At 42.0% G+C, this 257,500-nt stretch overlaps 3 protein-coding genes and 3 long non-coding RNA genes across 8 annotated transcripts in view; 5 read left to right on the top strand and 1 right to left on the bottom strand.

Moving 5' to 3' along the window:
• The window catches only part of LOC117510318, a 13,249-nt gene extending 11,598 nt beyond the window's left edge, over positions 1-1,651 (top strand). The window contains exon 3 of the long non-coding RNA XR_004560678.1: positions 1,639-1,651. This is a non-coding gene — a long non-coding RNA (uncharacterized LOC117510318). The remainder of the gene's footprint in view (positions 1-1,638) is intronic.
• Positions 1,652-59,731: 58,080 nt separating this feature from the next.
• Positions 59,732-186,354, top strand: LOC117510309 (phosphatidylethanolamine-binding protein 4). 3 transcript variants are annotated; one of them, XM_034169987.1, is made up of 6 exons: positions 59,732-59,879; positions 149,094-149,139; positions 149,996-150,111; positions 150,279-150,281; positions 157,279-157,285; positions 168,816-168,828. In XM_034169987.1, coding segments are annotated over exons 1-6 (306 nt in total). In that variant the 5' UTR covers positions 59,732-59,747; the 3' UTR covers positions 168,818-168,828. The 3 variants fall into 3 exon arrangements, with proteins under 3 accessions (XP_034025878.1, XP_034025876.1, XP_034025877.1); XM_034169985.1 differs by lacking the exons at positions 150,279-150,281; positions 157,279-157,285; positions 168,816-168,828 and adding an exon at positions 185,697-186,354 and having other exon boundaries at positions 149,996-150,106; XM_034169986.1 differs by lacking the exons at positions 150,279-150,281; positions 157,279-157,285; positions 168,816-168,828 and adding an exon at positions 160,448-160,488 and having other exon boundaries at positions 149,996-150,106.
• LOC117510311 lies at positions 127,031-146,224 on the top strand. The gene is made up of 3 exons (XR_004560671.1): positions 127,031-127,469; positions 145,789-145,796; positions 146,213-146,224. It is a non-coding gene; the product is annotated as an uncharacterized LOC117510311 (long non-coding RNA).
• LOC117510312 lies at positions 181,199-201,615 on the bottom strand. The gene is made up of 4 exons (XR_004560672.1): positions 201,401-201,615; positions 201,210-201,314; positions 182,914-182,920; positions 181,199-181,210 (listed from the first exon to the last, which is right to left on the bottom strand). It is a non-coding gene; the product is annotated as an uncharacterized LOC117510312 (long non-coding RNA).
• Positions 201,616-211,668: 10,053 nt separating this feature from the next.
• Positions 211,669-216,671, top strand: egr3 (early growth response 3). Its single transcript, XM_034169982.1, is given in 3 exon segments — positions 211,669-212,507; positions 214,759-215,820; positions 215,823-216,671. Coding segments are annotated over 3 exon segments (1,320 nt in total). The 5' UTR covers positions 211,669-212,353; the 3' UTR covers positions 215,927-216,671.
• Positions 216,672-247,371: 30,700 nt separating this feature from the next.
• The window catches only part of bin3 (bridging integrator 3), a 120,924-nt gene continuing 110,795 nt past the window's right edge, over positions 247,372-257,500 (top strand). Inside the window, exon 1 of the mRNA XM_034169983.1 lies at positions 247,372-247,510. Within this exon, the coding sequence (XP_034025874.1) occupies positions 247,503-247,510 (8 nt within the window). The 5' untranslated portion in view covers positions 247,372-247,502. The remainder of the gene's footprint in view (positions 247,511-257,500) is intronic.

The raw sequence follows: 257,500 nt of genomic DNA, 5'->3' as shown, positions 1-257,500 counted from the left end.
TTTCTGCTTTGAAACTTTGTAGCAAGGACGTTTATTTATTTAATGTAGAATTCAAAACTAAAATGAGATCAGGCTTATCTTAGGAACTTTCCCTTCTCCAAGTCTCCTAAAATGATGGCCCCTTAGAGGGTTTCTCACTCTTAACAGTTTACTTACTAAATTTGAAATGTGTTGGTTAGTTTCTCAAAAATTGCCTATTCTGATCGCCTCATTTGACCATGTAAGCCATTAACCAACATTTTCATGTTTTTATTATGTGTATATTGTACATTTGAAGATAAACTGACAAAATACTTGATGTGTTACTGAGCTTCCTTGTTGTCGTAGTTGTCATTTTTACCTTTAGCGCTCATATTCTTTAAATAGCATGTTTAAATGCTATTTAATTGAGCAAAAAATTGGTCTAAAGTCCAGTGCCTGGATGTAGGGGTGGGGGGGTTACCTTAAAAATGTATGCCTTTTTCCTGCATTCAAAGGGCAATCTAGGAAGCTGAATACTGACTCACTAGTCACCGTTTAAATGGAGCAGCGCAGTCTCATTTGAACCCCTGTGTGACATTGCGGCATTTGACCACTTCTGGCGACAGCCTGCCAGTGCGCAACACAAACACAGCATCACTTCACACTGAAAGATGGTGTACTGTTTTGTTTTCGGCTGCAACCACCGAAGCAGTCACGAAAACTGCAGGGGTTTTTCTTTTTCTTTTTTTTTTTTTTTTTTGGTTCCCAGTGCAGAAGGGAAGACGAGGCAGGTGGGAGAGCTTGTGTTGGTACGTTGTAACGAGATTTAATGTAAATAATGATAATGGGGCTGTCCCTGGAAGTACAGTTTTTGTGTCATATGCTCTCTTATTTAACCCCTTTATCTCCCACGCTCAAATGAGACTACGATGCCCAATACACAATTTTTATTGTTTTTGCTTTGTGGCTACTCCTGTTTTGTTCAGGGTCACCACAGAAGATCCAGCACAGAGCCCCATTGGGATTTGGCACAAGTTTTATCCTGGATGCCCTTCCTGACGCAACTCCAGTTTTACCTGGACAAACACACCCTTGTCTTATGAAGAGGTCTCCCACCCAAGTACTAACCAGGACCCACTCTGCTTGGCTTCTGAGGTCTGAGGGGATCAAGCTACAAAATGTTTATTGTAAACACTGGACATCTTCTGAGGATGGTGACGTCAGTCAAATGAGCTGAGCTGTGCGCTGCACAAGCTAATTCTGCAGGCAGCAGCGTTCATAAGTCAGCCTTTGTTTATGCAAGACCTTTCCCATATTTTATCACACAGTTTATGTGAAATGTTAAATACAAATAAATAAATAAAAAACAGCAAATAAACCCCAAAATAACTACTTGGTGTGTGACAAGATTTCATGCTGCAATATTAAAATGTGACCATATTTCTTGTCAGTGGAAAAAGCTGTCTCACTTTTTGGGGGGTGGGGGGAGAGCTAATGCTTTATTTTGAAAATTTCTCCCAACTGTTCACAAGCTGTCAGTCAATTCAGCTCCAAAGCAGAGCACGGCTTTTGCTCTCTGAGGCAACTAGCAGCACATCTGTCAACTTATATTAAACACAAACGGTCAGTTTGTAACAGGACTGTGCTTGTGTCGAGTTAGAAAGAGAGAAGGAACAGAAAGTGGGCTTGATTTTGAGTGTGTGTAGCTGGTATCGAAAGCAGTAAATGTGCTGCGTAGCGCAAGGATGTCTGTTAATATAGGTGGCAGGTCCGTGGGCTCCCCCTGACACAGCTGGGCTCTGCCTCAAGTGGCCACTCAAAGAACTGCAAACTTTTCCAGAATGCCAGAGGTTGGGACTTGTACATAAAGTGTTGGCTAAATAAAAAAGGACTAGTCGATTACTACTGTTGAAAAAAAGAAAATTTCTCGACTAGTAAATGGACTGCATTTATATAGCGCTTTTCCATCTGCATGAGATGCTCAAAGCACTTTACAATTAGGCCTCACATTCACCCCGATGTCAGGGTGCTGCCATACAAGGCGCTAACTACACACTGGGAGCAATAGAGGATTAAAGGCCTTGCCCAAGGGCCCTTAGTGATTTTCCAGTCCGGCGGGGATTTGAACTCATGATCTTCTGGACTCAAGCCCAACACCTTAACCACTAGACCATCACCTCCCCAAAGTAAAAAATCAGTAGTTGTGAAAGCCCTAGAAGCCAGTCATTTGAGTTTGCGGTAAAGCCTTTTTACCGTGCTTGCATATTGCTGTATTTTACTTCATATGATAATTCATACTCTGAAAGTAGAACTAAAGTGATAGTGATTACCACATAACTAGTTAAAAGCTCCAAAATGCACCTGCACCTTTTGTCACTTCCACTGAAATCAAAGACTATTTTCCAGTCATGTTTCATCATTTCGGTTTTATTAAATATTGTTAAAATATTGTTTCGTTCTCATGAACCCAGTATCATGGATCGTCTCATCTCGTGAGTTCAATGTATCCCCACACCCCATACTAATGGTAAACAGAAGAAAATTGTTTCAAGATTTGCCTTCAAAAAATTTAAGACTGAAGAGTTGTTAATTTCCTGTTAAAATATAGTTTACCTGAAAATGTAGTGCAGGGGGCAAGTTTTGGAGCTTATATTCGTTCAGGAGTTTGCATGTGTGATCCATCTGAAAGGCTGAAATGACAACCTTACATTCACATAGTAGATGATCAAGTTGGGTCTGGGAGCATACACTGGTGCTGCACGTCCTCTTAGGTCCAGAATCACAATCAGATTTATTGCCAGGTAAGTTTGCACATGCACGGAATTTGATCTGGTGTTACTGGTGCATACACGATAAGAAAAAGAAACTAGAAACACTCAGAGAGTGCAAACCTCTGCCAAGGCCATGGGGTCACTGACGCCATAACATCTACACACCGTGGAATCATTGAACCTAAAAAAGTCTAACAATGATGTTTGCTCAGTAGTAAAAAAAAAAGTTCCATCTGCTGGCATCACAGTTCATTGCAACTTGCACCTTTCTCAGAAGCTACTGTCATCTGAGCACTGATATTGATATTGCATGTGCTTATAGACAAAAACAAATAAGAGACAAAATTCAATTTATTATTTATTTAAACTGCAAATAAATGAATTGTTTAACATTTATGAAACACTTCTCTATACAAGACCATAGGGTCACTGACCCTAAAGAGATTCCCTCCTTGGTACAGTGATCTATTCAACAATTCAGTGTTACAACCAAAACTATGATACATACACTTTTTGTTTCCTTTATATTTGACATCCTTGACCATGAAAACATACCACTAGAACTTGGAATCACTTTTATGTCTTTATTAATTCAAAAGTTATTGTATAAAAACGATTTTTCGGTAATGGCAGTTTTCTTCTGGATCTAGCTCCATAACATTTGAAGCTACATCAAATCTGATGACACCTTACTGAATCAGTACAGATTCAGCTACAATTTGGTATTAGTTGTGCATCTCTAGCTTCATTTGTCACCTCACACTGACACATTTTCTATTTTCCCTATATTTTTGCATATTCTGGATCACCAGATCCGGAATCCGGATCCAATCATCACCAAACTTTGTTGTTTGATAGAACATTTGACTATGTTACACCCTAATTTTTTTCAAGCCTTTCTGCCTTGTTTTTGTGGAGTTAGAAACTAGAATGTCAAAATTCCGCCTATCCCGCAATGGTGAAGAATCCTTAAAAAAAAAAATTCCTGGATCCAGATCGTGATCCGGATCACCACTAAGATTTAATCACTTGTTCCTCTTGTCATTTCCAACCACCCCACAAAATTTCATCAAAATCCGTTCAAAACGTTTTGAGTTATCCTGCTGACAAACAAACACGACCGAAAACATAACCTCCTTGGCGGAGGTAAAAATACACTTCTGTAAGAAAGAGTTAAATAGGCAATACTATATTCACTGTTAAATATAACTTAATGGAATGGGACTGTGCAAAAACAGGTGATTTGAGTACAGGTACCTTTCAGTGCAGAGATGACCAATTTGTACTTTGTGTAGTGGGGGTGGGGGTGGGGGGGGGTGAGGCAGGGTAAGTGGGGGTCTCTGGTATTATTTATTAGTCTAGCTGTGGATGGAAAGAAGCTGTTTTTGTGTCGTGAGGTTTTGGTCCAGATGGACGTCAGCCACCTGCCAGAGGGGAGGGTGACAAAATGTTTGTGATCTGGGTGGAAGGGATCAGCCACAATCTTCCTTGCTCACCTCGAGGAGGGTTGTGGCCGATCCCCACCTCTTGATAGTTGCCATCTATTTTCCAGGGCCAAGTGACACATGGCCATCCCATTTTCATTTTCTAGTTGATGCTGTTCTCAGTATTGAGGCACCTCTGTGCTAGAGCGTGCCCAGAAAAATATGCCACATAGCTGATGTTCCCTCAGAATGCAATACTCCTCCTTGGATTCTCCCAACATAATCACTCAGTTGGCAAAAAATCATTCCCACGGTACTGAAGGGTCCTCCAAACACACCCAGTACCAAAGACATCGAGTCACTGCCTTCTGTTACTGGCTAGCATCCCTAAAGACTTGGACCTTCATTGTCATGTAAAGATGTGGGCACTGCCAAATTTCTACTGTCAGCGACCTCATGATTCCATAATTTCATGCCAGGTGCCTCTTGATCTTAAAGGCCAAAGACCCACAGATATGAACATCACTACCAAAATAAGTGAACATCTCAACAAGTTTGACACTTCCACCACATACAGATACATTTCTGGTGGCTGAGGCCGAGAAGTCATTAAAACTCTGGATCTTAGTCTTGATCTTGCAAACCCAGACACTGTGACTCCTCACACTGTAAAAATGCAAACTTATCAAATATACGAGGTCTGTTAGAAAAGTATCGGACTTTTTTATTTTTTTCAAAAATTATATGGATTTGAATCACGTGCGATTACATCAGACAAGCTTGAACCCTCGTGGGCATGCGAGAGTTTGCCCACAGGAAAAACACCTCTGTTGGAAGCCTTAAGGACAAGTTGGAACATGTCCAGCTGTTAAACAATTTCTCAGATACTCACTCAACTGAAAGCCATCAAAAGCCACCTGGTTTTTACAAATGGTTATCAACATGGAGGTGTTTTTCCTGTGCCACCGCGCCGGCTGCGTCCCAACGCGTGGACCCGTCCGCACATCTTTCATTAATAAAATCTCCTTTAACAGTGGAATGTCCGGATAAACTGCTGATCCCGACCTCTTCTGAAAGTTCTCTGTTCTCCCACGACGTCCTGGGTCAACAGAGGCTTAAATTTGGAAGCTTTCAGCTTGAAACAGGCAGACAGCGGCGGCTCAGGGCGCGTCGCGACGTCCCGCTCCGTGGGCAGTCCTTAAAGCGACAGCAGCAGTCCATAATCTCTCATCAGCCGTTAAAATTTTCACAGAAAACCAGCTGAATTTCTCGAATGGTGTCCACTTCGATGTGCCTCACAGTTTTTGAAAAAATTTTGATCAAGCAAAGCGCCAGTCTCTCAGTAAGTTCCCAGACAAAGAGATTCCAACGGGAGGGGTAGACCACTCCTCACTCAAAGCCAGCCCACAGGCGAATGACGTAACCGACAGGCGTGAAAAAACTCACGCATGCGCACGAGGGTTCAAGGTTGTCTGATGTAATCGCATGTGATTCAAATCCATATAGTTTTTGAAAAAAATAAAAAGGTACCTTAGTTTTATCACAGACCTCGTATTTGTGTAATTTTTAGTCAAAATATTGAATCTACACCTTGTATAAGTACAATTTCAGTGAGATATTAAGGCTTGCTTTTAGAAAGTACAACTTAAAAAATCTGCAAAATTCTTGAAAAACATCTTTTGAGTTATATCTTGGATGAAACAAGCTTTTTTTTTTACCCATCATAGGATTTTTAAGCTGCTGTATTTTTTGTGTAAAAAATGTTGACAGTTACTGATATGACCAAAATATAGATTAAAATGATGATGATGATGAAGATGACGAAGAGTGACTAAGCTTAAGGACACTTCAAGAAATTTTCACTTAGTTTTTTTAAACATTATTTCATGTTTAATAATTAAAAAAGATCTGTCAGAGGAGCAACTTTTGCACCTTGCATATGTATAGCTCAATGTCATAAAAAAAACTCAGTGCTTTGCATATACTGTAGTTTGAGTGCGAATGAATGCATATATATATATATATATATATATATATATATATATATATATATATATATATATAAAATCACTGTGTGGGGTTTTTTTTTTCCCCCCAGTGGGCCTTGTTCACGCAACTTTTTTGTTGTTGGGGGTGGCACTTTGAGAGAGATGCAGCTCCTATTCCACAGAACCGCCACTGAAGTTGACAATGAAATTTCATCAACCTTACACCAAATACTGTATCTGTAAATTGAAAACTTAAATTGAAAGCCACCTCAATTTAGGGGGTAGTTTATGAATTCCAGAGGTAAGCAGTCTGGCTTGAACATGATCTATAACCCTTCTCTTGCCCAAACTCCATTTGATCTATGGTCGTATTATCTGTAATGCTGTCTTACATGATTCTCTTTTATTGCCAGAATCAGTGTCAGACAGAAAAACAGATTACATGTTAGATTAAATCAATACAACCTTGATTTACCGAGCTTTGAAATGTAGTTCTCCTGACACTTAAGCAAACGTGGTCTACTGGAGACTGAGGCAGTTTACTTGCTGTGATTCTGTGGCCGGTGTGTTGGACACCACGCGTTCTGTCACTGTGCCATTCTGCTGCTATTCCCTGCCACTCAGCCTTTAGTAGCCGGAATGGAGAATAGTGGCCACTCACGATCCAGTCCACCCACTGCTAACACCTACTCTATTACAGGCAGGATCCACGCCTGCTGAGTAATTGCAGTGGGAAATCTTTCTTTATACCTGCTTCAGCGCCACAAACAAAAAGCAACAAAAGTTACAGATTTGAGTCTGTCTGTTGCCAAAACGGGACATCTAGAAATCCCATGTCCACAAAAAAAAAATAGCGACAAATTCATGAGCTTTCTCTAAATATATTTGATGTGAGGACATGATAGAGAACGTTACAGCTAGACTTTATGTAAATTAAAGGTTGGCACACAACAAAAATTATATCATCTCACAATCAACATTGTCAAAAAGCTTACAATAACTGGAAAATGCAAATTGCTGGAAGTCACCATGCAGGGTTTAACACTTTATGGCACATAACTACACTGAAAAAAAGAACTAACTTAAAAAAGCTTTACAATTGGTAAAACATGAATGAATTAAGTTGTTTGAACTTTAGGTTAGTAAGTTAGATCAACTCTAACTTACAATCTTAAGTTCAAACAACTTAATTCATTTGTTTTTTAGCAGTTGTAAAGCTTTTAAAAGTTAGTTCAACTATTCTCTTTTTCAGTGTACAAAAGGGTCACAGCTTGAATTTAAAGTCAAATGAATAAATAAATTTAAAGTGAATAAATGTATAAATAACTGTTGAAGACGAGATGGACAGTGACATCAGTTTGAAATGTTGCCTTTGTACAACACCACATTGGACTTGAAAAGAAACAATCCATATGTGCTTATGGTGTAGATTTTCAGATTTAAGGAGATTAATAAAAAAATAATACATTAACAGTTTAGGAATTACTGCCATTTTTTAATACATATTCCTTTAAATGTCAGAGGCCAAAAGTGCTATAATTGTAATTGGGTAAAATCAATACAAAGATTAATATTAATCACTTTTACAGCCAGGTTTCTTCACACAGGTCACTGGGTGGACACATGAACTTTTCCAATTTACTGAATATGTGTTTGACTTATTTACACCCTATGCACGTCCTGAGGCCCATTGGTGCTTATCCCCAGATTCAAATGTAAAAAAAACTTCTTTTCTTTTTTTTGCCATTGGAAGAACCAAGTGGTGGTGTTTTTTTTTGTTGTTTCTTTTGGGGGGGGGGGGGGGGGGGAGGTACAGTTATTGTTATATACTATGTGCAGTGGTGGGCACACTTCCGATAATCCGATAACAGATAATTATCGAAGATAATGTTTTCATTATCGGATTATCTTTTTAGATAAATTTAAAAACCATCATCGGACTAATTATCTTCCGATGAATTACCGTCCGATAACTTTTAGAGCGATAACGTACTAAACTAAGCTGAACAGTGAAAAACATTTTTAAAACTGTTAAAGCTGTTGAGACCTACCTGTTAAAAGTTTCCTAATAGGCATGTTGTTCTACCCTCTGCAAACAGAAACCACTCTATTGTCTGTAAGCAAAGAACTGGTGCCCAAAGAAAAAAGTCATTTCCTTTAACACCATACTAATATAATCGCAATGTCACCAAGTCATCCAGAGGCATACATGTTTAACTTATGGTTCAAATTTTAACCACTCATTTTAGACAAGTTATTTAAAATTACTGTCATGTCTAAAGTTTATAAAGTGAAAATATCAGATATATGTTTTCGTTTGAAAGTAATGTGCTAATTTTTAATTTTTTAAGGTTTTGTGAGCACATGCTGTTCCAGGCAGCAATGCATTATGGGTACCATAAGGTAATCTCAGACGTTCACGAAAGGACAAATGCATTTCAGACACGCTGTTCAGGGTCCACAGATAACAGCATTAAACTCTAGTGCATATATTCTCTGGGTTTATAGACGTTAGTGTATTTGCGTTTGTTAAATTCCACGCATCTTAAATGTAGCAGACACTGATTATCTGGAATTTTGTTTGACATTTTTTCAAGGCCGCTACTGCCATCTACTGGCCAGGAGTGTTCATGGCAGTATTAAACGTCTGGGTACATGGCTGCTCTCAAAGTGTTCGTATTGTCCATTGTCCAGGCGCTTTTTGTGTGCATATATTTGTTAACTTTGTATTCTAAAACTACGGTTAGAAGTAATTCCGACTCCTTATCGGTCCACACGAATGAGGTTGGCGCCATGTTTTTAGTTTTTGTGGAAGTGACGACAAGAGAATAAGGCTTCTGATTGGATAGAATTTTAATCAGTACCGCCATCCAAAGGTTTGGCAGACTAATTACAACACATTTATACGGTTCGATGTGGATGGATTTTTTTTTTTTAAACGACGTAGTGTGGATGAAGTTTTTTCCCCAAACTGAAAGGGTAAGATATTTGGTTTTACAAATACCCGACAACATGTGTACATGGCCTTATGTCTGTGAAAGGCACTATATAAATAAATTTACTTACTTACTTACTAATATTGAGTGCACGTTTTACAACATCATAAAAGTTTTAAAACATGCAATTGCGATGACACTTCCAGGGCTCCGTAAAAATGCCTGTTTGTACAAATAAAAATGGAATATTTTACAAAAGCACATTTATCTTTAAACCAACACACGTCACATTAACGTGTTGGTTTACATAATGGATTACTGAACCAATCACTGTTTAGCACTTTTACCCAGAATGCTTTGTGGTGTGTTTGTTACAAAACCTCAGAATTAGTGCCTTATTCAACATTAAAAGATATATGTTATATTTTATCTTTGTACAAATGACAGAATTGACATTAATGGAGTTATTCTATCAGTATTTTCAAAAAACCATAAGTTAGTATGACTTTATTTTTCAAGACCTCCGCCTGACCGGAGTGTTGAAATTGATAGAGAGCTGGCCTTATGGCTGCTCTCGGTGTGCCTCTGTGGTGGGAGCGCTGTTGTAAACAAGAGCTTCCAGCAGGGGCAGAATGTTGAAAGAAAAATGATTATGATTAGTAAAGAGTTGATTTTGTGGGTGCTCTCAGGATTTGTCTGTGCTGCTTCCTGCAGGGGGCAGCATGGTCAAACATTCTTGCTTATTCTTTAGGTCTTTTACCGCTTTTGATGCTTTCAAAAGCGATCGTGTTAAAAATCAATTTCAGCTGTTTAGTAACTGCGAATGTCCCATAGACAACACTGGAATTTATCGGTTATCGATTATCTGTAACTTCCGATACATTTTTGGGTGGTTTATCGGTTTATCTTTATCAAAGATAACTTTTCAGTTATCTTATTATCTGTTATCAAAGTTAATTTTTTGGTTATCTGTGCCCACCACTGACTATGTGTTAAAGTAATAGTTTGACCTTTTTCCCCCCTTTTACTTTTTTCTTTTGGGGCATGTCATTCCACTTTGTGCACTTTGTGCACGCCTGATCCCATCAGATCTCAGATGTTCAGTACAGTAAGTCCTGATGAGTACTTGGCTGGGAGACTATTTGGGAACACCAGATTTATTTATTTTTTTAAACATGCAGAACTGGAGTTGTGCCATGAAGGGTATTACCTCATATAAAACACAGATGACATCTAAGCTTGAGTAGGTATGAGTCTCTCCATCTGACAAGCTGTACCTGAAATTTCACATCTTCTTTTTGAGAAAATCCTTCTCTGTGCCACTTCACCATGATGCTGTACAACTGGTTGTGTCAACATTGAGCCTGTTGAAAATCCCCTGCTATTGGAAAAATTTAGACCTGATGCGGCTCATTTTAAACTTGTAGCACATCGGCTTTGCTTGCTCTGTGAGGAACCTAATGAGCCCTTTGTGTGGCACTCCTACATGATCTGCGGGAGAAAAAAATGAGATGCTCCCTCTCCAAATACAAAGAGGGAGTGGAAAGCAACAGCTCTTTTCCATTCAAAGCAGCAGGTCAAGCGTTGATTGCATTGCTTCCAGCAGACTTGCCAAAAAATTTCCTCGGTAATCTTCCAAAATATCACAAATTCAGTGAAAAGCTCTCGTTAGCTAAAGGGATAAAAACAAAACATGCAAGAAAAAAAGTCAATTGTATGAAGATTCCTTAAAGAAGAGAACAACTGAATCAGTGTATATCTACAAGACATAAAAATACATTGATAAGAATTATGACAACCAGCAAAAGGGATTACTATAGTATATTATGAGAAGGCAGGAGTGGTGGCCAAGTGGTTAGTGCACTTGGTTTTAATGTGGAAGGTTCCCAGTTCAAATCCACAGGTTGTAGATTGGGTAGTGTTTATAAAATAGGTAGCTGACATTTTTCAAGTGTGGTGATAAATTATGTAAAGTTTCTATAATGATTTTAACTGAAAGTGCAAGAAATTAAATGAGAAAGTTTTGTGAATAATTGTATTTATTATCTGGCACATTTAGTTGATGTCATGTTTTACAAGTGGCAAGGTTGAGATATTTCCTTTGTTCAGCGCTTGTCTGGTTACCAAGGACTGATTAATGGTGATGTTCACTCTTGTTACCTAATATCTTAATTTCTCCAACAATATTAGTCCTATGAACTTTCTGTTTTTGCAACGTTCATCATTGGGCTAAAATACATAAACATGACAAATGTGTCTCCCCAGCTTCTCTGTGATATATATATATATATATATATATATATATATATATATATATATATATATATACACAAGGTCTGTTAGAAAAGTATCCAACCTTTTTGTTTTTTTTCAAAAACCATATGGATTTGAATCACGTGTGATTGCATCAGACAAGCTTGAACCTTAGTGCGCATGCGTGAGTTTTTTCACGCCTGTCCGTTGCGTCATTCGCCTGTGAGCAGGCTTTGTGTGAGCACTGGTCCACCCTCTCGTCGTTTTTTCATTGTGAATAAATGTCTGAACGATTTGGAGCTTTGCTGCATCAATTTTTTTCCAGAAACTGTGAGAGACCTCCAGGTGGACACCATTCGGAAAATTTATATGGCTTTCAGGGACGATTTTGTGGGGATTATACAGATTAAGGAGTGTTAGTGCCGCTTTAAGGACGGCCCACAACTGCTGAGAGCGCAGCGCGCTCCCAGCGCCGATCGACATGCTCAGACCCCGCTGAAACAACCAGATCATTTCCAACGTGAAGGCTTTGTTGATCCGGGACCTCGTCTGACTTTCACAAAAAGGCAGAAGTCGTGAACATCAGCACTTTTTCGGCACATTCCACTGTTACAGGAGTTTTTTCATGGAAAGAAAAGCGGAGGGACGCGCCACGGAGCCGTTCATTACGCAGGACAAAACCACCTCGGTGTTGGTCTCACAGGACGGCTTTCAGGTGGATTTCAGATGGATTCTGGTTGCTTTTCAGTCGTGTGATTATCTGATTGTGATTGTGCATGAGCTGGACATGCCCCAACATGTCCTGGAAGGCCTCATCACGGCGTTGCTTTGCGCCACGCGCGGTGGAGCCGCTCCTCTTTCCATGACAAAAGCTCCTGTAACAGTGGAATATGCCGTTCATTTCTAAACTGGACGCTGTCTTGATCCGGTATGTCGTCTGACTAGCACAGGAATTGTGAAAAGACGTGGACATCAGCACTTTTTCAGCACATTAAGACAGACGTGCGCAGGAGTTCCGCGCATTGCGGTGGTGCCGCATGTTGATAACCATTTGTAAAAACCAGGCGGCTTTTGATGGCTTTCAGTAGAGTGAGTATCTGAGAAATTGTTTAACAGCTGGACATGTTCCAACTTGTCCTTAAGGCTTCCAACGGAGGTGTTTTTCCTGTGGCGGCGCGCCGCGCCGGCTGCCTGCCAATGCACCAATCCGTCCGCACGTCTTTCATTACAAAATCTCCTTTAACAGTGGAATGTCCGGATAAACTGCTGATCCCGATCTCTTCTGAAAGTTCTCTGTTCTCTCACGACATCCTGGGTCAACAGAGGCTTAAATTTGGAGGTTTTCAGCTCGAAACAGGCTGAAGACGGCGCCTCAGAGCGTGGCACGACGTCCCGCTCCATGGGAAGTCCTTAAAGCGACAGCAACACTCCATAATCTCTCATCAGCCGTTAAAATTTTCACCGAAAACCAGCTGAATTTCTCGAATGGTGTCCACTTCGATCTGCCTCACAGGTTCTGAAAAAATTTTGATAAAGCAAAGCGCCAGTCTCTCAGGAAGAAGTCAGACAAAGGAATTCCGACGAGGGGGGTGGACCACTCCTCACTCAAAGCCTGCCCACAGGCGAATGATGTAACCGACAGGCGTGAAAAAACTCTCGCATGCCCACGAGGGTTCAAGCTTGTCTGATGCAATCGCACGTGATTCAAATCCATATAGTTTTTGAAAAAAAAAAAGGTCCGATACTTTTCTCACAGACCTCGTATATATGTGTGTGTGTGTGTGTGTGTGTGTGTGTGTGTGTGTGTGTGTGTGTGTGTGTGTGTGTATGTGTATGTATATATATATATATATATATATAAATATATATGTGTGTGTGTAGATTAGAGTCAAGGTAGCATTCATAATTTTGCTAACCAAGTCTTATTCTGGTCTGCTGTGTTGAATGTCTTTGAAGTCTTAAAATGAACACAAAGATGTGTAGGTTTTCTCATAATGTGCAGGTGTAGAAGGTGTTAAAGTCACATTCCTGTGAGTACAAATTGTGTCTCAGCAGTTAGTGGGAGTCAGCGCAGTGTTGATTCTTTTTAATAAGAATTTACTTGGAATTGAAGAACAAAAATACCTGTTGGTAAGACCTTGCCACTTGTTCTTTTGTACACTGTAGGTGCACCAATGTTACTATTAATTATTCACTGCGGTGTAATGACATACAGTTGTGCTCAAAAGTTTACATACCCTGGCAGAAGTTTAGTTGTTTTGTTTTTTGGGGGGGGTTTGGCCATTTTTCAGAGAATATGAATGATAACACAAAAACTTTTTCACTCATGGTTAGTGGTTGGGTGAAGCCATTTATTGTCAAACAACTGTGTTTACTCTTTTGAAATCATAATGACAACACAAACTACCCAAATGACCCTGATCAAAAGTTTACTTTTCTTAATACTGTGTATTGCCCCTTTAACATCAGTGACAACTTGGAGTCTTTTGTGGTAGTTGTGGACGAGGCTCTCTGATGGTAAAGCTGCCACTGAATATGTCTTGGACTTTATTTACATTAATTACAAAGAAATACAAACAATATGGCACTTTATGGTAAATCTGCATGAAGTAGACAGTTCTCTAAAACTGAGTGACTGTGCGAGAAGGAGAAGAGTGAGGGAAGCTACCAAGACACCCAGACAACTCGGGAGAAGTTATGGGCTTATGTGGCTGTGATTGGAGAAATTCACTACTCTTAGCTTCATAGTGGAGTAGAGCAGAGAAGGTTTTTTTTTTTTTTTTTTTTTTTTTTTTTTTTCTTCACCAAAACAGATCAAATCCATGCTTGCATCTCAGATGTACCTTCTGGCAATTTGTAGTTAAACATTCAGGTGTTTTTAAGAAAATCCACTTCATCATGAAGATGGATAACTGGTGATACAAAATGCAAAGCTTGCACTGTGCATAATTTCTCCAATCACATGTTTGGGTGTTTTGGTGGCTTTCCTCACTCTTCTACTTCTTGCACAGTTTTTGAGAACTGTCTACTCCATGCAGATTTACCATAGAGCACCAAATTGTTTGTATTTCTTTGTAATTGATGTAAATAAAGTCTAACACATTCAGTGACAGCTTTACCATCAGAGAGCCTTGTCCACAACTACCGCAAAAGACTCCACACTGTCACTGAAGTTAAAGGGAGCAACACACAGTATTAAGAAAAGTAAACTGTTGATCAGTGTCATTTGGGTAGTTTCTGTTGTCATTATGATTTGAAAAGAGTAAACACAGTTGTCTGCCAATAAATGGCTTCACCCAACCACTAACCATGAGTAAAACAAAGGTTTTGTTTTATTCTTCATATTCTCTGAAAAATGGCCAAAAAAAAAAAAAAAAATCTGCCAGGGTATGTAAACGTTTGAGCACAACTGTAGAATCTGCTTTAAAAAGACAGAACTGCTTTGAAGACATTAAAATCTGTTGCAAATAAAAAAAAAATGTTTTAAGGAAATGTAGTTGCATGAGTTCTTCATTTAGGGAGCCAGCAAGCTTGACCGGAATGCAGAAAATCCTCAGTATAACAGAAAACAGTAAAATGGTTAAAGTACTGAGTGAAAAACCTTTGGCTCCATGACTGCTCATCCAGATGAGCTTTTGGCATAACCTGGAAAAGAAACAAATAAATTTCACCCTCCACAACCTTGTATTTTTACACAACATCTGGGAGGAAATGACACTTTTTTCCCCAAAGTTGTGCTGTTTTGAAATGTATATATGTATGACTAATGTTTGTATTTCCAAAGAGAGTTTGCCTAAAACTTGTATTGGAGAATTTAAGGGAAGTTGATGTAACATATTTGTTTGGAGTTTAGCCAAAATATTTTATTGTTACAGAGCTTAAGGTTTAGATGAGTATTTAACAAAACGGTTTACTCTCCAAAATTGCAAATAAGAAATATGGCACATAAGAAATATGAACATGCAAATAAGATAACTAAATAAAACTGTACTTTCATGGTTGATTTCTCAGCTGTACTGTCTTTGATATGAACAGTGCTCGCGGTTAGTGTGTTTCAGAGGTGGAAAATCCTGACTTCAGTGAGTGAAAGTCCTACCATGTGCACCTCAAACTGGTGATTTCAGTAATTACCTCATCAACCTGCCTGAAGAGCTGAACCAATTGGGCAGCGCAGTCTCGTTTGTGGGCGGGCACTAAAGGAGTAAAATATGACGTATATGACGCAATTTTTTTTTACATCCGGCGACATCCCTCATCTGTCTCCAGCAGAAACATCAGAATCATGAAACTTTATCAGAGTTTTTGTATGATTAATTTAATAAAAGCATCCAAATTGGTGTCTGATTGAAATGGCAGGAGCTATCTTTACCACACGGTTACTCTGAAAGTTGAGACAATTTCAGTTGTTTTTTTGTTTTTTGTTTTTTTGGTAAAGCCCATAGCCAAAGGGCATATTCTTTGACACAGGGATTTCAAAGAAGCCTTGTTTTTTTTTAGGTAGACATTTTTGCATCTGGTGGCTAGAATGAGGGTTTAAACCATTACTGCGATTAGATCTGCCTCACTATGATCTCTTGAGCTTGCTTACTGCTGCTAATAGCTGTTTCCTCTCTATTTCCCTCTATCTTTTTCTTTTTTGCTTTCTCTCTAATAGCTGTTTCCTCTCTATTTCCCTCTATCTTTTTCTTTTTTGCTTTCTCTCTAATAGCTGTTTCCTCTCTATTTCCCTCTGTCTTTTTCTTTTTTGCTTTCTCTCTTTCTGTGAATGATTTTTATGCTTTGCTAAAACATGTGGGGGCGTTGAGAGAGGATTTAAATGCAACAATCCCCCCCTCCTCTCTTTTTTCCGGTGAATCTCTGCGTTCTTTTCTGCAAGTCTCTGATGACGACAGGGCAGCTTTAAGCCTGGCAATGCCCACGGCAGGCTGCCGTCTCAGCGCTGCCCACTCTCCTCTGTGTTGGCATGTTGGAGAACACAAGGGTGGGGTTCCTCTCTTCCAGACCCTGTCATTCCTAGGAAAGCCTACATGTCCACCCATGCAGGATTCCTGATTGGTGTACATGTTGGGCATGTGAAGTACAAATTCATGGATTTGGTTTTCTCTCGGAAGGAGTGAAAGGTGTAGATTAACAGATAAGGCACTTTTCTGGTCAAGTAGTACAGCATAAGTATCTGTCTTACTGCATATTCACTGTCAGGTGGGTTTACTTGGCCCTGCTGGATTAAATCAGAGTTCTTGGCTGAGATTCAGGGATTAATTTCCTTACCTAATGTTACCCTTTGTCATTATAAACCCCTGTTAAGATGACCCCAGTTTCATTTTGTTCAGTCATTTCCTATTACTACACTACATATGATTCATGCTTGGTTGTGAAGAGTAATGAATAAAAACCTGTGGTACAAGGACCGCCTGATTGATTGATTGTACATGTTCAGCAGAATGAGGAGGGCAGTAAGCTACCTTTCCTCAAAGGAGTAGTTCACATCTTATGTGCATCGGAGACATGGAGAAACCTGATGAAAGCTGAAAAGAATATTAATGGACAAATTGTTTGATAATTGTTGAATCATTTCAGTAGTTTTTCAAGGAAAAATACCAATACCTGTTTGGTTTCAGTGGCTTAAGTATGAGGTCTTACATTTTATTGTTACCTGTATAAAAGACACCTATTCACACACTCAGTCAATCACACTACAACCGGTCCACCATAGCCAAGACCAAAGAGCTGTCTAAGGACACCAGGGACAAAACTGTAGACCTGCACAAGGCTGGGATGGACTACAGGACAACAGGCAAGCAGCTTGGTAGAAGACAACAACTGTTATGATTATTTATTAGAAAGTGGAAGAAACACAAGATGACTGTCAATCCCCTCGGTCTGGGATTCCATGGAAGATCTCACTTTGTGGGGTAAGGATCATTCTGAGAAAGCTCAGAACTACACAGGAGGACCTGGTCAATGACCTGAAGGGAGCTGGGACCACAGTCGCAAAGATTACATTAGTAACACATGATGCTGTCATGGTTTAAAATCCTGCAGGGCAGCAAGGTCCCCCTGCTCAAGCCAGCACATATCCAGGCCTGTTTAAAGTTCACCAGTGACCATCTGGATGATCCAGAGGAGGCATGGGAGGTCATGTGGTCAGATGAGACCAGAATAGAGGTTTTTGGAATCAACTCCACTTAACATGTTTAGAGGATGAGAATAACCCCAAGAAAACCATCCCAACCGTGAAGCATGGGGGTGGAAACATCATACTCTGGGGGTACTCCTCTGCAAAGGGGACAGGGTGGCTGCACCGTATTGAAGGAAGGATGGATGGGGTCATGTATTGCGAGATTTTGGCAAACAACCTTCCCTCAGTAAGAGCATTGAAGATGGGTCATGGCTGGGTCTTCCAGCATGACAATGACCCCAAACACACAGCCAGGGCAACTAAGGAGGGGCTCCGTAAGAAGCATTTCAAGGTCCTGGAGTGGCCTGGCCAGTCTCCAGACCTGAACTCAATAGCAAATCTTTGGAGGGAGCTGAAACTCCAAACCTGAAAGATTTGGAGAAGATCTGTATGGAGGAGTGGACCAAAATCCGTGCTGCAGTGTGTGAAAACCTGGTGAAAAACTACAGGAAACATTTGACCTCTGTAATTGCAAACAAAGGCTACTGTACCAGAGATTAACATTGATTTTCCCACGTCTTGAAATACTTATTTGCAGCAGTAACATACAAATAAATTATTTAAAAAAAAATCGTACATTATGATTTCCGGATTTTTTATTTTTTTTTTTAGATTATGTCTCTCACAGTGGATATGCACCTAAGATGAAAATTTCAGACCCCTCCATGATTTCTAAGTGGGAGAACTTGCAAAATTGCAGGGTGTTCAAATTCTTATTTTCCTCACTCTGTGTGTGTGTGTGTGTGTGTGTGTGTGTGTGTGTGTGTGTGTGTGTGTGTGTGTGTGTGTATATATACGAGGTCTGTCCAAAAAGTATCGGACCTTTTTATTTTTTGCAAAAACCATATGGATTTGAATCACATGTGATTGCATCAGCCAAACTTGAACCTTCGTGCGCATGCGTGAGTTTTTTCACGCCTGTCGGTTGCGTCTTTCGCCTGTGAGCAGGCTTTGTGTGAGCAGTGGTCCACCCCTCTCCTCGGATTTTTTTTGCGAATAAATGTCTGAACAATTTGGAGCTTTGCTGCATCAAATTTTTCCAGAAACTATGAGAGACCTCCAGCTGGACACCATTCAGAAAATTTAGATGGCTTTCAGCGACGATTTTATGGGGATTACACAGATTAAGGAGTGCTCCAGCCGGTTTAAAGACCGCCCACAGCGTCTGAGAGCGCGGCACGCTCCGAGCGTCGATCGACAAGCTCAAACCCCGCTCAAACAACCAGATCATTTCCAACATGAAGGCTTTGTTGATCCGGGACGTCGTCTAATTTTCACAAAAAAGGCAGAAGGCGTGGACATCAGCACTTTTTCGGCACATTCTACTGTTACAGGAGTTTTTTTCATGGAAAGAGAAGCAGAGGATTGCGCCACCATGCCGCTCATGGCGCGGGACAAAACCACCTCCGTGTTGGTCTCACAGGACGGCTTTCAGGTGGCTTTCAGACAGCTTCCGGTTGCTTTTCAGTCGTGTGAGTATCCGAGAAAATGTGCATGAGCGGGACATGCCCCAACATGTCCTGTGAGGCTTCATCACGGCGGTGCTTTGCACCATGCTGCTCCACCGCGACGCGTGGAGTTCCTCCGCATGTCTGTCTCAGTGTGCCGAAAAAGTGCTGATGTCCACATCTTCCGCAATTCCTGTGCTAGTCAGAAAACATACCGGATCAAGACAGTGTCCAGTTTAGAAATGAACGGCACATTCCACTGTTACAGGAGTTTTTGTCATGGAAATAGGAGCCGAGGAACTCAGCGCGTCGCGGCGGAGCCGCATGGCGCAAAGCAACGCCGTGATGAAGCCTCACAAGACATGTTGGGGCATGTCCAGCTCATGCACAATTTCTCAGATACTCACACGACTGAAAAGCAACTGGAAGCCATCTGAGCCATCTGAAAGCCGTCCTGTGAGACCAACACGGAGGTGGTTTTGTCCCGCGCCATGAGCGGCATGGTGGCGCAATCCTCTGCTTCTCTTTCCATGAAAAATCTCCTGTAACAGTAGAATGTGCCGAAAAAGTGCTGATGTCCACGCCTTCTGCCTTTTTTGTGAAAGTTAGACGACGTCCCGGATCAACAAAGCCTTCACGTTGGAAATGATCTGGTTGTTTGAGCGGGGTTTGAGCTTCTCGATCGGTGCTCGGAGTGCGCCACGCTCTCAGACGCTGTGGGCGGTCTTTAAACCATCTGGAGCACTCCTTAATCTGTGTAATCCCCATAAAATCGTCGCTGAAAGCCATCTAAATTTTCCGAATGATGTCCACCTGGAGGTCTCTCTCAGTTTCTGGAAAAATTTGATGCAGCAAAGCTCCAAATCATTCAGACATTTATTTGCAATAAAAATCCGACGAGAGGGGTGGACCACTGCTCACACAAAGCCTGCTCACAGGTGAATGACGCAACCGACAGGCGTGAAAAAACTCACGCATGCGCATGAAGGTTCAAGCTTGGCTGATGCAATCACACGTGATTCAAATCCATATGGTTTTTGCAAAAAATAAAAAGGTACGATACTTTTTGGACAGACCTCGTATATATGTGTGTGTATATGTATATATAATATATATATATAATACAGTGGTGGGCACAGCTAACCAAAAAGTTAGCTTTGATAACCATTAATCCGATAACTGATAAGTTATCTTTTATAAGGCTAAACCGATAAAATGCAAACAAATTTATCTTTACTACCGATAACGATAACTTTTAGTATTGATTCGGACGCAGCCACATCAGATTACACTGTCGGCTTCTGATAAACCAGTTTCACTTTCACTTTTCACTGCTGGGTAAATTCAAGGATCACAAACACATAAGAACACACAAAAAAATGAATGAATAAAAAATAAAACCCCAAACACTGTCATCATCTTTCAAAAGCAGTAAAACACAGTATTAGAAGTCACATTTTATCTCGGTATTATATACACGAACGAAAAAGCTGCTGCTGTTTTCACACATTTTGAACCGGGTCTTGGTAGTTAAATTATCCCATGCCACAATGAAATAAAATAATGTTAAAATTAGTCCGTTTTGTTTGTCTCGAGCGGGTGGTAACAGTGTAACGTCCAAAGTGAACCTGAACTACACTACCCACAATGCTCCCTGCGTTGATGGCCAATCATATCTTGCACTTAATGATGGCTGCCTAACAAGTGACAGGCAGCCTACAAAAAAACCTACAAAACCTACAAAAAAAATAAAGATAAAAAAAAATCAGAAAAGCACCACAGTGTTTCAGTGTTAACCACAAATGTGTGTCTGTCTTTATATTTCTTCTCATATGGTATGAGGGGGTGTCATATGTTGTGGACATGTCTACTGCACTGACTCTATAAACAAAAGGGAGCACTTAGAGTGCAACACTAAATGTTTATCACAGAGTTACGGTAGGCAGATTAATTCTTGTGATTCAATAACACCATATTAAATACAGTGGCAGGCTGTGCATTTTGCACTTAGGTCCACAGAGCTATTCTCACACAGTTACATGCAGCATAACATGATGCAGTATCAGAAATGGATATTGTGTGTGTGTGTGTGTGTGTATGTGTATATATATATATATATATATAATATATCCCAAATCACTCTCATTAGCAAATGTTAGCGTAGTGTGACTCCTTTAAGAGACGGTGAAGAAGGGGTGCGTGTGTGTGCACATCTGCATCACTGTAGTCACCCACTTGTTAAAAGAACATAACAGTCCACAACATCATCCCTCTTTGATTTAACAGCAGAGGGAATCACTTGAAATTCTGAAGTCCTCACCGAAGATTTTTCACCCAGAGACCACAGGAGAAAATCTGATTGGATAAAACAAAGCTATCATCTATATGACCTCATATGGAAGCAGCACATCTCAGAAAAAGTAAAAGTGAAATTATTTCATTATTGTAAATAAATAATTAATAAATGGTTTGAATGTTTTCTGAAAAATGCGTGCAACATGAATGAAAATATATTTTCTCATTTGACAATATCAATGCTAGTGTCGCCGACTGAACGGTCCCCTCTAAAAATCGGTCCACCCTCACAGTGCTAAAGTGGCTGACGGCGCATGCGTCATTAGCCGCGGTTCACAGATTATCACGTCGTTTCTGCTTCACACTACACTCCAGTCATCATCTATCTCAGCGACATATGTCTAAAGCTTTTGTACAACAATCATTTCCACATAAATTCAGCATTATTTCATCATAAAGGACCGAGGAAGCAATCAGAGCGCCGCAGCTACATGAGCTGCTAGCTGATGCGTTCACTGCACGTCGGTCATTTCAAATCGTCACAGAGTATCGCCTCGTTTCTGCTTAAATCTGACTTTAGAATGATTTAAGAGGTTTTACCTTGTCATCTGATGGTTAATAATCCCATTAATCCATTTGATCACTTTTGATGAAGAGACTCTATCTCAGATGAGCTGCTGAGCTCTGAAATTATGCATGCACAGGGGAATTAGGGCAGACCAATTTTTAGGGGTGGACCGTTTGGTTGTCTGTGACACCAGCACAGAAGTCCTTGCCGGCCCTTGATTGCCCACCACTGACATAATATACGTTTCTGTGTGACCTTAGCATTTTATGAGTTCTGTCCAAAATTTAGCCACTTTATCAATGAAGAGCCAACAGCCCATCCACCATCATCATCTTTTGGCTGCTCCCTTTAGGGGTCAGTGCAGCAGAATGTCTGTCTTCATCTCATCTGTCCTCTACAGCCATAAACTTTCACTTTCCCCACCCTCTTCTGCTGTCTGGCAGCTTCATTCTCAGCATCATCCTCACATCTTTCACTCAAAACTGTAGGACTTGTGCTGTCGCTTTGATGGGATTGTTCCTAATCCTGTCCGTCCTTGTCACTATCAAAGAAAAGCTTAGATCCATATTGGCTCCAAACTGTATGAGTTAAACGGTCGTGATCTTGATTTTCAAGGTCCTGTAACCAAAGTAGAAGTGATTATATCACTTGATATTAGGGTTTCATATATATATATATATATATATATATATATATATATATATATCATATATATATATATATATATATACACACACACACACTGAGGAAAATAAGTATTTGAACACCCTGTGATTTTGCAAGTTCTCCCACTTAGAAATCATGGAGGGGTCTGAAATTTTCACAATGTATGATTTTTAATAATTTATTTGTATGTTACTGCTGCAAATAAGTATTTCAACACCTGTGAAAATCAATGTTAATATTTGGTACAGTAGCCTTTGTTTGCAATTACAGAGATCAAACATTTCCTGTAGTTTTTCACCAGGTTTGCACACACTGCAGCAGTGATTTTGGCCCATTCCTCCACACAGATCTTCTCTAGATCAGCCAGGTTACTGGACTGTCGCTGAGAAACACGGAGTTTGAGCTCCCGCCAAAGATTTTCTATTGGGTTTAGGTCTGGAGACTGGCTAGGCCACTCCAGAACTTTGATATGCTTCTTACGGAGCCACTCCTTGGTTATCCTGGCTGTGTGCTTCGGGTCATTGTCATGTTGGTAGATCCATCCACGACCCATCTAATTTCTGCTTAAAACAGCCTTGTTTCTGCTTAAATCTGACTTTAGAATGATTTAACAGGTTTTACCTTGTCATCTGATGGTTAATAATCCCATTAATGCTTCGGGTCATTGTCATGTTGGAAGACCCATCCACGACCCGTCTTCAATGCTCTAACTGAGGGAAGGAGGTTGTTCCCCAAAATCTCACAATACATGGCTCCGGTCATCCTCTCCTTAATACAATGAAGTCATCCTGTCCCATGTGCAGAAAAACACCCCAAAGCATGATGCTTCCACCCTCATGCTTCACATATAGGGACAGTGTTTTTGGGATGGTACTCAGCATTCTTCTTCCTCCAATCATGGCGAGTGGAATTAAGACCAAAAAGTTCTATTTTGGTCTTATCTGACCACATAACGTTCTCCCATGACTCCTCTGGATCATCCAAATGGTCATGGGCAAACTTAAGACGGGCCTGGACGTGTGCTGATTTAAGCAGGGGAACCTTCCTTGCCATGCATGATTTTAACCCATGACGTCTTAGTGTATTACCCACAGTAACCTTGGAAACAGTGGTGCCAGCTCTCTTCAGGTCATTGACCAGCTCCTCCCGTGTAGTTCTGGGCTGATTCCTCACCTTTCTTAGGCTCATTGGAAGCCACGAGGTGGGATCTTGCATGGAGCCTCAGTCCGAGGGAGATTGACATTCATGTTTAGCTTCTTCCATTTTCTAATAATTGCTCCAACAGTTGATCTTTTTTTCACCAAGCTGCTTGGCAATTGCCCTGTAGCCCTTTCCAGCCTTGTGGAGGTCTGCAATTTTGTCTCTGGTGTCTTTGGACAGCTCTTTGGTTTTAGCCATGTTAGTAGTTGGAGTCTTACTGATTGTTTTTCCGTATTTTTTCCTGATTACTTTTCCGTATATTATTTTTGGAGCACCAGGTTTTACAACTGCATAATACTGGCATTATTTGCTAATAGTATGCATTCACTGTTTACAGAAACTGTGCAAAAGTTTATTTCCCGATGTTCAAATTCTTCAGCTCTCCAAATGAGACACAGGAATTATGAAATTCATTAATTGGATCCAATTTTAAGAAGGATCAGACAATTGCACAGACTTACAGAAGTCACAGATCTTTATTAAAATACAAACTAAACCTGTGCCTGATCATTATTCAGTATTCACACAGAATTTCTGTCTTGTTAGTTCATATACATTGACTGCATGATCTGATTAAACAGAGACTCATAATCTGCAATGGGAAGTGCATCTGCTACTGTGGATACTTAGACAAACATACAAGATTAAATTTCTATTTATGAGCCACAGAAACCTAACATTTGCCAGGGAATCATTGTTAGCTCTGAAGATGACTTGGTGACTTTAGTACAGGAAGAAACTTACATTATGTACATTTTCTTAATGCAGCCTGTCCATTAGGGAGATGTGCTGTGAAAAAGTGTTAGGTGCCCTTGATTATTGAGTCTAAGGTGCCTAACAGAGGGTTTTTGTTGTTGTTCCCCCATCAGTGGGCCAACAGAAAAATTTTAAATGTTCCATCATCTGACTCCCACAAAATTAAAATTGTTTTTAAATTTGAAAGTAAGGTTCATGGCTTGACAAAATAGTAATTAATAAATTAATTAATACATACGTAATAATACTTTTAGGAATGTGTGTGACATCCTTCTCAAAGGTGAATTGAAACAGCTGAATCATGCTCATGCACAGTGGTCAGCGAACAATATTGTTACATAGTAGATGGTGCAACAGGTGTTCTACTAACATGGCATAGCAGTCACTACACTTACAGCATTATGTCTCTGTTGTTTGCAAATTAAAAACTTGCAGTTCATCCGGAAAGCCTTCACTTTTTCCACATTTTGTTATGTTACAGCCTTATTCCAAAATGGATGACATTTTTTTTCCCCTCAAAATTCTACACACAATATCCCATAATGACAATGTGGGGGGGGGGGGGGGGGGGTGTTTTTGAGCTATTTGCACATTTACTAAAAATTAAAAGACTAAGGAGTCGACGTGCGTAAGTATTCACAGCAGAGGTGGGATCTCTAAGACTGCAAGGGAAGCTTTGCTTCCCCTAAATTGTCAAAAAATTAAGTGGTCATATATGTACAGTCTGTTAACATTTCATTGACTACAAATGTGTTATGTTAATTTTGTAGACAAGTTTGTTCAGAATCAGCTACTTATCACAAATTGACTGACTCTTATTTTGTTAACTTCTCATAAATCTTTTTCTCATACGGTCTGTGGTCAGTGCATTTTCCTGTAGAAGCCAAGCGTCTGTTCACTTCAGTGAGACTGCCTGGAAAGGTTTTTTTTCATTGCCTCGAAACTCGACGGTAATTGGATAAATGCCATGATTTTGTCCCGCCCCCAGACTCCGAGCGTCTCTAGGGGTGAATGGAGCTGTGGGCAGGCCTGGATGCTGGATTTCTGCACAATGATTGGACGATCAGTGGAAAGGCGGAATCCGTTTTGATTGACAGCTATGTTGAGATATTGGAATGTGAGAATTAATATGCACATTTTTTCATATTTATGCATTTTTAAATTTTTTTCCAAAGTGTTTTGCGTGAGCTATAAATCAGTCTGCTTTAAAGGCGCATGTGAGATATATGTTTATACAGTGCTACCAAACTTTAAAAAAAATAAATAAATAAAAAATGTGCTGCAGCCAAATAAAATGAATCAAATTCTGCGGACAGACAGTAGAAACGGACGAAACTGGTGATTTTGATGCCTGGAACATTCACAGATTGCAAGCATCGGGTACCAGATTAGACGTTGTGTGAGAAGATCCAGGTGAGTTACTCTCTGCTTCTTTTTCAGTAAGCTAGTGTTTAAGGTGTTCGCACCTTAATTTATGTCCCGGTTAGCAACACAACATCAAAGTATTCACGATTGTAAGTCAATCCAAGCACATTTGGCAATAATTGATGGTCGTTGATGTACTTTATTGATGAAAATTAGTGACAGAGAAACTGAAGAGTTTTGAACCACAGAATCAATATGAAGCAATGGTTCAGTGTTTCGAAGCTTTTGATACAGTCAGGCTCTGTTATGTATGTTTAATAATAAAGGTTCTATGTGCTTAAGCCCCGGTCACATGGCACTAATGAAGGACAATGAAGTCCAAACAAAACAAGAAATCTGGTCTTTCGTTGACATTCAGAGGTATTGTTTAGGGCCCCTTCACACATAGTGCAAATATGTACAACTTAGGGCAACTTGCGTCGGAAGAGCTCATATGAGCGAACCATGATTTGATTTGATGTAACCACCAGGTAAGTTATTAAGAAAAAAATTCTTATTTACAATAACGACCTGATGGATAGGGAGAAACACAGAGGTAAATCACAAAAGTGGATCGAGCAACACACTTTTACAGTTTATACAACTGTAGAATTAGCAGGAAACAATACAATTTTCAGTCATATACACAGGAAAAAAGACTAATTACTTCATTTTAGCCAAAGCATGAGCAGGTTTCAGCCAGCAGATTCTTTAAAACACACTTAAAAATTCCTATTGACACAAAGGTGTTCAGTTTTAATGCCTTTTGAATCTCATTCCAGTCTTTTGCTGCAGCATAAGTAAAGGATAGTTCTCCATATTTTGATTTGATTTTAGGTACATTGCGCAAGATGAGTTGGGCTAAGCGTGTACTATATGGAGTTGTAGAAACTTGCAATAAATCACTAAGATAACTGATAGACATTTATAAATAAACACATACCAGTGGAACTTTGTTCGGTTTTGTAAAGATGACCAGTTAACCGTAGAATACAGATTACATTGGTGTGTACGAAAAGAGGCATTTGTTATAAAACATAGGGCAGAGTGGTACATAACATCAAGCTTATGCAATGAAGACTTAAGAGCTAGCCTGTATATTATGTACCCGTAGTCAAATATAGGCATGATTGTCATAAGGACCAATATTTTCCGAGCAGGGGAGGTGAAAGATGAACGCATGCGATAAAGAAAGGCAAGTTTAGACTTGATTTTTGATTGTAATCTATCAATGTGCTGCGAAAATGAGAGACAGGAGTCCAGCCAGATACCCAGGTATTTGTATTCAGGGACTTGCTCAATCATAGTGCCATTTAGTGTGGTAATGTTTGAAGAGTCAATGATTTTAAAATACTTTTCCTTCCAAACCACATGACTTTTGTTTTATTGGCATTCAGCACAAGTTTCAAATAAGACACAGCCTCTAGGATTGTGTTGAAGCTCACCTGAAGTGAAGCTGCTACTGCCTCTGGGGATGGGCTGGACGTATACAGGATAGTGTCATCTGCATAGAGGTGAATGGATGAACCAAGAGTTACTGCAGATAATTGATTTATATAAACCGAGAATAGGGTAGGCCCTAGGATTGATGCTTGAGGCACGCGTCGGATGACAGGGAGAGGAAGTGAAACAACTAGGCCATATTTTAAGTACTGTTTTTGTCCAGAAAGATAGCTTCTGAACCAGCCAAGTGAATTATCATCTATACCAATGTCAGTTAGTTTGTCTAAGAGAATAGAATGATCAGCTGTATCAAATGCTTTGGCCAAATCTATAAAAATTGCTACACAGTACATTTTGTTATCTAAGGCAGAGGTTATATCATTCAAAACTTTGTGAGTAGCTGTAATGCAGCCATGACCCGGCATGAGCGGCACTGAGAATATTACTTTGGAGAAAAAATCTCTGAGTTGTTTATTTACAATTGTCTCTATGACTTTTGATATGCAGGGCAAGATTGAGATGGGCCGATAACAGTTCAGGTCAGATTGATCTCCACCTTTAAAAACAGGGTGCACAACTGCTTTTTTTTCCCAAGCTAATGGTATTTCAGCTGTTTCAAAAGACAAATTTACTATAACCTTTATTGGTGAGGCTATAATATGTGCTGCAGACCTGATGAAGAAAGGGTCCGTCTCATCAGATCCGACTGGCTTTTTAGGGTCAAGACATAGCAATTCTTCTAATACTGCTTGTTCTGACACTGGTTGTAGACTACAGGTGCATATGCTGGAGATAAAGGTTGATTCCAACTGTGTAGTTCTGCTGAGGATTGAAAGTATTTGCAGATTGATAAATGAAGCAGGATTTTATAAAATGTTCATTGAAAATATTAATCATTTGTTCTTTGTTTGAGATTATGACATCATCTACTTTGATTGATAGAGGCAACTGAGCTGCAGGGCTTGTTTTCAAGCTCTGTCACCATTTTCTAAATGTTTTTCGGATTGGATCCAAACATAGAGAATTTATTTGTAAAGTAACACGATTTTGCCTTTCTGATGGCTTGTGTGGTTTTATTTCTTATTTGTCTGAAAGTTTGCCAATCTGCACATAATTTAGATTTTTTTTTGTTTTTAGCCTTCCACCATGCAGCATTCTTTTGTTGCACTAGTATTGTGAGCTCATTTTGAAACCAAGGACTATTGCGATTTGTAATTCTCATTTTCTTGATAGGTGCATGTTTGTTAATAATTGAATTGAACAATTCATAAAACACGGTCCGAGCTTCATTTACTGTGGGTATTAAGCTTACTCTAGACCAGGGGTAAGCAACTTGTTCCAGAAAGGGCCAAGTGGGTGCAGGTTTTCTTCGCAGCCACTGACTCCACCAGGTGATTTCACTGATTAATATCACTTTTGAGCAGATGGAATTAGTTAATCAGTGAAATCATCTGCTTGAGTCAGTGGCTGCAAAGAAAACCTGCACCCTCTTGGCCCTTTCTGGAACAAGTTGCCCACCCCTGCTCTAGACCAATCCACATTTGAGAGATCATGAAGAAAGGCTTGACTACTGAAATTTGTTAACAATTTTTTGACAAATGCGAGCTGGTTGGTTTATAGTACAGTTTGACCAAACACATGCTATCCAACAGTGGTCACTAACATCACTACAGAATACTCCAGATTGGTACATATAAGGGGTGGTTGTTAGGATAATATCGATAGGTGTTGCCGTGCATGATGCCGCTGTGACGGTTTGTGCACATGGGAACACAGTGCCAGCAGCTGCGCAGTGTGGTTACACATCGCGTATATATTTGATGTGGCCACCAAATATGGCCATCGGGTAATGCGAAGGCTTTGCTTCTGTCAGTCTGTCTGTCCATCCTCTGTTCCTATTTTTATGTATGATCTCATGGACGTTAGCATGGTGAAGTTGCTAGCTGCTAACTTCACTTTGTTTTTGGCTAAATATAATGCCTTTCTCATCTATTATGTAAAAACTAGGAAGAAATAAACACTTCTAAAAATGAAAACACTGTTTTTGGAACCTAATAACACCTCCGGAGTGATTTAAGACATTTCGCGGACATCAGCATGCAGGCTAACTTCCGCTAACTCAATGCTAGGTTCCAGTCTTGTCAAAAGCTATTGTACACATACATGCATGCCCTCTTGCAGACGCTGTTAAAACGTAAATATTGTTTATGATTGATTGATTGATTGATAGAGGGGCTTTATTGAACATTTACAAAATGTAGGTAAGGCAATAGGAACTTAATAATTAATTAAACAACTGCAAATTATAAAGAAGTCTGGTATGACAAAATATATTTGCAGAATCATTGAATTTTTACCTTGATTCTATTACTGTATGGTAACAAAACTATTTTTTATAAACACCTCGTATGAATATGTTTAATTGTTTGAATTCAAGAAATCTTTGGCTCTTTGTTTCTTTTTCCCCCCATAAGACTCTCTATTGTCAGGAAGTTTGGTTCATAAATTGAAACAAAGTTTTCCCTTTTTTATTGTTGGCTGTAGGATACTTTGCTTTAATTTGTGAAACCATAGGCTGTCTTTGTGGCTTTACGGACACGGTTACTGTGGTACTTATGCTTGAAACTAAAGTAATTGACTTATTTTCTTTTTTGTTGCCAGCCTCTTTTCTTTAAAACTTAAGTAATGATAAAGTTTAAATATGGTCATGTGAAGTTTACTTAAGACCTAGATGTTTGGCTTAGTGGCATTTTGCCCATAATGTTTTGTGCATTTCATTTGTGGTCCGGCACAGGGTTTAGTTACAGTTCTGTTCCAATCCTCTGATTCACCTTCTTTAAGAACAGCTTCAGGGCTGCTCATAATGCTTAACTCTCCATAATGCCATCCCCTTCATCTCCCCAGTGGTCTTATTGTCTTAACTGTGGATTCAGAGAAAGAGTGTAAGAAAAAACAGGTTAATACATGTTTGGCACACAGAGAATACGTATCTCTTCAAAGATTCTCTGCATCCAAGTTTTTCTTTGGAGAAAGTTTCCTATTCAACAAATCCTCGTTCTCCCAACTTCTTTTGTGACTTTGTTTTAATTTTATAAATGTATTAGCGCGGTATTCTTTGCTTTTGGTATCAAAAGGCTGTATCTAATGATAATGGCAATCAGGTCCATTGATGCATTGATTAATCAGGAAACATGAGCTGATAAAGCTGCCTTCCTTGTCATTTTCCTGATCCTGTAGTTTGGAAGCAGAGAAAATGGTATGCAAATGATTTGTTAATCCCTTTACATTATTTGTTCCATTTCTCCCTTTCATTTCCACACTCAATTTCTAGCACAGCAAGCAGACAGGCGGACACAGTCAGGTTGCTAAATTTATGAAGCAGAACGTACCAGCCGTCACTCTTGCATTTAAAATATGCTTTCTTCATTTAGATTTGAAAGGTTGGCTTGTAGTGAGAGGTCGTGTAGGCCCTTACTGGGTGACTAACTTCAGAGCTCTTCCACTTCAGCTGCTTTTCTCTTATGTGTGCTCTCCCACATGTTTTCACCAAGAGATTATTACAAGAAAAAAAGATTTACCTGCACAATTACAGATATAATATCAGCATAAGCAGGATAAGGCAACAGAGTCTAAGCCAAGAGAGCTGTGGCAGATGAAATTGTGACCAGTATTTTTCTTTTTCTTTCTCAATACTTTTGTTGTCCCAAAGGTTGGTGGTAAAAAATAATAAGAAAGAGGTGGGATGGTCTTAGATTCAAGAAGCTTAAGATGCAAAATCTCAAATAAGCCTAATTTTCCCTAGCCAATCGTATTGCATTTTGGTGGGTTTGTGTTGATCGTCTCAACTGACTCACATACCGCCCCTCCCCAAATAAAAACACTAGAGATTTATGTAGCTTTTCAAAAAATGTATCTAGACATTTATCCAGGCTAATCTTCTTAACATATTAAAGTGATTTGCTTTACCCTGAAGTGGCTGAAGCTGCAAGCTCACCGCCCCTCATGGCACTAAGACCTGAGAGATATTGTGGACATCTTCAGCTCTTAAAAAAAAAAAAAAAAAAACTGGGCAGAAGTCAACCTGCTTCTTGGCTGTGGAGTTATGGATGTCCTTTCTGTCCATCCATTTTTTTTATTTAATTTATTTTATTTTTTGTCTTGTCTTGTTATTAGTCCAACTGTTGCACTCAGTCAGTGTTCTTAGGCATGTGGCTTTGCCAAAACTGCCCACACTGTGGTGTGGAGGTTTTCAGATCTCAGCTTTAGAGCTGAACTGAAAGAGCTCTCTCACAGAGTAGGTGTTGGCAGGATGCTTTGTTTCTTTCTGTGAATGTCATGAGAGGTATGGATAATGAGAAAACTGAACCACATTGATGGTGGGATTTAAATGAGTGCCAATTTATGCCTGACTGCAGATTTAGGAATTTTCAGATAGACGATGTGTTTAACCTTTTCTTTAGATGTGGCACAAATCTGAAAATCAGTAGTGACGCTTGCCATGTGTTTTTCTTCAAACTCCACTTAGCAGGCCTGGAAATTAAAAGGTCATAGTCAAACTCAAGTTCTGTTCATATTTAGGATAATGTTGTATGGATGTGCTTCTGGGCATACGTTTTGCCTGATTACATCAGTAGAAATGCAACTTTGAATTTGGAGACCTTTATTGTAGTTGAAGCTATGTCTAGCCCTTGTCGTGATATTTAGCTCAGTGTCTTTTAATGTTAAGGGCTCTTAATGTTAAGGAGCATCCCCAAAAGGCTCAACCGTTCACAAGCAAAGATGGGGTGAGGATCACCACTTTTTGAACAACTGTGTGTGAAAAAATAGTCCAACAGTTTAAGAACAATGTTTCTCAATGTTCAATTGCAAGGAATTTAGGGATTCCATCATCTACAGTCCATAATATAATCAGAAGATTCAGAGAATCTGGGGAACTTTCTGCACGTAAGCGGGAAGGCTGAAAACCAACACTGAATGACCGTGACCTTCGATCCCTCATGCGGCACTGCATTAAAAACCAACATCATTGTGTAAAGGATCTTACCGCGTGGGCTCAGGAACACTTCAGAAAACCGTTGTCAGTTAACACAGTTCGTCGCTACATCTACAAGTGCAAGTTAAAACTCTACCATGCAAAGCGAAAGCCATACATCAGCAACATCCAGAAACGCCACCGCCTTTTCTGGGCCCGAGCTCATTTGAAATGGACAGACACAAAGTGGAAAAGTGTGCTGTGAGTCCACAATTCAGATTATTTTTGGAAATCATGGACGTTGTGTCCTCCGGACAAAAGAGGAAAAATACCATCCAGATTGTTACCAGTGCAAAGTTCAAAAGCCAGCATCTGTGATGGTATGGGGTGTGTTAGTGCCCATGGCATGGGCAACTTACACTTCTGTGATGGCACCATCAATGCTGAAAGGTACATCCAGGTTTTGGAGCAACACATGCTGCCATCCAAGCAACATCATTTTCAGGAACATCCCTGCTCATTTCAGCAAGACAATGCCAAGCCACATTCTGCACTTATTACAACAGCGTGGCTTCGTAGTAAAAGAGTACGGGTACTAGACTGGCCTGCCTGCAGTCCAGACTTGTCACCCATTGAAAATGTGTGACGCATTATGAAACGCAAAATACAACAACGAGACCCCGGACTGTTGAACAACTGAAGTCGTAGATCAAGCAAGATTGGGAAAAATTCCACCTACAAAGCTTCAACAATTAGTTTCCTCAGTTTCCAAACACTTATTGAGTGTTGTTAGAAGGAAAGGTGATGTAACACAGTGGTAAACATACCACTGTCCCACCTTTTTTGAAACATGTTGCAGGCATCCATTTCAAAATGAGCAAATATTTGCACAAAAACAATAAAGTTTATCAGTTTGAACATTAAATATCTTGTCTTTGTGGTGTATTCAATTGAATATAGGATTAAGAGGATTTGCAAATCATTGTATTCTGTTTTTATTTACATTTTACACAACGTCCCAAATTCAATGGAATTGGGGTTGTACATAGGCAAGTTCACCTTGCACATATTCTCTGATGTGTACTAATATACTGGATTGGGTAACGTGTATGATTGGGTGTCACAGTCACTCACCTGCAATGATATGACAGTATATTAAACGGAGCTGGAGAACAGAGAAGAAAATCTCACATTTTGCAAGAGATACGTCTTTTCATGAGTGGGAGTAACATGGAGAGTGAGATCAATAGATGGATTGGGCCTGCTTCTGATGTCCTGCGGACACTGTACTGGACCATTGTTGTGACCAAAGAGCTCAGCCAGAAGCAGTTGATTCACCGGTTGATTTTTAGTCCTATCCTCACCTGTGGTCATGAACTTCAGGGCCCGGTTTTGTAAAGTATTCTAATCTTGTTTAGTCAAATAAACTCAGTTATTTGGCATATTTTTTGACGTTAGTCATTGCACAAAGCACCTAGTCAGCTAAAGTTTCACGTTACCAGACCAAAGTTTTTAGCCTGTTACATAGGAGTTTATTTTAATCGAAAAAACTTCAGTGTCTTACCTCAAAAAATGCCGATTATCATGTACCAATGCTTGATAGAACACTCAAGAGCGTCGCTCATATTCTGTCCAAAGGAGAGCTTCCTCCGCTTTTGGCAATGGCTGCTACAGACAACGACTGCCACAATGTGTTTGTGGCAGTTCTCGTATCATTGTTACGCTGAGCAGTGATGTGTGCACACAAACGCTTGATGGATTTGTAGAAGAAGAAACTGAAGCGTGAAACTGCTAGGCTAAGTCATTCTGCAGCTCGTATGTGTCCGTAAATGTTAATAAAGCCAGTTAACAAAACAAGGGCTGGAAGTCCAATCTGTAAGTAAACAAAACTGTCACGTATTGGTGCCATCTCTTGCCAATGGCACGCACGAGGACATTATGCCCATGAAAACTATTGACTAACGTAAGACGGCCAATCTACAAGTTTAGCCATTGATGTGAAACAGTGGTTACACGGATAATGTTACTGTAGTCGACTAAGTAAGTTTAGTAGACTAAAAGATTAGACTGCTTTGTGAACCCAGGCCCAGAATACCCTAGGAAGAGTTGGAGGACTTGGCTGAGGACAGGGAAATGTAAGATGAGATGATTGGTCCTCTGCCACTTTGATCCGGACCCAGATAATGGCAGAAAATGAATGAATGACATTTACAAGTGAGTGCCCCCCCATCTCTCTCTCTCTCTCTCATGCATACACATACAAATATATTGATTTGGGTAACACATATGATAAAAATGTGCAGCCATTTTCATGGCTGTTGCACCTCACTGATATGCAGATTTGGCATCAGTGTCTGTGATTTGCTTCATGATTGGAAAAAAGCCCACCATCACAACCCCCCACCTACGTTTTCCATAAAATATGTGGTGAATATTAATTGAATACACCCAAACGAGTAGTTTTATACTTGGGAAAACTGCAAAATCTTACCTTGCTGCTTTGCTACTTCACCTCAGGCACCTTTAGTGGCTGCTGTCCACTCGGAGTGGAATGAGGCTGCTGTCCTCACTATACATTCCTCACTAAATGTATAGTGAGGAATGTATCAAATCATATCTTCTTTTTTGTAATGAGTAATACCTTGAAAAGTCAACTACTGCATGGAACAAATAATGACCTCTTACAGAAAAATCATTAATGCTTTTTAAACTATACATCAAGGGTTATAATTTATACTTCAAGATTTGTTTCTGTAAAGTTAAATATTCACCAGAGATTATACAGAATTTGTGTGAAAAGTGATATAATTATGTATCGAATCATAATGGGTGTGCCGTGATATATATCTTATTGTGGAGCTAGTGTATTGTTGCACCTCAATTGTCCCCTGTGTACTCTGATAGGTTGTCCCTAATCTGTTAACTCACCAGAATAACTGACTCATGAACAGTGTAATCCAAACCCTTTGCACCCTGCTTCAACAGCAATGTGCACTCTGATATATTCCAAATGGATTTGCATCCTCTTCACACCTCATTTTTGCATCCACTATCATCTAGGAAAGTAAATCACAGTGATTGGGTCCAATGACATGTGAGCATGTCACAGATATATTTTCTTGTCTTCATAAGACTGTGAGCAAGTAGAGCATGTAGTTTAGTGTGTAGCCTGCCAATATGTGGACCTGGGTTTGAATCCCAGTCATGCTACCTGTCTGTATTCTTGGACTAGACACTTAATCTATGTTGTCTCAGAATCAACATTATTGACAAGGAATTTGCTATGGTGTTTGATGCACAACAATAAACAGAAGTTCAATAAAACCAGTAAGGGCATGACTCTGTTTGTTTGTATATGTGGCCCTGGCGGCCTATCCAGGCTTTATCCTGTCTTTTGCACATTGACAAGTGAGATAGGCTCCAGCCCCCTCCCTCCCGACCCTAAGCAAATGTAAGCCGGTTCAGAAAATGAATGAATGAATCATCTTATGAGCATGATGCCACAAATATTAAAAGTGCAACCCTTAAAGACTTTACAAACCATTCAGAAAATTCAAGCAATAGGGCAGCGCAGTCTCATTTGAACCCTGTGTGATATCATGGGATTTGACCACTTATGGGGATAGCCACTCCCGTTGCGCAATGTATACACAGCATAACTTCACACAGGAAAATGGTGTACAAGGCAAATGTGAAAGATTGTGCCTGTAAGTGTTAGCCTACACAGCTAACCAGAGAAGCTATGTTCTCTCGCCTGCACAACCGCCTCCACATATGAGCTCAGGGTCATAAACAAACCCCAACACATGTCCATCATCACTTTTTCTTTGTATTTTCATTTTGTTTGTGTGTAATTTGCCCAAAATCTCAGACGGTGCCGTGTTTCTGTCCCCGGAAGTAGAGAAATTACGTCATATGCGTCATAATTTACCCCTTTAGCACTCGCCCTCAAATGAGACTGCATGCCCAGTTATTGAGGGACATCTACGCATTTTACAATACAATAGTCTTTATTGTCTTTATATGGGGGGACAACAAAATAACTTTGAAAATGGATCTTTTTTTAACATAAATCATCCTATATAAGCTTAGAGGCCCGTTAGTGCCAGTGCTGTCTGAATTCTATAACGTGAAATGGATGACAGTCTACGACACCTAATTCACACTGCTGTAAATCAGTACTGGCCTCAGCTGGGGAAGTAACCTGCATTGGTCTAGCGTCCCATCCACAAAAAAAATCGGAGTGGAGGAATGCTGAGGGGTGGGGTCTGATATGCAGATATATTTTAATAGAACACCAGAATGAAGGTTGGTATGTGAGCTTTCGCATCTTCGGTAACTCCTGAGATGGAGGTGTATCCATGCTTCATTTGTCCCACCCAGGTCATGCAGGGTCGTGTCCATGCTGCACCTCTTTTCCTATTTATGGATTAGCCAGGACTAAGGCAGAGTAAGCACTGCCAACACAGCGACACCCAAAGCCACACTATTTGAGCTTCAAAACCACTCATCAGAAAACCAATCTGCAGTCTACGTGCTTGGATGGATACCTGAAAGGTATTAAATTCAAAGTGTTAAATTGATACACTGAGGTTGTCCACAATGTCAGTCATCATAGCTCAGCTTCACACAGAAACCGCTTCAAACAAAGTACACATGTTCGCTTCTTTTTATGTTGCACAGAACTGGAGAAATTCATTGAAACTGTGAAGCATAGGACAATGTTTTCCTAAACCATAAATATTTTTATTGCACAACTGCAGCTTAACTTTAGATTTTTGTTATTGTTTTGTTTTTTATTTCTTTGTCCAAATCTCAGCGAGTGGTGCTTCAGGTTTTTCCTTGAGTAAAAAGTTGATATTGTTGTGGGGAAGGAGAAAGGACTTTTTTCATGTGTGCAGGAATGTAGATTTCTTCCCCCCGTGAAATCCTAATTGTGCCTTGGAGGGCTGGTAGGGTATCTGTGCTCGGCTCAGCTCAACAGGATTTGTGTCTGTGTATGTTAGCATATGGCTTTTAGCTTGAATACGGATATAACCCTTTCATTGCACAAGCTGCTCATTTTTCATATTTGCCGATAGGCTGATCCTGTGTATCTCCGTAGCTTTTTGCTGAAGATATTGAAAGTTTTTCATTGGAAAGCTTCCACATATAATGTTTTTCCCTGAATATATGTTAAGATTCATTGCAGGTAACAAGTCGACCTTTTTTGTTGTTATTATTGTTGATCAAATATATTTATACAGTAAAAATCTTGAGAACACATCTTCCTGATAGTGCAGGCTAGAATCAAAGATTGGCCATATCTTAAGTCAAAATTGCAACTATTCCGTGAACCACTTGAATGATTGCTGCACATTAATCTATGCAAATCCAGGATAAAATACCATATGCCTGGGGCTACATATCCCCTTGGATTTGGTCTGTGAGAGTTAGGAAGGCTGTGGTTGACAGTCAAAAAAGAATGGCGACATTATAGATGTGAAGATTATTGGTGCAGACATTAATTGTTTGAAAGGAGATTAGGATTAGTAGCCCTCTAGAACATGAACACCTGTCCTTCCTTATTGATTGAGCAATGTTGCTTCACATTTCCTCATTTCTGCATCGGTTGAAGTTGACAAAATAAAAAACAAACAAAAACCCTTATTTATTCAAATGAATCATCAACGCTGGGAATGATTCAATATGTGCCACATCCAGATGGGTGATATATTATTCCCTTAGGGAGAGGCAAAGATGGAGCTGTGGAGCCGCTTTATTTGTGCTGTCTTTATCAGTGTGTCAGGCAGAGCAGCTGAGCTTGTTCTCCATGAATGGACGAGCCCTTGAACCATAAACCTGTACCTCCTCTGATAACAGTTTCTGCATTGTGATATAAGTGCTATTCTCTCTGATGTCCTCTCTTGACAGCGCTAAATATATAATCGCACACAAAACAATCTGTCAGACAAATTATTTTATTTCAGCCATCTCTCCAAAACTAAGGATTTTAGGTCTTGTATGCGTGGAGTCTCTTTGAGAAGACATATTGGGGATTTTGTTAAGGATTCAAAGCAAAGCCCAGGATTGTGATTGCATTCTACCAAGCTTTGCTACTGATGCTTTTAACGTCTTATGTGTAGAAGAGCGTTGTGCTTGTTTGAATTGCATACCTTGTTCTGTTCATCATTTATTGTTAGCTCTGCTGCTGGGACCTCAGAGTGCACTGACGTCTGAGATTGCCACATCTTCAGAAGTGTTATGAGTGCTCCCTGGAATTGCTCAGCCTGCGTGTGAGGACATGGCCCTGATTGTCAGACGGGTGGGCTGGTGACACTGGAACACAGACGGTGGTTGTCTGTTTGAAATATTCTCTTTCAAGCTTCCAAGCCCTGGGCAGTCGTCTCTCCCAGTCTCCCAACACCCAACTTCGCCCACTGAAACAAGACTCTTCCATACTGGAAAATCCGGCCCTGTCAACTGGCAGTCTGGACTAAGTTCAGCCCACACGACAAGTATCCCCCACCACTACTGCCTCCCCTTAATAAGCATTAGAGTTTGCCACCCCATGTAGCTGCCTTTTGGTCGCCATCCATGGATGGCGTCAATAGCATCTTCCCACACAACAGTGACTGAACGGAGGGCACAAGAAAATGTGGGAATAATTTACACTTTCTCACTGTACTACCATCAGAAACCATAATTAATCATGATAGAAAAAATGTGGAAGCCATCTTGGCTGGTGAAACACACAGTGCCTGTGAACAGTCCTGACACCTTTAACAGCTCTGATGGCCAAATAGGAATGGGTGTCGCAGTGCTTACAACTAAAGATCCCTTCATGGCAGCACACATCTCATCATTTTCTGCTGCTTTATTGTTTCTAGGGATGTATAACCTTAATGGCATTGTTTTTATTTTTATTTGATTGCATTATAAATAAGCTAATAATACAGACTTTATATACATTCTTAAATCTAAGAAACACATGACTGCAATTATATTAAGAAAATAGTGCTTTTTTAATGTGCTTATCATGAATACAAACAGAATTGGCTCACATAAGCATTATAAACATTTTAAAATTGTTATGACTGGACTGATGTTTTTTTTTTTTAGAACAGTTGGTAAACCTCTCTTACATTGTACATTTGATATTCTTAAAACAAAGTGAAATTTGAGTTACAGCTTTCCACAAGGCACATAGTAGCCTTTTAGATTTGATCTGTGTAATCTTCTGCTGACATCCACAAAAGCCTATAGCTCCTTCAGGGTTGTGACGGGTGTTTTGGTGGCTTTCCTCATTAATCTCCTTCTTTCGTAGTTACATAGTTTTTGAGAACTGTCTGCTGCGTATGCAGTATCATACAGTTTGTATTTCTTACTGATTAATGTAAGTGAAGCCCAAGGCATATTAAATGAGTTGGAAATGCTCAGTCATGGGCACAGCTAACCGAAAAGTTAGCTTCGATAACCATTAAACCGCTATCTGAAAAGTTACCGCTAACCACTAACTTTTAGTATTGATACTAAAAGTACACTGTCGGCTACTGATAAGCCATTTTTGACTTTAAGCACCACAGGGGTTTGCTGGGTAAATTCAAAGGCTATCACAAACTCAAAACGAACAAATGAAAAATAAAACCCCAAACAATATCATCTTTATCAAAATCAGGTAATCACAGCATTAGAAGTGACAGTTTATCGCTATATTACACACCATCAATGGAGCTACGGCTCACCTGTATTGAGTTCCCAACACCAACAAATGCACAAAAAATAAATAAATAAAAATGCTGACTTTTGAGCTGCTTACATACCATTTTTGTCCACAGTGTAACTTCTTGTCTTCTTTAAAGCACTTTTGTGCTTTGACCTGTGAAACAAAAGTGTTAGCTAGCTCTCTGCATTCATAAATAGGACTAACATGTATGATTTTTTTGGTTTACAAATGTTTTTGACTGTTTAATTTACTCACTTTACCAGCCAAAAAAAAAATGTTAGTGGAACTAAATTTAGCAGCAACTAATTGGTTTGCTTATGGATTTCAAAGTTATCTGAAAAGCTAATCTGCTAACGAAAATGTTAGCTATGCTAATTAGCAGTTAGCAGACTAGCAGAACTGTGTCCACCACTGGAAATGCTTGTGTGTCAATCCCCTGACTCATCTAAAGAAAACTGGCTAGAAAAGTGATGGTTTGTGTTAACAATAATCCTTATAGTGCATTCAGACTCTGACAACTTCCCCGCATTTGCTGACAAAGAGTTGAATGTTGATTAAGGTCGGTCAGAGCTGAGGTCCGCCAGAGTCCGCAGAAGCTAAATCAATGTCACGCAAGTAACGTGATTTGGAATAGAATCTGCAGTGTTCCCAATGCATTTTGCATGTATGGAAATAAAGCTGTTATAACAATTTTACTCCCTTTTCCAGACCAGTGGTGGGCACAGTTCCCCTAATCCACTAACCACTAATTAGCAAAGCTGGCTTTTTTGTTAGCAGATTAGCTTTTCAGATAACTTCAAAAACTATCAGCGGACCAATTAGCGTCCACTAAATTTTGTTCCGCTAATTTAGTCCACTAAAATTTTTTTGCATAGTTAGTAATGGTGAAAAACATCTGTAAACCCTAAAATCATACATGTTGGTTCCTGTCTGCTATGTATTTTGCAGCAGTCAGGCAGCTGAGAGGAGCTAAGCTAAACTCTACCCCAGCAGAAGGGTCCAGGCTGCCAGGTTGCTACAAAAAGAAAAGAACAAAAGTCATTTACTTTCACAGCATGCAGTGGTCCAGACGTGAGGCAGAAGTCATGAAAAGGAAAGCAGGTTTGACTTATGGTTTTGATTTATAAAACAAATTAATCTGGATAGTTTAACTACATTAATGTCAACTCTGTCAATTTTACAAAGTGAAAATGTAACACATATCTTTTAATTTTAAAATAATGCACTTATTCTGAATGTTTGAACATTAGCACACAGATGCAAAAAGGCATTATGGGTAAAATAAGCCTCCACTCATCACTGATTGGTTGATTTATTATATGTAAAAACCAACACCCAAGTTACTGTAATGTGTGTGTTGGTTTTTACAAATAAATGACAACAACCGTGTGACATTTGGGTGGGTGCCATTCACACTGCCTTCCAATACATGGGTCAAAATGCATAGAACACTGCCATCTACTGGATGGCAGTGTGAATGGTGCTCGGTTATGTCACACGGTTGTTGAGCTGAATCAGAAAAACAGAATTTTAGGTTTTGCAAATGCATTTTTTTTCCACAAATGAAAAAAATTACATTTTACAAATACACATTTATTATTTATTCCTTGTATGGTGTTTTTCTGTTGCCCCTTGGGGCTTTAAGTGGTTGCGCACATTTAATTGCAGCCAAGCATGGGCTTGTGTATTTAACTGAATTCAGAATATCCTGTGAAGTTATTTTTTGGCCGTTGTCATGGATGTCAACCAATCAATCAATCAATTTTATTTATATAGCGCCAAATCACAACAAACAGTTGCCCCAAGGCGCTTTATATTGTAAGGCAAGGCCATACAATAATTACGTAAAAACCCCAACGGTCAAAACGACCCCCTGTGAGCAAGCACTTGGCGACAGTGGGAAGGAAAAACTCCCTTTTAACAGGAAGAAACCTCCAGCAGAACCAGGCTCAGGGAGGGGCAGTCTTCTGCTGGGACTGGTTGGGGCTGAGGGAGAGAACCAGGAAAAAGACATGCTGTGGAGGGGAACAGAGATCAATCACTAATGATTAAATGCAGAGTGGTGCATACAGAGCAAAAGGAGAAAGAAACACTCAGTGCATCATGGGAACCCCCCCAGCAGTCTAAGTCTATAGCAGCATAACTAAGGGATGGTTCAGGGTCACCTGATCCAGCCCTAACTATAAGCTTTAGCAAAAAGGAAAGTTTTAAGCCTAATCTTAAAAGTAGAGAGGGTTTCTGTCTCCCTGATCTGAATTGGGAGCTGGTTCCACAGGAGAGGAGCCTGAAAGCTGAAGGCTCTGCCTCCCATTCTACTCTTACAAACCCTAGGAACTACAAGTAAGCCTGCAGTCTGAGAGCGAAGCGCTCTATTGGGGTTATATGGTACTATGAGGTCCCTAAGATAAGATGGGTCCTGATTATTCAAAACTTTATAAGTAAGAAGAAGAATTTTAAATTCTATTCTAGAATTAACAGGAAGCCAATGAAGAGAGGCCAATATGGGTGAGATATGCTCTCTCCTTCTAGTCCCCGTTAGTACTCTAGCTGCAGCATTTTGAATTAACTGAAGGCTTTTCAGGGAACTTTTAGGACAACATGATAATAATGAATTACAATAGTTCCAGCCTAGAGGAAATAAATGCATGAATTAGTTTTTCAGCATCACTCTGAGACAAGACCTTTCTAATTTTAGAGATATTGCGTAAATGCAAAAAAGCAGTCCTACATATTTGTTTAATATGCGCATTGAATGACATATCCTGATCAAAAATGACTCCAAGATTTCTCACAGTATTACTAGAGGTCAGGGTAATGCCATCCAGAGTAAGGATCTGGTTAGACACCATGTTTCTAAGATTTGTGGGGCCAAGTACAATAACTTCAGTTTTAACGAAAGAATAATTTGAGCATCAAGCTGTGGCTTCATTAAAAAGGAAACTACAGTATTAACAGTTTGAAATGTTAAATTGTTTGAAATAAGTGGTCATAAGAAGGTCTTGCTGTAAAACCTTTCTCCCTCACCCCCCAAACTATGACAGCAACCTCTGACTGCACATTGTTGATTTTTATATGATGATTTGTCTAAAGCGTTATTAATTATTATCAAAGATGCTGATAAAAGGTGGTCAAAAACAACTCCGTCAACATGAGGATTTGGCCTGAATGGAAGTCTAAATACATTTCAATGGCTTTGGAGCGACCTTGTTTCATAGTAAGCGGAGTGATCTTTTGCTTTTAGTATATCTCATGCTTGACAGAGTAATTATGGATATGAGTCCACTGCAGTAATTTGCCCTGTTTGTGTGTTGTGTTGTGTTCTCGCCTCAAGCTATGACAAAAATATTTCCTGCTTGCCTCATTTAGCATGAGTTGGATCTGATGCACAGAGCCTGGCTGCACGTTAGTTCAGACTACCTGTTAGTGGTAGTTACTGTGCACGAGCTTGTGCCTTTGCAGAAATGGTTTGATGGTAGTGAGTAGGTGTATACGTGTAAAGCCACCACTAGAAAGTGTTGAAAGCCTCAGCTAGTAAGATCGCATCCAGGGTGACTAATAAGCTTAACATGAGCACGGCTGTGTTTGCAAGCATGGTGCAATGAAAGAAGTCTTCAATGTTGAGAGAAATGCAGAAATGGTTCCTTAGGCTGGTAATAATTCCTTCACCCCCCTCAAGCTTCAATCAGACTGTGAACCATCTTACTGTTAGCCATGGCTGCACAGCGGTTCCAAATTGCTCCACAGAAGTAAGGCTTTACAAACAAGAGTTCAGGGCTGCAATTAAACATTTCCAGAGTTTAAGAGAAATGTGTTAATTTTTCCTTGTAGAGATCAAATAGCATGCTCTGTTCAAGTAATTTCAAGTGATAAATTGACTATTAGCCAATGAGATACAACAGCTTGACTCTAAGGGCAGAATCTGAAGGCCACGAGTGGTATTGCATTGCCTTGTGATATCTTGTCATGTGCTAATTAGATTAAAATTTCTAAGCATTGTAATACATTGTGCATTCACACACAGGTGTTAATGTGATTATGCAATTATGTTAGCCTGGATGTCATATTTAACTGTGATTCCCTTGTTCCAATATATGTACTGTCCGTATATGGGTTTGTATCCACATGTCACTTTCATTTCTGTTGTCCATGTGGCTCCACAAAGTGTGGATTTATAAGCACTTCACACTCCACTCCTGTGTAGGAGGGAGCCCGAGATTAAAAATAGGCAGGTTTGGAGGTAGTGAGCAGCCCTCAGTGTGTGAGGTGATTAAAATGAAACAGAACGATTGGTATTGTCTTTTCATCTTGTGTGCCAATAACAGTCTATATGTTAAACCAATATCCAAAGTTAGCGTGTCATGAAATTTCCAAAAAAAAAAAAAAAAAAAAAAGGAAAATTGTAGGATTGTGTCATGAATCATTGTGTTCTGTGTTCAATTGTATAAGATACACAAACCCTAATGTCTAAGTTCTACAGTAGGTGTGTGTTAGACTCCGTGAGTGTCGGGCCTTGCCATTGAGCTTTTCATGGATAAAATCTCAAGGCACAACTGTGAGACATATTGGACCTGATTTCTGAAGAACCCATACAATGTGTGCTAATTGCGTATGCATTCCAGGCTTTTGCACTTTGGGATGGAGACAGTTTTGCAGGTGATTTACAAAGACTAATTATGCAAGTGATAGTGTGTGGTACCATGGCATAAACAGCAATATGTAAATGCGGATTTTGCACAATAATGGCCGTAAAAGCAAAATGAAATTAAAATCAGCCACTTGCAGGTATGCACCTTGTGATTAATTACACACAAACCTTGTCAGATAACAGAGTGTGTTCATGCACTTGCAATAAAAAAACAAACAAACAAACAAAACTTCCATTTCAGATATTATTGTTCCATACAAGATATTTAAGTGAACTGGTTAATAATCATACTGTATCTGCCAGTGGAACACACACAGACAACTGTGCACACAGTTCTGTGTTCCACAGGCAGAATACAGTATAATTGTTCTCCAGTTTGTTTAAATATCATGGATGGAACAACAATTAAATGTCTGAAATAGCTGTGGCATGTGTGTGTAATAGCCAGCGCATGAGTGTTTTAACAAGCTGTGCCTGCTGTACACATAGCTATGATGTCCCACACAGAGTTGGATATGTGTCTCTGTGTTCCATCTGTTATGCATAAAGACATTTATTCTTAAAGAAACAAGTAAGAAGTAAACTGTTAATTCTTAAAATATGCCAGACATTTGTAGTTAATATTTGTTTTTTAATTCTGTGTAGGAGGGGGCGGTGGCGGCATATTAGCTGCTGGAACAGCGGGCTGTCAAGCGCAATAAGTTAACAGCAATGTTTCATATGTGCAAAATACAAATAGTATCAGCACCCACTAAACTTTCTTTTGACCTTGATCAATCGTGTTGTGGGTGCAAACCTCACCTATTTGCATGCTCTCTCCCACAATTTTGTGCACTAGGGTTTACAAACACCACATTTTACATTCATGAAGAAAAAATAACTGGAGATTATATGCTATTTTGTACATTTTAAAGATACCATCATCAGTGCACTCTCTTAGGGCCCCTTCACACATAATGTGAATATGTACAACTCAGGGCAACTCAAGGCAAAACAGCTTGTATGAGCGAACCATGAAACATTGTGCCAATGGGCAGGCATGCACGATCCCGGTGCGACGGTTCATGCACACAACGTTGTCTTTCGGAGCAGGAACACAGTGTGAGCAGCTGCAGCTGCATGCGCTGTGTTCCATGGGACCCGTTGCACCACATTGTGCCACTGATGTGGAGGAAAATAAAATAAAAACCAGCTGTATAATTAGTGAATATCACTAGGTTGATATAAATAATACATAAAAGGGACGCAATACAGAAACCCACAGTTAAATAACCCTGGTTAAATAAAAAAAATAAAAATGCTATGGGATTCGAATCTGCATGCTCTGATTACCAGATGGAAACTTTACCACTGTGCTACAATCACTGTCTTGTAACAGAATGTAATCACCTGCGAGGGGGAGGCAAACCACATGCACAGATGTGTTGTGACAACTTCACAGTCGTGGGGTACTTAGACAAATTTCACAACCACCTTGACAGTAATTGTCAACTGTTGTGTTAACAGCGCGAATGGCCATACATTTTCTGAGTGCCAAGTGAGCGGTGTTATGGCCTAGTCATACGGCACTTAACGAAGGGCAACAAAGCCCAAATGAATCAAGAAATCTGGAATTTCATTGACTTTCGTTGGCATCGTTTAACCTTCGCTCAGCTTCGTTCCTGCAGCTGGTGCTTCGTCAGGATTTTTAAACTGTTGAAAAATTTGAACGAAGGGCAACGAAAACCTCAATTTGTCAGTATTTCATTTTGCTGCTGTTCTTAATGTTTTTTTTTATCATTTGCTTAGTTTTTGTAATGTTAGCGTTTAGTTTGGCTTCGTTCGACCAGCTGACTGTTTTCATACAGTGCAGAAGCCGGTTTGTGAGCGCTGCATCTGCCACTGCGTTCATGTATCGTTGGAAATTACAGGCACCTGTTTGCTTGGATTTTTTTTTTTATCTGGGTGGGGGTCAGCTTCATTGGGCTCAGGCACCTTACATAGGCCAGAAGTAATCTTTTGTGTGGATACAATTAATTATTTTGCCACAAGCAACTGCTGAATTTGAAACAACAAAAAAGTTGTGTAATTTCCGACGGTACTTGAATGCAGCGTCAGCGACCACAGCAGCTCCTGCGTGCGCTTATTATTTTTTATTTAATATAACAATATGAGTGTAGGAATGACAATCCAGCTCTTATGTACCTGTGGCAACAGGTAAATGATTCAACTGATTATATAAAGAGCTGTTCTGGAAGGCAGAATTCACATTGTGGATCAGCTGCAGCTGGTGGAAATAACTACACACGGGGAGTGAATGCGTGTTCACACGGACTGATCAATTTACTGCTCTGATATACTCAATCATCTTTACACTTATATTTATTCCCCCTTTTGACAGTTTTCTGTTATAAATCAATATATATGGCTTAGTAACGTAATACAGTGATAGAGCAGTGACCACGGCACACCAGAGTTTTTTTTTTTTTTTAATTGGAGTAAGATGTAGCGCGCAGCGTGTTGTCAGACAGTGAGGATTCTGATGATGGAGATGATCTTTCTTTTGTTCTGGACGAGGAACCAGAGCAGGTGGTCCCACCGACGTGCACACAGATCTCCACAGCTTCTGTTTGCAGTTTCCCCAGGACTCAGGCGCTATGAGCTCCGTCCCAGTGCCGAGTCTTGGAACTCAGAGTTGCAGAGACACACTGCTCCAGCTGTGGCTCCAGGCGCATTTTGTTTAAAGTGTCAAGATCAGCGTTAGCCTCAGTTTCGTTTAGTTTCTCTTTCATCCCTTTTGCGCTCTTGCTTTGCAGGCTATTCGGTGATAAAGCTCTTTCATCCACCTTTTCTCAATGAATTGTGACTTTTTTACTTTTGTCCCTTTGTTCAGGAATTGCCATGTGCCGTGTGACTGGGTCTGGAATTTGGCCGATACCTGATGCGAGAGGGTTCGATGGATTTGCACAGCACACACTCTTTCAGCTGCTGGTGTGTGCAAATAGTTGTAGCAACAGGTGTATGAGGCATTAGAAGCAGCTACGATTTTACACGTTTTGCATGCGATTCATGCGGACTTTATGCGCAAATCGACCAAAAATTCGCACTATGTGTGAAGGGGCCCTTAGTAAATCACTATGCAGTTTTTTGCAAGTGCTATGGTGTTTACATATGTTCTAACATGCAAACCTGTAGAAAATCAGGCTGTCTGTAATAGTGGCCTCAGGACTGTATTGCTGCTGCTTTTTGTTTGATCTGCCATTTTTGATGGCTTCATGATATCCAGTGACAAGCACCTCGATACATCACCTCCAGACTTAGATTGCATTACTGCCCTGTGTGAGGGAGTTTCATTAGCTTCAGGTCTTTTTTAAGAACAAGGAAAAGTGGTGCTGAGTCAAAACACAAAGCTTGCAATTTATGATTCATCCCTCACTTATGGTCATGAACTTTAGGTAGTGACTGAACAGATGAAGTTTCATGTTCAGGGAGGTTGGCCTAACTCATATAAACAGGGTGAAGCACACTCACAGAGATGTGTCCTCTGCAAATACAGGCCAACCACTACATTGTTTGACAAGTACAGTTTGGAACATGTGCACCAGCTCCATATCTCGAGTCATTGCCTTGGTCAGTGTCTCGAGATATGGAGCTGTTCCACAAACTTTGTGGAGAAAGGAACTCTGCTTTGGAATTGACCCCATGACTTTCTGGCTGTGAGACATGAGTGCTAACCAGTAGGGATGTGAATGGTACAACAACTCATGATTCAATTCAATTCCGATTCTTGGGGTGACGATTCGATTCAGAATCGATTTTCGATTCAAAGAGCTCTGAGAAATAGTTATATTACTTAAAAAATGTTTATGTTTAAGAAAATGCAGCTTTACAAGGTTAATCAAGTGATTCTAGATGTAAATTTACTTATCTCCTTTGCTCGTTCAGAGTTGGCTGGCAGTTTAGCGAAGTGCTGGTCAGTAGTCGGCAGAGACCGCTGCTCCCCTCTTTTAGCTCCGGGTGATGGCGTAGCATGTGGGCTTGCGGATTTGTGTTTCTGAAGTACTTCACTTTCATTTTGCAGATTTTGCACACTGCATAAGTCATGTCAAGCTCCTTATTATGCAGCAAATAATAAAATCCAGAATGCGGCCAAACATTTGCCTTCAGCAAAGACGGTGCTGGCTGAATTAGCTCTTCGTCCGCCATGCTAAGCTGCAGCTCACGAATGTTTGAAGCACACCGGACCCTGCCCTTGTGGGGATGCTGTAGCACGGAGGCCGTTGCCTGACAAACAGTACACACAGCGAGTAAGCAACAAAATGTTTAAAAAATGCTTTATAAAAATCGATTCTTGGACATTTTGGATCGATTCAGAATCGTAATAAATAAGAATCGCGATTTGGACGTGAATAGATTTTTTTTTTTTTAAACCAGTAACTGTGCTGCCAAAGTAAAGACCTCTGACATCCACAAGTGTCTCATCAGAAGCCAGCTGTGGTCATTTGGGCATCTGATTTGAATGCCTCCTCATTGTTTACATTGGTGGAATTGTTGGTGTGTCGTAGAGGTTGCATGTCTGTGTGCCACACTCACCAGGCTTAAAGAAGGGTCAGTAGTGACATGGACTACAGTACAGAGATGACTGTTGTCCAAAATTGGGAGAAAACAGTTATTTGTAGAACTAGAAGAGCAGTGAAAAACATGATGATATACATGATCACATATTTCCTCATACTTTCTTGTATTATCTACAGTCCCTTTAGTCATAACCCAGCCTTTTTAGAATTTTAGTAACATTATGATATATACATTATTCAAGAGTTTACAGAAATATGTCATAATCTTTGTTGGCAGTTGCTATTTTTCTCTGAAAAATGTCTCTTAGTCAGGTTGTTTGTTGCCCTTTGTGACCACCAGTGAATGTGCTTTCGTTGTGCTACTTACAGTGAGGAAGAACAAGGTTTCAAAGCTTCTGTGTGTGAGGTGGGGGCCATTTTTAATGAGGACCACCTCACCTAAAAGGCATTTGACCTTACAGGTGAGCGCCATAGTGAAGTTCTCACAATGAGGCCTCTGCTCCTCCTTCTATCTCCATCTCATTTTTGGGTCTGTTGCGCCAATTCCATGGACAGGATTCAATTACTGCTGCCTGACTGACCTCTGACCTCACCGCCACTTGGATGAACCCTTACAGAAGAGCTATGTACCACAGTTTACCTTCCCCCTAATTCACCTTTCTGCTTCTCTCAGTGCTATCGCACTTCTACAGCAAGCCCGTTTGCTTTATCCTAAGCAAAATCCGCATATTTTGCTCTGTATATTTTTTGTGAAAATACATAATAATCTGCTCATCCTTTTTTATAAATACTCTGTGACTGCAGAAACATGTAAATTGTGGCATCTTCTGATATTTTTTTCTTTCTAGTCCTGTTTAGTTTATAGTCCTGTTCTAGTCCTCTCTTGAAATGAACATCATTAAATATTGTGGCTCCAATATTGTAGACATTAAAAAAGTGGACTAGAGCATTATAATAATTGATTTTTATTAAATTTTTTGATATGTGACCCTGGACTGGAATCAGTACCGTGAGATTTTGGGACAGGAACTGTATGAAAAGGTGAAACCCGGTTTCAATCAATCAATCAATCAATTTTATTTATATAGCGCCAAATCACAACAAACAGTTGCCCCAAGGTGCTTGCCCCAATGGTCAAAACGACCCCCTGTGAGCAAGCACTCGGCGACAGTGGGAAGGAAACCCCCCCCCCCCCCTAAAAGGAAGAAACCTCCAGCAGAACCAGGCTCAGGGAGGGGCAGTCTTCTGCTGGGACTGGTTGGGGCTGAGGGAGAGAACCAGGAAAAAGACATGCTGTGGAGGGGAGCAGAGATCAATCACTAATGATTAAATGCAGAGTGGTGCATACAGAGCAAAAAGAGAAAGAAACACTCAGTGCATCATGGGAACCCCCCAGCAGTCTAAGTCTATAGCAGCATAACTAAGGGATGGTTCAGGGTCACCCGATCCAGCCCTAACTATAAGCTTTAGCAAAAAGGAAAGTTTTAAGCCTAATCTTAAAAGTAGAGAGGGTGTCTGTCTCCCTGATCCGAATTTGGTAGCTGGTTCCACAGGAGAGGAGCCTGAAAGCTGAAGGCTCTGCCTCCCATTCTACTCTTACAAACCCTAGGAACTACAAGTAAGCCTGCAGTCTGAGAGCGAAGCGCTCTATTGGGGTGATATGGTACTATGAGGTCCCTAAGATAAGATGGGACCTGATTATTCAAAACCTTATAAGTAAGAAGAAGAATTTGAAATTCTATTCTAGAATGAACAGGAAGCCAATGAAGAGAGGCCAATATGGGTGAGATATGCTCTCTCCTTCTAGTCCTCGTCAGTACTCTAGCTGCAGCATTTTGAATTAACTGAAGGCTTTTCAGGGAACTTTTAGGACAACCTGATAATAATGAATTACAATAGTCCAGCCTAGAGGAAATAAATGCATGAATTAGTTTTTCAGCATCACTCTGAGACAAGACCTTTCTAATTTGAGATATTGCGTAAATGCAAAAAAGCAGTCTTACATATTTGTTTAATATGCGCTTTGAATGACATATCCTGATCAAAAATGACTCCAAGATTTCTCACAGTATTACTAGAGGTCAGGGTAATGCCATCCAGAGTAAGGATCTGGTTAGACACCATGTTTCTAAGATTTGTGGGGCCAAGTACAATAACTTCAGTTTTATCTGAGTTTAAAAGCAGGAAATTAGAGGTCATCCATGTCCTTATGTCTGTAAGACAATCCTGCAGTTTAGCTAATTGGTGTGTGTCCTCTGGCTTCATGGATAGATAAAGCTGGGTATCATCTGCGTAACAATGAAAATTTAAGCAATGCCATCTAATAATACTGCCTAAGGGAAGCATGTATAAAGTGAATAAAATTGGTCCTAGCACAGAACCTTACCGTACCATAAGTCAGAACAAGATCTAAGATATGATTAAAGTGGTGGGTGGACTCATTTACATTTTGAGCAAAGCCAATTGAGTCTAATAATAGATTAAATGCAGTGTTGAGGCTGTCATTCTCAGCATCTGTGTGGATGTTAAAATCGCCCACTATACTTATCTTATCTGAGCTAAGCACTAAGTCAGACAAAAGTTCTGAAAATTCACAGAGAAACTCACAATAACGACCAGGAGGACGATAGATAACAACAAATAAAACTGGTTTTTGGGACTTCCAATTTGGATGGACAAGACTAAGAGTCAAGCTTTCAAATGAATTAAAGCTCTGTCTGGGTTTTTGATTAATTAATAAGCTGGAATGGAAGATTGCTGCTAATCCTCCGCCTCGGCCCGTGCTACGAGCGTTCTGGCAGTTAGTGTGACTCGGGGGTGTTGACTCATTTAAACTAACATATTCATCCTGCTGTAACCAGGTTTCTGTAAGGCAGAATAAATCAATATGTTGATCAATTATTATATCATTTACTAACAGGGACTTAGAAGAGAGAGACCTAATGTTTAATAGACCACATTTAACTGTTTTAGTCTGTGGTGCAGTTGAAGGTGCTATATTATTTTTTCTTTTTGAATTTTTATGCTTAAATAGATTTTTGCTGATTATTGGTGGTCTGGGAGCAGGCACCATCTCTACGGGGATGGGGTAATGAGGGGATGGCAGGGGGAGAGAAGCTGCAGAGAGGTGTGTAAGACTACAACTGTGCTTCCTGGTCCCAACCCTGGATAGTCACGGTTTGGAGGATTTAAGAAAATTGGCCAGATTTCTAGAAATGAGAGCTGCTCCATCCAAAGTGAGATGGATGCCGTCTCTCCTAACAAGACCAGGTTTTCCCCAGAAGCTTTGCCAATTATCTATGAAGCAAAGCAATCTAAACTTTTAGTCTACTAAACTTACTTAGTCGACTAAGGTTAGTCGCCCAACATTAGCTGTCTCATCTCTGTTTTGCATCGACAGATAAACTTGTAGATTAGCTGTCTAACGATAGTCGATGATTTTCAAGGGCGTAAGTGGCCTCGCGAGTGCCATTGCCAAGAAACACCTCCAATGTGCAATAGTTTTGTTGGTCATCTGCTACAACCATGACTGAGTCCTCCACACCAGAGAACTCAGTCCAAGGCCCTACTTTCTTCAAAGCGGAGGAAGCTCTTGTTAGAGGAATACGAGTGAGACAGAGGTGGTCTTGAGTGTTCCAAAGGAACAACATCAGCCCGAGCTGCCAAAAGACAGGCTTGGGATGAGATCACAGTGTCCCTCAATAGGTAGCTGGACAAATCACCCAATGTGCAGGATAAGTGCCGAACTAACATCCCTCACGTTTCTGCGCACGGTTGACTTGGAGACATGGATGGTGTCCCTGATAACCTGCTGAAAGGTCCCACAGGCGTAAAACCTCAGTACAATCAAAACCTGAAGAAGGGCTGGCAGGGCGTTGTTCCTCCTCGTTTGGTGGTTGATGGCTGGAGCTATCATGTCCATGATGAAGAGGATTGTAGATGGATGGAAGCAGTATCGCTGTTGAAGCTCGGCATCTGTAAACATCTCCAATGGATTATTCCGGTCCTGGAACATCTGCTCCCACCACAAAGCTCTCCTTCCTCCCTGCTCCATCAAGTGGTGGTACATGATAGCCGGCATGGTCTTTTCAGCATTTGCAACACACACACACACACACACAATATTTTTATTGTGACATAACAGTGCAAAACATTTTATTCTGGATGTATAAGTATGTGCTCTGATGCATGCTCTTGGATTCTTTTCTGTATTTCCAGATCAATGTTTCAACCTCACTCTAAGCTGCGCTCGATGTTTAAGCTGTAACCGTCTCTTAATCACAACGTAGATATCTGTTAATTGCCAAGCGAGTTCAAGTGTTTTTACTTTTTAAAGAAGGCCTTGAGATCGATGCCTTGCCTTGCCCTGGGTCGAGCAGTGAGCACAGTTGACCATTTAATGAAACGTTGCTTCTGTGTGCAGAGGCTGCAGGAGGTGAAGAACTGGGAGGATAAAGCAATGAGTATATTAATAGGCAGCCGCATGGATGACACTGTGCGGTGTTGGGTCAGGGATAAAGTCTGAACTTTTAAACTCACACAGGGGCCTGTTTTTCTTCCCTCCCCCTCTCCAACTCTGTCTCGCCCTCTGTGGTGTCATCAGTTAGCAGAGTTAGGCTCAATAACCCAGGCAGCTCTATGTGAGAGCAGCAATTAGGCATCTCTGTTTCTCATCCCCAGCAGAGTTCACTCAAAGGTAAACCAGTAGTTTGCATCCTTGGAGGTGGCAGTCTTCTCCTCTTTTTGTTCTTTGCCGTCTTAAATTTTGAGGATACTTTTATATTTGCAGTGCTGCGGTGGTTCACACTACTGCCTCGCAATAAGAAGGTCCAGGGTTTGATTTTTAGCTGAGGCCTTTCCTTGTGGACTTTGCATTTTCTCTTTGTGTTGTGCGAGTTTTCTCCAAGCACTCCAGTTAGGCTAATTCTGTAGTCTGAAATCTAAATTGACGGTACATTTTCCCGTCACCTGTCCTCCACTTCAGGAGGATAGGTGTCTACTGCTGACCAGTACTGTTATATCTCATTGGCTGCAGTTTTTACTTCTGCTGTGGTATCTCTGGGTTATTTTGCTGTGACCATGGCAGGCAGTGGGAGGTTAATCCCAAAAGAATTTAGGCTTAATCTCCTCTCGCCTCCAGTCTGCACCTCCAAGGTCTTCAGATCCCCTCCTAACAATGGCCTATTGGTGCTCTTTGGTCTTGAGCTGACACCTACTCATGCTTGACTTCTGCTGTGAGTTTTCAGGTTATTATGACATTTTTAGCTACCATTTAACTGTATGTCAGAGCGAGCAGATGACCTTCAAATGAAAGAAAATCATCCAGCATGACTGGGAGATTTGGTGAAATTTCAAAAGTACTATCAAGAATAAAATATTAACAATTATGAAGGTGTGTCTGTTTATTTATACTATTCAAGATTTTGTAGATGTTCACTAAGGTTCAAATGGTTTTGTGCTTTTAAGCCACTTTGTGTAGGGTTTGGATGTCTGTATTATTTGTTTTTTAATGGTGTGAACAAGATGGGAATGGGAAACATGTTAAATAGGATCTAAACTGGCTAAATCTGATGAAGTGTTTTTGACTGAAAACTACTTAAATCCACTGGATTTTACAAAAGAAATGTGAATCTGTCTTTCAGAATCAGTATCGCCTTTATTGTCATTGTAATTTGCATTGCAATGAGATTTGAGTGCAGCTCCAAAAAGGTGCTTTCCGTGGTGCGAGTAATTTTTAGCCAAATAAAAGATAATACGAGGTCTGTCAATAAAGTATAGGTCCTTTTTATTTTTTTCAAAAACTATATGGATTTCATTCATATGTTTTTACGTCAGACATGCTTGAACCCTCGTGCGCATGCGTGAGTTTTTCCACGCCTGTCGGTGACGTCATTCGCCTGTGAGCACTCCTTGTGGGAGGAGTCATCCAGCCCCTCGTCGGAATTCCTTTGTCTGAGAAGTTGCTGAGAGACTGGCGCTTTGTTTGATCAAAATTTTTTCTAAACCTGTGAGACACATCGAAGTGGACACGGTTCGAAAAATTAAGCTGGTTTTCAGTGAAAATTTTAACGGCTGATGAGAGATTTTGAGGTGATACTGTCGCTTTAAAGACTTCCCATGGTGCGAGACGTCGCGCAGCGCTCCCAGGCGCCGTCGTCAGCCTGTTTCAAGCTGAAAACCTCCACATTTCAGGCTCTATTGATCCAGGACGTCGTGAGAGAACAGAGAAGTTTCAGAAGAAATCGGTTTCAGCATTTTATCCGGATATTCCACTGTTAAAGGAGATTTTTTTAATGAAAGACGTGCGGACGGATTGCAGCGTCGGGTCGCAGCCGCCGCGATGCTCCGCCACAGGACAAACACCTCTGTTGGAAGCCTTAAGGACAAGTTGGAACATGTCCAGCTGTTAAACAATTTCTCATATACTCACTCCACTGAAAGCCATCAAAAGCCGCCTGGATTTTACAAATGGTTATCAACACGGAGGTGTTTCTCCTGTGCCGCCGCACCGCGTCGGCTGCGTCCCGACGCGCGGACCCGTCCGCACGTCTTTCATTAAAAAAATCTCCTTTAACAGTGGAATATCCGGATAAAATGCTGAAACCGACTTCTTCTGAAACTTCTCTGTTCTCTCACGACGTCCTGGATCAATAGAGCCTGAAATGTGGAGGTTTTCAGCTTGAAACAGGCTGACGATGGCGCCTGAGAGCGCTGCGTGACGTCTCGCACCGTGGGAAGTCCTTAAAGCGACAGTATCACCTCAAAATCTCTCATCAGCCGTTAAAATTTTCACTGAAAACCAGCTTAATTTTTCGAACCGTGTCCACTTCGATGTGTCTCACAGGTTTAGAAAAAAGTTTGATCAAACAAAGCGCCAGTCTCTCAGCAACTTCTCAGACAAAGGAATTCCGACGAGGGGCTGGACGACTCCTGCCACAAGGAGTGCTCACAGGCGAATGACGTCACCGACAGGCGTGGAAAAACTCACGCATGCGCACGAGGGTTCAAGCATGTCTGACGTAAAAACATATGAATGAAATCCATATAGTTTTTGAAAAAAATAAAAAGGACCTATACTTTATTGACAGCCCTCGTAAAATTTAACAATAAATTGTTCAGAGTATACAGTATGTACAACTAAATAAACATAAGATAAAGTAAAATAAAATGAAATGTGGACAAAGTAAAATGTAAAACGAGAATTATATACAACTGTGGAATCATATTGCAGGGGAACTTTGGGCTTTGGAACAGTTTGTTTTTTTGTTTTTTTTAAGGGGGGTAGGGTGAGGGACACTAATTTCTGACATTTTTATGGACTATTCAAAATAATTCTTGCTTACAGTATAGTCAAATGCCAGAATGAACACTGCTAAATCATGTTTTCATATATGTTTAGTTTGTCCCTGATAAATTATTTCAGATGGCAGAATATGCATCTGTTTTTCCCTGGAGTCTTTCGCACATATTTGTGCATAATTAATGTGGATTTTGACAGATGGAAGGAAAAAAAAATTCTTCGAGAGAAGGATACATGCCACAATGTGTGAAGTGCAGGCACGGAGGGAGCCTCTTGTATCATTGGCTGCCTGTGCCAGCTGGACCAGACGGATTCTTACAGGTAGAACTTCAAGCACTAAATATGTGCGCAAATCACTGAGACTCATTGCCCATCAAAAATAGATTGTTTTTACAGGCAGAAATGCATGTGAAATCTTCTTAATGGTCTAAATTTGGCTTATGGAAATCCCATTCTATAGAGTATAAAGTCATCCCCGCTAACTTTCGTGAAAAAAATCCAATAAACTGTCATTTCTTTTAGTGATAATTATGTCTGGAGGTCATTTGTAACTTAAATGCTTAAATTGCTTTTTAGTGCGCGTGTGTGTGTGCGTGTGCGTGCGCGCGCGCTCGCTGTTGTTTGAAACCGTGCTATTTCTGAATGCACCAGGGTCTGACTTCAATATTAGTATAACTACATTATCACAGTGTCTTTGCCTGGTAGCAAACATGTACAAATGAGGATTACAACTCCTGAGAAGGCAACAGGTCATGGTTGGTAAGCTGCCCGGGGGGGTCACTGATATAGAGTCACTTTTGACAGGCTGTGGAGGAGGCTCTATTGTTGCTGGTGTGTCTGGATGTTACCTGCAGGCGCTATCACTGAGACTACAGTATTATCCTATTATTAGGCTTAGTTGTTTACGCTTATTACCGCTTGTCAGGTAGGCAGAGAATCCTTCTGAAAATGAGCATCTGCAGAGAAATACATGACTACTTCTTTATCTCATTCAAGTACATCAGCTTAGGATAATTTTTAAGGGCCTTTAAAAACGTCTTGATAATACAAAAACACAATTTTTTAAAAATATATACAAGGTTTATGTTTACATGGAGGTCTTTCATTTGAAATTTTCACTGCACAAACAGTGTTGTTTGGCAGGTGGTTTGAGAGAGCCTCGGAGACACTGCGTCTGTTTTATGTGTATTACCACTAATATCATTGAGGGCTTGTTTTAGTTTAAATTACATATACAGTAAGTGAACATCATGGATAGAAACAGCCTTGAATCATGTCTGTGTTTGTAGAGGAAGTGAACATTTTTTTTAAGCCCATCATATGGTCTGGCAGATTTTGGGCACAGGACCAGGGATGACAAATGTGCTCTCGCAATAATTCAATCTGCTCTCATAATTCCCTAACTTTTAGGGACAGACAGAATGAAAATTTTCTGGCAATTAAGCCGCCAAGTCACCATCCAATAACTGCAATCAAGTGTTAGTTAAGATGCTTTTTCTCTCACTTTATCTATTGACAGATTGAAGGGTATAAAGATACTGGGCAAGTGGCAGAAAGTTACTGTGAATATGTTAGCAAGGGGATCTGATATCAAATCCAAAATGCTGTCACTTCATAGACATCACACTGAGAATAGGTTTAAGGAATGAAATACTGCAAAACTGGATGAGCTGTACGCTTGTCTTACAAAAAATGTATTGCAGTTGCTGATTAGCAAGGCTTCAGAATTGATCTGAAACAATTATTCAATGCCCAGAAAATAATCTTGAAATCTTTGAATACATCATTACCATGTTTTATGGACTACATGTCATACTGAAGTATTAGATGCATCTATCCAAAAGTGCATCATGAAGAAGAAAAAAAAAATGTATAGAAGTGCCATTAGTCACATTGCTTTTTGAAACATGGTTAATTAGCGCGTTATTTATAATGCATTCACTATGTTAGCAAGCAGAGGCTAATGGGCTAATTGATGTCATTGTAGAAAGCACTGTGAATTCAGAATAAACTTTTTGTCAACCTTGAACAGATGAAAATGTCATTAGAAGTGCCGAGGTTCAAAGGCCACTTCATTGCCAAGCTAAACATGTGCATGTTTGTCTATTTAAAAAAAACTAATTCACTCTACAGTTAGCTTTAGCGTAACTGACCTCCTCATAGTGGCTATCAACAGTTCGAGTGCCAAATAGCGGCTAGTTTTCTGAGTCCCAGGCCCACCTCCTTATTCAAATCAGTGCACCTTCATCACATGTGAAGATGGTTCCAGCTTTTAGCCATAGATACCAATGCAGTATATAAGTAGCAGGATCAGCCAAACAAGTAAAAAAAAAAAAAAAAAAAAAAAAAAAAGGTAATTATTTGCCATTTTGAAAAAGTTAAATTTTGATTTGTTCCAGCATCTTATACCTGAGAATTTTCTCCTTTTCTGCCACTGTGACACAGGTTACGTCCCCAGCCAAGGTTGGTACCCATTTGGAGCTAGGTGGACTGAGACACTGCGGATAGGTGTCTTTTCTGAGGGCACAAACAGGTAGCATAATCTGGAATTGAACCCTGGTCAGTATGTAGACCAAAACACCAACTTGTGATTTAGAGGATGTGGATGTTTGGTTCTAAAATTGAGGGCTGCATCAAGTGGAAATTACCAGTGATGTTTTGCATTGGGAGAAAGATGAAGCCTGAACTGTCACAGTCAGTTCTGAAAAATTATGATTGGAATATTTTACCCTTTAATAAATAAATCAGACCTAAAATAATCAGATAACAGATTCATTTCAAAATGAAAATAATTATGTGCAGCCAGTACAGACGATGCACAGTACAGCTTTTACACACCAGTTTTATTTAGTTTTAGGTTTTGTTTTTTTGGAACGCTTTTGTTGTTTGTTTTATGCGTAACTGATACAAAGCTGCAGCAATTATGTACCAGAGTGACATATTACAATCCTACACTTGTAGCAAAATTTCTTTCTTTGTATTTGCAATTTAAAAACTTGCAACCCTAAATAAAATAGACACTTTGCAGGAAAAACTTACAGGACAATAATATGAAGCCAACAAAATCTTAAGAGTGAAGCATCTGTAGTATTGTTAGCTGAGCTAGCAGAGATGGCTGTGACGCCTTGGGCAATGGGATGCACAAAATAGCATATCTGCATTTAGAAACTGAATGGGATCAGGTACCTGTTCTTGTATCACTGGAACTGGCACTCGTGGAATGCCTGGGGGCCAATCATGGTGTGGGCTACTCTAGTAAACCACTGAGTCTACATTACATGAATTACATGTCAACCTTGTCCTACTTGCAGAATATGATGTACACGCTGGTGATGGTTGATCCTGATGCCCCAAGTCGCACCAATCCCACGTCTGCTTACTGGAGGCATTGGCTGGTCGTGGACATACAGGTACAGTGAGACAACAAATATGATCTCAAAACAACCTCGTGTTTTGGTAGCGTAGACACGGACAACACGTTATTGGATTTTTCCCCCCTACTCAATAATCTCAGGACCTCACTTGGCACCTTCAGTGTTTACATCTGCACTGTAGATGATGGCAAGGCTGAAAAATTGTGAATGGTCTTTAAGCCTATCTCTGTGAAGTGGGGGAAAAAGATGCCAAGTTCAAAAATGATCATTTTTCATATCATGTATCTTGTGCAATAAATGCCTGTGACAAAAGTGTGGGAGGAAGTCTTTCTAAATGGCTGTGAAAGTTTGCACGGCCCTGTCAGCAGCAATTTCCCTCTGCTGCAGAGAGCCGGGGACGTGTCAATGCAGGCGTGTGAGACTGAGATTGAGGAGAGCAGCATGCATGGCGCACAGTCTTTCTCCCATAGTGCTCCAGTCCCTCAGCTCCCCCTCCAGTGGAGAGATCTTGGCAGAGTGTCCTCCCTTCATCTGTTCCCCCAGGCAGAGCAGCTCCCCCAATGATCCACAGTTCTCCATATTTTACACCCCCAAAATGGGCACGGCTCCGATCCACTTATTTCTCTTCATAGTTCGCTCCTTTTTATCTGTTCGTTTGTGTTTTCACATTCTTGCATTCTAACGCCAAATGCGTGTTGAGCTGTTGATTGCCTCAAATATTTGGAGGTTTGCAGACATTTTATAATCCTGCGGGAATCGGGAGATCAACCCAGTAGATTAAGACTAGTGGTCTGAAAAACAGCCACACAAAGACGCTCCAAAATGCATCACCGCTCTCGTTTCAATTTATAAAACGTACTTCTATGCAAAGTAAATAGCACATTGATTCAAAGATTCAAATGTGATGTATCTGGGATATATATTTTAGTATAACCTACAATGGGTGTAAAGGCAGAATTTTGTTATTCAGTTAATCAGGGCTTTAGCAATGCCTTACACAGCCACGTTCCTTCTTTTTCAGATTTCTGAATAATTATATGCCATAGCTTGCATATATTAGTTACTGTGTATAGAAATAAAAAAGTAATTTCTACTATGTACACTGCATCACATTTTCTTTTTATTTAAGCTCATACAGTCAGTCCCCTTTACCAGCTACGAATAAACAAATGTCTTTCAAATTATTAGACAGACCACATTTTCTCGAGTGTTTCAGTTTACTGTCACTTGTGTGGGCGTTGGCCTATGTTGTCCGTGTAAGGACTAGCCAGTGTGATGGGATGTTTTTCTGACTGTGACTGGTGGTTGGTCAGAAGGGTTAATGAGCCTTTTGAGTGACGCCAACCTGTAGTGGGAGGTGTTTAATTCAGCAGGTGACATCACACAACCTGTTTTGTCAGGTGTAGATGTGAGAGCTTCGGCTATTGTTTCAGTGTAGATTTTTTTTTTAATGTAATATCGGAGAATTTACAATTCGGTGTGTTTTTACAGCAACCTGATAGATTATATTTTCACCCAATGCTGGTTGCTGGATTGAAAGCAGGATTACACAAAAAGCAAATCAACTGATTACAGTAAAACATGATGAAGAGGTTAGAAATGAGCTAAAACGCAAATTACTAAATTTTTAAGTGGCTCTGCACAAAGTGGTAGAACCAACATACATTTCATTGACACAGGCTTTACTAATAATTTTAACCATACTTCTTAAGATGGTTTGACTTTCTGACATGAATGCAGTAAAATGTGAGGATGAATCCAGATCATTTTAAATAGGTTTTAACATTGCAACTTGGCTCATTTTTAGCCTTTAGTGTGACCTTCGCTGAAGGCCCTGTTAGCCTCCTTTATGTATTCATATAACTGTGCAAATTAGACCAGACTAAACTGATGAGCAGATAATCATTTTTACATGAGGCTATTAAAATATGGCCAATCGGGTATTGGGAAGGCATTGCGTCCGTCTGTCTGTCTGCCTCTCTGTGCTCAGCATAATTCTATTACTGCCAGGGTCTTCAAATTCACAGGGAACATTCTTGGGACACAGACCTTGGACAAGTTCAACAATGGCTAACTTTGACCTATTGCAAGAGGTCAAAAGGTCACATTGTTTCCTATTTTTATGCTATGAATCATGCAAATCTGCTTTTTTGTGTGTGGGGGGGGTGATAGACAGTCATAGTAGAGAGGCACCGTGACATTACTGGCTGGTCTCTCTTTGACTGCTAATCCAACATGGCGGAATTCGCTCTGAAACCACTGCATTTTTGTGTAAATCTTCTTATATATTATGTAAAAACTTGCGAGAAATAAACATGTCTAAAGCTGAAAACTGTTTTTGTAACCTGATAACACCTCTGGAGTGATTTACATGACATCTTGCGGACGTCAGCGTGCTCGCCCATCACATCAATTTTTCAATTCAATTTTTTTTTTATATAGCACCAAATCACAACAAACAGTTGCCCCAAGGCGCCTTATATTGTAAGGCAAAGCCATACAATAATTATGTAAAACCCCAACGGTCAAAACGACCCCCTGTGAGCAAGCACTTGGCTACAGTGGGAAGGAAAAACTCCCTTTTAACAGGAAGAAACCTCCAGCAGAACCAGGCTCAGGGAGGGGCAGTCTTCTGCTGGGACTGGTTGGGGCTGAGGGAGAGAACCAGGAAAAAGACATGCTGTGGAGGGGAGCAGAGATCAATCACTAATGATTAAATGCAGAGTGGTGCATACAGAGCAAAAGAGAAAGAAACAGTGCATCGTGGGAACCCCCCAGCAGTCTACGTCTATAGCAGCATAACTAAGGGATGGTTCAGGGTCACCTGATCCAGCCCTAACTATAAGCTTTAGCAAAAAGGAAAGTTTTAAGCCTAATCTTAAAAGTAGAGAGGGTGTCTGTCTCCCTGATCTGAATTGGGAGCTGGTTCCACAGGAGAGGAGCCTGAAAGCTGAAGGCTCTGCCTCCCATTCTACTCTTACAAACCCTAGGAACTACAAGTAAGCCTGCAGTCTGAGAGCACATGCAGTCAAAGTTAACTTCTGGTCTTCTCAAAAGCTCATGTATGCACACAAAGCACGCCCTCCTGCAGACGCCGTTACATACGGCCGATGGTATTTCAGAATTGTGGTATAAGAATTTGTTTTCTCCAGCAAGGTGGTTATTGTTTCTTTTTTGTGTTTTGTCTGTTTGTGAATAGAGTCATTCAGAAAAGTAGTTGTTTATTTTTGTAAGAGGTATGTTTTGGGACTGGAAACCAGTAATTGGATTTTGGAGATGATCTAGATCTGTTTGCACCATTTATTCACTTCGATCCTACTTTCCTAGGTATACTCCTACCTGATCATTAATATCAAAACCCAAATCCTCATTTTCAGCCTCATGAATTGTTTTGAAATGCTGAACAGGAACATTTACCATTTTTAAACTACTAATGCTATGCGACTGAACAGTAAATTTCAGGTAATGTTTGTTTAGTATTACAGAATTGTCGGGGTGTGTTTGATCTGCTTTTATTTCTTGGTTGTAGTCTGTTTTTGTGTGTAGGCTTCTTCTTTTTTGTTTATCTCCTTGTTGGATGCTTTTCTGTTTGGGTCTCTCTGTCTCTTTTACAGGTGGGCATGTCTGTCTCTCTCTCTCCCTGGTCACGCCCCCCTTTCCAGTACTTTCCATGCTCACCTGTGTTCAATTTGCAGCTCGTCGCTGGGGTGCATAAATACTGCTCATTCTGCTTTGTTTCTTTGCCAGATTGATGCGCCCTGTCCCTTCTTTCCAGCTCTCGTTCATGTTCCATAGTCCTGCCTGCCTCAAAGTGTTTTCGACCACCTGCCCGTTTGTTCCGACCACGATAAAGCCTGATGTTAATAATTCTGCTGCTGTGTTTTCTGGACTGTCTACCTGTGTACCGACCACTGCTTGTCACTCCACTAAAGTTTGTCAACCAGAGCTGTGTTTGTGAGTCTTGCATTTGTGTCCAAACCAAAACTCCTGTCAAGAATAAGGTATTTGGGGCCAGTGGTTAGTAAGTGGATTTCTTGGTCTTAGTTGTTTTGGGTCTTTGTGTCAGATAAGGAGTAAAACTGGCCAAACACTACACGATGATGCAGTATGAATCCACATTCAGGTCAGTCGCAGAGAAACGCATACCATATTGCAGCATGTATGGAGCAGCTGTGTTAGGATTATTTATGTTCATGACATGAGACTGCATCACAATTATGCGAACCTGTTAAAAATCCAGTAATATGACTACTGACGTGTTTCCTGTATTACTTCATGGTGCAGATTGTGTGGTGTGGCATATTATTACAGACAGAGGCATACGCATCATCATTGGGGCAGACAAGCACATGCACAAAGGCAGGTGAAAATACACACACATTTGCATGTGATACAGACACAGTGACACACTCGCCCATCGCCAGAGTCCAACAGACTTCAATAAAACCTTTTTTGTGAGGTGGAGATAGATGTTTCCATTGTTGAAAACCCAAATGAGAGCAACCAAAAGAAAGAAAAAAGAAAATAATTTTGCCTCTTGAATGGACCAAACTTATAAAGTGTACAGATAAAGTTGTCCAGGACTTAGACACAGAGTGGAATCGGGATTAATTGGAGTACAGCTGATCCATAAAAATGATGTGTATCATTCATTAGCATTTGTATAGTGCACCAGATACTGTTGTATGTACACATACAGATTCTTTATTGTGATTGCAACAGGTACAACGAAAAGTAAGATGCAAGCCTTTGAGTGCAAATATAAACCTGAGTAAACCACACACAGACTTGAAAGTTCTAGGAAAGAAAAGAAAATAAACAAAATTTAACAGAATGAAAAAGGTATGTCCAGAGGATATATTTAAAAAAAGAGAAAAATTATAAGTACATAGTAGCAAAAAAGAGATTACATATAGAAAAAGAGAAAAGTTTGTACAAAATTGTGGATATTTCAATGGCAGTGGATATTGCATATAAACAAATATTGCACTCATTTCAAGTGTGGGATGTGCATGGAAGTAAATCTGTGCCATCAGAGTTTGAATTTGAATTTTTAAGGTTGAATGTTTTTAGCATCAAAATCAGAGTTTGAAGTTGAATTTCTAAGGTTGCATCAAAATATTCAGCCTCAAAAACTTCAACTTAAAAAAAAATTCAACCTCAAAAAAATTAAACCTCAAAAAATTTAGGTTGAATCCAACGTCACAGATTTACTTTCATAAATTTTGGATGATTGAGACAGGGATCAATTGCTTCTCTCTGCTTTTCTGTTTTTTGAGGTCGAAACATTTTTTTATGTTTTTTTTGTTTTGTTTTTTTTTTAGGTTGAATTTTTGGGGGTTGAAATTTTTTTTAGGTTGAATTTTTTTTAGCTTGAAATTTTTGAGGCTGAATATTTTGATGCTAAACAAATTCAAACTTAGAAAAGTTAACTTCAAACTAGGGCTGAAACGATTCTTCGAGTAATTCGATTACAAATTCTTTGCCTCGAGACTTCGTTTAAAGCTGTAGTACATATGCCAGGCCTGTATGTGGCACTGTAATGCTCCCACAAAAAACACTGAAGAAGACCATAGCACTAATCAATGTAGCAGGCAATGCTACAAGTTTGCAAATCCACACGCTGAGTAAAATAAAGCCTTTTAAGAGAAAGGGTCCGCGCGGATCGTCTGAAACGGACATATTGTGCATTTAAAGTGAAGCAGTGTGTTTGTATATATTTAAAAAAAGCCGTTCTCCACCTCCGCAGATGAAGCGAAAGGATGCGCACTTTAAATGAGTCATGTTTAATGATTAAAAAAAAGCTTTAATTCAGATTTGGTAAGAGTTTTCATCAACAGGCAGCTTTTGTGGAAACGCTGCAATCCACAGCCGTTTTTTAAATGCTCTGTTATTTGCCAAGTATCCACAGAAAACAAAGAATTTGACTTTGGTTTGAGCTACACTCTGTACGGCATTCATAAATATACACTAAACACTGAATAAATCACTAATCAAAAGTGCAAATGAAATATGCAATAAGAAGGAAAAAAAGATTGCACTGAAGATTTCACAGACTGCCTGGGCTTATGGTTTGCCAAAGCTCTAAAACTTTTAATATGAAAAAATAATAACCCAGCAAAACAGAGAAAGGGAGCACCCTAAACTTAAAATCTGCATGATGGCACAGCAACACTATACCACTGCTTAGGGAGAGCCCTGCCATTACTGATATTGTTTAAAACACAAAGGTACTTTTTATCCGATTACTCGATTAATCGATAAAATAATCAATAGAATGTTCGATTCCAAAAATATTCGATAGCTGCAGCCCTACTTCAAACTCTGATTTTGATGCTAAAAAATTCAACCTTAAAAATTCAAATTCAAATTCTGTTGGCACAGATTTACTTCCATACATGTGACCTAGTATTTTGGTTCCAGTGGCTTTCAAAGCTCTAACAGCAGTTGGGTAGAAACTGTGTTTCACTCTATTTGTACTTGCTTTGATGGCCCTGTACTGCCTGCCTGATGGCAGTAGCTCAAACAAAGAGTATAGAGAATTTGTTCCCACAGTTTTTGTTTAAATCGTGCACATGAGATAAATAATTATTTTTGACCGCCATATACAACCAAGATGGTAATTTTGGGAAAACGTTTGTAGTTTCTCCAAGATTTTATAGCTTCTCATTGCCATTAGGCTGAATAAAGCTGGACTCCAGATCAAATGTATCTGAAACCCAAATTCGACCAGTTTGTCAGGTAACAACCAAATTAATCACTTGGAATTTTGTATGGATCAGGAAAACATTTCAGTCCCTTAACAAACCTCAGTGTGGTGAACTGTCTTTGCTGAGTTCCTACGTCTAACACCTTCACGTACGTTAAAACATAATTTAATGATTTCATATATTTTTGTCCATTACAAGGATTGTTGATGGCATTGCTCTTCACATGCCAACACCAATAGCATACATTACCATTCTGTGGATGGTTAGTGTCACGCACATGATGTCACTTTCGGGATCCCCAAATTCTCCTAATTTATTCTCTGTCACTCTGGAGCACTCCATGGACTACACATGGGGCCAACATACTACTTAGCACCCACCCTCATCATTTGCTGCTCATAGTGGACTACACTTTGGACTAACACCATAGTGTATACATAGTTATTCTGCAGATGTTCTGCAGAATAACGTATAGTTGTTTTCTTTTTAAATCAAATTATTGTGATGACACTGTATCCCATGGTATTCAATTTTTTTTTTTTTTTTTTTTTTTTTGCGGCGGGGGGAACTTATTTTCTATGTATCTTTTGTATTGGGTGGTTGCTGTGTTTTGTGTGCCAGTACGTAAGCTGCTGAAACTAATTGCCCCTGGTGGGATGAATAAAGTCGTCTAAGTCTAAAGTCTAGTCAGTACTCCAGTGCATTACATTGATACATTCATAATGGTGTTGTATCGTTATGTAGTATATAGCCAGTTAAATTTAACTAACATTCTGTCTGGCAGCATGTTTGTTTTGTAAATTTGAGTCGTTTCTTCCATCAGTGTCAGGGGTCAAGGTGTCAGATATCAAATGAATCATGTTTTGATCCTCACCCCTCAAACTATACATCATCACTGACATATTGTATATTTTCATTAAAGATGATGTATTTTTGCTACAGTTTGTGGGCGTTATAATCAGTGGTGTATATGAAGGCTAAAGCAGCCCTGAGAAACGTTGCACAGCAGACTTACTCCAGTAACGTCTCATCAGAGATGGAACGTTAACTGAACAAGGCCACACTGACTCGACTCGTGTAGTAACGATACTGCTTTGAGCTGTGCGCTGCATCGTCTGTCCTTTGCTTATCAATGCATGTACTAAAGATCTCCTATATGTTTGCCAGCTGCACCAAAACTCTCTCAAACCACCAAGAGAGCTGTCTTAGTTGATGACATTTGTTGCCAGAAACCGTGCAACGTCTCATATGACGTGCAAACAATATTCAAATAAGTATGATGATTTATTTTGCATTGACACTGTAATGAACAGTTTACCCATCCAAGCAGATGCACTACATGAGTATGGCTTCCAGATTTTTTTCATTATTTGTATGGATTTTATGGTGATTTTTGACTGCCACCAAGGCTTTGCTGCAACAGTTAACTGCTACGACGTGTGTCTCATCTTTTCCCACCAGCTGTCCACTTTCTTTTACACTGTGCATTATTGGGTAATGTATATGCATTTTTCATAACACCTGCCTATTTTCAGTGACCTCTCCCGCTACAGAAACAGTCATTTAGAAGTTCTGCAACACCCTCCATGTTTTACATCAATTATAGACAATTAACAAAATAACCGTTGACAGATTGTTGTCTCACTCTCAAAGTCAGAATCCAGATTGTGAGCCTCTCCCTCCCTTTCGCTGCTTTCAGAGTCTAAATCAATGCAGATGTTCCAGAATGGTCTCACAACGATAATTACTGTAACAAGCCAATCATTAGGATCTGAATAGAAGCAGCTTTGTGTAACTACAACACTGGGTGTTAGTTTGTCTTGTTAATACTGTTCTCTCATTATAGTTTTGGCTGTTTGTGAGTCAGTATGATGCAATTTGAACTTTGAAAACTGTGGTGTTTCTTACTTAGACTGGGAAAAGCCGAGGTGTTAATTATTGTGGTGAACCCCATTAAAATTTTTATGCATGAACTTAGATGTGTAAAGTTGTTTAAATTGTCACATTGTCAACAGCTTCATCTGCATCGGTCATATTGAAAAATGCCGTAATTTTTTTTTTTTTTTTTTTTGGAAAGCTAACTATATGTCCATTTTCTACTAAGAAAAAATATTGCCTGTCCAGGTGGGTGTATTTTGTCTTTATGTATTTAATGCTAATTCATGAGGTTTTAAATAGGGGTGCAACAATGCAATATTTTGGATCTTATCGATCTGATATTAGCGTACATTACAGGAATGGATGGATCAAAGTCTTTTATTGTACGTCTAAGTCAAGTTGTAGGCGATGTATGCTTTCCTTTAAGGCAGTATAAATATTTGTTTCACAGTTGGAGTTCGAATCTTCTTAGATGGCTAGCTTAGTAAAGTACATCTCTTCTCTCTCTCGATTGATCCATCGATAGATAGATGTCCTGGTAGTTAAGATGATCTGACAGGGAAGAAATGGTACCAGATTGGTATTGGCACATGCTGAAGGTTCCAGTATCCCTTGAATCACATTGGACTTGAAAAAGTGGTACTGTGCCGTCCCTAGATTTAAATGCATTTTCACCGTTAGATTTTGAGAGAGTGTAGATGCTCTTGCTTTTTATTGGCTTTTTTTAATCATTGAAAAAAGCATGAATGTTTACATTTGACTATGTCATCACAACTGCTGAAGCTTTTAGAAGTTGGAGGAACTAGTAGATGTGGATATGCTAAGGGCCCCTTCGCACATAACACGAAAGACACAGAAAAACTGGAAGAAAATCAGGGAACCAATCACGAAATGGGGAACCATGAACCATCCACCTGCTGTTGTGAGGGACGCGCGGTTGCACAGGCGTGCACGACACATCAGCAACGGTTTCGTGCACGTTCGTGCGTGTGTATGAACACAGTGCGAGCAGTTGGAACATGTTGCACCACATCACGCCGCTGATGTATAGAAAAATAAAATAAAAACCAGCTGTATAATTAGTGACAATCACTGGGATGATATCAGTAATAAATAAAAGGGACGCAATACAGAATCTTGCGGTTAAATAAAAAATAAATGCCACTTGCAGGATTCAAACCTGCAATTTACAAAGGATTACCAGACGGAAATTTTACCACTACGCTACAATCACTGTCTTATAACAGGAGAGTAAAATGCGTAAAATCAACAAGGAGATAAATGTATTTTTTTTTTAAAAAAGAAAAAAGTGACATAATAACTGACAAAAGGTGTTTATTACGGTGTATTTTTGGTGATACCTGACTGAAATTGGCGTATTTGTGGCACTGTTGGCTAGTCATATTGTCATAGTCCTGCGGCACGCATATTGGACTGGACATGCGTGACATTCAGCTCATCTGCTGCATGATCTGACGGTCCGTTTCACATAGAGCAGCCTGCTGAGGTGCGAGGTGTCCGCTGCAACCCGAGGGGGGGCACAACACACGCTCACACATGCGATGCACATGTATGCCACATGTGTTTTGCTTTGCAATGCCACACTTGTGGGGGCACTTAGACAATTTTCACTCAAAAGTGATCGTCTGCCTCACTATTTTGTGCTGACAGCGTGGTCAGCGAGGCAGTGTTGGATGTTCCTATGTGACACCTGAATTTGGCCGACACCTGCCGTGAGAGGGAATGAATGGGCTTCTCACAGGGCACTCTCTCTCTTTCGGCTGCTGGTGTGTGCGACAGGTGTACGAGGCATTGGAGGCAGCTCCAGTTTTTCATGAATGGCATGCAATTCCTCCTTCCTGCGCTAGTCAGCTTCAATCGTGTTATGTGTGAAGGGGCCCTAAAGAAGGACCCAGATTATATTTTTTAGGGATTAGCTGTGCTCCACTTAAACCTGATTTGTACATTTGTCTCTGTTAATGACATGATTGTATTAAAATTGAGAATGGAAAAATTATGCAACATTAGATTTATTCTTTGTAACTCCTGTACAATTGGACAACAACTTTTGCATAACTGTCCTCATAGATTAATTCCTAACATTTACATGTGGGAAAACCATGTTTTGCTTTTTCTCCCTATCATAAAGACGTTTGAACAGTTCAGCACTTTGCGTGGCATGTTCATTATTACAGTGCATGAGGGATATGCATGTAAAACATCCATCTCTGTTGAAGTAGCTCCCAAGCGGCGACAGAGCCTGTGCTGTGCTGCTGGTCAGCAAAATACAAAGAGTGCAGTATTGTGACTGTATCAGACCAGCTGGCTTTGTGTTTCTGAGTTCTGTGGCCTGCAGAGATCGTCTGCTCCACACCTCAAGATGTCCTTTGACTGCACACTAACAGCCGTGTTACTGTTGATGATTGTCATAGACAGCGGATTTTCTACCAGTAATACACCATAACTGAGGAGATTCATTCTTTTGTTTACCAAAAAAGAAGGGAAAGGTGGCTGTGGTCTCTGTAAAAACAGGTACAGATTTATGCTTGTGCAATAGACAAATGGCATTTTCAACATCTCTGTTGTCCATCTTAAAATTCTGTATGTTCCAAAAGCCATGTTTTGACAGTATCCTCTCTCCACTGTCTACATGCAGCCATATCAGTTTGTGTACACCTGATTCCATGAGATCTCAGTAGTGAAACTGAGTAGGTCCTGATTTGTTCTTGCCTCCAAGAACCCTTGGGAACACCAGAGGCTGTGTGTGCATGCCTTTCTCCATGTAGAACTGGAGATGCATTAGGAAGGGCATCCAGTGTAAGAACTTGTGCCAAATGCCAATTCTTATCTACAATGGATCTGTTGTCGCAACCCTGAGCAGCTGCGGGCAGCTGAAAGACCAGCAACCACAAATCCCTTCAATGTCTACAGCCATGTAGTGGCTATAGAGGGTGTACCCATTGGTTGCTAGCCTGATTATCCGTTTCCATGAGCTGTTAAAATTAGCTGCATTTCTTACATCAGTGTATTTTGCCATATTTTACAACAGAAAAATACAAAGCATATTTTAAGGTACTATAATGATAAGCAGCAGTTGAAGGGTGTCTGTGTGTGTTATTAAAGTGTCTAACACTGTTTCTGCTGCAAATCTTTACCCCGATGGAGCACAGTCAAACAGATTTCAAGCTCTATTCACTATGAATACACAGTTTAAAGACATTTGAACAACACAGACTGAAGCTGTTAAGATTATGAACACTCGGATGTTACCACACATGAGTGACGATTTGGATGAATCTGGATGAAATTTTTGAACAGCTTGAAAATATCACCCCAATTTCAAAACTGGTGCAGATGACGGCTGTAACTATGTGTATACCAATTTTGTTCAAGACTCACAAAGATGATCAAGAAGTTACTATGACACTTTGTAATGCACCCAGATTTGCTGTACAGGATGAAACAGGAAGGAACAGCTCTCTGTGGAATAGCCCTATTAGTTTAATCAGTCCATTATTTATATTGCAAACACCATGTTAGTAAGCAGAAGCTAATGGGCTAATTAATGTTGTACAAAGCACAATAAACTCAAGAGTAAACTGCTTCTTGTTGAAATTGAACATAAAACATCAATCTGGAGCTAAAGTTGTGCACATTTAACTCACTAAATGTTAAAAAAAAAAAACATCGTAGTTAGCCTTACCTTAGCCTAGCTGTCCTCCTCATTGCAGGTCTGGTTGTCCCAAAAAGTACAAAGTGGAGTTCTGAATAATATGAAGGTTATTCCATCTCTTTATTCAAAAGCATGGTCTTTTAATCTGAGACAATGAGTTTTTAAGTTTTGCTCGTTCTCTAAGACCCAGCACGTCCTTATACAGGTCTTCTTGTTTTATATCAGTTGGCATCCAGTTTAACATGTATTACGTTACCTTCTGCTCTGGCGTGTGGATCAGATTGTCTCTCATTCAGTTGAGTATACAGGAGCAGTTTGATAAGCATGCAAACTGTGTCATCTTGTGGCCATAGGTAACAGAGTATTTTTAAATTATTGAATTGAATTTAATTTTATTATTTTATATAAGCCACAGAACCAGCCAAACAAGTTTTTAAAAAAGCACAAGTGATAATCCAGAAAAGATGGCAGTTATTCACAATTTCCAGCATTTTATGATTACTTACATATTCCTGGTAATATTAACCTGTAAAAACCGAGCGCCCGTAGGGCCAGGGGCTGCGGTGCTTCCAGCAAAAAAAACAAAAACAAACAAAAAAAACAGTTTAAACCATACTAAACCTATCGCAACCAAGGCATGTTGCATAGCCACTAGGCCTGTGAATCTCATCACTGACAATTCGATACACATCTAGATACACTACCAGCGATACGATACATATAGCAATACATGATGATACTGATGATACGATGCAATACGATTCACACCTGTTCCCAATTCGATGCGATTTGATATGTATTGGATGACAATTCAATTTCTCACAATGCGATACGATGCAATTCAACGTGATGCAAAGAAATTATACCAAAAATTTAAATAGAAAATAAGAAGTCGCAATTCAGTATGGTACTATTGAATACTTCTTCTGATTCTACCAGAGGCAGAGGATTTGCTTTACTCCTAATAAGTAGCAAATTTACCATATTCAACATTAAGGAACAGGAATCAGTTCCCTCATGTTTGTAACCTGTTTGTTCACACTGTCAGATCTTAAACAGTAAGAAAACATCACTCTCAATGAGTCACTTAATGTGAGTCACTCTTTGACAGAGTACCACTGTGGCAAAAGTAAGTTGAGATACTTTCTTACCAGTTTTGCTGAATTAAGGGGCACAGTGACAGCCACAACATTCTTTCCAAATGACCTGCGTCTTGTCAAGTTTCCCATCTTTTTAAAAAACGGCTGATTTAAATGTTTTAGGTGTGTCAATAATCTACTACAACTGCTTGCGCTGCAGTCACGGGCCTCCATTTTGAAATAGATTTGTTGTGGTAGAAAGGTGCTTTCAGGCTTCAAGCAGCGATGGTGCATTCAGTGTGCCTCAGAAAAAGGTCAATGCAAGCATGCAGCGACAAATCCATCGTGATTTCACCAGTCAATTGAATCGATGCACACTGAATGAATTGATACACTTGCATTGCGCACATTTGTATCTAAATACCAATTCGTATGGATTAATCGCAACATCCCAAATAGCCACTTAATGGTTAGAAGCTAAAACTAAAGGCCCAAAATAACAATTTCTACCAAAGCAAAACACAATTCCAACACCAAGCAACTAAATGAACAACCAGGAAAAAGATGCTAACAAGTGCATCTTCGCAAAACTGGCACATGCGTGACTTTATGCTACCAATACAAACAACACAACATATGAAAGCGGAGGCTTCAGAGATAACGGTATATGTTTATCACTCCATGCCCCCCCCCAAATAAACTTCATAACCAGAAATTACATCTTTCCTTTGCTGTTTTGTGATCAGAAATCATGTTCCAGCACAAAAATCCATTAGAAACAGGAAATCCTGTGTCACACTGAAATGAATATTTTTGGCAATTTGTCGCTGTACAATGTTTGTTAAGAAACACACGGTTAATGTTAAGGACAATTTGTTGTAGTCAAAATTGATGTTACATGATTTAAGTGAAATGTTTGTAAATAAAAACAAAGCTAATGATATTGGGAGCAGTTACAGTCAAAAAGTAAGGAACAACGGATGATTAAAACATGATTTCAAAGTCATCATAAAACTATAATGGTATCATTAAGTATTCATATCGGTACTCAGTATCGACAAGTACCAAAATATATATACTCGTACTTGTAATTAGTCTGGAAAAAGTGGTATTGGTGCATCCCTAATACACACACACACTATATAAATGAAATGAATTAAAATGGCATTGAAAAGTGTAAAAAAAACAAACAAAAAGCAAAAAACAAACTGGACGCTACACCATCGTCTCCTGCTGACGGACGGATGCCAGGACTGTGTGTGTGTGTGTGTGTGTGTGTACTGTCGCTAACTTCTGAGAGTGATGAATAGTTGATATTACCCAGTTTATAAAACACACAGTTTTTAAAAAGGTAGTTTCATTTGTTGCTATTTTTATATAGATTTTTATCTTCCGTGACTGCTGCCCCGTTCACTCTGTATGTATTTCTTATGAACAGTCAAAGTTGAGTACTACATTCAGAGGCTTGATTGCTAACAGATTTAATATGACTAGGATTGTTTTAAAAAGAACTCACTAATTTAATTTACAAAGAATGATGCAAATTGAATGCTTTTTTCCTTTTTGCAAATATAGTCACACCATATGCAGTATGCTGCATATATTTAGGTTTGTTCCTCCCAATAAAATGACAGGTTAAATTGCATCTCACAGTTGAAGCCAACAGCCAATGCTAATGATTTTTTTTTTTTTTAACACAAGGAGCAAAAGAATTATTCTCAGCACATCTATCACTAAGGCCAGTATCTTACTGGACACGACTGTTGGAGAATAATTGGACGTGAATTAGCAACAAAATACGCAAATGATCGACAACTTTGCAGTTGGCATCTCACTAAAGTGCTACAAATGACATGTTGCGCACAAAGTGCTCAGCTGGTATTAAACTGATATCCTCCTGCTATTATCCATGTGATTAGATGCTGTGGACATTCCCCAGCTTTATCCAGTAACAGCCCTGTAAATAAAAATAAAATGGTAATTAATAAATAATAATAAAGCCTTTTTTCTCCATTGAGGAAAGAAAATATAACTGGAAAAAACTGAACAGGGCACTCACCCACTTGTAGAATGATTTCTCGCAGAATGAAATATATAACGTCCAGTGGTCTATGCCATCAATGGGGTCCTGATTGATGCATCACACTCGCGCCATCTGCATGATGAAATATATAATGTCCAGCAGTCCATGCGATCATAGAGGTTGTGGCTGACGCTGTCATGCACAGATGGTTCTTGGGAATGGGCAGTATTTGTCTGCTACTGTGCTGAAGCCCACCCCACCTTTGTGAGCATGAGCTGAGCATGCGTGCACATGGCTCACCCTGTCAGCATTAGGTTTTTTCCATTGTGGTCCAGATTTGGGGGGAAAAAAAGATAATCCCAGCTACCATGGACAGATGTGTCCATCCTGCTGACCATGTGTGCACATGGGTCAGCAGTTGAGCCATGGCTGCCGGACCCCTTCGGCCACTTCCAGAAGCACTGTCTTTCTCCAATCATCTCCTCTATTTTGGTGAGCTCCCAGGGCAGCTCATGCGCGACTCCCAACTCAGATCCTCATTTTTGTCTCCAATCACTCTAAATGTAGTTTCATCTGTCATCAACCCCTCACTAAGTTCTCTCATGATTCTTGCACGTTATGATCATGGAGACTACAGTCAGAGGAATTTGCGACAGCTCTGTGAGTATTCGAAGTTAGCAACACGTGAGTGACAGCCTGTGACTCGATGGTGCCATTCAGCGAATGTCACGCAAGTGCCGGTTGCAGGCTAACATGGCCCAGTGAGATACCACCCTAAGAAGAAAAAGCATGGAGAATGTGCTTGATAAGGGAATTAAATCATTGTTGACTGACCTCAAATGTTATTCAGGATTTCTGCAAGGAAGAGAATGAGGAACAATTTCATACTCTGCAGCATCACCTAGTGTTTATCTTTTTTACATCGCTGTTACTAGCTGTGTGCATTTAATTCCAAATGTATTGGCATGTTGCATGTTTTGACTGTAATTCTACCTCAAAATATGCTGTGATTGCTTTAACGTATTCAACCTTCATCTCGAAAAAATAAGTTCCCCCACTTCATCTGGCAGAACGCCATCATCAACAAATGGATCCATTAACAGGGTTGGAGTTCAAAACTATTACTGATGTGTGGAATAACCACATTAATTATTGTCCTGTGGAGTGTAATGGTCTTTGGTGGTGTTCAAGAAACTTTTCTGGATCTAAACTGAGAGGTTACAATGTTTATCTCGTTAAATAATAGCTGACGTCAAGTTTTACAGTCTGTCAGTATCAGAGAGAAAAATGATCGCACCACCTGTTTTGAAATTTAATTTTTAACCTCTGCAATAGCCTTACAGTTTATTTCAAAATACGTATCCAATATTGCAAATAAACATACGTAATTGCATTATTTTTTATCCTGTAATTATCCCTACAGTGGCATGTGGTGATTCGCACATTTATTTTTGACAGACAGCTGCCCCCATATGGAAGCCAAAAACAATTTCCCAAAGGCCAGGCGATCCGTGGCTAGCTTCTTTGTCAGAACAAAGAACCATTGGTATTATTCATAATTAAACTCTTATTGTGTACTCTGCTGAATATTTCCATTCTTCTGCCTCTCTGCTGCTCACTCTTCGTTTCCCCTCTCGGTACTTTGCACCTCGTGCTGGGAACATCTGTCTGGCGTCAGAGTGGAGCGTGGCTGTGCAGATTGGAGCAGGTAGAGGAGCACATTGTAGCCCGGCTAATGATGAGAGTGTCTGCCCTCTCTCTTGGAGGAGACGCAAGCTGCTGCTTCACGCTCACTCACTCCACTCATACGCCCAGGGAAACAGATTTCCAAACATATGCAGTATGTTTTTAATCCAGTTGAGCACTTCATTTCCCAGCAAACACAAATAACCTTACGGGACATCCATATCTTATGACAAGGGGGTGGGCGCAAAGGAATTGAACAGTTTTCCTTTTTAATGTGATTCCCCACCAGCAACACCCCCATCCCCCCCACCCCAACGTTGCCAAACATGCTCTGAACCCAGGTTAACAGTTTGCTTGTTTATGGTTTCACAAACTTTTACGCAGAAGTGCCTCCTGTCTCCGAGTCACAGGAAGCAGCTTCATCCAGTCCAAACTGTGCTTGGCGCACCTTTGTCACCCTTTGTTTAAAATGAAACTGACAGCACAAACACCTGTTCTTTTGTGTGACGTGTCGAATGGATGTGAACAGATTGTATTATATCTGATGTGTACTATATGTGAGAAGTGATGAAAACGTGCAACTATGTGCGTGATTAACGCCAGAACTTACACAAATCTTATAGGCTCACAACATAAATCAACATGTTAAACTTGTATCTTCTAACTTGTGTGTGCGTGACCCTGTTAATTTTTGTAAGCAGTTCATTCTTTCTTTCATTCTTTTTTTTGTATCTAACATGTCTCTTGGTAGAAGTTAACAATAGTCCTTTAACATGGAAGCCCAGCTGGAGGTACTTATCATTTTTCAAGCAGTGTGCATCCTGCTGCTGCTGCTGCTTTTGGCAGACAAATATCAGAGGTGGTAGGAAACAAAGTTCAGCTTTTCCAAGTCATTCCTTCATTCAACCTCATCAGACTCTCCTTGTAGCTTATTGGAGTCATATATATTGATTCTGTTGTTTCTTGGATTTTTTTTTGTCATTAATTTAGCTTTGTAATATTGTGCATAGTATTAATGTGTGTTTTGAGCCTTTTTCAATCATGACTGCTGAAATATAGCTGTCATCTTGTGACTAAACATGTTTTTCCCCTTGTATCACATTTCCGATAATTGCTCTCTATGGCTGCCGTGACACATTACCAGAATTTCATTGATGATCCACCATGTCCAGTGGTGATCCCTATATAGATGGCTATTAAGGGCACCCCCCCCCCCCCCCCCCCCCACCACCACCACCACCAAACCCACCCTGTCACACACTAAAAATGTGTTCACGGTGATCCCAGTATACTAGGGTGACCATATTTTGATGACCAAAAACCAGGACACTCGGCCCGGCAATGAGATACTCACATGATACTCGGAATTTTACTCAAAAATGAAAAACAATGAAAACCAGGAGATTTTCATCACTTTCTAAAAAAAAAAAAACACCAAGGATGGCCAGGACAGGATGTGAAAACAGGACATTTGTTCACCCTACACTATAGGGCATGAACAGTATCTTATGAGTGCTCTGGTAACTACTGTTACCTATGGGGGTTTGTAGAACTTAATCAATTCTCCCTACAACATTTACTGCTCTTTTTTTTTTTTTTTTTTTTTGTCAGACATCAAAACCTCCAGTCATTTTGAGACAGTGAAAAGATTTGCTTTGTAGCGCCTGGCATTTGTCTACAAGAAGATCATATATGTTTATCCGAATTTGGGACCATTCTACAATGTTCTGTGTGCCACTTCGGGAGAAGTGAATTCAGCTGAATGGAGTTGTGTTGAAAGATATGTAGTTATTATTTATTACTTAGTTTGTCCAGTCTGGTTTACGCTTATTTGATGTATTTTATACACACTGTGTATAATATATATATATATATATATATATATATATATATATATATATATATATATATATATATATATATATAAAACACTGTGCAGTTTACAACATTACCACACGTAAGTACAACTGAAGACAAATCGCAGCAAAATAAGGCAGTAATAACAGTTTGCCCCCTACAGTCGTTTGTAGGTGACAATATGTGATGGGGAGAATTAGGTAGTGGTGGTAGAGGTGAGAAAATGGGGCTGAAAACACAGGACTTTGAAAAGCAAATGTTAGTTTTTCTAGTGGGGCTGAAATATGGCTACTTAAGGTTGGGTGGGCGGGGTTATAGCCCTATCAAGCTCTACCCTAGCACCGGCCATGCTTCTCAGCACAGCGAACCAGTGCACAAGATGAATCTGGGCCATGCTTCTTCAGATAAATATCTTACGTGCTGAAAGACTGGTTTTCCACTGCACATCATCGTCAAAATCAATTACCACTTCAAACTTGGTGCAAGGAATCAAGGGAAGAGCAGCAAAACGTGTACCATCCTAACTGTGTGTGGCTTCAAGTGCACAGTTTGGCTGTAAAGGGTTTTTTTAGGACTCTCTTTTGAATGAAGCAGAATGCAATGATGTGGTCTGCCACTCAAATAGATGTTATGAAATTGTCAGGGTTGGGAGGGTTACTTTAAAAATGTATTCCGATACAGTTACTAGTTACCTGTTGAAAAATGTAATCGGTAACATAATCCAAGTACCATAATATTAAAGTAATGTAATTTGATTACTTTCAATTACTTCTGGATTACCCCAATATCAAATATGCTAATACAGACAAAAGAAACTAAATATAAATAGTCTTGACTACATAGTACAGTTTATTAAGCAAAAATAAAGCTGTTTCTTTTACATGGCATGCTGTTTTACTTCACATTATGAATTAAGAGTGCCACAATATTGTTTTAAACACACCCAGTGTTCACCTGCTAAATTTTCAACAAAAAATGCCAAATAAATGAAGGATAATGAAAACTCAGGCGTGTGCAGATGAATTTGTAATTAAAAGTGGCTTGCAGAACAATATACAAAACAAAAAAAAGTCTACTACTTGTTCAGTAAATTCGCACCATGTTTAACATATCAGTCCACTTGTTGAACTTTCAAAATAAGAACAGCATCATAATGAAAACCATTAAGTAAATACTGTCAGTAAGGAGGCGTGGTCGCCATTTTAATTCCGGGCAAGTTAGTGATTTGCGTGCATAGAAGTTCAAGAAACAGGTGGAATATGCCGGAAAGCTGCGCATGTTGGCAAAGCCACAAACGGAGGAACAAGGGAGACAATATTTCCTTCCATAAGTAAGTGGTTTTGGTTCTTTTTGTCACTTTGTCCGTGATATTTGGATGATAAACAGCTGTATGTTTCCTGCCGTACCTGTGTCGCCCGATGACATGGATCATTAACTCTTCACTTATGTCTAGTTGATATTTTCCACTGCTCGACCAATGTCTAGTTAAAATACTTGTCGTTAGTGATTAAAATTGCTCGATAAGACTGGGGATTTTTTTTTAATTTGCACCTTAAAATAATGACATTCTAATGACCCGCGCTGTGCCGCTCACAGTCACACCCACACACAGAGATGTGTACACACACCACTGACTTCATGAATGAAACTCGGTCAATAAAGGATAATTGTGTAAAAATATAATATGTATATAACTGTATTGTAATGGTTTTAGGAGCTGCGTTGAACAGCAGCTGCAGGACGCCTCAACTCAGCAGCTTGAACAGCGCAGATCCGTGTAACTTTCAACACTAATATTTGGGAATGTGTGTGTCAGAGTAAGTTTAATACTTTCCTGACATAATTTAATGTAATTTAATTTTACTGGCTCAATATCCAGGTCAAAATGGCATTTTTTTAACACGTATTCTGCAAGCATTTTTCTGAGTGTGTCCAGTCGCGGATCCTCATTGAAAATGCATTAACATCCAGGTACTTCATCAATATTTTGCCCGGTTAGGAGACGTCATGTCACTGTTCATTAAGGGACGTTTTCGTTTCAAAGATATTATATACAGATAACACGGTTCTAGGATAAAATTTTAGCGTAGTGGTAATGGAGGGAGTGAAGCGACCGGGGGGGGGGGGGGGGGGGGGGGGGGTGCGGAAGGGGGGCAGCTTTTGAGAATTTAAGCTAAAAATTGGCCATTCTAGGGGTACCCAAAGGGGTAAAGCCAGGTACGACAGCCCAAGTTGCTTCATCATGTCCAGAAGGCTGGGGAAGATTGTTGAGTGGGCAATCTCATTCTGGGTTTACCAGTACATGGCCCTCACTGAGGCAGTCGGAGTCCGTGGACATTTTTAAGTCAAGACTTAAAACCTATTTTTATTCTCTTTCTTATGAGTAGTTTTTATTTTATGTTTTATTTTTTATTTTAATTAGGTATTTGATTTTTTTTTTATGTTGAACTGTTCTGTGTGAGGCACCTTTAGTTTAGTTTTTGTCAAAAGCATTTCCTTTCAGACATTATTATTGGCATGAATGTCTTTCTATACCTATGAGCTGAGCTCTTGCAGATGTGGTGCAGGTCAGGTTTATAAAGAATGTAACACGTCTCATTTTGGGAGGAAAAAAACGTTTTAGTCGATTGTAGTTTATTGTCTGTATTGCAACGTTTGTAAGAGGTGTCATTTTATTTAAAGCGGCGATTCGTTTTGAAGTTATTAATTCCGAGCGGACTCTGTCTCAGAGAGACAGAGTCAGAGAGCCGCGCAGCATTTGAAGCTGTGACAAAACGAAGGCCGATTCTCGTTTCTCGACTGCAACAAGACCAGAATCTCAGTTAGTGACTTTAATCCACACAAAAGCAACTCATGATATTTTAATGGCTTTCAGAGGGGTGAAGAAGCAGAGTTACCGCTTCTGAAGAGCAGCGAATCAAAGAGCCACGAGCCATTGAATCGAAGCATTGCTTCGATTCACGCTTCAAACTTGAGTCGCGCTGCAGAAACGGTTGATTACAGGCGCTGTATTGAAAATCGTAACGGTCCAAAATAAGCGTAATGGTCCAAAATTATAGCGTAACGGGCCGTAATGCAAGTTTGCGCTAGCTAGAACCCTGGATAATATCATAAAATGCATTAAAATTGTAATCCTGTGAAGTAATCCCCATTTTTACTAAATATACCTGTAATCTGAATACGTCTTTTTTTTTCTGTAACTGTAGCGGAATACAGTTACCTTTTTTTTGTATCTTAATTACGTAACGCCGTTACATGTATTCCGTTACTCCCCAAGCCTGGAAATTGTTAATGCAGAAGAGAGTCTGTGCTCCTCAGAGAGCCTTGTGTTTAGAGCAGAAAGAGGTTGCCTTTAGAAAGGTAAAAATTTTAAGAGGTGCAGGTGCAAGAGCGTTGGCACTGCTGTATGGAGCCTTCGTAGTGGGTTAAAATGGAGATTTTAGCTGTCATTACAAAATGTGCCAATGTAAGTGGCTATATTTTTTGTGGGGGGTTGAGCTTTCTCATGGCGCCCTAAACTTTTCAAATCCGTTTTTTTTTTTTTGGGGGGGGGGGGGGGGGGGGGTGACAGACAATCAGAGTAGAAAGGCACCGTGATGTCACTGGCTGGTCTCTCTGACTGTTAATCCAACATGGTGGAATCCACTCCGAAGCCGCTGCGTTTCTATGTAAATTGTCAGAATTGTTATTTGTCATTGTCATTACACGAGTGCAACAACAACGAAATTATGTCCACACTCAATACCACAATACCACAGCCAAGTTACAGCAATTCATCCACAGTTTGTTTACCGTAATGATGGCACACATCAGAATTAAAGATAACACATATACATTTGACATTGTTAATGGAGGAGATGCGACCGCCCTCGCCGGAGTCCCAAGCAATCTAACTTGTTTCTCATATATGACATAAAAGCTGGCGAGAAATAAACACTTCTACAACTGAAAGCTATTTTTGTAACCAGATAACACCTCTGGAGTGATTTACAAGACATCTCACGGACGTCAGTGTGCACATGCATCACACGCAATCAAAGGTAATTTGCAGTCTTTTTAAAAGCACATGTATGCGCACACGCACACCCCCCTGCAGACACCGTTAAAAGGTACATGCTCATACGGCTGAAGGTTTTTTAGCATGGCTTTATATTTAATGACCTCTCTTGTCCAACTTGCAGTACCTTCACAGCCCCCTGTATCATGGATCACACTTTGAGAATTACTGTGCTACACTATGTGTACTTTAAAAACAATGAAAAATTAGAGGATTTCCGGTATGGTGTTTAGTGAGTAGACTTGTATTCAGCTCAGTCCACTGTGCTGTCCAATTTTTTGCCTTGCAAGCCTCGTACTTTGTGTTTTGAATCCCAGTTTTATTTTTCGTATTTACTGCTTTTTGACCACCTGCAAAATATCCAAGTCAAAGAGTAAGTCCAAACGAGGCAGCGAAACTTCACCGTTTGCTGCACTTTAAGCCTTTTTTTTTTTTTATTTGTCCTCTAAGCTGGACAGTGTCCAGTCTACAGTGCATGACCATGTTCTACGTATAAATTCTGTTAAACACGCACACTGACTTTGATCAATGTCTGGATCAAGGCCAAATACTCTGCATCCTGAAAAGACGAGTGGTTAAAATCCAAGATGGCACACCTGGATGGATGGAGCAGATGCCAAAATGTTCGGCTTTTAGGTTTACCTGAAGCTATTGAGAGTCCCACACCCTTCTGTTTTGTTGTGTTTTCTCCCAACTCCTTGTCAGTGTTTTTGGAATTTAGGTGCTTGCTTCACTGCTGAAATTGAACAGGGTGCACTGGAGCTTAGCTCCTAAACCTAAACCAGCTCCTGGAGGAAGCCTTGACCAAGTATCCTGAGCTTTCATCACTTTCAAATGAAAGATGTGGTGAGTCGCGAGGCATGTAAGAAGAGTGATCTGACCTACAATGGGTATAAGATTCTGTTCTACAAAGATGGCAGCCCCGAAGTGGTAAGACCACATTCAAGAGCTCCATGTAGGAACTCTACAAGCGGGGACTCAGGCCTGCGCTGCTTTATCCAGCTAAACTGCATATCACTTTTTCCCCCGACAGGGGAGAGGAAGTGGCTGCAATCTGTATCGGATGCCAATAAGTTTGTGCAGGACCTGTGCAAAGACTAGAGGAGTTTTTTTCATTTCAATAATCGGTGTCTGCACTGTTACATGTAAAGTGGACTGATCATGGCCATTGCTGTTTCTGCCTTTTTGTGGGTCAGACTGAGATGAGACACTTTGTGGTGTGTTCATTGCCTTCTCATAATCCTTTTTCCCCATTGTAATATCGTTCACTGTTAACTTTGTTGATCAAGCACAACTGCCTCTTCCAAAGATGTTCCTGTAATTGTTGAAGAAGGAAGAAAGGAGGGGGGAAGAACAAGACAAAATGCGTTTGTTGTGTATGTAATGGATTAGTTACAGTCAGGAGGTGCTGAACAATGTATAGGGAATCCCCAGCACCAGTTAGGCTTATAAATTCCCTTGATTAAATGTCTGACCTTGAATCGGGACCTGCCTCATTTAACAGCCAGGTCAAACCTTTGAAAAAGAATAAACGCCTGCCTTAATGATCGCTAGGCATTATGTGCATGAAAAAGGATTGCATTTACTCTTTATTCTAAGTCCACTGTGGCGTGGTACCTTATAATCCTAAAGCATGATTTATGCTTCTACAACTCCGTACCTTCATAGCCATGCAATGACGTCGATGTGCACGTGACCCTTTTAAAGTTCTCCATCATGTTGGTGGGTGTCTTAATGTAATTTACCACAGGAACAGTGGCTTTTTCTGGACCAATTTGTCCCTCAATGAGCTCGACTTCTTTATACAATCATCAGCCTCCAAAGCAACATTAAGCTACATGCACTTTCCCTTCATGAATTGCAAGTCATTTAAGTGTCTTTGCAGTTTTTTGACTCTGTGTTGTAATGTTGGTCATATTTGTGGACTTTTCTACCAAACAGTCCTCTATTTGATCCATAATCGAAATGCAATCGGCAGGCACACTGCAAAAACCTTTAAAATATGATGGGAGAGGAAAGAGTGAAACCTCAAAAATGACAAATCACCACCATTTCAATTTCAGGTTTCAATTTATTTTCATTTATATAGCACCAAATCACAACAAAGTTGCCTCAAGGCGCTTCACACAAGTAAAGTCTAACCTTAGCAACCCCTAGAGCAAGCACACAGGCGACACTGGTAAGGAAAAACTACCTGTGATGATTTGAGGAAGAAACCTCAAGCGAGCCAGACTCTGAGGGGTGACCCTCTGATTGGGCCATGCTACCGACACATAGACAATACAGGAAATTATACAGGAAATTTTGGGAGATTTTGGGAGTGCATGCCGGTGCACAGGATGGGAGACCTGCAGAAGAAGACATCACACCCTTCTCTGGATGGAGCCACACCTTACACAGAGAGAAAAAAGCAGAATCAGGCAGCAGAAAGACAACAAATGCAGTGTAATTTATCAGCAAAAACTGTTTACTGTTTTGTCACTCTGGGAAAATAATTTCCTTTGGGATAAATAAAGTTCTTTCTTATTATTTATACCACAAATAGATAATCTTGAACAATCATTAGACAATCCAGTCAATAAAACTATCTGTAATTGAGAGCAAGATTTGGGTCTGGAGTTCAGGGAAGGTTTCTGGGATAAAGCAATTAATAGAATTTGTACGTCATCTTATGTAAGACTTTCCCTTATTCAATTTAAAGTAGTACACAGGCTGCATTTGTCAAAGTTCAAATTATCCAAAAATTTATCCCAGTGTTTCTTATCTGTAATGATAGATGTAACTCCTCTCCCTGTTATTTAAGTTATTTGTTTTGTTTTGTTTTGTTGTTGTTTTTTGCCCCAAACTTCAGTCATGTTGGATTTTGTATTTTAATATTCTCTCATGTTCTTGCCATCAGGCTTGAGCCATGTCCGCTGATCGCTGTTTTTGGAGTTACTGGAGTCCCCACTGTGTCCCTTACTAACTCGCAGTTGGATGTAATTCCCTTTACCTCATTGCTAGCACGTCACAGAATATTTTTAACCTGGAAAGCTCTCCACACAGATTTTCTATAGGGTGCCATACTGTTTATATTTCTACATAATTCATGTAAAAAAGCCAAGACATATTCAGTGTCTTGCACATGTTCATACGAGGTCTGTGAGAAAAGTAACAGACCTTATTATCTTTTTCAAAAACCATATGGATTTGAATCACGTGTGATTACATCAGACATGCTTGAACCCTCGTGGGCATGCGAGAGTTTTTTCACGCCTGTCGGTTACGTCATTCGCCTGTGGGCAGTCTTTGAGTGAGGAGTGGCCCACCCTCTCATCGATTTTTTTCATTGTTTAGGAATGGCTCAGAGACTGCTGCTTTGTTTGATAACATTTTTTTCAAAACCTGTAAGGCACAACTGAGTGGACACCATTCGATAAATTCAGCTGGTTTTCGGTGAAAATTTTAACAGCTGATGAGAGATTTTGGCGTTTTACTGTCGCTTTAAGGACGGCCCACGGCGCCTGACAGCGATCTGCGCTCCGAGGCGGCAGCGTCTCGCTATTTCAAGCTGAAAACTTCCTAATTTCAGCCTCTGTGGACCCAAGACGTCGTGAGATAACAGAGAACTTTCAGAAGAATTCGGGATCAGGAGTTTATCCAGACATTCCACTGTTAAAGGAGATTTTGTAATGAAAGAACGTGCGGGCAGATTCGCATGTCGGGCCGGACCCGACCGCGGGGGGTCGCCACAGGAAAAACACCTCCGTTGGAAACCTTAACGGACAAGTTGGAACATGCCCAAGCTGTTAAACAATTTCTCAGATACTCACTTGTTGAAAGCCATCAAAAGCCGCCTGAATTTTACAAATGGTTTTCAACACGGAGGTGTTTTTCATGTCGCGGCGCAGACGGATTTGCCACATCGTCACTGATCCGACTTGGCAAATTCGTCCGCACGTTCTTTCATTACAAAATCTCCTTTAACAGTGGAATGTCCGGGTAAACTCCTGATGCGGCTTCTTCTGAAACTTCTCTGTTCTCTGACGACGTCCTGGGTGAACAGAGCTTTAAATTAGGATGTTTTCAGCTCGAACAGCCAGACGGACGCCACCTTCGACCGCGCCGCGCCAATCCGCTTTGTGGGCTGTGCTTAAGCGAAAGAAACTCCACAATCTCTCATCAGCCGTTAAACTTTACACTGAAAACCAGCTGAATTTCTCGAATAGTGTCCACACGGATATCCCTCACAGGTCCAGAAAAAATTTGATAAAGCAACGCGCGCCGTCTCCAGCAGCATCTCAGACAAAGAGATTCCGACGGGAGGGGGAGTCCACACCTCACTCAAAGCCTGCCCACAGGCAAATGACGTCACCGACAGGCATGACAAAACTCATGCATGCGCACGAGGGTTCAAGCTTGTCTGACGTTAAAAACATATGAATCAAATCCATTTATTTTTTGAAAAAATAAAAAGGACCACTTTTTTTATCACAGACCTCGTATATCCATCCCCTGACTTGTCTGAAGAAGACTGGATGTAAAAGTGATGGTTTGTGTGTGTTATACTATAGGGGCCACTTACTTATTCACACCATCATTTTGGCTTTTAGATTTTTATTTCTTTTAATTCATGATGTAGATATTACTTTTCACTGTGAGTTTAAAGGGCAGAATTTTAGAAACTTTAATATAAAAAGCCTGGATTTTTGTTGTTTTTTGAAAAAATTTCAAACATGTAAATGGTAAATAGACTGCAAATGGACTTTTCCATCTGCATCAGATGCTCAAAGCACTTTACAATTATGCCTCACATTCACCACAATGTGAGGGTGCTGCCATACAAGGCACTCACTACACACCGGGAGCAATAGGGAATTAAAGACCCTGCCCAAGGGCCCTTAGTGATTTTCCAGTCAGGCTGGGATTTGAACCGAGGATCTTCTGGTCTCAAGCCCAACGCTTTAACCAGTAGACCATCACCTCTCCCGCCTCTCATGTAAAAGCTCGAAGGAGCACTAACTTTTTTCACAGCTGTGTGTGTGTGTGTGTGTGTGTGTGTGTGTGTGCGTGCGTGTGCGTGTGTGTGTGTATACACACACACAGTGAGGCAAATAAGTATTTGAGTCACTGTCGATTTTGCAAGTTTTTCCACCTACAATGAATGGAGAGGTATGTATTTTTTTATCATAGGTACAACTGTGAGAGACAGAATCTTAAAAAAAAAAAAAAAATCAGAAAATCACATTGTATGATTTTAAAATACTTAATTTGCATTTTATTGCATGAAATAAGTATTTGGTCACCTACCAATCAGCAAGATTCTGGCTCTCACAGACCTGTTAGTTTTTCTTGAAGAAGCCCTCCTTATTCTGCACTATTCACCTGTATTAATTGCACCTGTTTTAACTCGTTGCCTGTATAAAAGACACCTGTCCACACACTCAATCAATCACACTCCTACCTATCCCCATGACCAAGACCAAAGAGCTGTCTAAGGACAACAAGGATAAAACTGTAGACCTGCACAAGGCTGGGATGAACTACAGGACAATAGGCAAGCAGCTTGGTGAGAAGACAACAGCTGTTAGTGTATTTATTAGAAGATGGAAGAAACACAAGATTGACTGTCAATCTTACTCAGTCTGGGGCTCCATGCACCTCATGGGGTCAGGATATTCTGATGGACAACAATCTCAAGAAAACCATCCAACTGTGAAGCATGGGGGTGGAACATAATTTTTGGGGGTGCTTTTCTCCAAAGGTGACAGGATGACTGCACATATTGAAGGGGGGCTGGATGGGGTCATGTATCGCGAGATCTTGGCAAACACCTCCTTCCCTCAGTAAGAGCGTTGAAGATGGGCATGACTGGGTCTTCCAACATGACAATGACCCCAAACACACAGCCAGGGCAACTAAAGAGGGGCTCCGTAAGAAGCATTTCAAGGTCCTGGAGTGACCTGGCCAGTCTCCAGACCTGAACTCAATAGAAAATCTTTGGAGGCAGCTGAAACTTGAAACCGGAAATATCCAGTAAGATCTGTATGGAGGTAGAAAAACATTCATCCCTGTACAGTGTCATGAAGGGGGGAAACTATCTATAGAGACCAAAAAACGTTTTTTTGGGCCAGGCTGTAAACATTTTGGAGCCAGCCTCAAGCGGGCAGTCAAGGAAGTAGGGCTTTATCGGAGTCCATCTGACATGAAGCAAAAGGTTTGACCACATTACGCCGGTTCTGGCGTCCCTTCACTGGCTTCCGGTCTCTTTGAGATTGAATTTAAAGGGTTATTATTGGCCTATAAAATTGTTCATGGACTGGCACCCCCCTACCTGGCTGGCCTGGGTGAGCCCTATGTACTGGCTCGGGCCCTGCGTTCATAGGGTGCAGGCCTACTGTGTGTCCCTATAGGGTGAATTAAAAAGTCAGTGGGTTACAGAGCCTTTTATCACCGTGCCCCAGCTCTGTGGAATGATCCGCCTGTGCAGATCCGCCAATCGGACTCTGTGGAAACTTTTAAGGCTAGATGAATTTACACTTTTTTTTTTCCTGTTTTATCATTAATATTTTATACGATTGTGTGTCTTCCTTTATTCATTTTATTTATTTTATTCCTTTTACTTATTTATGTTTCATATTTTTTATTGTGTTTTTAATCTTTATTTAATTTAATTCTGCCTTTTAAATGATGTTCATGAAGCGCCTTGAGGCGACTTGTGATTTAATGCTATATAAATTAATAAATTTGATTTGAATTTGATCTATTGAAGCTTACCGCTTGAGTTCAACATGACCGCTGTCAAGACTTTTTCAAAAATATTTTATCAAGCATGATACCACACAGAGTCAAATTAGAGTTAAACTGGTGATGTAATGTATGTCTGAAAACTGCTTTAACTTGTGCGCGTGTGTGCTGCTTCTCCGGCCTTTGTGGCACTCACCGGTACCCTCGTATCAGGCGTCACTGCTGATGCCATTTGTGATATGTACAAAAGCCTGTTCATGATAACATCAATATTATCTTGCAGCTTATTAGCAAACAGGATCTTCTTTAGTGTGGGCTGCTGCTCTCACTGTTCTCCGCCACCTAAAGGGAGAATTACATAAGAATCCTCCGCTCATTTGTCAGCTCCATCCCCCGTCCACATACCAAAAAAAAAAAAAACCCACGTACACACACTCAGTAATGTATCTGCTAACCTACCAAGCCTCTTGCCATCTCTATAACAACTGACCTCCTTGCTGTGGTTGCCGTGGTGAGATGATTGAGGAGGTTTTACTGCTTGATGAATGTGAACTGCTTTAGGTTCCCGTAGAACATCGGAGGCAGATGCTGTTTCACAGTCAAAGAAAGCGATAGTGGCTCAGAAATTGTTCATTTATATCAAAGAGCAAATTATTGATGAAAGCGTTTTGTGTCTCTTGTCTCTATGCTGTCTCATATTTCTGCTATGTTCGGAAGACTTGCTGCTTATCAGGGTGGAACATTTAATTATCGGCCAGTACATTGTCCTGGATATATCACGGTTATTTTCTGTGAAAAACAACCTGGAAAGTCGTCTTTGATCTGGTCTGTCATACTATAGAGTAGAGTGGGGGGGGCGTGGAGACCAACAGATTGGAGCTTCTCCAAGCGAATGCAGTTTTGAAAAACAGTAGCTGTGCAAACATAAAGGCGCTTCTTTTAATATGTGCCCCCTTTCTTCACACCCACGACCATTGTGCATAAAATCCTGTTTTTCCTGAAAAGATTTCTCGTCGCAGCGGCAGACAATGTTCCCCCACACAAGCTGTCGTCTTTGTCATCCCCCACCACCCCCACCCCACCCCCCCTTCCCACTTCAGTCAATAAAGAAGGATCTCTGGCAGTCTGCCCCGCGTGTGAATTCTGGTGCGTTTCAGGGTACAGGTGGGGGCATGCCAGAGTGTACCTACCTGTTCCACTGTAAACCGGTGAATTTTGATAGACGTGAACAGAGAACGCGTGGGCATAAGAACAGGGGAGACAGAGGGGCGGGTAACTGAACAAATGTCAGGGTTAGTGGGGGGTTGCTGGGGCCGCTGCTGTGGAAAACGCTTCCACTTCAGCATATCTCTTGATAGGGCATGGTGAAGGGGAGTGCAGCATGCTGACAAAAACAACTCACTAACAATTACGCTCACCTAAAATAGCCCTTACCTAAGTATATAGTATGTTTGCCAGTTAATTGTACACAAAAACAAAGACTTCACAGAAGACCACCTGCAGCCAATGTATTTTCTTGCATTTTGGCATCATAATTAAGTGTGACAGCTATGAGTGCAAAGTTGGCAGATATTATAGTGCCCTGTCTAACTCACTCACTCACTCAATCAGTCATCTTCAACCACTTATCCGGGATCGGATCGTGGGGCAGCAGCTCCAGTAGGGGACCCCAAACTTCCTTTTTCCGGGAAACATTTACCACCTCTGACTTGGGGATCCTGAGGTGTTCCCAGCCCACTGTGGACATATAATCTCTGCCTAGTCTTGGGTCTTCTCCAGGGTCTCCTCCCAGCTGGATGTGCCTGGAACACCTCCCTAGGGAGGCACCCAGGAGGCATCCTTACCAAATGCCCAAACCAACTCAGCTGGCTCCTTTCAACGTGAAGTAGCAGCAGCTCTACTCCGAGCTCCCACGAATGACTGAGTTTCTCACTTTAATTCTAAGGGGGGCCCCAGCCACCCTCCTGAGAAAACCTATTTCAGTTGCTTGTACGTGTGATCTAGTTCTTTTGGTCATGGCCCATCCCTCATGACCACAGATTACAGTAGGAACGAAGACTGACCAGTAGATCGAGAGGCTTCGCCTTATGCTCAACCCCCTTTTCGTCACAACAGTATGGTAAAGCAAATATAACACCATCCCTGCTGTGCCAATTCTTGGCCAGTCTCACGTTCCCGCGTCCTCTCACTCATGAACAAGACCCTGAGGTACTTGAACTCCTTCACTTGGGGCAAAACCACATTCCCTACCTGTCTAACTCTACATACTGATTATTATTGTTTGTATTGCAAAAGTTTTGCACTCAACTGTAACACTAAAATAAAATTGTGGCAATAAAACTCTGTTGAATAATGGGAATAATAATATACCTGACTGAGTGCAATGAAATGAAGTGCCAGCTGCCAGAAACACAAACAGTGCAGGTGAATTGGTCTCTGATGTGACAAATATAAATATGTATCTTGAAAAGTTTGCCATTGTTGACCAGACTTGTGATGTTTGATGTGATCTATAAACAAGTTTTGATGTCAGTGGTGAAGTAGTTTCTGTGGTTACACTTTCCAAATAACGGTTGTGACTTTCTGCTGCACAACTTAGAGATTTTTTTTTTTATCAAATCTGTGTTTCAGCCTGTATGTTTAAGTGCACAACTCAAAAAAATTTTGCTTTCAAGTTTTTGCAACATTGGCTGTTCCTATGACTTTGTCCTCGTTCAACATCAGCTAGGACCATACACCAGCTGGACACAATTCTTTATTAGTTACTGACAAATTCATGTTCAACATTATGGCTTCTATTTCCATTGGTTTGCAGAATCCTGAAATTTGTAAAAAGAAAAAAAAAAGGACTTTCCCTCACACTCAGTGTGAAATTATACAGTCCAATATTTTCTACAGTACACAAATATGGAATACCATAGATTTCATACAAATCATGCTATTGTGATATATTGAAGTGAGCAATTTTTTAATTTTATTTTTTATAGCACCAAATCACAACAAAGTTGCCTCAAGGTGCTTCACACAAGTAAGGTCTAACCTTACTAACCCCTAGAGCAAGCACACAGGCGGTAGTGGTAAGGAAAAACTCCCTCTGATGATATTGAGGAAGAAACCTCAAGCAGACCAGACTCAGAGGGGTGACCCACTGCTTAGCCTTAGGCCATTGTAACACTTAACAAGATTTTTACATTTTACAAAGCTGAAGAAACAGAAAACAAGAAATCAAAACAACATCTGCTGCATCAGCTTCAGGCAGCATCAGTCCTGCATCCCGTTGTCCGCAGACACCAATCCCGTGCAGTGCCCTCCACACCTCAGACAGAGAGAAAAAGAGCAGAATCAGTCGGCCAGAAAAATCACACCTAAGGTGAGCAACATATTTGGGAATTGTCTACATAGTGACAAAATGTCAAAAACCTCGCTGTGTGATGCAAAATGTAAAGCAAATAATAATAGTAAAAGATAAATAGGAATCATTTCAAAAAGAAAATACTTCAGATAACATTAAAAGAAGGAAGTCCAATACTTCAAAATGTTCAAAGTAACGTGCCTCTGTAGAGAAGCAATAAAAGGACTAACTGGTGTCACAATGCAATGCACCACACATCAGTAAGTATAGATAGGCCAAAATACATAGAGCATCTTGGAAAACTGTCAGAAACCTGGAAGTGACTCATCAACTGCGCTGCTGCTGTTTTTATTTTGTATGGCGAATGTGAACAGCTCACAGCTGCAAATCAGCGGTATATTTGGACAATTTTCATATCTTTTTGATCAGTTCTGCTGTGGTTTTTTATTTGGGAATCCACTCAGTGTCATCTACTCTGTCCACCATGTTCACAACCCATGAGTCACGCAGAAGCTGCGATGCATGATGTGCAAAACTTAACCTGTTAACTCGGCCACCTAAATAACAGTCACCATGCTCTGTAGCCGCCACAAACTTGCAACACATCTGAGATGGACTTCAGTCGATTAGAGTACTGACTGTCGAAGTCGACACTGGTAAAGGCTGCTAGCTGTATTATGAAGTTGTTTTGTGTGTATAACGTGAAAACATGCTGCCATATCCATTTGCTTACAGATTTTTATTAAATAATGCTCTTCAGAACATCAAAATGTGTGAAAAGACACCATTGGTGCCATTTATGTTTTAAAAAGTCACTATTTTATATTTATCCTTGAGTTATTTAAGCTACATTTCCTCAGAATTGTTTACTGAATTTGTTCAACTTGTTGATGAAGGTTCTCAGGTAAGGCAGTAGGAGACCTTGATGAAAAACCTTTCATTTTCATAAACCGTTTTTATGTAAAGAAGTCATTTAGATGAATGGCGAAACAGCTCAGTGACCACCAAGAAGTCCAGTCGCTGTTGACTAAACTTCTAGATATGTTCAACTTGCTCCTATTGATATGCTGTAGGACTAACAACCACAAAATCTCCTCAGACCTCTGATCCGTACTATTGACCATTAACATAGCCATGAGGTTTGTTACAATGTGGTATTTTTATGCTACAGTTAGTGAGAAACCTGTATACATTCTAGGGTGCCGTATAGTTCACTTGTCTCTGCAGCTCAGTCAGATTCCAAAGCACTGTATAGATTTCTTTCAGCTGATGAAATTAAAAAGACAGCAGTGTGTGTGTGTGGTGTGCCTTCCAGCAACACAATTTGCCTGCGAGTTCATGATACGGGTGAGAGGGGAGTTCCTTTGGGGGGGATTAAATAGCTCTCTCCCTTGCATCCCTCCTCCCCTACCCACCGTACTTGCAGAACACAAACAGCTTGCAGGGCTGTGCAGTACTTGTGCAACATGTTTGCCACAGTGCTGCTCACAGGTAACAATAAACCAGGGTCAAAGGTTAAGAGGGATTGTGGAGCTCCGAATCTTGTGTGTTCCTCTGGCAAACAGTGTACGCACAGAAATCTGTGCCCCTAGTGTAGCTTGGAGACAGTGAGAGACACTTTGCTCTGTAGGGATGGGCTTTCAAATCGAATATAGGATTTCTCAAAGTGACTATCTAGTATAATTCGGATAGTCTGAGTGTTTAGATTTACTCAGGTTCAATGGTAATTTGACAGCCTTCACAGAAATAAATGCTAAAACGTTTGGCACTCTATACCACCAGTATGTCTTACAGTTAAGAGCTGTACTACATTTGTTAATGTTTAATTGTTTGGATGGCTTATTATTGGATTATTATTTATGTTGCTGTTTCTGGGTTGTTCCACAGGTAACTCCATGACAAAGCTTCTTTTATTTTGCCACAACTTGTGCACACCTTGTCTGAATACTGAAAACCTTCATCGTCATCCATTATTTGATTCAGCATCATAAATGTGAACCTGACTCATTTAACTTTTGTGCAAATAAAGGGAAAGGACAAAGTGGTAGAGCAAAGGGGAAGACTGGATATCAATTAGGGCTGGGAAGATACACTTCCTATATGATACGTATCACAATACTTGGGTGTCGTTCGATACGTGTTATAATACTTTCATTCATTCATATTCTATACCTGCTTATTCCAATCAGGGTCATGGGGGTGGAGCCGATTCCAGCAGTCACTGGGTGTGAGGCAGAGTGCACCCTGTAAAAACAGTGGTGTCCAAAGTATTCAGAAAGGGCCAAGAGGGTGCAGGTTTCTTTGCGGCCACTGACTCCAGCAGGTGATTTCACTGATGAACTCATCCCATTTGCTCAAGTGGTGATAATCAGTGAAATCACCTGCTGGAGTCAGTGGCGACAAAGAAAACCTGCACCCTCTGGCCCTTTCTGAAATACTTTGGACACCACTGCTGTAGAGGAGCCAGTCTAACGTAGGGCCATATTCGACAGACAAACACAGTCCACACTCGCACCTATGGCCACTTTGGGAGTCACCAATTCACCTAACCTGCATGTCTTGGAAGTGGGAGGAAGCCGGAGCTTCCGGAGGGAACTCACACAAAACACGGGGAGAACATGCAAACTCCACACAGAAAGGCCCAGGAATGACAGTGCTAACCGACAGACACCAGTGCTAACCATTAAGCCACCATGCTGCCCGAGGTAGTTCATGTGGGAAGTAGTCTGATTATCCACATACGTGTCAACTTGACTCCAGAAAGGGCAAAGCGGGTGCTTCTATGTAACCACCAACTCCACCAGGCGATTTCACTGATTAACAGCAGACAGGATGATCAGATGTGATGAGTTCATCAATAAAGTTATGCTTATTATAGATGTAACATCTCGTTATAATTGTTCGGATGCCCTGCGCTCAATTAATGCGCAGTGATGCACAGTGTTTTCGAATAGGTCGCACGAAGTTCACGACTAGTTCACAAAATTAATGTGTGCCAGAAGTTTTGAACATTTCAAAATTTTCTTTGCGCACTGGTACACAGCCGTGCACAGTTTACAACAGTTTGTGATGTTCACTAACTAGCACACCAGACTGCGTGCCAGTGCGGGGACCAAATTTGTGCAAGTGTCAAGGTACCTTGAGATTGCAACAGTGGTGAAACAACTAAAGGTTTGGTAAAGCCACGGAGATCTGTGGTATTCCTGCTGAAGGGTTTCAGGCAAATGTAAATGCTGTCCTCCTGGCCTTGCAAACAATTTTTGCTTCAGTTTGGGAGCCAGGCATCTTTCCAACAGATTGGAAGAAAAGGCATGCTGTCCAGATCTGGAAAGGAAAGGGTGATCACCTGGATTGCAAGCAGTCACACTGCTCTCTGTACCATTCAAAGTACAGTACAGTACTTTGAATGGTCCTTCCAAAAAAGATTCACTGCCAGCTGGTTCCTGTGTGCGTGATTAAGAAGTTAACAACGACTACATCCTCTTTGTCCAAATACTCAGAATACAAGCGTGAATATTGGGAAAGTTTCTTTGCAGTCTGTTTTGATTTTCAAAATGCAGTTTATTTGGTTGATCGTGCTACTTTGTAGCACATCCCAAGAATGTGCACCAATAAGCCGCTGGATATCATAGCAGGCACTCATCAAGGATATGTTCTGGCTCTTACTCTATTCTGTGTTTATATGGACTGGAAGTTGAGTAAAGTCATAGAGTCCAGTAACTTGGATGCCTTTGTCAGTGAAGAAACCTACACTGACCTTGACTTTATGGACAATGCTTTGACCAAGTTGGACTCAACGGGTGCCCTGATTGCATCACGAGTCAGTGTGTCTGGAATTGTGATTTCTGGCCCAAGACTAAGCTCTAGGTTTTGCACTCAGCCATTTGAACTGTATTTCTTTGTGGTGAAAGTTTTCTTCCTCTGGCATATGAGACAGCTATGCAGTGTCACACAGGTGCGACTGGAGTTAGGTCTATAGTTGGCCTTTCAGTTGGGTGGATATAGCACTCGTGTATGATGTGCTGCGCAGTATGTTCAATGGATCTGCATGCGTAGGCTGCAGATGGTTGCAGCCGCCCAGCAGTGCATGCTGGCAGCTAACTAACTGGTTCTGAGACACCCGTTGCAAATATTAAAGTTGAAGTAGCATAGGGTTGTGTGGTGGGAGAAAGGGTGGCAGGAGGGTCGGCGTTGGCGAGCCAGTAGTTGTTATTCCCGAGAAAGGTTGTGTGGTTGGGATATGTTGCCCAATTTGTGTTTGTGTTGTGTGTTGTGTTGTGTTGATTTGTGTGTGTTCTTTACAAAGTACTGCAAGTGTGATGCCCTATGGCACTAGCAGGAGCTCAAGTTGTTGACCTCCTCATGGTGAGCCCTGGTAACTGACCAGTCAGGCAAACAACAATCAGAGAATTCAGTAGCAGTACCGACGACAGTGTGGCGAAAGTGACCGACCTGATGAGACCTACCTTGGCAGTGACATTTATGTCTGTAAGAGGTCAAGAAACCTCAAGAAAGAGCTTAATGAGTCATGATGTCCCTGTGCAGAAGTGTTTTAAGGTTCTGATATCTTGAGAACAAAGGTCCAAATCTTACAGGCCCTGGTGCTCCCAGGCTTACTGTGTGGTTGTGAGACTTATACTCCAGCCAGTGACCTAAGGTGAGGACTGGTTGTCTTTAGAAGTATGTCTCTTTGGAAAATCCTTTGGTATTACTTGTGCTGACTTTGTCAAATGGGTACTTACATAGGGAAGCTCCAGTGAGATGTACTAGTTGCATTGTGAGAGGACATCAGCTACGACCCCACATCCATAATGAACCAGTGGCCTCAGTGTGATCCCATCCTGTGGTCGATGCAGCACCAGAGCATGCTTCCAGACCTGACCTGACCCGAACCCTCTGTCCTGAATGGATGTATCAGCATTTCTGATGATTACATATAACCCACAATGGAAATCAGGTTTGATTCAACACTGTCAAACTCGTTCCTCTCCAGCTGCCAGCAAAACACAGGCCAACAGTGCATAAAATGGAATGCGGAAATATGTAGATTTTAAAGATAGCTTTTAAAAATACCTCTCTCACAGATGCATTCAGAATAGATGTGGTTGTGTCATAACATGAACGAGGTTGCTATATATTTTTTTTGCACCGTGTACAGTATATGTTCTACAAAAACTATGAATTAATAATGAAGATGCCTTTTGGCCTGAAATTGCTATTCAAACAATTATGTACTTAGTTTCTTTCAACAAATGCATTCCACATTATTGTTTTGCCTCATAGCAAAGCACCCAAAAGACTAAAACCTTTCATTCCAGCAAAGGCCGCTATTGGTCACCGTCAATAAAAGCATAAAAGCATTTATTTCCCACGTTTGTCAAATTAACAGCATACTCCATCTCCCATAGGACTTGTAAGGTTCATTAACCTTTCCGTGAAGTGGGACAGGTTTCCAGCAGTTACCATAACCTCTGTGGCACTCCTACCTCAATTATAATAGAAGAATTAAACATCCAGCAATTCAAAACAGTAATGCTGCCTCTTAAATCCCTTTGTACCGGCTCTCGCTTTTTAATGACTAAAGACACTGAATGAACCATGGAGTATCAACAGATACAAACATGGACAGAAGCAAATCAAATGTGACTAAACAGTGCAGATTACTGGCCATACATGTGCATATTATAACCATTTCTAAATTTACTCCTTTATTCATCCTAGTGTTGTGCTCATGTTTGGTGGCAAAGAAAAATAAGATATTGTAGGATACTTCACTGCATTTATTTTTTTGGCTATATATAGTATATATCCAGGTCAGTACAAAGTCAAAAGTATAGATTGACCTTGATCTAATTAAACGGCCAATTACACGCATGTTGATCTCTGTTAATGTTCTAATAATTAGATTAATTTCATTTGTAAAGAGGTTCATTCTCTTGTCCTCCTACTCCTACGTACTCCTGCTCTTCCTTTCCCCATTTTTTTCCCTCCTCCTCCTCCTCTATTCTCAGGCCCAAAAGGTTTGATCCACATCGACTTAGTCACCATTCATCCTTCACAAAAAAGAACAAAAAAAATATGAATTCTGTGCCATTGAATTTTAATATGCTTATTTGTACTTTCCAACCCCTTTACTTCTCCCCCGTCCTTTCAGTATTAATCATAATCCAGTACATATCTGGCTGTATTTGTAGCCATACAGCTCTCGAGTAATTTACCCGTTTAATATCTCCTTGGCTTTGGAGCCTATCTGCTGGAAATAGCTGTAGCCATGGAGAAGCGAGGCCACGTGTGTGGCTTGGTGCTACTGGTAGGCATGCTCACGCTGGGATTTTCCAGTGCCACCCCCGTCAGTGGGAAGCCCTGCATGGGGACATGTCAGCGCCTTGTTTGCTTGTTGTGCTGATGAAGCTGGGGGTGGGGCGAGTGGGCAGCCTTGTTTAGGTTCCAGGATTCCCTTCAAAATGAGTCAGCCAGCCCCCACTCAAACTCACTGTTACCTTGGGAACTCGGGCTTCCCTCAACAGTGCTAAAGTACAGACTCATCAGCACTCACACACATAATAACTCACACGGGAGCTGTAAAGGCGCTAAAGCAGGAACCATGTTACCTGAAATTAACTTGTCAAAGCAGTGGCCGACAGGACGTCCTGCTCGGCCCCGTCCGCTCTACGGGATGAGGATGACCAGCTCACTGCAGCCACTGTAAGTCGCATTTGTGCAGCTAATGTATGCAAATTAGACTGAATAGATGAGTGTGATAATGAGTTTAGCTGGCTCGTTTTTTTAAATCAGTGATTTGAGTAATAGTGCGCTACTACTAATGAGCATGGCCAGAGAAGGTAGGTTTGTTACATTACAGTGTGTCGATTTGATGGCTGGACCTCATTTAATAACTGGACTGTTTGTGTTTCCAGCTCGGTTCATTATCAAAGCCAAATGAGTTTCGTTACTGAAGCTATTAGTCCAGCGGCCTGTTGTCAAGTGATTTAATTTGTTGATGCACTGAAGCAGATCACAGGTGACTGCTCCACCAGCGTCCAACCTGTCCCACTGGGTCTAGTGTGCCTTGATAGAGAGAGTGACGACATGACGAGTCGAAAAAAATCAGTCACGTGACTCCTGGTGCCATCTTGGGTTCAAAATAGCGTTCGCTGTTAATCTGTCTGCATGTAAATCCAGCTTTTTTATTTATTTATTCACTGAAAATGACGGGTTGTTGTGCATTTGGAGGCACAAATAGACACAGCAAGGGCTTCAAGATGTGCAGATTCCCTTCAGATGCAAACAGAAGAAAAATTTGGGAAAATAACGTCAGCCGTGTGGGATGGAAGCGACTTCATCATGAAAGCTTTGAGTGGTAAATTTATTGTTCAGTCCCATGTACAGTAAAACTCACCTCAACCGTCATCGTATAAACCAGATATTCAGTCACCAGACAAAAGAAGTCCCAAAGTTTTGTATTGTTTTCCATGTAATAAACACTGTATATAATGGATTTTGTACAACAGATTTTTTCCCTCACAAAGCATAAAATGTCCCGTCCAATCGCAATGTATTTCCATTAAACCCCTCGCACGTGGGACTCAAGTCATTTCCGTGCTTAAAAGTCCGACCGTTTATTTTTCTCATACCGTACTCAGACTCTGAGCCGTAGGATGATGTGCTTGTCCAGCTGTGGCAGGCGGCAGACTGCGCAGTGAAAGCAGCAACGTGTCAAATCACAGCCGGCTGTGATTTGACACGTTGCTGCTTTCACTCCTTTGTCTGCCATCATATTATAATAGTATTTGCAGTGTGCGTGCTGATTACAGATGTATCAGAAAAGTCTGCACATTTACAGCACAAAGTCGATAAAAGAGGACATTGTTCAGCTTACCTTTGAATTGGAGGTGATGATTGTAGAAAGAAAAGCTTGTTGAGGGTCAAATTAGTGCAGACTAAAGCATAATACAGAGATGGGGAACTTTAAAACTGTCACACACGTCATTGCATGACATGGAGTTACAGAGCTGCAGCTGCATAAATCAGACTTTAAATTCATTAAATAAATCATCATAAATTGTAAATTTGATAGCCTAACTATTTTTATATTTATTTTGATAGCACCTGTACCTGGATGTGTTTCTGTATGTGGTTCAATGATTTTTAAAAAATGTTGAAAACATTAAAGGTTTATTGAGTAGTTCAGCGTAGTTGGGCTCAAAATGGCGCCATGTTCTGAGTTGACGTCACTCTCTCTATCTAGGCACGAGCTGGGTCTATCCGCCCAGTTCATCAGATCATAACCAGTTAGCTCAACTGGCCAGTCACCCCCAGACCCAGCCCATTATGCTGCCTTTTGGCAACACGGACAATTTCCATTCACTGGAGACCCATTGCACACAATCATAGCTGTTGTTTTTATATATATATATATATATATATATATATATACACACGAGGTCTGTTAGAAAACTATCCAACCTTTTTTAAAAAAAAAAAAAAAACTATATGGATTTGAATCATGTGCGCTTGCATCAGCCAAGCTTGAACCTTCGTGCGTATGCGTGAGTTTTTTCATGCCTGTCGGTTGCGTCATTCGCCTGTGGGCAGGCTTTGAGTGAGCACTGGTCCACCCCCCTCGTCAGCTTTTCATTGTCAGGGAAATGGCTGAGTGATTGGAGCAGCGCTGAATCAAATTTTTCCAGAAACTGTGAGAGACAGCCAGGTGGACACCATTTGGAAGATTCAGATGGCTTTCGGTGAGGATACTCTGGGCGTCACACAGATTAAGGAGCATTACAACTGGATTAAAGATGACCCACAGCGGCGGAGGGCACGCCGCGCTCCGAGCGGCCATCGACAGGCTGAAACGACCAGATCATTTCCAAAGTGAAGGCCGTGTTGATCCGGGACATCGTCTGACTACCAGAGAAATTGCAGAAGAGGTGGACATCAGCACTTTTGCGGCACATTGCACTGTTACAGGAGATTTTGTAATGAAAGACGTGCGGAGGAATTCGCGCGTCGAGACGGAGCCACAATGGCGCACAACAAAAAGCACGTCCATGTTGGAAGTCTCACAGGACATGTTGTGACATGCCCAGCTGTTACACAATTTCTCGGATACTCACTCGACTGAAAAGCCACCGAAAGCCGTCTGAATCTTCCGAATGGTTTCCTGGTGGGGTCGAGGGGCAACACCCTCGTGGGGGGCTCAGAGGGGCGAAGCCACCCGAAGCAGAAGCTTTTTGAGGATTTCGAGGGGTAAAAAGCTACATAAATTTCATTTGAAACCCAAAATGTATAATTTTAGGAAATACATTTTTATATACAAATAGTCCTTGTTTGGGATTGGATCAGTTGCCATAAGAACCACCCAGGAAAAACCAAGATAACATTAATGCAAACTTTAAACCTGCCTGTCGGTTGCGAATGTTGCAACAGACAGGCGTGAAAAAACTCACTCATGCGCACGAAGGTTCAAGCTTGGCTGATGCAAGCGCACATGATTCAAATCCATATAGTTTTTGCAAAAAATAAAAAGGTCAGATAGTTTTCTAACAGACCTCGTATTTAGCGGTATTAATATTCGCGTTTACATTATGAATATGTACGTATATGTACGTTATGTATTAAAATAGCGGTTTTTAAATTGGCGACCTTGTTAACTCGCGAAATTCGCATAATAAATCCCACCCGAATATTTGCACCTTTACAGTATTTGCAACAGGAAGGGGAAGCTCCCTTTATTTCTCAGCTTATACATACAAACATGTTTTTATAAACCAGACTAGTGTAATTGTGTGTCTACATGGGTATTTACAAGCCTACTAATCTGTTTGATATCAGAGCAGGATAGGGACCAGGGAGCAAAAATTCTCAACCCCCATGGGAAAAGTTTATCTAGCAGCTTCCCCTTTCATCACTTAAGGGATTATTCTGGCAGAGGAAATTGAAACTTGAGGGTGTGTGATAATAGCTGTGTAACAGTTAGTGGTTGTTGCTTATTATCAGTGAAAAGAAAATACATAACATTGATATCCAGATATGAAAAAAATCAGCAGAATTCTCGGGGGGGGGGGGTGTTCGGTTGAACCCCCTGAACCCCCTCTATATACGGGCATGCCTCCAGGTACTCCAGTTTCCTCCCACAATCAAAAACATGCTTATTTTGTATCTACTCCTTTCTCTGCCTCTGACCAAGGCAGCATCTCTACATCTGGAGTTTGTCCCTGGATGCCAGACTGGCTATCCACTGCTCCTAGTGGTTGGATTGTGTCTAACTGTAATTAGGACGGGTTAAATGCAGAAGACAAATTTCGTTGTATATATCTACAATGCCAATAAAGGCTCTTTAAAGGCTCTTCTTCTTCATCATCTATCCACGACTCTTGCAGATGCAACTTTTTAACCAATTGGTGGATTTCAATAAAACTGGTAACACACAATATAAAGATGTCCATGAATGAAGGAAAATCATTCTGGTCCAACTTCATGGTGTCAGTGCAGGAGCTGTTAATAATCATGAAATCATTTATTGATTGAGTACATTACACTTGAGTACACTTGTTTAGCATTTTTTTATTTCACTATTGTGTACTTTATATTGGTGCTGTGCTGCTAAGGAATCTTAATTTCCCTGAGGGACCTTGCCCAAGACATCAATAAAGTTTTATTCAGTATGTCAAAATCAGGTGAGTGGTACTTTGAGGGTAATTATGTCAAAATCAGGCGAGCGTTAACATTGTGGGTAATTATGTCAAAATCAGGTGAGTGTTAACTTTGAGGGTAATTATGTCAAAATTAGGCGAGTGTTAACGTTGAGTGTAATTCTGTCAAAATCAGGTGAGCGTTACTTTGAGGGTAATTATGTCAAAATCAGGCAAGCATTACTTTGAAGGTAATTACGTCAAAATCAGGTGAGTGTTACTTTGAGGGTAATTCTGTCAAAATCAGGTGAGCATTAATTTGAGGGTAATTGTTGGGAAGGTGTCGTAGCACGGACCCACAACAGGGGGCGCAAATGAACGGACAATGAGTAAGCCAAAAGGTAACAATTTAATGTGATAATACACAACGAAACGTGTCGTAATTTTCACAGTCAATAAACACCAGGTGATGTGTGGGCAGGCTCGAAGATAGAAGACGCCCGACGAGAGAGAAGCCGCGTCCCACACGGCTTCCACCACCAACGGCCTGAAGAACACCGGAGCCGCCAAGTCCCGAGTCCCCAGGTGGCCTCTGTCTTCGACTGTCGACCCTGGTACTGCTGGCAGAAAGCAGAAATATGATGTGTGAGTGTGAGTCCGCACACTCAGTAATTTATAGTCCAGACACCGTTAGGAGGGAGCACCTCCACCTCCAAATCATACACACTCGTGCAGCTCCTGTTTGTCCCTCTTCTGGGTCTTCACAGGAATGCGACTGCACACAGAACAAGGTTAGACAACGTATTAGTCAGCAGAGAAATTACCTTGGTACTGGTAGTCGATTTCTCGGCGGGGAGGTGGAGTTGCAGTCCGGCTTTTATGGTGGTGATAAACGAGTGACAGCTGGTGCAGAGGATGAGTGACAGCTGTCACTTCTTCTGGGTCTGGCGCCCTCTCGTGCTTGGAGCCCGCACTCCAAGCAGGGCGCCCTCTGGTGGTGTTGGGCCAGCAGTACCTCCTCTTCAGCGGCCCACACAACAGGACCCCCCCCCTCAACGGGCGCCTCCTGGCGTCCGACCAGGCTTGTCCGGATGTCTTGCATAGAACTCGGCCAGGAGGGCCGGGTCCAGGATGAAGCTCCTCTTCACCCAGGAGCGTTCTTCAGGTCCATACCCCTCCCAGTCCACCAGATATTGGAAACCCCGGCCCTTACGACGGACGTCCAGGAGCCTGCGGACTGTCCAGGCAGGCTCCCCGTCGATGAGCCGGGCAGGAGGCGGCGTAGGTCCCGGAGTACAGAGGGGTGAGGTGTGGTGTGGTTTGAGACGGGAGACATGAAGGACAGGGTGAATCCGCAGTGAAGCCGGGAGTTGAAGCTTCACTGCGGCCGGGTTGATGATCTTGAGGATCTTAAAGGGTCCAATGAATCTGTCTTTCAACTTTGGGGAGTCGACACACAAAGGGATGTCCTTGGTCGAGAGCCACACCTCCTGCCCGGGCTGGTATGTGGGGGCCGGGGAACGTCGGCGGTCCGCATGGGTCTTGGCCCTCGTCTGGGCCTTTAACAGGGCAGAGCGGGCGGTCCGCCACACCCGCGGCACCTTCTGAGGTGGCCTGGACCGAGGGCACACCGACCTCTCCCTCCACCAGCGGGAACAATGGGGGCTGGAACCCCAAACATGCCTCAAAAGGGGAGAGGCCGGTAGCAGACGAGACTTGGCTGTTATGGGCATACTCGATCCAGGCCAGATGGTGACTCCAGGCCGCCGGGTGCGCGGAGGTGACGCAGCGAAGGGCCTGTTCTAACTCCTGTTAGCCCGCTCTGCCTGGCCGTTGGTCTGGGGGTGGTACCCGGACGAGAGACTCACGGTGGCCCCCAGCTCCTTACAGAAACTCTTCCACCACCTGCGAAGAGAACTGGGGACCACGATCTGATACAATGTCCAATGGTATCCCATGCAGCCGCATGACGTGGTGGACCAGAAGGTCTGCCGTCTCCTGGGCTGTCGGGAGCTTCGGGAGGGCCACGAAGTGGGCCGCCTTGGAGAACCGGTCCACTATCGTGAGAATAACGGTGTTGCCCTGGGATGGCGGGAGGCCCGTGATGAAGTCCAGGCCGATGTGAGACCAGGGGCGATGAGGCACTGGCAGGGGCTGGAGGAGTCCCGTCGTCCTCCGATGGTCTGCCTTGCCCCTGGCGCAGATGGTACAGGCCTGGACATAGTCCCGGACGTCGGTTTCCAGGGACGCCCACCAGAAGCGCTGCTGGACTACTGCCACGGTCCTACGCACTCCGGGATGACAGGAGAGCTTGGACCCGTGACAGAAGTCCAATACGGCAGCTCTTGCCTCTGGTGGGACGTACAGTCTGTTCTTGGGGCCAGTCCCCGGGTCCGGGCTCCTTGTCAGGGCCTCCCGGACGGTCTTCTCCACGTCCCAGGTGAGGGTGGCCACGACATTGGACTCGGGGATGATGGTCTCGGTGGGGTTCGACAGCCCCGCTTTGGCTTCTTCTTCGTGCACCCGGGACAATGCATCTGGTTTTTGGTTCTTGGTCCCGGGGCGATACGTGATCTGGAAGTCAAAGCGCCCGAAGAACAGAGACCAGCGGGCTTGCCTGGGGTTCAGCCGCTTGGCGGTCCGGGTGTACTCCAGGTTCCGATGGTCCGTGAAAACCGTGAAGGGCAATGATGCCCCCTCCAGCAGGTGTCTCCACTCTTCAAGAGCCTCCTTCACCCGCAAGAAGTTCCCGATTGCCGACTCATAGTTCCGTTCAGCTGGGGTCACCTGTGGGAATAAAAGGCACAAGGATGGAGGACTTTATCAGCCTCCACGCTCTGGGACAGCACGGCTCCTATCCCTGATCAGAGGCATCCACTTCTACTATGTACTGGCGATCAGGATCAGGCTGCACCAGAACTGGTGCAGTCGAGAAACCGGGTGTTTCAACTCCTGGAACGCGGCTTAGCACCGATCCGACCAGGCGAAGGGGACCTTGGTGGAGGTCAGGGCAGTCAGGGGGCTAACTACCTGACTGTAACCTTTAATGAACCTCCTGTAGAAATTTGCAAAGCCTAGGAACTGCTGTAGTTTCCTGCGGCTTGTTGGTTGGGGCCAATCTCTCACCGCCGCAACCTTAGCCGGATCAGGGGCGACGGAGTTGGAGGAGATGATGAACCCCAGGAAGGACAAAGAAGTGCGGTGGAACTCGCACTTCTCGCCCTTCACAAACAGCCGGTTCTCCAACAACCGCTGTAGGACCTGACGTACATGCTGGACATGGTTCTCAGGGTCCGGGGAAAAGATGAGTATATCGTCCAGATATACGAAGACGAACCGATGCAGGAAGTCCCGCAAGACGTCATTTACCAAAGCTTGGAAGGTCGCGGGGGCGTTAGTGAGGCCGAACGGCATGACCAGGTACTCAAAATGACCTAACGGGGTGTTGAATGCCGTCTTCCATTCGTCTCCCTTCCGGATCCGAACCAGGTGGTACGCGTTTCTAAGATCCAATTTTGTGAAAATTTGGGCTCCATGCAGGGGCGTGAACACTGAATCCAACAGAGGTAACGGGTATCGGTTGCGAACCGTGATCTCGTTCAGCCCTCTGTAATCAATGCATGGACGGAGTCCGCCGTCTTTCTTGCCCACAAAAAAGAAACCAGCACCCATCGGGGAGGTGGAGTTTCGGATCAGCCCGGCAGCTAAGGAGTCCCGGATGTAGGTCTCCATTGATTCGCGTTCCGGACGTGAGAGGTTGTACAACCTACTGGACGGGTACTCAGCGTCCGGGACCAAATCGATGGCACAATCATACGGTCGGTGCGGGGGAAGAGTGAGTGCCAGATCTTTGCTGAAAACATCAGCAAGATCGTGGTACTCCTTTGGCACCGTCGATAGATTGGGGGGAACTTTGACCTCCTCATTAGCCGTAGTGCCGGGAGGAACCGAGGATCCTAAGCACTCCCGGTGGCAGGTTTCGCTCCACTGCGTCACAACCCCAGACGGCCAATCAATCCGGGGATTGTGCTTCACCATCCATGGAAAGCCCAAAATCACTCGGGAGGTAGAAGGTGTTACATGGAACACTATCTCCTCCCTGTGATTCCCAGACACAACCAAAGTCACTGGTTGTGTCTGATGTGTGATTAATGGAAGCAGGGTGCCATCTAGTGCTCGCACCTGCAATGGTGCCGGCAGAGCCACCAGAGGGAGCCCTACTTCCTTTACCCATCTGCTGTCCAGCAGATTCCCTTCAGACCCCGTGTCTATCAGTGCTGGGGCATGAAGGGTTAAATCCCCACAAAGGATTGTAACTGGGATTCGTGCAGATTTGCAGGGTTTTCCCGCGTGCGTGTTATGACCCACCCTTAGCACAGTTTCTAAGGACGGGCGTTGTAGTTTGACCGTTTTAGGGCAGTCCTTCTGCATGTGCTCGCAAGAGCCGCAGACAAAACACTCCCCGCAGGCCAGCCTCCTTTGTCTGATTTGTGATTTTAATTTGGCCCTGCTCGTGTCCCTAGCCTCCTCAGCAGGGGGAGCCGTAGCCACACGGAGCTCTCTGGCAGTGAAGCGTGGGGACGACGCCACCTTGTCGGAACCAGAAGGGGAGGGACGGCTCGTGCCCGGTCACAGCCTCCCGGCCTGCTCCCGACGATGCTCGCTTAAACGGTTGTCTAAGCGTATAACCAAATCGATCAGCCCGTCAAATTCCCGCGGTTCTTCCTTGGCCAGTAGGTGCTCCTTAAGGACCGGGGACAGTCCATTTACAAAGGCGGCGCGGAGCGCAACGTTATTCCAGCCGGACCTCGCTGCCGCGATGCGGAAGTCGACTGCATACTCGGCTGCGCTACGGCGCCCCTGTCTCATCGACAGCAGCACGTTCGAAGCGGTCTCGCCTCTGTTGGGATGATCAAACACTTGTTTGAATTCCCGTACGAACCCAGTATAAGACGTTAGGAGCCGTGAATTCTGCTCCCAAAGCGCCGTAGCCCATGCGCGTGCTTCTCCTCGAAGCAGATTAATAACATAAGCTACCCGGCTAGCGTCTGATGCGTACATGACGGGGCGCTGTGAAAAGACGAGCGAACACTGCATGAGGAAGTCCGCGCACGTCTCGACACAGCCCCCGTACGGTTCCGGAGGGCTTATGTATGCTTCAGGGGACGGTGGGGGGGTTCGTTGAACGACCAGTGGAACGTCTGATACAGGCCCAGGACCAGCCAGAGGAGTGGCTGCAGCAGCGCCCTGATCGCGCGCTTCCACCCTGGCGGTGAGAGCCTCCACCCTTCGATTAAGGAGGACACTCTGCTCGGTCACTAATTCCAACCGGGCCTTGAAGGCGGTTAAGATCTGCTGCAGCTCACTCAACCCGCCTCCCGCTGACGCCTGCGCTCCTGGCTCTTCCATTGGCCGTTCAAGCTTGAGTTGACGCCCCTCTGAGTCCATGACGATGGCCGAGAAATCCTGTTGGGAAGGTGTCGTAGCACGGACCCACAACAGGGGGCGCAAATGAACGGACAATGAGTAAGCCAAAAGGTAACAATTTAATGTTGTGATAATACACAACGAAACGTGTCGTAATTTTCACAGTCAATAAACACCAGGTGATGTGTGGGCAGGCTCGAAGATAGAAGACGCCCGACGAGAGAGAAGCCGCGTCCCACACGGCTTCCACCACCAACGGCCTGAAGAACACCGGAGCCGCCAAGTCCCGAGTCCCCAGGTGGCCTCTGTCTTCGACTGTCGACCCTGGTACTGCTGGTAGAAAGCAGAAATATGATGTGTGAGTGTGAGTCCGCACACTCAGTAATTTATAGTCCAGACACCGTTAGGAGGGAGCACCTCCACCTCCAAATCATACACACTCGTGCAGCTCCTGTTTGTCCCTCTTCTGGGTCTTCACAGGAATGCGACTGCACACAGAACAAGGTTAGACAACGTATTAGTCAGCAGAGAAATTACCTTGGTACTGGTAGTCGATTTCTCGGCGGGGAGGTGGAGTTGCAGTCCGGCTTTTATGGTGGTGATAAACGAGTGACAGCTGGTGCAGAGGATGAGTGACAGCTGTCACTTCTTCTGGGTCTGGCGCCCTCTCGTGCTTGGAGCCCGCACTCCAAGCAGGGCGCCCTCTGGTGGTGTTGGGCCAGCAGTACCTCCTCTTCAGCGGCCCACACAACAGTAATTCTGTCAAAATCAGGCGGGTGTTAACGCTGAGGGTAATTCTGTCAAAATCAGATGAGTGTTACTTTGAGGGTAATTATGTCAAAATCAGGTGAGCGTTACTTTGAGGGTAATTCTGTCAAAATCAGGCGAGCGTTACTTTGAGTGTAATTATGTCAAAATCAGGTGAGCATTACTTTGAGGGTAACTGTGTCAAAATCAGGCGAGCATTACTTTGAGGGTAATTCTGTCAAAATCAGGCGAGTGTTAATGCTGAGGGTAATTCTGTCAAAATCAGATGAGTGTTACTTTGAGTGTAATTATGTCAAAATCAGGTGAGCGTTACTTTGAGGGTAATTCTGTCAAAATCAGGCGAGCATTACTTTGAGGGTAATTGTGTCAAAATCAGCAGAGCGTTACTTTGAGTGTAATTATGTCAAAATCAGGTGAGCATTACTTTGTTAGTTGCATCCAAATCAGTTGAGTGTTATTTTGAATGTAATTATGTCCAAATCCACCGAGTGTTACTTTGAGGATATGAGTATTTATGTCCAAATCAGGTTTGCCTTGAGGTCCTGGCGCTAGGATTTAACTGGATGTAGCTGTCCCCCAACCTAGACATCAGGCGACCAGACAATGGCAGGTTAGATAGACGACTCATTTGCACAATATGATAATAACAGATTATCCAGTTAGCTATATCTTAATTACTGAATGGGTCACCTTAGCCAGCGATTTGCCACCCCCCCCCCCCCCCTCAGTTCCTTGTTTTGATTGCTGAAGAGCTTGTTAAAAATAAAAACCAAGGTAATATTTGTCTCCATTTTGTTACGTCTTTTTCTTTGCTGATCTGAACAATGATCTGTGACTAAAAATGGTCATCCTTACCAAACTGTGGGTTATGTGATCCGTTACATCCCTAAACATACGGCGCGTTACTTAATTTCTCTCCACCCCCACCCCTTTTTTTCGTGATGTGTCTATCAGCATCAAGCATCACTAATGGACTACACGCACGGAGTGGTGTGATGTATTTCTGTTAAAATCTCTGATTGCTGTGCCGTTTCCGGTTATGGCGGATGCCGGTGTTTGAGTCTGTTTGATATCTGAAAACTTTAATCAATTTACAACTTTTCTAGTATTTTTTGTCATTGTTCATATTTTGTGGTTGTGTGCATCCATCATCACATCGAAGAAGACCAAGTTTTCTTTCCAGAGGAGAGAGGATAGCACATTGAGCTGTCACTGCTCTATACCCACATGTACAGTTTCTGCACGGTGTAACTCTGTTTTGAGGTTTTTTTTTTTTTCTTTTTCCTGAAAGATGCTGAGCAGCAAAGGAAATGGGTCATAAATATTTGGAGGCATCATTTTGTAGTAAGGAGTAACACCAGAGTCTGTTCTCGGCATTTTCTGCCTACCGATGTGATCCAGCCTTCAACCACACAGGTGCACCGTTTGTTAAAAAAGGAGCTGCCCCCGTTCTTTTCGAGTGGAACAATTATTCCATTCCTGCCACTCGTCTCGGTGTTTGGGAGCAAAGAAAGTGACCAAACCCTCTCACTGATCACCTGGAGGAACCAGCGATGGAGGTAACTTTGCCTGACCACAACTACTGCTCTTCTGCGGAGCCAGCTGCAGTGGATATGGTGCTTGACGAGACCGAAGCGCTTCTGTCAGGGCTGTAGGAACAAACAAAATTGAAATCCTTTCTCCAGCAGGATCTGTGCCGTTGGGGTCGCTAAATGAACAATCTGCCTCACATCATTTACTGAGACTTTAGGAAGCTCCATTAAACAGCGAATAAACTCCAAGGACTCAGCCATCTTCACAGTACAGTGGGCTCCAATACAGTCTCCCCTGCACCGGAAGTTCCGGTGCCATCAGGTGTAAAACATGGAACATAAAATCCATATCCCCACATCCCCAGCTGCTTTGCTGGCAAGCACAAGTTGCCTGTTCTATCAACATTTTATAAAAAAAAAACTAAATGTTCACTAATAATATAAATCATTTCACTTAGGTCAGCCCTTAGTTACTTTGTATGGTGCCTTGGCTCAACAGTTGCACCACTGCAAACCAACGACAAAATTCCTCCTAAAGGCTGGAATAGATGAGCAAACATCAGCGGCACCTGTTACAACACGTGGGTATGAAGTCCCAAAGAATTAAAAAGGAATGGCTTCTGCTTTCAGGTATAAATTGCATTCCTGACTGTGGGACCCACATTTGGATTCCACATTTTCCAGAAGGCTCAACTTTGATATGTTGGAGGCTTGATGTGGGTTTATGCTATCATGTTTTCAACATGTGTTGGTCTGTGCTCCAGCCATTTCTTCTCATGCATAGTGTTGGGTTTAGGGTTAGAAGCGGATGATGAATGAATACACTGACAGACAGACAGACTGATAGATAGATATTGACAAAATAGAGAGCAGCATTAAATGAGAATAATAATTCCCAAAGAGTATTCAGTGTTTTTGTTTTGTGTTGATGTACAAATGACCAAGATTGTCATTAAAAAAAATTGCAGGCTATGTTTGTAAGCTGTAAGTGAGATTTTGCTTGTTCATTTTCATTTGTGATGGAAGACCATCAGGTCAGTCAGTCTTTTTCAGTGCACTTTCACCAAAATGTTCATTTCCAGCCTTGTGAGCAACAGCTGCACTTTTTATGAAGAGACACTGTATAAATTTCCTTCAGCGAGATAGTTTTAGTACTTAGGCATTGATGCGACTCTTCCAGTTATGGGGCTTTGGGGGTAAGATTAACCTGAAAATGTCGAAGTTCTTTGTAAGACACAGACTTTTAATTCACAATAACCCTGCAAATGAATGGGCTGATTACTGAGGCGAAGATGAGGAGGCAGTCTCATAAGCACTTGGCTTGAGTGGAATAGGCGGGGGTGGGGGTGGTGGGGGGTGTAGCTGTGGCAGTACAAGTCCAGCCTCAGAAATAGAGCTGTGAACACCATCTGTCATGCTCTCTCTCCCCGTCTGTTAGCCTGACTGCATGTAAAAGGAAGAACGATGCTCTCAGAACTGCATTAGAAAGAGGTGGGTGCTGATTGTCGTAGGTGTGGGTTTACAGGGTGTGCAGGGGAACGCAAGGGAAATAGTGTGTATAGAATGTGCATGAGTAACTCTTACTGACAAAGGGAAGCACTTACCCACACAGAGGGAGAAAGGTCATTGGGCAAGTGGGTATTCCAGGTGCAACAGCGCCTCTGCACCCACCCTCCACCTCCTCGTGGACTCCTACACCAATGGGCTCTTGACAGAGGATTCCTAGTGGGGGAATCACAGTTTGTTTGTTTTTTTTGTTTGTTTTTTGTTTTGTTTTCAGCTCCCTACTGGCAAAGTACACAGTTTTATTTCACACGTTCATGCTTTCTTTGTTTGCTCTCCCCACTTAATCTCTGTCGACACTAATGTATCTCCTCAGTTCTTTGGGATATCCGCAATGCTGCCATGATCAAATCAGCATCCACAAAAGTACTTCTACAGATTTTCAAACAGGTGGTCGTCACTGATCACCAGCATAGATGAAAATGGTGATCGAGGCAACAGTCTATTCTGAGAATTTTGTGCAGCTATTATCTCAGGTCCCCACAACCCGATCCCAGATAAGCGGTTGAAGGTGTGTGTGCGTGTGCGTGTGTGTGTTTGTGTGTGTGTGTGTGTGTTATCTTAGGTTGGCTGGAGTGGACTGGTGGCACTTTGCGTTGGTGGATGAGGCAGTCACAACCAGTTTATTCACCATTCCCTGTAATGTTGTTGATGTTTTTATTTACTTCCCTCCCGCACCATCTGCAGCGCTTATGGCCGACACACAGAAGAGAATTTTAAGTAATGGCTCAAAACAAATCTGAAAAAAAGAAAACAATCACACTATTTATCCTGAGCTGTTCTGTATGGACAGGTCAAAGGTCATGGTTGGTTCGACAACACAAGCTAGAGGATTTCTCAAGGGCCAGCCATCTGTCAAGATAAGACTTTAGACTGTCCTGCATTGGAAACATGGTGTCCCTGCATTTAAGATCTGCAACACATTCCAAATGGGATGCTAAAGTATTTACAACTTTGTAATGCCATTCCTTCTCACAACACTTAAAGTTGTTTTTCAGTGAGGATACCAAGCAGTGAAGTGTTTCAAGTGTTGTTTTGTCTCATTCTTCTTGCAAACACGTGGTTGACCTGACCTGTTCCGCTCCTTTATACAGGTGCGGAACTGTATGGGGATATCATTGTTGCATATTCTTTTTCAGAATTCTCCACAGATTCTGTGTTGGGGGCAGGTCAGGACTGCAGGTAGACCATTCCAGCATCTGTATCCGTTTCTTCCACAGCTGTCTCTTTGTAATGTGTGCAGAATGTGGTTTTGCTTTGTCTTATTAAAAAAAATGCATGGGTGTCCCTGGAAAAGACGTCTTGAAGGCAACATATGTTGCTCTAAAATTTCAGTATACTTGGTATTAAGCAAAGTACTACAAAGTATTATTAAAACGTATTGAGCAAAGGGTGTGAATTCTAATGTACATGTGATTTTAGTTTTTTATTTTTAATTTGTAAAAAAAAAAAAAAACAACTTTATCATCTTTGAGGGGAAACAAATGAATTTACTCCCTTTTGGAATAAGGTGCAGTGTAGAAACTACAGTTGTGCTCAAATGTTTACATACTATGGCAGAATTTTTTTTTGGGGGGGGGGGGGGTGGCATTTTTTTCAGAGAATCACTTACTCATCACTCCTCTTCAACCTCTTACTCCAGTTAAGGATCACAGGGGGCTGGAGCCTATTCCAGCAGTCATATGGCGTGAGGCGGGGTACACCCTGGATGCCAGTCTGTCGCAGGGCCACATATAGACAAACAAACACACTCACACCTACGGTCAATTTAAAGTCTCCAGTCCACCTAACCTGTATGTCTTTGGATGTGGGAGGAAGCCAGAGCACCCGGAGGGAACCCACGCAAACACGGGGAGACCATGCAAACTCCACACAGAAAGGCCACAGGCGGGAATCGAACCCATGACCTTCATGCTGTGAGGCAGCAGTGCTAACTACTAATCCACCGTGCTGCCCTTTTCAAAGAATATGCATGATAAAACAAAAACTCTTTTTTTTCCACTCATCGTTAGGGTTGTGTGAAGCCATTTATTGTCAAACAACTGTTTACTCTTTTTAAATCATAATGACAACATAAAATAACCAAATGACCTTGATCAAAAGTTTACATACTCTGGTGATTTTGGCCTGATAACATGCACACAAGTTGACACAAACCGGTTTGAATGGCTACAAAAGGTAACCATCCTCACCTGTGATCTGTTTCTTTGTAATCAGTGTGTGTGTGTATACAAGGTCAGTGAGTTTCTGGGCTCCTGGCAAACCCTTGCATCTTTCATCCAGTGCTGCACTGACGTTTCTGGTTTCTGAGTCATAGGGAAAGCAAAAGAATTATCAAAGAAAAGGTAATTGAACTGTATAAAACAGGAAAGGGATATAAAAACATATCCAAGGAACTGAGAAGGCCAATCAGCAATGTTCAATCTCTAATTAAGAAATGGAAGATGAGGGATTCTGTTGGAACCAAACCACGGTCAGGTAGACCAACAAAAATTTCAGCAATAACTCCCAGAAAAAATTTTCAGGATGCAAAGAAAAACCCACAAATAGGTTCACCTGAAATACAGGGCTCCGAAAAAAGTGGTGTGACTGTTTCAAAATGCACAATAAGAAGGCATTTGAAGAAAAATGGGCTGCATGGTCGAGTCACCACAAAAAAGCCATTACTACGCAAATGCCACTAAGTATCATTCATTCATTCATCTTCAACCGCTTTTCCGGGTTCAGGTCACGGGGGTAACAGCTCCAGCAAGGGACCAGAGACTTCCCTTTCCCGTGCCACATTGACCACCTCTGACTGGGGGATCCTGAGGCGTTCCCAGGCCAATGTGGAGATATAATCTCTCCACCTAGTCCTGGGTCTTCCCCGGGGTCTCCTCCCAGATGGATGTGCCTGGAACACCTCCCTAGGGAGGCGCCCAGGAGGCATCCTTACCAGATGCCTGAACCACCTCAGCTGGTTCCTTTCAATGCGAAGGAGCAGCAACTCTACTCCGAGCTCCCCACAGATGAGCAAACTTCTCACCCTATCGCTAAGGGAGACACCAGCCACCCTCCTGAGGAAGCCCATTTCGGCCGCTTGTACCTGTGATCCAGTTCTTTCAGTCATGACCCAACCCTCATGACTATAGGTGAGAGCAGGAACGAAGATTGACCAGTAGATCGAGAGCTTCACCTTTTGGCTCAGCTCCCTTTTTGTCACAGCAGTACAGTCGAGCGAATACAATACCACCCCTGCTGCACCGATTCTCCGGCCAATCCCATGCTCCATCTTCCCCTCACTCGTGAACAAGACCCCGAGGTACTTGAACTCCTTCACTTGGGACAAGGCCTTATTCCCTATCTGGAGTAGGCAATCCTTTGGTTTCCTGCTGAGAACTATGGCCTCAGATTTAGAGGTGCTGATCCTCATCCCAGCCGCTTCACACTCGGCTGCGAATCGATCCAGTGAGTGTTGGAGGCCATCGGCCGATGAAGCCGACAGGACCACATCATCTGCAAAAAGCAGTGATGAGACCCTGAGCCCACCAAACCGGAAACCCTCCTCCCCCTGACTACGCCTCGATATCCTGTCCATGAATATCACAAACAGGATTGGTGACAAGGCGCAGCCCTGGCGAAGGCCAACCTCCATTTGAAACTGCCGAGCACCCGAACACAGCTCTCACTTTGGGAGTACAGAGATTGGATGGTCCTGAGAAGGGACCCCCTCACTCCATACTCCCACAGCACCTCCCACAGTATCTCTCGGGATACCCGATCATACGCCTTCTCCAAGTCCACAAAGCACATGTAGACTGGGTGGGCATACTCCCAGGCATCCTCCAGGATCCTTGTGAGAGTAAAGAGCTGGTCAGTTGTTCCACGACCAGGATGGAACTCACATTGCTCCTCTTCAATCAGAGGTTCGACTATAGGCCAAACCCTCCTTTTCAGCACCCTGGAGTAGACTTTACCAGGGAGGCTGAGTAGTGTGATGCCCCTGTAGTTGACACACACTCTCTGGTCCCCCTTTTTAATAAAGGGACCATCACCCCAGTTTGCCACTCCTTAGGCACTTTCCCAGACCTCAACGCAATGTTGAAGAGATGTCTCAACCAAGACAATCCCTCCACACCCAGAGCCTTCAGCATTTCTGGACAGATCTCATCAAGTCCCACCAAGTATCCCATTTACAATATGCCAAACAGCAAGGAGAACAAAGTCATTTGGAGTAATGAGACCAAAATTGAACTCTTTGGTCATAACTATAAATGTTACTTTTGGAGAGGAGTATACAAGGCCTATGATGAAAGGTACATCCTTGCTACTGTGAAGTACTGAGGTGGATTACTGATGTTTTGGGGATGTGTGAGGTACAAAGACACAGGAAACTTAGTCAGAATTCATGAAAGGATGAATGCAGCATGTTATCAGAAAATACTGGAGGAAAATTTGCACTCTTCAGCCTGGAAGCTTCACATGGGATGTATTTGGACGTTACAACATGACAACGATCCAAAACACAAGGCCAAGTCAACCTGTCATTGGCTACAGCAGAATAAAGTGAACGTTCTGGAGTGGCCATCTCAGTCTCCTGACCTCATTGAACCATTTTGGGGAGATCTCAAATGTGCAGTTCATGCAAGACAGCCCAGGAATTTACAGACTTTTTGCCAAGATGAATGGGCAGCTTTACCATCAAAGAAAATGAAGAGCCTTGTCCACAACTACCACAAAAGACATTAGCTGTCGTTGATGTTGAAGGGGGACATGCATGGTATTAAGAAACTCTGGTATGTAAACTTTTGATCATGGTCATCTGGATAGTTTCTGTTGTCATTATCATTTACAAAGAGTAAACACAGTTGTTTGACAATAAATGGCTTCACACAACCACTAACCATGAGTGATTTTGTGTGTGTGTGTGTGTGTTATCATTCGTATTCTCTGAAAATGGCTAAAAAAATAAAAAATTCTGCCAGGTTATGTAAACTTATGAGCACAACTGTATGTAGAAAAATGCCCACAAAAGGTGTATACCTCCAAATCACAGAAACAACACCAAGCATATTACTACCACAGTAAGCATAGTAAGAGTTTAACACAGAATAAAAGCAGACAGCTCCTGAAAAGAGCCACGACTTAATAAAAATTGCTTCGCTCGAGACGTGAACTTGGGTTTGCACCTAAGATTTTGTATGTGACTATTATCCATCCTCACATGATCGACAACACTGAAATTAAAAAAAAAAAAACATTTTACAATGTATCACAGTGTGGTGCATTAAATGGCTTCAGGAAAACAGTGACTGCTCCCCTTTGATTGGGATAATTAACATCACGTAGTCAGTCAATTATTTTAAATCATTAACAATATTTGGGTATGTAGTGTAGTTTATCTTTGGGTCAGCCACAATCAAATGGTCATGAATTTTGCAAAGAGTGCGATTTTTCACTTTTATCCAATGTTGATCAACTTATGTCCCATGTAAAATATAGTTATTTAGGATATTGTTTCAAAATTTCATGAAGTATCCTCATCAGATAAACATTTTACAGATTTATGAACATAATAACCATGTTTGCATTTTGTGGTGTTATGGACTCTATGTAGCAGAAACAACTGACAGTATAGATGTTGAAGAAAACAGGTATACACTATCCTAATTTAATATAGCCTCTGACATAGCAAGGTATTATTTAGACAAATAATTATATTTGGACATTCATATGATCAGTTACATTCTGTTATGGACTCTATAGGCCGGCTATACTGACCATTTACTGTTTTTTGGTTTGTTTTTTTTATTAACATAAGGTGGCAGTTTGCATTCTGTTCAAAGCAGAAACATACTTGGAATACAATATATACATGTTGTTTTTAATCCAGAAATTAGCCCAGGTTATGTCCTCATTATGTGTAAAAAACCTGTGATCAATCAACATGCACATCCATATCATTTCTGCTATGGCGACCTCAAGTGAAATAGGAAGAATCAAATTCAAATTTCAAATCAATGTATTAATTTATATAGCGCCAATTCACGATGAGATCGTCTCAAGGCGCTTCACACAACATAAAACAAAAAAAAAAAACTGAATTAAAAATTTTAAACACAATAAAAAGATGACCATAAAAGAATACAAGAATAAAAACACATCATAACACTAATGATAAAAAGGGAAAACAAATGAGTCTTTAAACGTGACTTAAAAGTCTCCACAGTATCCGACTGCCGAATGTGTGCCGGGAGATCGTTCCACAGAGCTGGGGCACGGTAGGAGAAAGCTCTGTGACCAGCAGACTTTTTATTAACCCTGGGAACACATAGAAGTCCTCCACCCTGAGAACGCAGGGCCTGAGCTGGTACATAGGGCCTTACCAGGTCAGCCAAATAGGGAGGTGCAAGTCCATGAACAGTTTTATAAACTAATAACAGTACTTTAAAATCCGATCTTGCAGCAACTGGACGCCAGTGCAGGGACGCCAAAACGGGCGTAATGTGGTCAAACTTTCTGCTTTGTGTCAAAAGTCTGGCAGCAGCATTTTGAACCAGTTGAAGACCCCTAATCCTGGACTGCGGTAAGCCAGAAAATAGAGCATTACAATTGTCCGATCTAGAAGAGACAAATGCATGAATCAGTCTCAGCATCAGCCATAGACAGGATGGGATGAATCTTCGCTATATTTTGCAAATGGAAGAAAGCAGTCCCCGTAATGTCTCTAATGTAGAGATCAAAGGACAACGTAGGATCAAAAATTACTCCAAGGTTCCTCACTTTATCCGTATGATGTATAACACACGAACCTAAGCTAAGTGCTAGCTGATCAAATTGATGCCGATACCTCACTGGCCCAAGAACCATAACTTCAGTCTTATCAGAATTTAAAAGTAGGAAGTTACTAGACATCCAACTTCTTACTGATGCAAGGCATTCTCCCAAAGATTTTATGCGAATGAGATTACCAGCAGTTATTGGCATGTACAGTTGAGTGTCATCAGCATAGCAATGAAAGGGAATCCCAAAGTGCCGCAGTATATTCCCAAGGGGTGCTACATAAAGGGAAAAAAGCAGGGGGCCTAAAACAGATCCCTGCGGAACATGTGTAAAAACCCTCTCTCTCGCTCGCTCTCTCTCTCTCTATATATATAGTAGTGTTCAGAATAATAGTAGTGCTATGTGACTAAAAAGATTAATCCAGGTTTTGAGTATATTTCTTATTGTTACATGGGAAACAAGGTACCAGTAGATTCTCACAAATCCAACAAGACCAAGCATTCATGATATGCACATTCTTAAGGCTATGAAATTGGGCTATTAGTAAAAAAAAAAAAAAAGTAGAAAAGGGGGTGTTCACAATAATAGTAGTGTGGCATTCAGTGAGTTCGTCAGTTTTGTGGAACAAACAGGTGTGAATCAGGTGTCCCCTATGTAAGGATGAAACCAGCACCTGTTGAACATGCTTTTCTCTTTGAAAGCCTGAGGAAAATGGGACGTTCAAGACATTGTTCACAAGAACAGCGTAGTTTGATTAAAAAGTTGATTGGAGAGGGGAAAACTTATACACAGGTGCAAAAAATTATAGGCTGTTTATCTACAATGATCTCCAATGCTTTAAAATGGACAAAAAAAAAAAAAAAACAGACGCGTGGAAGAAAATGGAAAACAACCATCAAAATGGATAGAAGAATACCACAATGGCAAAGGCTCACCAATTGATCAGCTCCAGGATGATCAAAGACAGTCTGGAGTTACCTGTAAGTGCTGTGACAGTTAGAAGACGCCTGTGTGAAGCTAATTTATTTGCCCTGCAAAGTCCCTCTGTTAAATAAAAGAAGTGCAGAAGAGGTTACAATTTGCCAAAGAACACATCAACTGTCCTAAAGAGAAATGGAGGAATATTTTGTGGACTGATGAGAGTAAAATTGTTCTTTTGGGTCCAAGGGCCGCAGACAGTTGTGAGACGACCCCCAAACTCTGAATTCAAGCCACAGTTCACAGTGAAGACAGTGAAGCATGGTGGTGCAAGCATCATGATATGGGCATGTTTCTCCTACTATGGTGTTGGGCCTATATATCGCATACCAGGTATCATGGATCAGTTTGGATATGTCACAATACTTGAAGAAGTCATGTTGCCTTATGCTGAAGAGGACATGCCCTTGAAATGGGTGTTTCAACAAGACAATGACCCCAAGCACACTAGTAAACAAGCAAAATCTTGGTTCCAAACCAACAAAATTAATGCCTCGCAGATGTGAAGAAATCATAAAAAACTGTGGTTATACAACTAAATACTAGTTTAGTGATTCACAGGATTGCTAAAAAAAAAGCAGTTTGAACATAATAGTTTTGAGTTTGTAGCGTCAACAGCAGATGCTACGATTATTGTGAACACCCCCTTTTCTACTTTTTTTTTTTTTTTTTTTACTAATAGCCCAATTTCACAGCCTTAAGCGTGTTCATATCATGAATGCTTGGTCTTGTTGGATTTCTGAGAATCTACTGAATCTACTAGTATCTTGTTTCCCATGTAACAATAAGAAATATACTCAAAACCTGGATTAATCTTTTTAGTCAATAGCACTACTATTATTCTGAACACTACTGTACTTACACACACACACTGAACTAAAATATAAACACATCACTTTTGTTTTTGCTCCCATTTTTCAGGAGATGACCTGAAAAATCTAACATATTTTCCATATACACAAAAAATCCATTTCTCTCAAATATTGTTCACACGTCTGTCTAAATCTGTGTTGGTGAGCACTTCTCCTTTGCTGAGATAATCTGTCCTACCTCACAGGTGTGGCATATCAAGTTGCTGATTAGACAGCATGATTATTGCGCAGGTGTGCCTTAGGCTGGCTACAATAAAAGGCCACTCTGAAATCTTCAGTTTTATAACACAGCACAGTGTAACAGATGTCACAAGTTTTGAGGAAGTGTGCAACTGGCATGCTGACTACAGGAATGTCCACCAGAGCTGTTGCCTGAGAATTGAATATTCATTTCTCTACCATAAGCCGTCTCCAAAGGCGTTTCAGAGAATTTGGCAGTACATCCAACCGGCCTAACAACCATCTGCATGCTTGTCGTTCTCATCGGGGTCTCGACCTAACTGCAGTTTGTCAGTAGCTTTTTATTGTGGCTAGCCTAAGCTACACCTGTGTAATAGTCATGCTGTCTAATCAGCATCTTGATATGCAGAGTGTTCATGATATTGGTCGTCTCTATTGGATGAATTGTCAATGATTGAAAAATGCCGGAAGATCTTGTGTATTTATGTAATCTGAGGCTGCTTTTCAACATGCTGCTCTGACTCTTATCAAGATTACTGATATCTCTTTTTTTTATATATTAATTGCACTCAGTCCATAGGTGAGGACCGGTGTCACTGCTGCATTCCATACATAGGCAAACATGTCAGTGTCTAAGTTTTTCTTGCTAAAACCTGTGGCCTGAAGTGAGAAGAAATCATGTCTGCATACAGTTATCCTCCACGTGTTCATGCGGATCATTACAAGAGTCTCACACCCAGATACTTGACACGGTCTCCCTCATGGAGCTGTGTGTCTTTAAGTGTCCACGTAGGCTTCAGTTCCAACTAACACTTGCCAAATGTGACACAATCGGTCTTGGAAGGACTGAACCTCAATCCATGTGCTGTGATGTACTTCATACTGACAGCACACATGGCCAAAGATGATTGCTGCATCTGTGTACATATTTCTTTCTCAGCAAACAAAATGTATTCTGTGATAAGTACGAGGTCTGTGAGAAAATAAGCGGACCTTTTTATTTTTTTCAAAAACTATATGGATTTGAATCACGTGCGATTACATCAGCCAACCTTGAACCCTCGTGCACATGCGTGAGTTTTTTCACGCCTGTCGATTACGTCATTCGCCTGTAGGCAGGCTTTGAGTGAGGAGTGGTCCACCCATCCCGTCGGAATCCCTTTGTCTGACAACTTCCTGAGAGACTGGCACTTTGCTTTCTGAAATTTTTTTCAGAACCTGTGAGGCACACTGAAATGGACACCATTCGAGAAATTCAGCTGGTTTCCGGTGAAAATTTTAACGGCTGATGAGAGATTATGGAGTGTTACTGTCGCTTTAAGGACTTCCCACGGAGCGGGACGTCGCGCCGCGCTCCGAGGCACCGTCGTCAGCCTGTTTCGAGCTGAAAACCTCCAAATTTAAGGACGTCGTGAGAAAACAGAGAACTTTCAGAAGAGGTCGGGCTCAGCAGTTTATCCGGACATTCCACTGTTAAAGGAGATTTTGTAATCAATCAATCAATCAATTTTTTTATATAGCGCCAAATCACAACAAACAGTTGCCCCAAGGCGCTTTATATTGTAAGGCAAGGCCATACAATAATTATGTAAAACCCCAACGGTCAAAACGACCCCCTGTGAGCAAGCACTTGGCTACAGTGGGAAGGAAAAACTCCCTTTTAACAGGAAGAAACCTCCAGCAGAACCAGGCTCAGGGAGGGGCAGTCTTCTGCTGGGACTGGTTGGGGCTGAGGGAGAGAACCAGGAAAAAGACATGCTGTGGAGGGGAGCAGAGATCGATCACTAATGATTAAATGCAGAGTGGTGCATACAGAGCAAAAAGAGAAAGAAACAGTGCATCATGGGAACCCCCAGCAGTCTACGTCTATAGCAGCATAACTAAGGGATGGTTCAGGGTCACCTGATCCAGCCCTAACTATAAGCTTTAGCAAAAAGGAAAGTTTTAAGCCTAATCTTAAAAGTAGAGAGGGTGTCTGTCTCCTGATCTGAATTGGGAGCTGGTTCCACAGGAGAGGAGCCTGAAAGCTGAAGGCTCTGCCTCCCATTCTACTCTTACAAACCCTAGGAACTACAAGTAAGCCTGCAGTCTGAGAGCGAAGCGCTCTATTGGGGTGATATGGTACTACGAGGTCCCTAAGATAAGATGGGACCTGATTATTCAAAACCTTATAAGTAAGAAGAAGAATTTTAAATTCTATTCTAGAATTAACAGGAAGCCAATGAAGAGAGGCCAATATAGGTGAGATATGCTCTCTCCTTCTAGTCCCCGTCAGTACTCTAGCTGCAGCATTTTGAATTAACTGAAGGCTTTTTAGGGAACTTTTAGGACAACCTGATAATAATGAATTACAATAGTCCAGCCTAGAGGAAATAAATGCATGAATTAGTTTTTCAGCATCACTCTGAGACAAGACCTTTCTGATTTTAGAGATATTGCGTAAATGCAAAAAAGCAGTCCTACATATTTGTTTAATATGCGCTTTGAATGACATATCCTGATCAAAAATGACTCCAAGATTTCTCACAGTATTACTAGAGGTCAGGGTAATGCCATCCAGAGTAAGGATCTGGTTAGACACCATGTTTCTAAGATTTGTGGGGCCAAGTACAATAACTTCAGTTTTATCTGAGTTTAAAAGCAGGAAATTAGAGGTCATCCATGTCTTTATGTCTGTAAGACAATCCTGCAGTTTAGCTAATTGGTGTGTGTCCTCTGGCTTCATGGATAGATAAAGCTGGGTATCATCTGCGTAACAATGAAAATTTAAGCAATACCGTCTAATAATACTGCCTAAGGGAAGCATATATAAAGTGAATAAAACTCTTCTGCTCATCTTGTAATGAAAGATGTGCAGACAGATTCGCATGTCGGCAGGCCGCCACAGGAAAAACACCTCGGTGTTGATAACCTTTTGTAAAAACCAGGCGGCTTTTGATGGCTTTCAGTTGAGTGAGTATCTGAGAAATTGTTTAACAGCTGGACATGTTCCAGCTTGTCCTTAAGGCTTCCAACGGTGGTGTTTTTCCTGTGCCGGCGCGCCGCACCGGCTGCCTTCCAACGCACCAATCCGTCCGCACGTCTTTCATTACAAAATCTCCTTTAACAGTGGAATGTCTGGATAATCTGCTGATCCCGACCTCTTCTGAAAGTTCTCTGTTCTCTCACGACGTCCTGGGTCAACAGAGGCTTAAATTTGGAGGTTTTCAGCTTGAAACAGGCTGGCGACAGCGGCTCTGAGCGCGGCGCGACGGCCCGCTCCGTGGGAAGTCCTTAAAGCGACATTAACACTCTATAATCTCTCATCAGCCGTTAAACTTTTCACCGAAAACCAGCTGAATTTCTCAAATGGTGTCCACTTCGATGTGCCTCACAGGTTCTGAAAAAATTTTGATCAAGCAAAGCGCCAGTCTCTCAGAAAGTTGTCAGACAAAGGGATTCCGATGGGATGGGTGGACCACTCCTCACTCAAAGCCTGCCCATAGGCGAATGACATAACCGACAGGCGTGAAAAAACTCTCGCATGCCCACGAGGGTTCAAGCTTGTCTGATGTAATCGCACGTGATTCAAATCCATATAGTTTTTGAAAAAAATGAAAAGGTCCGTTACTTTTCTCACAGACCTCGTATGTTTTGATGTACAATCATAATGTCTGTCACTCAGTGTCAGTCTGTTTAATGGCTCAGCTAAGCACAGTGAAAGAACTGTTCATTTATGGGAACTAATTTATCAAACCATGCATGCAAATTGTACCTTGTATGTACACAGAAGCTTTTTGGGTACAACAGGTGACAGTGAAACGTAAATAAAATGGACTGCATTTATATAGCGCTTTTCCATCTGCATCAGATGCTCAAAGTGCTTTACACATCAAATGCCTCACATTTACCCTTATGTGAGACTGCTGCCATACAAGGCGCCCACTACACACCGAGAGCAACTAGGGGATTAAGGACCTTGCCCAAAGGCCCCTAGTGATTTTCCTCTGGTCTAAAGCCCAACACTTTAACCACTAGACCATCATCTCCCCTAACGTTGCCTTGTTGTATCTTGTTTTTCTCTCTCTCTCTCTCTATGCATACCGTATCCGTGCATCAGAGTGATCAGGGCCAAGCGTCAGCACACCCCCTTTTGTTTTTTGTTTTTTTGTTTTGTTTTATTGTTGTTGTTGTTGTTGTTTTGAAGTTGTTAAACACTCACTCGAAATTATTATTTTATTTTTTTATTCATTATTTATTTATTAAATTCCCAATAGTGCCGGGTGACCTGTAAACACCAGCTGTGTTATCGTTTGCTTTCATCAGCATTTTGACAACTGGATGCTGTTTTTAGCTTTAACAGGGAGGAAAAAATCAGCCAGATATGAGTTGTTAAAGTTTTCATCATTGCTGCTTACTGCAGCGACGAGGACAAACTGGATGCATAAAACTTTCCAACAGACTCGCCAAACATCAGCAGCCCCTTAATGAATGAGAAAAGCATTTTGTACAGGACAAAAACGGACACAAACGGGTGAGTTATTTGTGATTTTTTTTTTTTTTTTTTGTGATTAAATCGAACATTTTATTGAAATAGGCATTCCGACAAATGTAATATTTGCCCTGCTTGTGCATTGACCCACCCCCTCTTCAGGCAGATTTTGTCATGGAACAGCCAGGGCACTCCAATGCACGGATACCGTATATCAGTCTGGAACTCTGCATAAGCCACAGATGGGACAACCTGCTGCGTAGCTCCCACCCTTCTCCTTTACTACACAACACGAAACAGATAGTGCACGCTGTAATCCATCCATCCACTTTCTATGTCCGCGTACTCCAGTTAAGGGTTATGGGGGGGCTGGAGCCTATCCCAGCAGTCATAGGGCGTGAGGCGGGGTCCACCCAGGACAGGACACCAGTCTGTCGCACGGCGGCACACTGTAATGTGTAGGGTTTTCTATTTTACATTTTTGCATTACAGTGAAACATTTATGATACAGTAGCAATCTATCATAGTATACTTGGCTTAACTGTTGAGTATCTTGTCTGTTATTAACAGTTTACACATTGTGGCATGTTATTCTATATCATATACTACATACATAACATATATGTACAGTGAGGCAAATAAGTATTTGATCCACTGTCAATTTTGCAACTTTTTCCCACCGACAAAGAATGGAGAGGTCTGTCATTTTTATCATAGGTACACTTCAACTGTGAGAGACAGAATAAAAAAAAAAAATTCAGAAAATCACATTGTACGATTTTTAAATAATGAATTTGCATTTTATTGCAGGAAATAAGTATTTGATCCCCTACCAACCAGCAAGAATTCTGCCTCTCACAGACCTATTTGTTTTTCTTTAAGAAGCCCTCCTATTCTGCACTCTTGACCTGCATTAATTGCACCTGTTTGAACTCATTACCTGTAGTACGTATAACTAACAGTGTTGGGCACGTTACTTTGAAAAAGTAATTAGTTATAGTTACTAGTTACTTCTCCCAAAAAGTAACTGAGTTACTAACTGAGTTACTCCACTATAAAAGTAACTAGTTACCACTAAAAGTAACTATTGCGTTACTCGCCTCTTAGCCCCCCCCTTCTCAGAGTGTGTTTCATAAGCCAGATGCATAGAGAGCAGGACAGCAAAGACAAGTACATTCACAGAGCTTTGCATTTATTGCAACTCAACGCAAACTATAGACAACGGATGGACATACAGTTCTCAAAATATGTTTTTAAAAAGAAAGTACACAATTTAACAGAGGCTCATTTAAACTGAATTGAAAAATGTATATGGATTTGTTAAATCCAACTTAAAGTCCATAACATGCATTCATTCATCTTGCATGTATGCAATCATTTATCCAACCAGCCAACCCAGTCGTCTCACCAACAGCAAAGACCTGCACAAAGGTTTTCATTTACTGCAACTCTAACTTAACCAGAATTAGTACACAACTATAGCCAACAGATGGACGTAAAGTGCTTCAATTTTGTTTCTTAAAGAAAGTAAATAGCTTAACAGGAGTGCTTTTTAAATTGAACTGAAAATGTTCATGCATTTGTTAAATCCAACTCTAAACATGCATGCATTCCTCTCTCCATCCATCTACCCAACCCAGTCATCTCAACATTTTAGCCCTTAAACCAGTGGTTGTATCGTAGGAGAAGCAGCTTCTCAAATTTGAGGTCAGAGAGTCTATTCCTCTTTGGGGTGAAGACCAGCTTCCCCAGGCTAAACAGTCTCTCCACTGGAGCACTGGATGGAGTGGCAGCATTATACTTCAGGGAAATTCTCTTTATAAGAGGAAATCCATGAAGTGAGTCCATCCCTTGGGCTCCTGATTTCAAATAATCTGCGACTTGACTTTCCGCAGTAGCAGAAGTGTCGTCCTCATCATCAAAGGAGAAGAACGCATCCTCAACAGTTGAGCTGGTACATGTGGGTGTGGTGGTGCTTGTACCTTTTTGCTGGTCTTCATTTCTTAGACTTGCACGACATACCGCCAGCAGCTCTGCTTTGGCCTTGTCCTTTCTTTCTTGTGTTCCGAGCCAACGTAACTTGAACCTGGGCAGAGTCACAGCAGCCAGGAGAGCACTGTCGCTCTCCAGCACCTCTGTAAATCTTGTTTTTATCGCCTGAAATGACATAAAGCAAAGAACATATGACTGACTGTCTATACAAACACACACACACACACACACACACACACACACACATTATGAGTACAATATATACTCTATATTATTCATTTTCGCAACGTATGGATGTATTAGACAGAAATGTAGTTCTTACCTCGACAATTGCCTCTGGAAGGTCCACAAGTATTTGGAGTCCACTCTTCAGCTCAAGGGTTTTCATCATCAAGGTCTCCAGGGTAGGTAGCAGCATGCCGTGGTAGCAGTTGTCCTCTCCCTGGAGGATATCTAGGGCGACTGTCAGCGGCTTCATCGCAATGCAATATTCCTTCAGGAGCTGATGCTCTTTTTCTGTGATTGCTTTCAAGCCGAACTTGGATGAGATGGTATTGAGATCGACTATGGGAATCTCACAGATCCTAGCTAAGGCTTCATAAAAAGAATTCCATCTGGTACTGCAAGGCACTATCAGCTTCTTTGCAACCACATCCTCTACAGTCTCTGCAGCCACTGTAGAACGGCTGGCCTTATTCCACAAGGCTGTGCATTTTGCAGTTGCACTCCTGTAAACTGCCTTCTCTGGTCTGGAGAGAATCCACTTCTCAATGTCAGAACAAGACACAAGGTTCAGTGTGTGTGATGCACACCTGTAGTGTGGTGGTAAATTAATCACATCGTCATCCTCATCAACACGGCTTTGCAAGACATCATTCATTTGGAGCGCCTTGGGGCAACTGTTTGTTGTGATTTGGCGCTATACAAGAAAAAAGTTGATTGATTGATGTCAACAAAAGTCACCTCATCATCTTCCTCATCCCCAGAGTCATCCTCCTCGACTGACTGATACCTCTTAAAAGCCTTAATGAAATTTGAGCCATTGTCAGTGACAGTTGCTGTTATTTTGTGCGAAATGCCATATGACGAGTGGATGTTGTCAAGCTCTGTGGCGATACGCTCGTGTGTATGACGGCCCTTAAACCGTCGGCATGCCAGGGCAGCTTTTTTTCGTTCCATGTTTGTTGGTGGATGTATCCAGTGTGCAGTTACGCCAAGGTAGCTTTATTGTCTGCAGTCCATATGTCTGCAGTAGTTGCCAAATATTCCAGCTGTTCAAATTCTTTTTTTGAGCTCAGCATTCATTTTAACATATTCGGCATCAATGTATTTCGAAAATGTCTTTCTACAAGGCGGGCCGACGCCTCCTTTTCTCGGTATTTTCCCTATCAGAGCCCTGAAGGAGTCTGACTCCACTGTTGACATCGGCAGCATGTTCTCCACAATATATCTCCCTATCAAGTTATAGAGCTCTGTCTGCGTTAGTTTTTGGGGAGCTGAAGCACAAAAATCAAGCTTTTGCTGCTTACACAGTGAGGGTCCTTCACCGTGCCCTTTGTTAGAGGACCCCACATTAACACCAGCCCTGCTACCTGTGTCTTGGTCTTCTTGGGCCACTAGTTTAGCGGAAGCGTGAGCCGTCGACAGGTGTTTCAGTAGGTTGGAGTTGCTTACACAAGACGTGGACAAAGTTTTTGCTCGGGGACATGATGTACACTCGACGTGTACATTTTTACCTTTGACCTCAACGTGGTTAAAGTAGTGTCTGTATTTCCATCTGGCAAACGCTGTCTTCACACTTGAATCCCCCTCACTCGCCATCTCTCGCTATGCGTTGTAAACACCCTCCACTATGCATGCGCTCTAAACACCCACCCACCTAGTTTCTCTGATTGGCTGAAGACGTAATCTTACTATACCTTAGCCAATCATCATTGCTTAGGCGGTTATCTCACCCTCCCCTCCTTTGTCACTCACACACACACACACTGACAAGACACACACACTTGCGCCTGAGAGTCCTGTGTCTGTATGCATGAAGTTAAAAAAAAAAACAGATTATTGAGCGGCTTCAGTAACGTGCAGTAACGGGGTGTCGGTAGTGGTAACGGCGTTATAGTGACAGTCAGAGTAATTAGTTAGATTAATCTTTACTGAAAAAAGTAACGGCGTTAGTAACGCCATTATTCCTATCACTGATAACTAAGGCAAAGCCTTGGACCGAACATTGATGTCGGTTGATGTAAAAATTTCATGTCGATTGTCTGCGATACACGTAGTTCACAATTGCTTTGGTGTATGAAGGTCTCAAGATGAAGATTTTTTAAATAGACTGACACAATTTGTTAATGATACACTATTGTAGCTTCAATGATACATACATATGGGTTTATTAAAGGTATTCATGAAAATAATATGCTTCATGTCGCCGACATTAATGACCATGTCATTTAGGTCCTGTAGACTTTTTTCAGTACAATGGTTCTGGAGAGCATGAGCATGGCTAAAACCCTTCAGCTTCTTCCCAGGCCCCCTGCCTTTTTAAGCATTTTTCTTTATTTTCCTCTCGCAAATCAAAGATTCACAAAATAAAACACATACAATAACGTTAAAACTGCAAATAAAAACAAAACATGTCACAGCACCACTAGGCATTAACAGCCAGCTGAATTTTTTTGTTGTTTGTTTTTTCTTAAATTTAAATTGTTTGGGCACTATGCACTACTTACTTTGAAATCTGAGATGCATTTTCAGTCTGTTGACTCAGTCGAACATCTGGCACTCCATCTGTGAGATTTTAGCAATGCAGGAGATTGATCTAACGCGGAAGCAAGCCAGAAATGATGTAGCCACAACAGGGTCTTCATCTCAGTCAAGGCGGATACTGAAGCAAACCAGAAGTGACGTTGCAAACAAATCTTTTTTTTGTTTGTTTGTTTGGTTTTTGCCACTGCCAAATCAATTCATCCCCACACTATTTTAGATCACATCATGTGAAATTCGCTTCTAGGGGTGCTTTGGGTGGATGAGGCGGACACTAACCTGATGTGGCAGCAAACCGGAAGTGACATTCCAGGACTGATTTTTTATTTATTTATTTATTTATATTTTGTCGCTGCTGAATCGATTCTTCCCTCATGCTATTTTAGATCACATCATGTGACCTTCACTTCTAGGGGTCGTTAAGGTGGGCGAGTTGCAGAAACAAACCGGAAATGACATTCCACAATCTTACAAGGAAGCAAATCGGAAGTGACGTCTCCGCAACCGGGTCCTTGTGGCAGATGAAGCAGATGGCATGTGACCATTGAAAATGACAGCACTGGTGGGTTCTTAGGGGTCTTCATGGTGGACAAGGCTGATGGCCGATTGGATTTATTTTTATTTATTTATTTATTTATTTATTGTCATCATCCGAACTTCATTTTCAGCCTTCGGCCTCACTCGATGTTAGGTATAAAAGACATGTCTCCACACACTCAGTCAATCACGCTCCAACCTATTCACCATGGCCAAGACCAAAGAGCTGTCTAAGGACACCAGGGACAAAATTGTAGACCTGCACAAGGCTGGGATGGGCTAAAGGACAATAGGCAAGCAGCTTGGTGTGAAGGCAACAACTGTTGGCGTCATTATTAGAAAATGGAAGAAAAACAAGATGACTGTCAGTTGTCCTCGATCTGGGGCTCCATGCAATTTCTTGCCTCATAGGGTCAGGATGATTCTGAGAAAGCTCAGAACTACACAGGAATCTATCCCCCAAAAAACTCTGTCATAATTGTGTTTAGAAGCCAGTCACATTTGTTTTATTATACATCTGTGTAGTTAATTAATAAAATATTCTCTACAGACGATTCGCTCGTGCGCGCACGTAAATAAAAAAGAAAGAAAAAAAGAAAGTTCACTCCCGGCTGCTGTTTGCTGCAGGGCTGCAGCTCGCTCTATCCCCCAAAAAACTCTGTCATAATTGTGTTTAGAAGCCAGTCATCATTTCCTTCATTATACAGCTGTGTAGCTAATAAGTAAAATAATCTCCAGGACGATTCGCGCGCGCACGCACGTAAAATAAAATTTAAAAGAACCTCCGCTCCACGCTGCTGTGGTGCTGCTGCTCGCTCCAAAAACTCTGTCATGATTGTAAAATAAAGGACAAAAGAGACATAAGTCCTGCTCACAGGCTGCTACCAGATACAGAACATGTTCACATTTTCAAACTCCAGACATCTCCACGTCACTACATATTCAATCCCTGATTGGTCATCGCGGCGCGACGAGAACTGCGGCACTACAGGAAGCGGCAGGATGAAACGGCGATTATAAAGTATCACACGCCATTCTTCGTCATCACGGGAGCTCTCTGGGAGCACTCCCGGAATTATTCAACATGTCGAATAATTCCGGGAGCGATTCCCGGTAAAGCCGGAACTAAACCACGCCCCCTAGTGCCGGCGTTAACAACGGTGTGTGATTCTTAAGACGGCCAAAAACTCTTCCGGGACGCTTCCTGGAGCTCTTACCGTCTGTGTGTAAATGGGGCTTAAGGAGGGGCTCCATAAGAAGCATTTCAAGGTCCTGGAGTGGCCTAGACAGTCTCCAGACCTGAACTCAAAAGAAAATCTTTGGAGGGAGTTGAAACTCGAAAGCTGAAAGATCTGGAGAAGATCTGTATGGAGGAGTGACCCAAAATCCCTGCTGCAGTGTGTGAAAACTTGGTCAAGAACTACAGGAAACGCCTGACCTCTGTAATTGTGCAAACAAAGGTTTCTGTACCCAATATTAAGGTCTGTTTTTCTATTGTATCAAATACTTATTTCATGCAATAAAATGCAAATTAATTGTTAAAAATCATACAGTGTGATTTTCTGGATTTTTTTTTTTTTTTTTAGATTCTGTCTCTCACAGTTGAAGTGTACCTATAATAAAAATTACAGACCTCTCTGTTCTTTGTAGGTGGAAAACTTGAAAAATTGACAGTGTATCAAATACTTATTTGCCTCACTGTATACTGCATCATACCATATTCTTTATATTTTGTAGTGACATTGTGACAATTTGGGGTCATTCTTACTCACATTCTGTCAAGTCTAGACAAGGACAGTGTGGTGTCTTGCTACACTACAGTGATGTAGTAACTGCATCATAATGGCATTACCACTACAGGATGGGCAGGGCACTGTTGAACACGTCACCATTTTTCTCAGCAAATATATTTCTAAAGGTGCTATTGAATTGAAATTTTCACCAGATGTCGGTAACAACTCAAGTACTCCACACATTCAAAAAAAAAAAAATTTAACCATAATATAAATTATTAAAATTATTAAATTATGTGTAACATGTGTCTCGGACACTCGAGTGAAGAGAGGGGCAGAGCTGTCGACCGATCACCACTGGTGGTGAGTTGGATCCGCTGGGAGGGGAGGAAGCCGGTCAGACCTGGCAGGCCCAAACGTATCGTGAGGGTCTGCTGAGAATGACTGGCGGAACCCTCTGTCAGCGAGGTCTTCAACTCCCACCTCCAGGAGAGCTTCTCCCAGATCCTGGGGGAGGTTGGAGACATGGAGTCCGAGTGGACCATGTTCTCCACCTCCATTGTCGATGCGGGCGCTCGTAGCTGTGGTCACAAGGTCTCTGGTGCCTGTCGCGGTGGCAGTCCCCGAACCTGGTGGTGGACGCCGGAAGTAAGGGATGCCGTCAAGCTGAAGAAGGAGTCCTACTTATCTTTGTTGGTAGGTGGGACCCCGGAGGCAGTTGACAGGTACTGGCAGGCCAAACGTGCCACAGCCCATGCGGTCGCAGAGGCAAAAACTTGGGTCTGGGAGGAGTTTAGGGAGGCCATGGAGGAGGACTATCGGTCAGCCTCGAAGAGAGTCTGGCAAAACATCCGACGCCTCAGGAGGCAGAAGCAGCTCTCCACCAGCACTGTTTACGGTGCGGGTGGGGAGCTGTTGACCCTGACTGGGGATGTTGTCGGGCGGTGGAAGGAATACTTCGAGGAGCTCCTCAATCCCATCGTCACGTCTTCCGAGGAGGAAGCAGAGACTGGGGACTCAGGCGGACTCATCCATTACACAGGCCGAAGTCACCAAGGTGGCTAGAAAGCTCCTCGGTGGCAAGACTTCTGGGTTGGATGAAATCTGTCCCGAGTACCTTTAGTCTCTGGATGCTGTGGGACTGTCTTGGCTGACACGCCTCTGCAACATCGCGTGGCGATCGGGGACAGTGTCTCTGGATTGGCAGACCGGGGTGGTGGTCCCTCTGTTTAAGAAGGGGGACCGGAGGGTGTGTTCCAACTATAGGGGGATCACACTCCTCAGCCTCCCCGGTAAGGTCTATTCCAGAGTACTGGAGAGGACAATTCAACCGATGGTCGAACCTTGGCTTCAGGAGGAGCAGTGTGGTTTTCGTCCTAGTCGCGGCACACTGGACCAGCTCTACACGCTCCACCGGGTGCTCGAGGGTTTATGGGAGTTTGCTCAACCAGTCCACATATGTTTTTTGGATCTGTAGAAGGCGTTCGACCGTGTCCCTCGGGGCACCCTGTGGCGGGTGCTCCGGGAGTACGGGGTCCGGGGTCCTTTGCTAAGGGCTATCTGGTCCCTGTATGACCGCAGCAGGAGCTTGGTTCGCATTGCCAGTAGTAAGTCAAACCTGTTTCAAGTGCACGTTGACCTCCGCCAGGGCTGCCCTTTGTCACCGGTTCTGTTCATTATTTTTATGGACAGAATTTCTAGGCGCAGCCAGGGTGTAGAGGGGGTCTGGTTTGGGACCCACAGAATCTCATCTCTGCTGTTTGCGGACAATGTGGTTCTGTTGGCTTCGTCAAATCAGGACCTGCAGCGTGCACTGGGGCGGTTTGCAGCAGAGTGTGAAGCGTCTGGGATGAAAATCAGCACCTCCAAATCCGAAGCAATGGTTCTCGACCGGAAAAAGGTGCTTTGCCGTCTTCAGGTCGGTGGCGTGTCCTTGCCTCAAGTGGAGGAGTTTAAGTATCTCGGGGTCTTGTTCACGAGTGAGGGACGGATGGAGCGTGAGATCGATAGACGGATCGGTGCAGCATCTGCAGTGATGCGGTCACTGTATCGGACCGTCGTGGTGAAGAGAGAGCTGAGTAGGGGGGCAAAGCTCTTGATTTACCGATCGATCTACATTCTGATCCTCACCTATGGTCATGAGATTTGGCTCATGACCGAAAGAACGAGATCATGAGTACAAGCGGCCGAGATGAGTTTCCTCCGCAGGGTGGCTGGGCGCTCCCTTAGAGATAGGGTGAGGAGCTCGGTCACTCGGGAGGAGCTCGGAGTCGAGCCGCTGCTCCTCCACGTCGAAAGGTGTCAGTTGAGGTGGCTCGGGCATCTTTTCCGGATGCCTCCTGGATGCCTCGCTGGAGAGGTGTTCCGGGCACATCCCATTGGGAGGAGGCCCCAGGGAAGATCCAGGACATGCTGGAGGGACTACATCTCTCGGCTGGCTTGGGAACACCTTGGGGTTCCCCCGGAGGAGCTGGGGGGAGGTGTGTGTGGATCGGGAGGTCTGGGCAGTTTTGCTTGAGCTGCTGCCCCCGCGACCCGACTCCGGATAAAGCAGAAGAAAATGGATGGATGGATGTGTAACAATGTAAAATAACACAGGAAAAAGTATTGAACACTTGAAGAAAGGGAGGTGTGAAAAATGCACGGAAAGCCACACACCAGCTGAAATCTATCAGTAATTGCAAATTAATATCAGCTGGTTCAGTCCCATCTCTTGGCCTATAAAAAGGTGTCTCATTACCAAGGGGCCACACACGAAACATCTCATGATGGGTAAAAGCAAAAAGCTCTCTCAAGAGCTTTGCAGCCTTATTGTTGCAAAACTTACTGATGGCATTGGTTACAGAAGGGTTTCCAAACCTCTAAGTGTTCCAGTGAGCACTGTTGCACCATAATAAATAATAATTCACCATAAACCGGCCATGACCAGGTGCTCCTCACAAGATTTCTGACAGAGGAGTGAAAAGAATTATCAGAAGTGTTGTCAAAGAGCCAAGGGCGACTTGTGGAGAGTTTCAGAAAGACCTGGAATTAGCAGGTACAATTGTTTCACACGCACTCACATTCATCATCAACCACTTAGTCCAATCAAGGGTCGCGGGGGCTGGAGCCTATCCCAGCAGTCATAGAGTGCGAGGTGGGGTACACCCAGGACAGGACGCCAGTCTGTCACAGGGCCACATACAGAAAAACAAACACACTCACACCCATTCGCACACCTACGGACAATTTAAAGATCACAATCCACCAACCCGTATGTGTTTGAATGTAGGAGGAAACCGGAGCACCCAGAGGAAACCCACGCAAACACGGGAAGAACATGCAAACTCCACACAGAAAGGTCACAGGCAGGAATTGAACCCGTGACCTTCTCGCTGTGAGGCAACAGTGCTAATCATTAAGTCACCATGCTGCCCACAATTGTTTCAAAGAAGACAGTAAGTAATATACCCAGCCACCATGGCCTGTATGTACGCTCACTGCGCAAGACTCCATGGATGAATAAAAAGAATGTCTTAGCTCATTTAAAGTTTAATGCACAACATTTAGACAAGCATGTGAAATACTGGGCGAATATAGTCTAGGCAGATGAGACCAAAATCTAACTCTTTGGATGCCATAATACACACCATAACTGGCACTGAACATCACCCCCAAAACCCCATGCCAACAGTGAAGTTTGGAGGTGGGAACATGATGGTATGAGGCTGTTTCTCAGCATACGGCACTGGCAAACATTATGTAATTGAAGGAAGGATGAATGGAAAAATGTACTGACATTCTTGATTAAAAAATAAATAAATTGCTTCCATCTACCAGGATAATGAAAATGAAATGTGGGTGGACATTTCAGTAAGATAATGATCTCAAACACATAGCCAAGGAAACTCTCAGAGAATGAAAATAAACCTGCTCGAATGGCCCAGCCAATCACCTGAATAGAAAATCTATAAAAACAACTGAAGATCAGAGGTCATAGATGAGGTCCACAGAACCTTCAAGATTTGAAGGCTGTTTGTGTGGAAGAATGGGCCAAAATCACACCTGAGCAATACATGTGACTCGTTTCTCCACTACAGGAGGTATATTGAAGCTGCCATTACCCACAAAGGCTTTTATACAAAGTATTAACTAAATTTCATTAAGTATTTTCAATACTTTTTTCCCTGTGTCATTCCATTTTATTTCATATAACTTAATTTCTGTACCTATTTGTTTTGATTCCTTGACTGTTACTGACTTTTGGTAAAACTTTCATGTCAATAGCATCTTTAGAAATATACAATATTTACGGAGAAAAAGTGTTCAGTTCTTATTTTACCCGCTCTACATATTGATACTTTGTGGAAGTGGAAGCCCTGTTTAAGGAAAGAGAAAAGGACTTGTAGTACTGATTGAACAGACAGAGCTTCAGAGCTAGAAAAGATGTGCAGCAGGTTATGGTCATAAATCCTGCAGATGGAAATGTGCTGAGAAGCAAGGAGAGTTTCTTGAGAAAGTGGAGGAAGCACTTTGAGGAATGGATAAACAAAGAAAATGAAAGCAAAAGGAAGTTTAATGAGGAGAGAGTGAATCAGGAAGTGAAACTGATTAGTACAGATGGAGAGAGATGGAGAGAGGCGAAGGTCTTAAAATAAGATGTGATCAAGTACAGTGCTGGAGCATTGCTATCGTGAAGCAGAAGAATGTGACTGTGCCACAGACCAGCAAAAACATTTTCTAAAGTCAAGTGCAGAGTAAAGCCACCTTGACATGTGCATGAATTTGATCTCCGCAACGAGTAAACTCGTTGAAAACTGTGTGAGGCTGCATGCCAGTGCGCAAAGAAAATTTTGAAATGTTAATTTCTGGCACGCATAACTTTTGAAGAGTTTACTCGTCGTAAACCAGGAAGGGGATCAAATTTGTGCAAGTGTCAAGGTGGCTTTTCAAACATACCATGTAATTGGCATGAGGAATTGCGTGCTAGTGTGGGGATCAAATTCATGCAAGTGTCAAGGTGACTTAAACCGCAACATTAAAATATGCCAGATCACAGCATGTGTCTACGCTGCTTCCACACACGGGAGCGCTCATCATCGCTCATCAAACTACAGTGAAATTGAATAGAAAACAACATTTAACAAGGAAATAAAAGTTTAAACTAGTAGAAAAATACAAAACTTTAATAGCTCGAGTTTGTACCATGTTTTTACTCCAGTTTTCTGGATCCACAGGGGTAACCACCAAAATGGGGCTGACAGTGGGGTGATTATGATGGGATGTGGAGGAGACTGCAGGTAGGGAGATGAAGGCAGAATGCTGTGGTCAGTAACATCTACTCCCGTAACTGTTGTCGTGCTTTGACGCTTTATGCGCTGAGCCCACCTTCTAAAGGGCAACGTACCAAGGTCAAGCACAAACGATTCCTAATGACACTCTGAATGCTTTAACTCACACTGTACCCATGATTAATTTAGAGACTAAACACAAGCCCTGTGCGGCCTGCACTGCGCTTTGTGTTCAAAGAGCAGCTGGCTGAACCTCATAACTGTATTTACATCCCAAATTTATGACAACAGCATTCTGAAATATTATGAGTGGGGTTGACAAAATCATTTAATTGATTTGGATTGCATTAGCCAAATTTCATTTTATAAAATTGTAACAGCATACAGCCAGTCAAAAGTATCAGTGAAGTAGTTTCTTTTCAATTATATGAAATACTCCTAAAACAAAATGAGACTGTCCAACAGTCAGCCGGTGTTTTCTCAATAAATATAATTAACACAGCAAGTGGTTGTCAGTCACGTAATGGCCAAAATTATTCACGTTCTGTGAGCCACAACAAGGTCCCTGAAGGTTGCCGCCCACCACTTGAATTCATCTTGCAAACAAGTGCGAGTGAGTCGTCACGTCAAGACTGAGTGACCTCACCGCTTTCCTGTCGTAGCTGCAGCACAGCGTCAGAGAGACGACCTCAGAACTGCAGTGCCGATCATTCTGATTCATTTTAGATTTTTTTTTTATATATATCTGTGAATATTAATGTATGTGGCTGTAATATGATTGAGTTCCCTTTTATTATTTTTGCTGAATTTCAATATTGCATTCATTTGCTGTTTTTTTTTTTTACTATGTGTATTGTAATGAAATTAAAAGGGCAGAGGGTGTCATGGAGAGAGCGAGAACTGAGCATTAAAATGTGGGAAAATGTTCCATGCAGAAATGTTGACTACCTGTTGCTATGGCAATGGGTTTGGATGCTGCAGGACTGTGGATATTTTCTAAATAAAGCGTTTTTTCTCACTGATCAGCAGATGAAGAAGCTCATGGCTGAAACCAAGCTACTGAATTTGATCAGACTGTGTAAACAGCGGCGTTGTGCACGCGAATACTCAGGATTATATGTGGTCATGCACAACACTTTGCCATGACAAAGTTATCTTTTTAGTAGACAGAAATTAATACAGTTATTGTGTCTCCCAACATGCTGGCAGTGTTCATGCACATTTTGTGTTTGTAAGATTACAATTCCTTTAATGCTTCAGTTTTTCTGCTGCAGCCATTCTGTGATCTGGCAGACAGTTTTTGCATAAATTTGTTTTGGTTGAGATTGAACCAGCAAACAAAGAACAAAGGCTACATTGTATTAAACACAAATTTGGTCATCTTTGGATGATGATGCTATAGCACTCCTGGTCTTCTCATGTCACACCGCTCTTCATTTGTCAGTGCTGACTCCCAGTAAAATACAGAAAATTCACATCCAAACTCACCTACCTGTCTGAACTCACTCATTCATGTCTTGGCCCCGTTGTGTCCTCACCCTGTCAATCAGCAACTCTTGTGGGGTCTGTCTGTGGGTGAATGACCTGTCCATTCAGTGTCCTCCACATAAACTCTGGGTGCACCTGCAGAAATCATTGCACACAAAAAAAAAAACTGTACATGGACTGCTGCTACAGCTAGCACTTATATTGTAGCTTATATTTCTTGCATCTCCTCAACTGTGTCTCGGTTTGATGGCATCCAGCTGCCAAATGCACAAATGAGAACTGCTAATTATCTTGTTGATGAAAGCTGTTTCAAAGGTGTTTTTCTTATGTACAGTGGATCCGGAAAGTATTCACAGCACTTTACTTTTCCACATTTTGTTATGTTACAGCCTTATTCCAAAATGGATAAAATTCTTTTTTTTTTTTTTCTTCAAAATTCTACACACAATACCCTGTAATGACAATCTGATAAAAGGTTTTTAAAGATTTTTGCAAATTTATTAAAAGTTAAAAAAAAAAAATCTAAGAAATCACATGTATATAAGTATTCACATCCTTTGCCATGAAAATTAAAACTGAGCTCAGGTGCATCCTGTTTCCAATGATCATCATTGAGATGTTTCTACAACTTAATTGGAGTCCACCTGAGGTAAATACAGTTGATAGGGCATGATTTAGAAAGACACACACCTGTCTACATATAAGGTCCCACTGTTGACAGTGCATGTCAGAGCACAAACCAAGCATGAAGTCAAAGGAATTGTCTGTAGACCTTCAAGACAGGATGGTCTTGAGGCACAAATCTGAGGAAGGACACAGAAACATTTCTACTATTTTGAAAGTCCCAATGAGCACAGTGGCCTACATCATCCGTAAATGGAAGATGTTCGTATCCATCAGAAGTCTTCCTAGAGCTGGCCACCCGTCTAAACTGAGTAATCACGGGAGAAGGGCCTTAGTCAAGGAGGTGACCAAGAACCCAATGGTCAAACTGAACCCGATGGTCAAACTGTCAGAGCTCAAGCATTCCTCTGTGGAGATAGGAAAACCTTCCTGAAGGACAACCATCTCTGCAGCAATCCAGCAATCAGGCCTGTATTGTTAGTGGAGCAGATTAGAGAATATTTACAGAGGAATCCTTCAAATGGTGATGCAAACAATTTTGTTTGCATCACCAGTTTTGGCACAAATACTCTTTATACATTACTTTTGGTAAAAGGTGGTGCACATTTCTGGTTAACAGGGTTAATAAATGGAATAGTTCTGACTGAGTGCTTGGCCTGTAAAGTAAAGGTTAAATAATGTTGACCTACGACATGTATGCAGTGGTGGGCACAGCTAACAAAAAGCTAGCTTCAATAACAGATAATCAGCTAACTGAAAAGTTATCTTTTATAAAGCTAAACTGATAAACCACCCAAAAATTTATCGGAAGCTACAGCTAACTGATAACTTTCAGTATTGTCTCCAGTACACTTACAACTACTATCAAGCTGATTTTGAGTTTTAACATGACGATCGCTTCTGGTAGCGTCAAAGACGATCACAGACCCAAACAATGACTCAGCACTTCTGTCTTTGAGCGTCCTGCCCTCTGCTGGAAGCTCCTGTTTACTACGTAGCTTGCAGCAGTGACACAGTTAAGAGGAGCAGCGAAGCTCAACTCTCTACTCCATAGCAGTATCACCGTGAGGCGGAGGTCTTGGAAGATAAAGCAGTGCTGCCTTATGGTTTGTGATTTATAAATAAAATTAATACAGATAGAATAACTCCATTAATGTCAGTTCTGTCATTTGTACAAAGTTAAAATGTAACACATATCTTTTAATTTTAAATAAGGCACTAATTCGCCTGATCAGAGCGTCTCAAATGCATTTCTCCTGTCGTGGCTGTACCCATAATGCACTGGGCAGCAGACCATGTCCACACTAAAACCATCAGAATTACTGCAGTACTTTAAAACTAAAACATATAGCTGATATTTTCACGTTATAAAACTTCAGAAGTGACATTAATTTAAATAACGTGTCCGAAATTAGTTTGGTTAAGATTTTAACCATACGTTCTCTCCCTAAACCAGCTCTCCTCTGTTTATAGGTAAGTGCTAAAATCTTTGATATCAGATTTAACAAAGGTTTTTATCTGTTAAAGCTTTATTTACTTCACCTGCAAAAATCTGTTAGCGATTTAAAAATTATCAGACCAAAATTTATCGAAGATAATTGGTCCGATGATGATTTTCGAAGTTATCTGAAAAGCTGATCCGATAATGAAAACATTATCTTCGATAATTAGCGGATTAGGTGCAACATTATGTCCAGTGCCCACCACTGGACATATGTTACACTAACATGATAAGGATGACACATGATGCAAACTACTCCTTTTTACAATGCAACCAATAATTTGCATTACGTTTTTCCAAAATTAGAGCAACTTTAACTTTTGACCCCTGTACAAACTGAAATTGGCCTTTGTCACCATTCTTGTTGTTTTTATCCCGTAACATTCAGCCACAGATAGTCCAAACTATACCTTTTTTGGAATCTCTGTGATCAGACAAATAATGTGGTATAGTTTTCAATATGATTGGAGCATCTTTTAATTCTAACCCCTGTGTAATTCTTCAGTTGACCCCTACCTGGCTGCCTGTTGTGAATTCAGGTGGGTGCCTTGCCTTTTCGAAAGGGTAATGTCTAAGGTGTATTTGTGCCACATTTGGTGGAGCAAGTTTTTTTCAGTTATGTGCTGCACTAGGTTGAGTGGCCAGATGAAAGCCATTCCTTAGTAAAAGGTACATGGCAGCATGTGGAGTTTGCCAAAAGGCACCTGAAGGACTCTCAGACCATCAGAAACAAACTTCCCTGATCTGATGAGAGAAAGCTTGAACTCTTTGGTGTGAATGTCCCGCATCATGTTTGATGGAAACCAGGCACCATCCCTACAGTGAAGCATGGTGGTGGCAACATCATGCTGTGAGGATGTTCTTCAGCAGCAGGAACTGGGAGACTAGTCAGGATTGAGGGAAGGATGAATTCAGCAATGTACAGAGACATCCTGGATGAAAACCTGCTCCAGAGTGCTCTTGACCTCAGACTGAGGTGACAGTTAATCTTCCAGCAGGACAATGACCCTAAGCATACAGCCAAGATATCAAAGGAGTGACTTCAAGACAACTCTGTGAATGTCCTTGAGTGGTTCAGCCAGAGCCCAGACCTGAATCCTATTGAACATCTCTGGAGAGATCTGAAAATGACTGTGCACCGACACTTCCCATCCAACCTGATAGAGCTTGAGAGGTGCAGCAAAGAGGAATGGGCAAAACTGCCCAAAGATAGGTGCACCAAGCTTGTGGCATCGTATTCAAGAAAACGTGAGGCTGTAATTGCTGCCAAAGGTGCCAGAGTATTGAGCAAAGGGTGTGAATACTTATGTACATGTGAAATTGTAAAATTAAATGGACTGCATTTATATAGCGCTTTTCCATCTGCATCAGACGCTCAGAGCGCTTTACACACTGCCTCACATTCACCTCAGTGTGAGGGTGCTGCCATACAAGGTACTCACTACACACCGGGAGCACTAGGGGATTAAAGACCTTGCCCAAGGGCCCTTAATAATTTACTGGTCAGGCAGGGATTTGAACCGAGGATCCTCCGGTCTCAAGCCCAACGCTTTAACCGCTAGACCATCACCTTCTTAGTTTTTATTTATAATAAATTTGTTAAAAAAAAAATCTAAAATTTTTTCCATGTTGTCATTATGGGGTGTTGTTAGTAGACCTTTGAGGAAAAATGAATGTGCTCCATTTTGAAATAAAACTGTAACATAACAAAATGTGGAAAAAGTGAATCACTGTGAATTGTCAAGGCGGGCGGCTGCCCAACAACCATAGCAGCAGGACCCACAATACAGACTCGCAAACAAAGCTTAAGTGTAAAAGAAATCCTCGTCTTTATTCCAGGCTTAGGTTTGGTGCACAGGCAATCATGCAGCGGAGCAGAGGTACAAACACGATCAGGCATAAATGCAGTCATGGTACGGCAGGGGTCAGAGGCACGAGCAAACACAGTTGTCAGGGATGAAGCAAAAGGCGTGTGCGAGGAATACAGAGCAAAACACGGCAAGGCAAGAAATCAGAACTAAATACAAAGGCTGGGATGTGTGCACGAAGCAACAACAAACTGGCGGGGAAGCGGTGGTTGGGAGGTGTTTAAATAAGACAGACGTTAACAAGGTGCATGTCAGGAACAATCTCGAAAGGGGTGTGGCCATTGAACAAAGACTAAACACAGTGCAAGATAGGGAGGAAGAGAGTGCACAAAGTGAAGTGATGTAGGAAAGAAAAATGCGTGAGCAGGTACCAAGAGTGTGAGTGAACAAGAACACAGAGTGTGATACAAAGATAATAGCAGGTGCAGTGCTGTGGAGTGGGAACATACTTGGAGGGGTGTGAGGGAAATGGAGAACTATGAACAAAAGTAAAATAAAAACTGAAGGCAGAATAACATAACCAAGAACTGGGCACGAACAATGAGAACTGAAAATGGAATATAAATATTTAAGCAAAATGAAACTAGGAAAACAAGGTGGTAAACAAGCTATAAGAAAAACAAACTACATGAAAACAGAAAGCAAAACCCGACATAAAACATAACTGATAACACTAATGAGAAAAGCAAAATAAACAATGATCAATAAAGCAAACACAAACCAGCAGAACAAAACTACAACCCCAATTCCAATGTTTGGGCGTTGTGTAAAATGTAAATAAAAACAGAATACAATGATTTGCAAATCCTCTTCAACGTATATTGAATTGAATACACCACAAAGACAAGATATTTAATGTTCAAACTGATGAACTTTATTGTTTTTGTGCAAATATTTGCTCATGGATGCCTGCAACAAGTTTCAAAAAGCTGGGACAGTGGTATGTTTACCACTGTGTTACATCACCTTTCCTTCTAACAACACTCAATAAGTGTCTGGGAACTGAGGACACTCATGATTGGGTACAAAAGGAGCATCCCCAAAAGTTTCAGCCGTTCACAAGCAAAGATGGGGCGAGGATTACCACTTTGTGAACAACTGCATGAAAAAAATAGTCCAACAGTTTAAGAACAATGTTTCTCAGTGTTCAATTGCAAGGAATTTAGGGATTCCATCAAATACAGTCCATAATACGAGGTCTGTTAGAAAAGTATCCGACCTTTTTATTTTTTAAAAAACCTGATGGATTTGAATCACGTGTGCTTGCATGAGCCAACCTTGAACCTTCGTGCGCATGCATGAGTTTTTTCATGCCTGTCGATTGCGTCATTTGCTTGTAAGCAGCCTTTGTGTGAGGATGGGTGTAGTCTCTCGTCGTTTTTTTCTTTGCAAGGAAAATGGCGGAACAACTGGAGCAGCGTGACTGCATCAAATTTTGCCAGAAACTGGGCGACAGCCAGGTGGAAACCATTTGAATTATTCAGACGGCTTTCGGTGACGATCCTATGGGCATCACACACATTAAGGAGCAGTACAACCGGTTTAAAGACATCTACACAACGGTGGAGAGCGAGCCACGCTCTGGTCGGCCATCAACATGCTGAAACAACCAGATCATTTCCAAAGTGAACACTGTGGTGATGCGGGACCGTCGTGTGACTATCCGAGAAATGGCGGAAGAGGTGGACATCAGCACTTTTTCGGCACATTCCACTGTGACAGAAGATTTGGCCATGAAAAGAGTGGCAGCGAAATTCATGCCGATGGCTTCGGCACGAAGCTGATGGTGGAGCAAAAGCGCCACCGTGTTGAAGTCTCACAGGACATGTTGTGACATGCCCACCTCTTCCACAATTTCTTGGATAGTCACACGACTGAAAAGTCACCGAAAGCCGTCTGAATCTTCCGAATGGTGGAAGAGGTGGGCATCATTTTTCGGAGTCCAGCATGTCCTGTGAGAATTCAACACGGTGGCGCTTTTGCTTCGCCATCAGCTTCGTGCCAAATCCATCGGCATGAAATTCACTGCAACTCTTTTCATGGCCAAATCTTCTGTCACAGTGGAATGTGCCGAAAAAGTGCTGATGTCCACCTCTTCCGCAATTTCTCGGATAGTCACACGACGGTCCCGCATCACCACAGCGTTCACGTTGGAAATGATCTGGTCATTTCAGCATGTTGATGGCCGCCCGGAGCGCGGCGCGCTCTTCACCGTTGTGCAGACGTCTTTAAACCGGTTGTACCGCTCCTTAATCTGTGTGATGCCCATAGGATCGTCACCGAAAGCCATCTGAATAATCCGAATGGTTTCCACCTGGCTGTCGTCCAGTTTCTGGCAAAATTTGATGCAGTCGCACTGCTCCAGTTATTCCACCATTTTCCTTGCAAAGAAAAAACGACGAGAGACTACACCCATCCTCACACAAAGGCTGCTTACAAGCAAATGACGCAATCGACAGGCGTGAAAAAACTCACTCATGCGCATGAAGGTTCAAGGTTGGCTCATGCAAGCACACGTGATTCAAATCCATCAGGTTTTTGAAAAAAATAAAAAGGTCGGATACTTTTCTAACAGACCTCGTATAATCAGAAAATTCAGAGAATCTGGCGAACTTTCTACATGTAAACGGCAAGGCCAAAAACCAACATTGAATGCCCGTGACCGTCGATCCCTCAGGTGGCACTCCATTAAAAACTGACATCATTGTGTAAAGGATCTTACCGCGTGGACTCAGGAGCACTTCAGAAAACCATTGTCAGTTAACACAGTTCATCGCTGCATCTACAAGTGCAAGTTAAAACTCTGCCATGCAAAGTGAAAGCCATACATCAACAACATCCAGAAACGCCGCCGCCTTCTCTGGGCCTGAGCTCATTTGAAATGGACAGATGCAAAGTGGAAAAGTGTGCTGTGGTCTGATGAGTCCATGTTTCAAATTGTTTTTGGAAATCATGGATGTCGTGTCCTCCGGACAAAAGAGGAAAAGACCATCCAGACTGTTACCAGCGCAAAGTTGAAAAGACAGCATCTGTCATGGTATGGGGGTGTGTTAGTGCCCATGGCATGGGCAACTTACACATCTGTGATGGCACCATGAATGCTGAAAGGTACATCCAGGTTTTGGAGCAACACATGCTGCCATCCAATCAACGTCTTTTTCAGGGACGCCCCTGCTTATTTCAGTAAGACAATGCCAAGCCACATTCTGCACGTGTTACAACAGCGTGGCTACATAGTAAAAGAGCGCAGGTACTAGACTGGTCTGCCTGCAGTCCAGACCTGTCGCCCCTTGAAAATGTGTGATGCATTATGAAGTGCAAAATAGGACAACGGAGACCCCGGACTGTTGAACAACTGAAGTCGTACATCAAGCAAGAATGGGAAAGAATTCCACCTACAAAGCTTCAACAGTTCATGTCCTCAGTTCTCAAATGCTTATTGAGTGTTGTTAGAAGGAAGGGTGATGTAACATAGTGGTAAACATACCACTGTCCCAGCTTTTTGTAAATGTGTTACAGGCATCTATTTCAAAATGAGCAAATATTTGCACAAAAACAATAGAGTATCAGATTGAACATTATATATCTTGTCTTTGTGGTGTATTCAATTGAATATAGGTTGAGTAGGATTTGCAAATCATTGTATTCTGTTTTTATTTACATTTTACACAACGTCCCAACTTCATTGAATTGGGGTTGTAGAATGGAACTAGACAATGGCTCAAGTAAGAAAAGTAACAAAAACAAAGTGACAAAGCAAAACTAGAACAGAATAAACACATGATGTAAACAAGCACTTAATACATCAAAGCTGGGGCAGGAGGTGAGCCACAGGGACAGACAAAATAAGGAGTGAGGCCTCGCCCAGGGCCGGGCATGACATGAATACTGTACTTTCTGGATGCACTGTATATTAAAAAAAAAAATTGCCATAATTGATGGAAATAAAATGCACTGCTTATTCTCATGTCAAAATAATCAAGTACCATTATTTTTGTTCTCATCATGTTCAGAGTTGATTAAGTCCACATGCCTGAAATATTTTTTTTTCCTTTCAACTTGCTGCGGTTGCTGGAGGTCACCACAGCAGATCCGGTAGAGATCCAAATGAGGAAATGGCGCAAGTTTTATGCTGGATGCCCTTCCTGACACAACTTTGTTGATGAAACACAACAACCCCTGGTGTTCCCAAGTGGTCTCCTAGCCGAGCACTAATCGGGGGCCTTCTCTAGCTTAAGAGATGTGATGGGATGAGGGCTGCACAGTTCACACGTTTTGTATAGTAACACAGTTTAATTTTTGCATACATCAGTAAAGTGCCCCCCCCACCTTATTATCAGACTTGCAGACTGAAACTGCTCAAACAACCTGGGGATAAAAACCTGTTTAAAAACCCCATCTATTGTTTTGCACCGCATACGCTGTACTGTAACACAGTACCTCTGTCATCCTGTGGTGGGCGCCTGCACGTGCAGGAAAAAGGACAAGAGTAGGCACTGAGCAGATTTTTTTTTTTTTTTTTTTTTGGGTGCCTGTGATGGGGACTTCCATGCCTACTTCAGTTGGGTTTGGGGCCTTTTCACAGACAACATATTTAGTCCTTTTCCTCCCACTCACGGATGCAGGAAGCAGCCAAGTCTATTAAACAAACATTTCTGTGTTCAGTTTGCAGTGTGACTGTGTGCTTCCAGGGAATGGGGGTTTTAATCAGAAAAATATACAGTATAAAATGCTCATGAGAGGGGAAAAAAAAAAATCTTCGCTCAACATTGTGGTGCAAGATTTCTGTTCCTAGGCAACACGAAGTTAATATACAATTAATAATATGGGCAACTGCTACCTGAAAATCCACTGACTGGTTTAATTTGAATAGGAACTGTCTGAGTTTTGCAGATATTAATATCACAGCTCATTCATATATCCAGCTTTGATGTGCTGAAACCACTCTCAAACGTTCTTATGCTTAAATGGCATCTCATAATTGTGAGATATCAGTTTATTATCTCTGCATAAATAGTTGGCCAAAGTAAGCATCGGGTGCAGTTGATAGGGAAATTAAATGAAGCTAAATTTGGAACAGAAGCCAGGCCAGCACATCACAGTCAAAAGCTTGTCATAAACAGCTCACTGCCTTTTTATTATTATTATAATTTTAATAGAATGTTATTCAGGAACTGTTTTAAATGTGTCAAATTAACCTTTAAATGAATCCTGCCAGCTTTGACTGACAAACTGTGTCTTCACAGGGCAGCAGCCTGAAGAACGGAATGGTAAAAGGCAGAACTCTGACTGGTGAGTTTGTTTGTTTTTGTTTTGTTTTTTTAATTCAGTTTAGAACTTATGTTTTTGCATGTTTGTCTAACAGGAGTAGTCAGAAATGGCTAGATTTTTATTAAACATTTGCTCATTATAAGTCGAGAAGTCTGCTCCTCTATATATTGATCCAGATGTGGTTCCAGGAATGATTACTTTCTTTGTTGTTGCACAGTAAAGCCGTTCTGTTACACAGACTAATGCAGATGCTTTGAATAAAGTTGGAGGCTGTAATGCACAAAAATATTCCGCAAGATTGCAAAAACAATAGTTTATATAAAAACTGCAAAATATTAAATCATTCACATAATGTTAAGTAAATGGTGTGACTTCACTTTATTTTTAAAATTAAATTATTTTGGATGAATTTTCTCTCAGTTTGACAAGATCTTGTTGATCAATTTGTAATTCATTGATTATTATCCTGTTTGTTTATCATTTAGAAATTTCAAATTTGGTCTATTACTGAAATACTAACGGAGAAAAAAAACAAAACAAGATTTATAGAGAAACCCTAGTTGTATAAGATGTATGCACAGTAGTGTGTTTGCGTTGATCTCCAAAGGTGTTTGTGGATCCATGTATGTAATATTGTTGGCCTTTGATGGTTGTATGCACTCTAATGAGAGCTGCTGTAGTTATAGCACACACAGTCACTCTCTTAAAATCACTTTAGGGTGCTATTTGTCCATAAAAATATTGTACTCAGTGCAATTTTTTTTGCAGTGTGGCATTTACAATCCATATAAGTGCATCACTGTGATATTCATGCAGCTGTGTCTTTTCAGCCGTCCATCTAATTTCTAACGCACCATCACTCTGTTTCTTTACCCAGAATATGCCCGTCCAACCCCACCACGGAATTCTGGTTTTCATCGTTACCAGTTCATGTTGTTTGAGCAGCCGCCACACACGGAGATTTCCCTGAGTGGGCTGACGTCGCGCGGTAACGTTTCCACTCACCAGCATCTTGTGTTTATAGCCGTGTTGACTTCTGCAGTATCATCTATCATAGAACGCCGAGTAACACGGGGGCCAACAGTGTGGTATCTGACAGGCAATAACAAACAAACAAAATATCCTCTTGCATTAACTTTATGCCAAATGTTGATTTTGAGTTGGTGTTTCGGCCTGAATTTGAATTGCTTTAGGCTAAATAATCCTAAATTTTATTTACTAATTAATTACTCTGTTACAATCAATTTATTTTGTCAAGATACAGGTGCATAGATTTTGCGCTCAATTTGTCATCTTCATCTAAAATTGATGTCATGTGTTTAGGACCTTCTTTTAAATTGTTAGATTTAAACAGCATCAACTCTTATTGTGATTGGAGGCATCATATTAGAATATTCTGTGTTTTGAAGTTATCTGCATGGAAAAAAATTATTGTGCGTGGAAAAGTCTCTCACATTTTCAGTGTGGTTTTTCAAAGATTTTTGGGGAATATGGCTACTAGAGCTGTGTGCTGTCGGCAAGGCGAAGTTCAGCTGTCGTTAACGTTTGTTCAGCTCCTTTTTCATCAAATACCCTGGGAAAGAACAAAAATAAGTAAAGTGAAGCAAAGCAATCACTAAAGTGAAAATTGGTAAAAAAAAAAAAAATAATAATAATAATAATGCCCTACCTTTTGTGTGGAACTGTCAAGTGTGTTGAGACATTTACTTACGTCAGCGGTGTTATTCGTGTCTCTGGATCCTCTGCCTTTAAGATCGAGAGATGCCTAGGAAGAGTTTATGGAGTCATGACGTTGATGGACAAAGGTGTTTGGTGATGCTGATAATTTTGTAGGAGAAAGAAGGTTCATGTTGTTGTGGTCCTTGTGCTTTCTGTCATACTGTATTTTTGAGAGATTTGGACGCTAACCAGTGACCTAAGGTGACAACTGGATGTCTTTGGTACTGGGTCTCTTCAGAGGATCCCTAGGGACTGCTAGAATGACTTTGTGTCAACAATTAGTTGGGAAGACTGAGTTGAAGCACACAGAGGCGTGCATTATGGAGGATTTTGACCCGATTAGTGTGTTTGTGCATGTTACACAGAATTCTGCTGCTCCAGTATTGACCAGGCCAAGGGGGTGTCCACATTTCACCTGATTGCAACAGATAGATGCCTAATTTCAGTAGGTGGGGATGAACTGAGTGTCAGCTTGAGTGGTTGCCACCCAGAGCTCAAGGCCGATCTGTAGTGCAGTGCATGCGATGATGTACAACACATTTAGAGTCAAACCAGAATGCTTCCAACAGTTTCACACTCATGCTGTAACACGATGCAACATTGCAATATTGGAAAAGTCAGAATACCAAATATCTCACCTTTAGCTAGCAGGAGCATATTTTTCGTTGCCGAGCACATTTCAGAAACAAGCACTTGAGAGGATTCAGTCGTTTCCACTTGGTTTTACCAGCTCATTTTCTCCAAACGCTTGGAACTTGACGATGTTGGTTTTAATGAGGTCAGCGAAGGTGCCTGGAGCTGTGTTGATGCCCTGCAGGGTCAGCGCAATTATTCTCATTCCCACGCACACCTGCACGAGTGTGTGCAACCACATGTGCATTCACCTTACCTGGGATTGCAAGTCTAGTTATCAACTGTAATCCTGTAGTTTGGCCTCTTGTTTGACCCACAGATTCAAGTTTGTACTTTTGACCCACAGTTTCAAGTTTGTACTTTCAGCTTCATTTTTTTTTTCCCCTCATCCTGAAGTGGGCGACGTTAGGAGTGTGATACCGCACAGGAGGCGTGTCTGCCTGTCAGTTTTATTCTGGTCACAGATGGTGATTTGAGCAAAGATCGGGGCGGTCTGAAACGAGCGGAGCTGCCAGTCTTCTCCGTTTGAAGTTTTGACAGCGATTGTCGGCAAACAGTCTGGGCACATTACGCTGAAGTGTGTTTGATGTTGAAAACACAAGTACGGGGGGGAAAGTACTTTGTTCATCCCAGCTCACCTTTGGGGAGGATGAAATGAACTCTTAGTGTGTTGATCAGGTATATATGGTGTCAAAAGTAGTTAAGATGAAGAAATAACATGAATAATAACCTGCTGTTTGGAGTATTTTAATGATATTTGTGCATCATAAGCTGGAGATGCTCTAACAGTTGATTGAACTGAGGGGTTCCACCCATCCTAAATCTACTTGATGATTTAACTCCCGCTACAACACTTCCTTTCTCCGTCTCTCAAACTGTTCTCTCTATTCAACAGAAATTAAATTAAGAAATTCACTCTCAGACAGTCAAATGTTTCCATTGATGGGTCAGTCCTGGAGAGGATAAGTGCCCTTGTAAAGACGGCAATAGAATTAAATGCTGTATGACGTATTAAAAATGAAACCTCGTTAAGACTGGTTAACCGTGCTTTATTAATAGAAAAAGCGTGATTTCTTTTTTCTTTCTCAGTAAAAGGCTGAATTCAACTGTATACCTGCTGCATTATTTTTGGCCTGCACATGGCCATGAGCGCGGTATTCCTGCGCACACGAGAGGAACACAGGGAATCCCTCGTCTCCCCACCTCCTCCGTTAAGTATGTTCACTTATTAGCGTCTGTCCTCCCTCCATGTGCTGTGACACAAAGAGCATTTTTCATAGCCCATGACATTAATTGATGTGATTTGCAAATGGAACACATTTAGTCGTGGGTGGGAGACTCCTAATGATCATTTTCCACTTCCAGCCACACAGTCGTTGACTCAATTTTATTGCAAATTTGTCATCTTTTTTCTTTTCATCTTTGACCGTCACTCGGGTAATAAAGTGGTGGACAATGGGAGGTGGAGCGGGACTATGGTGTGGATCCGTGGGAGTCTCGGGTGCCTCCTGTGTTAAGGTTATGAATGTAGGTCATTGAACTGATTGAGACAGCTGGTTTGTTAAACGTGGAACTACAGCCGGGTTTTGTCTTGGCACCAGGCACAAAGGCGTGATCAGAGGGAATCCCCCTCTCTCTGGCTCAGGAAGGCTGTCCCTGATTGAGGGCTGCCCCTGTGCCAGGGTGGGGGGCACGTGTGGGCGTGCAGGCCCTCGTGATACTTGTCAGCCACTTGGCAAGCCCTCAGTTTGTCCTGCTACTGTTTAGTGCCATGCATGCAGTCAGTTTGTCAAGGCAAACACTGTTACAATGTCGGCGAGAGAAACGCCGAGGTCTTGAGAGAGGCCGAGTGGTGTTGTTTCAGCCGACACAGAAGTTTGTACCAGTCCTGTTCACACATGCAGCCCTCTGTGTCTTTCTGGAACTTCAACAGTTCAGAATGTGACAAATACGAGCAAACGGTATCAATATTGTCGGCTGAGAACTAAAAAAGTTGAAGATGAAAAATGGTGCTCGTTCTCCCCTGCATTTTTTTTTTTTCGGTAAATTAAAGAAGAGAGGATGCACATGGCGTTCACGTAGTGTGCATGAATGGCTCGCAGTGGAACTAGCTGCTGGATGATGCACGCTGCTCATCTTGCCTCCTAGAGCCCCGACTGCCAGCTCAGCACACTCCACAGTAATTGAAGCCATTTGCGATGTTGCAGTGTGGTAATGGGCAGATCCATGACTACCACCCACCCGCAGCCTCTACCATTAATCAGAGCTGTGTGGCGTCAAGAGAGCCAGGATTTGGTTGCTACAGCAGGACTGAGCTTCAGCCAGGCTGCCTTAAAGGAACACACTGACATTTTGGATTTTTGGCTGCTTTTTTTTTTTTTTTTTTTTTTTTTTTTTTTTTTTTTTTAAGGTTTTACAGAAAGTTTTTCGAATTTCTTCTCAACTTCACTCGCCCGCTAAATGGACTCTGACATGAATGGGCAATGTTGTCTTTGCCTAGAAAAAAACAAAAAACAAACTGCTTAGAGGAAAGTAATGGCTCTAAATTAAATTACTATTATTTGTACTGTGTTACAGCTGGACACATGTCAAATATATCTTTGAGTACAGATGTCCATTCCAGGTGAAGCTCATAACTGTAAGCTAAGAAAACCAGCATGACATCACTGGTTTACCACGGCAACCATCAGCCCCGCTGGGCGTTTTATGAATGAGACACGGCTGTTACCGAGGCACCTGACCTTTAACATTCACAGTAATAACACGTGAAAGATGCTCACTTAAGGAGCCATTACACTTCATACCCTCTCAGGACTCAGACGATGTCAGACCTGTAAGCTGCCTGCGTGGTTTTGCTGATACTATATGTTGGCTGGTGAATGCTGAATGCACACGTTCCGCATTATTTCACCATTGTGCATAACTTCACTTCAAAAAGGAGTGGCTGTGGCTGTCTTCATGGTTCCCCTCACTCGTCTCCTTCTCACAAGGTCACCCAGTTTTTGAGAAATACCTCATCCAGACAGATTTGCCATGCGAATCAAGTCCATACATTTTTTATTTTTCATTGTAGCTTATTTATATTTGCAAACTTTTTTTTTCCTTTTTCCTTTCACTTTTGATACTCTGTGTGCTTCTTACCCTGTGTGCTGCTATACTAATTGTAAATGGTAAATGGACTGCATTTATATAGCGCTTTTCCATCTGCATCAGACACTCAAAGCGCTTTACACATCAGTGCTTCACATTCACCCCGATGTGAGGCTGCTGCCATGCAAGGCGCCCACGACATATCGGGAGCAACTGGGGGGTCTTTCCAAGGGATCAGTAAAGTTCTATCTAATCTAATCTAATTTATAATTTTTCACACTTTATAAAAGCATTTTGTTTTGATGTTTCTGTTCAGTAACTTTAAAAAATATGTATTTTCATTATACAAATTTGGTTTGTATTCATTTAGGTCTGAGCATATTTTAAAATGATGTGTGTGCATAAAAATCACATGTACACTTTTTTCCACGTGAATCGCAATTTCTAAGGGAAGACTGTGCAGTGAGAATAATCGCACGTCACATTCTTCAGACCAGGAGTACACACATTTTTCTGAACGAGGCAAGAATTAAATTTGAAAAGGAGGATGAAATATGGTGAGATCTAAAACAAAGCAGCTAATGTCACAGAACGTCTTATTAAAAAATATTATTTCTGTTCATGCACACATAATGGTAAAATGGTGAATTATTTACAGTCACAAACTGCAATGTAAATAACCCAGTGCAAACTATCAACAGCCCTCTTATTAGATATAAGGTTTCTTACATTTTTTTTGTTTGTTTGATTATTGTTAGTGCAGTTGTCACACAAGTTAATCACCTCTATTATTTTCCTCTTTTACTGGCTTTTCTTTTAATCATGATTCCATAACAGTCCACCAAAATGAAATGTATTTCCTTTTTCCTCCTCTCCAAGGACTGTCACCACATCATGTTCTGTGTGCACTTTTTCTTTTTTAATTTCCGCATTGTTCTCCACTCTGTGACAGAATGGGTGTGTCTTTTTAATGACAGATAGAGGTAGATTGTAAATATGTTTCTGAGGGCATGTCTGCGTCCATTCACAGAAAAAGTTGGGAATAGACAGTAGAATTGTGCATGACCACTGACTTCCACAACCACTGCGATTTCTAAAAGAGAAGCATGAATACACACAGCTTTATTACTGTGGTAAAAAATTATTTGAATGCATTTGTGTTTTTGTGCATGCACATACATAGTTTTCATTGTGATTCTACACCAAATATGCATGTTTATGCCCACGAGCTACCATAACCTTTTGTCTCCATGTCTGTTTTTTTTTTAGTTTTTGAGCTGCAGTGCTGTGAAAACATTGGTGCCCCGCTGAGCTTGAACATATTTTTATTACAACATTAAATAAAAAAAATATTTGGCTTCTTTATATTAAAATTGTACTCTTTGAAATTGTAGAGAAAACAAATAGCAACATGAAATTTTAAAAAAATTCCAAAGGCAAAATAATGGAATGCATAAGTGTGTGCCCCTGTTCATAAGCACAACAAGATCGTCATTTTTGCAGCCAGTTTTGTTGAGACAAGTTAGAGGATGAATACATGAACACTTCCAAGTCATTGAATATGTCTTGGATTTCATTTACATAATTATTTAAAAATGCAAACTGTGTAGTACTGCATGGTAAATCACAGAGGAGGATTTTTTTTTAACAAGAAAAAAGATCAGATCCAGGCTTGAGTCTTCCATGTGCCTTCTGGCCAACTGTAGCTATAGTTTCACATCATCTTTTCAAGAAAATCCTTCTCTGTGGCACTCAACCATGAAGCTGCATAACTGCTGATGCCACAGACAAAAGTTGCATGATGCACAGCGTCTCAAATCACAGCCAGAGAAGCCTATAACCCCTTCAGAGATGTCTAAAAGTTACCCCCAGCTAAAAAGATCTATGAAAGTTGAGTTTGAGAGTAATCCTGTCTGTAGGCAAATGGCAAGCCGAGGCTAAAACATAGTCTTAATCATAACAGATGAAGTAATAAAGTGAATGTTACTATGAATACTGTGTGAATGACCTCAGTGAAGCTTTTCCCACGACGTGGCTCCTCTTTACTCTTCTGCAGTATGCACGATTGCTTGATTTGAGTATTTCGCAGACACTGCAAGAGGTTTGACAGGGACACCGCCCACACCGCTACACACAGCCGTTCTGTGTCACCTTACAGCAGTTCCGTTCTTCCTGCTGTACCCAGACGGGAGAAGCAAGGTGGAAACAAAAGGGGAGGCAGAAAGACTTTTAACATCGCCCTCAGGTCCCACGCTATCTGTCCTTTCCATGAGCCTGCAGATGGGAGAGGCGGAAGCATGTCGCCGCTCTGCAAACAGACACCAGCCTATTTTAAGGTCACTTGTTAAATCTAGGCATTTGCAGGGTACCAGCCAGCTTCATACCACCAGATATTGTGAATTTGCCTCATTTTGGATGGCACCCAAAAGCTGCGCAGTGGTAGACAGGATTATGTGTGCAAAAAGCGTACAAGATGCATTTTGTTTTGACTCTCCGTTTGATCGTCATTCCACAATAAAATGATCTTCATTAAAGGGAATTTGCCTGAAGCTGTGGCAGGTTCACCCCCCCCCCCCCCTCCAAAAAAAGAAGAAAACTAGATGTTATTTTTAAGAGTAAAATCTGCCACATGACGTGAATGATAACCTCGTTTTTGTAAAGTTGTTTGCTCTCCCTGCTGCCTCACCTCTTGGCTTCACACTGCGTGTGAGGGGTGAGGGATCTTGTTCATGCAGGACAGTTTGGAGATCTGCAGAGGCGGCACATTATCTCCTCCTGATACACAGGCCAGAGGGGCCACCGGAGCCGTGCCCTATCATACAGATAGGTCACTTGACTCCATTGCCCCCACTTGATTATCGGAGCCCTGTCCACAGATTCAGGTACTCATCTGCTCATCTCCCAGTTATTATGCATCATCTTCTCAAGCCGAGCTCAGAATCTGACCTGACCTTAACTCAGGCACACCACTGTGTCAGCCTTGTAACTTTAACACGCTGGAAGGATCAGAGAAGACCGTGATGTTGGTGGGAAAAAAATAGTAAGACGATCATAAATATGAGTCCCAAAATTGTTTTTCCTCTTCCCCTTGTTTTAATATTCGAGCATGAGTCACAGCTGGATGATACCATTAAAAATACATATACAACTTTTAATACTGCAACATAAATTGCAGGATCCCTCCCCGAATGTTTTAAGAGGCTAACACACAAGAGAATGCTGCCAGCTAATTTTTCCACATCATTCACATCAGAGGTCTTCTACATTTGTTAGCTCCAGCAGAGCAAACGTCTCTTCAGAAACCCACGTCTCAATATCTCATGTAGTTCCTTCAATACAAACATTAATGTGTTTTAAACACTGACCTCTCAGCTGATCTTGACCTTAGACCTGTGACCTTGACATGGCCTGTGTTACAAGAGGATTGGCCACTGAATTTATCCACCAAGTTTAACAGAATTTGCTCTTTGGATTTTTGAAGATATCGCTGCTGGCAGTAAACAATGACCTCTGATTTGACCCTGACCTTAGACTAATTATTTTGACATGACCTGTTTCCTGAGAGGACAGTTCACTGAGTTTATCTACCAGGTTTGTTTGAAATTTCTCTTTGTGCTTTGGAGATATCACTGTAGACAGATAGACAGACAGACGTGACTGTTAACAGTAGCCTCTTTCTGCTTTGCAATGAGGCTAAAAGCCCACAAGACAAACACTGACTGTCACAAAATCAGCATCTCCTCTCCTCGGGTACAAGAACAAGAATGAAAAACAGCAGTGCTTCAATCATGATAACAATAAAATTAGTAAATTGTAATAATAAATGGCGCTGTGCTCAAAATTGTATCTATTTATTTAGAGGTTGTTGCAACCACTGGACTCCAGAAGTATTTGGTTGCTTAGCTGAATCAACTCTATCTTTGCATGCTTGCCAATTCTTTGTTGTGTTCTGTTTTGCTTGTTGTTTGGTTATTGGTAGTATAGCCAAAGCAGATGGTTACCCCACTGAATCTGGTCTGCTTGAAGTTTCTTGATATAATCAGAAAGGCCTGAGGGAGTTATTCCTGACCACTGTTACCAGTGTGCTTGCTCAGGTGGGTTGGTAAGGGCTACACCTTGCCTTACTCTTGGGAAGCTCCTAAAGGTGACTTGGGTTGTGATTTGGCACTGTATAGATTAACTGAATTGAGAAAACTCAGTAAAATATGATGGAAATTTAATTAATTTAACTAGCAGGGTACCCACTGGAGCGCATAAATCTGCCAATTTCCTGGCTCTGCCCCTTTTCACAGATGTACCATAAATGTTTGTGTCTTTTCCAGATTGGACCCAAGCTTCTCTCTGTGTTTTGTGAAAATAAATTATAACAGTGTAATTTGCAGTTTGAAAAAATAAATGCTATTGCTAACTTATTCAAATCTCCTTGAAAATCTGTTGTACTCATATACCACACCACAGTTCCAATATTTAAAAATTTTCTATTTTTTTTTTTTTAAGTTAATTGCTCAGAAATGTCCTGCTAACACATAAATCGAGTTTTATTCTGATACAGGCCAAATTTTCTCACTGCGTATGTTTCACAATAATCATTTCTACGTACTTTGATTTATATAGTGCTTTTTCCATCAGAATCAGAAGCGCAATGCACTTCAATTCAATTCAATTTTATTTATATAGCGCCAAATCACAACAAACAGTTGCCCCAAGGCGCTTTATATTGTAAGGCAAGGCCATACAATAATTACGTAAAAACCCCAACGGTCAAAACGACCCCCTGTGAGCAAGCACTTGGCGACAATGGGAAGGAAAAACTCCCTTTTAACAGGAAGAAACCTCCAGCAGAACCAGGCTCAGGGAGGGGCAGTCCCCCGCTGGGACTGGTTGGGGCTGAGGGAGAGAACCAGGAAAAAGACATGCTGTGGAGGGGAGCAGAGATCAGTCACTAATGATTAAATGCAGAGTGGTGCATACAGAGCAAAAAGAGAAAGAAACACTCAGTGCATCATGGGAACCCCCCAGCAGTCTAAGTCTATAACAGCATAACTAAGGGATGGTTCAGGGTCACCTGATCCAGCCCTAACTATAAGCTTTAGCAAAAAGGAAAGTTTTAAGCCTAATCTTAAAAGTAGAGAGGGTGTCTGTCTCCCTGATCCGAATTGGGAGCTGGTTCCACAGGAGAGGAGCCTGTTTACAATGATGCCTCACATTCACCCATTCACACAGACACACTCACACACCGATGTTAGGGTTCCGCCCTGCAAGGCACTCACTACACACCAGGAGCAACTAGGGGATTAAGGACCTTGCCCAAGGACCCTTAGTGATTTTCACAGTCTGGCTGAGTTTTTTAACTGAGGATCCTCTGGTCTGACGCCCAACGCTTAACACTAGACTATCACCTGTTTTACTTAAAAAGTAAATATATATATATATATATATATATATATATATATATATATAAAGAAGTCTGCCTCTAAAGCTTCTCGTGGCCCCGCCCCAGATTTAATGGTTTCTTTTCTGGACTCCACTTGACGAGTGGTATAAGCAGTGATGTTTGTAGTAACTGGAATCAATTTGACAAACCAACAAACATTCAGTATGTGGGCGAAAATGTCCTTGATGAAAATACTGTAATAATTTGTTGGGGGGTGGGGGGGTGAAAATCTGGAGTCATGACTGTGTGAAATTTACTTCAGATTCATTTGTACCGCCCGAAACATGTCTGTTTGCACTCTGCACAACACGGGGTGAGCTCTGTTCTTCAATCCACATTTTGGACGAGAAACAGAAACTAAATTTAAATAAATCATTCGGGTTTGTTTTGGCATCAATAGGAGGTGAATGTACTCGATGTGCGTGGCAACCAGCAAACTCTTTGTTCTTCCAGATCTGCTCTACAACGCCAGAGGATAGAAAACCAGGCTCCCTGATGGTGAAAACAGCGACAGAAAAGGCTTGTGAAGCAGCTGCAGCAAAAGTAGTCATGTTCCTATCCAGACACCGGCAAACTCCAGCCCAAAATATCAGGCTGTTCTCTCTCCAGATTCACAGCACTTCAATAGTCGTCTTTCTATTCACCAGGTTAACTTCCCACGCGAACCCTGAGCACCTGTCAATGTAATTATTCCACACAAGGAATTACCAGAACGATTCTCTGGATTATGGACCAGCTCGTTTTCTATCTACACTCCGAACATTTGAAGATGTAAACAGACAAAAGCGCTCTCTCGAATCTGTTGAAGTTAATTGTGAATTTGTTTTTGTAAAGGGAGGGGAAGCTGCAGGGAATCGGCGCTTGTTAAAATCTAAAAAGTGATATTGTCATACCAGCCGGATGGCCGTCTGGTGTTTGTTTAAAAGGGGAGAAAAAAAAGAAGCAGTCCAGGCGATTGAATCATATCTTCTTGCCAATACGTCCTTGCGTTCCCACCTCCATCATTACAGCAACATGTTTTATTTTCAGCAGTGCTGTTCTCAGTGACTCACATCGCAGAGCCATGTGCTGCTCAGTTAGGCCTCCTATCCCTTAAACATGCACCGAGCGGTCATGAGACATGCTCTCACAAGGCACCAGAGATTGCTACACTAAATATATGCAGTGAATTAGTGCACTCAGAGAGCACATAGCTCTGCCACTGTAGACTAAATCTGACTTTTTAACATATTTGCTACAATGCACCAACTTCTTTGACATCCATGTCTGAATGCACTATATGTGTCACTGCACGTGTGCAGGAAATGTCACCTGTTGAGTGTCTGTAACTGATTGTGTATGTCTGACAGATTCCCACCAGCTGAGTGTTTTTAGTATTTGGAAAGTGAGGGAAATACTGAAAAATATCTCTTTTTGATCATCAACCTGCTCTTTGTTCAGTGCTGTCTTCCACGCAGTGTCCTCAAAGTAATTTTGCAGTGGTCTTTAAAACACTACTTTCAACAAGAATGAAATACAGAAGGTAAACATATTATAGTAAAATCACAGAACTACATTAGTGATGACTGTTTCACATAAATAAAGCTGAAATAGGCCATAAAATAGAAATAAGCAGTTCTGGAGTCGCTAAGTGGTGAGCTTTAAAGGTGTACGGCCTCTGGTTTTTGAAGATTTAAGTCATAAAGAGAATTTCCTTTGGCACCACTATAATTTTATTTCTGACCATTTAAATAAAGGATTCATAATATATTGCCAGTATGATAAAAATTCACGCTGTCTGGAAATGATTTAGAATTTCGACCCCTGAAGGGGAAAAAATTCAAGTGATCAGACGCCATTACCTACCTTTGGTAGCAATGTCGGATCACGTGGGGGCTTCCTCTAATCAGTGCGAGGGACACCGGGAAGGACATGCGACTGTCAAATGGCATAAAGAAAGGGATCATGATGTCGGCTGCCTGCTCGCTTGAAGAAAATAAACCAACATGTCAGAAAATGCTCCAAAACAGCTTTTTTTCTGTATAAATCTATTTCTCATATATGTTGTGAAAGTTAGTGAGAGATAAACACTTTTGAATCTAAAACCGCTGTTTTTGTAACCAGGTAACACCTTTGAAGTGATTTATAAGACATCTTACCGATGTTAGCATGCATGCCCCGGCAACGTGCATCAAGTGAGTGGGTCAGGTCACAGGTAATCTCAAAACCCTCACATATGCGCACACACACTTCCACCTGCAGTCCATCTACACAACGCGATTTGAAGGAAGAGAAAATATTTGCCATGGAATTGCCCCCAAATAAATATGTTCTTTTCTTGAAAATGAGCTGTAATTTTGCAACTTTACAAAAATAAACCTAAATTATAATGCTTGGATTTCAGCAGAAACTCAATTTTGTCTTTTTTGTGAAATCTGAAAGGCCGTACAGCTTTAATCTTTAAACTGAAGCAGCTGCTGTGGCTCTGGTCGGAGTTGCTACATGTATCCTCCAAGCTGCACGTGCCTGGAAGACCTCCAGAGGGAGACAACCAGGGGGCATTCTCACCAGATGCCTGAACCACCTCTGGCTCCTTTCGAGGCGCAGAAGCAGCAGCTCTACTCCAAGTCGCTCCCAGATAGTCAGTCTTCTTACCCTGTCCTGGAGTGTAAGCCCAGATACCAGATGAAGAAATCTCATTTCCACTGCATGTATCCGCAACCTTATTCTTTCAGTCATTACCCGTAATTGTTTCGTCACCACAGTGGTTGGGTATAGCATCTGTAAAACATCAGACACAGCCAAAACAGAATTTTTTTTTGTTTCTCCTCGTAATCAGTCTTCCCACAAATTTTCATACACATTAGAGGGTACATGCTGAGTAGAGATGCATAGATCACAACCAGCGTTGTCCAAACCTGCTGCTAAAAATAAATCATCCAGCAGTTATCCACCCGCACCAAAACGTTTTTCTAATTGTCACTTAGACATTCACACCGACTTCCACCTAACCATCATTACAATTATTCTACTGCAAGATCTACGGCGTATTCTGATCAAAAAAAGAATAAGAATTATGCACCAGTTGAATGGGGAAACATTTGTGCCTGTATGAGAGGTGTTCAGATCGCCTGCCCTGCACAAGCAGAATATGTCAATGCACACCTCTGCAGAGCACATACAGCCAATTTAAAAAAAAGTTTAGCTGTCAGTGACTTGAAGCTAGATAATTGACTGTAGAAATGAATACATCCTTTCAGAGTTGAGAACAAAGAAAAAAACACAGAAGACAAGTAATTTATTTGAGGATTGATGGCCTGTTTATTTGATAATCACGCTAATCTCACAATTTTTATGTATTGTATCAGAAGGAACCCAAAATTGCAGACAGTGGACCACATGGAATGTAAAGAAAAAGGTGGTTTATTTTACCCGAAACTGAAGTGCATTCCAACAAACAGAGGAATGGGATATGTACAGCAGGCAGGAAAGAGAAGTCAAAGATCTAACAACCAAACAGATTTTGGATGAGCAGACACTGGAGCACAGGAGCCATGAGTAGGAGTCACAATGTAGGAGTCAAAGTGTAGGGGTCAGAAATGTAGTAATCACAATAATCCAGCAAAAATAAGGGGAACAGTGAAGTACTAAACAGTGACATAGACGAGTAGACGAGCGACAGGTGGTGTGATTGGGAACGTGAAACAGCTGTGAGGGAGACCAGGTGACAAACAAACACAAACCTCAAGGAACTGACAGACAGAGTGACACAAGCCACAAGGAACTCTGGGGGTGAGTAGAAACAGACAGAACTACCTAACTAAATACCAAACTAAAAGGAGAAACCACAAAGTAACAAAAGTCCAAAACCAAGGAACAAAGGCTAAAAACTAAAGTGGAACTCAAGAATGGCTAAAGAGTGCAAACCAGGAAAGCACCCACAACAGATAAGACACAGACAGGGGACAAACCACAACGCATTAGGGTGATTCTTAGCCTACGGGCACTTATTATGTCCTTTGATCATATTGTATGAAAAACAGAAAAAAGGGGAAATTTCACACTTTTATAGTTATCTTTACAATGAAAGTGTGTTAAGAAATTTGTTCTAGTAGTCTATGATGACTTTTTCACCTTTTTTCAGCATCATTATATGCAAATATTGCCGTTTTGTGCTTGTCCCACACCCAGACTTTTGATCTTCAATGATAAAAATGAATGGTAAAGAAACGTTTTTTTCTAATGTTTTAAAATATCTCTGAATAAAATATCAGTAAAATAATCAAAACATAATTGGGGTATTCAGTGTCATACAACTGTTGTGATTTTTTTTTAAACAAAATGTAGTTGTCCCACACTATTGCCGTAATTTCCACCACAACACTGTAATGTCCCTAAAGAGTTTGTATGAAAGATTGTTTGGGTAGTTTCTATGGAGATAAACTGTGACATCAGAGCACATGTATATAGTGCCAAATCACAACAAACAGTTGCCCCAAGGCGCTTTATATTGTAAGGCAATGGTGTGGTGGAAATTACATTTACAAGGCCAATACTGCCAGTAGTTAAAGAATCACCCATTAATATTGAATATATTCATTACATTAATCTCAACAGCTCAGCCTGCACGTGGAGTGTGAGGTTGGGCCAGCGGGGGGAGTGACGAAGGGAAAATGTTTGACAGCTCTCGAGCTGTTGGTGTACATTCCTTCAGCCACCTGCTTTGGCACGCGTCTGTAAACCCAGTCGCCGAATTTTAGAGTGACTGGAGTCTCAGCACGTATTTTGGAACCTGTCCAGCATACACTCTGTGACTTTTACTCTGAGCCACATCGCCTTGATTTTTTTCAGTGATGGTTGAATGAATATGGCTGAAGTGGACCCCACAACTGTGCAACCAAACAAGAGTCTGTAAAGGTGAGGGAAAATTAAGTTTTAAAAATAATCACGTCAGAGAATGCACTCAGTATTTTATGCGTTAATGATTTATTTTAACTTCTCGTGACCCACCCGCAATTAATCAGAATGTTAGTTTTTATTACTTTGCCCGCCCAACCTACATATTATCTGCACTGCCCATGGATATATCCATCATCTGTGCATCTTTAATGCTAAGGCTTTTCCAAAACAAAATTAGACTTTTTGATAATGACTTAATAAGCACAACTCCTAAACTGGTTGATCAATTTAAACTGAACTTCATACAGTGTTCTACGACTGTGTGAAGTTGTGCATGATGGACATGTATAAATTGACCTGTTGGGCTTTTCATTATAGAGGTTGACCAGTTTTCTAATTCAGGTGTTTAATCACAAAATATTTACAACCGCCAATATAATGCATGCAAGCAACTGTTGTGTGCAGAATGGGGTGCATTGTTTTGTGAGCTTGTTTATTGTGGTAACTTGCTAACAATTTTGCAAGTTACCACAGTAAACAAAATAAATGCTATCTCCTCGTAATTCACCAAATAATGAGGACAAACTCATATAAATTGGCTGAACTTTGACACACTAGATCAGTTCAATAAAGAAAAAAACGCCACTTTGTTTTTGTTAATATCCAGTGGTGGGCACAGTTCCAATAATCAGATAACTGATAATTATTGAAGATAATGTTTTCATTATCTGACTATCTTTTCAGATAACTCTGAAAATCATTATCAGACTAATTATCTTCCAATAAATTTTTGTCCGGTCATTTTTAGACTATTAACGTGGTAAACAAAGCTGACTAGCTACCTACCTGTTAAATGTTTTGTAGCAGATGTGTAGTTCTACCCTCTGCAAACAGAGGAGAGCTGCTTCTAGAAGAAACCGCTCTATTCTCTGCAGTCAAAGGAGAACTGGTCACAAAAAAAACCTAATTTCTTTTAACCCCATACTGATATGCAGCCAATATCAACCAAGTCATCCAGAGGCATACATTTTTAACTTATGGTTCAAATTTTAACCAAACTCATTTCGGACAAGTTATTTAAATTAACGTCACATCTGAAGTTTTATAAAGTGAAATTATCAGATATATGTTTTAGTTTTAAAGTAATGCACAAATTTTTAAGGTTTTAGTGTGGACATGCTGTGTCCAGGTGCATTATGGGTATGATAGGGTAATCTCAGTACGTTCACAACATGAGAAATGCATTTGAAACACTCTGATCAGCATTAAACTCTAGTGCCTAAAACTGTTGTGAATATATTCTCTGGGTTTATAGATGTTGTTAATGTGTTTGCGTTTATTAAATTCCACGCATCTTAAACATAGCAGAATAGCAGACACAGATTATCTGGAATTTTGTTTTGGCAAGTTTTCAAGGTCTCTACTGTCATCTACTGGCCAGTAGTGTTCATGGCAGTATTCACCCTGAACCTGGGGTGATATTTTCAATCACTGTACTCGGTTCCAGCAAACCACACGGTGTAAAGTTCAGAGCGCACGATTTATGTTCTCATACACATTGTACGTTCAAAAACCACACGTTGGACTTGTGTTTTCAGAAGCAAAATGTAAACACAAGCTGTTTTTTCAAACTTAATTTACAAAATCTCTCAATGGGAGACATCAATGTCTAAAAACAACAAAATAAAACAAAAAAAACCATTACAAGACAGGTCTGCGGTGTTTGCACAGGCACAGTGCGAGAGGTTGGACGCTTGTAGTGCTTCAGCAGCGGCATACCCTCACGATGGCTGACCAGAATATCAAACAGGTTTGATTTTCTTCTGACCATACGATCGCTGATCAGGAGGTGGTCGTGAGATGTTAAACGCAGCTCATTACTCCATGTATACTAAACGATGCAGGACGCTCAATTAACCTGAAACTCAGTGCGATCCAAAAATTTCTCGCGCAAATGAAAAATCAGCTGAAAAAGGGCCAAAACTCGCACTGGCACCAGTAGATCATGGCAGTGTTCTATTTATTTTTGACACCGGTTATATCAGACGGTTATCTAATTACAACTTGGCTTTTTTTTTTTTTTTGAAAATGGCTTTTTTTATTTAAAAATGGCATATTTTACAAAAGCACATCTATATGTAAACACCAACACATGACACACCTCACATTAACGTTTTGGTTTACACAGAATGAATGAGTCAACCAGTCAGTGTTAGCGGAGGCAGATTTTACCCAGAATGCCATCTGTCTGTGTTTGTTACAAAACTTCAGAATTAGTGCATTATTCAACATTAAAAGATATATATCTTAACTTTGCACAAATGACAGAAGTGACATTAATGGAGTTATTCTGTCAGTATTCATTTTATTTACACCAAACCATAAGTCACCATTGCTTTATTTTGCAAGACCTCGCCTAGCGGCAGCGTTGTTTTGAGTAGAGACTTGAGCTTTGTGGCTCCTCTCAGCTGTGTTTATGCTGGAAGCCATGTAGTAGACTGGAGCTTCCAGCAGGGTGCCTGACGCTCAAAGACAGAAGTGCTGACTCATTGTTTGGGTCTGTCGTCGCCTTTGATGCTTTCAGAAGGGATCGTGGTGTTAAACTCAAAATCAGCTCGTTAGTAATTGCAAGTGTACCTGAGACAATACTGGAATTTATCGGTTATCTGTAATTTCCGATACATTTTTGGGTGGTTTATTGTTTTAACTTTATCAAAGATAATGTTTCAGTTATCTGATTATCTGTTATCGAAGTTAATTTTTTGGTTATCTGTGCCCACTACTGTTAATATCCCTCAGACCTTCCACATCCAAAAACGTGCAGGTCAGGTGAATTGGAAACTTTAAATTGTCCATAGGTGTGGGTGTGAATGTATTTTTCTGTCTTTATGTGGACCTGCAATAGACTGGCTTCCTGTCTAGGGTGTACCCTGCCTCATGCCCTGTGACTGCTAGGATAGGCTCCAGCCCCCTCCTTCACCCCCTGACCCTTAATTGGAGTAAGCAGTTGAAGGTGAGTGAGTGTGGGTGTGAATGCGTTTGTCCGTCTATATGTGGCTCTGTAATAGACCGGTGTCCTGTCCAGAGTGTACCCTGCTTCTCGTCCTATGCCTGCTGGGATAGGCCCCACTACTCTGCCTTGTCCCCCCAACCCCCTAGGAATATTAATGGAGTACTCAACAGGGTCTTAAGAAGAGTGTGGAAAAGAAAAGACACAAATGGGGGAAAAAAATGTAAGAATATGATGCTACCAGGAACCCATTATCCTCCAGGACCAGCATATTCCATAACTGCAACCTACCTGTAGTGTCCACAAATACAAGGCGTTCAATACTTAGAGGCATGGCCAAGGTAAGAAAGGCTGAAACACAACCACCACTGAACAAGGCTCACAATTTGAAACATTAAGATTGAGCCAAGAAATATCTGAAGACCGATGAACTGAGAGTGACTCTTAATGGACCACATGGATGGGGCCATAACTGGATCAGTAATAGACACATGCCACCACTTAAAGTCAGAAGATAGCAAGGTGGTGGAAGGATACTGGTTTGGACTGCTATTATTTATATATATATATAATTTAAGTTTTATTAGTTGTTGAAACACACCGTGCATAATAAACAATCGCATGAAATGAGATCATGTTAAACCCAAAAGGAATAGAACTTTGTTGTCATTGTGGACACAATGAAACTTCATTTTAGCAGCATCTCTTCAGCACCGACTCATTAAGAAAGCCAGCATGTCATAAAAAAGCAATATATCACATCCAACCACACAGAACAAAAAAACAACATATACAACATATATATGCGTACAACAGATGCTAGATGTGTGCTGATGCAGACTCACATAAAGTGCATTATTAGAGAAAAAGTGCTGATGTACATAGGGTGCAATTAAGGACACAGAATACTAAATTTTTCAGTTAACTAAACAGAAAGCCTTCTTGCATAACTCTAAAACTTAATCCATAATGGAGTCCCATCATTCATTTTCGTTTTCTATCTGTTGAGCATACACTTGTATGATGTTTCCACAATTGCATCTAGCCATTCTACCGCATCCGGAACCTTGGTTGTTTTCCAATGTCTCAAGATGATCCTTAAAGCTGTAATTATACCAGTCATAGCAACTGAAAAAGTAGATTTTGACAAATTTATCACTTGGGATGTATCGGCTAGCAAACAAAGACGTGGACTCTGAAGAATCTTAGAGCCATACCATCCGCTCAGAATGTGCAACACTTCAGTCCTGAATAGTCCAATTCGAGGGCATTCCCAAATACTGTGAAGAAAAGTTACCATTGCTATCCAACATTTCCATCATAAAATATCAGTCATCATCATTTTCATTCTCTGTAACCTTACTGGTTTATGATATTACCTGTGAAGTATATTATACTGATTGAATTTCCCTTTTGCTTCCTTTACTTTCTTACTACATTCTGCCAGAATAGTTAACCATCTCTGTAGTTCAATTTCTTCTCAAATCCTTGACCAGGCGCTTTTTTCATATTAGTATCGCCAGTGCTCACAAAACTACTGGTAATTTTATAAAACTGTGAGGCTGTGTGATACTCCTGTGGCAGACCCAAATAGCTAAGACCACCATTGCCAGCAATTTTATAGTTGAAGTTCACGCGGTTCCTTATCTGGAAATGTCTCCAAAATTGGTCTTTGTCCTTAAGGCCACAATGTTCAGACAGATCTTTGTATGACATAAGAGCACCCTGTTTGTAAAGATCCCCAGTAGTGTAGAATAGAGCGTTTATTGTCATTGCACATATACATTTACATACAACGAAACTTGTCCTCTGCATTTAACCTATCCTAATTACAGTTAGACACAATCTAACCACGAGGGGCAGTGGGCAGCCACAGTCCAGCGCCCGGGGACCAACTTCAGATGTTGACGCTGTCTTGATCAGGGGCAGAGAAGGGAGCAGACCCTAAATAAGCATGTTTTTTTTTGGGGGGGGGGGGTGGATTGTGGGAGGAAATCGGAGTGCCCAGAGGAAACCCACGCAGACACGGAGAGAACATGCAAACTCCACACAGAAAGGCCGGGAATCGATTCCACGATCTTGCTGTGAGGCACCAGTGCTAACCATGAAGCCACCATGCCGCCTTATCCAAGTGTGTAGGCCACTTGAATGCCACCGCCTCCAGTATACCACTGACCTTCCTATACGAATGGGAAGGTTATTCCATAATGAATATTTTTGAACATGAGGTGACAACTTCTAGATTTTATGAACCTTGTCCCAGACATCTCTTGCATGACTAAAAATGCGATTTGTTGTACTTTCTGGGTTTTGCAATAAAACATCAATAGGATTAAATGGATAGCACAGATCTGACTTTATATTCATCCAGTCTACTCCACCATTTTGTTCCAATGTTTAGATAGTTTGGTCATTTCAAATGATAAGGAGTATAATCTGAGATTAGGCAGGCCCAGTCCTCCCTTGTCTTTGGGAGTGTACAATTTGTTAAAATTTATTCTTGTTCTTACCCTACTGGGGAAGGCACTGCCATCTTGTCTGTGAACATAGATAGAGCTCGACAGGGAGGGTAACATTAGGAATCTGCAGCAGGCCACGGAGCAGGTGATTAGAGACCCTGCAAGGCTTATGACAAATGTGGGTGTGGAATCCATTATCTTAGCGGGGAATTTAGTGCAGAAACTCCACTATGGTGATAGTGCAGTTTATTTGCCAGGGAGGGAATTTCAACATGTTGAGACTGTGGCTTGCTTCCGTAGTCATGTCCATAAAAATCATACAGGGATATGCTTTCCAAATTTAATACCCATTACTATATTGGATGATGTTGAAATTGAGGATGGCCCAGTGGTTGTTCAAGCAATAGCAAAGATTTCATGTCTGCTACCTACAACACGCGTGGAATGTCTCAAACCTAAACCTACTTTTAGGCATCTTATATATGCTACTCTGGAACCACCCCTAAACCCAAACAGTTGAACTGTCAACCCCACTGAGGTCCTTAGACTGGGTCTCATTAACATAAGATCACTGTCCTCAAAATCATTGTTGATCAATGATCTAATTATTGATCATCACTTAGATATGATTGGGCTATGTGAAACCTGGCTTAATCCTACAGTTGTCCTCCCCTTAAATGAGGCCTGCCCACCAGCATATACATTTAGTCACGTCCCTTGTGATGCGAAGCAAGGCGGGGGTGTTGCTCTTATTTATAAATCTAGGTTTAGCTTATTAGCTGTTGGGGGTTACAAATATCACTCGTTTGAGCATCTGATTCTCTGCTCTGCTCAGGATATTACACATTGCCAAGGTCAGAAGAATAAAAATCAGTCATATTACTTTGTCACTGTATATAGGCCTCCTGGCCCATATTCTGAATTCTTAGATGAATTTGGTGCATTCATCTCTAACTTGTCAACTAGTGTAGATAACATTCTGATCATTGGTGACTTTAACATTCATATAAATAAGCCTTCTGATCCCCTCTGCAAATCATTTATGGAAATTGTGGATGCATTAGGATTTCGGCAATGCATTCGGGATTCGACGCACATTAGTGGAAATACCCTGGATCTGGTTCTCGCACGTGGTATTGCTGTCACGAATATGAACATCATGCCTCTTACATCAGTGGTGTCTGATCACTCACTTATTAAGTTTACAGTTTCGCTGCTGTGTTTAGTGGAACAACAACCTTATATATCATTACGGCGATGCATCAACTCCTCAACTAAGACTGAACTCGAAGCTAGACTGCCTGATGTCTTAGCTTCACATTTGCCAAATACCCAGTCAGTAGACAGACTTGTGTATAGTTTAAACTCAGTGCTCAAAACGACACTCGACATGATTGCACCACCTGTGTTAAAACCGCGCTCCCCCAAATCACAGTCACCTTGGTTCAATGATTACCTGCGTGACCTCAAGCATAAAGCAAGAGGTCTAGAATGGAAATGGCATCGTTCAAAATTTCACCTTGTGTGGCTTGATGCTATCTTAGACTATAAGCATGCATTATTGGCTACAAAGCGGACTTACTACTCTGATTTGATCAACAAAAACAAGCATAACTCAAAGTTCTTGTTCGACATGGTGGCAACACTTATGCATGGACAACCACCTGTAGTTCGCTTTCCTTTTACAGCACAAGATTTCCTGGATTACTTTGGGAAGAAAATAGAAGACATCAGGTTAAACAGATCCCGGCATGCCTTAACCCAGCCACTACACCCTGCTATTGAGGTGGGCGCCACTACTGAGGTATTACCTAGATTTACAGAACTTGATAGTATCTCACTAGGTATGCTGACAAAACTCGTAATGTCAACAAAAAGCACAACCTGTTTATTTGATCCTATACCAACAAAACTGTTTAAGGAAATGTGGCCCACTCTTGGGCCGACTGTGCTGGAAATTATTAATCTTTCTTTAACTTCTGGATCTGTTCCTAAATGTTTCAAATCTGCAGTGATTAAACCATTACTTAAGAAACCTAATCTTGACCCTAGTTTATTGACAAACTATCGGCCGATATCAAATCTGTCATTTTTCTCTAAAATTCTGGAAAAAGCGGTGTCACGGCAGCTCGTAGACTATCTTACTGAGAATAATCTCTTTGAGCCACTGCAGTCTGCTTTTAGAAAATATCATTCCACAGAGCCGGCTCTCACTAAAGTGGTGAATGATCTTCTGCTTACAATGGATTCGGACACCACTACGGTTCTGTTGCTGTTAGATCTCAGTGCTGCATTTGATACAGTGGATCATCATATTCTACTTGATAGGCTGGAAAATCATTTTGGGATTACTGGGAGTGCCCTTGTATGGCTGACGTCATACTTGATCAGTCATTCTCACTGTGTTTTGTACAGTAACACTACCTCTAACCTTAGTGACATGAAATTTGGGGTTCCACAGGGGTCTGTCTTAGGCCCCCTGCTTTTCTCTCTTTATATAGCACCCCTTGGGTACATATTGCGGTGTTTTGGGATTACCTTTCACTGCTGTGCAGATGATACTCAGTTATACATGCCGATAACTGCAGGTAATCTCATTGACATAAAATCCTTAGAAGATTGCCTTGCAGCAGTGAGAGGTTGGATGAGAAGTTAACGCTCAGCCTCGGCTCGTGTGTCATACATCACACTGACAAAGTAAGGAACCTTGGGGTAACTTTTGATCCTCTGTTGTCCTTTGGCCTCCACATTAGAAATATTACTAGGACTGCTTTCTTCCACCTGCGAAATATAGCGAAGATTCGTCCCATCCTGTCTATGGCTGATGCTGAGACCCTGATCCATGCATTTATCTGTTGTAGATTTGACTACTGCAATGTTCTATTTTCTGGTTTACTGCAGTCTAGCATTAGGGGTCTCCAATTGGTTCAAAATGCTGCAGCCAGACGTTTGACACGAAGCAGAAAGTTCGACCACATTACACCCACTTTGGCATCTGTTCACTGGCTTCCTGTCCCAGTGAGATCAGATTTTAAGGTTCTGCTACTAACCTGTAAAATTATTCATGGATTGGCACCTCCCTACCTAGCTGACCTAATTAAACCTTACGTACTGACCCGGGCTTTACATTCTCAGGGTGCAGGACTACTTTGTGTCCCTAAGGTGAATAAGAAGTCTGCGGGTCACAGAGCTTTCTCTTATCGTGCCCCTGTTCTGTGGAATGATCTCCCTGCATCAGTAAAACAGTCAGATTCTGTGGAGATTTGCAAGTCCAGACTTAAGACGCACTTATTTTCTCTTTCATATCGCTAGCATACTGGTACAGTTTTGTTTTACACTTTTTACTCTTTTAATTCATTTATTAGTAATTGGAGTGGGCTGCGGCCTCAACTTTACCTAATTTCTGGGTCTTTTAGTGAGGTTTTGGGCTAGTGGCCGGCGACCACCTTAGTATTTCTCTGTTTTTCTTGTTGTTTAATGCTGGCAAATTATACAGTATTTTTTGTCTTTCTGATGCCTGATTCTGTTTTTTTCTCTCTGTTTAAGGTGCAGCTCCATCCAGAGATGGGAGTTGTATTTGTGTTGGCGACCCTCCTGTCCTGTGCGCCAATAGCATTTCTTGTATATTCGTCCGTGAATTGTTCTGTAATTTATGTTTGTAGCATGGCCCAAGCAGAGGGTCACCCCTTTGAGTCTGGTCTGCTTGGGGTTTCTTCCTCAGTTTTTCCTTACCACTGTTGCTCTGGGGGTTGGTAAGGTTAGACCTTACCTGTGTGAAGTGCTTTGAGGCAACTCTGTTGTGATTTGGCGCTGTAGAAATTAAAATAAATTGAAATTGAAATTTCCCGTCCCACAAAAAAGCTTCACTATATCTTCATATTTCTTAGGAAATTATATTTGGTATTTTGATTTTCATCAGCCTGTGACCTCCAGCACTCACTGGATCGGTTCGCAGCCGAGTGTGAAGCGGCTGGGATGAGGATCAACACCTCTAAATCTGAGGCCATGGTTCTCAGCAGGAAACCGATGGATTGCCTGCTCCGGGTAGGGAATGCGGTCTTCCCCCAAGTGAAGGAATTCAAGTACCTCTTGTTCACGAGTGAGAGGACAATGGAGCATGAGATTGGCTGGAGAATCGATGTAGCAGGGGCAGTATTGCATTCCCTCTACTGTACTGTTGTGAAGAAAGCCAAAAGGCGAAGCTCTTGATCTAGTGGTCAATCTTCATTCCTACTCTCACCTGTGGTCATGAGGTTTGGGTCATGACTGAACAAACTAGATCACGGGTACAAGCAGCTGAAATGGCTTCCTTAGGAGGGTGGCTGGCATCAACTTTGGTCATCCGTGGGGAGCTCGAAGTAGAGCTGCTGCTCCTTCGCATTGAAATTTGCCACCTGAGGTGGTTCGGGCATCTTGTAAGGATGCCGCCTGGCTACCTCCCTAGGGAGGTGTTCCAGGCACGTCCATCTGGGAGGAGACCCCTGGGAACGCCTCAGGATCCCCCAGTCAGAGGTGGCCAATGTGGCCTGGGAAAGGGAAGTCTGGGGTCCCCTGCTGGAGCTGTTGCCCCCGCGACCCGATCACGGATAAGCGGTTGAAGTTGAGTGATCAGTATTTGGATTGTTAGCATTGCAGCTACATAGTTGAACTGGGGAGCAACTACCTTATTTCTGATGTTAATTTTGCCCCACAAAGTAAGATTAATTTTCTTTCCATCTATCAAAATACATTTTTATCTTTTCTAACAGGAGGCTCAAATTTATTTGAGATATCTCTTGCAAATCCTGGCTCAATGTGGTTCCAAGATACTTCATTCCTACTGGAGTCCATTTGAAATTTAACTTCCCAACTAAATTTGAGGAGCAAACTTTTGAAATTGGCATGGCTTCTGATTTATTCGAATTAATTGTTTGATCTGATATCTTTGAAAAAGATTCCATTGTGTTCATTAAATATGGCAGAGAGGACACCGGATTAGTTACAATCGCCTGCATAAAGCAGTAATTTGTGTTCCTTAGTATCCGTTTCAATCCCCTTAACATGTGGGTTATTTCTGATGGAAATAGCTAGTGCTTCCAAAAAATATATACAAAGTAAAGGACTAAGTAAACACCCCTGACATGTTCCTCTAGTAAAACCAAAAAAAAAAGGTGAAATTATGCCTTTGTTATTACTGCAGCTTTTGGTTGTTTATATAATGTCCTCAACCCAGTTAATAAAGCCCAGCCCAAAACCAAATTGTGTCAAGGTAAAAACCAGAAATTCCCATCTCACCTTATCAAAGGACCTTTTAGCATCTGGAGAAATAGCAACTACAAGAACCTTCTTTGTTTGACTTAACCACACCAAATGCAAAAACATCCTTACATGATCAGACGATGACCTACTCTTCATTAAACCCATCTGGTTTTGGATTAGTAATAGCCGGTAATACCTGTTGTAATCTTAATGCTAAGACTTTTGTCAGTATTTTGTAATTCAAATTGAGCAGGCTTATCAGTCTAATGTTTGAGGGATCAGTTGTGTCCCTCTCTGCTTTGGGGATTAATGTTATCAAGGCCACATTAAAAGCAGGAGGCATCTCCCCTTTCATTAATATTTCTTGGTACACTTTGCACAGTATTGGGGCTGTAATATCTATGTATTGTTTATAATATTTGACTAGGAAACCATCATTACCAGGTAATTTACCATTATTCATTAATGAGAATGCTTTTCTTACCTCCATCTCAATTATTGGCAGTGGTGGGCACAGTTCAGCTAATCCACTAACCGATAATTATCAAAGCTAATGTTTTTTTGTTAGCGGATTAGCTTTTCAGATAACTTTTAAAACCATCAGCGGACCAATTATCTTCCGATAAATTTAGTTCCGATAACTGAAAGTTATCAGAACATTTTTTTTTGCTGGTAAAGTGAGCAAAGTTTAACGGTCAAAAATGTTTGTAAACCCTAAAATCAAACATTTTAGTCCCTGACGTGTGTTTGTGGCAGACTGGCTGTCACTTGCTGATGACGCCATCATTAAGCGTGATACTTGACTGGCCAGTCAATGCAGGGACCATTGTGGGTAGTGTACTTCAGGTTCACTTTGGACATGACACTGTTACTGTCCGCTTGACACAAAAACAAAATAGACTAATTTTAACATTATTTTATTTTATTTCTATGGGGCTGATGGGATCATATAATTGCCAAGACTCGGTGGGAGAGAGATCTCATAGCGCAGCTGTGTTACAGAGGGACTTTACTTCACCATTTAGATATCATTTTGGATCATCAGGACGCTTTATGTGGATTATTATTTTTCTTCAGAATTTAATGAACCCCACTGAAACTAACAGGTAAGAATTTATATTTACTATGTGTCTTTTACTCTGCCAATCAATGCATTAATGGACGTATTTTGGTTGTTTAAGCCATAGGGTTCAAAGCGTGTGAAAAAAGCAGTAGCTTTTAGCTCGTAAATGACGGTGTATATACTGAGATACACTGTGACTTCTAATACTGTGTTTTACTGCTTTTGAAAGATGACAGTGCTTGGGGTTTTATTTTTTATTCATTTATTTTTCGTGTGTTCTTTTTGTGTTTGTGATCCTGCCTGGGAATGACTTGATCTTTGAATTTACCCAGCAGCCCCTGCGGCGCTTAAAGTGAAACTGGTTTATCAGAAGCCGACAGTATAATCTGATGTGGCTGCGTCCGACTCAATACTAGAAGTTATCAGTTATCTGTAACTTCCGATAATTGTTTTAGCAATTTATTGGTATAGCGTTATGAAAGATAACTTTTCAGTTAGCGGATTAATGGTTATCAAAGCTAATGTTTTGGTTACTGGGGACTCCAGTCCTTCTGTCATACTTGGCTACAGTATCAGTGTGTCTATATTAGACAAAAACTGATCCAGCTCCTCTTCATTTGTGTATATTGACACAGTAGATGTGTATAATTTTTTATAATACTCCTGGAAGGTTTTGTTTGCATCCTTTACTGCAGCGATTACCCTGCCACCCTGTTTAACTAATGGAATCATATGTGAAACAGCAATAATTGAAGCCTCTTCATAAAAACTATAGTTTTCAATCGATACAATGCATATTCTGCTTTTTTTTTTTTTGTAAATATCGTCTAAGTAGAATTTAAGTTTACAAAGTTCTTGATATTATAAATCACATTACTTTTCTGATAACTTAGTTTCTTTAATCTTAATTTCATCTTCCAATTGTTTGATTCTGTTCAAACTATAGCTCGTCTTTGTAGTTGCCTGGACAATCAGTTTACCTCTAATATATGATTTTGAGGCTTCCCATATTGGTGCAATGTGTGCTGTACCACTAATATTTAACTGGAAGAAAGACTTCTCCCAAAGCCTTTTTGAATTTTTTTCATCTTGTAACAAAGAAATATTCATTCTCCACCTTCCTCTCTGTTCCAAGTCCCAATCCATGTTAAAACCTAAATCCACTGCTGTGTGATCCATTACCGCAATTGTATTTATATTACAAGTTACAACATTTATTAGGGATGTTGCAGTTAAAAAGAAATCTATTCTAGAATGTGATTTATGACATTGGGAGACAAATGTATATTCTCTATCATTAAGTGCCCCTTCACACATAGCATGAATAAGTAGGAATCAGGGTGAAACAGCCCGAATGAGCGAACCCCGATAACATCGAGTCGATGTTGGAGGCGTGAACGGTCCCGTTGTGATGGTGTGCGTGCACGAAACCATTGCAGCGGGATCACAGTGCCAGCAGCTGGAGCGTGTGGAACCACATCGCACAGTCACTGTGGGGGAAAAAAATAAAAACCATCTGGAACGTGTGGAATCACATCACAATGCTGATGTGGAGGAAAAAAAAACTACACACCATAAAAAACAGCAGTAATACAATAACGTGCTTTTGGAGGGCGGTATGCATTTTCAGAGGCCCGACGTCCATGCCCAGTCGCCCAAAATGACAGATATTCACCCAAGTTAGATGAGGGCAAATATCTGTCATTGCAGGCGACGGCATGGACGGCATGGATAGTATTGTCATACTGTCCATGAGAAAATACAATACAATACAGAACCCTGTTGTTAGATAACCCTGGTTAAATAAAAAATAAATGCCACTCGTGGGATTCGAACCTGCAATTTACAAAAGCTCTGATTAACAGATGGAAACTTTACCACTTTACCCCTACAATCACTGTCTTATACCTGTCTTATAACTTATAACTGTCTTATAATCACTGTCATAAAATGCCTAAAATCAGCTAGGAGATAAACACATTTTTTTTAAAAAGAGAAATTACTATACATGCGATACACACAGATGACATGTGTTGAGGGGGGAAGCCGACACTCTGGCACGCCACATGTGTGTTGCTTGGCAACTCCACTTTCGTGGGGCCACTTAGACAAATTCCACATCCAGCTCGAAAGTGGTCACATGCTCACTATTTTCTTGTTGACATCATGAATGGCCACACATTTCCTAAGTGTCCAGTGAGCTGTGTTGGACGTTCGTGTGTGTCACCTGGATTTTGGCTGACACCTGCCGCGAAAGGGATCGAATGGGCTCTCACAGGTCTTTCAGTCGCTGGTGTGCGCAAATAATTGTAGCGACAGGTGTATGAGGTGTTGGAGGCAGCTCCGATTTTTCACGACTGGCATGCAACTCCTCCATCTTGCACTAGTCGGCTTCAATCGTGTTATGTGTGAAGGGGTCCTAAGGTTTGCCAGCCTCCATATGTCTCATTATGTCCATAGTCTCATTGTCTTTAGTCAGCATGTGAATTGCTGCCCTGTTTGAACTCATTTGAGAGCCCTGAAAATTACTTATGTCCAGGATAGGATCCAGCACCTGATTAAAATCTTCTGCTAAAACAAATTTGCCTTCCATGTCCCCTACTACCGTATTTACCTGGTGTTAAAAAAAAAAAAAAAAAAACTGGTTCTGGTTTACTAGGAGCAGAAATGTTACACAAAACCATCTGCTGAAGTTCTAGTAATACCTGAATACATATAATTCTTCCTTCTTCATCCTTAAAAAGTTTACATTTTTATTCCCCAGTATTGTCACTCTGTTACGCTTACTGCTGAAAGAGCTGTGAAAAGCATGACCTGTCCATCCTTTTTTAAACATCATTGCTTGCTCATTCTCCATATGGGTTTCCTGAATAAAAATTATATCTACCCGATTATTTTTCCAATATGATATTATTATTATTCTTTTCACTGGATTTCCACATCCATTTATTTTCTATGTTACAAGTTTAATGGAAGTCCCCCTCATGCCTTATTAAATGCCATATTTATAATCAAATAACACTCATGTCCCATGTCTGTTTTGTCTTATATATTTTTAAAAAACTGACATTCGTAATTCTAAAGTACCAACATATGTGCCTTTCGTTTAAAATATATAATTCTCAGAACAAGAACAGTTTTGAAAAAATACCCAGAAAAAAAACTCAACTGAAAACCTTTCAGCTGGTCTGCCATGAGTATACAAAAAAAAGCAAAAACAAAAGTGGATGAACTGTAGCAGGTAACTGATCCTTTAAGATCTGCCCTTGACGGCTCAGCGAGCCGCTCTCCTGTCCACAGCTTCAGTCACCTGTTGGTGGCTCTTTTCTTCATAGTTCTGTTGTCTTCACTCAGTTTGTTCTTTCCTGATCTGCACCCTGGCATCTCATTAATAAATCTCTTTGCTGCTGACGCTCTCATTCTTCCTGTTCCACCTGAAGAGCAGTGTCGATGGAAAAGCCAGCGTGCATCTGTCGTGAAGCTCTCATAGCTTTTGTTTCACAGATGTAAATGTTTTCCTCTTCTCAGCTCCTTTCTCATATCGAGAAACGGTGAAAGTCACCATCCTTCCCACTCAGGTTGCGCTTTGATTTGGCAGAGTTGATCACCTTGTCCCTCGCTGTTTGTCTCAAAAAGCAGATCAGAACCAGTCTGGGTGGCTGTTCTGCCTTACTGGGTGGGGATATAAAGACCCAATGGCCTCATTAAACTTCAAATCCCTGGTCGATATCGATTCTGAGCCCCTCCAGCAAAATCTTGTTTTTTATGCAGCTTAGGAGCGTCTCTTTTGTTCCATATACTTCTTTCATTCCGACCAGCTTTACATTGTTTCTTTTAGTGCGATTCTCCAAAATTTGTATACAGATCCACATGTCCTCTGTTTGTTTAGCTCAGCTTCCTCCATCACTCACTAACCTCTCAGAAATGTCCTCTGGGCGGGCTGTGCGCCCCTCGGCCTCATCTGGCCTCCCTTGCGTAGCTTCCACTGCCGTCCACCACTCTGTAATCGAGCTCTCACCGGAGTTTTACGTGATGGTTGTCTGGCGTGAGCACCAGCCAGTGCGTAAACTGAAGTTGTCCATCAGGTAAAGGAAATAATAATAATAATAATATCCTCTGTTTTGTGGGACTAAGTGCACAAGTCCAAAGAGCTGTGCAGATTTTGGTCGGAATGAATAACTTCAGAGCAAATCGCTGTTTTAAATCAAATGACACCTCTTTTCAAACACTACAATACAAACTATAATCGACCAAAAAACCTTTTTTTCCTCCCAAAATGAGACGTCCTCCGTTTTTTTTTTTTTTTTTTTTTTTTTAATGAATTACATCCTGACGTGCAGCACAGCTAGCTGTAAGAGCTCAGCTCAGAGTCTATGGAGTTACATTAGTGTCAATATCTGAAAGGAAATGCTTTTGACAAAAACTACAGATTTTGTTTATTTCTATTTCTCTCCAGATATCAAGGATCCATCATGTACATCAAAGATCCAGCGACCATGTACAGATTTTATTGATTTTTATTTATGTCCAGAAATCAAGGATCCAGTGACCAATTTCATATTTATTTACTTTCAGATTCATTAAAATGCTGTTGACATAGAAAACCTATAAAGCCTACTTTTAGTACACAGAAAATTCATAAGAGGTATTGATAAGGGAATCGATAAAGAACTGGATCGATAAACGGAATCGATAATGGCATAGATATTGATAAAATCTTATCAATGCCCATCATTAAGCGTACCACACCACATTGCATTGTATCACATTGCGAGGAATTGAATTGCCATCAAATACATATCAAATCGGATCGAATCAGGAACAGGGGTGAATCGTATCGAGGTGCGTATCGAATCGTTGTCAGTGATGAGATTCACATGCCTAGTGTCTACTACTGTGTTTCAGAGTTGCCACCCCTTGAGGCACCTAAGACCTTCAGGCACAGCTCCCCCCTGCAGTTTCAGCAATGGAAGCTTTGATCATTGCTCATTCTGGTTCAATGCCCCCAACTTCCACAGGGATACCAGAAAAATTCCACTGGAGGTGTGAGTTGAAGATCTTGGGCTCCACCAGACGTTCACAGTTCACCCGCACTATCCGTTTGGGCTGTCCAGGTTTGTCCAAAGTCTTCCCCACTCTCTGATCCAGCTCATCATCAGATGGTGATCAGTTGACAGCTCTGCCCCTCTCTTCACCCGAGTGTCCAGAACATGCGGCCTCAGATCAGATGATAGTATCACAAAGTCGATCATCAACCTTCAGCTTAGGGTGCTCTGGTACCATGTACAATTATAAGCATCCTTATGTTCGAGCATGGTTTTCATTATGAACAGTCCATAACGAGCACAGAAGTCCAATTACAAATAACCGCTCGGGTTTAGATCGGAGAGGACGTTCCTCCCAGTCACACCTCTCGATGTGTCTCTGTCATTGCCCATGTTTGCATTAGAGTCCCCCACTGGAGCCCCATGCAGGAGTCCAGTCAGGGGCTCTAAGAAGGCCAGTCAGTGAAAAAAAGTTTATTTTATTTTTGAGATTTTTGCAGATTTATTAAAAATAAAAAAAATTAAGAAACCACGTGTAACTAAGTATTCACAGCCTTTGTTGTGAAGCTCAAAATTGAGCTCAGGTGCATCCTGTTTCCATTGATCATCCTTAAGATGTTTCTACAGCTTAATTGGAGTCCACCTGTGGTAAAGTCAGTTGACTGGACATGATTTGGAAAGACACACACCTTTCTACATATAAGGTCCCACAGTTAACAGTGCACGTCAGAGCACAAGCCAAGCATAAAGTCAAAGGAATTGTCTGTAGACCTCTGAGACAGGATTGTCTCAAGGCACAAACATGGGGAAACATTTCTGCTGCTTTGAAGGTCCCAATGAGCAGAAGAGAGAGAGAAGGGCCTTAGTCGGGGAGGTGACCAAGAACCCAATGGTCACTCTGTCAGAGCTCCAACATTCCTCTGTGGAGAGAGGAGAACCATCCAGAAGGGCAACCATTTCTGCAGCAATCTGCCAATCAGGCTTGTATGGTAGAGTGGCCAGACAGAAGTCACTCCTTGGTAAAAGGTACTTGGCAGCTTGCGTGAATGCCAGGCACCATGTTTGGAGGAAACCAGGCACCATCCCTACAGTGAAGCATGGTGATGGCAACATCATGCTGTGGGGATGTTTTTCAGCAGCAGGAACTGGGAGACTAGTCAGGAATGAGGAAAGATGAATGCAGCAATCTACAGAGACATCCTGGATGAAAACCTGCTCCAGAGCACTCTTGACCTCAGACTAGGGTGACAGTTCATCTTTTAGCAGGACAATGACCCTAAACACAGCCAAGATATCAAAGCAGTGTCTTCAGGACAACTCTGTGAATGTCCTTAGGTGGCCCAGACCTGAATCTGATTGAACATCTCTGGAGATATCTGAAAATGACTGTGCACAGATGCTCCCCATCCAGCCTGATGGAGCTTGCAAAGAGGAATGTGCAAAACTGCCCAAAGATAGGTGCGCCAAGCTTGTGGGATCATATTCAAGAAGACCTGAGGCTGTAATTGCTGCCAAAGGTGCATCAGCAAAGTATTGAGCAAAGGCTGTGAATACTTATGGATGTGATTCCTTAGTTTTCTCATTTTAATAAATTAGTAAAAATAAAAAATAAATACTTTTTTCATGTTGTCATTATGGGGTGTTGTGAGTAGAATTTTGAGGGAAAACATGAATTTTCTCCATTTCGGAATAAGGCTGTAATATCAAATGTGTAAAAAGTGAAACACTGTGAATACTTTCTGGATGCACTGTATTTACATGCAGTAACTTTAATAAGATCACCACAAGGACCAGCATAAGACATTCTCAAGTATCACAGTAATTCGAAATTGTTTATCATTACAATTTTCTTATCGTCCTTTGCACTGCTTTTCCCATCAGTGAACTCCTCCCAACAATTGCAACTGTCACAAAGCAGCCTCTGGTTCCCTCCCACAATTTTATTTCAAAAATGGACCTGCGTTATTTTCGCAGCTCTAACTGCATCAGTGATTTGCAGCAGCAATCACAACACATTGTGCTCAGCTTACAATCGTCTTTATTTTACTCAGAACAGCGCACACCTCTTTTAAAATCTCCATAGTTGCTTTTCTCATCCATTCATGGGAATCTCTGAAGAGGTTTTGGGATGTAACCATCTAAAAAATAATGCATGCACATAAAGTTTTACTTGTGGACAATTTAATGGCTGACTAACATGATGATCTGAGGAGCTAAGGTGGGTTTATTGCACCTCTTTGCATTAGCATCATTTCCAAATCAAAGAATTTTCATACAAAATCAAAAACATAAAATGGGTCTTTAGAAACTATTTATCTTTTGCAGCCAAATTCATACAAAATTCTTTCTGGAGGCTTGTGTGGAGGTGTGACTGTTATTTCAGTTTTACAGTGTAACAGCTTTGAAATGAATGGTTTAATTCTGTCTCTGTCTGGGGTCAGTAAGTGAGAGATCATTTCTCCACGGAAATGTGCTCAATCAGAGAAATCCAGTAAACCATTATTTTCAGATCCTTTACCAACAGTTACTTTCTAAAACTCAAATATCACGATCATAATGCGACACAAACCTGTGGAAAGGATTTTGTATGAATGTAGTCGAGGAGACACCTCTTTCTTTTCTCTCTGTTTCACAACATATGTGTGGTCTTGAAGTTGCAAGTAGTTTGAAATGAGCTTGTCGGCTTCTCTCATTTTCAAAGCCTAGGTCTTCTGGCCATCAAGGCTAATGCTGTTTGTGCTGAATTTGGCTGAAAATCTTGAGCAATCCTGCTAACAATTAAACTTACCAAGAGACCCAGATGAAAACATACTGGATGTTCCTTTGTGAACTTTGAAAAAACAAATATAGGAACCAAACATGTAGGTCAATAAACTGATAGCTAACATTAAAATTGTTTTGTGTTTATTAGAAAAAAAGTAGTACTATAGACAGTCACTAGTTATTCCCTCAGCACATGTGCACTAAGCTTCAATACCATGAAGATTAAGTACATTTATATAACGGCTGAGTGGATCCTTGTCATTTGATTGGTGCCTTGGACGTCACGTGACATGGATTATTCCTCCCCTTTGTGTTGCATTGCATTTAGAGTGCAAATTTGGTTTCATACATTTGGTACCATTGCACTCTGCGCACACACACACACGCACGCGCGCACACATGCAGAACGGAGAAGAAATTTAACACATGAAAACAGATCAAATTGAAGCTTGTTTTCCAAGCTTCTTCTAGTAGACTTTAACTGAATTTTCACATCTTTTTTTATTAAGAAAAATCTTTCTCGGTTCCACTCCATGAAGGTGTGTAACTGGTGATGCAACAGAATAAAATTGCACTATGCACAGTTTCTCTAGCAGCAACAATAGCCTCATTCCTTCAGAGTTGTTGTGTGTATCTTGGTGGCTTCCCTCACTAGTCTCCTTCACACATGGCCACTCAGTTTGTTTGTTTATTTGTTTTGTTTTTAGAAGTGCCTACTCCAGATCGATTAAACATACAGTTCCATTCCGTTTGTATTTCTTAATGACTGATGTAAATGAAATCCAGGGTGTATTCAGTAACTTGCAAATGTCCCTGTATTCAACAACTGGCTGTAAAAGTGATTATTTGGCACCATAACCCTTATATTTCTTTGTCCAATTACTTATGGCCTCTTACAATGGAGGCACTGTGTGTACAAATGGCTGTAATTCCAAAATGGTTGAGGTGACACTTTTGTTAAACCCCTTGAATTAAAGCTGAAGATCTAAACTTTCAGCACATCCTGTTTCATTTCAGCTCCATTTTGGTGGAGTACAGAAGCAACCTGACCTGAATTGTCTCTGTCCAAATATTTAAGGACCTCAGTGTACAATACCATGGTTCCTGGTTCCAGAAGAAGAGTTAGTTCCTGAAATGCCTTTGGTTCATTACAGTGCAGTAATCCTGTAAAAGTCTATGCTGTTTCTGGTTTGGGAATATTAACCACCACTTCAATGTTTTTTTCTTCTTTCTTCCTTCTGCACAGGAATGTGGGATCTAGATCTCTTCATTGAGAATTTTGAACTGGGAAACTATGTGGCCTTTCAGCAGTTTGAGACCCAGAACTACAATGACTAAAGGATGCCTGAGTGACGTCAAAGAATAACATAAAATACTGTTCCTCACGTTTTGCATGAATTTGTTCCAGTGTGCACTCAGTCAGCTCATTTTGTCTCTGTCTTATCATTGAGCTAAAAATAAATAAACGTATCTGTGTCACATGATCTGTGGCAAGGGATTTGGGAAATAGATTTTAACCTCACTGGGGATTTCTTATTAGTTTCCAAACATCATCGACAAGAGAAGGAAGCCGGCCTGATGTGTCGCAGCTCATTGTGGAAAGAGTTGATTCTAATTCAAGGGAGGAAACACGTCAGGGCCAAAAAAAAAAAAAAAAAGGAAGTGGGAGGTGAAACCGAGACCGCAACACAGCCGGATGCCACAGTGGAACTTGAACCAAAATACTTCAGAGTGACAGTTCAGGGGGAGGGGCTGCAGGCCCTGTGGTGTATTGGGTAAAGGGAACTTGTTAGTGTCATTGTTTTTCATGTTTCCATTGACCACTCTTTCACCAGCTGGAAAGATTGTTCTAATTTCTGCTCTGCATTTGACTTTCTGAAGTAAAAGCTTCTTTCTAAAGATCACCTTGAATGTATTTTTGGATGATGAGCCCAGTTTGAACTTCAGGCACTTTGCACAGTCCACCAGGCAGGTCTGTAGAGAACAGTGTGGAAGAACTTTTTCACCTTTTCACTAGGGAATAGTTTTCAGACTTCTACAGGTCTTTGCAGCATTGTGGGTCAGAGGACCCCCTCTCCCCCACCCATGACGAATATTGGTTTCTAACCAGCACCTCTCCTCTGGGAGGGGTTTGTATCAATACCCTATATGTCTGAAAAAGGCTGGATTTGCATGAGGAACTTTGATGTTGTGATGATCAATCTTTAGTTGGTGGTTTCATTGACCCTAATTTGGTGTCTCATCAGTGGGCGGGGCAGGAGCAGGTAATGGAGCTTTTTTTTGTTCCTTTGGTGGTTAAGCCAGCCTTGGTAAACCTCTATGTGCCCTCTCCATGAACTCTGGGAAACCATCGATCAAACTCTAACACATCTGCTTTGTTTGCTTTCCTGACTTAATAGTCAAAGCAGCTGAGTTCACAAACAAAACAACCAAAACCGTGCGTAAGCGCACAGTTCTTCAGAGGCCGCTGCTTTTGAACAAGTGTTAAATAACCGTCAGATGGAATAATGCTCTTGACCTTGATTTACCAGTCTTATTTGACTTATAAAATAACATTTTTAACAATTGGCAAGAGGAATATGATTCCTCACCGTAACACTCATTATGTAGCATGCCAAGTGGGAGAGCATTCTTCCAAATCCACCTACTTGAATCCATCAGTGCACCAATGAAATGCCAAGATTTATACTTCCAAACACACAATTCATTTTTTTCCCTTCATATCTTGGAGATACCCTGCCAAAACAGCTGGGTTTTGCCACTCAGCTTCCTTGAACATGTTTATTTTTATTCCAAACGTCTGGAGAGTTAAAATATTCTAATTAGGAAACAGACAGCTGTAGTTCAGCGATGAAGAGTATATTATATTCTCTAAAGTAAAATAAAAAAAACCTCATCCCTTGATGATATAGGAAAGGCATTTAATATCACTTTGATTTATTCAAACTAAGATTAATTAAATGGAATTTGTATAATCAATTGCCTAACTGCATTTAGTTATCTAATAGTGCACAGTGGTTCAAGACTTTTGTTGTTATTGCTGCAGAAGATGTGCAGGTTTATTCCACTGGAGAATTTCTGCCTTTTTACTGAGTGGCAAAAGTGAAAAGTCTGTTGATTGCATGTCAACAGTAGGAGCTAATGACCACTTTTAGGAGCCCTGTGTTTGCTGGTTATTATTTTCCAAGTTTTTTTTAGTTGCATGGTGTTATCCTTATGACAAAAGATGAAAAATAAAACTGCATATATTCTAAAATGCACCTTAATGATGGTCAAACATAAAATACAGCACTTAAGAGTAAACTTAAAAGTAAAATCACATTACTGATGGATGATGCGCAGATGAAAAATAAGTCTGAAGTGCTCCTAATTTCGATTTTAATTTAGTTACTCCTCTGTGTGTGTTTTGGGGGGGGGGGGGGGGGGGGGGGGGGGGGTTGCACATTGTAGCTAGGAAAATTTAAATTTCTTGGGACAAACTCAAAAATGCATCCTGATGAGGACTTCATATAATCTGACATGGGTGACTGTGACTTTCTTTTTTGTTGCTGTGTTTTACTACGGTGACCTTTACACCAGGTAAATCGCTACACCAGCACATCAATCGCTTGCAGTGAGCCTTAGAGTGTACATGTGTATTGAGCACCCACTGGATTCTCATTTGCTATAACATGATGGAATGGCAGGAGTAAAGATGTTGCATCATATTTTGCCAAAAGATTGGTGAGACCCAAGCAGGAAACCATTCGCAAGATTCAGCAGCCTTTTGCAGATAAAGCAATGGGCATAACACATGTAAGAGTGGTGTAACCGCTTCAAAAATGGATGCACATCAGTGGAGAGTGACACATGTTCTGGTAAGCTATCCACAAGCTGAAGTGACCACATGACTGACAGGTTATGGACTTCATTCATGGCTGACCATCGTGCCATCATCCAAAAACTTGCGGATAATGTCGAAATAAGCACATGTTTGGTACATTGTGGTTTGATGTAAGATTTGGGCATGTAGAGGGTATCTGGGAAAGTTGTACCAAAGCTGCTAACGATGGAGCAGAAGCAACTGTGGATGTCTTGCAGTGCGCAAACAGCGACCCAACTTCCTGAACAGTCATCATTGGTGATGAGGCATGGGTTTATGGGGATGATCCAGAAACCAAATTTCAGTCATTGCAATGGAAACATCCAAGATCAACATCAAAGAAAGCACAGCAGGTGCGCAGCAGTGACTGTTTTCTTTGACTTCCATGGGGTGGTGCATCATGAGTATGCACCGACAGGCCAAAATATTAATAAAGAACATTATCAGGTGATCCTACATCGCCTTTGTGATGCTGTGCGTGGCAAATGACCGGATGTACGGGTGGTAAAAAGTTCGCAGCTCCATCATAATAATGCACCCATCCATTCTGCTAAGCTGATTCAGGCCTTCCTGGCCAAATACAACACTCCTGTGACTTGTCAGGCTCCCTTCTCTCCAGACATGGCTCCCTCTGATTTTTGATTGTTCCCCGAGATCAAAACCACAATAAAAGGGATTTGATTTGAGTCACGAGAAGACATCATGCAGTACAAGGCAGTCCTGCTAGACGTCATTCCAAAAGAGGCCTTCCAAAAATGCTTACATCAATGGCAGAACCCCTGGGAGAAGTGTGTGCAGTACCAAGGAGAGTACTTTGTAGGGGATTACAATTTCAAACCCCCAGGTAATTGTATTTTTGGTGGCCGAAGGTTGGATACTTTTTTGAATGCACGTCGTACACCAAGCACAAACCGCCGCCCATAAATAATGAAAATGTTAATATTCTTTTAAATACGCAGTAAGACGTATTTTTAAAATACCTATACAGAGCCCAGTTATCCAAGCCATCAGCACACCAAATGTGGTGTACATGGAGTCAAAGGAGTAGATTTCTATAAGCATCACACACATATATATATATATACAGTGAGGAAAATAAGTATTTGAACGCCCTGCGATTTTGCAAGTTCTCTGATTTAGAAATCATGGAGGGGTCTGAAATTTTCATTTTAGCTGCATGTCCACTGTGAGAGACATAATCTAAAAAAAAAAAAATCCGGAAATCACAATGTATTATTTTTTTTTTTTTGTATGTCACTGCTGCAAATAAGTATTTGAACACCTACCAACCAGCAAAAATTCTGGCTCACACAGACCTGTTAATTTTCTTTAAGAAGCCCTCTTATTCTGCACTCTTTGCCTGTATTAATTGCACCTGTTTGAAATTGTTACCTGTATAAAAGACACCCGTTCACACACTCAATCACACTCCAACCTGTCCACCATAGATAGCCAAGACCAAAGAGCTGTCTAAGGACACCAGGGACAAACTGTAGACCTGCACAAGGCTGGGATGGACTACAGGACAACAGGCAAGCAGCTTGGTACAAGACAACTGTTATGATTATTTATTAGAAAGTGGAAGAAACACAAGATGACTGTCAATCTCCCTCAGTCTGGGATTCCATGCAAGATCTCACTTTGTGGGGTAAGGATGATTCTGAGAAAGCACAGAACTACACAGGAGGACATGGTCAATGACCTGAAGAGAGCTGGGATCACAATCACAAAGATTACATTAGTAACACATGATGATGTCATGGTTTAAAATCCTGTAGGGCAGCAAGGTTCCCCTGCTCAAGCCAGCACATGTCCAGGCCCATTTGAAGTTCACCAGTGACCATCTGGATGATCCAGAGGAGGCATGGGAGAAGGTCATGTGGTCATATGAGACCAGAATAGAGCTTTTTGGAGTCAACTCCATTTACCATGTTTAGAGGATGAGAACAACCCCAAGAAAACCATCCCAACCGTGAAGCATGGGGGTGGAAACATCATACTCTGGGGGTGCTCTTGTGCAAAGAGGACAGGATGACTGCACCGTATTGAAGGGAGGATGGATGGGGTCATGTATTGCGGGATTTTGGCAAACAACCTCCTTCCCTCATTGACGATGGGTCATGGCTGGGTCTTCCAGCATGACAATGACCCCAAACACACAGCCAGGGCAACTAAGGAGGGGCTCCGTAAGAAGCATTTCAAGGTCCTGGAGTGGCCTGGCCAGTCTCCAGACCTGAACTCAATAGAAAATCTTTGGCGGGAGCTGAAACTCCAAACCTGAAAGATTTGGAGAAGATCTGTATGGAGGAGTGGACCAAAAGCCCTGTTGCAGTGTGTGCAAACCTGGTGAAAACTACAGGAAACGTTTGACCTCTGTAATTGCAAGCAAAGGCTACTGTACCAAATATTAACATTGATTTTCACAGGTGTTCAAATACTTATTTGCAGCAGTGACATACAAATCAATTAAAAAATCATACATTGTGATTTCCGGATTTTTTTAATTTTTATTCTGTCTCTCACAGTGGACATGCACCTAAGATGAAAATTTCAGACCCCTCCATGATTTCTAAGTGGGAGAACTTGCAAAATCGCAGGGTGTTCAAATACTTATTTTCCTCACTGTATATCCTGGATGAGACAAGGAGCATCCATGAATACATCAGAAAGATGGGACCCCAAGATCAGCTGCTACAAGAATGCCTCAGGCAGCTGAAGACAGACAATGATAAAAAATAAAATAAATAAATAAAAATTAAAAAAAATCATAGAAGACCAAGCCCCTCTGGGTTAGTGTATATGCTCCATGGGGCTTGGGCTTGGTACTACTGACAGATAGAGGAAGTGGCTGACATCAAGAAGACCTGCCAGTGGCTAGAAAAGGCCAGCCTAAAGGACAGCACAGAGGCTGTGATCATGGCAGCCCAAGAACAGCCCTAAGCACCAGATCCATAGAGGCAGGAGTCTACACAGTCAACAGGACCCAAGTTACAGGCTGTGCAAATGTACCCCAGAGACAGTCCAGCACATAATAGCAAGATGCAAGCTAGGACAGCGTTCCCTGAGAGGCACAACCTAGTGTCGGGAAACAGGAAACATATACAGGAACATGTGTGCCACTTACGAATTCGAAGTCCCGATGGGAGACGCCACCAAAGGTAGTTGAGGGTGACAGGGCTAAGGTCCTGTGGGACTTTAAATTCCAGACAGACAAGCAGCTGCTGGCCAACCAACCAGACATAGTGGTGGTTGACAAGGGAAAGAAAACTGCAGTTGTGATCAATGTGGCAATCCCAGCTGACAGCAACACAGAAAGAAGGAGCAACGAGAAAATAGAGAGTACCAAGGGCTGAAGGATCACTAGAGCAGATGTGGAAGGTATAGTTCAAAGTGGCCCCAGTGGTAATAGAAGTACTAGGGGCCGTAACCCCCAAATTGGAAGAGTGGTTCCAGCAAATTTTATATACATCAGAGGTCTTTGTCCAGAAGAGTGCAGTTCTAGGAACAGCTAAGATACTGTACCTATATATATATATATATATATATATATATATATATGTGGTGTGTGTGTGTGTGTGTTGTGTGTGCGCGTGTATATGTGTATATATTATATATATATATATATATATATATATATATATATATATATATATATATATATATATTATATATATATATATATATGTGTGTGTGTGTGTCCTGGTGGTCAGGAGGATATGTATCAACCAGTTGTTCAAAATACGGCTCCATTAAAGCACCTATCAGCAAGGTCTGAAACCTGTCATTGCTCTTGATACTCTGCATGCCAGTGGTTGCACAAGGTAATCGCTAATGCAGGTCTGTCTTGTGTCCAAAATAACTCTGAAACATGATCAGATTATCACCAGATTCAGTAATAATGTTACATGGGTGGATGCCTGGCATCAGTCGGCTAAGCATTTGTTGTTACATGCGGACCAAAGTGCAATCCAACTGAAATATGCTGCAACACGTTTGGCTAGTGGGAAGTCCTCTTTTGGCCCAAACACGCCTTTGATGTCTTTAATTAATCTAGAACATTAGTGATATTTTGAAGGCTAAACACAAAGGTTCTGGCAAGGTTTAACATGCCAAGATCTGACAGTGATCAGGATGTTCATAAACATTTGAACAAATGAAATTAAACAGTAGTTTCCATTCAAAATCATCTGTAAGATGTAATTAATGCACTGATGCTGGTGATGGTTGCTGCCTTTGCGCAATTTGACTTACCGGGTTAGTGTATACGATCCAGCAGGAACAAATTAATAATTTTAGGGTTTACCAACATTTTTGAGCATTAAACTCTATTTAAGAACACAAATCTTTGCTGACAAAGTTAGTGGAACTATGTTTAATGGGATGTAATGGGTCTGCCAATAGTTTTGAATCTTAGCTAAAAAGCCAATCTGCAAAAATAGCTTCGCTAATTAGCTGTTAGCCGATTAGCACAAGTGTGCTCACCACCGCGTTCGTGATGGTTAAAAATGATGCTGAATGAATTTCACTGCTGGGTTAGGCTCCAGCCTCCTCTGACCTTTAACTGGAGTTAGTGGATGTAGAAAATGGATGGATGAAAGACTCTCTTCTGGCCTAAAAACAAACAAACAACAACAACAAATTAAACCAGAAGAGATCATTTGATCTTGTATGAAGTCTTCCATTTTTGAGAACCATTTTCAAATTGGCATTTATGTCTTTTTGGAAACTTGTCATTTATGTTTCTAAACAAAAATACACATGAAAAAGAGATCATGCTTTTGGTTTAAAAAAAAAAAAAGCTACATTGTTTTCTGATCCATCTCCATGAAGCTTGGAAAAAAATCTAATTATTTTGACTACATCCACGGTGTCGTGGCAGTGTTCCACTGTGCTTTAAATCAACTCATGCCTCCATGGAATCTCCGTATGCAAACGAGACAGGATGCTGCTGCAGGCCTGCCCCATGTGACACGGTACATGGTCGAGGAAACAGAGGTTACGTGTTCCAGCTGCTCTGGCTAACTTTCCAACCACAAAACACACAACAGTCAACTTGACCTATAATAATATTCTATGGTTTTGAATTCATAAACATGCTTGAGGTTATTTCCTGAAAGCTTCTGTTGCACTGATCAATCTGTGCAACATCACGCAGTCGACAAATTAACCTGAACTTCACACAATAACACCTAGCAAACTGATTCAGTCAAACAGCTATAAATAAAATAATTTTTTGAGTTGGGGGGGGTGCAGTTTTAGACAGTTTGGAATTTCAATCTATGGTGATTTGTGAGGCCATAGGTTGTGTTGTATTGAATTGCAGAATACTGTCTGGCTGCACAGTGAGCGCAACCCATAGTCAGTATACAATTAAGGACAGATTTCCATGTGTTTTTCAAGCAGCAAAAGTGATCAAAATCAAACTTTCAGATTTTGCTTCTGTACACCACCTCAGGGGATATTAAATGAAACAATTACGATGTAAAAATGTAGAATTTCAGCTTTAATGTGTATATCATTATAACCATTTTCACCCAAGGCCAAAATATGGCCATTATCTGTCCGTCCTGTCTGTGCTCAGCATAAGTCCAGTCCTATTACCATGGTCTACAAATTCACTGGGAACATTCTTTGGACATGGACCTTGAACAAGTTCAAAGATGGCTAACCTTGACCTATTTTAAGAGGTCAAAAGGTCACATTATTTTTACTTCCTATTTTTGCGCTCAAACAGCTGAGGGTATTTCAGCATTACGTTACATTTATATACAGTCCCTCTAATTTCAGAGCCCTTAATTAATTGAACAAACCGAATGTAAGGATTGTTACTCATATACTGTAAATCATAACTTTTGCAGACAGTTTTCTTCAGACAATTCAGGAGATTGACACATGAACATTTACAAGTCACAAAATACGCCTTGGACTTCATTTCCATCATTCATAAAGAAATGTAAATAGGATGGTATGTATGCTTAATCTGTCTGGAGTAGGCAGTTTCTCAAAATGTAACTGCAAGAAAGATTAGTGAGGAAAACCATCAAGATGCCCACAACAACTGGAGGAGTTATAGGCTTCTGTACTGTGATTAGAGAAACTGTGCATCATATAATTTTGTCTGTTGCATCACCAGTTATACAGCTTCATGATGGAGTGGAACAGAGAAGAACGTTCTTAAAAAGGAGAAGTGACATTTCAACTACAGTTTGCCCGAAGACGCATGGGAGACTCCGAGATACAAAGACATGGTCAGAAAATGAAGGGACTGTGTAAATAAAACAAAACATAAGTCCGCGACAAATGTCTACATTTCAAGTGCAACTTGTTTCATTTTACTCCACTGTGGTGGTGAACAGAAGCAAATTACTAAAAAATTGTCCAAATACATTATGCACCTGGCTGTACAGAGCTTCTCATTGCAAATGTAGGCAAAAATTCAAAAGCCTCCTCACACTGGCAAATTAAAATGAATCAAGATAAAAATAAAAAATCAAAAGTATTTCTTACAGTTAGTCTGGTATATCACTGTTCAAAAGAGAGCAGCACATCATTGCGGCAAAATGTTTTGCACATGCACCCTCCATTGTTGTGTATGTGGTGCTTTGCGTCAGTCTTGCACTAAGAAATGTGCAACATGCAGACACACCATATTAAAAGTTCAAATTTGTGCAAATGTGCCACCTTTTTGCACACAACCACTGAATGCAGAGTAGGGTGTTAAATGTGCACACAGTGTTTGTGTGGTGGAGGGGTGTTGCTAATAATAAATTAACAAATTACTTTCCAGTTGAAACAAAGGTAGAGAAAAAAAATGTAAATGTATGTCAACATAAATGCAGCTGTTTGATTGGTTATTCTAAAAATTACTCTGAAGTCTAAAATAACTGCAGTTACTGTTGCAAAGCTAATACTGGCAATTTTTAAGGCCTCTTCACACATAGTACGAATGTGGTCGAACTGCGCATGAAGAAGAAGGAAATGTATGCAGTTCGTGTAAAATCGGAGCTGCCTCTAACACCTCGTACATCTGTTGCTACATGTATTTGCGCACACCAACGGTTGAAAGACAGCATGTGCCCTTCGAGAGCCCATTTGATCCATCTCGCGGCAGGTGTCAGCCAAATTCCAGGTGAAACACACAAACATCTAACACCGCTCGCTTGGCACTTAGAAAATGTGTGGCCATTCGTGTTGTTAGCATGAAAACAGTCAGCAGACGATCACTTTCGAGCTGGTTGTCAAATTTGTCTAAGTGCCCCCACGAGTTGCCCCCACGAGCCTCCAAGTTTCCAAGTGCACATGTGGCATGCCAGAGTGTCAGCTCTCCCCACAATACGTTTGTGTATGTTTCATGCCCCACCCACGCCCCGCTCTCACCCCAGTACGTGGCGTGCATGTGGTTCATGCACCACCTCCCCCCCCCACAAGCGAGGCACCTCTCATCTGATCACAGAGTGACACCTTGGTCTGTGCGCTGAACAGATAGGGGGTGTGACTGGCTGTCATCTCTGGTCCTGAATGTCACAGCTGCAGAACACGTGAAGTGTTTTGACAGACACACGTGTGTGTGCTTGCTGTCCTCACTTGGAAATACATAAAAACATATATCGCTTTTGCGACGTGCTGGAGAGCATGCACGGGGTGCACATTGACAGGCTGCCCCAGGTGACACAGACCAGAGGTGGGACAAAGTCACTGTCAAGTCATGAATCGGCAAGTCCCAAGTCACAAGTCTCAACTCAAGTCTCAAGTCAGCTTGCAAACAATTGGTGGTCATTATGACTTGAGACTTGACTTGGGACTTGACTTGAGACGTGACTTGCTGATTCATGACTTGTGGGTGACTTGCTGGTGACTTCATCCCACCTCTGATACAGACCATCAGATCATGACACGCAGCAGGTGATCTGAATGTCACGTCACCCACGTGAGCTCTGTTCCACATGATGCAATGTCTGTCCTGCGGCGTGCCATCCACAAGACATGCGTGTTGGGCTGGACAAGCGCACGGGGCTGACTGGACATACCAGATTCAGTAGATGTGGACATGATAAGAGCGCACTGCTCTATTCATGTAATTTCATGACTGTATGTCTGTGACCATGGGTCATCTACAGAGGAACAGACGGTTCATACTTGTATTGTCCGCTTGATAAGAGAGATTCAATAAAATGTGGTGTTTATTATGGTGTGTGTTTTTATTTTTTATAAATATGTCCATCTCCTTGTTGATTTCAGGTATTTTTCCACACCATTTACAGGTCAGCGATGGTAGTGTAGTGGTTAAGTTTCTGGCTGGCAATCAGAGCTTTTGTAAATTACATGTTCGAATCCTCCATTCTGAGTTGGCAAATGTATGCTGTCAGTAATTATTTGTGGTCTCTTTCTCTCTCTCTCTCTATAAAGATATTTGTATTCAGAACTGCAGCAGATTGAATTAGTGATGAAAGTGTTTGAAACCTGATGGCAAAAGAAGGAGCATCACCCACACCTTACGTTTGACACAGTCATAAGTAATTCTGCCCAAAAACTGCTTAATCATTGACTTGTGCTGTGTTCATGTCATGATGTAAAGTCAGAAATTGTGGGTTCCAACTCAGAAAAAAAAAAAGAATTTGTCTGACTTGACGTCATAACACATCCTCCGTCAGGACTGTTAGGGCCTCTTCACACATAGCACAAATTAGGCCGAATGGCACACGAAGGAGGAATCGCATGCCATTCGTGAAACATCAGAGCTGCCTCTAACGCCTCGTACATTTGTTGCCACAACCATTCGCACATATCAGTGGCTGAAAGACAGAGACTGCCCTGTGAGTGCCCATTCGATCCCTCTCTCTGCAGGTGTCAGCCAAATTCCAGGTGCCATACATGAACATCTAACACCACTTGCGGAGCACTTAGGAAATGCAGTGCCATTTGCACAGCCAGCACAAAAATAGTGAGAAGGCGACCACTGTCGAGCTGGCTGTGAAATTTGTCAAAGTGCCTCACGAGGGCGGTTGCCAAACAACACATATGTGGCGTGGCAGAGTGTCGACCCCCCCCCCCCCAACACATGTGGCGTGCGTACGTGTCGCACATGTGTGGTGATCTGAATGTCAAGCTCACACGTGGGTGACGTGACATTCAGATCACCAGCTAGGTGTTCAAATGATATGACGGTCTGTTTCATATGGAGCAACCTATCGAAGTGCGCTGTGTGTGGCCACTGCAGCCCGTCGCAAAGGCAATATATGCTTTATGTATTTCCATGTCACGACAACAAGCACACACACACACGTCACAGTGTACAGTTGTAAGGTCATGTCCTTCAAAACACGGAACGTGTTCTCCAGCCGTGACGTCCAGGTCCAGAGATCACAGTAGCAGCGGCTATTAGCGGTCACGCCCACCTGTTCGTTCATCCCACAGAACACAGTGTCAGTCTCTGGTTCTGTGTCATATAATCTTTTTTTTAGTTATTTGTCATGTAATTGTGTATGTAGTTATTGTAGTCATTATTTATTTGCCCGGCTGGACATAATAAGACATAATAAGACCGCACTGCTTCCTTCATGTCATTTCATGACTGTGCATCTATGACCATGAGTCATATATACAGAGGAACAGAGTGGGTGCCTTAACTGAGAGATTGGTGGCATGATGAGCTGAAAAAAAAAATGGTCACGTGACTCATGGTGCCATCTTGGTTACAAAATAGCATTTGCTGTTAATCTGTCTGCATGGAAATCCAGCTTTTTTATTTATTTATTCACTGAAAATGCCGGGTTGCTGTGCATTTGGATGCACAAACAGACACAGCAAGGGGTTCAAGATGTACAGATTCCCTTTAGCGGAGCAGATACGTGGATGAATCGTGACTTTGATGATAAAAGCATGAAATTTGGCACAGTGTTCGAGCATACCCTAAAGATTCTTTTTGGCTATAGGGGTATTACAGAGGCGGCCATTTTCAAAGATGGCCACTACACATTGTTGCTTTATTAGTAGGTCAGGCTTGAGACCAGAGGATCCTTGGTTCGAATTCCAGTCTGACCGGAAAATCACTAAGGGCCCTTGGGGAAGTTCCTTAATCCCCTAGTTGCACCCTGTGTGCAGTGAGTACCTTGTGTGGCAGTAGCCTCACATCGGGGTGAATGTGAGGTGTTATTTGTGCTTTGAGCGTCTGATGCAGATGGAAAATCGCTATATAAATGCAATCCATTTAGTCCATTTATTTCATACCTCAGTGACTTTACAGTTTATCATTAACAGTTTCATGTTAATAAAGCACTTAAAGCTTTAAGTATGACAAAATGATTTTTTTTTCCAAAATGAAATATACCACTCCTTGGGTGGTGGTAGGGGCCCCGAGGAGCCGTGGTGGGCATCCTTTATTTTAATTTCTGAAAGGTGGCAACACTACTCACAGTTCACTATGCTACTTAAAGAACAGTATGTACTAGCTCTAGCACCACCAATCCAGCATCAGCTGAAACCACCAGGAAGGTATGTCAGCTGCCAGCATAGTCAGATGGAAGAGTACAGTTAGCTGCATCAGGCCAGTAAAGGTCAGCTGATTGCTGATGTTAGCCAAATATGTTAGCTACCAAGCTTGCTTAATAATGAGGATTAATAAACATAGAGCTCGTATAAATGCATTTAATTAAAAACTTTCACGTGTTCATTGTTGAATATTGAGGAAAAACTGCTCATACATTTCTTGCAGCAATCCAATCTGTGCCAACAAGTCTTATTGCAGAGAATAGTGGATGACCAAAAGCTGTTGCAGGTCACACTATTTTTAGAACGCTAAAAGTATAAAGTGAACATTCAGGGGGTCAGTCAGCGTGAGGCAGCCGATGAGGTCACAAATCCACACCTCCTCTATTAAAAAAACAAAAAAACAAAAACAACTTGAGTTAAATGCAACATTTTTCGATTTGACTTTTTAGTCACAGAAATACAGGAAGGAAATGATGATGATACTGTAGCTGCTGTCATCATTGATTAACACACACAGACACAGTCACAGGCAGCCATCAGAATGTCTGTGTCAGCAGAAGCACAACATCCTCCTGAAAACCTGTCAGATGTCTCCTCTGGTCCACCTCAGGATGTTCAGGATTGGAGTAAGCGGGTATAGAAAATGAATGGATGACTGATTTCTGCTGATATTCAAACATGTTTTAATAGAAAAGATGGTAAATGATTGTAGGAGACAACATGAAGTCAGTGAAGATGAAATCTTGATGTAGATTGTTAATTATTGGATTGTCTTAGTTTTAAGAGTCAACACAACACCGTGAGCAGTAAGAAAAAAAAAAACTTCACACATCAAAGCTTTTGAATTTTAACATCTTTACTAAGAAATACAAAATCATAATACAATGTACATATTTATTTTATACAACCCCTGGCAAAAATTACGGAATCACCGGCCTCAGAGGATGTTCATTCAGTTGTTTAATTTTGTAGAAAAAAAGCAGATCACAGACATGACACAAAACTAAAGTCATTTCAAATGGCAACTTTCTGGCTTTAAGAAACACTATAAGAAATCAAGAAAAAAAGATTGTGGCAGTCAGTAACGGTTACTTTTTTAGACCAAGCAGAGGAAAAAAATATGGACTCACTCAATTCTGAGGAAAAAATTATGGAATCACCCTGTAAATTTTCATCCCCCAAATTAACACCTGCATCAAATCAGATCTGCTCATTGACATTAACCCTATGCCATGACATTGACCCTATGTGTCTTTTTGCAAGGAATGTTTTTGCAGTTTTTGCTCTATGGCAAGATGCATTATCATCTTGAAAAATGATTTCATCATCCCCAAACATCCTTTCAATTGTCCAAAATATCAACATAAACTTGTGCATTTATTGATGATGTAATGACAGCCATCTCCCCAGTGCCTTTACCTGACATGCAGCCCCATATCATCAATGACTGTGGAAATTTACATGTTCTCTTCAGGCAGTCATCTTTATAAATCTCATTGGAAAGGCACCAAACAAAAGTTCCAGCATCATCACCTTGCCCAATGCAGATTCGAGATTCATCACTGAATATGACTTTCATCCAGTCATCCACAGTCCACAATTGCTTTTCCTTAGCCCATTGTAACCTTGTTTTTTTCTGTTTAGGTGTTAATGATGCCTTTCGTTTAGCTTTTCTGTATGTAAATCCCATTTCCTTTAGGCGGTTTCTTACAGTTCGGTCACAGACGTTGACTCCAGTTTCCTCCAATTTCCTCCAATTCGTTCCTCATTTGTTTTGTTGTACATTTTTCGATTTTTGAGACATATTGCTTTAAGTTTTCTGTCTTGACGCTTTGATGTCTTCCTTGGTCTACCAGTATGTTTGCCTTTAACAACCTTCCCATGTTGTTTGTATTTGGTCCAGAGTTTAGACACAGCTGACTGTGAACAACCAACATCTTTTGCAACATTGCGTGATGATTTACTCTCTTTTAAGAGTTTGATAATCCTCTCCTTTGTTTCAATTGACAGCTCTCGTGTTGGAGCCATGATTCATGTCAGTCCACTTGGTGCAACAGCTCTCCAAGGTGTATTCACTCCTTTTTAGATGCAGACTAACGAGCAGATCTGATATGATGCAGGTGTTAGTTTTGGGGATGAAAATTTACAGGGTGATTCCATAATTTTTTCCTCAGAATTGAGTGATTCCATATTTTTTTCCTCTGCTTGGTCTAAAAAAGTAACCGTTACTGACTGCCACAATCTTTTTTTCTTGATTTCTTATAGTGTTTCTTAAAGCCAGAAAGTTGCCATTTGAAATGACTTTAGTTTTGTGTCATGTCTGTGATCTGCTTTTTTTCTACAAAATTAAACAACTGAATGAACATCCTCCGAGGCCGGTGATTCCATAATTTTTGCCAGGGGTTGTACACACAGGCGAGGTACACAGACACTGGTGTCAGCAGAGGCAGAACATCCTCCAGAAAGCCTGAGTCAGGTGTCTCGTCCAGGTGGTCCTGGTCTCTGCTTGCACCTCTAAAAATCACACAGAAGTATTTTATTAGATTGACTAAAGCAATAAAAATACAAACACTGTGGGAACTGTGGAACATCTGACTCACCGGGCTGGATGGCTGCTGGTTCTTCTGCTTCCTCCTGTACGATGGGGGTGAGGTCCTCAGTCAGGTCCAGATTTTCCTCGGCCCAGACAAGAAGTTCTTCCGCCACTTCCATCTCAAGACTGTCCTCTTCAACATCCTTCTCCAGACTGTTCTCTTCCACTTCCGTCTCCAGACTGTTCTCTTCCATGAAGAGATGTTTAAGAACATCGAGAGGTCTGATCCGCTGTTCGTTGTCAAGGCACATCATGTGTTTCAGAATGGTAAATGGTAAATGGACCTTCTCTGTGGTGTTTGTGTCCATCATCTGGTGAAGCAAGAAGTCAGAAACACATGTCACATGAGCCAAATGTCTGGTGGCCATCATAAACCCCATAGATCCTGGACAAACCCTCTGTGACATCAACAGGTTTTCTTTAAAGGAGTTCTGAAGATCAAATCATGTGGCTTTTGATGTTTCCATTTTGGTCGTTCTTACTGGACGTAAGACCAGTAATGGGTGAAGAGGTGCAGGGGCGGATTCAGGATTTTGTAATGGTGTGTGTGGGGGGTGGGGGGTGGATTTGTGAATGTGTCTCGTTCTGTGGCCATGCCCCCCCCCACCCCAAGAAAATTTGTAATTTCTAGGTGCCATTTCCTGCATTTTGGTGCATATTTCACCACAAAATGCAATCACAGAGAAAACTTAGTTCTTCTCTGTGATTATAGAACAAGTTCTATAACCTGATTTTTATTCATTTGAACTTGTGTTGTACAATCTTGAATGTGATGCTGTGACATTATGATGACAAGTAACAGTACCCGGTTGCAGTAAACTAGACTAAACTACCAGGCTGGGATGAATAAAGCCTGAAAACATTTGCATCTTTTTATAGTTATCGAACAAGCCAAAGCTAATGGGCTAATCTTGGTTTGAGTCTTTTATAATGCATATTTTATGGACTGGGTGGTGGGTTTCATGACGGGTGGCTTTGGAGCTGATATCATTGTCTCAGTAACTGTGGAATATCTGTGGCACCAACTTCACCAAGTTGCACAAACCTGCTAATGGTGCTATTACACAAAAGAAATAACAAGAAACTTTCACTGGACAGAAAAGCTGACACAAACTTCTTATTTGGTCTTTTAGTGCCATTAACAGCACAACAATCCATGATTACCTCAGATACTTGAAAATAAAATGCTATGGATCCAGCTGTCAGTCAAAGTGACCACTCTGCTAATCATTGATAAACTGATGAAGAGGAAACAAATTATAGAGGCCAAAACTTCTTTCTGTACCAGGGCGTAAACATGTTTTTTTTTCTGGTTGAAAACATTTAAACATGCAGGTCAATAGACAATGACTCGCTATAGGAGCCAGCCTCAAGTGGCCACTCAAGGAATTGCGTGATTTGTTATTTTTGATTTTGCTTCATTTAACAGGACCACAGGCTGGGGCTTGATGGTCACACAGTCAGTGAATTAGACACTGGAGGCAGACATTTGTTGAAGGTGGTTGAAGGAATGACTGAGAAGCCACTCGTGAGCACCTACCTCCATGATGTCCTCCAGACAGGTCAACACCACCTCTCTGGTGTTGGAGAATTTGTGCCCCGTCTGCATCTGAATCAGTGCAGGAGTCTGCAAAGAGACCGTTAGAGTTAACTCTCAGAAAAAAAAAAAAAAAAATGGATGGGTGGATGGAGGGATGTGATGGAACCTTCAGTGTGCAGGTGTCCTGACTGTTGATACGCCGTCTCTCAAAGCAGTGGTTGGTGTGTGGGCCCAATCTGAGGAGGCGGTCTGGGGGCAGACCCTGAGTGTCCACAATGAACTTCATCTGAAGACATCAAACAAAAACATCAAATCTCACTGTACAAACACGGACTTTTCTTTTACAAATGATTGCCTTTTCAGGAGCAAATGTGTCCGTGTTTACGAGGGCCACGGATTAATAACAAATCCAGGACAATCTGGACAATATCCATATCATAGGGATGAAGTCCGGGATACGGGGTGGTTCCCATAGCCCGTTGAGCCACGGACTCACTGAGCGACCACATATCAATTTCCTCACTGTAGGCCAACCCTAAGTGGACCTCTGGAGCTCTGAGCAAAGAAGAACAGAGTGTTGTGTGTTGGGGGGGGCGTGGCTGGATGTTTTGGTGTGCTTTTCTTTTCTTTGCTCTCCAGGTGGCATGAGGGCTGATTTGTCTGTGAAGAAGGTGCTGGCTGAAGAGTCTTCACCCTCATCAACATCATGGAAAGCACCTGTGCTTGGTGCTCACGTGCAACCTGGACGACTTGCAGCTGAAGCAGATAATTGGATGGCGTTCTGCATTTAAGTCATGTGTGATTCAAGCAGAACTGCCGGGAACTCGACCTTGTGACGTTCGTTTGTGAGACGCTGAGGACCGCGCCTGGGTTTTGACACATCGAGCCCGTGAAGCAGGGAGGGGTGAGGACACATGCTGTCAGCACACACGAAAGGTAATTAAGTGTTTAAGTACTTGTTGATAGTAACTTGGTGTTTTGTTACACAGTGTACTGGAATTGTAAAGAGAATTGCGTAGTTTGCTTCTCACTGCTGTGGCGTGAAGGATAAGTGATCCTCCACTTGTTGTGAGAGGCTGCTCATTTGCATAAAGTAAAAGAAAGGACACTGACCTGAGTGTGTTGCTGGCAGCGTGTGTTTATTGGAAGATATAGTTGTATCTGTTGATTTACCTCACCGTCTCTTTGCTTCACAGAGAATCAGTTTGTCGTGTCCACCTGGGGGGTGTTTGGCGGTGGTAGGAAGTCCAGGAGCGCCGGCTTTAATTCTTGCGGGCGCTGGAGAGCGAGCCACGATAACTCCACAAGAGGGACGTTGTTTTTTTTATGTTTTTACACTTTTAAACACAGGTGTATAATAAATAGTTTTTGTTTGGAACCGTTTTCTGGTTATTTTTAGCGCTGGGTCCTGTCTGACGCAGGTTCGCTCCTCAATCCGCGTCGACACATAACACAGAGCGCATTACACATCGTCTACCAAAGGTTTCATTTTTTCTTCAATTTTCAGGGCAGAAACAAGCAATTCAAATCAAATGTTCAAACGTTCTCTGCAGTATTTGGACTTACTGGTACCACAAGGTCCCCGCAAAAGATGGAGGCTCAGAGATGTGCTGAGCCAATCCAAAGTCAATCAGTTTGACCTTCAGTGGCTGAATGTGGTCGACCACCATGATATTTTGTGGCTTTTTGTCGCAGTGGATCACACCCAGGGTCTCCAGGTGGAGCAGTGTGGTGGCCATCTGCAGTCACACAAACATTTATTGTTGTTAGGAGAGAGACGACAACTCCAAATGTCCTACTTTAGTTCCATATATAATGTGTACTTTTTAGCAAAAACCAAAACCTAACTTACTTGCTGCACAACAGCTCGGAGGTCACTGACTGGAAGAGGCTTGAAGTTCAGCTCATCCATGTAATCGTGAAGGCTCTGGAGCAGGAGTTCAAATTTGAGACAAATGAGGTCTCCGTGCGTGAAGGCATCGTACCACCTCACAATGTTGGCCTGCTCTGGATCCAGGGCACTCAAGAGTTTAAGATTTGCAAGCTGTGGAAGACGTGAAAAATAATTTATGAAGGTTTACAATGCATGGCTGAAATAAAACTATTTTTGAAAGTAAAGCCTGTAATGACTGTAATTAGTTACAGTTTCTACCTCTTTCTTTGTCTCTCATATAATACTGGGTTCTTCTTAGAGATTTTGATGGCCACGTCCTGATGGGTCATTTTGTGTTGACACCTGGCCACCGTCCCAAAGCTGCCTTCACCCAGAAACTCCTGCACCACCTAAAATGACTGGAACACATCACCTTCCTTGACGGGGAAATCATCTGTAGGGGAACGAGAGGAGCCGTGAGACAGAGATCAACACAAAACAGTAAAAACAGAAGAGCAATCGGAGATTTCCGCCAATCCGGATCCGGATTACCTCCAAAATTCAGTTGAGTCTTCCAAGAGCTAATATCTATCTGTGGTGCAAATTTGGTGAGAATCTGTGAAGTCGTTTTGACTTAATCCTTCAAAGCCTCCATAATGTGAAACTGGATCCAGAATCAGAATCCATACATACATATATATATATATATATATATATATATATATATATATATATATATATATATATATATATATATATATATATATATATATGAAGCTCTGGCCCCGCCCCCTCAACGTGATCACAGTTTGAATTACTGTATAAAAAAACCTGTAAAAGTAGACAGGCTGATTGTTTGTTTGTGGAGAAACATTTACGAATGACTTGTAACAGGTTAAAATAGCTTTAAAGACAAAAGATTTTATTTTGGTTTTATTTTGAAATTGTGAACTGCTCCGTTCCTGAGTGCTGCTGGGACAGCCAATCAGAGAGCGGAAAAAAGAGCGGCAGAGAGCGACGGAAAAACACGACGGACAGCGGAGATAACCGGAGAAAAGTTAATCAAAAATGAAGGATTACACCAACAAACACAAACCAAGCCGCAACTTGTTTTTTTTGTTTTTTTGCCCCATCGTTTTGGAAGAAGTTTGGTTATATATTTTTTTTCACATTGAACAAAGATTTGGTGAGTTGAAACCTTTTATTTTCCTCCTTCTTCCATTTTTATTTTATTATTTATCCTGAACAACTGTCTGTTGGTGCACAAACTAAACTAGCATGTTGTAAGCGACTTTATATTTGTTATTAAGCTCATTTTGTAAAGTGATTTGCTAAGCTAGGCGCCATCTGGATCGGTCAATGGCCAATATTTTTGAAGCAAATCAGCCGCCATATTACCACTCGCATGTTCCGCTCCTGAGCGGCCTTTTCTGCATATCTTTAACCAGATGCACGCAACTTTGTTCTTTGCTATTTTGTTTAAAAAAAATGCCTTCATGTGCAACTATAAACTGCGCAAATCGCTATTTCAAAGGCTGTGGATGAACATTTCATCAGTGAGTATGATTGAAATAGAAATTAATGAAAAATAATTTGAAGAGTTCTATCCCTTATTCCAGCATATAGACATAGATAATAATAATAATAAGTGGCTTGTGTGTAGCCACATGTTGAGTTTTGTGTTGGGAGAACTATTTTAAGACAGTACTTATGTATAGTTTCGGCTCTACTAAAATACTAAATGGAGCGAAATGGAACCTGATAATCACAAAATGGAGGTCAAATGTAACGGAATAGAGCAGACTGACCCATTGACTGAAGCTTCATCTCTTGAACACCAGATGGTGCACCTGCCCCATTACATGTACTGAGCGCATCTCACAAAAAAAAACAAAAACAAATGCTAAACAATTAAATAAAAGTGCTTATTTGGAGTCAGTCTCATTCACTCTGCTCCATTTCGTTACATTTTACCCCCATTTTGTGATTATCAGTCCCCATTTTGCTTCATTTCGTATTTTAGTATGGCTTATAGTTTCAAAGCTTTAGGCATTGTTGCTATGAGCTTCAGTACTAATATTAGGCTGAAGCTCATAAAGCGATGTACAATAAATATTGTCATTGCAGGGAAAATCAACTCTCCTGTACCTAGTTAAGTTTCTTTCAGTGCAACAATTAAAAAAATCCACTATTGCTATATTATCCATCATGACTTTTGTTATCCATCCACTTTAGTTTTTGTTCACTTTTTGGTGTTATATATACAAATACACATATATACCAGGTCTGTTAGAAAATTATCCGACCTTTTTATTTTTTGCAAAAACCTGATGGATTTGAATCACGTGTGCTTGCATGAGCAAACCTTGAACCTTCGTGTGTATGCGTGAATTTTTTCACACCTGGTGATTGTGTCATTTGCTGGTAAGCAGCCTTTGTATGAGGATGGGTGTAGTCTCTCGTTGGATTTTCATTGCAAGGAAAATGGCGGAACGACTAGAGCAGCGCGACTGCATCAAATTTTGCCAGAAACTGGGCGACAGCCAGGTGGAAACCATTCAGATGATTCAGACGGCTTTCGGTGACGATCCTCTGGGCATCACACAGATTAAGGAGCGGTACAACCGGTTTAAAGACGTCTGCACAACAGTGGAGAGCGAGCCACGCTCCGGTCGGCCATCAACATGCTGAAATGACCAGATCATTTCCAAAGTAAACGCTGCGGTGATGTGGGACCGTCGTGTGATTATCTGAGAAATTGCGGAAGAGGTGGACATCAGCACTTTTTCGGCACATTTCACTGTGACAGAAGATTTGGCCATGAAAATAGTTGCAGCGAAATTCATGCCACCGAAAGCCGTCTGAATAATCCGAATGGTTTCCACCTAGCTGTCGCCCAGTTTCTGGCAAAATTTGATGCAGTCGCGCTGCTCCAGTTGTTCTGCCATTTTCCTTGCAATGAAAATCCGACGAGAGACTACACCCATCCTCACACAAAGGCTGCTTACAAGCAAATGACGCAATCGACACGTGTGAAAAAATTAACGCATGCGCACGAAGGTTCAAGGTTGGCTCATGCAAGCACACGTGATTCAAATCCATCAAGTTTTTACAAAAAATAAAAAGGTTGGATACTTTTCTAACAGACCTCATATATATATATATATATATATATATATATATATATATATATATATATATATATATATATATATATATATATATATATATATATATATATATATATATATATATAGTTCCTCAGTCCAGCAAAAAATCATGTCAGACATGTGTCCAGCTTTTCATCCTAACAGCTCTTCATGCCTCCAGATGGCCTACAGCGTAGTGGATTGTTTTTTCTTTTGTGTGTGTTAGAAGAATTAGTAGCATCAGTTAGCTCCTTCAAATCGTTGTCTGCCAGCAAAACAAACTGCCATTTTTAGCTAAACACCGCTAGTAGTGTGAGCGCACGTGGTGGTCAGGGCGTGCAACAGCACATTAAATATAGCACCAAAATTGCACATAAAAAAGAACTATTGCACGGTCAATGAAACACAACGGCAAATAGTATGAATGAACCATGTCACGTGATATACAACCCACCAATCAAATGACAAGGACCCAGTCAGCCGTTGTAGAATACTTTCTAACCAGGAACAGAAATGGAATAATTCAAATTGGGAGACAAATCATGGCCTTCCGTTTCACATCCCCACATACACTGAACAGGCAGCTTTGAAAGTATTATTTACTCAGACAAAAAAACTACCTATTTAAATTGTGATTGTCAAATTTTGAACTGATGAAATTAGAACAAACAACTTTCTAAAGAAATGCTATTTAGAATATTTTAGGCACCGGCCCTGACAGGAGACTCTCGCTATTTCACTTGATCAAATGACACTGGACAGCATCAATTTACAGATTTCCTGTAATCAAAGCTGCATATCTATACAACAAAAATTTCAAAGAAAATGAGAAAATATCAGTTTAACTCAATGGTTTTTGTATGTAGTTTATTTGTTTTTGTTTTGTTTTGTTTTTTCAGAATAACCACATAATTTTATCCTAGTTTGCTATTGATTACTTTTAAAACCATGCCCAAGATGGGTTTACCTTTTTGAGAGTGTGTGTGTGTGTGTGTGTATGTATATATATATATATATATATATATATATATACACACACACACACACACACACACAGTATTTTCATACGACTAGGGATTAAAAAAGCATTCAGTCATCATATGAGTCATAATAATTATGAAGAACAGTGACAAAATGTGGGAGTTTTGAGAGTTGTGTCACTGTGACCAAGACAAAGTAATCGCAGTTAGGTATTGAATGTAAACTGTTATATCCTTTTGCTACGTGATGTGGCGTTTCATCAGGAATAGCAGCAGCATCAAACTTGTGCCAGTTAACATGCAGATCCATATCAGATCTGCTGTGGTGACCCCAAGAGAAAATCAAGACCTAAAAGACTTACTTTATATCCTTTTTCCAGGTGAAATCCTGCACAAATAGGAGTGCTGGAGAAATGCTGAGACAATCTTTTATTTATTTATTTATTTATTTATTTTTGTCTGAATTGTTGGTGGTAGAAACTATAAAACTGTGGAGCCCACAGAAGAAAGAAAATGTGACTGAAAATAGCTACCAAAAAAAAAACGTTGACTCATTAAAAACCTTTGATGCCCACAAAGCAATACAGCCTTGACTTGCAGTACCTAAGTCAGCCACTTTGGCAGTGTGTTGCCATGACTAAACAAAGCACATCCATGAGAGCGCTATAAAACAAAAAACAAAGACAGAAAATGTCGCACTGTAACAACAATAAAACCAAAATATCAAAGCAGATAGCTCAGCGAATATGAGTTGGAGACCTGGGTTCAATTCCCAGTCTGTGTCCTTGGGCAAGAGGCTTCACTTGCATCGTTCCAGCTGTAAATGGGTACCGGCCTTGATTGGGGAAGAAAACTACAATGAACTGGTGTCCCATTGAGGAATAGTAATAGTAGGAGTTACTATCATCCATGTCATGTTGTAGAATCCGAGGATAAACACTGACACCAACAGGTTCTCCTATAGTTGCCTCAGGGCCTGGACTTATATCTTTGGCACACACATTACACAAGATCATTGCTCAAAAGATAAGCAAGATTTTCAATATTAAACAGCAACAAAAGAAAATGGCAGAAAGTTTGAAAGCAAAACTCAAGTTACTATGACAAACATGTCAGAAAGGGGGTGTGTGTGTGGGGGGGGGGGGGGGGGTGATCATTAACAAGACTGGTGTCAACTAGAGATGGCACAACAACCAAAACAAAAATGTCAAAGTGTAAATTTGAAACTCTTGAGTTGAAGCAACTCTCCTGTGACTAACATGAGAAGAGATGAAGTGAAATCACCAGTAAAACCACCAAGATTTTCAACCACCCACCGGAGATGACGCAACAACAAAATAAAAATGGCATAAAGTTTGAATGAAAAACTCTTGAGTTTACCATGAGTTACTGTGACAAACATGTCAGCAAAGGAAGATCCAGCTGTAAGTCATGATTTGTCTGAAATCTGCTTTCTGTTGGACATATGTTTGATTCCTTCAGCTTCACACAAGATAAGAAGGCCAACAGACATTTTCAGGGCCCCCAACAATCCCTTACGGCTGGAGTGGTTCCAACAAATTCTAATTCAAAAAGCTTTATTTGTCCCCAGGGGCAATTCACACACCTAGCAGCAGCATTACAAACAAACCACCAAAAAAAGAAAAAAAAAATCAAGCCAATCGCAAGTAAACCATAGTTCATAACAGCGCATTGTAAGTTGAATTAATGACACTTTTACTTGGAATAATTTAAACTTTTATGCAATAGAAATACCACGTTATTATGAAGATTTTCATAGAATTACATAAAAAAAGATTTCACGCTCCTGTATACTGTTGTACCACATCAAATCTCAGGGAACACTGGAATACCCTGAAAAACTGTTTATTTCAATTCAGAACATTTCCAACCACGAGGGACGATGGGGGACCCAGACAAACTCCATATGTGAACAGGGGGGATGTGTGAATCTCATCTTTCATATATCTTTTGCTGAAATTACAGTTTTCTTTTGTCATATGGTAGCACTTGCCCACCCCTCCACCAGTTGAAATGTGCTAGAACCGCCCGCCGCTGCACATAATCACTGCTGGCTGTGGTTACTTTGTTTTTCGTCCCCTTTAAAACCGAGAATGACGCCGCCTAATTCTCATGCATACTATGAAAACATTTCTGTTTGAGCAGCAAATAATTTCTCATCTCTGGCTCTTCAGGTACTGACATGTCATTCACTGTTTGCAACAATGTAGAAAAAGTCTTCAGGGTTTGATCAAGCAGACTTCTCTGTGTGGCAAAATCCATCTCGGCTGATTATCAGTTCAGAGGGTTTTTTCTCAGAGGTTGGCAAATTATTTAGAATCGAACCATGACGCTTTGTCCAGTGCCGTCTGTGGCTTCCGATCACTTTTCCACTCCAGCTTCACCCGGAACAAAGATGCCCAAATACAGACGTGAAGGGGCGTGGCCGGACACTGCCTTATTTGGAGTTTCCACCTACAGCGGTCACTTGGGCTCAGAGTCAAAGCAAAGCCTGTGGATTTACAACAAGTTTGCAATATTTACAAGCGATTAACTTGTCATTTAGGGTATTTGTGTGACTGCTGCAGCACGAAAAAGGCTTTTGGAAGCACGCTGTTAGAATTCAGGATGGTCCTGTTCCTTGCACGGGATCACTCCATAGAATAAAAGTTAGATTATTTCTTAGGATATCGCAAATAAACCCAGATATTTTAGCAGGATTAAAGTGACATAAACAAGCCCGTTGAGCGCTGATGTGGTCCCACTAGTCACAACAAAGTCACACCCACACAAAGCTCACCCTGTGCCCGATTTCCGTGCGTAAAAAGGCGCATGAATGCATGGGAACCATAACGATAAGGCGTTAATCGGCATTTTTCCACAAGGACAGGAGAGACCGCGAATACTCCCCCCCCCCCCAAAAAAAAGGACAACAGTTGGAGGTGAGCTGTAATCTTAAAAAGTTTGCCGCTGCCTCTCGGAGTCTGTAGTTTCCACAGCCTGACGCGCGGAGAACCTGGCGCTCTGCGCTCTGTCCATATATGGTCATCTACGTCACGCAAACGTTCCATCCCCCTATTTAACACGGGCGGACTGGAGTCCCCGATCCAGCTCCAATAGAGCAAGTCGAGCTGCTCTTGTGCAACCAACATCAACACCACCACCTCCTCCTCCACTGATTCACAGACTTCAAATTCCCCCACAAGCAGCCCATCAGCTTCCACTGTGATCAGATTAATAAGAGTCGGAGGAGAGACCCGGCGCTGCTCCGCTCCGCGGGATACTTGGATACAGCCACTGGATCCGTCCGCGCGCCTCGTCCTCACCTGTGCGCTCCCACTCCGAGAACACCTGCTGATTGTGCGGTTGGGATTTCTGCGCCTTGTCGTTTATAAATGTCGGACTGACTATAACTGCTATGACAGGGAAACTAGCGGACAAGCTCCCTCTTACCATGAGCAGTTTAATAAACACGATCCCCGACAGTCTCTACCCAGAAGAGGACATCCCGACGTCTATGAATATTTTTACCAGTACGGATTCTATTAACCACTACTCACAGATGAACACAGGTAAGCTTGATCTTTATTTCTTTGTTTCTCTCGGTTTTGTTTTTTGTTTTGTTTTTCTGAGGATTCGTGTTGTTCTAACTCCGATCTGCGCGGAAGGCAACAGTTGTCTTTGCGCTTCGGAACACCTGTTCGCGCACAAAGCCACAGACTCCCATTTGGAATAATCAGACGGAACACCGCCGATTATTAAGCAAAATGTATTCACCTTCCAGTTCCAAAACGTGAAAATTGTTTTTTATTTTTATTCTCTCTCTTCTCTCGCTCTCCAATATAGCCTGAAATGCCGTAAACGCAAAGTGCGAAAAGGGTAAAAACCCACCTGCTGTGCCAAAACTTTAAAAAGGAAAAAAAAAAATCCCTCTTAATAATATGTATATTTTAAAAAGAAACGCTCGTCTAAATATGTATTTTTATTGCACTAATATAGACATGAGGCGTGTTTGAGGAGGCGTTTTCACACAGTTCCGTAAAAACGCACAAACTGCTTTAATGTGGTGATTCATGCGCTCAAACCGGCGAAGCCGCTGATTTATTAAGTCAATATTCACCCGCAGAGATGGTCCAGTTTCTTCACACAATGACTTTCATTCATAAGTCCGTGTCAGAGATTTTTGGTGAGCGTGCGTGGCCGCTTTCCCCTGTGAAACGCGCGCACGCATCAGGCCCGTGAACCGAGTTTTTCTTTCTTTTTTTTTAATTCAGCGGTTGCGCGGCCTGAGATATTTATTGATTTGTTGCTTTGCCCACATTAACATAAATTTGGGTGCGTGCGTGGAGATGACAAGTTGTGCCTCGCAGCGGGGTATTAAATAATTTCTGAAGTGCGTAGCTTCACCTTCTGAGGTCAGTTTGAAGAAAAAAATCCTCATTGTCCTCTTGTCATTGATAACACACTCAGCACCACAATTTAATCAATTTTCTTTTATGTTATTTAAAAAAATACACCTGTGATTTCGGCCTGAATTTATATTTCTCAGGAGTGGTCAATTTTTTTTCCCTTCCTTTTATATCTTAAATGTAATAAAATGCCATGTTTATATTGTTTTTTTTTTTCTCTCCTGTGACAAGACATTAACATCATGAAAATCAAACTGATGGTAGAATAGAAAATGTAGATGTATTTGTCATATTTGCTTTTTTTTTAATACGTTGTGGGTTTTGATTAATTTTCCATTACCTGATGGTGGCACGTGTTGTATTTTATTTCAAATAAGAATGGCACATTTTTTTGTTACGCTGCCAAGCTGTCATATAGTCTGCATGTGTTCTGCTAAATATAGGAAGATGCAGTCTTATTTTCATCACAACCACCTCCTAAAGCCTGATGAATTACATTAAAATTCTTTAATGTCACCTCAGGTTTCTTTCTCTAATGCCACATCCAAAATAATGCCACAAAAATATGCAATTTTGGTTGCATTTGTTTCACCATAATTTGCATTTATCCAAATTTCAGGAGTCAATCATTTACAGTGAATGTATAGGATTTCTTACCAAATAGAAGGGACACTCTGTGCTGGTGCAAGAATTCACATGAAGCCACATGAGCACATCTGCGGATATATTTCAAAATTCAATTTATTTTTGTGTGAAATCTTGTAGGGAAAAATTGTGACTGTCAAATTAAAATATAAATAAAATCTGTAGAAATTGTCATTGCTGTGCAAACTGTGAAGTTCAGATGTGAAACTGTGCACTTTAAAATTTGTTCTGTGCAGATGTTCTGAGGTGCTTTGGAGCTCTAAGTGTGGAAGGGAAAAAAAAGTGGCGTCTGCCTTATAATTCGGCGCGCTGTAAAGAAATCAGATGTTACCATTGAGTTTGGCTGTCCTCCTGAGGGACACAATGACTGGATCAAAGGGGGTGTTTAGGTCTTGATTTATGAGAGCTTGTGGGATCTGAGAGAGAGAGAGACTCAGAGGCTGCTCTCAGTAACATACAGGTCTGACGGCGCTCACGTTTCTTTAGAACCTGCATTCTTCTATTTTTCATCTTTTATTGACAGACTTTTACAGAAATATGCCGAAAAGCCAAATTTTGGACTAACAAAGGACTGACACTCAGAGCAAGCAAGGTCATATATCTTGATGTAGTCTATTTATTTTCCAACCTTTTTTTAAACATAATCAGGCTTTTCCTGTTGAACTTCATGATTGAGCAACATGTGATTGATTTATTTGTGTTTTCTATTTTTTTCTCTGTGTGTCTGTTTTTTGTTTTGTTTTTTTTGTTTGTTTTTAACTCCTTTTAGATAATATCATGGATCTGGGCATGGGAAGCGAGAAAGCCACAGCAGAGATCCAGTATGGCTCCAGCTTCCAGTCTAACCGCAGTGGGCAGACTGTCACCTATCTGGGGAAGTTTGCCTTCGACACTCCTCCCTCAGGTGGCATTGGCGCCTCAGGCTGGTGCTCTGATAACAACATCATCAGCCTCGTCAGTGCAGGAATCCTGGGTGTTTCACCGTCGCCCGGTACGGTAACGACACAGACATCTTCCTCCACGGCCAACATGGGCGGACAGACGTCAGACATGGAGCAGGTGTACGGTCCACCGCTTCCCGCCTATTCCACCTGCAGCGATTTGTACCAGGACCAGGTCTCCTTCCACCACAGTCCTGCTACGAGCACGGCCTTAGCGTACCCTGGCAATGAGTATCACTCTACATCAAAAGCCTCCATGGATAGCAGCCTGTTCTCCATGATCCCCGACTACAACCTCTTCCATCATCAGGGGGAGGTTGGTGTGATGGAGCACAAGCCCTTCCAGACCATGGATCCCATCCGGGTCAACCCTCCACCTATCACACCCCTGGAGACTATCAGAGCATTCAAAGACAAACAGCAGATTCACCCAGGTTTCATTGGTGGGCAACAGCACGCTCCCCAGCACCATCCGCCGCCGCAGACTCTGACACTCAAGCCTATCCGACCACGGAAGTATCCCAACAGGCCCAGCAAAACCCCGGTGCATGAGCGGCCGCACGCCTGTCCGGCGGAGAACTGTGACAGGCGCTTCTCCCGCTCGGACGAGCTCACACGTCACCTCCGCATCCACACAGGTCACAAACCCTTCCAGTGTCGAATATGCATGCGCTCCTTCAGCCGCAGTGACCACCTGACCACACACATCCGCACGCACACGGGAGAGAAACCTTTCTCCTGCGAGTTCTGTGGACGCAAGTTCGCCAGAAGCGACGAGCGTAAGAGACACGCCAAGGTTCACCTGAAACAGAAGGACAAGAAGCCCGCTGACAAGAGCGGCGGAGTGGCTGGCAGCCACAGCTCGCCCCCCAGCTCATGTGGGGGTCCGGCTGTGGGAACATCATGACCATTACTGTGTGCACTTGGACTGGACCCTCACCGCACTCCAGAAAGAGACTTAAGAAGAAGGGAGCACGTCCACTACGAGACAAATAGGTGACTCTTCTCTGCTCTTTTGCATCCCCTGATCTTCTCACTTAAGATGGATGCCTTTAGTTTAATTCAGACAGGAACGGCTGCTACGCTTTTCTCTTTCAAGCAACTCCGAGCCTCAGCTACTGTAACACAGTGCCAACACACAAAAAAAGGGCACCTTGGCACACTGCATCCAAAACAGCCACCCTGCGGTCCAAACCTTCCAGGGTGGAGGCACTTGTGTAAATTTGACTGAGAATTTCTAAATTTGAAGGATAACCAGAATTAATCATAGAAATTGAAATTACAGTAAAGCTTAGAAAGCACGAGTCATCTGGGACATATGCATTAATTTTTTTTTCGTTGTTAAGTGCAATTTGTTATATTTGTGTATGTTCATGGATTCCTTTATAGCTGCACTTGACTGTCTTTTTTTGTTGTTTTTGTTGAGGTGTAGTGTTTTTATTTTTATATTTGAATGTTGTTTTCGCAAGAGAATGTGCCAAATGTATTGTGGTAACAGCACCAACTTTTTTTTTTTTTTATATTACATGCTGCCAAACATAACAGTGATATCAGCTTATAGCACTGGCGTAGACTTAAAGGAAAAGATCAGTCCGCCTGAAGAATCAATCATTAAATGTCAGATTTAGGTTTGCCTGCACATTTTGGATAAATTTAAATCACATTTTGCAATCCTAAAGAGATGCACAAAGCAAACCCTGTCTTGTCATGTTACGTGTTTCTATAAAACAAAACAAATCAATGCCTTTGTCACTTCTTATTTATTTGTGGTCACTTAGAAACTGCATATCTTCTCTTGGCTTTTATGTGATTTTACTAGATAAAATGATCACCTGTATTTTTTTTTTGAGTCTCCATAACTTATGCAGCTGTAAAGATGCAAAAATATTGACATCAGCACAGTCAGACACACGTGCATAAATATCAGTCAGCACTATGAAAGACTTAGAAAAGCTAAAGGAGACCCTGTTTCTGTGCTTTATAGGACCTGAAAGGTGTAAAAAAAATATTCAAAAGATGAGCAGAATAGAATCTGTAAAAGAAAATTCCAAATCTGTTTACATCTTTTACATTGCTGAAAGACTGAGTTGTAAATTAAGAAGTTGTTGTTTTGTACAGTACACAAAGACATATGCAGGTAGCAACAGTATTGGTTTCGCTTTTGTACTCAAATGCACCATAACTCAGTATTAAATTGTGCATATATGTGCACGCGTACATGCACACTATGTAGATACAAATGTCTGATAAACGGCAACTTTCAAATGACAGAGTGCTTGTTCAGGTTGTGTCTAACAGCTTTTTTGTAATGTTATAAATCACAATATTTCATTTTCAGGGGTCACTGCAAACATTTTTGATGCATTGCAACAGTGCCAATTAAGATATGATATTTTACATCTAAAATATAATGTTTGCACCTTGTGTATGGTTTAAAAATGGTCAGCAGGTTAAAGGGGAACTAATGTTTTCTTTGATTCAGCAAGAGATGGTTTTAATATTTTGTGTATCCCTGCAATCAAAGGTTTTCAAAATACACATCCTCCAAATTGTAGATGAAATTAATAAATACTGCTTCCAGTTGTAGGGGCTTTCAGTAGCTGTTTTCAGTTTCCAGGATAAATCCGGTGTACTGACACGTGGTTAGCTGACATGTTAAACAGCCTATCAGCTTCTGTTGCATATTCGGTGATCACTGACATATTTACAATAACTGCATTGATCGATGTTGGCAGTTTGTTAATTTTGTTTTAATGTTCAGCAGATTAGTATGTGAAGGGCAGGAAAAAAAGATTTTTGTCTCTGAAAGACTGAAAAATTGACCTGTGGGTTGAAGAAAGGTTGACAGTTTTGTTTTCATCATTGTGAAGATTTTCACATGCTTTCAGTCAAAATAGGGCAGCTGGTGAAAGTGAAGAATGAATAGAAATGTTATAGTGTGGATATCAAAAAGAAGTAGTTCCTTATGTGAAAAGCATTACTACTCTTTAACAGCTCATTTGCATTTGACATTTCAATTCATTACAAGATTAACAACCTTGTCAACATAGTCTCTATTTCCATAAAAATCCTCAATTCTTTTAAATTTAATGTGCACATTTTTTTTCTAACCTCTCGACATCTAATATTTCTGTGTTTGCTGCTCTTGGAATAAGTGTTGTATCCTGTATGTAAGGCAGAACATTTCTAAAACACTTAAAAAAAGAAAGAAAAAAAAAAGACCGAAATGACCATACTGGCCAGTGGACACAGCAATCAGACCTAAAGAGAATATCGACTGATGAATGCAAAGGCCAACAGAAAGGTTGAGAAGAGCAGTGCATTCTGAAACGCGTTTCCAGGGCCACGCTTCGCCCTTCCTGCAACAACCACTTTAACTGCTCAGCTTCCTGGCAAGCATCCATTTATTTCCCTATTAATTTTGCCTCAGAGAGCCTGTTTTCCCCCCTGAATTCATCTACGTGGTTTAATCCACAGACCTCCTTGCACTTTGAGATAGTTAACTCTGCACCATCCAACTGTACATCAATAGTTTTGCATCACAATACATTATTTTATGACATTGTCATAAAGAAGGACTATTTTATCTGTATTCATCCCACTAAAATGCAGCTGTAAAAAAAAAAAAATCACATAAACTCTTGACATGTAATGTTATTAGATGATGATATTTATGTCATTACTTGCATCTAATTCGAGACAGTGTGACAATCACTGAAATGTGAGATAAAGAAGCTCAATCTGAACGGAACAGTGAACTACAACACATGGGATGTTTGAGAAGAAAGAAAGAGCAAAATGTTTATCTAAATGTAATATATCACACAGATGATTTGATACTTATTGGTGATGAAGGTTCTTTTGTATTTAAGTATTGACTGTGTTCTCCAGAGAAAACTCTTTATCTGGCTTTGTGATATAGAACAATGCAGTGCAGGGTGGAGCCTACATCAAGCTATATTTAAAGTAAGCCATGTAAATTCCGACTTAGCAAATTCAATATTTCATCGGACACATCATTTGGCTGCATTTGTCGTTTTTGTTTTTGACATTGCACTGGTAGTCAGGGTTTTACTTTTTAAAATCGTGTCCACCTCCTCAGTTTCACTGTGTAATATGTGAATTTTATACATAGACACACTCAGATTCCCCTCTTAATCTTTTTTTTTTATATACATCATACTATCCAGAGGTGGGCGGCTGAATAATCTGACACTGGAATTTGCCTTGTTCTAGTTCTCTGCATTATGTTGGGATTGAGCCAACAACGGAAGCCACCTTTGGGCCAAACTGGGCTGATCATAAACAGTATATCATGAGAACCCCACAGGAGCTACAAGTCATTAATGTGACATCAATCTGTTTGCATCTGAACGCAGTCTCACACCAGTGTTTGTGTTTAACCATTAGATTTATTCTCTGTGAATTTGGCCCAGAAAAAGACAACAGACATGGACTCATTCAATTAATAATTATGGGGGGGTAAGCAGGTTCCTGATTTAGAGATTTCAACAATGTGTAGATATGACAGGTCAGATGTGTCATTTTATGGACTCTGTGGCTTCAGGGATTATTTGTTCAGAAGTGACGCGATACAGTGACACGCGTGTGTCAGTGGTGACTTCACTGTTTTCTGTTGTGTTGTGTTTCCTTTTCATTTCAGTATTTCCTCATGTTTGCATGTGCACGGAAATGTTCCAACGTGCCACCCTCAGATTCTGTGGGTGGTGCTCAATTACTTTATTATGCATGAAAATAGAAATCACATTGGGTGAGAAGGGATAAACCTTACAACAATTCAAGACAATTGGAAGCACACACTGATAACTGTTCCGTTGGGCTTTTTTTTTTTTTTTTTTTTTCTTTTTTTTAAATTAAACAAGTGGTCTTGTTTAAAATGTGGATGTCTTTAGGCTATTTCATGGTTTTATTACCTTATAATAAGGTCCTTTTATGAGCTGAATATTGAAATGAATTTTACTATATCCTTGTGATGGGGAGATATGCGCCCTTGTTTACTTGGCACTTCAGTTTGTTGTCATGCAGTTGTTATGTTATTTCTATGTAAGTACTTGAATAAAGAAAACAATAATGGCTGCTTTGAGTTTGCTTGTATCTCTGTGTGCATTCAAGCACAGATATGGGATTAAATCTGTGTCAATAGTAGAAAATACAATTTTTAACAAATGACATGATGATTTACAGCTTAGGTTGCAAAACTTATTACATCCTCATAATTGCTTGTCTCTTTTTTACTTTTCCATCCTTCACTTTTTGATTGTTTTATTTACAATGCAATAAGATTTACGAGAGTCAGCCAAAACCAGACTCATTCTGTTGTCTCATAAAGGGCTAACAAAGAATCTGACATGATTTTTTTCAATAACAAGCAAACATATCGATCTGAAACTGACACAAAAGCAATCATTTACTTACTGACGATCACGACACCGAACGGTTTTCGCCTGCAATTTCAGACATGCACAGAATCATCTGCAATGTAATCGGTAAAAGATGGCGACGTACGTAGACATGCATTTGAAAGAATGTGATGTTGCTGAATTCCTCATGGGGAGGGTTGTGCACCTGTGCACGCTGCTCGATGAATGAGTGTTGTCTATGGTGACGTCTGCTGTCTGTGGATGTCAGTACAGTCAGGAGGTGGGCAAAGAGTCTGAAGGGCAAAAATCCAGTCATGAGTAGTCTGCATGACCAGGCACATAGTGGGCGCCCCATAACAGCCACAGATGCGCAGCATCAAGTGCGGGTGCGATGGCTTAGCCCTCAAGGAATGCTTGTTACACAGCACCGCTGTCAACTCCGACCGATGTGTGTACACTTTGCAAAAGCTGCGCTCACACTTGAAGCAGGTTCATCCCGGAAAAGACGGAGTTTCTCAGTATGACGATGCCCGTCCACACACGAGTGGACAAACATAAGATGCATCTGAGCGGCACATATCTTACCACACCCAGCCTATAGTCCGGATCTCACACTTTCCAGTGTTTTCCCAAGCTGAAAGAACACCTGCAGTTACACTAATGATGGAGAGGTGCAAACATCTGTGCGTCTCTGGTGCCGCCGAGAGAAGACATCTGATTTTTTTTTTTCACCAACAGGGTGCAAAAGTTGTCCAGCGTTGGCGTAAGCATGTGGAAAGGGAAGGCGACTAAATGGAGAAGTAATGACACTGCCTGATTAGAACATTCTAAGCTTTAAGCACAGATGTGACTTGTGTATCTTGTCTGTTACTGAAATAATCACGCAAGTGGCAGAACTTTTTGGCCGACTTTTGTAATTTGTCTAGTCATTCATTTTAGGTAGTGGCTAGGATGACAGGTTCTTTGCCATAGATGGGAGGTGACAATGACGGGAATAACGTGACAGTGGATTTGCCTATTTAAAGCTACATCCTCTATGTTTGACTCAGAGCATCTGTAGTGTCAAGACAAGAGACGTGTAATACCCACGATGGAAGCCAGCAGCAGAGTTTCTCCCATGGAGCAAAGAAACAAGAGTTTGAATGACAGTGTCAAAGAGCGATTATTGGGGGAGACTAAGATAAGGAATGTCACTAGCATTGTGTGGGAATGCCAGTTATGACATTTTGTCCATGAGGTGCATTTCTCTGGGCATGATCTGTACCTCAGCAGCTGGAGAAGGCCAAAGGGACACTCATGTTTCACCTAGCTGCAGCAGACAGGTGGCTACTTTTGAGAAATGGGGATGGACTGGTTGTCTGCCTGGGTGGTTGCCATCCAGGACAGTTCCGTAGTGTGGCAGATGAGACAACGTGTGGCACAAGCACATACCCTCACACCTGACAGGATGATGTGTCAGGTTGAAGATATGTTTGATTTCAGGGTTAGGATTAAAAGTTAGGGTGAGCACGCTGGTTAATTTGTCACTAACATGTAAAGAATGCTGCTTCTCTGACGAATCGAACCCTGGAGGTCTGGTCCATAGTCGCTTAAGTCTTGAGGTTGTAGTGACGCCAGTCCAGTTTACAGCTATGGATTCAATCTGGAGCACCCATCTATGGCAATAAGGCCGCCACTGTAGCCGCAGCCTTCAATTTAAGAGTTGACAAATACAATTACACAAAGAACACATTCCAGTTATACATCACACAACAGAAATTTGAAGACAGCCTACAGATTGCAGGTGTTTAACAACTCACGAGTCTTTGTAAAACAAAAGTACAGACAAATCCATATAAATGAGATCGTGGGCACGTTGTTGTTGATTTTTTTTAACAATAAGCGACTATTAATAATTAGATTTCATTAGATTAGATGGAATTTTATTAATATTTTGGGAAGACTTCCTCAGGGAAATTGAAGTTCCGGCAGCATTGTATAGCAGCACACAGGGTCTGCTTGAGGTTTCTTTCTCAATATCACTAGAAGGAGTTTTTCCTTACCACTGTTGCCTGTGTGCTGGCTCTCGGGGTTGGTGAGGTTAGACCTTACTTATGCATTGCGCCTGATGCAGCTTTGTTGTGATTTGGCGCTATGTAAATAAAATAAATTATTTCCTACTACTTTTTACTCTTTATTTTACTTTGTCTCTTGTTTATTGCCTGTTGCAATTCTATTGTTATTTTTAATTTATTTACTTACAATTGGGGGTAACTTGGTGCCCATTTTTAAATTATGTACAGCACTTTGGCCGACTGCTGTCATTTTAAACGTGCTTTAGAAATAAAGGTTGAGTTGAAGGTAAGAAGCACTGGTGCATCTAATATCAGTGAGTGACTAGATAGATAAATGAGTCCACCCTCTCAAGGTTTTGAACACCATAACTCAAGAGCAATAAATGCCCCACCACCACCACCAGAAGCTGAAAGGTTTTAGCCATGCTAATGCTCCCCTGAAGCATTTACTCAAAAAAAAGTCTGAAGGACCTAAATGACATGGTGAGATGCTGAAAAGCTTCGTTCGTTCATGTCCGTAACATGTACATATAATAAAATAAAAACAATTATTGGTGCATCTTTTGAGCTTGAGGTCATGAGTTTGAACTGAATTAGTCCTAGTTGTAGCTCCCAACTTCTGTGTACTATACTCAACAAAAATATAAACGCAACACTTTTGGTTTTGCTCCCATTTTGTATGAGATGAACTCAAAGATCTAAAACTTTTTCCACATACATAATATCACCATTTCCCTCAAATATTGTTCACAAACCAGTCGAAATCTGTGATAGTGAGCACTTCTTCTTTGCTGAGATAATCCATCCCACCTCACAGGTGTGGCATACCAAAATGGTGATTAGACACCATGATTAGTGCACAGGTGTACCTTAGACTGCCCACAATAAAAGGCCACTCTGAAAGGTGCAGTTTTGTTTTATTGGGGGGGGGGGATACCAGTCAGTATCTGGTGTGACCACCATTTGCCTCATGCAGTGCAACACATCTCCTTCGCATCATCCGTGAAGAGAACACCTCTCCAACGTGCCAAATGCCAGCGAATGTGAGCATTTGCCCACTCAAGTCGGTTACGACGACGAACTGGAGTCAGGTCGAGACCCCGATGAGGATGACGAGCATGCAGATGAGCTTTCCTGAGACGGTTTCTGACAGTTTGTGCAGAAATTCTTTGGTTATGCAAACCGATTGTTTCAGCAGCTGTCCGAGTGGCTGGTCTCAGACGATCTTGGAGGTGAACATGTTGGATGTGGAGGTCCTGGGCTGGTGTGGTTACACGTGGTCTGCGGTTGTGAGGCTGGTTGGATGTACTGCCAAATTCTCTGAAACGACTTTGGAGACGGCTTATGGTTGAGACATGAACATTCAATACACGAGCAACAGCTCTGGTTGACATTCCTGCTGTCAGCATGCCAACTGCACGCTCCCTCAAATCTTGCGACATCTGTGGCATTGTGCTGTGTGATAAAACTGCACCTTTCAGAGTGGCCTTTTATTGTGGGCAGTCTAAGGCACACCTGTGCACTAATCATGGTGTCTAATCAGCATCTTGGTATGGCACATCTGTGAGGTGGGATGGATTATCTCAGCAAAGGAGAAGTGCTCACTATCACAGATTTAGACTGGTTTGTGAACAATATTTGAGAGAAATGGTGATATTGTGTATGTGGAAAAAGTTTTAGATCTTTGAGTTCATCTCATACAAAATGGGAGCAAAACCAAAAGTGTTGCATTTATATTTTTGTTGAGTGTATTTCAGTGTTTGCGTTTGTCAGAGTAGGATATTGGAAATGTTCAAACGCAGCGCAGTATTAATTAGGTGCAGGACAGCAACACATTTGTACTAATTTTGACAGTTCACTTTCAGAAAGGAAAAACACAAGCTCTCGCCAAATTTTGTCCTTGTCTAACAATTAACACAGCACAATACCGAAGACTCAATATGACGACTCATTAGAATTTTAAACCACTTTTCTGACACAATTTATGAAGTGAAAAAATTCATTCGCCAATTTAGATGTGTCATTGTACAGGTGCACAGCAAGGAAATCTTTCAGTTATTAATCAGTGACAAGTATTTTATTATTCTAAAGCACTCATGACATTGTTTGTTATGAAGATTATCATTTCATCTTCTTTCATCTATTTACACTAATCAGTGGTTCAATTCAGACATAAAGTTCATATATACTTTGGCTAAAGATATTCCAACTCAGCTTTCTCCAAATTATTCAATTTGATCAAATAATGTTTGCTAAATCAGTTAGAATGTCTTATTTATTTCCACATAAAGTTGTTTAAAAATAGTAAGATAGATTTATTTCCATTTATTTTCACTGTTCTTCAGTGGGTCATCACCAGTTTGCATACACAAAGATGAATGGCTCAGTAAACAGCAAGGAAGAGCCCAGAAATTGGTAAAATTAATTATAAAATCTTCTGAATGATTAAATGTCATAATGTGGGGTTGACTGGGAGCCGTTCGCTGTATTTAAGGGCCTACCTGTGGAAACAGTCCCTTATAACATTTTGGAGCAGGAAAAAAAAAATCTAAAGATTTAAAGTCAATAGGGCAGTCTCTGTGTGACCCTCCGTGATATCGCGGGATTTGACCACTTATGGGGACAGCTGTTCCTGTTGTGCAATATAGGGGAAACCGGGGCACAGTGAATCAGCAGCTATATCTGCAAAACTACATATGCATTTGCAGCAATTATGCCATATTTTTATGCATTAAGACATCCCGCTTATAAATTAGTGTTTTGTTTTTGGATAGATTAAGGGTAAAACTAAGTGGCAAGTGAAGTCAGTTTTTTCTTATCAAAAGTAAATTTTGTGGATGTCAGTGTCTTTGTATTTATTTCTCACAACAGAGGAAAGGTGGCTCAAAAAATTGTTATTAGTTAGAAGACTACCCCGTCCAACTGATGAGCATGTGTTATGTCTTCTCCAGACTATCAGCTATTTGATACCATGACTCATGTGTATCACATGCACCCAGGGCACAGTGAATCAGTCTAGAAAGTGATTTACTAAGCCCCAGTATCAAGTGGATGACAAATATTACTTGTTGAAGCTTATACATTTATTTTTCCATGAATTATTTCTATAATTTGTGTATATGTTTTCACATTTGAACAGAAATTATGACAGTTGTATTTATGATAGTTTCTAAAGGACTTATATCACTACATAAGACACTCACACATTACATAGCTGGTTTGCTGGATTATAGGTTGTATATGTATCAACATATATTTAATCATTTTGAAGAAATCTTTATAATCATGTGTGTTTTCATTATATTCTAAGTTGATTTACTGTGCCCCGTGAATTAGTGTCCAGGGCACAGTGAATCAAAAATTTTAAAATTGATTTTAAACTCCTGTAAATTACACTTGGGAAGACATAAATAACACGGCCTTATAAACAATAACTTGCTATATTAAATCCACAACAGAATGACCTAAACCTATGCATAATGTGTTCATGCTGCCACAAAACAACATTTCTGATCCACTGTGTCCCGGCTTCCCCTATACACAACATAACTTCACACAGGAAAATGGTGTACTGTTTTGTTTTCGGCTGCTATCACCGAAGCAGTTGCAAAAAGTGCAGTATTTTTTCGGTTCCCAGTGGAGAAGGGAAGATGAGGCAAATGTGAGACGTCATGTCGGTAAGTGTCAGCCTACACAGCAAACCAGAGTAGCTCCATTCTCTCACCTGCAAAACCACCTTGACACGTTTGAGCTGCGGGTCATAAACAAATGGCATTCTTTGCATTTTCACGTTTGCATATAATTTACCCAAAAACTCAGAGAAAGTGCCATGTTTCTGTTCCTGGAAATAGAGAAATTACATCATATGCATCATATTTTACCCCTTCATCACCGCCCTCAAACGAGACAGCGCTGCCCAATGCTTCCCAAGTACAAATATGGAGCTTCACAGTCCTCCTTAGGACCCATCTCAAAGACTCACAGCCATGTGTCCAAGTATACACTCTATTATACCAAAATATAAGAAGATGGGGACTTTACATAAACGAGGAAGGCTGGCCCAAACATCCAGAAACTGGCAAACTTTTGTTCTAAAAGTCCAAGAGATCATCAGCATCATATCTACGGAACTGATGAAGTAGTTGGAGACATCCAATAGAAATGTGACATCATCCAAAGGCTGTTGACCGAGAAAGAATCGATGAACTCAAAACTGACATTAAAGAAAGACTTGACCTTTGACCTGTTGATCACCTGTAAACATTTGTGTATCCTAATGTAGCAAGATTTCAAATCAAATCAAATTTATTAATTTATATAGCGCCTACTCACAACAAGGTCACCTCAAGGCGCTTCACCCAACACAACTCGGAGAACAGAACAAAATTAATTAAAAGATTAAAAACAATAAAAGAGCAAAACCATAAAAGAGTAAAAAAACCACATAATAACATAATATACTAATGATAAAACAGGGAAAATAAATGAGTGCTAAGTCTTGAATTAAAAGTCTCCACAGAATCCTTATCCACAGACTGCCTTATGTGCGCATGGAGATCATTCCACAGAGCAGGGGCACGATAAGAGAAAGCTCTGTGACTGGCAGACTTTTTATTCACCATAGGAACACAGAGAAATCCTGCACCCTGCGAATGCAGGGAAGAGCTGGTACGTAGGGCTTAACCAGGTCAGTCAGGTAGGGAGATGCCAGTCCTTGAACAATTTTATAGGCCAGTAACAGAACCTTAAAATCCAATCTCACAGAGACAGGAAGCCAGTGAAGACATGCCAAAATGGGCGTAACGTGATCAAACTTTCTGCTTCATGCCAAGAGTCTGGCAGCAGCATTTTGAATCAGTTGAAGACCCCTAAAGCTGGACTGCGGTGAACCAGAAAATAGAGCATTACAATAGCCAATCTAGAAAAGATAAACGCATGGATCAGAGGCTCAGCATCAGCCATAGACAGGATGGGACGAATCTTCACTATATTTCGCAGATGGAAGAAAGCAGTCCTCGCAATGTCTCTAATTTGGAGGTCAAAGGACAACGTGGGATCAAAAATTACCCCAAGGTTCCTCACTTTGTCCATATGATGTATAACACACTAACCTAAGCTAAGCGCTAGCTGGTCAAATTGATGCCAATGCCTTGCTGGTCCAAGAACCATCATTTCAGTCTTGTCTTAGAGTTTAAAAGTAGAAAGCTTCTCACTGATGCAAGGCAATCTGCTAAGGATTTTATGTGAATGAGCTTACCAGCAGTTCTCCCACTTAGAAATCATGGAGGGGTCTGAAATTTTCATCTTAGGTGCATGTCCATTGTGAGAGACATAATCTAAAAAAAAAATAAATAAAATAAGCCGGAAATCACAATGTATGATTTTTTTAATCATTTATTTGTATGTTACTGCTGCAAATACGTATTTGAACACCTGTGAAAATCAATGTTAATATTTGGTACAGTAGCCTTTGTTTGCAATTACAGAGGTCAAACGTTTCTGTAGTTTTTGCACACACTGCAGCAGGGATTTTGGTCTACTCCTCTATACAGATCTTCTCTAGATCTTTCAGGATTGTAGTTTCAGCTCCCTCTAAAGATTTTCTATTGAGTTCAGGTCTGGAGACTGGCCAGGCCACTCCAGGACCTTGAAATGCTTCTTACGGAGCCCCTCCTTAGTTGCCCTGGCTGTGTGTTTGGGGTCATTGTCATGCTGGAAGACCCAGCCATGACCCATCTTCAATGCTCTTACTGAGGGAAGGAGGTTGTTTGCCAAAATCTCGCAATACTTGGCCCCATCCATCCTCCCTTCAATACGGTGCAGTTGTCATGTCCACTTTGCAGAAGAGCACCCCCAGAGTATGATGTTTCCACCCCCATGCTTCACGGTTGGGACGGTTTTCTTGGGGTTGTTCTCATCCTCTAAACATGGTAAGTGGAGTTGATTCCAAAAAGCTCTATTCTGGTCTCATCTGACCACATGACCTTCTCCCATGCCTCCTCTGGATCATCCAGATGGTCACTGGTGAACGTCAAATGGGCCTGGATGTGTGCTGGCTTGAGCAGGGGGACCTTGCTGCCCTGCAGGATTTTAAACCATGACAGCATCATGTGTTACTAATGTAATCTTTGTGACTGTGGTCCCAGCTCTCTTCAGGTCATTGGCTAGGTCCTCCTGTGTAGTTCTGTGCTTTCTCAGAATCATCCTTACCCCACAAAGCGAGATCTTGCATGGAATCCCAGACCGAGGGAGACTGACAGTCATCTTGTGTTTCTTCCACTTTCTAATAAATAATCATAACAGTTGTTATCTTCTACCAAGCTGCTTGCCTGTTGTCCTGTAGTCCATCCCAGCCTTGTGCAGGTCTACAATTTTGTTCCTGGTGCCCTTAGACAGCTCTTTGGTCTTGGCTATGGTGGACAAGTTGGAGTGTGATTGATTGAGTGTGTGAACAGGTGTCTTTTATACAGGTAACAAGTTCAAACAGGTGCAATTAATACAGGTAAAGAGTGCAGAATAAGAGGGCTTCTTAAAGAAAAATTAACAGGTCTGTGTGACCCAGAATTCTTGCTGGTTGGTAGGTGTTCAAATACTTATTTGCAGCAGTAACATACAAATAAATTATTAAAAAATCATATATTGTGATTTCTGGATTTTTTTTTTTTTTAGATTATGTCTCTCACAGTGGACATGCACCTAAGATGAAAATTTCAGGCCCCTCCATGATTTCTAAGTGGGAGAACTTGCAAAACCGCAGGGTGTTCAAATACTTATTTTCCTCACTGTACAATTGAGTATAATCAGCATAGCAATGAAAGGCAATCCCAAAACGCCGCAGTATATGCCTAAGGGGTGCTACATAAAGGGAGAAGAGCAGGGGGCCTAAGACAGATCCCTGTGGAACCCCAAACGTCATGTCAATAACGTTAGAGGTAGTGTTATTGTACAAAACACAGTAAGAATGACTGGTCAAGTATGATGTCAACCACGAAAGGGCACTTCTAGCAATTTCAAAATGACTCTCCATTCTAGCATGCAAAATATGATGATCCACTTTATCAAACACAGCACTAAGATCTAACAGCACCAAAACCATAGTGGTGTCCAAGTCCATTGCTCGCAGAAGGTCATTCACTACTTTAGTGAGCGCTGTCTCTGTGGAGTGATATTTTCTAAGCAGACTGCAATGGCTCAAAAAGATTATTCTCAGTAAGGTGATCCACGTGCTGCCGTGAAACCACTTTTTACAGAATTTTAAAGCAAAATGATAGATTTGATATCAGCCTATACTTTTTCAATATACTAGATTAGATTTCTTAAGTAATGGTTTAATCACTGGAGATTTGAAACATTCAGGAATAGATACAGAAGTTAGTGAGAGATGAACAATTTCCAGCACAGTCGACCCAAGAACGGGCCACAGGTCCTTAAACAGTTTTGTTGGTATAGGATCAAATAAACAGGTTGTGCTCTTTGTAGACATCACAAGCTTTGTCAGCGCATCCAGCAAGATACTATCAACTTCTGCAAATCAAGGTAACACCTCAGTGGTAGCACCCACCTTCATAGCAGGGTGGCTGGGCCAAGGCATGCTGGGATATGCTCAACCTAATGTCTTCCATTTTCTTCACGAAATAATCCAAGAAGTCCAGTGCTGAAAAGGGAGAGCGACTAACAGCTGGCTGTCCATGAATGAGTAATGTTACCGTGTCAAACAAAAACTTTGAGTTATGCTTGTTTTTATTGATCAAATCAGAATAATAGGCCCACTTTGTAGCCAGTAGTCCATACTTATAAGCTAAGTTAGCATCACGCCACGCAAGGTGGAACACCTCTCATTTGGAGCTATGCCATTTCCATTCCAAACCTCTAGCCTCCTGCCTGAGGTCACGCAAGTAACCACTGAACCAAGGCAACTGTGCCTTGGGAAGGTGTGGCCTTAATAGAGGTGGTGCAATCTTATCAGGTGTTGTTTTGAGCGCTGAATTTAAACTATCCGCAAGACTGTCTACTGATTGAGCATTCTCCAAACTTGAAGCTAAAATATCAGGCAGTCTAGCCTTGAGTTCAGTCATAGTCTCCTGCAGCCAGCCCTCCAGTCCCTCTGACCCCCACCTTCTACCCCCTGGTCACCTCCACTGCACGCCAGACCTTGTCCCTCCTCCCCCGCGACTGTATTCAGCACCAGCCTACCTCAGCTCACACCTCGGCTCCCCCCTCCCCCTCCCCCCCTCACTGTAACTCCAATCAAGGTGAGAGGCCAGCTCCTGCGGCTGAAGCAGAGGAAAGCAGCAGGACCTGATGGGATCCCCCTGAGGCTGCTGAGGACTTGTGCAGATGAGCTCTGTGAGGTCCTCAGCCACATCTTCAACATGAGCCTCAGCCTGGGGGTGGTCCCCACCCTGCGGAAGACCTCCTGTGTGGTCTCAGTTCCCAAAATAACGCATGCCAAGGAACCGGCACACTACAGACAGTTGCCCTGACCTCCCACCTCATGAAGACCATGGAACAGCTCTCCTGTCTCAATTCCCCACCTTGGTGAGCGACACCCTGGACCCACTGCAGTTCACCTACAGGCCCAACATCGGGGTAGATGACGCTGTCATCTACCTACTGCAGTGAGTGCTCACCCACCTGGAGCCAGTGGGAGCACTGTGAGAGTCATGCACTTTGATTTCTCCAGCGCTTTCAACACCATCAGACCGGCGCTGAGGCGGGGGAAGCTGGAGGATGTGGGTGTGGATGGACACCTCGCCGCCAGGACTATCGACTACCTCACTGACCGCATGCAGTACAGTGCCCCGTGCACTGGGTCCCCCCAGAGCACCGTCCTCTCGCCTTTCCTCTTCACCTTCTACACCTCGGACTTCACCTACAACACAGACAGCTGCCACCTCCAGAAGTTCTCTGATGACTCCGCCATTGTGGGTCGCGTGTCTGAGGGGAGCGAGTCATCACAGACTTCGTGGACTGGTGTGAGCACAACCACTTGGGTCTCAAAACCAGTAAGACAAAGGAGATGGTGATCGACTTCAGGAGGAAACCACCACCTCACCCACCGGTGAACATCCGGGGGGGGGACATAAAGACTGTGGACAGTTTCAAATACCCGGGTGTTCACCTCAACAGCAAACTGGACTGGACTCACAACACTGACGCCCTGTGTTGGGGAAAGTGTAGTGACACGGACCCACAACAGGGGGCGCAAATGAACGGTCAATAGATGAGCCAAAAGGTAACAATTTAATGTTGTGAATGTGCACAACGAATATACAGACAATCTCAGAATCTGATAGCAGTCAATACACAAAGGTGACGTGTGGGCAGGCTTGAGGATAGAAGACGTCTGTCCCGAGAAGAGCCGGAACCACACGATTTCCGGCGCCACCGAACCTGGTCAATACTGGAGCCGCCAAGTCCCGAATTCCCAGGTGATCACCGTCCCTGACTGTCGGATCTGGTACTGCTGGCGAGGAGCACAAACAGTGAGATGTGGGTGTGTGCACACCCAGTAACTAAAACAGTCAGAAGGTGGAAAGTCACCTCCACCCCTAATCACACACTCATGCAGCTCCTGTTAACCACTTATCTGGTTGGGGTATGAAGCGAAGCCGTCGCTGTTCACACCAAACGCCAATCCAGCAGATAAGGCTCACAACAGGAAAGCGGCTGCAAAAAGAGTTCACACTATTATTTAAGTTTAAGTCAGCAGAGAAATTACCTTCACAGGTAGATGATATCTCGGCAATGAGGTGGAGATGACGTCCGGGTTTTATGGAGTAGTAAGATGAAGTGTAGATGGGTGACAGCTGTCATGAGATAATGAGTGACAGCTGTCACCCCTGGCTGTGTCCGTGGAGGCAGCGCCCTCTCGTGCCTGAAGCCCGCACTTCAGGCAGGGCGCCCTCTGGTGGTGGGCCAGCAGTACCTCCTCTTCTGGCGGCCCACACAACACCCTGTACAAAAAAGGTCAGAGTCACCTCCACCTCCTGAGGAGACTGAGTTCCTTTGGAGTGAGCAGGCCTCTGCTTAAGACCTTCTATGTCTCTGTTGTAGCCTCAGCTCTCCTCTATGCTGTCATCTGTTGGGCCCCGGGCAGCACAGAGCGGAAGAGAAAGAGACTGAACAAGCTGGTTAGGAAGTCCAGCTCTGTCCTGGGCTGTCCTCTGGACTCTCTGGAGGAGGTAGCTGAGAGGAGGGTGTTAACCAAGTTCAAATCTATCATGAACAAATGTCAGCGCGGGCTCACAACAGAACTAGAGCAGAACTGGACAATGGCTAAAGTATAAAAAGTAACAAAGTGATAAGAAAAACATAACAGAATAACTCATGATGAAAATAATTACTGATAAATCAAAGCTGAAGCAGACGGAAAACCACAAAAAGGGGAAAAACAAGGGCTCAGCGCCCTGACCCCGCCAAATCTCTGACAACAACTCCTCTCACCCTCTGTACCGGACTGTAGTGGAGCTGACCAGCTCATTCAGTGACAGACTGGGTCACCCTCAGTGCAAGAAGGAACGATACCGCAGGTCGTTCCTCCCTGCTGCTGTCAGGCTGTACAATAACACTGTGAAATAACCACATGCAATAATATGTCCACAAATCACGTGCAATATTAATATGTCCACAAATCATGTGCAGTAACAATTCATTTACAAATCCCTGCACTAATGTCACCGTACCATATCTAAACTCCATTTCACATATTGTAAAGAAGATGCTTCCAGCTCCTATCTCCTTTTCAATCCCAATCATGTTTATATACGAGGTCTGTGACAAAAGTATCCGACCTTTTTATTTTATGCAAAAAATATATGGATTTGATTTACGTTTTTACGTCAGCCAAGCTTGAACCTTCGTGCGCATGCGTGAGTTTTTTCATGCCTATCGGTTGCGTCATTCACCTGTGGGCAGGCTTTGAGTGAGCACTGGTTCACCCCTCTCGTCGTTTTTTCATTGTGAGGAAATGGCAGAATGATTTGGGCTTTGCTCCATCAGAATTTTTTCAGAAACTGTTAGAGACAGGCAGCTGGAAACCATTCGGAAAATTCACATGGCTTTCGGTGAAAATTTTATGGGCTTCAGAGATTCACGAGTGTTACTACCGCTTTGAGGACGGCCCACAATGGCGCACGGCGCCCCGCGTTCCGAGCGGGGATCGACAGGCAGAAACCACCATTTCATTTCTAAACGGATGGCTGTGTCGATCCGGGACCGTTGTGTGCAATTTCTCTGGTTATCACAAGAGCTGGACATCAGCCATTTTCCGGCAGATTTCACTTTTAACAAGAGATTTTGTAATGGAAAGCCGCGCGGAGGCTTCGCGCGTCATGACGGAGCTGCTGATGGAGCGAGACAAAGAACACCTCCGTTTTGGACATGCCCAGCTCTCCACAATTTCTCTTATACTCACTCGACTGGTAAGCCACTGAAAGCCGAGATAGGCATGTCCGAACTTGTCCTCTAACACTCCAAAAAAAAAAAAAAAAAAAAAAAAAAAAAAAAAATATATATATATATATATATATATATACATACATACATACATATTCTATTTCTACCTCATTTCTTATGTCTTGTACTTTTACAAGTATTATTATTGCTTATCCTTGCACACGCTGTTTGATAAACATTTTCCTCTACTTGCACCCACCTTGTGTGTTTTTTAAGAGCTGACGTAACGTGAATTTCTCCTCTGTGAGATCAATAAAGTTTATCTTTATTTTTATCTTTAGTTGAGGGTTTAATGCATTGCCACAGTAATAGACAAGGTTGTTGCTCCACTAAACGTGGCAGCGTAAATGTAAACCTAATAGGGAGTGGTCAGAGACCACCAATTCAAGAAGCAAGATGTCAACATTCGTGACAGCAAAACCACATGTGAGAACCAAATCCAAGGTATTTCCACTAATGCGTGTCGAGTCTTGAATGCATTGCTGAAATCCTAATGCATCAAGTTCCATAAATGATTTGCAAAGGGGATCAGAGGGCTTATTTATATGAATATTAAAGCCACCAATAATCAAAATGTTATCTGCACTAGTTGACAAGTTAGAGATGAATGCACCAAATTCATTTAAGAATTTAGAGTATGGGCCAGGGGACGTATAAACAGTGAAAAATAACACAACTGATTTCCATTCTTCTGAGCCTGACAATACATAGCATCATAGGCAGAGTGGAGGATCAGATACTCAAAGAATTATATTTGTGATCCCCAACAGCTAATAAGGTAAACCTAGATTTATAAATAAAAGCAACACTCCCGCCTTGCTTCACACCACGAGAAACATGACTAAATGTGTATGCCGGTAGGCAGGCCTCATTTAAGGGAAGGACAGCTGTATGTTTAAGCCAGGTTTCACATAACCCAACCATTTCTAAGTGGTGATCCACAATTAAACCATTAATCAACAGAGATTTTGAGGACAGTGATCTAATGTTAATGAGACCCAAACTCACTGGAGTTAACAATTGGACGGTTCGGGTTTAGGGGTGGTTCCAGAGTAACATTTATAAGGCGCCTGGGCCTGGAAGTAGTTTTTAGGTTTGAGACATTCCATGCGGATTGTAGGTAGCAAACACAAAATATTTAATATTACTGGAACAGCCAGCGGGCCATCCTCAATTTCAACGTCATCCAATATAATGATGGGTATTAAGTTTGCAAAGCATATCCCTCTATGATTTTTAAGGACATGTCTGCGGAAGCAGGCCACAGTCTCAACTTGATAAATTTCCCTCCCCAAAAAACCACTATCACCACAGTGGGCTTTCTACACTAAATTCCCCACTAAGCTAGTGGATTCCACAGCCACATTTGTCATAAGTCCTGCAGGGTCTCTAATGCCCTGCTCCGCGACCTGCTGTAAAATCCTAATGTTACCCTCCCTGTAGAGCTCTATCTACATGCCAGCCACCTCTTTAACAAATTCAGCCTGCTAAAAGCCTCATCATTACCCCGGGAGGGGAGGGGACCAGAGACTACTAATCGATGCCAACACATCTTTCTGGCATGGTCACAAGTCCTCTCTACATCCATTTTTGTGACTTCTGAGTGCTTCAACTTCACATAATTTGCGCCGACGTGAATAACTATGTGACTGTATCTCATGTCATGTTTCTTAGACTGTTTACCATTCTGCAACGTCAGTACCCTGACGTGGGAGGCAATGTCAGGAGATCTAGCCCCAGGAATACATTTCATGTCAGCCGGCATCTGCAACCTGACTATGCGGGTGACAGAATCCATTATCACCAATGCCCGACGTGTCGGCCTGGAGATAGGAGTGGAAGTCACCCGTGGACTCAAAAGACTGACATCAGGTGTATCCAGGTGAGAAAATCAGTTCATAGTTTGCAGAGGCGAGTGCATTCTGGGTGCCACAACCGGGCGCCAAGCCCCATGTGACTTCCTCCACCTAACTACGGTCCGAAAACCGTCTTCCACAGCTGGTGTTTCTGGGCTGATGCCAGCAGGCACACCAGCCATCCAACATCAACCTTGTCTGGAGTGCTTGTAACATCTATCTCCACTAAGCTAATAAGCTGTTCTAGCTTACGGACACGGCTCTCTAAGAGAGCCACCCTTTCTGCCAGCATCAGGCAAGATTTAATAAGAATACCTAAGACTCCTAAAACTCCTAAAAATAACCCACTCCTAAAATGAACAGAGAATAAAAAAATAAAATAAAGTAAAAATAAAATAATACTTTAAAATTCACAACAAAAGTCAACTGAGCTGAATGCAGCTTAGCTCGGTTATCTTAGCTTAGCTTGTGGCATCCTGGCTTCCCCGCAGAGATGACAAGCTGACTGCCGATGTGGTGGCGGCCTCCGCCGCTGCAGCGGGCCTGGCTGGTAGACTCTGACAAGTCGCAGGTCCAGCTGGCGACCCCCGCCGAGTCACCGGTCAGGCTAGCGGCATCCAACAAATTGCGGGTCTGGCTAGCAGCTTCCAACGAGCCACGGGTCTGGCTGGCAGACATCGATGAGCCGCGGGCCCAGTTAGCAAACTTCGATGAGCTGCGGGCCCGGTCAGTGGCCTCTGACAAGTCGCGGGTCCGGTAGGTGGCTTCCTACGAGCCGCGGGCCTGGATGGCAGACACTGATGAGTCCCGGGTCCTACTGGCGGCCTCCGATGAGCCACGAGCCTGGATGGTAGACATCGATGAGCCGCGGGCCTGGTTAGCGACCTCCGATGAGCCTTGGGCCCGGTTTGCGACCTTCAACAAGCCTCAAGCCTGGATGGGGTACCAACACAGCCACGGGCCTACCCGGTGGACTCAGAAACTTGGCTGCAGGCTGTAGCAAGTGGTATGGCTGTCTGTACAAACACAGACTGTCTGCTATGCTGCTCAAGCACGCCAAATCCTGCCGGCACATCCCGATTGATCCTGTTCTGGGCGCACAAAGGAAATATTATAATTTGCAAGACTGTGGCACGCAATCATTATATGCACTCGATGTGAAGATTGTGCAATCACACCAAATACACCGTGTGTCACAGCAAGTCAGCGCGTCTCTGTGACGTACTGATGCGCAGTGCGCCCGTCTGGATGAGGTCTAACAGCCATGTTAACATGATATTACAAATATATGCTCTGACACATGAAATGGACTGACAGTGGATCTGTGATATCATGCTCATTCTGAACGTTACACCGCGATCACAGGCGCTGGACATCGGCGTATCTCCATGATGCGTTTACGTGCAGTGTGGCCGTCTGGACAGGGTCTAACAGCCATGTTAAGAGGATATTACAGATACATCCTCTGACATGAGGTGGACTGACACTGGATCTGGGATATCATGCTCATTCTGGATGTCACACCGCGATCACAGGCGCTGCGTGCCAGTGTATCTCTGTGATGTGCTGAAGCGTAGTGCGTTTGTCTGGACAGGGTCTAACAGCCATGTTAACATGATATTACAGATAGATCCTCCGACACGTGAGGTGGACTGACAATGGATCTATGATATCAAGCACATTATGGGCATAATATGTGCACCGCGCAGAGCCTTTGACTTGCCGTGGGGTAGGGTGCTGTGCAACTGCATGCGATGGTACAGCTATGATGATTGTCATAATTCACATACATTATTTAACCTATGAGACGACATGACCATGAAACTGTAACAGCCAGGTCAGGTGAGCTGCACAGTGAGCCAGTGTGTCTCAGAGCCATGCTGCACTGCACACGGCTGAATGGGCTGTCACAGCTGTAATACACATCACAGTAACACGTGTGTGTGGTCAGGACAGCTGGTCGAACCACCGCACGTGTGTGAGGCTGAAGCACATGTGCGCTCAGCTGTGCGTGTGCGCTCATAAACAGCTGATCGCTTTCCTGCATGTGCACCTGTGCCAAACACCTGATTCTCTGGTGGGTAAGAGAGAGAGAGAGAGAGAGAGAGAGAGAGAGGTTGTGTGTGCCACAGGGGGGAAGCACTGATGCGTTAATGTCAGGACCTGCCTTAAGGTGCGTTTACACATAAGCAAGACCCGTTACGAATGTCATTTTTCTGTCATTCGTGACACATTCCTGACATTGTTAATGTGATTTAACGCATCTGAATAGGTTTCTTAATAGGGCGTGTTGGTGCATGATATTATTGATATTCGTGGAGCATGTTTTTGCCTGTCAAAAAATCTTCCACGAATGTCACACACCACCCTCATTTCGTCTCACGTCATGGAGGTCGCAACTGAGCGTATTGATCTGTCTTGATGAGTATTGATCCTTAATAGAACGTGACAATGTTCGTAGTGGTTCCTGTGATGGTTCTTGGAGCCCAAACTGTCACGCGTTATTACGAAGTGACACGGAAACTGTCAAGTTTTGACACGACTTGTAACGCGGCGTCACATTTCACCGCGAGCCACGACGAATCAGTTTTCTGTCACGTGCGCACAATTAAACTCGGCTCCAAGTGTCGTTCCACAGTTCCTGCTGAAGCTCCTCAGGACGCTACTGCAGGTGTTCCACCTTCTGTTGTAACTGATGAGCGGGAGAACGAGTCTGAGCAACTAGAGGAGCGAGAGGAGACTCACATGCTGCCAGACATCTCTGCACCTCCTCCAGTCCAGCGGAGGAAGAAGCCGGCGCACAATTAAACCCTGCTGCACCGCAATCAGTTTGATTGCTGACACCAAGTCGGCTAAAAGTCTAATTTCAGTGCTCTTCCGCGCGCTCCTGCAGGTGTTCCACCTGCTGCATGTGCCTGATGTTTGGGAAAATGCACGAGAGAAGAGCCGCATGAAGCCACACATCTGGCTCTGTCCTCCTCCTCCTCTCTGCGCTACTCCATGGCACAGACCCCAACTACGTATGCAGTCACAAAGTTCTTCTGAAAAACTGGAGCAATCTGAATTCGGATGGATCAATCAATCAATCAATTTTATTTATATAGCGCCAAATCACAACAAACAGTTGCCCCAAGGCGCTTTATATTGTAAGGAAAGGCCAGACAATAATTACGTAAAAACCCCAACGGTCAAAACGACCCCCTGTGAGCAAGCACTTGGCGACAGTGGGAAGGAAAAACTCCCTTTTAACAGGAAGAAACCTCCAGCAGAACCAGGCTCAGGGAGGGGCAGTCTTCTGCTGGGACTGGTTGGGGCTGAGGGAGAGAACCAGGAAAAAGACATGCTGTGGAGGGGAGCAGAGATCAATCACTAATGATTAAATGCAGAGTGGTGCATACAGAGCAAAAAGAGAAAGAAACACTCAGTGCATCATGGGAACCCCCCAGCAGTCTAAGTCTATAGCTGTTGGGAAAGTGTCGTAGCACGGACCCACAACAGGGGGCGCTAAAGAACGGACAATGAATAAGCCAAAATGTAACAATTTAATGTTGTGACAACACACAACTAAACACACAAAATCAGTAAAGTCAATTAACACCAGGTGACGTGTGGGCAGGCTCGAAGATAGAAGACCCCCGAGAGAGGAGCCGCGTCCCACACGGCTTCCACTACCAACGGTCTGAAGAACACCGGAGCCGCCAAGTCCCGAATCCCCCGGTGGCCTCTGTCTTCGGCTGTCGACCCTGGTACTGCTGGCAGAAAACAAAGACAAGATGAATGAGTGTGAATCCGCACACTCAGTAATCCACAGTCTGCACTCAGTTAGGAGGGAGCACCTCCACCTCCAATCACACACTCGTGCAGCTCCTGTTTAACCACTTATCTTGGTTTGGGGTGTGAGGCGAAGCCGTCGCTGATCACACCAAACACCAATCCCACAGATAAGGCAGAACACCACAGGATAACGGCTGCAAAAGAAGTTCAGATTATCACTCAACGATTTGAGTCAGCAGAGAATATTACCTCTTCGGTAGTTGATTTCTCAGCGAGGAGGTGGAGTTGCAGTCCGGCCTTTATGGTGATGGTGATGATGAGGAATGAGTGACAGCTGGAGCTGAGGATGAGTGACAGCTGTCACTTCTTCTGGGTCTGGCGCCCTCTCATGCTTGGAGCCCGCACTCCAAGCAGGGCGCCCTCTGGTGGTGGTGGGCCAGCAGTACCTCCTCTTCAGCGGCCCACATAACAGGACCCCCCCCCTCAACGGGCGCCTCCTGGCGTCCGACCAGGCTTGTCCGGGTGTCTCTTGTAAAAATCGGCCAGGAGGGCCGGGTCCAGGATGAAGCTCCTCTTCACCCAGGAGCGTTCTTCAGGTCCATACCCCTCCCAGTCCACCAGATATTGGAACCCCCGGCCCTTACGACGGACGTCCAGGAGCCTGCGGACTGTCCAAGCAGGCTCCCCGTCAATGAGCCGGGCAGGAGGCGGCGTAGGTCCCGGAGCACAGAGGGGCGAGGTGTGGTGTGGTTTGAGGCGGGACACGTGGAACACAGGGTGGATCCGCAGTGAAGCTGGGAGTTGGAGCTTCACTGCGGCCGGGTTGATGATTTTGAGGATCCTGAAGGGTCCTATGAATCTGTCCTTTAATTTTGGTGAGTCCACACAGAGAGGGATGTCCTTCGTCGAGAGCCACACCTCCTGCCCGGGCTGGTATGTGGGGGCCGGGGAACGCCGGCGATCCGCATGGGTCTTGGCCCTCGTCCGGGCCTTTAACAGGGCAGCGGGTGGTCCGCCACACCCGGCGACACCTCCTGAGGTGGGCCTGGACCGAGAGCACACCGACCTCTCCCTCCACCAGCGGGAACAATGGGGGCTGGTACCCCAAACATGCCTCAAAAGGGTAGAGGCCGGTAGCAGACGAGACTTGGCTGTTATGGGCATACTCGATCCAGGCCAGATGGTGACTCCAGGCCGCCGGGTGCGCGGAGGTGATGCAGCGAAGGGCCTGTTCCAACTCCTGGTTAGCCCGCTCTGCCTGGCCGTTTGTCTGGGGGTGGTACCCGGACGAGAGACTCACGGTGGCCCCCAGCTCCTTACAGAAACTCCTCCAAACCTGCGAAGAGAACTGGGGACCACAATCTGATACAATGTCCGATGGTATCCCATGCAGCTGCATGACGTGGTGGACCAGGAGATCTGCCGTCTCCTGGGCCGTCGGGAGCTTCGGGAGGGCCACGAAGTGGGCCGCCTTGGAGAACCGGTCCACTATCGTGAGAATGATGGTGTTGCCCTGGGACGGCGGGAGGCCCGTGATGAAGTCCAGGCCGATGTGAGACCAGGGGCGGTGAGGCACCGGCAGGGGTTGGAGGAGTCCCGAGGTCCTCCGATGGTCTGCCTTGCCCCTGGCGCAGATGGTACAGGCCTGGACGTAGTCCCGAACGTCGGTTTCCAGGGACGCCCACCAGAAGCGCTGCTGGACCACTGCCACGGTCCTACGCACTCCGGGATGACAGGAGAGCTTGGATCCGTGACAGAAGTCCAATACGGCAGCTCTGGCCTCTGGTGGGACGTACAGTCTGTTCTTGGGGCCGGTCCCCAGGTCCAGGCTCCTTGCCAGGGCCTCCCGGACGGTCTTCTCCACGTCCCAGGTGAGGGAGGCCACGACAGTGGACTCGGGGATGATGGTCTCGGTGGGGTTCGACAGCCCCGCTTTGGCTTCTTCTTCGTGCACCCGGGACAATGCATCCGATTTTTGGTTTTTGGTCCCGGGGCGGTACGTGATCCGGAAGTCAAAGCGCCCGAAGAACAGAGACCAGCGGGCTTGCCTGGGGTTCAGCCGCTTGGAGGTCCGGATGTACTCCAGGTTCCGATGGTCTGTGAAAACCGTGAAAGGCAACGACGCCCCCTCCAGCAGGTGTCTCCACTCTTCAAGAGCCTCCTTCACCGCGAGGAGCTCCCGATTGCCGACGTCATAGTTCCGTTCAGCTGGGGTCAACCTGCGGGAAAAATAGGCACAAGGATGGAGAACCTTATCAGCCTCCATGCTCTGGGACAGCACGGCTCCTATCCCTGAGTCAGAGGCGTCCACTTCCACTGTGTACTGGCGATCAGGATCAGGCTGCACCAGAACTGGTGCAGTCGAGAACCGGCTTTTCAACTTCTTGAACACGGTTTCGCACCGATCCAACCAGGTGAGGGGGACCTTGGTGGAGGTCAGGGCCTTTAATGAACCTCCTGTAGAAATTTGCAGCCGGTTCTCCAACAACCGCTGTAGGACCTGACGTACATGCTGGACATGGGTCTCAGGGTCCGGGGAAAAGATGAGTATATCGTCCAGATATACGAAGACAAACCGATGCAGGAAGTCCCGCAAGACATCATTTACCAAAGCTTGGAACGTTGCGGGGGCGTTAGTGAGGCCGAACGGCATGACCAGGTATTCAAAGTGACCTAACGGGGTGTTAAGTGCCGTCTTCCATTCGTCTCCCTTCCGGATCCGAACCAGGTGGTACGCGTTTCTAAGATCCAATTTTGTGAAAATTTGGGCTCCATGCAGGGGCGTGAACACTGAATCCAACAGGGGTAACGGGTATCGGTTGCGAACCGTGATCTCGTTCAGCCCTCTGTAATCAATGCATGGACGGAGTCCGCCGTCCTTTTTGCCCACAAAAAAGAAACCAGCACCCATCGGGGAGGTGGAGTTCCGGATCAGCCCGGCAGCTAAAGAGTCCCGGATGTAGGTCTCCATTGATTCGCGTTCCGTACGTGAGAGGTTGTACAACCTACTGGACGGGTAGTCAGCGCCCGGGACCAAATCGATGGCACAATCGTACAGTCGGTGCGGGGGAAGAGTGAGCGCCAAATCTTTGCTGAAGACGTCAGCAAGATCGTGGTACTCCTTTGGCACCGCCGATAGATTGGGGGGGACTTTAACCTCCTCATTAGCCGTCACGCCGGGATGAACCGAGGATCCTAAACACTCCCGGTGGCTGGTTTTGCTACACTGCGTCACAACCCCGGACGGCCAATCTATCCGGGGATTGTGCTTCACCATCCATGGAAATCCCAAAATCACTCGGGAGGTAGAAGGTGTTACATGGAACACTATCTGCTCCCTGTGATTTCCAGACACAACCAAGGTCACTGGCTGTGTCTGATGTGTGATTAATGGAAGCAGGGTGCCATCTAGTGCTCGCACCTGCAATGGTGCCGGCAGAGCCACCAGGGGGAGCCCTACTTCCTTTGCCCATCTGCTATCCAGCAGATTCCCTTCCGACCCCGTGTCTACCAGTGCTGGGGTGTGAAGGGTTAGATCCCCACAAAGGATCGTCACTGGGATTCGTGCGGATTTGCGGGATTTCCCCGCGTGTGTGTTATGGCCCACCCTTAGCCCAGTTTCTAAGGACGGGCGTTGTAGTTTGACCGTTTTGGGGCAGTCCTTCTGCATATGCTCACAAGAGCCACAGACAAAACACTCCCCGTGGGCCAGCCTCCTTTGTCTGATGTTTGTTTTTACTTTGGCCCTGCTCGTGTCCATAGCCTCCTCAGCAGGGGGAGCTGTAGCCACACGGAGCTCTCTGGCAGTGAAGCGTGGGGACGACGTTACCCTTTCGGAACCGGAAGGGGGAGGGACGGCTCGTGCCCGGTCACGCCCCCCGGCCTGCTCCCGACGATGCTCATTCAAACCGTTGTCTAAGCGTATAACCAAATCGACAAGCCCGTCAGAATCCCGCGGTTCCTCCTTAGCCAGCAGGTGCTCCTTCAGGACCGGAGACAGTCCATTTACGAAGGCGGCGCGGAGCGCAACGTTATTCCAGCCGGACCTCGCTGCTGCAATGCGGAAGTCGACTGCATACTCGGCTGCGCTGCGACGCCCGTCTCATTGACAGCAGCACACTCGAAGCGGTCTCGCCTCTGTTGGGATGGTCAAAAACTTGTTTGAACTCCCGTACAAACCCAGCATAAGACGTTAGGAGCCGTGAATTCTGCTCCCAAAGCGCCGTAGCCCAGGCGCGTGCCTCTCCTCGAAGCAGATTAATAACATAAGCCACCCGGCTGGCGTCTGACTCGTACATGACAGGACGCTGTGAAAAGACGAGCGAACACTGCATGAGGAAGTCTGCACACGTCTCAACACAGCCTCCGTACGGTTCCGGAGGGCTTATGTATGCTTCAGGGGACGGTGGGGGGGGGGTCGTTGAACGACCAGTGGAAAGTCTGTTACAGGCCCAGGACCAGCAAGAGGAGTGGCTGCAGCAGCGCCCTGATCGTGCGCTTCCACCCTGGCGGTGAGAGCCTCCACCCTCCGGTTAAGGAGAACATTCTGCTCGGTCACTAAATCCAGCCGAGCCGTGAAGGTGGTTAAGATCTGCTGCAGCTCACTCAACACGCCTCCCGCTGACACCTGCGCTCCTGGCTCTTCCATTGGCCGTTCAAGCTTGGGTTGACGCCCCTCGGAATCCATGACGAATGGCCGAGAAATCCTGTTGGGAAGGTGTCGTAGCACGGACCCACAACAGGGGGCGCTAAAGAACGGACAATGAATAAGCCAAAAAGTAACAATTTAATGTTGTGACAACACACAACTAAACACACAAAATCAGTAAAGTCAATTAACACCAGGTGACGTGTGGGCAGGCTCGAAGATAGAAGACCCCCGACGAGAGAGGAGCCGCGTCCCACACGGCTTCCACCACCAACGGTCTGAAGAACACCGGAGCCGCCAAGTCCCGAATCCCCCGGTGGCCTCTGTCTTCGGCTGTCGACCCTGGTACTGCTGGCAGAAAACAAAAACAAGATGAATGAGTGTGAATCCGCACACTCAGTAATCCACAGTCTGCACTCAGTTAGGAGGGAGCACCTCCACCTCCAATCACACACTCGTGCAGCTCCTGTTTAACCACTTATCTTGGTTTGGGGTGTGAGGCGAAGCCGTCGCTGATCACACCAAATGCCAATCCCACAGATAAGGCAGAACACCACAGGATAATGGCTGCAAAAGAAGTTCAGATTATCACTCAACGATTTGAGTCAGCAGAGAATATTACCTCTTCGGTAGTTGATTTCTCGGCGAGGAGGTGGAGTTGCAGTCCGGCCTTTATGGTGATGGTGATGATGAGGAATGAGTGACAGCTGGAGCTGAGGATGAGTGACAGCTGTCACTTCTTCTGGGTCTGGCGCCCTCTCGTGCTTGGAGCCCACACTCCAAGCAGGGCGCCCTCTGGTGGTGGTGGGCCAGCAGTACCTCCTCTTCAGCGGCCCACATAACAATAGCAGCATAACTAAGGGATGGTTCAGGGTCACCTGATCCAGCCCTAACTATAAGCTTTAGCAAAAAGGAAAGTTTTAAGCCTAATCTTAAAAGTAGAGAGGGTGTCTGTCTCCCTGATCTGACTTGGGAGCTGGTTCCACAGGAGAGGAGCCTGAAAGCTGAAGGCTCTGGATGGATGAATATGGGTGTGTGTGTGTGGAGACAATTCACAACGTGACAGAACTTAATGATGCGCTGTTACGCGCAATAGCGCACAACAACGCGGAACACTATTCTTGACCGTGCGTAATGGTTCCTGATAATTCTCCGGCAACATGTGCCATTAATCGTAATGTGTGGTAACAGGTTGCAGCACTTCCTGAGGACACCTGACGCCTCTGCCCCGAATAATCACATTCGTGATCAGCGGCCAAGAATGTGCACTTCGTGGCATTCGTGACTTGTCGTCATTATGTGTAAATGTAGCATTACCGGTCGTATTTTATCCAATAAATGGACTGCTGTTTCTCACAGGGTCCCCTGTACATGTACATTCTGCATTCTGCCGGCATTATGGGGTTTCATGCTGTGTTCTTTTTATTCTTTGCCTTTTTTTATTGTATGCGGTTTTAATTTTTTTCATGTTACATGCTGTGTTGTGTTGCCATTTGACCTGCACTCTGGATAGTCGACCTGGATTCGGATGCTGCTGCTCTCTGAATGTGCGTGAATCATCTGAGCCGGCTTCGACCCACATTCTGGGTATTCGAACGGCATTTGTACACGGCTGAACGAATGTTTGTCCTATATGAATGCAACTTGAATTCTGTTCATGTGATTTGTATGGCATTCGTGCTCTGGTGTGACGGGGCCCTTACCCCTGTCGCCTATGTGCTCGCTCTATAGGGCTGGCATGCCCAACCAATCAACTGTGGTTGACTAGTCGATCACCAGCTAAGTTCTTGTCGATCGCATGACACTGTTGCTGTAACGGACAGTGCGGCTACAACAGATTGATTCAGAAGATGGCAGCACTGCAGCAATAAGGATGCCGGCTGCAGAAAATGGCTCTTCTTCTATGATGCAGGATGCAGAGGATAAAAACACTGTGGAGAAAAACGGCATGTAAACAGTTCAAAAGTCAGTATTTTTTCTAAATTTATTTTTCGTGCATTGGTTTGTGCATTGTCGTGCATTGTTAATGCAAATAGTGAGTCATTAGCTTAGTTAAACTGAGACTATTAATTCTGTGATTTACTGCTTTTGTTAAAGATGATGACTATGTTTGATATTATTTATTTATTTTTCGTGCATTCATTTTGTGTAATGTCTATGAAAGCAACACAGGTGAGCCATTCTTGTAACAGTTTATAAATATAATACAGAGATAAACTGTGACTATTCACACTACAATGTACGGCTTTTGATAAAGATGACAGTGTTTGGGGGTTTATTTTTTTATTTATTGTCGCTTACCAAAAAGTAGTATATGCAAGTATGTTTCAAGTATACTTCTAGTTTACTTTTTATATACTTATCAGTACTATTTTTTGGTAAGGGGTTATTCCGTGTACAAGTGGAGGACTGCTGCACACAGACATTAGGAGGCTCAGCAGAGGTAAATTTCTGGAAATGGTTTTCTTAATTGTTGCTCGAAATTAAAGAATTTCTGGAATGTTCAAACCTGAATATGCACAGCTTTTGGATTTAGCCTTTCATACTTCTTGCCTCTTCTCAGTGCCACTAAGGTAGGGAACAACTTCACACTCACACACCTTCAATTGCTTATCCAGGATCGGTTTGTGGGGGCAACAGCTCCAGCAGGAGACCCCAGACTTCCCTTTTGGAACAACTCTTCCAACTTTAACGAGGTATTGTGCAATTTGAGTTGTTTGTTGTGTTGTTACAGGCCAGTCAGAGGCCTACTTGTGCTTATTCTTTGCACCATGCACATTTACTTCAAAAATGCATTATTACGTTAAAACTTTATCTTTGTGCCAGGAAATTGTGTTACTATATTGGTGCAGAATAAATTGCGACTACGCTATGACTTTCGATATGGCTTTACTTGGTAGATCTGGATACACTGTCAACTTTAAAAGTAGATCTCGGTTCAAAAAAGGTTGGGCATCCCCTGCACGTGCAAAGCACCTTCGTTGTCATTTGGAGCTACATAAATGAAATAAAATTTAATTGTAATTGAAGATCTGCTGTCCGCATTTTAAAATGGTTGAGTTCAGAGGAGAAATAATTAAAAGTCAGTCATGACAAATCGTCAGCTATTGTGATTTTAAAAAAGCATTCATTTAGGTCAAGGAAAATACACAATTATGTGGCCACATATTTTGAAATATGAGTATTTTATATTTATTATTTCGAGCATTTCAATCACTGCCAAGTATTTTCGGCTTCTATAGTCGTCAAGTACGACAAAATGAGTATAAGTGTTTCCTCATAGGAAACGGGAACGGCTAAACTCCGGACTTCCTGGTTCATGCCTGTCTGATATATGGTGGAACAGGATGAGGAGAAGAAAACAAAAATAATCAATGAAACTGGACTATATCCTCACTAAAAATGAGTTGGTATGTATTTTGCTTTTTCACACAACTTACCGTATTACGGTATAAGTGTAATTTTCAAATGATGTGTCGACGTTGAAAATTCCAAACAAGTGGCTTTTGAAGCGGCTCCGTCTACATCCTGGCAGAGCTCGGACACAGGGACAACGTAAAGAGTTAAATGCCGTTTAAAAACAATGTTAACGAAACAAAGCGTTCTTCCGAACGTTTCCCGATACGTTTAGTAAAAGCTTAAATGCGGGAATATATGCGTTTTTTTTTACACTTTCTAATGAATATAAACTGCAGTGGAGTCGGCACAAAACAAGTACAACCCCTGGCAAAAATTATGGAATCACCGGCCTCGGAGGATGTTCATTCAGTTTAATTTTGTAGAAAAAAAAGCAGATCACAGACATGACACAAAACTAAAGTCATTTCAAATGGCAACTTTCTGGCTTTAAGAAACACTATAAGAAATCAGGAAAAATAATTGTGGCAGTCAGTAACGGTTACTTTTTTAGACCAAGCAGAGGGAAAAAAAAAATATGGAATCACCCTGTAAATTTGCATCCCCAAAACTAACCCCTGCATCAAATCAGATCTGCTCGTTAGTCTGCATCTAAAAAGGAGTGATCACACCTTGGAGAGCTGTTGCACCAAGTGGACTGACATGAATCATGGCTCCAACACGAGAGATGTCAATTGAAACAAAGGAGAGGATTATCAAACTCTTAAAAGAGGGTAAATCATTATGCAGTGTTGCAAAAGATGTTGGTTGTTCTCAGTCAGCTGTGTCTAAACTCTGGACCAAATACAAACAACATGGGAAGGTTGTTAAAGGCAACCATACTGGTAGACCAAGGAAGACATCAAAGCATCAAGACAGAAAACTTAAAGCAATATGTCTCAAAAATCGAAAATGCACAACAAAATAAATGAGGAACGAATGGGAGGAAACTGGAGTCAATGTCTGTGACCGAACTGTAAGAAACCGCCTAAAGGAAATGGGATTTACATACAGAAAAGCTAAACGAAAGCCATCATTAACACTTAAACAAAAAAAAAAAACAAGGTTACAGTGGGCTAAGGAAAAGCAATCGTGGACTGTGGATGACTGGATGAAAGTCATATTCAGTGATGAATCTCGAATCTGCATTGGGCAAGGTGATGATGCTGGAACTTTTGTTTGGTGCCGTTCCAATGAGATTTATAAAGATGACTGCCTAAAGAGAACATGTAAATTTCCACAGTCATTGATGATATGGGGCTGCATGTCAGGTAAAGGCACTGGGGAGATGGCTGTCATTACATCATCAATAAATGCACAAGTTTACGTTGATATTTTGGACACTTTTCTTATCCCATCAATTGAAAGGATGTTTGGGGATGATGAAATCATTTTTCAAGATGATAATGCATCTTGCCATAGAGCAAAAACTGTGAAAACATTCCTTGCAAAAAGACACACAGGGTCAATGTCATGGCCTGCAAATAGTCCAGATCTTAATCCAATTGAAAATCTTTGGAAGTTGAAGAAAATGGTCCATGACAAGGCTCCAACCTGCAAAGCTGATCTGGCAACAGCAATCAGAGAAAGTTGGAGCCAGATTGATGAAGAGTACTGTTTGTCACTCATTAAGTCCATGCCTCAGAGACTGCAAGCTGTTATAAAAGCCAGAGGTGGTGCAACAAAATACTAGTGATGTGTTTGAGCGTTCTTTTGTTTTTCATGATTCCATAATTTTTTCCTCAGAATTGAGCGATTCCATATTTTTTTCCCTCTGCTTGGTCTAAAAAAGTAACCGTTACTGACTGCCACAATTTTTTTCCTGATTTCTTATAGTGTTTCTTAAAGCCAGAAAGTTGCCATTTGAAATGACTTTAGTTTTGTGTCATGTCTGTGATCTGCTTTTTTTCTACAAAATTAAACAACTGAATGAACATCCTCCGAGGCTGGTGATTCCATAATTTTTGCCAGGGGTTGTAATAATAAGTTCTTACAGTTGAAGGTAAAGTTTAGCGCAACATCGTCGCTAACGTTAGCATTAGCAGGGCAACAGGATGAACGGTGACAGCTATCAGTTTACTTACTGAGCATTTTAATGATTTTTCTTAATTTAGCACTTGGGTTGCAAACCACGGTGATGCAACAGTAATTGCTTTCGTAACTGTTTATCAACAAAGTTGTTCCACTGAGCTACTATTTGGGCAGAAAATTGCAGCGGCGGAGCCAGGATTTTATGTAGGGGTGTGGAAGGATAAAACCAATACAGTCAACATAGATCCAAGCTGCCTAAACGGGATACTGCGTTTTCATGTCTATCTGCTCTATTCACACCCGATTATTTAATTCTGGTGTTACATAGCTCTTCACTGGGTGAACACACCTGTCAAGAGTTAATTCGCTGTGGGTGAAGCGGGAAGAATGCAAAAAAGTTTACAGGGCAGGTGCCTTCCAGTAGCCGATTTGGGCATGTCTGATAGAGTAACAGCACTAAGAGGAGATGCAAGAAAAGTCTGGTTATAAACCTGGCAGCTGTGGTGCCGTTGCATGTAAAGTGAGCAGTGTAAATAGAAGAATTTGAGGAGCCCAAAAGTGACATCATGTGCCCGAACCTGGCCGTCTATAGAATGATCAAAGCAAGGTGTTTTTGCTAGCATTTGAGGTATAACACTGTCAACATTTCTTGTAATATTCGATCAAATTATGTCTGGTGTTTTAACATACACAAAGGCTTTGGATGCAAAAGTTCGACTTCATTAAGTTGAAGTACGAGACAGGGCTAAAAACGTCCTGATCCATATAAAATCATAACAGCGTAATGCAGCCAAGACCTTCAGTGCATCCAGAAAGTGTTCACAGCACTTCATTTTTCCAGATTTTATGTTGCAGCCTTATTCCAAAATTGAGTCAATTAATTTTTTCCCTCAAAATTCTACTCACGACACCCCATAATGACAACATGAACAAAGTTTTTTTTACAAATTTATTACCAAAGGCCATCAAAATATGGCCATAGGGTATTGTGAAGGCTTTGAGTCCAGCTGTCTGTCAGTCTGTCTCTATGTCCGTCTGGCTGTGCTCAGCTAAGTCCAGTCTTATTACTGCCAGGCAGGGGCGCCACCATGGATTTTGGGCGCCATGAAAAGAACTCTTACTGGGCCACCCCCCATATTATTTTGTCATTATTATAATTGTATTAGGGGCATCTCTTTATTCTTTCCTTTTCAGCACCCCTGCTGACAGGGTCGTCAAATTCACAGGGAACATTCTTGGGAGACAGACGCTGGATAAGTTGAAAGATGGCTAAGCTTGACCTATTTTAAGAGGTCAAAAGGTCACATTCTGTTTCCACTTCTTATGCTATGAATTATGCGAATCCATTTTTTAGGGGGTGGGGGTGACAGCCAATCAGAGTAGAGAGGCACCGTGACATCACTGGCTGCTCTCTCTGGCTGTTAATTCAACATTGCGGAATCCGCTGTGAAACCGCTTTGTTTCTGTGTAAATATAGCATGTTTCTTGTGTATTATGTAAAAACTAGTGAAAAATAAACACTTCTAAAACTTAAAATGATGTTTTTGTAATCTGATAACACCTTTGGAGTGATTGACAAGACATCTCTCGGACGTCAGCATGCACGTGCATCACACGCAGCAAAAGTAAAGTAACGTCCACTCTTTTCAAAAGCTCATGTATGTACGCACACGCCCTCCTTAAGACGCTATTAAAATGTAAATAAAATATTGTTTATGATTGATTGAATTTATTCTGCAACATCAGTATAAACATACAGAGGTGAATGTACCAATGATACACGGATAACACAATAAAGCATAAACGCTTATTTCCATTTTGCTGCTTGTGAAATTATCACGTTACAAAATGGAAGGGCTTGATTGAACGTGTACAAATTGTAAATAAGACAATAGAATCTTAATAATTAATGTAAATAACACACTCATCTTCAACTGCTTAGTCCAATCAAGGGTCATGGGGGGCTTGAGCCCATCCCAGCAGACTTAGAACACGAGGCAGGGTACACCCAGGACAGGATGCCAGTGTGGCGCAGGGCCACAAACAAACAAACAAACACATTCACACCCACTCGCACACCTATGGACAATTTAGAGATTCCAATCCACCTAACCATATGTCTTTGGGTGTGGGAGGAAACCGGACCACCCGGAGGAAACCCACGCAAACACGGGGAGAACATGCAAACTCCACACAGAAAGGCCACAGGCAGGAATTGAACCCATGACCTTCTCGCTGTGAGGCAACAGCGGTAACTACTAAGCCACCATGCTGCCCATGTAAATAACAATAAATGTATAATTAATTACAACCCCAATTCCATTGAAGCTGGGATGTTGTGTCAAATGTAAATAAAAACAGGATACAATGATTTGCAAATCCTCTTCATCCTACAAGGTCTGTTAGAAAAGTATCATACCTTTTTATTTTTTTCAAAAACTATATGGATTGGAGTCATAAGTTTTTACGTCAGCCAAGCTTGAACCTTCGTGCGCATGCGTGAGTTTTTCCACGCCTGTCGGTTGCGTCATTCGCCTGTGGGCAGGCTTTGACTGAGCACTGCTCCACCCCTCTCATCGTTGTTTCATTGTGAGAAAATGGCGGAATGATTTGGGCTTTTTTTCCATCAGAATTTTTTCAGAAACAGTAGGAACTGGAACTGGAGGAACACCTCCGTTTCGGAGTGTTAGAGGACAAGTTGGGACATGCCTATCTCGGCTTTCAGTGCTTACCAGTCGAGTGAGTATAAGAGAAATTGTGGAGAGCTGGGCTTGTCCTCTGGCACTCCGAAACGGAGGTGTTCCTTTGTCTCGCTTCATCAGCATATTGGTCGTGACGCGCGAAGCCTCCGCGCGGCTTTCCATGACAAAATCTCTTGTTAAAAGTGAAATCTGCCGGAAAATGGCTGATGTCCAGCTCTTGTGATAACCAGAGAAATTGCACACGATGGTCCCGGCTCCACACAGTGATCCGTTTAGAAATGATGTGGTGGTTTCTGCATCTCGATGGTGGCTCGGAGCGCGGTGCGCCGTGCGCCATTGTGGGCCGTTCTTAAAGCTGTAGTAACACTCCTTATTCTCTGTGAAACTCGTAAAAGTTTCACCGAAAGCCAGATAAATTTTTCGAATGGTTTCCAGCTGCCTGTCTCTAACAGTTTCTGAAAAAATTCTGATGGAAAAAAAGCCCAAATCATTCCGGCATTTCCTCGCAATGAAACAACGACGAGAGGGGTGGAGCAGTGCTCACTCAAAGCCTGCCCACAGGCGAATGACGCAACCGACAGGCGTGGAAAAACTCACGCATGAGCGCGAAGGTTCAAGCTTGGCTGACGTAAAAACATATGAATCAAATCCATATAGTTTTTGAAAAAAATAAAAAGGTACGATACTTTTCTAACAGACCTCGTATATTCAATTGAATACACCACAAAGACAAGATATTTAATGTTCAATCTGATAAACTTGATTGTTTTGTGCAAATATTTGCTTATTTTGAAATGGATGCCTGCAACATGTTTCAAAAAAGATGGGACAGTGATATGTTTACCACTGTGTTACATCACCTTTCCTTCTAACAACACTCAATAGCCGTTGGGGAACTGAGGACACTAATTGTTGAAGCTTTATAGGTGGAATTCTTTCCCATTCTTGCTTGATGTACGAGTTCAGTTGTTCAACAGTCCGGGGTCTCTGTTGTCGTATTTTGCGCTTCATAATGAGCCACACATTTTCAATGGGCGACTGGTCTGGACTGCAGACAGCCCAGTCTAGTACCTGCACTCTTTTACTTCGAAGCCACACTGTTGTAATGTGGCTTGGCGTTGTCTTCCTGAAATAAGCAGGGACATCCCTGAAAAAGACGTTGCTTGGATGGCAGCATGTGTTGCTCTAAAACCTGGATGTACCTTTCAGCATTGATGGTGCCATCACAGATGTGTAAGTTGCCCATGCCATGGGTACTAACACACCCCCATACCATCACAGATGCTGGCTTTTGAACTTTGCGCTGGTAACAATCTGGATGGTCTTTCTCTTTGTTTGTCCGGAGGACACGATGTCCATGATTTCCAAAAACAATTTGAAATGTGGACTCATCAGACCACAGTACACTTTTCATTTTGCCTCTGTCCATTTCAAATGAGCTCAGGCCCAGAGAAGGCGGCAGCGTTGCTGGGTGTTGTTGATGTATGGCTTTTGCTTTGCATCGTCGAGTTTTAACTTGCACTTGTAGATGTAGCGACAAACTGTGTTAACAGACAATGGTTTTGTGAAGTGTTCCTGAACCCACGCGATAAGATCCTTTACACAATGATGTCGGTTTTTAATGCAGTGCCACCAGATGGATCGAAGGTCACGGACATTCAACGTTGGTTTTCGGCCTTGCCGCTTACATGTAGAAAGTTCTCCAGATTCTCTGAATCTTCTGATTATATTATGGACTGTAGATGATGGAATCCCTAAATTCCTTGTAATTGAATGTTGAGAAACATTGTTCTTAAACTGTTGGGGCTATTTTTTCACGCAGTTGTTAACAAAGTGGTGATCCTTTCCCCATCTTTGCTTGTGAACAGCTGAGTCTTTTGGGGATGCTCCTTTTATACCTAATCATGACACTCACCTGTTTCCAATTAACCTCTTCACCTGTGGAATGTTCCAAACAGGTGTTTTTTGAGCATTCATCACCTTTCCCAGTCTTTTATTGCCAATGTCCCAGCTTTTTTGAAATGTATTGCAGGCATCCATTTCAAAATGAGCAAATATTTGCACAAAAGCAAAAAAGTGTATCAGTTTGAACATTAAATATCTTGTCTTTGTGGTGTATTCAATTGAATATAGGTTGAAGAGGATTTGCAAATTTTATTTACATTTCACACAACGTCCCAACTTTATTGGAATTGGAGTTGTTCGTATGTATGTATGTGTGTGTGTGTATATGTGTGTGTGTGTATATATATATATATATATATATATATATATATATATATATATATATATATTCATTCATCTTCTACTGCTTAGTCCAGTTAAGGGTAGCAGGGGGCTGGAGCCTATCCCAGCAGTCATAGGGCGCGAGGCAGGGTACACCCAGGACAGGACGCCAGTCTGTCGCAGGGCCACAAACAGACAAACAAACACAGACACACCCACACACACACCTAAGGACAATTTTTTTTTTTAAATATTCCAATCCATCTAACGTGCATGTCTTTGGATGTGGGAGGAAACCGAAGCACCTGGTGGAAACCCACGCAAACACGGGGAGAACATGCAAACTCCACACAGAAAGGCAACGGGAATTGAACCCATGACCTTCTCGCTGTGAGGCAACAGTGCTAACCACTAAGCCACCGTGCTGCCTCTATATCTATATATATATATATATATATATACTCAACAAAAATATAAACGCAACACTTTTGGTTTTGCTCCCATTTTGTATGAGATGAACTCAAAGACCTAAAACTTTCTCCACATACACAATATCACCATTTCCCTCAAATATTGTTCACAAACCAGTCTAAATCTGTGATAGTGAGCACTTCTCCTTTGCTCAGATAATCCATCCCACCTCACAGGTGTGCCATATCAAGATGCTGATTAGACACCATGATTAGTGCACAGGTGTGCCTTAGACTGCCCACAATAAAAGGCCACTCTGAAAGGTGCAGTTTTATCACACAGCACAATGCCACAGATGTCGCAAGATTTGAGGGAGCGTGCAATTGGCATGCTGACAGCAGGAATGTCAACCAGAGCTGTTGCTCGTGTATTGAATGTTCATTTCTCTACCATAAGCCGTCTCCAAAGGCGTTTCAGAGAATTTGGCAGTACATCCAACCAGCCTCACAACCGCAGACCACATGTAACCACACCAGCCCAGGACCTCCACATCCAGCCTGTTCACCTCCAAGATCGTCTGAGACCAGCCACTCGGACAGCTGCTGAAACAGTCGGTTTGCATAACCAAAGAATTTCTGCACAAACTGTCAGAAACTGTCTCAGGGAAGCTCATCTGCATGCTCGTCGTCCTCATCGGGGTCTTGACCTGACTCCAGTTCGTCGTCGCAACTTCGCACAGCCATTGAAGAGGAGTGGACCAACATTCCACAGGCCACAATTGACAACTTGATCAACTCTATGCGAAGGAGATGTGTTGCACTGCATGAGGCAAATGGTGGTCACACCAGATACTGACTGATATCCCCTCCCAGTAAAACAAAACTGCACCTTTCAGAGTGGCCTTTTATTGTGGGCAGTCTAAGGCACACCTGTGCACTAATCATGGTGTCTAATCAGCATCTTGATATGGCACACCTGTGAGGTGGGATGGATTATCTCAGCAAAGGAGAAGTGCTCACTATCACAGATTTAGACTGGTTTGTGAACAATATTTGAGAGAAATGGTGATATTGTGTATGTGGAAAAAGTTTTAGATCTTTGAGTTCATCTCATACAAAATGGGAGCAAAACCAAAAGTGTTGCGTTCATATTTTTGTTGAGTATATATATATATATATATATATATATATGTATATATGTATATATATATTAGGGGTGGGCAAACATAAAAAATCTTAATCGCATTAACTCAGTGACTTTCTGTGATTAATCATGATTAATCGCAAGGTATATGTGAAACCCAAAAATGAATTCAAAAGCCACTTAAAAGCACAGTTTTATTTGAAAATGTAAATGAACATTGCATAAATTTGAAAATGTAAATTTCAACTGAAACACACTAATGAAATCAAATATAAAACCACTGGCAGGTCATTTGTTATCATATCAAAATAACAATATTCATGTCCATGACTAAATGTACTAAAACAAATATGTCACAATTGTACACATACCACAATTTGATATGTTTACAATTGTGATGTATTTGTTTTAGTATATTTAGATTTTGTTGTGATTTGGCACTTTATAAGCCGATTAAATTGAATTGAAATTGAACATTTTATTGAGTCTTAAATAAATATGAATTTGGTCACTGGATCCTTAAACTTTGTACATAATGAACTCTACATGGTGAATCCATGATCTCTGGACATAAATAGGAATAAACAAAATCTGTAGTTTTTGTCAAAAGCATTTCCTTTCAGACATTGGCATGAATGTGTTTCCATATATCTGAGCTGAGCTTAGAGCTGCTGTGCTTCACTTCAAGATGTAATTTGTAATTTGAAAAGAAAATACAGCACGTTTCATTTTGGGACCTTTTAGTCTATTGTAGTTTCTTGTCTGTATTACATTTGGAAAGAGGTGTCATTTTATTTAAAGCGGCGATTCATTTTGAAGTTATTAATTCCGACCGGACTCTCTCAGCTGCGCAGCGTTTCGAGCTGTGTGAACGGAACGGAGGACGATTCTCGTTTCTTGACAGCAACAAGACAAGAGTCCCAGTTAGTGACTTTAATCCACACAAAAGTGCCTGACGATATTTTAATGGCTTTGCGAGGGGTTAAGAAGCGGCTTGCCGTTTCTGAAGAACAGTGAATCAAAGAACCAACGAGCTACTGGATTGAAGCATTGCTTCAATGGTTCATGGTTTCAAAGTGGAGCCGCGCTGCAGAAATAGTTTATTACAGACCAAACCTTGAATATCCGACTTTATTTGTACGTCCGTATGACTCTGAAACTCGGAAAAATCCATATAATTTACGGACTATAGGTTGACATGAAAACCACCGAAAAGCTGTGTTCACCGCGGGGGCACGTTCGGCTATTCGAGATTATTCAAGATTTTTTTTTTTTTACCGATGACGAACGATGCGTAAAAAAAAATTTGACCGATGCAGCTGCATCGGTCCAAACCGGTCTGGATCCGGGCCTGATCCTATAGAACTTTGTACCGAAAATGTCCGTTCAAAAGTTCGGCGTCTTTCTGCATTTTGTTTTGTTGTGCATTGCATAGCCTGTACTTTTCTCGATCCTCGTGTCGTTTTCTGTGTGAACTCAGCTATCAGCAGG

This window comes from Thalassophryne amazonica, chromosome 5, assembly GCF_902500255.1.
Source record: "Thalassophryne amazonica chromosome 5, fThaAma1.1, whole genome shotgun sequence".
Lineage (NCBI taxonomy): Eukaryota > Metazoa > Chordata > Actinopteri > Batrachoidiformes > Batrachoididae > Thalassophryne > Thalassophryne amazonica.
Note: the sequence above shows the minus strand (reverse complement) of the source record. Positions and strands in the feature narration are given on the sequence as shown.

What these genes read in the sequence shown, in the direction of transcription:
- LOC117510309 (XM_034169985.1), top strand. Translation starts at nt 59,748, where the DNA reads ATGAATTACATGTCAACCTTGTCCTACTTGCAGAATATGATGTACACG. An exon ending in AAAAGGCAGAACTCTGACTG is followed by an intron (nt 149,140 to 149,995) that starts GTGAGTTTGTTT and finishes TTCTTTACCCAG; the next exon opens with AATATGCCCGTCCAACCCCA. An exon ending in GAGTGGGCTGACGTCGCGCG is followed by an intron (nt 150,107 to 185,696) that starts GTAACGTTTCCA and finishes CCTTCTGCACAG; the next exon opens with GAATGTGGGATCTAGATCTC.